Source organism: Hippocampus guttulatus, chromosome 7 (genome assembly GCF_054856545.1).
Source record: "Hippocampus guttulatus isolate MCC_2025c chromosome 7, RoL_Hgut_1.0, whole genome shotgun sequence".
Taxonomy (NCBI): Eukaryota; Metazoa; Chordata; class Actinopteri; order Syngnathiformes; family Syngnathidae; genus Hippocampus; species Hippocampus guttulatus.
In genome coordinates, this window is record NC_141267.1 from 3304053 (window position 1) to 3518164 (window position 214112).

A 214112-nucleotide genomic window follows, 5' to 3' on the forward strand; every position below is an offset into this window, starting at 1 on the left:
CATGAAGCAATACAGTGTAGTTCGGCATTCAGCTGTTTCAACGGACAGAAATATAACATCGCACAGTACGGTGTGTCAACACTATCTGTAAAAAAAAAAAACAGCATTGCAATGTCTTTGTTGTAACCCACCTCACTGAATTTGGAAACGAAGCAGTGGGGAAAAGGGCGAAATAATATAATTGCTTTACAGTTTCAGCCAAGCCATTGTCTTAAATGTGTCCAAATTAAGGCGATATAAATTTTGACCTACACGAAGATCTTAAGCAGGAAAACTCAACAAACCCTTTTGTACAAGTAAAAGACTGACATTGTCGGATAGCCCGGATAAACTCCAAAAAGTCTCAATTTGTGCACTTGGGAGGTGGACTATAAATCCAATGTATCCAGTAGCATACTGTGACATCAAAGTTTTAGCCCTTGTTAGTAGGACCTTTACATTTTGCTTTCTTGGGGGCTGGGGCGGACTTATAACCTCTATACCAATATCCTTTTTCATCACTGTTTAGTTGTTAGAGAGATGACGCGAACAACTAATTCCAAGGAATTTGTTGTTCTATCATAGTGTGCACTTTTGTGCTGATTAAAATTAGGACTCGTCTGGCTGTGGTTTTCTTTGTTGTATTTCTTCGGTGCCACATGCCATTTTATTGCAGCACTTATACAAAAAAACAAACAAACAAAAAAAAAAAGCCAACGCTTCGTGAGGTGTTAACTAATTGATGCACTGTTTGTTACCATGACTGATGAACACGCAGTCCATTTATTTCTCCAACCTCCTTCTTGGTGATCATAAAACTCTAATACGTTTCCAATTAACCTCAACAAAGATTTTACATGACAGTCACAAGCTGTCAAAACTGTTTCATAATTCACAGATAAGACCTTCAGACGTTGTCTATACTGTGAGGTTGAGAAAATCTCGCTGAAATTGTCGACAGGCTGTGTGAGATACAAAGCAAGAAATATTCGTACCACTTCTGCGGAAAACAAAACTGAATTGAAATGATGCTATTTGTGATTATGTATTGCGATTACAGAAAAAATAAAAGATCACATTGGCCCACAACAAAAGGGGGAAGTGAGAGTAAGGTAATATCTTGGTTGCTGTGAAGTTGTATTTTGTAATCTCAGCTGCTTGAACTGTTCACCTTTAAATTCTACCACAACGCAAGACCCTATATCCTCCTGTGTTGTCTTTATTTGAGGAAGAGGTAACAAATTATAGAGCAGGCTACTAACTGCCACACATTTAATGAAAAAAAACACAAAGGGTGAAAGGTCTGAACAAATACCGGTTGAAAAGTGGATCCCAAAAAGGCAGACACAGATAAATGCCGTTCCAAAAAGATTTATTTCAAGAAAAGCGTTAGACTGATAAAGAATAAACAGTAAGATCCAAGAAGGCGCCCGAGTTGGCAGCAGTCGGCAAGTGCGCTTCAAGCGCTTTGCTTGTTTTGGGATTGTTTTTGACTTTTGTTTTGTCACATGGTGTTTGTTGTTACTTCATGTGGACCTGATGTGGACTGTTTTCAGCGTTGGCCACGACATTCATCGAAGGAGAAGAATCTGTGCTTGGTGGTTGCGCCTTCTCGGCAGCACGCGTGGACCAGCACAGATTTTGATTGGGAGGAATGACGGCGCCATTGACTGTCGGTGTTGGACAGCCCCGGGGTGCTTGTGTTTTTTGCGCCTGTAATGGGCAGCATTTTTCACAACCCCGTTTTGTTCAGTGGCTATGTCGGCGCTGTTGGACAGTCTGCGTTGGTGTGGCTGGATGGATGGCTGCTGGATCTGATGATGAGGAGAGAGGAGCGTCAGCGTGGAGTGCGGATGTGTAGTTGGAACTGAGAGTCGCCGCTTCGAATTGAACAGGATTTACATGAGACAGGAGAAGTAAACCAATCTCTTCTTTTGTCAATGGACGCTATGGCCAGGAAAACCAAATGAGAACAAAAAGCAATTGCAAATGGGAAGGTAAAGTATGTCACCAAAAATTCAAAAAAACAAATGACGAGAGTCTTAACACACAAACATAACACTGGTCAACACTTGCTTGACAAAGGACTTACAAAAATCTAAATCTATTGAAGCGAAAGAGACTATGAGCGAGAGCAAGGAGTCTTGAAAACGGCACGCAGCCAAGAACAGCAAACAAGAGCACTAATCCGACACGGAGACAAGACGTCAGAGACCTGAAATACACGGGAGCTTGATTGACTACCGAGCGACAGGTGCATCGCTGAAGGGTCACGCCCAACACTCCTGCTGATGCAAAACAAACTAAATCAGGCAGAGCAGAACATGACAAAGGGAAAGTCAGCCCAAAAATGTTTTTGACAATTATATATTCTATGCGCCCCCCACTAGTCTAAACACAGCATTCTGATTAATATTGCATTTGTGATACATGCATTAAGGAGGAAAATGTACCTCTTTTTATCCATTCGTTTAAGAAACAGCCGCGTGACTATGCGCGATCCACCATTTGAACATGCCCTTTACATTGAAATGTGTGCCTCTTGAAAAACAAAATGAATAAAGTGGATCAAGTCAGCCTGGAATAGACTGTCTGTTTGGAACTCGTTCCAAACTACCCAATTGCCAACCCACCCCTGATCCTGGGTGTGTTCCATGAGTTCACTGTATTATGAATCGGAAATATAAGTTGCAAGGTGAGTCATCTATTTAAAACCGCATAGTGTGACTTTCTCTCCATAATGGGTGAATGGCTGTTTTGAACACATTCAAAACATCCAACTTGAAGACTTTTATATTCGCCAGTCAAGCATAAATCCTGCCGAAGCCAACCTACTTTGATTTGTAGATTAATAATCATTAGTGTGAGCTTTTCCTTTTACTTTATCATCTTTGATAGAAGTCAGAGAGAGAGAGCGACAGCGACAGCGAGAGAGAGAAAATGAGAGAGAGAGAGAGAGCTGTTGCTCAAAGATCACAAATATTTTGAAGTGGAAGAGATTAGTGAGCGTTTGAGGGCTTTCGGGAGGCTGTGCGTTAATATACTTATAGTCAGGTTTGGATTTTGAAATCCAGAAAGTCAGTGACTCAAATGCTGATGCATCCAGTTGCTTAATCTTCTGCATTTGAAAAGAAGCTCCACTCACAGGACACAATATTAGGTACATTACCACAATTTCTTGTAAATTGTGACTTTCACTCACTTTGGCTGACAGGTATAAATATAGTAAAGCGTTTATCATGGGGCTGTAGTTTTCAATGGCTTGGGATTGCGCAGTATTAAATACTGGCAGGTGTTTCTTATCTATGGATCGAATTATATTTCCCATCATGTTAAATGAATACATCTCTTCCATTGTCTATCATTATACTGCATACCTGTCAACTTTTCGGAGCGCCAACCTGTATAAACTACCAAAAAAATCCTTATAAAGAGCAAAAAATCCTTATAACATACCAAAGCATTTTATATGTCAAAATAACGGCAGAAAAAAACCCACGAAATGTTCAATGATATTTATTGTAGATCTCCATAATACAATGTCTGGCTGAAGTATGCAATGAATACTCTGCTGTTTTCAACTAGGAACCATGTGATTTACTGGAAAGTTACTGGAAATGAAAGCATTCGAGTAGACTAGCACCATTCTGGGCAAAAGCAAACGGAACTACCTGTTAGGGGGAAAAAAAAAATAACGGAAATTTTCAGAATCCGTATGATTTGTGCGATACGGCCATATACGTAAGATTCACCACAAAACCCGTATGAACTATGGCTAAACCGTATGAGTTGACAGGTATGATACTGCAAACGTCATTACACTGAAGTGTTCACTAGTTGTACAGCATTTGGTGAGATTTCGCTTTTGGAATCCATTTTCCATGTACAGTATCCAGCAACAATGATATATTTATGCCAATTATAATTTATTTACTCTGGTACATTTAACCAGCATATTTCTAGCATGTTGTTTATAGTATAGATGTTGATAGGGATGGGGTAGTCTTCCCTGCAGTGTCATTTAGGATTATTTGGATTCCATTTTCTTGCAGCCCATACTGATGGGTGGGAGGTACAGTACTTACGATTAGAATTAGAGGTGCTTGGGGGCATCTAGTAAGAGCGCAAGCTGTCTTCAACTGTGCGTGGAAGTTTCCAATTTTAAAGTGGGTGTGCAAGACCATCTATCAAACATGATTTTACTGCTGTGGAAGATGATTTGACAGTGAGAGGGAACGAAGGGCTGCAGTGTGGTCTATTCAGACATTCAACTTGGTTTAATTTGCTTCCATATCTTGTTGCTACTGCTGAGCACACTCTATTTGCACATTTTTTCCCCATCTGTTTTGCAAACCAAATGCAGGTAGCCAAGTGATCAATGTTTTTTTTCCTCTAACTTTATATCACAACATCTGCTGCAGGATTCCCGGAGCTTTGGGCAGGTCATTTGGCTGGAAAATATGTAGTGTCGTCTCCAATGCTGCCAGCTCCTGGAAGACCTCAAAATGCCCACTTACATTAATCTTTTATATTCAAGACTACTTCTTTTTAAGGCCATGTGAGGCTGACTGCCCTGTTATGAGAGATGCAACACACCCACTGGCAGGAAAAGCCAAAGTTATGGGTAGAAAATATCAAAGGTTGAAAATATCATAAGGTTCTGGAGGTCGATTCATTTTCTGTATTTCACAACAGTTACATTGATCCAATAACATTTAATGAATCTATTCATAGATTGGGTTTCACTTTCATTATTTATTCTGTAATTTAAAAAAAAAGGTACACGTTTTTAAAAACGTTTCTATACTTGCTGCTTAATTAACCGCTTCTTGTCTGTTAGCGTTTACCGTACTTTCTAAGGCTTGGCCAAGCCAGGGTGAACAAGTCAACATGTGTAACAGCAGATAAGAACTAGCTGCTTGCTCACCGTGATGCAGGCTGTAATGCATTTTATTCTGTCGCACAGGTCAGTTTGATCACATAAACAAAGAATGTAAACATCTGCCTGTCCATTTATATCCATACCAAATGTAAAAATAGACCTGTCCATTCACATACACAACATACACATTCACTGCATATTCTATGATCCTCTTCAGGGTCGTGGTGAGCTGGAGCTTACCGCAGGTGACTTTGGGCGAAAGGCAGACTACGCCCTGGGCTGGTTGCCAATCAATACATACAGAGGCAGGTCATTTACCACTCAGCTTCACACCATCACTGAATGGGAACCGAACCAATGCTGCTTGCACCGACGGACTCATTATATATGCTGGAAGGATGATACCGCGGACTTACCGTAGCAAGAAGTGAAGCCACCGGTGGCCATCTTGTCTTGCCATTTGATTTGTGTGTCCACCTCGAATACATTTTCTGATTCCATGGCAAAAATTCCACAGTGTGTGGCGTACGGTTATACAAATAAGTCTGGGAGAAGCAGAATGAACACAGCGAACCCTTGTGTCAATGATAGAGAAATCTATGAACAAAATTGTATCATGTTTAAAGTTTCGGTTAATTTGGGCATGTCTGGACATACTCAGCGCAGAGGTGTCGGCCGTTTGGGCGGAGGGCCTTTTCTTGAGTAATCACGCCAAAGCAAGGGGGGCGAACAGATGGAAGAAGGCTAGATTCAATCACAGAGTGGGAATAAACAAATTGGGAACAAAGAGTTGTTGAATACCAAAAGACAGTTTGGGAACAGCTGTCGCGCCCAGGTGGACATTTGTCATCAGCAAAGTCTGTGACTTGTGTATTTGGGTAGATCAGATCACTACCGAGGGGCCGGACCGGGGGGTGCGGTATGCAAATCTCGGGGGCAGTGTCTTTCTTGTATTTTGCAATAAAAGTTCGAACCGGCGGAGAGGGAGCCGAGTGTGTGATCATCGGAACAACTAAACCGTCGTTCGCTCTCAGAGATCCGCTCCCGCCGATATTGAAGACAATTTTCCTGTGTGCGCGAGTCATTTCTTTAACTTTGTCCGAAAAAATCTCTGACAGTCAGTCATCGAGTCTCTTTGTTTCCGTGGGTGAAGGAGGAGCACCAGCATACACACACAATGGCCTTGTGAGGACCAAGGCAAAGGGAATGTAAGAGGGAAAAGGATGATTACACAGCCAAATGTTATTCCTGGTGTTGGAATATTTTCACTGCAAACCGAGTGACTGAGGTGGTCGCATCAGCATGGACGAGCCAGTATGCCAATTTATTCATTTTTTTTCACCCAGGCAATAAACACTCATTTAGGTATTTGTGAACTACATTGTAAAATAAATACTGCCCTTCAGTATAGTTGAAAAGCAGGCAGAACAGTTTTGTTTGTCGAGACTTGACAAGCCACTTTATTTATAATTTTGCCTCTTGTGTGGTTTCATATTTTAGTGTTTTTTTTTCTCATAACACAGACTGCAATTTTTTGTTTTTGCCTGTCCATTTTTATTTACGTGGAATTTTTGCTCGCAGAGACTTAGGGCTCCATATTCACCCACAGCACAGGTGCGATCGAGTGTAAAAACGTGTGCATGTTAATTTTCATGCTGGTGCAAGCCTTTAGAAGACTAACACAATTCAAAAAAAATATGTAATAAAAGCGAACTGACAAAGTTTAAACAGAAATCGCTGGTCCACAAGAATTAGCAAAAACCATACATTAACAAAAAGCGGTTGCAAAGGCATGGAGATAGTTAATCCGAGAATATAAATGAAATGACTGGAGTTCAATGACAGGAAACAAAAACAAGAGCGAGATCAAAAGACAAGATAATAGACATAATTACAAGCGAGAGACGAGAGAGCAAAAACGATCCTGACGAGATCTAGAAAACAACACTTGAGCATGAGCAGCAAACAAGGTTAATAATCTGACAGAGGCATGGGATCTTGGCAGTTCTGAAATACTTGGTTAACTTGATGACCAAATTGGCAGCAGGTGGGTACGCTGGAGCGAAGGCCCTCCACTGCCACCTACTGGAAATATACAAGCACATGACAATTGTACATAAGCTTACGCGACGGTTGGACATTGAATGTTTGCATTAATCAGTGGTGTGTGTCTTTTTATTTATTTGTGTGTGTGTGTGTGTGTGTGTGTGGATTTTTTGTCAGTCATATTCATTACATGTTTTTATGTCACTCATATTCATTACATTTGGAAAAGACATTTAACCTAACTCCCCTCCGTGAGCCATCACCTTACCGTGGTGGAGGGGTTTGTGTGTCCCAATGATCCTAGGAGCTAAGTTGTCTGGGGCTTTATGCCCCTGGCAGGGTCACCCATGGCAAAGAGGTTCTAGGTGTGGGGCCAGACAAAACACGGCTCAAAGACCCCTGATGATGATTACAATTAATGGATCTAAGTTTCCCTTGCCTGGACGCGGGTCACCGGGCCCCCCCTCTGGCGCCAGGCCTGGAGGTGGGGCTCGTTGGCGAGTGCCTGGTGGCCGGGCCTACACCCATGGGGCCCGGCCGGGCTCACCCCGAAGAGGCAACGTGGGTCCCCCTTCTCATGGTCTCACCACCCGTGGGAGGGGCCAAAGGGGTTGGGTGAAATGTGAGCTGGGCGACAGCCAAAGGCGGGGGGACCCTGGCGGTCCGATCCTCGGCTACAGAAGCTAGCTCTTGGGATATGGAATGTCACCTCTCTTGCAGGGAAGGAGCCCGAGCTGGTGTGTGAGGCAGAGAAGGTCCGACTGGATTAGTCGGACTTGCCTCCACACACAGCCTGGGTTCTGGTACCAGTTCTCTCGAGAGGGGTTGGACTCTCTTCCACTCTGGAGTTGCTCACGGTGAGAGACGCAGAGCAGGTGTGGGCATACTCATTGCCCCCCGGCTCAGTCCCTGTACATTGGGGTTCACACCGGTAGACGAGACGGTGGCCTACCTCCGCCTTCTGGTGGGGGGACGGGTCCTGACTGTTGTTTGTGCATAGGCACCAAACAGCAGCTCAGCGTACCCACCCTTTTTGGAGTCCTTGGAGGGTGTGCTGGAGAGTACTCCTGCTGGGGACTCCCTTGTTCTGCTGGGGGAGTTCAATGCTCACGTGGGCAATGACAGTGAGACCTGGAAGGGCGTGATTGGGAGGAACGGCCCCGCCGATCAGTACTCGAGTGGTGTTTTGTTATTGGACTTCTGTGCTTGTCACGGATTGTCCATAACGAACACCTTGTTCAAACATAAGGGTGTCCATATGTGCACTTGGCACCAGCACACCCGAGGCCGCAGTTCGATGATCGACTTTGTGGTTGTATCATCGGATTTGCGGCCGCATGTTTTGGCGGAGCTGTCAACTGATCACCACCTGGTGGTGAGTAGGCTCCGATGGTGGGGGAAGATGCCGGTCCGTCCTGGCAGACCTAAACATATTGTGAGGGTTTGTTGGGAGCGTCTGGCGGAATCCCCTGTCAGAAAGAGTTTCAACTCTCACCTCTGGCAGAGCATTTCCCATGTCCCGGGGGATGCGGGGGACATTGAGTCCAAATGGACCATGTTCCGTGCCTCTATTGTTGAGGGGGCCAATCTGAGTTGTGGACGTAAGGTGGTTGGTGCCTGTGGTGGTGGCAACCCCCGTACTCGCTGGTGGACACCAGCAGTAAGGGATACCGTCAAGCTGAAGAAGGAGTCCTATCGGGCCTTTATGGCCTGTGGGACCCCAGAGGCAGCTGACGGGTATCGACTGGCCAAGCGGAACGTAGCTTCGGTGGTCGCCGAGGCAAAAACCCGGGCATGGGAAGAATTCGGTGAGGCCATGGAAGCCGACTTCCGGACGGCTTCGAGGAAATTCTGGTCCACCATCCGACGTCTCAGGAGGGGGAAGCAGTGCACCACTAACACTGTGTACAGTGGGGATGGGGCGCTGCTGACTTCGACTCGGGACGTTGTGAACCGGTGGGCAGAGTACTTCGAAGGCCTCCTCAACTCCACCAACATGCCTTTCTTGGAGGAAGCAGAGTCTGAGGACCCTGAGGTGGGCTCTCCTATCTTTGTGGTTGAAGTCTTAAAAAGCTCCTCGGTGGCAAGGCCCCAGGGGTGGATGAAATCCACCCAGAGTTCCTCAAGGCTCTGGATGTTGTGGGGCTGTCCTGGTTGACACGCCTCTGCAACATCGCATGCTCAACGGGGAAAGTGCTTCTGGATTGGCAGACCGGGGTGGTGGTCCCTCTTTTTAAAAAGGAGGACCGGAGGGTGTGTTCCAACTACAGAGCGATCACACTCCTCAGCCTCCCTGGTAAGGTCTATTCAGGGGTGCTGGAGAGGAGGGTCCGTCAGGAAGTCGAGCCTCAGATTGAGGAGGAACAGTGTGGTTTTCGTCCCGGCCGTGGAACAGCAGACCAGCTCTACACCCTTAGCAGGGTCCTCGAGGGTATGTGGGAATTCGCCCAACCAGTCTACATGTGTTTTGTGGACTTGGAGAAGGCGTTTGACCGTGTCCCTCGGGGAGTTCTGTGGGGCGTGCTTCGTGGGTATGGGGTACCGAACCACCTGATACGGGCTGTTCGGTCACTATACCACCGATCTCAGAGTTTGGTTCGCATTGCCGGCAATAAATCGGAATCGTTTCCAGTGAGGGTAGGACTCCGCCAAGGCTGCCCTTTGTCGCCGATTCTGTTCATAACCTTTAAGGACAGAATTTCTAGGCGCAGCCGAAGCGTTGAGGGGGTCCGTTTTGGTGGCCTCAGTCTTGCATCTCTGCTTTTTGCAGATGATGTGGTACTGTTGGCTCCTTCAAGCAGGGCTCTCCAACTCTCACTGGAGCGTTTCGCAGCCGAGTGTGAAGTGGTGGGGATGAAAATCAGCACCTCCAAATCTGAAACAATGGTCCTCAGTCGGAAAAGGGTGGAGTGCCCCCTCCGGGTCGTGGAGGAGATCCTGCCCCAAGTGGAGGAGTTTAAGTATCTTGGGGTCTTGTTCACGAATGAGGGCAGGAGGGAGCGAGAGATCGACAGGCGGATCGGTGCAGTGTCTGCTGTGATGCGGACGTTGTATTGGTCTGTCATGGTAAAGAAGGAGCTGAGCCAAAGGGCGAAGCTCTAAATTTACCAGTCGATCTACGTTCCAACCCTCATCTCTGGTCACGAGCTATGGGTCGTGACCGAAAGAATGAGATCCTGGATACAAGCGGCCGAAATGAGTTTTCTCCGCAGGGTGTCCGGGCTCTCCCTTCGAGATATTTCTTTTCTTATATGGTGAGAAGCTCGGTCATCCGGGAGGGGCTCAAAGTCGAGCCGCTTCCTCTCCACATCGAGAGGAGCCAGATGAGGTGCTTGGGCATCTGATTCGGATGCCTCCTGAACGCCTCCCTGGTGAGGTGTTCCGGGCATGTCCCACTGGGAGGAGACCCCGAGGAAGACCCAGGACACGCTGGAGAGACTATGTCACCCAACTGGCCTGGGAACGCCTTAGGATCCCCCGGGGAGAGCTGGAAGAAGGAGCTAGGGAGAGGAAAGCCTGGGCTTCCCTACTAAAGCTGCTGCCCCCGCGACCCGGCCCCGGATAACCGGTAGAAGATGGATGGATCAAACCTAACTCACTGTTACAGTCATTGTAATGCATTTCTCAACTTGTATTTTGTTAGGATAAAAGTGGCATGGAGTCCTTCAGAGTGGAGTCCTATGAGCTGTGTTGATCACAAATACATTCAGCGTAACCCATCCAGAGTTGGGATTGTCTTGGACGGGAGAGTGGTGATGGATGAAGTGTTTCGCCCGACTGTCAAATCAGGGGTGTCCCATTTCATTGCAGATCAGAGTCCTGGAAAAAGCCTTCCATACAAAGAAGAGGAAAAAAAATCAAGTAAAAAGAAAAGTAATTGTATTTTGTTTTTGTATGCAAAATGTGCATTCTAAAGCTGCCAATAGGTGATCTTTGTGAATCTCTAAATTGCAATCGTCATCATATTTAGGGTCTCCCACAGTAAAGGAGAGGAGACCATGGAGTGAGGAAGAGAAGCCTGCTGCGCAAAAACATACGGGGAGGTTTGGAACAGTGCCTGAGGAAAAAAAAACCCAATGCACTGACTGGAAAAAAAAAAGATCCTGGAAGAACATAAAGAACTTTTTGTAGAACAAAATTGTGACCCTTAAAAGATCTGCTTCTCGGGTTCTTCAGTTTTAATAACAGGGCAATTTTATTTTTCTGGTTTGATTTGCACCAGTTTGTTTACCTTTGTTACAAATTTGCACTTAAGTACACATTTACAATTTTCTTAATGGGGTACTATTTTTTTTATTGCATTGTACTTCTCCAGAACACCTCTGAGCAGTGTTGTTATAAATGATCTTGAATTAAGTTTTGATGTTGACATTAAATCCAAATAAAGTTTTACAGCTTTGTTGATTTATTTAAGGATGGGAATTCAGTTGCAATATTATTGCAATAGTCATTGTACAGCAATGGATGGATCCACGTGATTAATGAAGCACTCCGCTCATCTTAAATTTAAACCATCAAATTATTCACGAAACACTGCAGTATTTCACTGTTTGTCTTTATTGAAGTACAAAATGGTTGCTATTCATAATTGCAAGTTAATAAACAGAGGGAAGTCTCTACTGAAACAATAACTGCTCTTTACATTAAATTGCTTTTATATGAACTTGAACATTTGAACAGGAATGTGTTTGTGCTGGATAGTGTGGCTGACACATGCGAAATGAAAATTTTGCTCTTCTCACGGTTTTGCTTTGGTTTGCGGATGTGAATTTCTCATGGCATCAGGGTCATCAACAACCAATCGGTATTGAGAATGTACTTACTATATCGTACAGAGCAGCAGCAGTTACACAGAGACAGCCAAATTAAGTTAAAAGTTATGAAAGCGCGATATAAATCAGGATGTATTGTATTGCATTGTATTGTATTGTAGAAAGAAAAGAACAGACATACAGCATGGTGAAATTAAAAACAATGTGGGACAATATCATTGCGGTCTGTGAGAGGTAGTGTATACAGAGCCAACTCCCAATAGTGACCCGGACCGAGCCAAAAAGTAGCATGCTTGGAGAATGGGGATTGGGGAAGTTTCTTTATCTGTTGAGTGTATTGACAAGTTTCTAGCTGTTGAACAGTCAACCAAGATAGCATTTAACTGTCAAAGTAATAAAAACACAACCACAGGTCACTTGATTAATTTGCAATGTTGGATGGACTTTCTTTGGTTACTCCTGTTTCCTCCCACATTCCAACAACATCCGCCGCCCACTGCCCAAAGAGAGCTGCAGGGACCGTCGTAACAATAAGTGAATCAAATAATAAATGGATGGATATTTTTCTGAAAGAATAAATCAGTTGGTGGCCTTTTCTACAGGATTATTAGTTTTTGGGTCAGTGACACTTCACAACATGCCATTGGAGAATTAGAGACGGCATTTCCTTGCAGGCGTTGCTGCAGCTACACTTAACACATTGTGGAATGTTTAAGGTCTGTTTTTGTACAGACAAGGTGGAATGTAGTTACAGTGGTGTTTGTAGTCATGTATTAAATTATTGCTAATTTTGGTGTAAAATTGTTGCAACTTTTGGGGACACCCTCAGTAACAAATTAGTGCAGCCAGTGTATTATATATTTCAATGTCCCAACCTCCGACACGGTGACTGGTTAACACGCCCAACTCACAGTGCAAAGGCGCGGGGTTCAATTCCGACCCCTGCCTACCCATGTGGAGCTTGCATGTTCTCCCCGTGCCTGTGTGTTTTTTCTCCGGGTACTCTGGTTTCATCCCACATTCCAAAAACATGCGTGGCAGCTTAATGGAATACTCTAAATTGTCTCGAGGTGTGACAATTTAAAAAATAACTCTAGCGATTCTGTTGCTGGTTCTGCCAGGCAGCTCAAACTTTTTGTTCCCACTTGTGAAGTTTGATAATGTGCTGTATCGCTCAAAGGATGGTGCACAAGCCTACATTTTTTCATAACACTGTGTATAAACATTACTGTGTATGTGGCTCAAGTCTTGATACAATTTTGTTGAATCAGAGCATGATAAGGGTGATTAAGTTGATTCAAATATTGGAGTCCAGGTTTTAATTGTCACTACATAACCTTGAGGCAAATGAAAGTACAACTGCCCCGAAAATGATGTTAGACTCAGTTGAAATTGATCTTTAGTGAGTTGGTTGGAGAAATTTACTGAACGTATCATGCCGCAAGTTGAGCGTGGAGGGTGAGGTGAATCCGTCAGACAGCCATGGGGTATTGAAAGCCCTGTGAAGCATGAACTGAATTATGCGGGTCAATGGCTCCCAACAGGAGGTAGGTGAGCGCTTAAAAACCTGCAAGCATCCTGTAGATCGGCCTGCCGCTGTGATTGACAAGGGTCCGTGCAAGCCCACCTGGGCTTTAATGTGATTTTAAATAATCTGATATCTAAAATGAGTCCATGATACCATTATTTAAATGACACAAAACCGCACGTGCATCATCTTAACTCTTAAGTGTTTTGATCTTGACAAGTTGATATTCAGACAAGAATTGAAGGAATGTTTTTTTTGTTTGTTTTTGGCAAAATCAACATTTGTTTTTTCCTCTGGTGAGTCAATCACAACTCCGTTTCAATGTGCTTTGATATCTGCAGCAACATATATTTATTGAGTGAATGGAAACCCAACTCAAGCATACAACATCTCCTGTGGTTTTAAAATGTCTGTCATACTGCAACATTATTTTTAGTCGTAATAGTTGGCAGTCTGCATCACTTGAGGATCCTGAATTATTATAGAAAATTAATTGAAATCGGGCGGCCCAGTGGTTAGAACATCGACTTCACAGTGCAGTGGTACCGGGTTCAATTCCGGCTCCAGCCTCCCTGTGTGGAGTTTGCATGTTCTCCCCGGGCCTGTGTGGGTTTTCACCGAGTACTCCGGTTTCCTCCCAAATTCCAAAAACATGCATGGCAGGCTGATTGGACAGTCTAACTTGTTCCTAGGTGTGATTGTGGGTGTGGATGGTTGTTCATCTCTGTGTGCCCTGCGATTGGCTGGCAACCGATTCAGGGTGTCCCCCGCCTACTGCCCGAAGACAGCTGGAATAGGCTCCAGCACCCCCTGCGACCCTAGTGAGGATAAAGCGGTTTGGAAAATGAATGAATGAATTGATTGAAATTGCCATCAGTCATGAGGCAGCTTCTCATTTGATACTGTCTTAGGCTATTACCCTCGAATTTACTCGATATTTTTTTTTTAACCTTCCCATAAAAACAATGGATTTAGCTTCAAACCAAATGTGGGAAAATGTCACAGTTTTCAAAGCAAAAAGTATGTAAGAAAAATGGAAGAAAAATCTGAAGTTTCCCTCAAGGTAACATTAAATTTGAAGCATTATTCTGTTTCTCTGGTGATGGCAGTATACTGTAATTTGTGCCTCTCTTGAGAATGGAATTAGGTTCATTTCTTAATGCATGAAAACCTTCCTTCTTGGTTTCCACTCCAAAACTTAAAAATGCCACAATGCAAAAACAAACATGAAAAAAACACACACAGGGCAAAAAGTCATCTGTTGTTGACTGAGGGGCTTTTCACCCTCATTAATGCTCATGTTAATTTTTATCTATTCAGTATTCACGAAACCTTTAACTGTAACAAAACAACTTACTCAACTTCCCACACAATGAACTCACCACATCTCTTTGAGAACAAGTTGGATAGTGCTCATAAAGGCTGGTGACAGTTCATAATGTGAATAATAATCTACTGCAAAATCTGCACAGCTGTGGAACCAAATTGTCCAGCTTTGTTCATGGAGAATTATTTTTTTCTTTTTACATACAAGAAAACTGCTGACAAAACTCTGTTGTATTTAATTGGTGTCTTAATATGACCAGAGATTATTTCATGAGGAAAAAAAAAAATTACGATACACAATTTGCACAAGCAGAGCCCTTTTAGATGAGGCTAAATGCGGGCACTGTCACTGACTTCAAAATCTGAAACTATTTAATAGGGCTAAAGTGCCCAAGTCCAGGCTCTGACTGGAGTCCAGACATGACATTTGCTGTCTGGGACTTGACTCGGACACCTTGGCATTTGACTATGGACTTGTCTCGGACTCGACCTTTGGACTTGGAAAACATTTTTATCAACTCAACCAAGTCCACCTGTGTTTTTAGTCCTGAAAATGTACGTCCTACTTCAAAATAATCCTGAAGGTTTCTCAGGTGAATAAAATAGCCATCGGACTGGTCAACCTGACTGTGACAGAATCGAGGACAGCAAACCCTGCCGCTGCTCCGCGTTCATATTCATTTTTTGACTGTGAGTTCATCGCTGTTTTGTATCTTCCTTTCACTAATCAGTGCAACTTGCTGCTCCCCAATGCCCAGTCGCCTCCTTGTCTCTCCCCCGAGGTTAAACATCATTAATTAAGCAACTTGGTTTTTGAAATTGTTTCTGTTGTTTACCTGCACTGGCAGGACGGTGGTCGACTGGACAGTAGGTCCGCCTCACAGTGCAGAGGTGCGCGGTTCGAGAGGTGGCCTTCCTGTGTGGAGTTTGCATGATCTCCCCATGCCTGTGTGGGTTTTCTCCAGGTACTCCAGTTTCCTCCCATATTCCATAAACATACAGAGCAGGTTAATGAAACACTCTCAATTGTCCCTTGGTGTGATTGTTAGCATGGATTGTTGTTCGTCTATGTGTGCCCTCCGATTGGCTGGTAACCGGTTTAGGGTGTCCCCCAGCTACTGCCCGAAGACAGCAGGGATGGGCTCCAGCACAAAAAGATGGCTTTAGATGGCTTCCATGTCATCGAAAGCTTGTATTCCACTGAGCGGGCGAACCTTTGCGAGGGATATTGATTTTTCGTCAGGGTTCATTCAATGTTGCAAATACAGTTTTAATCTGCGAACAGATTTCACTGTCCCAAGCTTTCAAACATTTGTGACTTTGATCGAACCCTGATGAATCCTGACAAGTAATCTACATTTACTACCTTCGCAAAGCTTCGCCCCTCAGTGGGATGCAAACTTAAGAAGAAATCAGAATGACATTTTTCTGTCTAAGGTTTACTCTTGATCTCATCTGGGCTTGGACTTGGACTTGGGCCTTTGTGACATGAACTTGACTTGGACAAGATAAAGGTGGGCTGGACGACAGCCATTAGTGCTCTGGCCATGAGAATTAGTTTTCCACTTTGCTATAGTGATATACTGGATGTGATGGCCTATTCGATTCAAGCATTTCACAGATTGAGCCCAAAAGATGGACTTAACCCATAATGTATGTTGATTTAAAAAAAGTAGTCATGTGACCTTATAATAACAACTTCAAAATCATTTTGATGTTTATCAGAGTCAAGATAATATGCATCACTGAGTGATCTCTCTGTCCATTATCTGAATCGTTTTATCCCCTTGAGGGTGCTGGAGCCTGTACCAGCTATCTTCAGGCGGTTGGCGGGGTACACCCTGAACTGGTTGCCAGCCAATCGCAGGGCACACAGAGAAAAATAACCATTCATACTCACAATGATTTCTTGGGACAATTTAGGGCACAGGGAGAACATGCAAACGCCACACAGGAAGGACGGGCCCAGAATTGCACCCTGCACCTCTGCACTGTGAGGCGGACGTGCTGACCAGCCTCCACATTGCAAATATACCGTTCCCGAGTTAACAGCTCGGGAACGGTATGAAAATCAGAATGTTGGTGTTGCATTGACACCACTGAGTTTAACATATCTTAGGCAGTCAAAGATTTACATTCAAAACACTTTTTTAAATTAAATATATTTCAGACAGCTCATATAAAACAGCAGTAGGGCACATCGCTCTGCATTAACATTGCCTTCATTTTGACACTTTGACATCTGGCTGGTTTGCCAAACATTTCATCGTGAGTTTATCACCTGATGGCTGGACAGATGTTGAGTGGTCTTGCTGAGTCTTTGGGTCACCTTCAAAATCACACGGCAGGAAAACAGACAAAGTTTGCCAAAACCCTGAAACTGAGCTGAGCGGTCACTAATAGCATGCTGGGATTTAACAGGACAGGTTCATTCAGAACAGGCCTAAACATGTTCTGCCAAAGAAGCTGAGTGCAAATATTCACCATCAGATCCAGAGTTTCTCTTTTGGAAAATAGACGTACGAGTGCTGCAAGAATCGAGTTCGGAGTTTGTGAAATGGTATTTTGCACCGCCCACTCCATTTCAAAGGGTGGCAGTAACGTACCAAAAGTTTTTTGCCAACTGCTAAAAGACGGAGGAACAAGATAACAACAACAACAACGGCGAAGGAAAACCTTTGAATTAATAGTCATGACTACTTCGTATTGGTTTCCTCAAGATATACTTTAAATTGCCAGCAACAATGCGACAGGAGTTTTATGGTCAGCGACACTTCAAAATCAAACTTTTTGGCATTTTAGGAGTTAAAATGAAAGGACACAGCCACCAGCGTGCTCCAGAGTTCAACAGTGTAGGCTATGTGAAATGTATGTGGATGTGTGCAAAGCTCTCTGGGCAGGCACCATGTTATGTAGATACACTGATAGTGCACTTAATCAAATGGGATAATTTATTTAATCTTAATCAAATGGGATTATTTTGAACTCTGATGCGAGCGCTTCATGTCTATACAGCATGTGCGACAAGCCCATGCGCTGTGTGACCTGAGCTGTCGTCAAGTCCACCTTTATCGAGCCCAAATCAAGTGTGTGCCGACTAGGTCCAAGTCCTAATTCAGGTGAGATCAAGAGTAAAATTTAAGACAAAAAAAATCTATATACTGTATATATTAGAGCTGTCAAACGATTAAAATATTTAATCTAATTAAGAATGCAACTTCATAATTAACTCAAATTCACTAAAAAATAATCGTGATTACTCACACATTTTTTAAAGTTTCTGAATTTCCTTTTATATTTTTTGTCCTATTTTTCCCCATTTTAATGCTCTCATCAACATGGAATCGTGAATCAGTTTTCTATGTGCAAAATGCAAATATTTACTGAAATAACAATTTCGATTTTCAATTTTACATGAACATTTTTCACTTGGAGCAGTTATTCACACAATCTCTCACACAATATTGCAGTCCATCAAACAACAGTGATAAAACTGCTTTAACAGCTCTTTTTTTGGAATCAAAACAGAGCAATATAACATTATAAAGTGCACATCTAAGGTTAACTCATACTCAGCCTAAAGTGGATTTAAGCCATGGTTGCATACTTTGTTTTTCTCAAGTTTGCTTTGAACACAGCAGTCAGGCTATGTTGATTCTGTTGGTCCTTCTTGCGCGGAAGTGTCTCTACGGTTTTGTGTAGACATCATTACGGATGACTACACTTGGTTCGATGACAACACTGGAGACGTTTTATTTTCGCTACGTCGCTACCACTGCACCGCTGAACTTTCGTTGTCATGTCACCTCCTCAGCGCACTGTCACTGTCAGACGAACACAAAGAAGCTAGTCTCTTATTTCTCTCCCGAAACAGTGTCTTCTCCCGCTTGGTGTACCTTAGCCTTCTCCACTACGTACAATCTCTGTACACAGCTTGTAATCGAGGCTCTCGCTGGCAATCCGTAGTGGAGTCGTTAGAGCAATGCGAATGATTTCAGCTTGAGTCGAGCTGTGGACAATGTTGACAGGCTTGCATGCAGTAGCCATACATTTAGCTATGGCTTCAGCAAATTTGTTCTTCGTCGTGTCATCCATTTTCTTCGTTTTGAAATGATCCATAGCTGTCTGTCTCAGACGAGGGGGCGGAGTACTCATGTCAGCTGTGTGCTTGGCCATTAAGTGGTATTTCAGACTCGACGTGCTATGATGATAGCTCAGTTTACGACTGCAAAACATACAGGTAACTTTGGTCTTGTCAGTGGAACCATCTGGCAACTTTTTAAAAGTAAACTTTCCATTCATAAACTCTTTAAGTATCCGTTTTCGGTGTCTCGCGCTGCCGTGGCTGGCAAAACAATCGTACGTGGACCTTTGCAGGGCGCTTGTTGTTTTGTTTCTGGTTTATTTATAGAGCAACGTAACATCCGCTGTGACGTGTGCCGCGTTAATGTCGCGAGAAAAAATTTAATCCCGTTAAAATGCATTTTAAATTAATGCCAATAAAAATGCGCTAAACAGACAGCTCTCATATATATAAAACTTTCATCTATCCATCCATCCATGTTCTAATCCGTTTATCCTCACAAGGGTCGCGGGGCATGCTGGAGCCTATCCGAGCCGTCATTGGGCACTCGGCGGGGGACACCCTGAACCGGTTGCCGGCCAAGCACAGGGCACACAGAGACAAAAACCCAGCCGCGCTCACACTTACACCTAGGAACAACATAGAGCAGGGGTCGGGAACCTTTTTGACTAAGAGAGCCATGAAAGCAAAATATTTGGAAATGTATTTCGGTGAGAGCCATCTAATATACTGCATTTTAAAAGCGAATTCAACAAAGTGACAGTATAATAAGCCTCTGAATTTTTACTTTTAAATAATGTTAATAATACTCACCCTTAATGTGAATGATTTTCCATTCCTCACTCTTGCTAAAGATCCAGCAAGGCAAGCAGAGAGTCACCTTACCGGGTCCATATGCGGAATTGCATGCTTTCGTTCGGCTGTCCCCCACAGGGTATTTTGATGCGAACGTAGCATGGCGTGTGTCATAGTGCTGCTTTGCATTCGACTGTTTCATCGATGCAATTTTGTCATTGTAAAATAGACACAAAAGGGGGGGTTACCTGTTTACCTTGCAACGGCCAACATAGGCCAGTATCATCCAATTAAAATTGCTCCTGCAGCCAACTGCAGCCCTGAACAGTGCATGAGCAGTGAAAAATTGATGGATGCATTAAACAAGTGAGAATATTTTGTTTTACCTGCGAGCCAGATGCAATCATCAAAAGAGCCACACCTGGCTCGCGAGCCGGAGGTTCCAGACCCGATTTAGAGTGTTCCATTAACCTGCCATGCATGTTTTTAGCATGTGGGAGGAAACCAGAGTACTAGCAGAAAATTCACATGCAAACTCCACACAGGAAGGCTGGAGTTGGAATCGAATCCTGGACCTCTGCACTGTGAAGTTGGCGTGCCAACCAGTTGACCACTGTACTGCCCATATTATTTTCACAACTCCCAAATTAAAGCGACTTTATTATGCTCACCACTCTTCTGAGATGCCATGGAACTCTTTGCTTTATTATGTGCGCAGGTGAAAACAATTTCAAAAACAATGTTGCTTTATTAATGGTGGTTGAATGCAGGGGAGAGACCAGAAGATTAAACACCAGGGAGCAGCAACCTGCAGTGAGAAGCGGCTTCAAAACAGCGACAAACTCAAAGCTAAAAAATGAACACTTGCTGCAGCAGGGTTTGCTGTCCTCGATTCCCTCGCAGTCACGTTAACCAATCAGATGGCAGTTTAATTAATCTGATTCACTTTATTTCGAGTTTATTTTGAAGTAAGATGGAAATTTTCAGGAATACTGTATAAACATATTTGGACTTGGTCGAGTCGATAATATTAGCTGAGTCCAAGACAAGTTCGGCAAAAGTACAATTAATAATCCGTTCAAATGGAGTTGGTGGTTAAATGGTTATTAACCAATGATCGCGGGTGTGAGGTACAAGTCCAGCTCCTAAGCACTATCTATCTATGTAGCTACGTATGTGCAAGAGAAGGCCTAGTCAACATGGCGCCTTGCATTAAAATTAACCTGTGGGATTGCGGGCACACTGTTAGTCGAATACAAGACAATACACAAAGATAGGAACACCAGGTATTTATCAAACTGTCCAATAATGTTTAGTTTCCCCATCAATACATCAAAAGGGGCCATCTTAGGTAAATAATTCACACTTATGCAAATTTAAGCATTAGCCTGACGGCTTCAGAGAAAATTGTGATTGTGATCGCAGGTTTTATTTGTTAGTCGTTTTTTAAAAATCTGTATCATCTGCCGGCTGAGAGAAAATGATAGTTTCCCCAGCAATCGAGATGCCCTCAAAATCGGATGATTTAAATCAAGATAGAATATCTGTGCCGCCACAAGAAAAATACAGGACATCCCTGCCTGATATCTCCCTGCTGGTAGAACCGCTTTGTTATACGTTCACTTAACTTATCATTTGCATTGAATTTTCATAGCACTGGAAAAGTAGTTCCCAAATTCAACCAGTTTGGGATAGTCAAAAACAAATATGCTCTACCCTGCTGAAAGCTTGAAAGAAATCAGGGACTAATATAAGGCTGTCCTCTTCAGTCAGATCAGAATAATCGACGAGGTCCAACACAGGTATTATGTTGTTGGAGATATGCCTTTTAGTCAGGAATCCTAATTTGTTTTCATCAATAATTGCATGGAAGATCTTTTTAAATTGTTTCGCAAAAATCAAAGCAAGCAGTTTGGAATTAGGTTATTTCAGATCTGTGACATGGTAGCTAGAAGCTCTCTCTCTCTTTTGCCTTGCTTTCATTAAAGGCATGGAATAAAAAAATGTGACAAAGTTTCATCAAATTCCTGATAGAATTCAACACCAATATTCCCGGGTCAACTATTAATTTTCAGACATGGCCTGTAGCACCTCCTGCTGGATCACTGGGGAATTGCATACCATTTTTTTTTTCTTGGATAGTCGTTTTGAGAGTATAAATGAGGTCATCATTTCTTAAATGAGTTAAGAATGATAACATAGCAAGCGTTTTGATCAACATTTTCTTTGGAGAGAGAGAAGAAAAGCACAAATATCAAAATTCAGAGATGTTTTTCTTATTGTTATTAACGCTCCATTAATACTGATGTCAAATAAAGAATTGATTTGATTTGACTTTTTATTTGGTCTCCCGTAAATTGTTTTTGACTTGTCCAAATTGTATTCTATAACTATTGTAGATTCTTAGCCAGTCAAGGTCATCTTTATGAGTAAATTATCATGAGCAATTGTATCAAAAGCTTTTTTAAGTCAATGAAAATTGCCACTGCATAGTTAACCCCCTCCACCCCCATTCCTCCCCTCTCACAGTTTTCTTTGAAAATTGCGATAACAAGTTGACTGGCCTGTAATTGACTGAAGAGATGTTAGTCTCCTACTTTAGATAGATATTCCTACTTAAGCAACTTTCCCTTTGTCACATACAGGTATTAGTTAATGGTTCAACAATTGTGGATCCGGTGAACGACTGGTTAGCACGTCTGCCTCACAGTGCAGAGGTGCAGGGTTTGATTCTGGCTCTGGCCTTCCTATGTGGAGTTTGCATGTTCTCACCGTGCTTGTGTGGGTTTTCTCTGGGTACTCCGGTTTCTTCCCACATTCCAAAAACATGCATGGCAGGTTAATGGAACACTCTAACTTGTCCCAAGGTGTGAATGTGAGCGTGTATCATTGTTTGTCGATTTGTGCCCTGCGACTTGGCTGGCAACCACTTCAGGGTGTCCCTTGCCTGCCCGAAGACAGCTGGGATAGGCTCCAGCACTCCCGATGACCCTTGTGAGGATAAGCGGCTCAGAAAATGGATTGATGGATGGTTCAACAATTACTTGAATTATATTCTTTATGGTTAAGATATAATTTCCATTCCCATCAGTTTCTTTTATTCCTGTTTTCTGTTTACAATATCAGAATTTTCCTCTTTAATCTACAGTTTCCAGGTTACAGGGTGTTTATGGCCCCATCTCCACAGTCCTCAACAAATTTCTTCCGTGTAGCTGCGGAGTTATTTCTTTTGCTTGTTTTTGACCCACATCAACCACATACTTCATATATTAATTTCCTGTCCTTGTCAGTAAAGTAATCTGGGTCAGTTTGTCTATTTCTAAAAATACTTTTTGCTACATGCAACGCCTCATATTTATTCATTTATTTTTATGTTTCTTAAATTTTTGGTCTGCCTTTCTGTTTTTTTGTTTGGTTTTATAGGCATTTAATAACTGCTTTCTTTCTGAGCTATCTTTTTTGCGCACACATTTGGCCATCAACCCCTTCTGGACAAAGTGCCAAATACATCCCCTGATTCAACTTTCAACAAACTTAAAAGTTGAGCAAAAGTAGAACAGGTGAACTTCCCTCTGATTGGTGTAGTGAAGCAATCTAATACATGTTGAATTTTGAGTTAAAGATGAAAGGAAAGTGAAATCAGGATGGCCAGAATGCTTCTACATTTTCCTCTGTGCACCCTCATACCATATAATTGCAGCAAATTGGATGAGAACTTATTTTAATTAAATGGTCATTGATTGCAAGTAGATGAGCTTTGAGTGTTGGCGATATTAAACTTTTGCTAACTGTGAAGATCTAGGAGAGAAAACTGAAGTGGAATTTCAAACCCAGAGATCTCCGAAACCAGCATTGCTATCGGTTTTTAAATGACATCAAGTGGCAGGGGAGATGTTATCATCTTATCCTACTTCAGAAACTATTCGGTCTGACTGATTTATGTTTTCCTCTTATGCCCTCTTGTGTACATTTCAGAAAAATATACATTGGAAAGGGTACGCCACTGATTACTCGTCAGTAGTCACATTTGGTGCCCCTGCTTTATAGAAGACAATCACAGAAGGTGCCAGTACAAATACTCATTTTTGATTGACGCCATCAGAGAGAAATCAAATGTTCCTTGTTGTTCAGACATTATAACATCTACAAAAAACTTTACAAATATGTGATTCTGTCACTTGATTTTGGTCATTCCTATTGACTGATCACCAAATACACAATCAGCATTGGCAGAGGTAGAAAGTTTGCACTTTATTAAAAACAAACTAAAGTATACACAATTTGAGACATTTTCCATTCATGTGAAGAGGGTTTTTTTGGGGGGGGGGGGTGCTAAAATGGCATGCTTGCTTTCTGTTCATCCTGCAGATAAATAAAATGAGGCTGATACACTCAACACCACGACTCTTCGTTGCTATGTCAGAAATAAGGACTACCATTGAAGGTGATGATGGCTCAAGAGGCAGTGTTGAGGGGGGGGGGAATATCCATGAAGCATCAAGACGGATTATTTCAAAGTTATTGTGGCCCTCTGTGCTGTTGAGCCAACTTTCCATATCCGCCTCTGGCTGGGTCGTAGTCCTGCCTGTACTCATCCCTTACCTACATAGAAAGAGCCAAAAAGAATCACTGAAACGTGAGAAAAGACTTTCAGTACATTCAAGGTTCTTCTATCCAGGCAACTATATTGCAGAGAATTAGTTGCAATCATGATTCGTGTATGCAGATAAAAAGCAAAGCATTGAGTTTGATGTGGGCTGAAAAAGCTTTTACATGTGATTTCACTTCTGTTCAAAAATAAGGACGGGCTTCAAAAAGGCCACTTAAGAGAACAGCATTAATAAAATATAACGTACAGCTTTTTGTACAATGTCACTTACAATCTAAGCGCTTGTTATGTATTACATTAGTCGAGTTTTCAAACGTGGGATACATTTAATGTTTTAAGGGGCTGGCACAAGGCAAATGTGACACAAATCCCTTTCACATTCCACCTACATGTGACTCAAGTTGAAACAGACTATTGGTTTGACATCTTAACATTAAAAGTGGTTAACTTATTACACTACGACAGGCATTTTTTTCCAAATGTGCCTATTCCTACAGTGGATATGTACAATTTCAACATGGAGCAGATAATTCTCACAAATGCTACGCTGAAAAAAATAGTTTGTGCAGTCATGTCTTTCCTAATTTCCAGTCATGCAACTTTTTTTTGATTGGAGACATGCCCTTGCTGTCAAAAATTAAGCAGCGCAGACACTTTTAACCTTCACACCCAATGGAGAACAGCATACAGTGACAACTGCAAGGGGTACCATGGAATTTACCTGTCCTCCAGACTTTCCACGACCATACTGTCTTCCCTCCTTAAAGCCAGTGTCCCAGTCCGTCCTGATCATGCGGTCATCGAGACGTGTGCCATTTATGAAGCGCATAGCATGTTCTGCATCTGCCCTTGTATAGTATCTACACAAGCTGGGGTTAAGGTCTGTTGCATACTCTTCTGTGTGCGTGACAATACTTCAGTTCGTTCTGAGGTGTGTCCAGGCACATGTTTACACAGTACAGTGTACAGTAAACACAGTAAAAAGGATACTCGACAAAGCAGAAGCCACATGCTGTCTTTTTGACTTTATCCAGACCAATAATGATACGCTTTACATCTCCACTTTTAGAAAAAAGCTCGTGAACCTGTTTGGAAGAGAAAGAAAATGGTTGCAAAATATTTTCGCATGCTCTTCTGGAAAGCTGTACCACAACCATGTAACATCTTCTCAACTAACATTACAGATTAATCAATTTATTTAGTTCAGTGTCTCTTACCTGCTCCTCTGTGGTGTAGAAGGAAAGGTTCCCCACATATAACGTGTGGCTTGCCTTCAGCAGCTTCTCTTGTATATGACACTTACCCTGGAAACACAAGAACATATTCACAAAGATTAGCAAAAGTCACCACCAAGAGGTAGCTGGCGAGTAAGATTAACGGTGTTGTTAAAAGCAATACTACACCGAAGTTCTCAATGACTCATTTGAGCATTTACCGGCATCAATTACTGCAGTCAGGTCAGCCTCCACTCACAAAGTTGAAGTCAAGCCAGCCGCCACAGCGATTGTTAATACTTTGCATTACAGTAATCTGCTGCTAGCTAGCGGCGTTGGCCACCTTTAAAATCAAAGCTCGCATGTCAGTGGTTTGGATTAGACATAAAATAACTTTCCAGCGATCAAGCAACGATGAGTTCACCCAGGGAGAATGAAGATAGTCTCAGAATAGCACCAAGAAGCATTTTGAAGTTGAGATAGAAACAAAAGGCAATGTTAATTCTTCATCAATGACTAGAATTACACCTGGTTTTAAAAAATCTGCTCACACTAGGCTACCCAGGGTATCCAGCCGTAATACTTTCATTAAGATCTGATGTTACATTTCAAAATAAAAGGGCTCTGAAATCTGAAATTATGAACTACAGTACACACCTGAGATTAAAAAAAAAAGAATGAATACACAGTTTTCGTTATCCCACAACCAGACCATGTTTAGGGAACATTAGACCACCCCAGGCATCAAACCAGTGTTTGCTTCAAGAGCTAATGTTACATTTCAAAATAAAAGGCATCTGAAATCTGAAAATTTTCACTACAGACCTGAATTTAAAAAATAAAAAACATTAAAATTTCATTTTTCACTATCCCGCAACCAGATCAGGCCCAGGGAACACTCGGGCACTCCAAGTATCCAACCAAAATACCGATCAAGATTTTATGTTACATTTCAAAATAAGAGGCTCGGAAATCTGAAATTGTTAACGATAAACATGAATTAAAAAATATGCGTGATAACAAAAACAGATTGTTTTCATAATTAAAAAAATTGGATGTATAATTGAAAACGTAATATTGCAAAGGTTTTTGTTTTGAAAAGCAACATCAGATCGTAATGAAAATACAATGGTTGGAAACCTGGGGTGGTCAAGTGTTCCCTACACCTGGTCTGGTTCCGGGATATCGAAAATGTATTTATTAATCTTTTTTTTCTCATATCGGGTGTAATTTTAGTCATTGATGTCGGGTCAACATTAACTTTTGTTTCTATCACAACTTCAGAACGCTTTTTGGTGCTATTCTGAGACCGTTTTCATTCTCCCTGGGTGAACTCTTCGTTGCCTGACCGATGAGAAGTTATTTTATAACATTATTTTAAATCCAAACTAATGGGAGGCATGCACGGGTCGCAGAGCTTTTACTTTGAAGGTGGCCAACACTGCTCACTGGTGGCAGGTTACCGTAAAGTACGGTTATTAACAATCGCTGGTTTGACCGTGGTCACCAATTGCAGTGTCTATTCTTACGGTATTTTGATACGTTTAGCTTCATACGGTATATAGGTAACTAACAGACGGGACGATACGTTTATAGCTGTCTCTAACAATTGGTCGAAATAATGTATAACTAAGCTACGCAAATGTTCCAGAAATTTCCTTCCTGGACAAACCGTTTTCTGCAATTAGCGACCAAGATGTCAGTGTGGCACGTAAACATATCGGCCAGTTAGCATTGTGTCTTACCTTAAAATGTTGATCTCTGTATGAACCGATATCGATGTAAGAGTCGCTGTTTAGAGCATTCAATTTCACAGACATTGCGGATAAACAGATAACAGGCGAAATGCTACTTCTTCGTTAGTTTCGTCCTACGTTTCCGGTGAGTCCGCCGTTTAAACACGTCCGTGCGCAACAACTCCACTTGATCCCAAAGATGTACTGTATTTTCATGTTAGTCTTATTTCGTCATATTTACAGGTAAGTACGTGCTTCATAACACGGGCCTAAAAAAAATGTTTGTTTTTTTACGTCTGTGGCTCCTGCATGCTGTTTCACTTTCCTGAATAGCCTTCAAAACCTTCAGAAAGACGTAAAATTTGAGGACTCGTTTCCTTTTAAAAACCCAACCAGCTCATTTTGAAATGATCCCTTTAGTATCTGTCATTGTATTATTTTATTTACCCTATGTTCCTTTATTGTTGTCTAAAAGTAGTTGCTTTCTTGTACATACTGTATGTTGCAGGAGATCAAGCTCAATTGAGACCACCAGGTTAAATAAAGGACAAACACCCAAAGTACGGCCCAGGGTAAAATCTGGCCTGCCCAGAGGCTCTGACGAGCCCTCACAGTGACCATCAAGTCAAAGTAAAATGTAAAATATGCAGTGCTTTTATTTTGAAAAATTTGGTTTTATTAGTGTACACAAGTGTGGATGTGAGTTCAACAAGGTAACAAGCAAGACCTGCAATTTGAGTCAGCACTGTTGCCAAACTCGCAACGTTTTCGCTATATTTAGTGAGCTTTCCGACCAATCTAGCACTTGCAACTATTTTTCCAAAATGGCAAATTGCAAAAATGAAAACAGATAGAGGATTTGGAGTGATAATACTGTACGGCTGCCACAGGTGTCTAACTCTGGTTCGCGAGAAGTGTCAGCAAGCTCTGCAGGAGCTTGATAACGATCCTAATCACATTTGAATCAGGTATGTTGGAAACATCTCAAACATGAAGGACAGCAGCCCTCATGGACCTGAGTTTGGCATGTGTTCCATGCAAATATAGTTTCATAGGCTGTACATATTGGGTGTATTATTTTCTCACTGTATATCACTGAGTCAACAATTAGTGTAGTGGTACACTCGCCTGACTTAAGTTCCCACTCGTTGAGGATGTGGGTGTGAATGGTTGTCTGTCTCCATGTGTGCCCTAGGACTGACAGGCGACCAGTTTTAGGTGTAGTCTGCCTTCCACCCGAAGTCAGCGGTGATTGGCTCTAGCACCCCCCCCCCCCCCCCCGCCAAGCCTGTTCAGGGTAAACGGTGATGAACATGGATGGATGTATAAAACTGAAATATTACACGTCCCACTTATTTATATATTTGAATCATGACCTTTAGTGCACAAAATGTAATTTGGGAAGTTGAAAGATGTCATTTTAATAAGTGCTTATAGTTCTGTTTAAATATTCATTCATTCATTTTCCGAACCGCTTTATCCTCACAAGGGTCGCAGGGGTTGCTGGAGCCTATCCCAGCTGTCTTTGGGCAGTAGGCGGGGCACACCCTGAATCGGTTGCCAGCCAATCACAGCGCACACAGAGATGAACAAAACATCCACGCCCGCACTCACACCAAGGGACAAGAGAGTGTTCAATCGGCCTGCCATGCATGTTTTTGGAATGTGGGAGGAAACCGGAGTACCCGGAGAAAACCCACGCAGGCCCGGGGAGAACATGCAAACTCCACACAGGGAGGCCAGAGCTGGAATTGAACCCGGTACCTCTGCACTGTGAAGTCAACGTGATAACCACTGGACCACTGTTTAAGTATTGTATTTCCTATTTATAATACCATATCCAAGCATGGAACAATTTAGCATGTTGAGGTTAGCATGTTAACTTGGCCCTCAGCTAGCATTAGTTTCTGGTGTGGCACCTTTGCAAAAAATAAAATAAAAATGCCCATCCCTGTATGTACACGCTTGGGGTTGACGATTATAGCTTGAAGACGATTAATTGGCAATCACATTTTGGCCTTAACAACAACGATGCCATGCTGAAACCACCAGATTGTCAGTCAGTCAGCATAGAAAACAATGAGTGGTCTACAACTGGCTACGAGCACACAGGTCAAGAGTTACTTGAAATATTGTAGATTTTGCAACCAAACAAAAAAAAATGTTTTTCCAAACGTAATTTTTTTATCATCAGTTTACAAATAAAGTCAGCAACATCTGATATGATTTGTTGCCTATTGTCACAGTAAGTGGAATCATCATCTGTTTGTACTTGAAAAAAGACAAATATTCCTGCTAATAACAGAAAAATAAAAATGTGTATTTATTTGGAATGCTGCAGTTTTTGTCTTTATTGTTGCGTTTTAGTTCTTATTTTAGCAACCTGGATCCTGTAAAACAGGACATTATGCATCAGTAGTAGCTCTGCTGCTGGAAGAGTCCCATCCCAAATTTGTCATGTTGTCTTCTTCACTGATGTCCCACGTGGTCTCCAATCACAAGGAGCATCACCTAGAAATGGAAAGAAGCAGCATTAGGTTACTGAACAATCCACCGGTTATAATTTTGTATGTCATAGTTACATCAATTCATCATGAGGCACATACAATGTATCCATAAATTTTCACATAATCCAACTTCAGAATCAGAATCATCTTTATTGGCCAAGTATGCACAAGGAATTTGTCTCCGGTAGTACACGCTGCACTAGTATCATCATAAACAAGGACATGACAAATAAGTAAGGAAGGACATTCCGTAAGGCGTAGAAAAAAAGTAGTGTGCTTCCGGTAACCCGACCGACCGAGAATTTCTACGTCGAATGAAAAATTTTACGGTCGGCATTTTTTTTCAAACAACCCTCTACATTTTTGTGCGGTGCAAACTCTCGCGATATTCAAGTTGAGCGCGTGCGTCGTTTGCCCTGTCGTCCGTCAACAACATTGAAACATGACGGCGGCCACGATCTGCGACGACAGTTTAAACTGCGTTTTCTGTATTACAGTTGCATGCTCGCAATGTAATGTTAAGAAAATAGCATCCATTGATGTATCGAAAAAAATCAGCGAACTATTTGATGAACACCACGGGCAGAGTAAACACCGAGGGCGGGGGAGGACGTCGGTGGAGGCGGCAGCGCGCCCCGGCCCCCCGAGTCCGGAGCTGGGAGAAAACTAAACAGGTGGCGGCGGAGCGGCGGGTTCAATGTCTGCTTGTTTTATGTTTTATGGTTATTTTGTTTAAATTTTTGATGGAAAAAAAAACTTTGTCCGACCTACCAACCCTATGCTGAAATTTCATGTTACCGGAAACACTATCTTTTTTGTTTGGCCTAATGTAATTGTACCGTTGTGCGGTGGTACCACCCAGTGACAACTGTGAGACAATGTGCAACGTATCAAATGGAGCTAAAGTAATCAGTGGTAGATTACAATACAACTTTATTATATTACAGCCTTATTCCAAAATTGTATTCATTTTTGTCCCATGATGACAAAGGCACAGTAAAACCACTTTAGTCCCCCGCTAAATAAAACAGTGTCAACATGGTTGTTTGTGGATTTGTTTTTATTTGGGCATCAAATCATTCTGTACGTTAGATTGTTTTCACTTTACAGAGATCTCGCAAGCATTTCTTTCACCAAATACCTTCTAAACTTAAATTGAACAACAACATTTATATTTGGTTGGCACTATTTTCTGACCTCTGATTTCAAATTCAGTTGATTGTTTAAAAAATATATACAATGATGAAATGCAGAGAAAATTGTGTCTGTTATACAGTAATGGGGTGGTCATTATACCTGAACATGAATTTCAGTGACCACAGTAATTTAAGACAAAAAAGCAGGATCAACTCAACACTTGAGTGTTTAACTACCAAAATGTGATTGTTGAGCCAGTTGATTGAAAAATAGTCAATCAATGTGGTTTAATGTTACCATGACCATCAGAAATAAAATGAACAAAATTTCATCATCAACTCAGTCAAGGTTAATTTTTGTTTCTGTTACAGAATGATTTGTGGGATGAACAGTCAGTCAGTCAGATAGAGTTCTAAAGTAGTGAAAGTAAGCCAGATTGGTTGATTTTGATGCATTGAACCCATAAATACAAAAATATAAAAATAAACTAAAAGATAAACTAAGATGTATGCCTTTATAGGTCATTTGATCGCCATGCCCCTACAGACACAACCTTGGAAAGGTATGTGTTCCGATAACTTACTAGGACCTCTGAGCATCCCTCTTTCATCAAAGTTCGGATCTCCTCTCGATGCTGACCAGCTCCACCTCAAAGATCAATGTGGCGCCCCCGGGGATCTTCGGCGGCGCTCCTCGGTCTCCGTAGCCCAGCTCGGCGGGGATGACCAGCTTCCTCTTTTCTCCCTCGCACATCCCGAGCAGGCCCTGGTCCCAACCTTTGATCACTTGACCGCTTCCCAGTGTGAAGGTGAAGGGTCGGCCGCGGGGAATGCTGCTGTCAAACTCGGTGCCGTCCTCCAGCTTGCCAGTGTAGTGCATGTTTAGCACGTCTCCATTGCGTGATCTCACGGAGCAGTTGTCCACTCGCTTCTTGATGCCGATCTGCAGCTTCTTCTTCTCGGATCCGCGGACTAACATCGGGCTGAGCGACAGCACCGTCATCGCCAACAGTAGAAAAGCCCGCATGACTGGAGTCGTCTTTGTTTTTGAACCTTCGGTTGCTTACACAGTTGAGTCACCACATAAATGAGTGTGTTCAATGAAGAAGGAAACGGAAGTAGCAATTTTCTGAAATGACTACCGCTGTTCATATAGAGCGCCACCTTTTGAATAGGAGTTGACCTGCAATTAAAATTATATACAGTACCTTTCAATGCGGAAAGAAGGGTGCACGCAGTCGCTGATGCAACCTGTTGTTTTTTTAAGAAACAAAAAGAGCAATAACACACACATTCATAGGAGTTGCTGTTAACCACAACTCACGCCAATGCGCTCCACACTCAGATTAACTACCGGAGTCAATATTCCCCCAACCCGGCTCCTCCCCTCTCTATGACGCCACACGAATACAGTACAAGAAATAGATATTACAGTACTGTACAGCAGGGGTCCCCAACCACCGGTCCGCAGACCGGTACCGGTCCGCAGGGCATTTGGTGCCAGGCTGCACAGAAAGAACTTGCCTTAATTCCATTTTATTTATTTCGGAATACGAAAGATGTTTTATTTAGAAAAAATACCGGACTCTCCGTTACATCCGTCTGTGTCACGCTTGACTCATGTCAAGCCACCTTCTCCGTCACGTGACCGATTACGCTAAAAACAAAACGCTGGAGCTCGCAAAATGAGTAAAAAAACCTGCTGGAGATCGCAAATGACGGCGGCCTTAAAAGTACGTTCGAGACAACTGGATGAAAGCTATGGCTGAATACTCTGAGATTGCCACAATAGCACTGTTGCTATTTCCGACATCCTACCTGTGTGTGGTGGGGGTTTTCTGCAGCAACGGTGACTAAAACAAAATTACGAAGTAGACTGGACATAAACCACACACTTGAGGGGTCATTGTCTCCTTTTACCCCGAGATGGGACCATCTGGTTGCAGAAAATCAAGCTCGGGACTGTGGTGAGTCGTCATTTTCATGCACTTTGAATTTGCGTTGTATCGTATTTTGAAGGCCTTAAACATTACTATAGCAATCAGTGTTGCGGCCAGATTAGACGCTCCTTGTTTTTATTATTATATTTCGAAAACACCACAGTTTTCATGCAGATCATACCATATTATTTTGTTGTATTAATCCGCCACACTTTATCCGGTCCCTGAAAATATTGTCTGACATAAACCGGTCCGTGGGACAAAAAAAGTTGGGGACCCGTGCTGTACAGGACTTTTCTTCCAGTCCCAAATTTTTAAATATTTATTGACCCCAAGGCACACATTTTACGATGAAAAATCTCACGGGCCACAGCCAGACAAAACACTGAATAATTATAATCTACTCTCTCAGTGTGAGATCAGATTGGCTCATGTTTAATTAAGTGACACAAAGCCTCACCGGGGGCCAGGATCATTCCTTGCCTTACAAACAGTTTTTGGTTCAGGTTTCTCTCGCTCGCTCGCTCGCTCGCACGCACGCACGCACACACACACACACACACACACACACACACACACACACACACACACACACACACACACACACACACACACACACACAAAAAGCTAAAACCTAATCTCTCTTCGTGGCAACAGGTGAAACAGGTCTCTAAAAGGAGACGCTTTTGCTGTTCCTCTCTCTCTCTCTCCCCCCCCCCTCTCTCTCCCTCCCTCCCTCTTATTACAACAGCATATATATTATAACAAATTTAATAAGTAAGAGCAACAAGTCTGGAGAATAATATTAGGAGAATGATCGCTCCTCTCTCTCAACTCCAACTTTTTGTTTGTCTCCTTAATGACAGCGGGAGGCTTTTGCCTTTTCCAGCCAGTCCGACTCGGCTTTGAGAAGGTAACACCCAACGACCTCAGGGGTGGCCCGCGGTTTTTTTCCCCCCTCAAAATAACTCACCGGTGAAATGACCATTTGAAAATGTTAATATTTCCAGAGATTTACAGAAACAAAGTGTCGCCTATTGATATTAACCGTTTAATACCATGTTCAATCATTGTGATAATTATTGTCAGAGTTCTTTATGATCGATGACTTCACAAAGATAAACCACATAAATCAAGGGAATTCTAGCAGTTTTATCAAGCTGGTATCCCTTCGCATTCATCAGTTCCGGAGAAGTAGCTCTCACTTTCAAAAGAGTTGGTGACCCCTGCTGTATTGTAAGTATAAGCAAACGCAGTAATCATTATTGATCAATAGACGGCAATAATTCAGCATTGTCACTTTGCAAACCACCGATAATACGAAAAAGAAGAAGAACCGGAAGTCCAACCATGGGCTCGTTTGTCACCTGATCTCTGACGTGCTACTGGCGGACGACACTGGCACCTTTAGAACTGAAGTAAGTCACCTCTGTTACCACCGTTTTGAACAAGAGCACGATAGTCGTCCACCAATTGATTCGGATCTCAAACTAACATAGAATATTGTTTTAATTTCAGAGATATACTGTCTCGGGGGATTGTCAAGCTCCACCTCCCCTGCTAAGCTAAACTAAACCGTCGACCAGCTCGCTCGAGCGTCGCGGAGGAGACCGTAAAAAAATGCTGTCTCGAATGTTGCTGTCGCTGCTCAACAACCTCCGCGTCGTCGAGAAGCTAGCGGAGTCTCGTCCGATCCGTAGGGCAGCGCAGATCACAGCCTACGCCATCACCAAGGCTCAGATAGTCGGCCGGGACGCCTCGCAACGGGCCTTGCGGTCCAAGACGCTGCGGCAGGTCCGAGAAGAGACAGGTCGAGTGCCCGACGGCGTGGAGGAAGTCGGCAGGCGACTCAAGAGAGTCGGAGAGACGTTCGTCAATGAAGTCAAGGATGGGTGGAAAGATGGATCAAGACAGGTTAAGAAATAATCCCTCAACCTGAATGATGAACTGAAATCAACTTGGAAAATTCAATGTCATCTCTTTGTGGCAACACTGCAGACATTTTATCCAAGTGTGGCTGCAGGGTGCACCCAGACGTGCCGTAAAAGTTCTGTCAAAACTGATTGAACTCCAACCATGGAGCATTTTGATGCACGTGGAAAAATCTTCACACTCACACTGACATCAGATCCAGACGCGTGTTTGTGCGCCTGTGTAATTTGCATATACTGTACAAGTGTGGTGGCTGCCAGCAACACGAACTGACTTTTTCTTTCAGCCAAATCAATGTGGCACGAATATTAGGCCATTGTTGTACAAATCAATGTGGCACGAATATTAGGCCATTGTTGTAAATGAGTATCATTTTAAGGTACAGTATATGACGATAATATTACGTTTATGGAGATGATTTACTGTTGTGGCGAGATTAAAATCATTGCAATTGATGTGTGGTAATCCATTTTCAGTATAAACACAGTTTGTCAAAGATGTGATGGGTTGTTGAGAAAAGGATCACAACTAAATGTTTTACTAAACAGAGCACCTGCCGTAACATGTAACCAAGTGGTTAGCATGGCTGTCTCACTAGGCTGAGGGTTGGGGGTTTGAATCTCGGCTTTGGCCTTCCTCTGTGGGGTACTGTACTTCAGTTATGTTCTGATAGTTATGATATTCGAACCCAGGGGTGTCAAAGTCTTTTTCGTTGGAAGGGCACTACAGTCCACTCCAAAAGTATTGAAATGGTAAGATCAATTCTTTTGTTTGTGTTGTGTGGACTGAAGAGAGCGAAAATGTCAAAAGAAAAATCTCAAAACACTATCGGTATCCTTCATAAAACCAAGGATCTCCGAAATACGGAATTGCAATACAATGTATAATACATGTTGCTCACTATTGCTGCCTTATCTGACATATTGTGTGGAGATATGGGGTATTACAAAACAAATACTCAGTCTACCTTAAAGCTACAAAAAAGAGTGACAGGAATGATTAGCCTTTCACAATATATAGATTCAACTATCGACTCTGTTATTCATCAAATTAAACATTCAAATTCGATGACTGAGTTGAATTCAAAACAGCACAAATAACGTCCACAGCATACAATAACCAAATTTGTCACGATAAGCTGTTCAAAATCAGAGAAAGTTGTTATAATTTAAGGGGCGCAATCAGTTAAAAAAAATCAATGACAAGAACAAACCTACAAAAAAGACCTCTGTGCTCAAGCTGTTAATTTATGGAATGATTATGAAACAATTGAAAAGGTGTGCAACTGTTGCTGTGTTTAAAAAAAACACAGTATGACAAAAAGATATACATCTGGTTAAAAAACAAGAAAAACGGCACCGAATCAATTTTTCAAGGGTCTTCAGGTTTAATTTACGATTACATTATCAGCACAGGGGGGCCCGGTGGTCCAATGGTTAGCACGTCAACCTCACAGTGGTTGTGGTCTTGATCCTGGCTTTGGCCTTCCTGTGTTGAGTTTGCATGTTTTCCCCGGGCCTGTGTGGGTTTTCCCCAGGTACTACGGTTTCCCCCCATATTCCAAAAACATGCATGGCAGGCTGTTTGAACACTCTAAATTGTCCCTATGTGTGAGTGTGGGTTCAAATGGTTGTTTGTCTGTGTGTGCCCTGCGATTTGCTGGCAACCGGTTCAGGGTGTCCCCCGCCTACTGCCCGAACACGGCTGGGATAGGCTCCAGCAGCTTGTGAGGATGAAGCGGATCGGAAAATGGATGGATGGATGGATTATCAGCACACGTCAGTGATGTACAGCGAGGTTGACAACTGGTTACTTCTTCGCTACTTCTTCCCTCGCGTCATATCGGAAACTATGAATCCAAAATATAAAATTAGCTTCTATTCCAATTTTGACCTTCATTAAAATACAAGAATGTCTCAAATTCATCAAAATCAAAAGGATGCTAACTAAGCTAAAAGCTATGATGGACAGTCCCTCCCACCCCCTCCAGCCCGCCCTGACAGCACTTGGTAGCTCCTTCAGCCAGAGACTGTTACACCCGCGCTGCAAGAAGGAGAGATACCGACGCTCGTTCCTACCGACTGCTGTCAGGCTGCTGAATAAAAATAATAATAATAATAATTAAATGGTGTGAAAAACAATTGTAAACAGCACTGCGCTTTATCCATTTTGTATTTATATTGCACTTAATTGAACAGTGTTTTTTTTTTCTTCTTTCTACCCACATTCTTGCTGCTGTAGGCTGTAAATTTCCCCAGTGTGGGACAAATAAAGGATATCTTATCAAATAAGGTCAAAATTTTATTTTTGAAATATTTCTTTCTGATTTCAAAAAGAAAATTGTTTAAATTGATCCACCACTGTTCAACAATGTGACAGCAACACACCTGATTCAAATAATCGGGATCTTTCTAATGCTGCTTCATGCCAGCCGGAAGTCAGTCCAGTGTGTATCCGCCTCTCGCCAAAAGTCAGACAAGCACCAGCTATCCTGTTGACCCAACCTGGGACAAGCAACAAAGAAGATGGAAAGTCGAATTTGTTTGTGCCTTCTATGATTATATGTTCCAATCTGGTTCAGAGTACATATCCAGTCTTTCTCTTAAATCTTTGTTACGCTCAATCATTGTACAGCTCTGGCTGTATCTATCAAACATGTACCGCTACGTGATAGGAAAAACATGACACACAAATGCCTTTTGATGCATTAAGAATTTATTGTAACAAGAGACACAACACAGCTGGCTAAGATACTTAATACCTGTGCAGACTCACTGGCCTGGCAACTAAATATTAGTTACGTTTCATCATTTCACACTGAAATAAAATCTCTGTTCAGAAGAAAGAATGCACTAATTTTCGACAGTATGAGTCAGTACATATACACTGATATGGCATCTGAACATCATATAAAAATAAATCTCTGGGTTTAAGAAAATACACATCAATGTAGTTCTGACAGAAAAAAGACCATGGATTGAGAATCACAAAAGAGACAATCTACAAAGGGTGTTTCAATTTGGTTCAAACTAATTCTGTTTAGCTGGAATGTTTATTTGCATTGCGGTACCTATTGCCACGTCGTTCAGTTATTTAGGCGAAGACCACTTCTGTAAGCTAAATAGTGATGGATAATTCGAAACTGTCCCTGAAGCTACTGTAGGAAAAAACTAAACATCGAGGCCTACCTGCTCTGATACGGCAGAGCCACCTGGGTGTAAACAAGGTGGTATAGACAAACTCATTTTCTTTTTCGTTTTTGGCCCCATAAAAACATTTGAAAAGGTTTACATCAGTGGGAGGAGGGATCGGGTTTTTTTTTCACAAATGCTATGCGATGGAGGGATTAGGACAAGAGAACAGGGTGAGGGAAGGGAGCGGGAGAAGAAGTTGCGTATGCTGACTTTCAGATGGCTGTCAACACAGAGCAGAGCAGCGCTACGGTGACCAACCACAGCGAGGAAATCACTACAAGACACGGAACAGGTCACACGATAAATTCATCATATTACACTCGTAACCATGCCATTTTAAGACATCAAAATTAAATATTATCGTCGTAAGCAATGTGTTTACCTGCACACGATGCATTACACTCCATGTTGATAAGTGAGTCCAAGTAGTTCTGGCCCAGCCACTCCTGGTAGGTCTTTCTGTCACCTACCCCCACGAGGCGTACGGTGGAGTCTTTGAAGATAAGATCTGTGCCCCTGTATTCCTGCGAGTCGAACATCCGGAACTCTGTACCCGTGTCGCTGCCAAAATATGTCTGTAAAAAAATAAAAATAAAAAAAACGGGATGGACAGTGAGGCTTCGAGGACAATAAAACTGATTAGGCAAGACATGTTATTTGAAAATGACGCAGAAATTAATATGGGCAAGTTAAACATTCATGATCTGTCAGGGTTCTTATCAGGGAAGTTGAGGCCTCGCACCGCTGACTTCGGGAGGTGCATGGCATACGGGGTTGCCAATTATTCACAGATTCAAAACACACAGGCAAACAGCCAGCCACACTCACATTCACACCAGAGAAATTTGGATCCCTAATTATTCATGTCAAGGGAAAAGAAAAAAAAAAAGAGGAGCGCTCAGCAAAAGCCCACACAAGCTTGGGTAGAAAATGGAAGCTCCACGTCAGACAACACAGAATTTAAGAAAGAAAAAAAAAATCTCTCTTCCTATTCCTCACTTGTGACAGTTGAACTCCCTTGAAGTGTCATTCAGAGTTGCAGTGTAAATTGCAGTTAAGAGACTCCCTTGAGAAAATGAAATATTTCAACCTTTATTCTCTCGTACCTGTGCATTGTCCAGGAGGCCATAGATTGCGTGGATGTTGGTGTCAGGCCGCACCATAACGGCATGGGAGGGAACGCGCGCCAGATGACAGTATTTATATTGAGTGACCTCGGCTTTGGTGCTATGCGGACAAAGCAGCTGGAAGTCTTTGGACAGGAGATCTCTGGCCCAAATTTCATCAGAGTTCCCTGGATAACCACACAAAAGCTTCATGTGAGGATTAATTTAAAATGTAACATTTGTTTGAAAAAGATTCTGCTTATACCATCAGTATTTTGGAACACAGTTGAATGCTTGATGAAAGCCACATCTCCACCACCTGTTGCCAGACACCTGTATGGAACAGATTATTCTTATTATTTTCAAAATGAGGCTTTTTAGGCTTAAGAACCTAAAATTCTTTCTATCCTATCCCTTATTCTCATTATGGTTCCTCACACCTACGGGGAATTTAGAATCATCATTGAACCCAACATGAAAGTTTTTGGAAAGCGGGGGGAAGTCGGAGTACCCGGAGAAAACTCACGCAAGCACGGAAACATGGTGCAAAATTCACACAGGAGGACATGAGCGGACATTCGAACCTGAAGCAGACGTGCTCGACCACTATAATCCCCGTGTAGAACCATCATTCGATGATAGGGAAGAAAATCAAATGTATCGATTAAGAAGCGGATTTGGTATGATTTTTTTTTTTTACCTGAAGGCACCGTCGTATCCATCGTACAGGTCCTTTCCTTTCTCACATTTGTTCTGCCCCAAGATGTCTCCAGTGCACAAGCCACACAGGTTGGTAGGGAAACTGGGCTGATTCGCACCAGGTACACAACTCTGCTTGAAAAACCCACCCACCGCTATGTACCATTGGGGGGGCAATAAGAACAATATTCAGAGACTTTTTTTCACATGGTGTGAGATGATTTGTGCAAAATGAGCTGTTTCATGAAGTCCACCGGCTCTTACTTCTTTTACGGACACTGACCTTGGGCTATTTGACAATGTTGAGGGCTGATCAGGCCTTTCTCTATCAGGGTTGATACAGGAACGTTCCAACCAGCTGTGCGCCCCAATCCTGTGTGACAGGACTGAAGGCCTTTCAGATCATCAAGACTCCTGATGCCATAGCTACTCTTTTTCACCACCGCAACCGCATAATAGTTGGAGCCATCCCGATCCGCTGGAAGAACGTAAAACATTGTTAATCTGTGTTGTAGCTTGGCGATGTCTTCTTGCTTCACTCTGTCTTCTTTGAACCTGTGTAGCTCTCTCCAGTCGCCAGTACCAAGCCATAGTCCTTGCCAGCCGTAAATATATAACCTCCATCCAGAGTGATGGCATCAGCCTCCTTGTTCTGAGAAGGAAGTGATACAGGTACAAGTATGTGATTAGAATTCAGACATTTGGAAGTCCGTTTTAAAATGACAAAAATGTTGCTAATCTCAACACCTTACCTTTATTTTCTCCATGCAGTCTGTCACAGAGTCGCCATAGATACAGTTGACAGACGGAGTAAGCCCTTTATTTTGAAAGGCCGAGCCCATCGCAGCACATTTCTCCTGCTCGCCCGTCGACAGCACACACCACCGCAAAGGGCTTTCTATTGATACATCGACAGGTAAACTGGTCGGTAGATAGGCACATACTGTGGAAGCTTTTATTTATTTATTTGTTTTTAAGACATGGACAATATAGTTACGTCACTGGAGGTACTCTCTTCACTTATCACCTAATTTTGAAACATATACTGTATATTTTTTTGTCACCCCCCTCTCCCCAAAGCAGCGACAGAAAACAGTAAAACACGCACGCAGAGTTAAACTTTTGATGCTGAACTGCAATTTCATCCAGACATTTAATTTCCCGACTTGTTACGGCTCCTGTCAGTCATGGCAAGCACGTATGTGTGTAAATGGATAAAAACAAAAGCCATCGGTACCTGGAGGTTTACAGTCCATGGCACTCATGGCATTATGATAGAGCTGACCCATCCATTTCTTCGGGTCGTCATACTTGGTGCTCTGAAACGTGACAGAGGACTCCGAAAAGAGCAGGGTTCCTTCACCGTAAGGCTTGGAGGAAAACATGTTGAATCCAGACTCCTACAGATAGGAAGCACGAATGAATAATATTGTGTCAAATGTCCTGATGAATCACCATTATTCAGGAATACACATGAAAGCAAAGTGGGTTGGCCTTGGCAGTTTGTGCGAATGTACATGTATTTGTATTTTGATTTTTCAGTACAACACAGATGCATCCAACTTCCCGCATGGAACATATTACAAAGTGGGTAAGGGACTGGAAATATTACTCACTTTAGTAAGCAAGCATAGTGCAGTGCGGCTTTTGGCTGGCAGATGTAGGTAGTCAGATGCTTTTGGCACTGTCGTCAAAATCATTTGAAACAGCGTTTCAAAATATACTGTATGTAATATACAACATGTTGTACAGGGCGGCCTGCTGTTCCAGTGGTTCACGCATAGACTTCACAGTCCAGAGGTCGTGGGTTCGATCCCTGCTCCAGCCTCACTGTGGGGAGTTTGCATGTTCTCCCCTGGCCTGCGTAGGTTTTCTCCGGGTACTCCGGTTTCCTCCCACATTCCAAAAACATGCATGGCAGGCTGATTGAACACTCAAAATTGTCCCTAGGTGTGAGTGTGAGCATGGATGGTTGTTTGTCCCTGTGTGCCCTGCAATTGGCTGGCAACCGGTTCAGGGTGTCCCCCGCCTACAGCCCGAACACGGCTTGGAAAGGCTCCAGCACCCCCCCCCCCCCGCGGGGGGCCAAATTTAATGTTATACATTCATGTAGACGTAAATGTCTGGAGTAGTTAACATTACTGTACTTAATGCTATATACTAATAAAAAATAATAATAATCCTCGTCTCACCCCTCGGGTGGTGTCCGTCCCTCATTCAGCTCGGGTCCTCTACCAGAGGCCAGGAAGCTTGAGGGTTCTGCGCAGTATCCTTGCTGTTCCCAGCACTGCACATTTCTGGACTGAGATGTCCGATGTTGTTCCCGGGATCTGTTGCAACCACTCATCGAGTTTGGGGGTCACTGCCCCGAGTGCTCCGACCACCACAGGCACGACTGTCACCTTTACCTTCCAGGCTCTCTCCAGCTCCTCTCTGAGCCCTTGGTATTTCTCGAGTTTCTCGTGTTCCTTCTTTCTGATGTTCCGTCACTTGGGACCGCTACATCCACTACAACGGCTTTCCTCTGCCCTTTATCTATGATCACTATATCTATCTATCTATATATATATATATATATATATACCTGTATATGTGTGTGTGTGTGTGTGAATGTACGTAGAAATGTAATGTGTGCGCGTGGTGCGCGCTTCACCGTGCATGCCAAAAGGGTCAGAGCAGTGCACAATTGCTCCCGCGCACAGTTTAGAGGGAACACTGACATTCAGACTCAAAATCTGCCACGACACCCTCCGTTTGTCTGCGACACGTCTGACGGCTCAAAATCGGGCGGCATTCATGAAACCTGACATTGGCAACAATCCCCTTAAGACTCAGCGCCGTATTAAATATTATAAGACTGTATGCTTCTGTTCGTGAGTATAATAATAACACATTCAAGCACATTTGAAATATTCCTCTATAACCCAAATTGTGACAACCCTGCAATATATAAAATAGTCAACATTTGTGAAAAACCCAGGCAATAAACAAACAATACAAAAGGCAAAACCCCAAATTTTAATAAATGATCTGTGCTTTCAGGCTGTTGCTACTGTAATGGGGTGAGATGCTTGGACTTACCAGTCCCTGAGAAAGCATGTTAAACACCACAGAGGGAGTGACGTGATTGCCAACCACAATGCCGCGGGATGGGATGCGGACCAGATTGCAAGATTCCCACTGATTGATGGGACGTCTGCTTCCATCACGACACAACAGCTCATAGTCTGCTGATTTGTATTTATGTGCCCAGTCAGGGCCGTGACCTGGAGAACAAAAAAAAATCTGTGGTTACAGACCGAACAACTCATGGTGTCTTTAGGTACTGTCTGCGTAAGATAACTACTGAGGAAATTAAGTAAGTCCTTACCATCTGTATTGTCTTCAACAGTTGTGTGTTTGATAAAAGCTACATCTCCTGCGCCTTCAGCCAGACACCTAATGGGGCCAATCAAAATGGGAGTCATTCATTTATAAACAATCATTTACATCACAGGTGTCAAACTCAAGGCCCAGGGGGACAGATCTGGCCCGCCACATCATTTTATGTGTCCGCGAAAGCAAATTAAACATGTCAAATTCCATTATGCTTTCTAAAATCTAGACCAAAATTGAAAAAGTTCATATGTAATAAATAAGAGACATTGTCATTATTTTCTTGTAACCAAATCCCTCATTATAGTAACTTTAACAATAGTTGATCAAACCATTATTATTGAGTTTTTAAAAATTTGGTTTCAGTCATAACGGCCCTCCAAGGGAAACGCTAACTAACATGTGGCACACCCCTGATTTACATTCACACCAATGGACAGAAGTGATGCAACCCTCATGGCAATATTGAGATTGTGGCAATTTTAAAAGTGCCACAATATTGTCATCATGTTTTAATATTAAAAGCAGCACATCATCATCAAAACACATTTTGTGAAATTTTTGTACACTTCAGCCAAACACAGCATTTTGAACTATGTAGACCATGATACTTTGCACCACTGTCAATTCATAAAATAACTAAATAGTCCACTTCCGAGTCCTTGGACAAGGTAGAGCAAGTATAATTAACATTCTGGGACATTCAAATTGAGGCTTTTGACTGCATTGCTATATATATTGACTTGGGCTATTTTGTGACTTATCACAAATCTTAAAATGAATTCTTTGCATTATTTTATGAAACCATTTTAATGTTGCGGAGACGCAGTATGTTACCTGAAAGCTCCTTCATAGCTGTAATATTGTTCATTGTTGCTCGCCTCACATTTGTGTTGTCCATTTACATCGCCAATACACAGCTTGCACAGAGACTCAGGATCGCCGGCCTCATTTGCTCCCGGAACACAGCTGCTATTAAAAAACTGTGCCACACCTGATCGTGCCCGCACACACACACACACACACACACAGAAAATATCAAGGCATGGTTCTGAGGGCTCTTTCAACAATGCAAGGATCTTACCCTTTGAGAAGTCACAGCCCATGACTGACATGTAACCCTGGTCTATGAAATGTCCGATGGGCATCTTCCATCCGGCTGTTCGGCCTTTCCCAGTGTGGCAGCTCCTTTTCCCTGCCAGGTTATTGATGTTGATGCCAGAATTGACCTTTTTTACAACGGCGACTGCAAAGTAAGAGGCCCCGGTACCTGAAGTGACAAAGTATAAACAGTGAGATCCAGGAAAGTACTGTATATAAACGCAAGCAATGACTCAGGGCAGAAACGTTCTCACTAATAGAAGGCTAACAACATGATTGCCACCATCAGTGGAAAAAAAAACAATCTAATAACTCAAGAAGGATGGAGGTTGTTCAGCGCTTGTTGAAACAGTTTCTTAAAAACCTTACTTAGGTATTAAAAAGAATACCTTGACAGAGCTCCTGTCTGAACCTTATCAACGTAGTCAAGTGCTTTCTTTGAACACAACTGATAAAGACGGCACTCGATGGCACTCATTTTACCCTTTGATCTTGTGAAAATGATATGAGGCGATTGAACCGCATGACGGGAGCATGCACTGGAGATGAACAATCTTACGATCAGCCTTTGATTCACTGGCAGCTATCTTGAATGAGGCACTCTTGCCCAGGTTGTAGATGTCAGAGGCAAACATGGACAATGCATCAGCTTCGTTTTTCTACAGACAAAGCCAGAAAATAAACATACGATGAAAAACAGCAACAGCACAGCTAGACCAAGCGAATTCATAGATGAACGATGTAGTATGTTGTTGAAAATCAAGCCTTTCAGGGACAGCAGGTACTAGAGTGGACAGCTATTCAAATGTTGTTTTCTCTTATATCTTAATGTCACAGTTGTGCATCAACTACTACAATGGACTCTTATGTGTGTTGCCATCCACTGCCATTATTTTCTTCCCCGTGCCTAAAGACTAATCTTTATCATTATTTGTGCACGAAAGGGTTAATTCCGTTTATTTTTTCTTTTGACACACTACCTAATGTATTGACAGGTTTTGTGGCATAAACCCCAAAAGGATTTATTTAACAGGCATGGAGCACCTTTTACAAACACCAAATCACAGAGGAAGTCAGTGTATAACGATAAATCAGCTTCCAACCTGCAGCTTTTGTACACAGTTCTCCACCGTGGTTCCACGAACGCAGCTGAGCGATGGCCGGATGGAGACTTGGTCAAAAGCCTGGGACATAGCTTCACATTTTTTCTGCTCAGCGTCCGAGATGGTGCACCACCTGATGCTGCTCTGACCGCACACTGAGCAGACAGAGATACACCAGTTTTGCTCACATGTACTAAACCTCACGAATCATTTCCTTGGCCAGTTCGCAGAGCATGTCAAGAGTTTCACCAAAAACACAAGTCACAAGGTACAGAAGCCTGATTTTTGAGGTGAAAGGGAAGAACATTTTTCATGACTAAATAGAACTACCAGTACTCAATCGATAGCAGCTTTGGCCGTGTACTAATAATTCTGGCTAGTTATTACACAATTATCTTCAATAGGATACAGAGACAATAAGTTTCATTCTGGAAGAACAAAAAAAATCACTACAAATTGTAAATGTGATACTGTTAATGAGTGGTTCCTCAAGAGAAACAACACAAATTACACCTGAATGTATTTGACAAATTCTCTCATTTTTTTCTCACTTTTTTGTGTTGCCAATGTTTTAAAATGATGAACATTCAGTTTTCCTGGCATGTATGACTATTAAATTAGCAAACTTATCAAAGAAAGTATAGCTGAATGACAGTAAGATGTTTTTTTTTAATGGGCATTCGTGCAGTCTTGTAATATGACATTTGTCAATTTCTGTTCACATAACTTGAGAATTAATTGCCATCCAATCTTCAAATTTGAAATATCCTATCCTTAAAATGTTTACTACTAAATGTTGCAACCGTTAGCTGGATTAAAAAAAAACGACAAAAACTAAGCAACAAAAACATTCAAATAAACGAGGCAACTCGAATGCCCCAGCACCAATATGCCATACAGTAACAAGTTACTCAATATGAAGGACATTACAGAAGATATTTCAAACCAATATAAATGCATTTGTACTTCAGATCAAATCATTTTAAACTTTTTTTTCCCAAAACATCAGATTTGGTGCAAAAGATGATGTCGAAAATTCAAGGATTTCATAACACAACATGCAAACATAAAATGTGTGTGTGTTCATGCGTGCGTGTGTGAATTTAATTCAATATAAAAATGGATTTTGATTGTTCATAATGTGTTTCCAAGTTTTTGTTACGCAGACACCCTGAGATAGCCTTGGCCACCCCAAGAATAAAGTCTAGCTCTGTCACAGAAGGCTAAGTCATCCATCCAGCAATAACTATGCCTAGATTGTAATTTCATCATATAATGTCACTTCTTATATATGAGTTTCCTGGATAGATCTGTAGTTCAACTAAGCATTTCTCTTACCAGCATGAAGAATTAACAGCAGGGCTCCCACCGTCGTGCTCCACGTGGCCATGATCACGTTCTTCTTCCCTCTCGGCTCTCTGCTGACTCTTCAGTCCAAGTGAAAGTTTTATCTCGGTTTTATACTGTATCTATAAAACGGGTCAAAGTTCTGAGCGTATGTTCAGGAATGATGTTGCACAACTTTAGTCCGTGTCAACAGGTAGGATACTTAAGTGGCAGCAAATCTCACTCGGTCTGGCTCATTCGTGCTGTCTGAAGCTGATTAACTAGAGATGGGGTCAAACATGTCAACGATTGAGTAACGAAGCTCACCTTTTGCCCTCAGCATCGAAAAGGATCCAGCCTACTTGCGACCCTTTGAGGAGAAACGGTACAGAAAGTCGGTGGATGGAGGGATGTCCGGTGGACGTTCAATAATAAGCTCAGTGAAATAGAGAAAGTTGCCCTAACGAAAACTACGAATGATCGATGCTAGTTTTCCTGTCTGCTGCGCGCCTTAACCAGAAATCAAAAGGCTCAAAACAGTCAGAGAAATGTGCCACCTCTCAGTGCCAGCGTTGCCTAGCTGCAGACCAGAGTGTGAACAGAGAAGTCTTTTACAGTCCTCACCTCTGCTTTCTTCTCTGTGGCAGTGGGACTTTTCCACTTGTGGACACGCAACACATATACAGTACACGTACGTGTAAGACTGTGACTGCTGGAAAGGGATAAGTGACTCACGCTCTGAGCGGGAAAAGGCAGCAAAAATTTATCAATTTGACCTTGCTTACAAGAGTTTTTTTTGTCTTTATGACACAATTGCAGTAAAAGCGAAGCACATGAGCTCTTAAACTCATAGGACGATATGAAGCGCCCTCATGTTCTCATCAGATTCACTCGGTCATGATGAAAATTTAGCAGAAAAACTAAATTCAAAAATCTTATGACTGGTCACACATTTTGTGCACACACCATGTCTGAAATGTCTCACTCTGCTCAGTGTAATAACAGCTTAAATGCAAAAATTTTTTTTTTTACGTTTTCATGTCCACAAGGGCGGCCCGGTGGTCTTTTTTTTCAATCGATGCCGAAACAGTGGCTAGCTGCAGAGCAATTATTTGCGCTTAATATTATCATCATAGGCGGCCCGGTAGTCCAGTGGTTAGTACGTCGACTTCACAGTGCAGAGGTACCGGGTTCAATTCCAGCTCCGGCCTCCCTGTGTGGAGTTTGCATGTTCTCCCCGGGCCTGCGTGGGTTTTCTCCGGGTACTCCGGTTTCCTCCCACGTTCCAAAAACATGCATGGCAGGCTGATTGAACACACTAAATTGTCCCTAGGCGTGAGTGTGAGTGCGCATGGTTGTTCGTCTCTGTGTGCCCTGCGATTGGCTGGCAACCGGTTCAGGGTGTCCCCCGCCTACTGCCCGAAGACGGCTGGGATAGGCTCCAGCATCCCCCGCGACCCTAGTGAGGATTAAGCGGTTCGGAAAATGAATGAATGAATGAATATCATCATAAGACCTCAGTATCACAGTAATACAGTCTTATTACGATACAGACTACAAACTAGAAATCCATAATTTGAATATTGCTATACTTTGTAAAGTCTGAAAGGAAGTCGCTGATATAGAGGTCATAGCATAAGATATTTTCTGCCAACCTCATCCTTGTAAACTTAATGAGGTGCCAGTAACTTGTTGGCAGATCTGCTCTGAGGTTAGCTTGCGCGTCACATTTATGGGGCTGTAACGTGACGAAACCCGACATGCGATGAGGTGACAGAAAATATTTCCGAGTCCCACTAAACATGGTGTCAGCATTTACTATGACGTCAGCTGATTTTGAACGCCATTTCATTTTCACTTACAGGGAGAAATGATATAAGCTACAGTGGGGTCATACTCGTATTCTTGTGGAGGAGAATCAACAGCTGGAGTGGGCAACGTGCTGTCAGCGGGAGCCAGCTAGCCCCCAAGGATCACAAGAATAGCCCGGGGGGCTATTCTAAAAATACCGTAGCTTACCAGTGATGGGACATTGTGATTTTCGAAGAATGTTGTCGATTAGGCCTTGGTCATTTAAAAATGAAAAGACTTGAAGAGATTCATATAAAGTGTTATAGATATGTTCCCTAATTATTGTGAGAAGTCATGAAGATGTCTTCACATGAATAAATATCATTTCTTAATCCTAACAAATAATTGTAACATTAAGGTTGATCCAAGCAAATGTGTTATTTCAGACATGCATCAGACTGGTGGCCTTGGCATTTTTCCTCACCACAGAAAGTGGCTCTCTGGTGACTCCAGTTGTACAGCACATTCAAAGATCCACCTTTGAACGTAACTGCATGTGATAACACCACAGAAATCGACTGAAACCCAAAGAAATATGTTCTTGTAACTTTCTCACGCAACATTCTGCCTACATGCAAAAAAATGTTTCGCATTCCTTTCTGGACCGTGGTCATCTGATCTCGGACTGCAAATGTGTGAGCGTTGGACATGGAAGCTTCATTTTTTGTCGTTGTTTTCTAACTGGATAGTGCCATCTATTATTAAAACATTGCGAAGGACTGTACATTCATAAGTGGCTGTCGGCAATCTCAACCCAAAAAAATGATACGCTCAAAATGAGCACTTGGCAGAGACGAAGCTCAGCCAGGGTGGACGATGGATCATGTGGTTCAGCCAAGAGGTTCCAATTTTGGCTGAGGTTTACCTCTGTGAGGTTTGCATCTTCCACCCAAGCTTGTGATGAGTACTCTGGAATCCTCCCACGTGGTGTTACGATTAGTCCACATTCCAAATAACTCACACAAGATTTTATTTGAGCTTCGTGGCTGCCATTGCCATTGTGTGACATGTTTTTAGCAAAGTACCACGAAAGTACCACTTCTTAGTCCAGTCACGATGAACTGCAGGAACATTTGACTTTGAGCATGCCCCATTGTATGCAATCAAGTCAACGCATCAATACATCTCATAGCTTGATGTACGGTTAATACAGTCACACGATAAACATAAAAAGTTGGGCCATCAAAACGGACAAATCTCAATAAAGACATTTATTTTGTACCAAAATAGGCAGCGCAGGGATAAATAACATCATCTGTATATATATGTGAAATAGATTCTTTGCATCAGTGCTTAGCTCTAACAGACAGTGGCATAAACTCCAGGTTGAAACACAAAGCCAGAATCAAACAACGAGTCCAGTTTTGTTCAAAAAAATCAACAATTATGAATGATATTAATATAAAGTAGCTCCAGATGCAAATCCTTTTTCGCAATCAAAATTCATGCGGTGCAGAACCGGCTTCTCTGGAAGTCTCTGGGTTCCAGTCGGCTTCGGAGTGGAAAAGGGTGGGGTGGGGAGGCCAAACGAGTAGTTGAGAAAGTCCTTCTGGGGCTGCGTTTCTTGAAAGCATCTCAGTATTTCAAATCTTAAATGTGATATAAGACACAAGCGCATAATTTGAGAGGAGCCCCATTCACGACCGTAGCGCTCAAAGTACAAAACACTTGATCAATCAGAAACACAGCAATCCCAAAGCACAAAACAACTCATAAAAAATATTGTCGTGTTCCACGATCTTACTATAACAAAGTTATGCTATCATTTTCACTGGAATATAGAAGATCCCCTGAGAAGTCCTCTTGTAAACAAATAATATCCATGATCCATCAGCCGAGGAAAAAAGGTGAGACGACAGCTGAGATCGTCAACTTTGAAAGGGGTTCACGAACCCCTGAGTGACATCATGATGGGTTCCTCCACTTTTTTTGTGTGGCTTGATATGTAACAACATTTCATGGGAGTATGCAGTCGAGTCAGGATGACATTTACGACAGGGAGAAGGCCAGAAGACCAAATCAAACTAAGTGTAATGTACCAGAGCGACGGTCATTTATGTGGCAAGTCTCAGGCGCTTTTTATGCCTTCTTGGCTGAAAGGCATCCATCCGTGCTTCATTATTTTCATTGTTCCAAATATTTGCATTTTAGCCATGGAATACTACTAAAAAGATGTATGACCCAAGTGACCCTTTGCGGCTCACAAGGCATTGACAGAAAGTAAGTGATTCACACACAGAATTCATAGACCCCCAATCCTGGTCAAATTTGCTTTTCAAGGGGAAGTCAAGCCAAGAACTTTCTTTCAAATAATATGCTCTGCGCGCCTCCACTACTCGAAACACGGCATTCCGATTAAGACTATGTTTGTGGAATATGAATGATATCATATTTTGCGTCTGAAAATGATAGCTGCTCAGGTATCAGCCAATCATGGCTCAATTTGCCAAGGTCACATGACAATCTCAGAAAACAGCTGAGCCGTGACCGGAGCCTGACCGGAGCTGTGATTGTCGGCAACAAATGTCAAAATGGCTGCCCCCGAAGATGGACTGAAACTTGCTGACTTAATTCCTATTCCACAAATGCAAAGAGTAAGCCGAAGACTGTGATTTAAGAAGTGACACTTCAATAAAGCATATTATAGTCAACAACAAACATTTTTGCCTCAACTTCCCCTTTCAGGAACAAGCCCCCATGACAGAAGCTGCGGTGCATATATGCAGACAAGAGACTCAAGGCATGAGACACTGGTTGTTTACATGGACAACAATACTATATTCCCCTTCGTGAGCATTCTCTTCATAGGAGGGTGATTGGTTGAACCTTCCAATTATTGTTCCCTTGACATGTGACACCACATCGTTCTAGAAAGCAATCCTATCCACGTAGCATTACATTCTGTTGGCAGACGAAATAGGAGGACATCTGTCGTCACTTTGTCTGTATGTATGTCGAGTGGAACATAAATTCCATGTAAACCACAATTAATAAGGTAATCAGAGAATGTTGTTTCCAGTGGTTTATTATTGCAGCATAACTTGATCGACTCGGGTTTAATATTGGCATACTGATGTCCATATAAAATTTCACCAATGAAGAGGAAGAAGAGCAGAAAAGGCAGAGAAATCTGGATGATGGAGCCTCAAGGAAGTCGACGTCGCTGCATTTCCAGTCAAAAGTCAGCTGGGATATGCTTCTGCTCACCTGTCACACTCATGAGGACAGCTGGTATAGAAAATAGATTTTTTTTTTTGGACGCTTTCTGCATGTCACGTCATGCCAATTAAACCCTACTTAATCATCATATTGGTATCGAAGTGTGCTACATTTCCAAGCAGTAATCGTTTCCATCTCTGCCCTTGAGTCCAACATGCCAGGGCACATTTCAATCATTAGCTCATATTTAAACTTGAGGCAGTCTGGCAGGGGAGTGGCAGGATCAGAGAGGAAAGGTGGAAAAGTCATTGAAAGACTGTAAACGAGAGCTTATTCAAATATAAAGTGGAGCGATGCCATGAAATATGACAGACACGATGGGGAAAGAAGGAACGAGATTCCCATAAACATGCTCTTAAAGCTACGGCGTGCAAAAGTCTTCTCCTTGGTGACAGTACTATCATTACAAACCCATAGGTGAATGCATTCCCCTTTGTTTACTTTGTATGTGAAAACAACAACAACAACAACACACAAGAATGAAATCAATAAATCAGATGACGGTACATGTTACAAGTGATTTGAACCACGTCCTTAAACATTAAGGAACTCAGCTGTAGGAAGATCCATCAGCAGGCTGCTGGAAAGACATAAGCTCCTCGACCCTCAAGAAGGGGGAGTTTGCAATCCCCAGATCAGTCTCAGCCTCGTTCAGCGTTATGTATTGGTATCTGTGTGAGTGAGAAAACATGGAGGTGTGTGTGTGTGTGGGCGCGGAAGAGCAAAAACAAGCCTTATTGTGCTGCCAAAGTGGGCTAATGTGTAGCGTGGGCGGCATTTACTCAGAGCCGCTCCTTCGTGGACACCCAAATGTAAGGACCCGATTGCTCTTCAATGATCTGCTTCACCTGCGAATACACTTCCTCAAGAGTTGAGCCGTGGACAAAAGCTGCAGAGGGGGAAAAAAAGATCACATCTTAACACAAATCGATCACAACTCAGTTTGTACATTGCTCCACAGGGCCGCCAAAGAGTAAGGCGAGGCATCCTGGAAGTTAAACTAAGTTATTTGAAACTAAAAATCTTTCCATACATTGACACGGCTGCATGGGGAACTCCGATACGTTTCGCTTTTGAGCAACATACGGTGTAGACAAAGCACCATTTTCCATTTCCCGCCATGATCAAATTGGAATTTTCTCTTTTTTTGGACAATGAAATGGGCTGGGCGACATAGTCCAAAAATTCGTATCACTGTATCATATGCATCCGTTCACAGCAACGGGACACATCACAATACAACATTCAGGTCAAAATTATATTTCATTCATACTAATCTAATAAATCACTGGTGTCAAACTCAACGCCCGGGGGCCAGATCTGGCCCGCCACATCATTTTATGTTGGGAAGTGGTAAACACACCGCAACGTTCTGCACATTAATTGCTTTTCTTTGATGGTAATGTATTAAAGATCGAAAGTAGCCAACACCGAAATGATTAAAATTTCGATGAATCATCCAGCCCTAATTTCTGGTCTTTAGTGGTTGTCTCCGTTATTCTGAGTTATTTTCTCCCCAGGTACTTCAGTTGCTTGATATGTTGCTGTTCAAAATTAGCTACACTCCACAGTAACGCGGTTCCAACCAGACCATAACTGACGTTATCACATAAGCCCTTTGTGGTGTTTTGTCAGTGCATTTCTATTGCTTAGCAATTAGCACGGCTTGCTATCTCATGAACATCTTCCCTTCATCTTGGTCGGAACCCTACTTAGAGTAGTGAAGCTTTGCCGCTGTCGTTGACGCGATGATGAGTGACTCCATCGATAACGGATGCAAAGTAACGTTTTGCCTTCACATTATGTTTAGCCACGTTAGTTATCCAGCCACAGCTCATGATTAGCTGCCACACTGGGCAAGTGTGTACGGAGGGGATACATAGATACAATCAACATGCATTACGGCGATTGGAAAGTAGGGTCCAAATCCCAACCTTTGGGCAAATTCATACCAGATATTGGATATACTCTACTATACAAGTCACCCCTACTGTGACGTGTGGAACTAAAAAGACAGCCGCCTCTGAGTTCTGTCTGTCTGTTAGTGTATTTAGTGTTGCCTTCAAATGTTTGTATTTCACATGTATGTGCAATGTGATACTTGTAATTGCAATTTATGTTACTGTATGTTACATGAAGTTGTTGTGAAAGAGTACAGAAAATATCATTTAGATCAATGAATGTTGCCTCACCAGTGAAATATTCTGTGAACTCCTGCTCCAGTTTGACAGCTCTGTCATAGGATTTCCTTGCCTGCTCCTCAGTAAACCGCTTATTCATCTCTCTGGAGAAACACACAGACGTCTCAGTGTCAATGCAAAGCATATTCATTTCAGATCATTTTTTTTTCAACCTTCAACCTTTTTTACACATCTAAATTCTTTGATTTAATATTTCCACGATAATTGTGGGAGGTGGGTGAGAAAAAAGGCAACAAAAATATTTCAAGATACTGAGGGGAAAAAAAAAGAATAATAATCTGCTAATATTCAAATCACAGGTGCCAAACCGTGAGTATGCAGGAGACGACTGCATTATTTTATCTCTATGGAAAGAGATTATACAGTGGTTCCTTCACAATTTGGTCTCTAACTCAAATCGCTCATATCTCAAATCAACTCTCACCATTAAGAATCAATGGAAATGCCATTAATCCATTCCAAGAGACCCCAAAATACAAACAATTGTATGGTTTGATGTTCGTGTTGTGTTTATTTCAAGTTAAACACTTATGTGTTCCCGGTTAGAAATGACTGTTTGATTTAGAGTCACCATAAAAAATAGAATTCTTGTCACGACTTGTTGCATTTGATATTTTAATTAAACAATTCCAATGAAGTTGGGACATTGTGTTAAAAATAAAAACAGAACACAATGATTTGAAAATCATGTTCAACCTACACTTAATTGAATACACAATAAAGACAAGATATTCAATTTTTAAATTGATAAAAACTTGATATTGTTTTTAGTAAATAAACATTAACTTGGAATTTTATGGCTGCAACGTGTTCCAAAAAAGCTGGGACATTTGACCAAAAAGACTGACAAAGTTGAGGAATGCTCATCAAACACCTCTTTGGAAAATTCCACAGGTGAACAGGCTAAGTGGGAACTGGCGAGTGCAATGATTGGCTACAAAAGCGTTCCTGACTTGCTTCGTCATTCACAAGCAAATATGGGCGAGGTTCACCTCTTTGTGAACAACTGCGTAAGAAAACAGTCGAACTGTTTCCCGACAATGTTCCTCAACAAACGACTGCAAGGAATTTAAGCATTAAATCATCTATGGTAAATAATCTCATCAAAAGGGTTTAGAGAACCTGGAGAAATCATTGCATGTACTGTAAGCGGCAAGGCTGAAAACCAACACTGAATTCAGGTGACCTTCGATCCCTAGGCGGTATTGCATAAAAAATGGACATCGACGTGTAAAGGATATCACCACGTAGGCTCAGGAACTCATCCCCTGACTGGAACGAGGACCATGGTCTCAGACTTAGAGGTGCTTATTTTCATCCCAACCACTTCACACTCGACTGTGAACCGCTCCATTAAGAGTTTGAGATTGCGGCTTGAAGAAGCCAACAGTACCACATCATCTACAAAAAGAAGTGATGCAATACTGAGGCTACCAAACCAGACACCCTTAATGCAACGGCTGTGCCAAGAAATTCTGTTTGTAAAGGTTATGAACAGAGTCGATGACAATCGACTGACTGCCAGCAATGCAAACCAAATTCTGACACCGGTGGCACAGGGACAATCCAGCCTGTATTAGGGGACTCGCTACCTCATACTCCCAAAGCAATACCCACAGAACTCCCCGACAGACACGGTAGAACTCCTCCAAGTCCACAAACCACATGTAGAGTGGTTGAGAGAACTCCCATGCATCCGCAAGGACCTTGCCGATGGTGCAGAGCTGGTCCACTAAAATCACACTGCATCGGGAAGGTGAATCTGAGATTCGACTTCCCGATGGACCCTCCTCTCAAGCACCCATGAATAGACCTTACCAGAGAGGCTGGGGAGTGTGATCCCTCTTTAATTGGAACACACTCTCGGTCCTCCTCCTTAAAAAAGGGGGTACAACCCTGGTCTGCTTATCCAAGTGGAGCAGCTCATGTGTCTTGGCCTCTTGTTCATGACGGAGGGCAGTATGGAGCGGGTGATTGACAGGCGGATTGGTGCAGCGCCTCCTTTGAGGTGGACCCTATATACTGTAGGTCTTTCATGGTGGAGAAGAAGGTGAGCAGAAGGGCGAACGTCTAACTTTACCGGTCGATCTATGTCCTAACCTATGGTCACGAGCTGTGAATCGTAACCGAAAGAATGAGATTCCAGATGGTTGAAATGAGTTTCCTCCACAGGGTGTCTGGGCTCTCCCTTCGAGATGTGTGAGAAGCTCATTCATCCGGGAGGGACTCCGAGTCGAGCCGCTACTTCTCTACATTGAGAGAAGCCAGATGAGGTGGCTCGGGCATTTGATCAGGATGCCTCCTGGACGCCTCCCTGGTGAGGTGTTCCGGGCATGTCCCACTGGCAGGAGGCCCCCAGGATGACCCAGAACACGCTGGAGAGACTAAATCTCCCAGCCGCCCTGAGGCCGCTTTGGGATCCCCCAGGAAGAGCTCTAAGTGGCTGGGGAGAGGGAAGTCTGCGCTTCCGTGCTAAATTGTCTGTCCCCACAACCTGACACCGGATTAAGCGGTAGAAAATGAATGGATTGATGAAAACAAGTAGTTTGTTTATGTTCAGTGAAATCCATTGACTCGTTTTTTAAAATAAAAATAATTACTTGTGATTATTAACTTGTACTTCTTTTTTTAAATCAGACAGTTAACTTTTACATTTACTGTTCAGCAGTGTTGTCCACATCTGTTGAGTGTAACTAATAAAGTTATTGTCATCGAATGTAGTTGTTTTTAAAATCAAGTAAACAGTAAACTAACTACCAGAAAGTTGTTTTTTCAGTATAAAATGTGGCAACACGGCTAACAGCGCAATCATTTGTATACTTTTTTGGGAGATGTGCTGAGGGATAATATACAGCAGAAAAGCCAAAATACCAGAAATACACAATGCGGTCATTGAATGACCGTTACACTGTATGCAAGAAGGAACAAATGAGCATTACGGGTGGATGTCAGGAAGCAAAATTTTTGACCCCAATAAATATTCGTCTGAAAATTTATTTGACAACCAATTTGACAGTGAAGCAAGGCTCCTAAGAGGTTCCATCTCAATTGCTCAATTTTCACTGGAATGTGGAGGGTCCAAAGTGGGGAAGAAATAAAATTGAAGACAAACAAATTAGCAGAGCAACGGGAACCTTGTAAGATGGGTGGACAAATAGGTCAGGGTATCACTGTACTACTATTGTATTCTCCACACTATAAGGCACTTCGGATTATAAGGCCCGCCTTCAATGAATGGCCTATTTTAAAACTGTTTTCATATATAGGGCACGCCACATTATAAGGTGCATAGAATAGAAGCTACAATAGTGGCTGCGGTTGTGTTATGCATCCACCATATGGAGCTACACTGAAGTTAATACATAACAATACAGCTTTACTTATAAAGAGCTTTCCCAACCACTGTGGCTGTAACAAAGCGCTTGACAGAACATTTAAACTACTATGTCCAAGAAATCAGAATATTGATCCTCATATAAGGCGTATCAGATTATAAAGTGTACTGGCGGCTTTTGCGAAAATGTTCTGCTTTCAGGTGCGCCGTACAGTGTGGAAAATACGGTATTTATCTGCTTCTTTTTTTGTTGTTGTTTTTTTGACGTTACTCTGACTCCAAAAACAGTCGAACCAAAGGTTTACGATGCATTTTAACTTACAGGACGTTGTCAACACTGCGTGGCCTAATGAAAATGGCGATGGGATACAGGCCTGCCAGCTGCAGACGCTTAATAGCGTTTCCGGATACATCCAGTATACAGTGTTTACCCTGAAGGACACAAAGGTTTGGACACAATGAGACACCTGCTCCCACTGCTCCTACACTATTAGATTTGTTTTCTTCTCCTTCTGTACTGTGCCATATTGTCTCCTCTATGCTTGTATCTTACCTTTTCAGCGACTTGTTTAACGGACTGGATACTGGTTCCATACAGGTGGTTGTTATACTGCCCCGCCTCAATGAACTTGTGCTCCTGGATCTCTCGTTCCATTAGCTCTCTGGAGGCCATAAAGTGATAATCTCTGCCATCCACTTCATAGTCCCGCCGTGGCCGAGTTGTGTCTGAGGAGCACACAGGTTTACTCGAAGTGTTCAAATTTTCCTTCAACAAGACAAGCCAAAAACTAAAGGTAACCAAAACATGACTATTATATCATATTAAATCCATGATTATTTTCGCATTTGTAACAATATTTAAGTCAATCCTATGTGCATACAAAAGTTTCTGCTGGCGTGTATACTGCAGTTTAGACTCACGTGGGACGCAGGAGCCAAATTTGTCAGGAAACTCCGAAATGAGATCATCATTGACTCGATCTTTCATTGGTCCAAGCACAATAACCGGTCTTGTGTAATTCACTGAAGGATTAAAACATGATTAAGTTAGTTTAGTGAATTTCAAATCAAACAGCAATACCTCAAAAATGTATTCTCCTAGTGACAATTAGCAACGTTCCGTTCTGTGGTGCCTGCCCCTCTCCACATACACAACGCATAGGGCTGACATCAGCGCACTGATAAATTCAGAGTGAAAAGGTCTTTAGTGCCTCGGTCAGCTGGTGGGCACAGTCCCTCAGCAGGCACCCCTGGGATATTGTCAGGGCTGGAGCTTTGCGGGTGTTAATCCTATGCGCCGTTATCCTCACATCTGTTTGGGATAAGATGAGCGGATGGTCATTGGGTGGTGGTGTGAGTCTGAAGTAGGGGTGTTTGGTGTTAATGTCCTCAATGAAGTGAAGAAATGGTTGAGGACATCTGGCAGGGAGGTGTCTTTTGGGCGTTGTGAATCCTTGGTGTTGTAGTTTGTGACACACTGAGTTTTGTGCCTTTCCATGTGCTCCAAAAGTCATTGTAGTTTAGGTGGTCCTGGATTTTCTGAGCAAAGGAGTATTTCCCCATCCTTATGACTGCAGCCAGATCTCTTCTCGCTGCCCTGAGTGCTGATGCGTCATGTACACTGAAGGCAGCAGCATCCCGAGCCTTCGGCAGTTCTATCACCTCTGCATTCAGCCAGGGATTCTGGTTCGTGTAGGTAAAGCTTTAGCAGTAGTACAGCCATTAAAAGCATTTGTAATCAAATATTCCAGATGATAAATATAAAAGAGTCTTATGAAAAACAATAAGTACGGCAATGACTGAGCCATTGCATCATATTCTAACACTTCTGAGAAAAAGTTTATTGTGTACCCTTGGTGATGTCAAAACGTGACAGGTTGTCATTTTAACAGTGGGCCCTCTTACAACAAATCTATTTGTGGGGTTAGCTGCAAAAAGCATAAGCTAATCGACACTGTCAAATGACCATATAAGGGGTGTTCACACGGCACACATTTGCTCCGGCCTGCACCGATGTATTTTGTTGCGATATATTTTGCACCGCAGCAAATTTGTGTGGAGCGTTCACACGTACAAAGCCGCTGAGCGTGTCAGCACCGGCACAGCGTCGGTGCAGCCCCACTTGCGTTCACACGGCAGTTTCTGCAGCGGAGCAAAACGACAGAAAACAAATGAGCTGTCGTGTTGGTTCTTTTTAAAACGTATACACAACTCAAGCGACTACTGGACAGGCACGTCCTTCTCGGTCTCCGTGCCTTCTGCTCGAGAGTGACCGCCCCCGGAAACGTAAATCAACGATGACTTCATGACACTCAGAAAAGCAAACACGTAATGCGCCAAACAGAAAATCAAGAGAGGAAATCACAAAATAAATGATATGGGGGGCGGGGGGTTGTGAACACACAACAAAGGAACAAACTACACAAACAACTCCGAGACAGTCCAGTCTCCTACAAAAGGAAAGATGTTACCAGCCAAGTCTTGTGTCGTTATTAAACAAACACATGACGGAAGTGCAAATTTACACCGGTGCTGCTTCGCAAACAAGCATTTGCTCCGGAGCAAATTTTTTAAACCACCTCCCTGAGGTGGATCAAATTTGGTCCGGTGTAAGCTGTTTTCCGGGGCTACGCCGGAGCTAATTTGCACGTGTGAACGCTCTACTGGGGCAGCCCCGGCGTAGCACCGGATCAAATCTTGCCGTGTGAACACCCCTTTAGTCATTCTCAAAAGGTTTCATTTTGTATACAGTAAATATTCCCATCCCCGGAATTCTATAGAAAGGAATATCCTTCACCCGGAATAAAAACCTATGCATTAACATTTTGACTACGATATTACGTGTTACCGGAAGTTGCGTAAGCGGAAATTCCACTACCCGTAACCCGGATGGAGGTGTAATGCCGTGGGAGCTTAAATACACGCAACACCCACCCGATGCGACGGAAAAGACTGACGCTGAAACAAGTATTCACTTCGCGTTTTTCGATCATCAGATTCTAAACGTGTAAGTGAGTTTTTATTGCCGTGCGTTTTACTGTAATTGTGAATGATTTTAACTTTATTCACTTACGTCCTGGAGAACGCGGCACTATCTTAAAAGCAGCACCCACTCGACATGACCGAAGAAACGTGTTCGCTTCGCCGTTTTCATTCATCAGATTCGAAACGAAGACATATAAGCGACTTTTTATTGGCGTGCGTTTTACTGTAATTGCGAAAGATTTTAACCTTATTCACTTACGTCGTGTAGATCATCGCATCGAAACGTAGAAGAACTGTAACGACTGGAGCGGAGTGAGTGAAATGCATCCGTTTGAGCAGGCTGGACACAAAGTTAAAAAGATCCAGCAGACACTTGGAGTCGGAAAGACGCAAATTTACGAAACTTTAAAAAACAAGGCATCGATTCAACTCCTGATGACAAGCCACCATCCAGCAAGGAAGCAATGCAAATGGCAACAAAAATCCTTCAGTATGCACAAGAATTACCAGACATCAGTGATCAACGGGACAGTTACTTGCAACTAGCAAGAAAATGTATGACACGCAGGCAACCATTGTCATAAACCAAAGAATGCATCCAACAAAACAATCCAAAATACAATTTTTTTTCCCCAAGACAGAAAAAAATAAACATGAAAATACTGTATGTATTTTACTGTTGTGATTTTTTTGGGATACACCTGTATTGCAGTTTTTGTTATATAAACAGTTTTTGGACAGTATATTTTTGTATTTTATTGATTGTGTTGTTACACATGCATTTTGTCAACATACTTGCAGGTTCATAAAGGACATGTACCATGCTCATTTCCCAAATGAGGAATTTCTGTTATCAGGACAAATTGGACAGCGCAAACACGAGTCCGTACTAGAGAATATTTACTGTAATTGATAAAACAACTGGGTTGATTCTTAGACTACTATCTACTTTTTCTCCCCCCACTAATAAGTAGCTATAATAAATCACTGACCTTCCTGCTGGATAACTGCTTGGTAGATTAACAAAGTCTCCTCCTGGCCAGCTAATTGGACACAGAAATGTTAGGGACACATTTAAATGCAAAGAGAATAAAATTCACAATGATACACCTTTCACACTTTTGAATTTACCACTTGGCCCTAGAAAAGCAGAGTCTCACAGAGATGCATAACACACACACATTTTGGTCACTGTTTCGTTTCAGTACTGGTATTGAGTTATTTTATGAAGATAAAGTATCAAAGTCCGAATTTTGGTACTTTAACAACACGTATGATGCGTCTACAAAATGGAATGTTCAATTGAATAAAATCAGCAGGTCAGTGCAGGCGTGTGAACACAGTTTGTACTGCCTGTGACCTTGTCAGATCAGCTGGAATTCTCCATGTTCATCCCTGGAGAAAGGGTTGTGCACATTTGAAAGGAGAAGGCTTCTGCAACATTCCGCAAAGCAAGAGGTAAGTTGTCAGAACTCAATTGTTTTTCAATAAGAAAATACTTTGTATGTTAGCTTTGTGAATAAATGTGGGTGAATTCCCCTGTCAAGGTTGAATAGAATTCAATTACATATACCGTATTTTCTGCACTATAAGGCGCTCAGGAGTATAAAGCCCACCTTCAATGAATGGCCTATTTTATAACTGTTTTCATATACAGGGCACACCGCATGATAAGGCACATAGAATAGAACCTACAATAATGGCTGCGGTTACATTATGAATCCACTAGATGGAGCTAAGCTAAAGGGAATAAAATACAATACAATACACTTTATTTATACAGATCTTTCACAACCGCTCCAGTTGTAACAAAGCACTTTAGAGAACATTTAAAAATACTAGCTCCAAGAAATCAGAAAATTGATCCATGTAGAAAGTATTGGAGTTCATTATTATTATTATTATTTTATTTATTTTTACACACACACACACACACACACACACACACACACACACACACACACACACACACACACACACACACACACACACACACACACACACACACACACACACACACACACATTATCCTCCCCACACAGATAACAACACAGAAATCCATATCAAGTGACACATCATATACATTACCAGAACGGAAACCATTTACCACACATTACATCAATCCATAATCTGTAATTTACTGATATTGCTCAGACCATGTGAATCAATCACTAATTCATAATGGCCTGCATTCAACACAGATAGGAGGGTCCGTAAAATGACAGGTAAAAACTCGAGACTGACGTTTTTAGAATTTCTTGAAAAAGAATGACGCGTTATCCCAATGTTTGCAGTTGGAAAAGGTAGTGAATCGTTCATGGTCGCAAACATTCACCAAACGTCTCTCTGATATTCGCCAACACTTTTATTGTTTAAAACGTTCAAAATTTCCATGCAACAAGAAAACCATCATTACCGTCTTATGAGTCGGCTACTCATATTTTATTTACGTCTTATGAGGCATTGCTATTGTCGCTTTTTGTTTCCAGACAATATTAGCGCTGCCACACTGTGCACCCAGCACATAAAGGACGAGTTTCAAGTGAAATCCAAATGCCGGTGTTTGTGGTAATGTATAAGATGCACACTGGCCAGCAGGTGTCACTGATAAGACATTTACTTACCCCTTTCGTCTTGATCCTGCCCAGAGAACCATTGAAAAAAAATGCAGTACGTAGAGGTGATTATCACAACAAATGACTGAATGTCATCAGTATACAGCTCATGCTTTCTCTTGCTTCCAAACACACACATGCACCTGAAGCGAAGTTTTTTTCTCTCTCTGTCATTTAGCAGTCCTTGACAAAGTGTGAGGAAAAAAGGGGAAGATAGTGTGAAAGAGAGCCGACGCCGGAGATATCAATAGCTCGTGCTAGACTGTGCGACCTCACCTTCTCATCACATCAACTTTTAAGAAACAGGGTTAAAGTCACTTTAACAAAATAATCAGGTTGCTTGAAAGACAGGATTTATTTTGTCCCAACGTTTCACGGCCTGTTTAAGTACTTCTAATTAGAAAAGCAGGTTGGATTCCACTGGAGGGCAGTATGCCATGACTGTGTTTTGACATTATTTTTAGGACCGTATGGTACAACGCTACAACATGATTAGCCAAATTAGAGCAAAAGCAATGGACATTTCTTTTGGATTGGTACTCACCGATCTATCCGGAGTCCTCATCACGGCGGCTGTCTTTAACCTTGATCTCTCCTTTTTCTCGGCCCTGTGAAAAAGGAAGTGGAACAACAACCGTGACCAGAAAATATACACCACTGCCTTAACTTTGTACATCCTCCATTAGGATGCTCATTACATTTCTACAGTCTATAATGAATATGATAGATAGCAGATAAACGATGAATAATGACCATCCCAAGTTGTGACTACCTCTTCATCCAAATCCCCCACATTCCAGTTGCTCACCGATCATTCACTCCCACCCCTCCAGTTTCCTCATTTTATATGCTGTCATTTCAAAACAAATTCCCGTCTACCATCTCATCCATCAACTCCCCAATCCTTCATGAATGTCAACAAAATTGAAATAACCACCTACATGAGGCACAACACACACAAAAAAAATCTCTTTGTGATGAAACCACAGATTATTCATACCATATTCATCTTTTAATCACTAATGATCATGTATTAAATGTACTCTGGTCTTTAAACCAAGACATATTCTAATTTCCCTCATTTTCAATTTCAGGTTTTGCGGGTAATGTCGGAACCCCGGCAGTTAGGAAGACACAATTTCCAGGAATCAAGTGACCGACATTCACTCCTTGGGCGACGTTTCACGCTTCAAACCAACCTTCTACGGCTGGGGATGACTCCAACCTCTGGGCAGTTCGGGGGCGGGGGGCTAAGGTGACGCGCAGGCCACCACTCTTCTTCACCAGCACTGCTCACATGAAGGATATCTCCAAAGCGGAAGGGCAGAACCTGATTTGGGGCGCTCAAGTCGGATGCGCTTCCATCATAGTCGAAGAGCGCTCTGCCGGTGGACATAGGAAATATATAATTAGACTGATGCATTTGGTCGCAAACGCTTTTTGTTACTCTTTGCAAGATCAAAATCAAAAGGATGGATAAATCATCAGGCGACAAAATGATGAAGTGTGTGGGCCATAAATAAAAACGCTTCCATTGGTAACACAAACGAGGCATTTCCATCAACGCAACAGCTGGAAGATATACACATCTGTCTCTTTGTGCGCCGGTATGATGCTGCGTGTCGACGGTCCATGTGTTTGTGTACGCATGGCTCAAGGATGGACTGCCTTTGTGACAGACCACAGAATTCCAAACCCGTCCACAGGGAAACAACCTGGAAAAATAGGGCAGCCGTGTGTGTGTGTGTGTGCGAGTGCGAAGTAGAGCTGAAATAACAGGCATGCCCTAAAGTCCCCACTGCCTTCATCAATAAAACAGAGCAGAGATGGGGAAATCAAGATAGACAGATAGACATAGTCTACCAAATCTCCAAATATTTCAAGGATTTTGGATGAAATATTAAACCTAAGGGCTGGCAGTACCTCATCTTTGATGACCCTATGTGGAGCCAGGGAGCCACCATTCAAGTCCCACTGCCGAAAAATATGTGCAACGAGTTGTTGGAGAGATGCTAGTCTTCTTGCTGGCCAAAGTCAAGAGGGTCCTTGAACGAGGCACCGACTCCACCTCTAAGCTGGAGAGGCGCAGCACTGTTTGCGCGACCCTTTTTACGCTGACATCTTCCCGACGTGCCTTCATGTATGGTGTGCAACACTAAATATACAGCAGAGTGCAAATGGACTTTCCCCTTGAGAGATGTCCTTGTAAGTCTAAGAAATTAAACTAAAATTGAAAAAAATATATATTCAATCAATCAGAGTCTGCAGATAAAACTGTGCTCTGATGCCTCTTAAAAAGGTTTGGTGTACAAAGCGTTTAGGACAGAGTCAGCATGCTAAAGCTGAGAGAATTTAGTCAAAGCATTCTTGACGACGTGGCAATTCCATTGGTCAACGGTTGCGAAAACTGATGACTTCAATGTTTTTGTTTTTACATTGATTGCACCTGGTTTTATAACTGAGGTCAATGTCACTTGAACTTGGAATCAATTTCATATTCGAGTAATTTAAAAGAACACACAGGAGTCACTCAGATCTAATTACAGGGGTCGAGGAACAGATTGATCGCGGCAATGTTCAACAGGAATACATGGTCACATTTCAAAGCGCCTTTATTGGTTGATATTGTTTTATACAACCGGCAGTTTAATGCTTTCACGCACCCTATAATCTGATGACACGATAAGGTGTCCACTGTATTAACCGCTGTCCCTGATAGGGTTAACATTACAATACAGCATATGACATGCAGTAAAACAAACCCAGTAGAGGTCTTTGCGATATGGATATTGTACGGGACATTATCGCGATGTTGACATTTTTCCGATCGTGTAGCCCTACAATCTACATTGTAGGAATTATATTAAAGGTTTTTTTTCCATCATCAATTTTTGATTTTTCTTTACAGTCTTGTTTTATGTTTTTGATTTATCCTGCTGAAAGATTTTTCCGCAGCGGAACTGTCATTTTTCAAATTTATTTAACATCCATCAAATATTTTTATTTTGAGTTTTTTTTTTTTTTTTAGCATCACAAAGACTGGCACCTCACTAGATTGTGTCCATTTGTAACATCTACTGTAGATTTAAGTACTAGATTAAGTGACTCCAAAAAACAAATCTCCGTCGGTTGACATAACAGACACAGACAGAAATCCAGTCTGCGGCTGGATGGACATGTGGAGCCGACGATGAGAAGAAAGCAGCGTCAGCGCAGAGCGCAGATGCATATGTGGAACTGGGAGTCGCCACTTGGAATTGAAGCAGATTTACATGGGACTGGAGATGTGAACCAAGTTCTTTTTTCGCCAATGGGTGCGACAGCTTCTTGTTTGCTTTCAAACTTAGCTTGGAGCAGATGTGTGCACTTTTTCAGCATGGCGTCGCTGATCCACTGGTGAAAGGATACTTTGATTATCTCCTCTTTCATCTAGAACTGCTTCAAACAACGAAGTGTATGCAGAAAAACTGGTTATAATTGCATGACCGTCTGTGTCTTATTTGTTGTGTTGTATTATTTTGTTATTTTATGTTAACTGTTCTGTTCTGATGGCGGCGCGGGTACCCGCAGCGGCTCCTCTCCCTGCTGTGATTGAGAGGAAAGAAATTTCATCTGTGCTGTATGTTGGACATACATATTTACAATAAAGTTGACATGACTTGACAATGTAATCAATAACGTGCAGTACAGAAACAACCACCATAATTTCAATTTATTATTTTTTGCTTAATTATTACCATATATTAATTGGTAAAAAAAAAATCTGAATTCTTTACTTCATCAATGTTGAATTTGTCACGGTACATTCACCTGACTTTGGTACAGACATCGTGGCTTCACTTTCCACTCAGTGAAGGTATGAGTGGCTGTGTGTCTCCCTGTGACTGCCTGAAAACCAGTCCAGGGTGGAATTAACATTTCACTTTATGTCAGCTGGCATAGGCACCAGCTCCCATCCATTCAAAAATCTATTAGAAGCATATTTGTAGGACACTGGAATGTCCCAACATTGTTTGTTATATATTCCTTCGTTGTGTGATCACAAACCACCCCCCATAGAATTTATTTTGTAATTTCCTATCTTGATTTTCTGTTCTGGTGGATTTTTTTCGATTTTCTTCGTGTCATTAAAGTTATCATTAATTTACGTTTTTCAGAGGCAGTCCTTGAACGTCTCTCGAGTAAAACGACAGAAGAGAAGGCATGGAGACGGAGAAGGACGTGTCTGTATTGGTTGAGACTGAAAATTATAAATAAAGTATCCGTTTTAAAAACCAACACCACAGCTCTCCTTTTTCGGAGTTGCAACATATTTTTGCTCCTGCTGCTGAACCGGCCTGATATTCGCAGCACTGCAGCAGTCTAAGAGGAAATGAGAGAAGATAGCCAAACTTATTACGAAACGACATTGCAGTTGAAAACTTGTTTCCTCTGGTTAATGATTTTTTTTCAGGACAAGTTACAGAAACATTAAATACAACTAATTGTCCCTTTGATTTTGTCGGGGAACAGCTCAAGCTTCAGGTTGCTTCCTTCAGCTATCGGCTTTTGTTCTGTTTCACATCACAATGGAATCCGTACCTTGGCTGAACTCAGTACAGTAATCCCTCGTTTATCGTGGTTAATGGAGACCAAAACCATCCGCGCTGAACGAAAATCCGCTAAGTAGCGACCAATTAACATATACATAAAAAAAAAAAAATGCCCAGCGTGGGCCTTTGCGCTTGAGCAGAGCCACAACACACACACACACACACACACACACACACACACACACACACACACACACACACACACACACGCAAACACACGCACACAGAAACTCGCACACAGAAACTCGCACACAGTAGCAGCATCGTAAACAACACTTAGACACTGATTAAAGATCAAAGAATAACCCACATGATAAGACTGAAAGAAGATGCACATCCAATCAACATGGCTTTACATCTTCTCAGCCCCCCCCCTTCCATCACCCCACATGTCTTGTATATGTTGCTCTATGTGACTCACTGTTGTTTTGCTGACTTTCACTGCTTCTCGCGAACCGTTTGCGGACTTTTTGCAGACTTCAAAAAAAAAAAAGATATTTTTTTTTCTGAATATGTTTGAAAAAATCCACGATGCAGAAGCCGCGATAAACAAACCGCGAAATAGCGAGGGATCACTGTATTAATCAAACCTATACAGATTTGCACGCCAAAACTAGTGAACAGGATTTCAATTTACGGTGATCAACCCTAACTGCAAGGAGGGGAAAAAACCCTTGGGACATCACACCAGATTACAGGATTATTACTCAGGATAATCTTTCACAGACATCCGAGAACCGGGCCTTTGGTAAATATCATCTCTAGGGAAGGGTCATGTTCCTGTTCTTGGCCTGGCCAGCAGGTGGCAGACTGAGCTGACTTTCTGGCTGCACACCTGCTGCCAATCTTTCAATTAAGGAACTGTGTATTTAAGGACCCGCAATCTGTCTGGTGGTTGTCGGAGTATTGTTTATGCCATGATGCTTCCTTGCCCACAGACTCTTTGCTATTGATCTCGTCGTTTTTCGCTTTTGAACTCTCTGTCCCATTTATTGCGTAAGTATGGCTTTGTGTTGTGATTTGGCTTTTTCTTGCGTGTAGTTGATTCATTGTTTTTTCGTTTGTATTCTCGGTTCTTGTTTTCCTCTCTTGCCTTTTGTGCAGGCGCTTTTTGTTATTCGTTTTTGTGCTCCCTGGTCCTTGTTTTGACCAGCGCTTTATGTTACTACTTTGTCGGTGCGAATTTTGTACATTAAATATTTTTTGCTTCGGAGACCTTGTCTGGCGTCTACACTTTTGGGTTCCAAAACCTGATTCGGTTAGTCCGAATCGTGACAGGAAGGAAAATGCTCAAATTAGGCCTGATTAACGTTACGCGTGAAATCCGAAATTGCTTATCGGAGAAGTGTAAATACTTGGAAATAAAAGTGAAAATGCTGATCTCTTGTTTCTGAGTCATTGTTTCATGCCAAAGCCAAAGGTGTAAATAATAATAGCGTTTTGGGAATACATGAACGTAAACATTGGGTGGATGGGGATAGATGTGCATGCATCCATTTCACAATAATTAGAAATTAAGTTGTCGATGAGATGCACGACAAGGTTGCAGTGAAGGACAAACGGTAAGCGGGTGTGTTGTACAATTACCTGACATAGAGTGTGCGCTTTTGAGTCGATCGGAGTGACGTGGAACTGGAACTGACACTGCTGGTCATCATCTGTTCCCTCAGGTCATGGATCTTTGCCTCAAAACGACTGTATTCTGCATACACACACATACACATCCACAGATACACACAGAGGCAAGATTAATAACGTAATAGGCAGAAGTAATGTGTTGGGATTCTGTTTGAGAACTTTCGTAAAACCAGTCAATCAGAATTGGCATGTGCAAAAACATTTCATTACAAAGTTAGATTGTCCATGATATAAGTGGTTTCTACACAGCACAAAATCAAACAACTTCCATTCCTGGACAGAATTAGGAGCTCTTGAATCCTATTAGACTAAAACCAATATAATATACGCTGTGTTATAACAGATGCATTCTTTATCAGCGAAATGACAACTCCTGTTTCCGAGGCACAGAACAGTCTGTATGCATGTATTTATTTATTTTTCTACTTATTTATTTTAATCAGGACAATTTTAGGAAGCTAAATGAGTGAAGAGATGGAATCTATTCTTGAACCCAATCTCCAATTAAATGTCAGATAATTATCAAGTTGTCTTGAAAAACTACTAGCTACTGCGATGCCATTTTCAGTCAAGAGCAAGCGGCAAAATGGCCGGCCCTTGAGAGGGACAAAAACGGGTAGATTTTACTGCTTAACACATCCCCCACAAACAGAATATGAATCACAATGCCGTGTTGAGACAAATAGGGCAGGATAGAACTTATTTTTTTAAAGAACATTTTTGGGTTGACTTTTCCTTTAACGATTATTTTTATTGTGGTGTACAAGTCTACGGTCTGAAAAAAGAAACAAACCTTCCCCACTGTAATTAATTTTCATACATTTTAATGTGTGTGTACAACAGTACAAATTCTAAATTTGATCATGTGTCCTCTTAATCGATGCAACAGTGTTTGCTGTTCCTAAAATAAATCCCATTTCCAACAGCTCTTCTCCATTCAAGGTGAATGTCAAGCAATAAATTGCAAGTGAGCTACCAGTCAGCCAATCGATGCAAAGAGCAGTGAACTGCTTCCACATCAGCACAACAAGCCACTGCAGAAACTCTCTATGGACCTTATTTTATTTATTTTTTTACAGTTGCCTGAACTTGTCATTTTGTTTCTTTCATTTAAAAGATAGATTTTACTGTAATGCCTCAAACGCCCTAAAACAATGATGAAATAATTAAAAAAAAATTTTTAAAAAACAACAAAATAAAAACAAAATATACAACCATCCATTTTCTCAAACTGATTCCTGCTGCATCTAATCTCGGCTGGCCTTGTTTTGGTCTGTCAATTATAAGGCACTTATTGACAAACCATTACACATTTATACCCATACACCAATTTCGAGCAGAGGTGTGAAAATTAATCGATTAATCGATAACTCTTTCTTTATGAAATGAATCAACATTTATTTTAACAAATGTTTTCTTCAAATACTATTATTTCAGTCTCCCAACAGCAATTATTCTCTGAATTAAGCAGTTCTTCATGAAAACACACTAATTATCTTTTGTGTTTAGTCAAAACAAGACATTTGCTTTTACAGTGAAACCTCGTTTTTCAAACGTCTCTGTTCTCGACCAAATCGGTTTTCGACCAAAAATTTCGATTTTTTTTATGCCTCGGATTTCGCTCGAAATTCGGTTCTCGAACAAACTGAGCGCACTTAAATGCACCATTTGAAGTGACGCTTCCTCGGGTAGACTAGGAAGTGACGCTTCCTCGTGTCGCTTTCCATTGTGAGCAGAAGTGTTCAATAAACTTTTTTTTTTTTTTTTTTAAAGAGCGTGGTTTCGGTTTTCGAACAGCCTTCTGGAACGGATTATGGATGAAAACCGAGGTTTGACTGTACTTTGGAAAATAATGACCAAACCTGTAATTGAATCAGTTTCAAGAAAGTTGACGACGACAACATCAATCCCTCTCATGGCATATTGCGTAACCGTTGTCTAGTTGTTTCTTAATCACTACACCAAGCCAAATAAACAAAGATAATTGCTGAATAATCCTTTATCTGGAAAAACGGTTTGGAATTTTAAAAAATTCTAAGTGAAAATGTATCAGATTATTCGGTGGACTAATTGATAGAATATCCATCCATCAGGTCATCCTTACAAGGGTCACGGGCGTCCTGGAGCCGATCCCATCTGTCTTCAGGCAGTAGGCGGGGACACCCTGAACTGGTTGCCAGCGAATCGCAGGGCACACACTGACAAACAACCATTCCCACTCACACTCACACCTCAGGACAATTTAGAGTGCTCAAACAACATACCATGCATATTTTTTGGAATGTGAGAGGAAACACAGAAAACCTGCGATGGCACGGGGAGAACATGCAAACTCCAGACAGGAAGGCCGGGGCCGGACTCGAACACGACCTCTGCACTGTGAGGTGGACATGCTAACCAGTTCTCCACTAAGCCGCCCATCGATAGAATAATCAATTCCAACAATATTTGACAGAGGCGGCCATAATGGAGAGTATTTCAATATAAATCGAAATCTAAAATGCTTTTTTTGGTAAGGATGAAGGAAAACAGATTACCCGGGGAAAACTAACATGCGCGGGCCAGTAATTTATGATATATTTGATCACAGCTGAAAAACATGTCTTCTGAACATCATACATGATCACAATGTCCCTGGCAAAATGGCCCCAATAAGACTTCTGATAGATGGGGTTGTGTGTATGTCCCTGAACCATGGGCAGAATCTAATCAAAGCTTACTAATTCAATTACGCTTGAGGTACACAACTAACAGAACCACAAAGACATACACAAACCAAAGACATCCAGAGCCTTTCTATACTGCTGCATTTCTTTTCCTTCCTATAAATGAAATCCGCCTCCTGACACATTTTGAAAAAGATAGCGATTAGTTGCAAAAATGCATGTAGAATAATTAATGCAAGGAGCATAATAATAGATGCATGAATTTGATGCACAACGACCACTCAAGATGACAATGAAGGTGACCTTTAGTGGGAATACATTTTTCCCCATCACTGACCTGAGTCCATCACCTTCAATCTTACACCATCATCAAATCATATCTGCATGTGAATACATTAACATATTTGCTTTGTTTCACACCATAGAATCTTCCATCTCGGAGCATAATGCCTCAAAAATCCCATAATAATGGGATTAAAAGCAAGATGGAATTAAAGATACACAGGGGAAAGAACACAAAATATATTAAAGCCAGACAGAATAGTTATTCAAGTCCTTTCATGCACCCTGTAACCTGATAACATGATAAACTGTCCACTGTAGTAACCGCTGTCCCAGAAAGGGTTAATGCACAAAGCTTAATCAAGGAAAACAACAAACTCTCTAAACATAGGAAAGTCCTTGTCGGGAAGCAAAGGGCACCTCCCTGGGTCGTAACCTTACTGTGACGGAGGGCTTTGCGTGCCCAAATGATCTGAGGAGCTAAGTTGTCTGGGGCTTTATGATCCAAGCACGGTCATCCTAGGTGAGGGACCAGACAAAGTACAGCTCCAAAAAAAACCCTAAAATGAGTTTTCCCCTTCCTGGATGCAAGTCAACGGGGCCCCACTCTTTGGCCGGGCCAAAAATGGGACTCGTGGGGCCTGTACCCAAATGATGAAAGGTTGTAATTGTTTCTTAATCTGCGGTTGCATTTGTGCAGAAGAGAGACAACACTGAAGATAATAAATTCAAGAAATTAACTCAAGGAGAAAGTCAGATCTCTCATCATCATTTTCTACGTGGCTGAGTGGTTTCTTATTCTAGTGCTGATGTCCAGTTTGAAAATGTTGGTACGAGTGAGGCGGTCAGGCACTGCTAGAAGCAAACCATCAGATCAGGTGAAATTAGTACTGCAAATGTGACTGTTTGAACTAAACCAGTGGTTCTCAATTCTTTTCTGTCTTGCCCCCCCCAAGGAAGAGGAAAACATCTTGCGCCCACCCCCGCCCCCGCACGGCTATAAATAGTATCATTTGTCTATCAAATTGTCTATACACCTTTGCATAACACTGTATCCTTATTAACGTATAAGAGAATTAAAAAAAGTAAAAAAATATGGACCCACTTACAACAAAGAATAGCTTTAGTAACTGGAACAGAAAAGATTTAAGGTGCATCTGAAATTCAAAAGTAACATTGAATCCTTAATTTAACAATATTTTTTGACTGACCATGTCAAACCATACGATACAGAAAAATAAAATGACATAAACTTAATTACTAATAATGCATTCAAACTAATCACCAACATTATCTCAGAGCACAATATTTTAAAAAAAACTTTAACCAGAAAAACAAAAATATATAAAAGAATTTGTGCTTTTTTTTATTTTTTATCAAAGATGATGTCTGGATTAATGGCTACAATGAGTACATTTTGCAATGCACAGCTTTTCGAAGCGAGGTTTGAAGCAGGACACAGCAACTCTCGGCTCCTGCTCAATGTGTTATTATACTGAAGTAGCAGTCACAAAGTGGCAGGATTGTTGGCAATATTCGGCACATTTTCGCTGAAAAAAACTCAAGCAGCTTATCAGCGTGATTGGGGTGTGATGTCTTTAAGTGACGCCTTAATTTATTTGGCTTCATGCTGTCCACGACCAAAATCTTTAGACAAAGTAAGCACATCGATCTTCCCTCGTCTGCCATATTTCCTCCCTGAGAACGCTCCCTGCGCAAACTCAGCCAATGAGACCGCCACTGCCCCTTAACATAGTGGAGGTGCAACTGCAAGTTATTTTAGGACTAAAAAAATAAAAAAGCATGTTCCCCGAGGTCAAACGCGCCCCCCCTGACGGAGCCTCCCGCCCCCCAGAGGGGCGCGCCCCACTATTTGAGAAACACTGAACTAAACCAACAACAATTGTTCAATGTCACTGACAATTTTGATAGCTACTGGACTATAGTCATGGAAGTGTTTTCAAGGATTCTCACAAGGGAGCTGAGAATGATAAATTGCAATGAACAGTACATTCACATTCACGGTCTGCTAAAACTCTAAAACTCACTGCAGCATCCTTTAAAAATGAAGAAACGAAAACCTTGTGATTTTCTTTCAGATGTTGGCATGTAACTAACTGAAGTAAGGAAGATAACAATTCAGCGCGTTCGACTTTTGTCTCTTTCAACTTCGTCTCTGCTGTACTCACATGCCGATGGCAGGCTTGGCTTCCGTGCGCTAAGATGCTGATGGGGTGGCTTTTCGATCAGTGTCAGTCCATGGGGCAGTGGAGTCCCAGGATGTCAATGTGAGGAAAAGCCAGACCGACAAGACGTGTGCATAAAAAGGACAAATAGTTCATGCCACTTCCGCATGTGAACATGCTCGAGTGGAAAGATATGAAAATCTGTGTAGATATGCAGGAAAAAAAACCCAAAAATCTTGCCAGTGCCGCTCGGCTGCGACAGAAACAACAGATGCTAACGCTCTCTCTGCTGCGCTCTCTTCTTCACTGTGGTTGCTCCTCCCACTCTGACAGCAGCTTGCTTTAAGGCACACACACGCACACATGCACTGTTTCCTCGGGTCACTCATGCAGCAGAAAAGTGAGGTGATGCCAGGCTCTCCTGCCCTACTTTGGCCCAGGGAGTCAGTCACCACCCACACACATTCACAATAACTTTGAGCAAGCATGTTTCATTTTGATTTGGGGGAGGTTTTATAAACTCCTCATTAATTGTTGCCTAAAAATAGACCGGTCTTGATAAATGATGGGTAATATGCAAAAGTGTCTCATCTTCAGAAATAGCACTCTTCACACTAGTCATGTCTGACACGCGCTAATTAGTTTTGGTCAAACTTGCGCGCATCTAGTATCACTGTTTTTGTGAGAAAGTGCCTCTGTAATGTATGTAGCATTTCACATGTAGTTCATGTTGGTGTAGAAAACTTCAGGTTGGCCCCATAATTTCGACCCACACAATCTTCCCAAAGAAATTGTCTAAACTTCACTCGACAAGAAGTTTCTTTCACTCACTAATGTCAACGAGCATCATCTCTCAAACAAAAAAGTAACCAAAAAAAAAGAGGCGAAAGAGGAAGGGAATAAAAAAGCCTCGAGAGAAAGTCAGATAAATCAGAGAGATGACATATGGACACGATGGGTGATGACAAAGACGACAGTAATGGCTCTGAGGCTCATAATACCGACATCTCCCCTTACATTTTCCGCAAAAATCTTTGCCCCTCTGCTCCTCTTCATTCCTCCAGGGGGAGCAATGTTCCCTCCCTTACACCATTCCCTTATTGCATTATGCACCTTAAGTGTGCAAACTGCAGATTGTGTGCATTGCACCAGTGCAGCAATTTCTTTTTTAGCTCTACCTACCCGTCTTATAGAACAATTTGTGTTCCCAGAAACCTGGTGATGAGGATGGGAGAATGTCGACAATCTGCTATATGAATCTAAAGAAAATTTTCTTGACCGAGGCAACATCTACATCAGGGGTCATCAACATGGTGCCCGCAGGCACCTCAAGGACTACACGAGTAGCCCGAATGTCCATTCCAAAAATAGCTCACCGGTGATGAGACACTGAGACTCTCCAGGAATATTGTAGAAGCGATCATTTCAAAATGTGAACACTGGCACATATGCATTTAATAAAGTGTGGCCAATTGATGTTTGTCTGTTTCATAATTATTGCGAGAATTGTGATCAGTATCTTCTCAGAAATGAATGTCAATCATCATTAATTATAACATATGAAGGTAGTTTGAGCAAATTTATTTTATAAAGAGCATACTATCAAACTGGTAGCCCTCCGCATTAATCAGTCGCCAAGAAGGAGCTCTTAGTTTCAAAAAGGTTGGTGACCCCTCATCTACATTATCATCATGAGCACAACTGCAGTGACATTGTTAGTGCAAGAAGCTTGACTTAATTGCTGATGTAAAAATGTGGCGGATCATTTTTCCACTAGTTTGTGAATAAAATCCTAACTGAGCGCTGCAGTTACTCAGCTATTGTTCCATGAAAATGTTCCATGGCATGCACACATACAGACAGACATACATACACACAGTCATGCTGAGTGTAATAAGCAGACTAATAGAGGTGGAGATAATCCTCTGTGCATCACCTCAGCATTGCGGCTGATTGTCGTGGACTGTGTGTGTGTGTGTGTGTCATGCGAAACCGTGTGTACAGTGCATGACAGTGACACCTGTGTGTAATCCCAGTGACTGATCCTTAAATCAAACAGAAGGCAATAAAGTGGTCCCATACCAGGAAACCACACAGGAGACATTTGAAGGTTGATACTTTTCATTTTGAGTTTTCCAAAGCATCCACTCATTACACAGAAACTCAGCTTTATCCAACTCACTTGGATAAAGCTGATCAATAATGCCCGTTTTACTCTTTGGATTAAAAATTCATGACATGCAGGGAATACTATTGAACTGCAGTCGGTTTGGCCGCAGAAATGCAGCCGTAATGTCAAATACAAAGCCACACAGAGGAACATTTATTCATGCATCACCGTTTGCTGGATCTGGTGGCTCACTTCCCCACTTGGCCCCAAAGTTACTTCTGTGACATTTTTATCCCAAATCGCACCATAACACACCTTTCTTTGCTACCACGTAATCTATCGTTTATGCAGGTTTTGTTACGACTAACCAAACATGAACAAATAAAATAATGAAGCAAGTAATAACAGGAATGGGAACAAGGGACGGCGCATGACAGGCACCACCTGGACAGGAACGGGTAGCGGCCACAAGACATGCTCCGCCAAAACAGGGTGGCAATGGTATCAGGCCTTTGGTCCTGCAGGGTCCATTTTTTGGTCAGATCATTCTGTCACTTACGAAGCTGTAATGTATCTCAGATCGTACACAGCTGATGGAGTTGAAGCCCGCTCGGTTGAGACTGAGGCCAACCCAACACCATTGGATCAGGAGGGTTAAGATCTAAAAACTGAAATCCGTGTAGCTGTTTTTGTTGCCTGACTTCGCAGGTACTTTGAGAAATAAGCAAGGATGCAAGTGGAACAGTGGTTTCATCTTGTGGACAGTCACACCATACTAGGAGCCATTCAAAGACACAGCTAATGAATACCAAACTTTTACAAACCGGTTTGTTGAGAATCAAAAGTCTGCGCCTGCAACATACTGGTATAGGAGGCCTGACTGTTTTAACATAGCAAAACGTATAATGAATGTTAATCAGTGTTTTGGATGTTTGAAGAAATAAACAGCCCCCTTCTTTCATATATATATATATATATATGTATATATATATACTGGTATACAAATAATTAATCAAGGGACCACTCAGATGGTGGTCGTCTGTGCGCTGCCAGTTGACTTTTCAGCCATATCACCCAGTTCTAATAAGCACATTATGTTTAAAAAGGTGCTTACTTCATCTTTATATTGACCAGTTTATTGGACTTTTTCATAGTTGGGTTGACCTCATATTAAAGGTTAACCATCCATTTTCTAATCAAGTTATTCTGGAACCTATCCCAGCTGTGTTTGGACAGTCAGCGGGGTACACCCTGAACTGGTTGCCACATAATCAAACAACCAGCCGCGCTCACAATCACACCTAGGGACAATTTAGAGTCGACCAGTCGACCACCAAGCCGCCAGGTTAAGAATGATGTAATCAAATAAAATAACCTAAATTCAGCTTTTTCTCTTGGGGTCATTAATTTAATAGAACCCACCCCCCCCCAACCCCCCATCCCCAAAGAAATCAATATATATTGACCAATATGAAATAACTTATATCATGACATACTTTTCAGCCATATTGCCTAGCCCTCATGCATGGTATCGTTGGCAGTGCATTTGGGGTCGACTTCACATGGATGGACAGAATCAAAATCGGTCAATATTCTGCATTTCAGGAAAAAATCGCTAATCAACTGTAACGACATAATTTACACCATCTATCAATGACACCATTGACCCGCGAAATAAGATATTACACCACATACACACAAAACACAACCTAGTTCACTCTGGACTCGATCTGTGCTGCCATAATATAGATATATTTGTGAGGACGAAAGCTAATCTATTTTTAGCCTTGTTGCTTGTCATTGTGAGCGCAAAGTGCTGGAAGGTGGAAGTTCCCTCAGAAAGCAATAGTGTTTGTGTATTTTTTTTTTGACTGGTAAAAAGTCAGAAAACCATTTTATTTACATCAAAACAACTAGCGACGGTATGAGTGTTATTTATTTCATTTCAACACCTCTTTAATTCAAAATGGGGTTCATCACTTAGCATATTTTACTTGAACTTCCATCCACGCATATTCAGCTAATCACAGCTGCAACCAGCACGCAGGCATGTTATTTGAACTAGCAAAGAAATATCGGTAGCTCCGTTGTTGACAAGACACACGAAACATTTGTAAACGAGGTATGTGATATAATGCAGCCATACCGAAAGTGAGTTGACCTATTCTTGCAACGTGATTACGTTTTAAGTTAATACAGTAAATAGGACGAATCTGTACAGTTACACTGGAGCCGAACGGCTTTGAGAATGTACTTCGCCAAATACGCACCAGGTAAAGAGTGCAGAACCAATGTTGGACAAACTAATAACTGCGGTTTGTGGGGACGACGACAACGTACAACAACCAGATTCCAATATGAGCCAAAAAGCAGCAGGCGTAGGCTGCTTGGCGGAGCTGATAAGTCAGAGTGTGGACTTGTTTACTGCTCTGAAAGCAAGATAGAAATAAGTTTTAGCATAAGCCCTGGCTTTTTCCCCATTAATGTCAGAGAAAGAGATTTTGTAAACATGTAAACATTACATGTTACATTTTTGATTCATTTCGATTATGATTTTTTTCCAATGCATTTTCGGTATTGCAAGTGTCGACTGTTGAGTAAATATACAAGTTGTTTAAATAGATACTGTACATTGCTTGATCTTTTGATCAAATCTGTGATTTTGTAACATTTTTTCAAACTCGCTGATCGACCCCAAAAATCCTGATTGCATAAAGCCTAGTTTAGGGTCACCAACAACACACCACTTTTGTACACACACACATGCACGCACGCACGCACGCACGCACACACACACACACACACACACACACACACACACTCTGATGACATTAGATCCGTTGCATGCTGTTCTGCATTTCATGACAGCAGGTTGTGTTCCTAATACAAATAACAGAAGGATACCCGCATAAGGAGTAAGCACTCACAGTATGACTCACAATTTGCTCCACTCAGGGAGGAGGTCATTAGAAGGAAGTATCTACTGTGTGTTTTTGGGTGTGTATGTTTTCGAAGCAGAGGGCGCACCACAGGTCGTTGCTCAGTACTACCACAGGAAACGGACAACATGGTTTTCAAAAGCACACACACACACACGCACGCACGCACGCAGGCAAGCACATGTATTTTGCAGACCAATACACAACATGGGCAGAAGGCTTGAATTCGGCTCATTCAACAGTCACTAATCAGGTCTACTGGAGAGTCACGACACATAAATACATACAAACATTGAAACTATTTAAAGTCATTTATAAATTAAATGAGTGGATATAACTGAAAAGTGTCATTATCAAAAACTGCAACCCTATATATCCTGTATCAAACGTAAAAAAGTAAATCATAGGAAATGCTGAGAGGACACATTTCACCCAGGTCTCCATAAGGACCACCGCACACTGAGAGATGCGGCAGAACACTCACGCAGTGTGCAGGTTTCTGCCACAAGATGTCACGATGCAATGCGACATATTGTATGGGGAGCCTCTGAACACGTTACAGGCTGGCATATTTCAGATCACAGTGAGTCCACACATTAAATTGAACAATGCGCTAAGAAGAATAGCCAACTGTGGTAATTTTTTGGAGTACAGAAGCATCGAGCAGGAAGCGGTGGCCCTGAGGTGTTTTCTCTTCTCAATGTAACACAATGTACTTGCAACACTCCACTCACTACGAAAAAATGGCGGCAGTGTTTTTGCAGAACTGCAATGACCAAGTGAAACAAAAACTGAAGTTATCTTGGGCTTAACATTTTAAGAGTGCAGCCCTTCTCAAATATTGGGGGAAGGGGGGTTCAATGCCTGAAGGATGGGGGGGGGGCATGTGTCACCCTGGCGAACATGCTTTTTTTGCCCTATTAGAATAAAGTGTAATTGATCAAATAATACTGTCGGTGGCAGTGGCAATGTCTCTCTCTCTCTCTCTGTGTCACTGTCTCTGTCTCTTACTTTTAATTCAGGCAAATTAATGCACATTAAATTGTTGCTGTTAACAGGGCTACACCTACAGGGTGACCAGGTAATCACTTTGTCACTCTGTAGCCACCCCTTTAGCCACGCCCATACCGAGAAGAATGTTAATGTCTGTTATAATACTACCATTTTCACATGGAGGCAGTATTCTTAGACCCCTTTATACTCTGTCACACTTGTTTTTTTATGTTAACTGTTTATTCAAAGAATAAACAATTGATCTGAATGCAAACTCTAAAATAATGTGTTTTAAATAAATAACATTAAAACGTTTTAGTCAACTTCATTCAAAATCATGACTTTCACACTGTATCAAAGAAACATCATGGACAAGAAGTCATTGTTTATCATACTATCCACAATCATGGTTTCATGAAATAAAATACACACATATACCAATCTCGCAGAAAATAAAAAGCTGTATTTCAAATTTCTAAGAATTAGGAGACTTCTGAGGCTTTGTGATTCTTAGGTACTGTATGTTTTGAATCAAAGTCATTGATCGTACAGGGAAAACTCCTCTACAACAAAATCATGTTTACAGCAACAAATTTTTCACAACAGGGGACCTGTCATGATAGCAAATTTTATCTCAGATGTAAACACACACGCACGCACGCACGCTCACACACACACACACACGCACACACGCACACACACACACACACACACACACACACACACACACACACACACACACACACACACACACACACACACACACACACACACACACACACACACACACACACGCACACACAACGGAAATGTGTACTCTTTATTTTATTCCAATAGTGCATTATTAATTAATTATTATGAGCATACACTTATTGGACACTTCATACAGCCAGTGTAGAAATAAAAAAACGGGAACGAAATTGTGAAATTTACGATCAGCATTTACTTTCACTTACATCAATTTCTTGCATACTGTCTCTTACTTTGCTTCCTCCATCCTTCATTTTTATTACTTTTATCCTGTCTTCAAGCGTTAAAGCTTTTCTTTTCTTCACTCCTTTGTCTGCAAAGGTCCGTTTTTGTAGCCATTTTAAGATAAGAAGATAAGAAAACCTTTATTAGTCTCGCAATGGAGAAATTCCCAATTCACAGCAGCAAAGTTATGAAAGGAAGAAGTAGAACAACAAAATATAGGAGCTGCTGGAAAGGCAGCCATTCTCGCGGCGCCATTTTGAAGTCAAAATAACAAAAATAACACAACACAACATATATTTAGCAATGCAACGTTCATGCTGCGTCTGAAACAAACAATAACAATACTTCCTGTACTACTGCGCATGTGCAAACCAGTGTGGTGGTTGCAGTAAACCTCCTTGCGAGGCACGGGTGGAGAAAAGGATTTCGTATTATGCAACAGGGGGGCTTTTTGTTGTAGGGGGAAGCAGAAAAGAGGTAATGGCCTTAATGCATGAAGATTTTTTCACACTCGGGGGGTATTTTGTAGGTATGTAGGTATCGTCGTCGAGGAGTTTCACTCTAGTATGCAAAATGGCGTCAGCCCTATGTGACAATTGATAACTCTGAGTGGCTTCAATCAGCGCATGAGATTGAAGATGACAGAGTGTACAAAAGCAAAGCTACTGCAAAGAGATTGACATCATCTAATGTATAAAGCACAGCAAAATGTTGTTGTTTTTTTTTTACTTCGATTTGTTCCTGCTTGATTATGAGTATGATGGGCATCGTTCTGGATGTGTGAATTTTACTTCATGAAACCCTGACTTATGGATGATATGATAAACAATGACGGACACACGCCTTGCCACCACCCCTTGCAAAGATGTGTCACCTTGCCCACCCCCCACTGAAAAATTCCCGGTTGTATCCCTGCCTGTTACCGACTTAAAAAAAGCTATTCTTCGTTGTAAGATCATCTATATTTTATATTTTATTATTTATATTAATTTATTTTGTGTTAAAAAGCATACAAAGATATGTAGAGGTGTACTTTTTACAATTTAAGAAGAATGAAACTATTTATAGTCAGTCATGGCAGAGAGTTGGGGGGTGTTCCCTTCTTGCTACGGGGGCGGAACAGAAAATAAATGAGAAGCACTTGTTTTCAAACATGCAGTGCTGCAAATGAGTGACCAAATTTAACATCTGAACTACTGTATCCTGGATCACCTCTGCAAATGATTTGTCCAAGACAAATGGCCCAAGAGTCAAACAAATATCCTCATTCAACTGAGACGCTTCCAGTGCGAGGGTCATGGGACCAAGAGCAATTTTACTGAAAGCATGAATACACTCTCGGTTTGTGTGTTTACAGAATATGGAAGCGATATTCTCAGGACCCCCACTGTAGCAGGATCTCATTACTCATCACTTAAAACTTGGTTGCCTTGGTTACAGCCTTGACAGTCACTCCCAGCAGACAAATACCCAGAATGAGTGAATATACTATACATCAGTACACTTAAACAAGTCTTAAACTGGAGTTCGGGAAAGCTGTTTCAAAATTCCTCTTGACGAACACAGCCCATCCGTGACAAATTTCAAACAGTTTTATGCATTAGGCATGCAATTAGTCTGTATTTTTTTTTTTGGTAGCACTCACCTTCTGGCCTATACTGCGCTATGATGGTGACAGTTTGTCCTGCATTCTTCAGAGCTGCAGCGGCCTGCTCATGAGTTGCAATCGACAAGTCGACACCATTCACCTTGATCCACAGACACACACATTCAGTAAATTAAATATCCAAATCAAGCAACGACTTGTTATGAATTAAATGCATTCGAAGCGGTTCATGAAATAAACTCAGTAAAACATACCGAGAGGATGCGGTCACCCTTGTGGAGTTCACCACAAAGATCAGCTGGACCACCAGCTAGAATGAAGGAGATGAATATTCCCTCTCCGTCTTCTCCCCCAACGATGTTGAAACCGAGACCTGTAGACCCTCGTTGGAGCATCACACGCCTCGGCTCCCTGGTGAAAATTAATTCACAAGGTAGAAGGTGATCATGGCATGTCTGATCAAAATTAGATGACATAGTTTTGTATCGAAGTATTTTCATTTCAAATAAGTACAGCCCTCCAATAAACCCATTTTCAGTTTGTGAACAAAGATGATGTAATAAGGATGCACGTGCGGGGTTGGCGTAGAAAGAATGTATGTTTCGTTAAAATGTACATAAGGTAAAGTGAACTGTTCAGAATTGCGAAAATTACTTGTCAGATGGAAAGCAACTTTCCGATCCTTACGGGATTACAGAGTGGGAGGAAGATGTGACAAAGTGGGCCTCTTTATTTAGGGGAGAAGCCTCGCGATTACACGGGAACAGGGGTCCCCAACTTAGCCAACTATCCTGCTAGTTATTGTTGCTTGTTATAAAATGCAACAATCAGAATGATTCAAACGTTTGCTCCATCTTTGTTTCTCACTTACTTCCTGGTTATTAATGAATTAATTATCAATCCATCCATTTTCAACACCACTTATCCTGAACAAGGTCGCGGGGAGTTGCTGGAGGCCGAATATATATATTCTATCGATCTATATCTATATATATATATATATATAGCGGCTGGATAGCTCAGTTGGTAAGGCATCGGTTTGGCATACAGGAGACGGTGGTTCGAATCCCGCTTGGGGCAAAAAATGAGCACATAACACCATCCAGTGTGGGTCCTTGGGCAAGATTCTTCACGCTAATGCCTACCTCATACAATGATGAGAGACAGTAAAATGAATGACATGCCGGCTCAGACGTCGCCCGGCCAAACAAGGTCTGCGTCAGGTGCTGGGGAACCAGAGCACCTTGATGAAAAATGGGCTACTGGAACAAAGCGGAGATGGGCGAGATGCGATAACATGGCTCTGTTGGAATGCTACTACTCAAGCAACCCTAGTCAGAGGGGTTACATGCAGAGAATGTGGGCTAAATGGTTACTTCGAAACCCACAGTCACGGTTGACCACGAAACAACTAGTAGCTCAGTGTTCCAACATCCACAAATGGCAACTGCTGTCACAACTTAAGATTGATGAGGTACAACGCAGGTTCCATGGTGAAGGGCCCCAGGCTGCCAGATCAGAGGAGGAGGTCATACCAGAGATTGGGCATTCATACCCCAATGAATGCAGATGATGAGATTGGGAGGCCAGCCCCAATGAATGAAATGCTGAGCGAGGCAGCAACTGACCTGAAAGCTAAGATCATGGCGAGAGTGAAAGCTGGGCAACCTAGAAACCGATTACAACGGCTATGTGAAGTACCACCTGAAAGTCTCATGGAAAGTGTGAATGCAGCACTGAGGGCGATCCCTACCCTAACAATCACGGAAACCAATGAGCTGATATACGCTTCAGCATCAGTGATCCTTGAGATGCTTGGCTATAAGAGCAACCATGGAAGCCACGAGATACGTTACCCACCATGGAAAAGACGGTTAGGGAAAGATGTGAGTCAATTGACTGAGGCCCAGAGAGGTGTGATGAAAAGGCCGATACCCGAGAGGTACATCCAGATGACCATACCTGAAGCACTCGAAACAAAGGCTCCAAGCCTTGTCCAGCCGCCTAAAGCGGTACACGAAAGAGAATGAGGCCAGACGAATAAACAGGCTGTTCGCAACACAACCTGCGAAAGTGTACGCTCAGTGGCAGGGTCCAAACAACAGAGCTGACCCACCAAGACTGGAAACTGAAAGGTACTGGAAAGGCATATGGGAGAAGGAGGTTGCACATAACAGCAGTGCACAATGGCTGGTGACCCTGAGAGAGGAGCACAGCAACCTCCCTGAACAGAACCCAGTTACCATAACAGTGGCAGACATACAGGAAAGAGTCTCAGATATGAAGAACTGGACAGCACCAGGCCCGGACATGGTCCACACCTACTGGCTAAAGAAACTCACAGCACTCCATGAGCGCCTAGCAGCACAAATGAACCAGCTGCTGAGGGATGGGACTCACCCAGGATGGCTAACCGAAGGGCGAACGATCCTGATCATGAAGGATCCCACAAAGGGTGCAGTCCCATCCAACTACCGGCCAATAACCTGTCTCTCCACAACATGGAAGCTCATGTCAGGCATCATTGCGGCTAAGATAAGTGGACACATGGATCAATACATGAGCGAAGCACAGAAGGGCATTGGTAGAGATACCAGAGGAGCCAAACATCAGCTCCTGGTTGACAGAACAGTCGCACAAGACTGCAGGTCCCGACGTACCAACCTGTGCACAGCCTGGATTGATTACAAGAAAGCCTATGACTCGATGCCACATACATGGATCACTGAATGCTTGGAGTTGTATAAGGTGAACAGGACCCTAAGAGCCTTCGTTGCGAACTCGATGAGGATGTGGAAAACCACACTTGAAGCCAATGGCAAGCCACTTACCCAAGTGTCCATCAAATGTGGCATATACCAAGGTGATGCACTCTCCCCACTGCTGTTCTGCATAGGACTCAACCCCTAAGCCAAGTAATCACCAAGACAGGCTATGGATACCGCCTCAGAAATGGAGCTACAATCAGTCACCTCCTCTACATGGATGACATAAAGCTATATGCTAAGAGCGAAAGGGACATAGACTCCCTGATCCACACAACCAGGATCTACAGCAGCGACATCGGGATATCATTCGGGCTTGAGAAATGTAGTTGGATGGTGACTAAGAGAGGAAAGGTAGTCCGCACTGAAGGGGTCTCACTCCCTGAAGGAACAATAGCAGACATTGAGGACAGCTACAAGTACCTCGGTATACCACAAGCCAATGGCAACCTCGAGCTGGCAACAAGGAAAGCGGCTATGGCCAAATACCTCCAGCGAGTGAGGCAAGTCCTAAGAAGCCAGCTCAATGGCAAGAATCAGACCCGGGCAATAAACAGCTATGCCCTGCCAGTGATCAGATACCCTGCAGGAATAATAAGGTGGCCAAAGGAAGAGATTCAGACCACGGACGTTAAGACCCGAAAGCTCCTAACCATGCACGGGGGGTTCCATCCCAAATCCAGCACCCTGAGACTGTACGCAAGCTGAAAGGAAGGAGGCCGGGGACTAGTAAGTGTGAGAGCCACTGTCCAGGATGAAACATCCAAGCTCCATGAATACATCAAGGAGAAGGCTCCAACGGATGACGCACTCAGAGAATGCCTCAGACAATGGGGAACAGAAGATGAGGCGCTGGAAGAGGGACCATCATCAAGTCCCTACACGGGATGTACCACCGGACCATAACTGAAGTGGCCGATCTCAAGAAGTCCTATCAGTGGCTAGAGAGGGCTGGCCTGAAGGACAGCACAGAGGCACTCATCTTGGCTGCTCAGGAGCAGGCCCTGAGCACCAGAGCCATTGAGGCCCAGATATACCACACCAGACAAGACCCAAGGTGTCGGTTGTGCAAAGAGGTACCTGAGACGATCCAACACATAACTGCAGGGTGTAAGATGCTGGCAGGGAAAGCCTACATGGGACGCCATAACCAGGTGGCTGGCATAGTCTACCGAAACATCTGTGCGGAGTATGGACTGGAAACCCCAAGGTCAAAATGGGAAACACCTCCGAAGGTGGTGGAGAATGACAGAGCGAAGATCCTGTGGGACTTCCAGATCCAGACTGACAAGATGGTAATGGCGAACCAACCAGATATCGTGATCATAGATAAAGGGCAGAGGAAAACCGTTGTAGTGGATGTAGCGGTCCCAAGTGATGGAAACATCAGAAAGAAGGAACACGAGAAACTCGAGAAATACCAAGGGCTCAGAGAGGAGCTGGAGAGAGCCTGGAAGGTAAAGGTGACAGTCGTGCCTGTGGTGGCCGGAGCACTCGGGGCAGTGATCGCCAAACTAGATGAGTGGTTGCAACAGATCCCGGGAACAACATCGGACATCTCAGTCCAGAAATGTGCAGTGCTGGGAACAGCAAGGATACTGCGCAGAACCCTCAAGCTTCCTGGCCTCTGGTAGAGGACCCGAGCTGAATGAGGGACGGACACCACCTTAGGGGGGGGGTGAGCCGAGGAATTATATATATATATATATATATGCACGCCCCCCACCCCCCCCCCCCCGCCGCCACAATTGCATCTTAAAATGCCTCTTCCACTCTAAACATATTCAAATTACTGTCACTGAGAGAAGAACGCAGAAATCACAACTTTAAGCAAAGTTTTAATAGTCAAATAAATCGTGATTGGTCAGCTATAAATCACTTGATGGGAAAAGAATTGCATCTGGGCTTTTATGTTCTTACAATTCAGAGCACTTATTTCTTCGGAACAACACTTTGGCAAATGTTTGTAGGTGTACCGCACGCAATGACAATCTCATCCAAGAAGGTCAGCCTGTGGAACTGGAACTATAAGGATTGGTTGCAAAATTCTGAAGTTCTTTCATCTCCCTCTAATGCATTTGACATGTAGCAGAAAAAGAGCAGCTTCAAGTTCTTCCGCAAAATATCACACCCCCTTTATCCGCCAGAATCTCATCATGAAATTGCAACAGATCATAAAAGCCAGGCTCCTTTGATATTCTCTTGTTAGAAACTTGCCCACCCAACTCTCAGAGATAACTCAAACAGCTCCAAAAGAAGACTGAGTACCTTCTTTACTTGGTCATTTAATAAGTGGCTTGAGGACTATGGCAAAAGCAGGAATCCCGCTCAGACAAACTATAGATCAAGTAGCTGTCGAGAGGTTAAACTTTTAGATTAAATTTCATCAACGCAATCTAAAGATGATCCTGCAGAGAGAGTTTCCTGCTGAATATTTTTACACTCCATGTCATTTTATTGCACAAACAGTCAAAGAACACACATGTTCAGCCATTCTAGTGACAAACAACATTGTGCCCTGTTGAGTTTGCTATTTGAGTAAGAAAATGTCAATTTTTGTTGTTGTTTTAAAGCTGCTCTTTCAGTCTGTCATTTTCATCCGGGTCGCTGTTGACAATCTTCCTGAAGGTTGAGATTATTTTTCTTCAGCCAAGTGTACCTCAGGTTCAGATCAACATACTCTGTTCTCATGACTGTGATGTCCTCTTCAGCTTCAGCAGGAAAGAGTGCACTTAGCACATAATAAAAGGGGTGAGTGGTGATTGTGACAGGCTTCAAGAATGCTGCTAGGGCATCCACCCCTGAGAGTGTATTAAGTGCAAGAAGAGTTTTGAGAGCTGAAGAGGAGAGGGGCAGGTGTGTAGAGAACAGAAGAGGAGAGACGTTGGGATCAATGGAGCAGAGATATGAATAAAGACAGAGGAAAAAGAAGCATCAGGGGGATAGGTCCTTAACTTTTTGAACCATCACACAATGCAGAAAAAAATGAGGTAATAATACAGTTACAGTCCTTTCAATCTTTGCCTCTTGGTTATGTTTTGGTTTCAGGTCAGACAAAATAGAGGGCAAAAAATCAGGACTCTTCTAGTCCAGTGACATCTAATTTGTAAAAAGAAAGACTCACATGAGCCCAGTGTTGTGTCCAAGGACCGGCAACCCGAGGCCAAGGCCAAGGCCAAGGACTTGCCTCCGAGGCCAAGGCCAAGGACTTGGAAAATTTTCCCAGGCAAGGCCAAGGCCAAGGACTTGCCTCCGAGGCCAAGGCCAAGGACCAAGGACTGATTTTGAAACTGAGGCCTAGCCTAGGACATGTATAAAACAATGCTATCATACCACTTGGCAGGTCCTCATGATTTGCAACACCCCTCCATCATAACCCTTTGCACTCCCTAACGCTTGAATGAAGTGTTTTTATTCAAAGAGTAGAACAGCCAGGGTACGTGTTATTTATACTGAGAAAAAAAATAAAATCATATGATATACATTTATGAATTAATGTTTTAGTGCAGTAGTTTCTTAATATGAAGTAAATCAACACTCAACAGGCATGACATGGCACGGAACACAAGTTGAGAAATGCATAGAAGTCAATCACTGACTGCAGAAAAAGCGGTAATCTCTCAGTGATAATTTTACAGTTTACCGGCAGCGAGTCCCAGGGACTCGCTGATCAGAAAAGTATGAGTCCCATTATGCATTGAGAGAGTCCCAAATTTCGAATTCTGAAAGGGTCTACTTATTCAATTGCAGATGATAATAACACAAACAACAACATATACATACAATTATAAACAAATGCTGCAAAAATTTAAATAATTCAGGAGCAGGCCTGAGGATTTCGGAAATTCAAGGTAACTGTTTTTCGGTTCCGTCGGAATACCCAATGGGAAACCACAATAACAAATGTTGGGTTCCGTAAACGTTCATCATGGGAACCCATTTTTCTATTTTGACTGATATTGATAATCAAGAATTCCGAAACTCAAAAGTATAATGTTTCAATGTTTGAAAACGATGCATTAACAATGAACATTACATCAGCAGCTGTGTACTCCAGGTTTATTCCAAAAAATAAATGGATCAAAAACTGGTGTACTCATGTATTTTTTCCAATCTCACACTGCAAAGATTAATTGACTGGTAATCATTAATACAGGTAAGTATTGATGTGGCTTGACATCCTCTTCCCAAGACGATGCATGTGTAATCTACGATCAATTTGACGAAAGAATTTAACACACGTCATCATTAGTTCTACCCACAGTTAACATTAGCATGACTACACCTTGTGACCAATGTTTTATTGATAAAGTTACCATGCTACAACTAGTAAATTACAGAATAACCAATACTGTTTCATAATATTTTTCACAGCGATTAGCCTACAAATCTAATGACCAACTTGCCTCGTAATCGTGCCTCGCGTCGTATCTCGCTCTCGCGTTCTGTGCATACTTCACAGGTGAGTTTAGTGATACGCCCTTTGGAATATTCATACGAAAAATCAGACTGGCATTCCAATTTCTTAAATGTCGTAATTACCTTTTTTATTTTTTACGTAGACCTTGGTGAGTTTTTTTTTGCCGCCATCTCAAACCTTCATCCGCGCGATTCCTCAGTTTACGGACTAAAATAGCAACCCGCATGCGTACATAAATCTGTTGCACCCCCCCCCCCCCCCCCCCCCCAACACTGAAAACAAAACAAAACGAAAGTAAATTAGAAGAAACACACTCACACACCACACCACATCACAAACACACATACAGGTGCAGTGAAATCGCGTTGATCACACAGTCAACTCGTGTGCGGTGACTTTTATGGTTAAACTATTTTTCGGTACCGTTAAAATGACGCCACGGAAACGACACGCGACCGGTAACGATTGTTACCGTGAAATCCTCAGGCTTGCCGTAGTTTTTTTTTTTTGTTTGTTTGTTTTGACTGAGAAATTTCCTTGCGTCCCAAAAACGCACATTATTTGGAACTGTGCGTCCCGTGGGAAAATTATGAGTCTAGGACGCGGGACGCAGAGGTAACGAGATGGCTGATCTCTAAACATTCTCTGAGTACTCCTATTATTACCACTACCACTAATACTACCATAATTAATTTAATACCTTCAACTTCACAATATTAATAAAAAATTAAATCAACCATGATTTTAAACTATGTATTCCCAATATTCATTATTCCAAACATGAGAAAGCATTCAGCAAACATAACTAGAATCGAGCAAAAGGACTCCAAATCCCAACGGCCAAACCCGGAAGTGAAGTGCCGACATTATTGACTCCAGCTGTTAAGCAAATTACTTGGTTCAAACAAACATTCTAGTGCGACCGCACAAACGTGATGACTGTGCAAAAATAACTAAATAAAAGACACCACTGTTACAGAAAGACTTTACACGCTATTTAAACTGCCGATCGCGAACTGAACGAACCGTGATTGAAACTAACTGTGATGCCGCTCTTTACACGTAGCACTGACTGTCACCTGTAAGTGGCAGCCCCGCCCCTCTTAAAGCGCCAGATAAAGTCATCAACGTGGGTTTCCCTGGATGGATTTTGTTTGATTTCTTCATGATTTTTGCGGTCCTCGGGCCCACTTTATATTTGTGGACGAAGGATTAGAGGCTCAAATCCCTCGTTGTGTCCGAGGACCGGCAACCCAAGGCCAAGGCCAAGGACCAAGGACTTGACTCCGAGGCCAAGGCCAAGGACCAAGGACCGACCTTTGGTCCTCGAGCCGGTCCTCGAGGCCAAGGACCAGCTCGAGGAACACATCACTGCATGAGCCAAACATTCACCAGCTCGTCACGATAGTTGCAGAGGTTATTCTTGGATGAAACAGCAGAAACAATTATAATGCTCACGAATTAAGATCTTAAATTACATAAATCTCGTGTGCACCGAAGCTATACCTGAATGAGTTAGCTTCTTGTTACTAGCTAGCACTAGTAGCAAACACCTTGCCGTTATCCCACAATTCCTGAGCACTTGCTCAATATTTCAAGAAATAGAGGTTAAATTAAACCAAATGGCCTTGCCTATTTACCAGATAAGAAATGAGTACTGCAAACGTAGGCATTCCTGATTATGTCCTCAGTCCAATGTGTGCATTTAATAGCTTGCAGCCATGGGCAGCACCGTTTTTTCTGAAATGGCCTGTTTCCTCTTGGAATTTTGTCACTGATTTTCATACCTTCTACTACAGCTTCAAGCTTAGCAATATACAATACAATACAATACAATACATGCTTATTTATATAGCGCTTTCACAACAGCGGCAGCTGTAACAAAGCGCTTAACAAAACAGTTAACATAAAGTAAAAGAAATAAACACAACACATAACATAAAACACGGACAGTCGTGCAGTCCTAACCACTTTTCCGTCACACGCTTTGTTGTTTGAAGCAGTTTGAGATGAAAGAGGAGAGAATCAAAGTGTCCTTTAACCAGTGGAACAGAGACGTCATGCTCAAAATGTGCACACGTCGGCTACAAGCTAAGTTTCAAAGTCAACAAGAAGCTGTAGCATCCATTGACGAAAAAAGAGATTGGTTCACTTCTCCTGTCCCGTGGAAATCCATTTCAATTCCAAGCGGCGACTCTCGGTTCCAAATACGCATGGGCGCTCTGCACCAACGCTCCTCTCTCCTCATCCTCAACTTCAGCAGCCATCCATCCAGCCGCACCAACGCCGACATCTCCACTGAACAAAACGGGGTTGTGAAAAATGCTGCCCATTACAGGCGCAAAAAACACAAGCGCCCCAGGTCTGTCCAGCACCGACAGTCAATGGCGCCGACATCCCTCCAAATCAAAATCTGTGCTGGTACAGGCTTGCTGCCGAGAAGGCGCAACCACCAAGCACAGATACTTCTCCTTTGACGAATGTCGTGGCCCAAAAAAACGCTGAAAACAGTCCACATCAGGTCCACACATGAAACAACAAACAACAGGTGACAAAACAAAAGACAAAAAGAACAAAAAAGCAAGGCTCTTGAAGAGCACGTGCCGAAGGCTGCCTACTCGGGCGCCATCGTTACAATGGCCCATTATCTCATGCCATGTTTTCATGTCTAAAGATGCATTGCAGGAGTCTCCACTGCATGCAAGATTTTCTGTGACAATGTCAAGATAGTACATTCGGTCCTTTACATTCATTTGGCATATTGTCCCATCTGAAAGAATCATTTTGTTGTTATTTTCATTTTATTTTTTTTCCCAAGATGGCGCCCGAGTAGGCAGCCTTCAGCAAGTGCTCTTCAAGAGCCTTGCTTTTTTGTTCTTTTTTGGTATTTTTGTCTTTTGTTTTGTCACATGTTTGTTGTTTCATCGTGTGGACCTGATATGGACTGTTTTCAGCGCTTTTTGGCCACGACATTCATCAAAGGAGAAGTATCTGTGCTTGGTGGTTGCGCCTTCTCGGCAGCACGCCTGTACCAGCACAGATGTTGATTTGGAGGAATGTCACCGCAATTGACTGTCGGTGCTGGACAGACCTGGGGTGCTTGTGTTTTTTGCGCCTGTAATGGGCAGCATTTTTCACAACCCCGTTTTGTTCAGTGGCTATGTCGGCGCTGTTGGACAGTCGGCGTTGGTGCGGCTGGATGGATGGCTGCTGAAGTTGAGGATGAGGAGAGAGGAGCGTCGGCGCGGAGCGCAGATGCGTATTTGGAACTGTGAGTCGCCGCTTGGAATTGAAATGGATTTCCATGGGACAGGAGAAGTGAACCAATCTCTTTTTTCGTCAATGGATGCTACAGCTTCTTGTTGACTTTGAAACTTAGCTTGTAGCCGACGTGTGCACATTTTGAGCATGACGTCTCTGATCCACTGGTTAAAGGACACTTTGATTCTCTCCTCTTTCAACTGAAACTGCTTCAAACACCAAAGCGTGTGACGGAAAAGTGGTTAGGATTGCACGACTGTCCGTGTTTTATGTTATGTGTTGTGTTTATTATTTTACTTTATGTTAACTGTTTTGTGAAGCGCTTTGTTACAGCTGTCGCTGTTGTGAAAGCGCTATATAAATCTGCATGTATTGTATTGTATTGTATTATTTTTCTCAAAGTTGAACTTCGCCCCTTTCGAAGTTGCTGCCTCCACTGAAAGGATATTCTGCGGGTATCCTGGGATGAGGAGAGCATTTGTAATCTTGACACTCACTACTCGTCCACTGCTGTCGGCCAGCTTGATTTGTGCGTCCCCCTTCTTCTCGACACTTCCGGTGATCCGTCTTCCATCAGCCAGCTGCATGATGTGATCTTTAGGCCGGAAACTCTCATCAAATCGGATGAATGCGGTCTTGTCGGTGATTATGTGGGCAGAAGCACCGCTGTCCACGAGTAGTCCATATTGCTGCGCTCCCTTGGGTCGCCATTCACTCACCCGGAGCAATACTGTTTCCTCTTCTTCCCTCGAAGATTTGGCTTGGTCTCTGCCACGGAAAACTTTTTCCGCATCGTCCATAACTGCAGCCACTTTATTGTTCTTATCAGCATTTGTCGTTCGCTTGTGTGGTTTCTTATCTTTACTCATGCAGTCTCTTGCTTTATGCCCCACTTTCTCACAAATGAAGCATTCTCCATTGAAGACGTATTTCTTGTCTTTTTCTTTGGACTTCGGCTTGAATGACTTGGCAGTCATTATTTCATCTGGTCTGGGCCTGCTTCGGTAGCGGAGGGTGCATTCAAAACTTCTCAGCCTAGTCTTGAATTCAGCAAAGGTTAACACTTCCCTCGTTTTGATTCACATGCACAGAAAATGGGTTGTATTCATCCGTGAGTCCTTTCAACACCATAGCCACCAATAGTGCATCGCTTAGGCTCTCCTTAGCTCTTTGTAGCGCAGCCACTAGCTTCTCGACACGTGCTAGATAGTCCGCTAGCTCCTCGCCGTTAACCATTAGCATATTGGTTAGCTCTGTGTACAGCCCGACAATTCGCGGCTTTTCTTCGGACTCAAAATGGCGTCTCAATATTTCCAGACTTTTCTTACCATCTTCTGGTGCTTCATACAGGATGAGGGTCAATGTTTTATCATCCAAGCAGCCGCACAGTTCAGCATATGCCAGTTCGTTTTTCCACTCGGTTTCTGTTGCGGCCTGTTCACTGGATCCCGCAGCTACGTCACACCCGAGGATAGCATCTTTTAGCCCGATGGTTTTCAAGTATGCTAGGAACCTTGCCTCCCAGATGTGATAGCAGGCCTCATCTCCGTCAAATCGCGGCGGTAATCCTCTCCCATGGAGCGCCGCTGTGCCTGGAACCCACCTGGGCCCATAACCTGTTGAACCTTCTGCTGCGGAAGTCTCTCGCTGTTCATGTGTAGGCATCATTGCTGGTGACTACACTCGGTTCGAGGCACAAGACTGGAGACGTATTTTTCTGTGGTCGCTACCACTGAGTTGCTGAACACCCGACGTGCCTCAGTGCATCGTCACTGCCAGAAGCGAACTGCAGGGAAGCTCCTCCCCCTTTATTTATATACACCCCATAATACGGTATCCCTCCACACAAAATAGTAGCAAACATTTAGTCATAATGCCAGTGGCATACATCGTCACTCAACAACAGCCATTCGCGATCACACTCACACCTAGGGACAATTTGGAGTGTTCAGTCAGCCTGCCATGCATGTTTTTGGAATGTGGGAGGAAACTGGAGCACCCGGAGAAAACCCACGCGAGCACGGGGAGAACATGCTAACTCCACACAGGAAGGCCGGAGCTGTAATTGAACCCGGTACCTCTGCACTGTGAAGTCGATGTGCTAACCACTCGACTCCCGGGCCGCCCATACACACAACAGTGAGGCATATTAATGTTATTTGGTTCCACACTAAAAAAACAAATCTTCACATCTGCACAGTTATGTTTCTCGTTTTGAGTCAATCGTATGCGCGCAACCTTTGATGCATGTGTGTAAGTTAAAAGTAAAGCTAAATTCATCTTAATACAAAAATGATAAGAGGATATGAAATGAGAACGAAGGGCTGACAACATAAAAAAAGTAGAACCAACTTGTATAAAAACCTATCGCAGTGGAAATAAAAAGTCTTAACATAACATATAACATTTCAGAACATCTTCACTGCATTTATGGTAAACCAGAAACACTTCAACTGGAGTCTGGTGCATATGCGCTGGCTACCATCTGACATGAATTTGGTTGTAATTGGTTATTTCCAAACACAGGCACATCTTAAATTATAACAGAGTGTGCACACTGGCGCGACCAGATTATTTGTTTTATTTTTAAGCCCCTTTGTTCAAATCTTACATTTTGTTTTAATTTACAAAGCTGGAAAATGTTCAGAAATTATTAAACACGGTCTAATTTGTTTCATCACATATAGTCGGAATTTGAGCAGTAGTGCGTTGAGTTTTTTTTTTTAATCACCATAGACGTGAATCAGCATGCATTATTGTTGGAGACAGTATAGAACTCTCCGTGTTGCCCAGTAGATGTCAGTGTCGCATCATGTTCTTGTAGCAAGAGCAGGCTGTTACAATGCTTCACACTATCGAGCATATTCCTCAGGAGTATATGTACTGTATACGTGTCAAAGAATTTAGCCTCCCAATGGACTGCATTCGTACAATGAAAGACCTGTTCAATAAAACCATTTCGTTCATAAGGGATAATCACACAGCATAATACAGTACCGTACAGTAACAGTTGTACAATAAGGCTCAGGGGGAAAAAAAACAAACAAAAACATAAGCCACAACTACAAAATTAGCATTTTATGCAAACAGTTGTCATGACAACAAATCCTCAATGAGAGGTAAACACATTAAGTGTTGAGGTCATTTTCTGAAAATGTCTACATCAGGGGTGCCCACACTTTTTGGACCGAAGATCTACTTTTCGATCAACTAACCTCCCGGGATCTACCCTTACCGCCACGCGCACGCACACACGCACGCACGCACGCACGCACGCCATGATGTGAAACAGCCTGAAACTGAGGCATGAGAATAATGACGATAAAAGATAGACCGCAACAGCTCTGATCACAAGCTGCAATTGTAGACTGCTGAGCGCTAACAACGTCCGGTGACGTAATCACGCGCCATCGTAAATTCAAGATTTACCTGCTTTATTTTATTTTTAATTTTTTTTTTGTGAAAATGAGACTGATAGGATGATTAGGGTGCAGTGTACATTAACACAAAAAATATTTTACGAACATGTACAAAGACACACAACTGGTTGTTTTGTTTTTTTTCTCCTCGACACTCCTCGGATCTACTTGGGACCTGTCTTAGATCTACCGGTAGATCAGGATCGATGTAATGGGCACCCCAGGTGCACATGATTGTGACACAAGAACACAAGAAGCATTGGCCCTAAGTCCAGTCTTGATTTTTAAGAAATCCTACTTTTCTTTGGGTAAATGGGCTTTCCACTTGTGTAGTGCTTTTCGACCTCATAAAGCGCTTTCACACGTTTGTTTTTGGAGTCTCAATTTTTCTTCTGCAGAGCTGTACATTTTATGGCATTTCATTGGCACAATGGAACTGACCTATTCGGACAAGAAAGCTTCCTGTGATTTTGATGATTCGGCAGCTCTCTCTCTTTCTCTCTCTCTCTCTCTCTCTCTCTATTCATTCATTCATTCATCTTCCGTACCGCTTGATCCTCACTAGGGTCGCGGGGGGTGCTGGAGCCCATCCCAGCTGTCACCTGGGCAGTAGGCAGGGGACACCCTGAACCGGTTGCCAGCCAATCGCAGGGCACACAGAGACGAACAACCATCCGCGCTCACTCTCACACCTAGGGACAATTTAGAGTGTTCAAACAGCCTGCCACGCATGTTTTTGGAATGTGGGAGGAAACCGGAGCACCCGGGGAAAACCCACGCAGGCCCGGGGAGAACATGCAAACTCCACACAAGGAGGCCGGAGCTGGAATCGAACCCGGTACCTCTGCACTGTGAAGCCGACGTGCTAACCACTGGACTACCGGGCCGCCCCTCTCTCTCGCTCTCTCTCTCTCTCTCTCTCTATATATATATACATATATATACAGTGATCCCTCGCTATTTCGCGGTTCGTTTATCGCGGCTTCAGTGCATCACGGATTTTTTCAAACATATTCATAATTTTTTTTTCATATATATGGAGTACAGTATGTTGCTCTATGTGACTCGCTCACACGTGCACCCTTTGTGGTTTCTGTTCTCGCCGAAATTTCAAAATCTCCGAGATATGGCGAGGCCATGAGAATGCGAGGCTAGGGTATTTCTGTTGTGGCGACGCCACTCGAGCTAAGCGCCCCTCAGCAGTAGATCGTCCACTGCTCTCTGCTGTGCGTGCGTCAGCGCGAATATGTACGCAAGTGCGTCTTTTGATTTCAACCAATCAGCGCTAACGCAACTTACGTCACACACAACAACAGCTAAGCTAGCTAGCCGAGACGACACTCGAAGTCGGACGCACACGTTTTTCTGCCATTCTGTTTTTCCCTTTTTGTCCAAATATATTTTTTACGCCAAAATCTTGTCCACGGCATCTTTGATTTGTTCCACTGGGGTTTAGCAAGTGTGTTTATAAAGAGACAAAAATTGTTTGGGGACTATCCAACCCAAGAGGCAAAGTGCCGCTTGCTACTGTTGTTGCGAGTTGCCATTCGTTCTACTTAAGCATTCGTCAAAAGCCATCATTATCATTATTACACAAACAAAAATGTCTTTACCGTTCCTAGTGTTAGTGCCTCAATATGGCTACACTCGTGAAAGCAAAACAACGAACTCAAACGCGTGTTCGTTCAATGTTGTCAACTAATATCCGCATTAATTTTAGGCAATTTTTCCTCACAATTCTCCGGAGACATTTTCATAAAAATTTGAAAATCCGGAATTCCGGGAAAATCCGGAGGACTTTCATCTCTGATATATATATACGCACGCACGCACGCACGCACGCACGCACACACACACACACACACACACACACACACACACACACACACACACACACACACACACACACACACACACATCTCAAATCATCCATTTTCAACACCACTTATCCTGAACAGTGGGGGGTTGCTGAGCCTTCGGGCGGAAGGCGGACTACACCCTGAATTGGTTGCCAGTCAGTCACAGGGCACATAAGAGAAACAACCATTCACAACACACCATCACTGAGTGGGAACCAATCCGACGCAGCCCGCATACAACACAGGCGAGCGTACCACTATATACACATACACGCACACACGCACACACCCACCCACCCACACACACACACACACAGTATAAACATACATACAACCATACTTACACAGGTATATGTGTATGTATATAAATAGAGTTGTTACAATCAAATCAGAAAGACAGTGAATGAGCAATGAGACAATACGATGGCGACAACCGCAAAATTCAAAAGAAGGACAGACATAAAAATGACCATCTTGCAGTCAGTCTGCAGCTTATCTGATTTATTATTCTGAAAACATTCTGATTGGCCAAAAGGATTATGACGGAAGGAGTCATATTCTGGTAACGACGGTGACGCCATCTGAGTCACGTGGATTGTGATAGGCTGTAAATCCTTCCATTTAAATGGATTAAAGATAGTAGAGCAGCCATGAGAGTGAATATGCATGTGTCTGTGTAGGTGACCTTAGTTTACATGCCAGATAAAAATTCTGATTGCCATCTGCCAAATCGACGCAAGCACTCACACAACCAAACACTTACACACATGCATGTACACTTCACAGCTTTGTTACCAGGGCGACCAGAGGTCAGTCAGTGAATTTGGGCTCTCTCGGAGAGATATAGAAGGACCTTTACGTCATAAAAATAAGTGTGTTTTGAAACATCAAATCACGCTTTTGTATTTTATATACTGTAGATTAGATACAGTATGTTACTTACCTTGTGAGATCATCATCTGCAGTCAGGGACCGAGGCATTGGTGAGTATCTGGGCGTGGTCAGTGGGGCAGGGCTAACAGACTGGCTCCCGCTCATGTAGGGGCTAATGTGATTGTCCTGATGTGGGGGGTAGGCTGGGAGAATAAAAACAAAAAAATAAGATAAGATAACCTTTATTTGTCCCACACTGGGGAAATTTGCAGTCTACAGCAGCAAAATTGGGGGGGGGGGGGGTAAAGTGTTTCATTGCACAAAATACATGTTTCAGAAAAGAACTGTACACAGTTCAATATAAGTGCAATATAAAATAAAGCATTCGCAATATATTTGTGGAATAAATATAATAAGTTAGCAATAGCATAGAAAACACAGCGTAAGATGGCTGTGCTATTTACAATGGTTGCAGGTTTTCACATATGTTTATTCAGCAGCCTGACAGCTGTCGGTAGGAATGAGCGGCGGTATCTCTCCCCTCTTGCAGCGCGGGTGTAACAGTCTCTGGCAGAAGGAGCTACCCAGTGCTGTCAGGACGGGCTTGAAGGGGTGGGAGGGACTGTCCATCATAACTTTTATTTTAGCGAGCATCCTCCTGTTGCCAATGCCAACCTTAATTTAATCATACAGTCACATAGGTTATGTTCACAGAGCAGACTATTCTCTAAATATGTATTTGTTTCCAGGCCTGTTTCATCAGCTTGCTCAAAGCAATGCCTGACTTTGGTCATTTAATTGTGGGTATTTTTTCTTTCTTTCTTTCATAAATTCCAAAAGGGATCTTATACATGTATCTACATCACAGAGTGTATGTCATGATGTCAGAAGTATGTGTGTGTGTGTGTGTGTGTGTGTGTGTGTGTGTGTGTGTGTAATGAATGAAAAAAAATGCAATGATGATCTCGGAAATATGAGGCGGTGACCATGTCAGCAGCAACTAACTGCTGACAGAGCCGTCCTGGTGAGTTGGGGTCACTCATGGTGCTTTTCTTTCACTAAATAGATATTTTGCAATCAAAAGCATTCATATGTTGAATTAGCTGATTTTATGGAATAAAACCATTGTTCGGACGTAAGAGGTCACGGAAGCAATAAAATATAATCAAAGTCACTTTTTAGCTTGATTTGTTTGTTTATGCAAAAAGTACCCATTTCCTATTGCTGATGGCTACAGAACAGAAAAAGGTAGAAAAAAACTTTTTTTTTCTGCCAAAAGAAAAGAGTCTTCTATTTCATTTGGTGCAATCAATGTAAAATTAATCATAGAACACAATATTCTGTGGGTCTTGAAGAATCAATCAAAAAGCTCTAAAATCACATGCACTCTAAGGTTGTGGTCAGCGCAAATGGCTGGCAGTGAATGACTTGATGGGAGGCTACCAAGTGGTTTCAACCTGTGTGTTAGAAGTGGATGTTTAGTACGTTGTGATCTTTCATCCTTTGTGTTTTTGACGGAACTATGTCAAAGACCTTTTTTAAGTTCATCAGATGTGAAAAGTCAGCTATAGGCTCCAGTTACCTGTAACTCTAATGAGGTAAAGCGGAGTAGAAAATGACTGGATGCAAGGAACATAATTAGTATTTTAGCTAGGGCTGTAATCCGTTCATTTCAATTCATTATTCCCAAGAAAGGAAATGCTGCAGAAAACCCATTTAATCCCACTTTTCTACTTTTGCATGCCAAGTGACACAGAACTCTTCGCAGTGGCCTAATTCATCACACACCGAGATCACTGGTTGAGCGACGTCAAGTGGAAACATGGAGAACAGCACAAAGTGTGGAAATTGTGCAACAAAGACTGCCTCACACCAAAACACGTCCAGCGGATAACATAAATGTAAAACATGCTTCGAATAAACTAATGATAACTTTCATGGCAGCCATTCAAGCATTGTTAGCTTGTCACAAGAAAATCGGCGAGCCTGACAGTGATCTTGTTGAAAATTTGCTTCAGATTCCACAGTGGACCAATGCAAAGTGGGGGAACAGCCGGCTGAATCTTGCTCTTTTAAGTGTTGTTTCAGCACTGACATTCATAGTCCACAGACTGCAAAAATACAATTTTCCCCTTGATTTATTTTGGCAACTGGCAATGGTTTAACATTATATTTGCAATATCTCCAGGACTTAAGTGGAATAGCGATTGTTATTCATTTAAGCTTGTGTTGACTTGTTGTTCAAAATGTATTTGAAATGAAAAAAAAAAAAAGACTTACAATTTGTGACATCAGGAGGCGGAAAGGTTTCATTGATAAAGACAGAGGTGTGTTTGACCAAGCGTAGATAAACAACATCTGGGGTCGACTTCAGGGCTGCAACTGCTTCCTCATGAGTAACCTCCTCTAAAGAAGAGGCATTTACCTGGAGACACATCACGAAAACATGCATTAGCAGAGCAATTAAACATGGAATTAAAATGTACGAAATACATATGTTTTTGGGGTCAAACTGATCCCACTGGAACACAACAGAGTGAAACACTAACATAGTGTACTAACTTCTTTTCCACTTGTGCCGTTAGGGGTTGCGACAGTGTGTCATCTTTTTCCATCAACTCCAGTCTTCTGAATCCTTCTCGCTAATGCCAACTGCCCTCATGTCTTCCCTCACGACATCCATGAACCTTCTTCTGCTCTCTGTGCCGGCAGGTCCAAACTCATCACCCTTCTGTCTGATATACTCACTAATATAAGTATGCTCTCTCGAACTTTTTCACCAAAACATATAACCGTGCTGTTTCTCTAATGAGATCATTTCTAATCCTATCCATTCTTGAGACCCCTGAAGAAAACCTCAACCTCTTCATTTCCGCCACCTCTAGCTATGCTTCCTGTTGTTTTTTCAGAGCCACTGTCTTCAATCCGTAACTCATGGCCGGCCTCACCACTCTCTTCGAAACTTTCCCCTTCATCCAAATCAGATCCTTCGATCACATAATGCCCCTGACAATTTCCTCCACCCATTCCACCTTGCTTGGTTCATTTTCTTCACCACCTGACCACACCTTCCATTGCTCTGGACTGGCTTCTTCTCACCATCGAGAATCACATTAAAACCTGGTCAAAAGCTATCCAGCACACAACTGGCACCAGTTCATATACTTGTATTTCTCTTTGTCAGGTCAACCGATCAAGAGCTTTCTCACCTTCTTTATTGTACAACCAGCAATAAATGTCATCATATGCCTCTTTTTTTGGCCCTTGCCACCTCTGCCGTTGCTCTAGATTGTATCTCCTTGTATGTTAACCTGATTTGATTTGATTTGACTTTTATTAGGTCTCCCATAGGAGAAACTTGTCTCGGAGGACAGTCCCTCTGTGCTGCTACATACATTGAGCAAAAAACATACACATACACATATTTCGCGGTTCGTTTATCACGGCTTCAGTGCATCACGGATTTTTTGAAACATATTCATTAAAAAAAAATAAAAAATTCCATATACATGGAGTACAGTACTGTATATGTTGCTCTATGTGACTCGCTGTTGTTTTGCAGCTTCTTGCGGACCGTTTGGGGACTTTTTGCGGACTTAAAAAAAAAAAATCTCTCTCTCTCTCTCTCTATATATATATATATATTAGAGCTGTCAGTTTAGCGGGCTTTTATTGGCATTAATTTAAATGAATTTTAACGGGATTAAATTTTTTCTCACGAGATTAACGCGGCACACGTCACAGCGGATGTTACGTTGCTCTATGAATAAACCAGAAACGAAACAACAAGCGCGCTGCATAGGTCCACGCACGTTTGTTTTGCCATCCACGGCAGCGCGAGACACCGAAACTGATACTTAAAGAGTTTATGAATGGAAAGTTTACTTTTAAAAAGTTGCCAGATTGTTCCACTGACAAGACCAAAGTTACCTGTATCATACAGGTACACGATGTATGCCACTGACGCGATTGTTACTTGTTTGGAACTATTTTGTGTGGAAGGTTACAGTGTTCCGTGTCCATACAAATAGAGCGGGTGGAGCTTCTCTGTGTTCGTCTGACAGTGACGGTGAAGTTCAGCGGTGCGTGATGTATGTGTGAATAACTGCTCCAAGTGAAAAATGTTCATGTAAAATTGAAAATCAAAATTGTTATTTCAGTAAATATTTGCATTTTGCACATAGAAAACTGATTCATGATTCCATGTTGATGAGAGCATTAAAATGGGGAAAAATAGGACAAAAAATATAAAAGGAAATTCAGAAACGATAAAAAATGTGTGAGTAATCACGATTAATTTTTAGTGAATTTGAGTTAATTATGAAGTTGTATTTTTAATTAGATTAAATATTTTAATCGTTTGACAGCTCTAATATATATATATATATATATATATATTTTTTTTTTTTTACCTGTATATGTTTATTGGTCGCTACTTCGCGGATTTTCGTTTATCGCGGGTGCTTTTGGTCCCCATTAACCGCGATAAACGAGGGATTACTGTACACAGCACAAGATAATTAGGACAATTACATACAAGACAAGACAGTATACACTCTACACACATTGGACACTACATTACAGTCATATGCACCCCCTCACCCCCACCACACTCATGTCCTTCCGCTTGTCTGTCTGCCTCCCTCTAATTGTTTATTGATTAAAATGATAGCCTGCGGTATGAATTAGCAGAGTCCTATACCTCTTTCCTGAGTTTAGGAGCTCAAATTGGGAGTGTAGCACATGAGAAGGATCGTTTCAAATGTTGTTTGCCTGTTGAATAACGGACTGCAGATATGTGGCATTACCTCTTTCCTGTATGCTTTCCTTTACTTTCTGGTTCCACCAGTCAGTGTTTTTTTTTTTTCCCTTTCCTTCCAGAAGATAGTATTGCCCGGGTCTCAGATCACCTTGGATGTGTAGGTCCAGTATTCTGGAAGCTCCTCGTGCCCACCAAGTGCCTGTCTCACCTCTTCTTGAAAGCCCACAAGACACTCTTCCTTTCTCAGGTTCCACCACAGGGTTCTCTGCTCTGTCATTTTCTATGATTAATCTCTTCTGGAAGAAAGTGTTCATTACAGCCAATTCCATCCTTTTGGCAAAGTCCTCCACCATCTGCCCCTCCATGTTCCATTTCTAGATACCAAATCTGTCCATAACTTCTTCATCACCCCTGGTTCTTTGGCCAACACGTACGTCCATTACAATCTGCACCAATCTCTCCCTGTCTGGGATGCTCAAAATGACTTTGTCTAGTTCCTTCCAGAATTTCTCTTTCTAGTTCACATTCTACCTGTGGGTGATTTTCATGAATTACATGAAACATAAGACCCTCGATTTCAAGTGTCAGTGTGTTTTTTGCATACATGGCCGATAAATCTGATTCTGAAGGAGTTTAATGACTATGGAGCTCAGGAAATAGGGGAATTTTCTCCAATTCATGCCTTTTATTTGGTGAGAAAGAATATTAAAATTAATCTGTAGCAAAAATTAGGCAGCAATCTTTTGCTGTCAGACAATTGTAACAGATTCCAACAGCAAAAAATTACACAACACACCGGCTTTACATGGTTTACACCAGGGGTGCCCATTACGTCGATCCTGATCTACCGGTAGATCTAGGACTCGTCCCAATTAGATCTGAAAGGTGTAGAGGAGAAAAAAAAAAGAAAAAACATTTGTGTGTCTTTGTACATGTTAGTAATATATTTTTGTATTAATGCACACTGCACCCTAATCATCCTATCAGTCTCATTTTCCCAAAAAAAGATTTTAAAAATAAAATAAAATGAAGCAGGTAAATCTTTAACCTACGGTGGCGCGTGACTACGTCAGCGGAAGTTGTTCGCGCTCAGCAGTCTGCAATTGCAGCTTGTGATCACAGCTGTTGCGCTATATCTATGATCGTCATTATTCTCATTCAGAGTTTGCTTCGTGTACAATTCACCCAGGGCACGGGCAAAGAATAGGAATCTAGAGGGCTCAGGGAAGCACTTTAAAATGGTATGTGTGAGCTACGATAGTCAACAGGCTGCAAAAGTGCATCGCTTGCTTCAGTGTTTGGCTTCTCATCATGGCGCGCACGCGTGTGTGTGTGCGTGCGCGGTCAGGGGCGATCCCGGGAGGTTGGTTGAACGAAAAGTAGATCTTAGGTCCAAAAAGTTTGGGCACCCCTGGTTTACACCATGTGGACGGGCAATTCCGGTCCTCAAGGGCCGCTATCCTGGATGTTTTATATGTTTGCCTGCTCCAACACACCTGATTGAAATGATCAGCTAATCAACAAGTTCTCCAGAAGCTGGAAAACAATCATGATCTGGTTTTGTTGGAGCAGTGAGACAAATAAAACATGCCGCCCCTCAAGGAGCACAATTGCTCACACCTGGTTACATGGAGACTTTTTTTTTCCAACTGAAATGATTTGGACAGAGATTCTCTGGTCACCTGTTTGGATACTCCACTTCCTTCATCAAAAGAGGCATTTTTACAGCAGCATAACACGCGCAGATCGATGTAAAAAAATCACACGATTTATCAAAATTGGAGTTCCTTCATCTATTTAGCACAGTAGTTAGGATTATTTTCACACTTTTATTTAAGCAGCGGCTTAATCAAAACATGTTACGGATAGCTTGAAAGAAGTTCTCCTGTCATAGACGAGCTCTGGTCGGAAGCAGCCATTTTTTAAAAAAATCATGTAAACAACAATGTCAATACGCATTTACGCCAAGACAGAGCATGTGCAGACCAGACACAGTCGGCATATCTGGCTAACATAGCCTCGGTGCATTTAGCGACACAAGCCAGGGTAATATGCTACAGTTTGATGCAAAGACAGGCTCACACATGAGACGGGCTCTCTTCCCCGATGTAATATGAGAGACACACAAAAGGATGGCCGTGATCCCCGCTTCCCGAGTCCGGCACAGAGGAAGCCGGAGGTAAAACAAGCCCTTGGTAGCCTGACTATTCTGATCATTAAAACATATATATATACTGTATATTTGGAACAATCTCGATGAGTGACGGGCATCACAAGTTATCATTCACTCAGTGATTCCATAGCATTTGATAGCTCTACGTGTTGCCACAACGACTATAAATACATACTCTAGTTTTACGTTTCAATATGCTTGTTTGAGGGGCCAAATACAGATTTAACTTTGCAAACAGCAATGTGAAGCTACTTCATTGGAGCATTGGCCTTTACTGTACTGTAAAATGAGATGTGGGCAATTTACAAAATTTTGCCCGTCATTGATGCGCGGCAAGGGCACCTATCAGTCATCGTCAATCGGTCATTTTCTAAAACTGACCCAAACTGCAATCGTCAGTCGGTCAATCCATCATGTTACTTTAACCACGCTTCCGTCATCTCTTCTGTCAGAAAAGTTTGCCGGTCTGCCAGTTCATCTATTGTCAGTGACGGACTGACGGGCCTTCCTTTAGGACTGAGGGAATGCCTGCATCAGTGTGTAATCCTATTGTTTTTGTCATCCTCAATCTTAAAAATTCGAACAAAAAAGTTGTTTCAAAGTTTCAATTTATGGAATATAATCAGTTACCATGAGAGAACATGTTAGACAGACTGACAACAGGAATTACAGCACAAAAATAATACTTACAGCTATGAGTTTGTCCCCGATCTGTAGCCGGCCATCTTTTTGAGCCGCACCCCCCTCAATGATCTTTGTCACGTAAATGCTGTTGTCACCTGGAACGTGTTGATTTCCAACTCCACCAGCTATACTAAATCCGAGACCTGAGAAGAAACAAATTGACACTTGAATGTTCTTCATATTCATCACACGTTTTATCAAATCTCATACTTGAAGTAACACAAAGCAGACAAGTGATAAAAGACAAAAACAAATACAATGGACTGCCCAAATCTCTGACCCTGACCCTCTCCCCGGCATACCAGGCACATCTTGTGTGAAAACAGTTGCATTTGAAAAAGATGATAAAATGCATAACATGGCTAATGAGAAACGGATGTGCGTAGAGTGGAGTAAGGGTAATAAACAAGAGCAGAACTCCGGTAGATAAAGTATTATGAAGATTGTAATCATCAGTATGAAGTTATCATCTTTAATAATAGGAAATGTCTTTTTTTAGCAAAATATTACCATTTGCTTGATTTTAACTACAGATCTTTTTATTGTATAATTTTAAAGAAGGTTATCGTTTTGCGGAAAGGGAATATTGCTTCAGAGGCCAGACTCCTGAAAGCCATGCTGCACAAAATAAATAAATAAACCAACACAGTTCCAGAAAAAAATCAAATGTGACACCTACTTGTCCTATATCAGTAGGAACGAAATTACTCCTCATGCGGAAGTAAAGTCAAACAGGATGAAGACCATTCAACCCTTTGTTATGAGCAAAGATCATTCTGAGCGGTCCCCACACAATCTAGACCCTGTTGCTTGTTTTTCTGCTGTTAGACCAGGGGTACCCAACCGCCGGTCCGCGGACCGGTACCCGTCCGCAGGGCATTTGGTACCGAACCGCACAGAAAGAACTTGCCTAAATTCCGTTTTATTTATTTCGGAATACGAACGATGTTTTATTTTGAAAAATTACCGGATTCTCCGTTACATCCGTCTCTGTCACGCTTGACACGCGTCAAACCGCGCTTCTGCGTCACGTGACTGATTACGCTAAAAAAAAGACTTAAAAAAATGAGTAAAAAAACTGCTGGAGATCTCAAATGACGGCGGCCTTAAAAGGACGTTCGAGACAACTGGATTAAAGTTATGTCTGAATATTTTGAGATCACCACAATAGCACTGTTGCTATTTCCGACATGCTACCTGTGTGAGGCGGGGGTTTTCTGCAGCAACGGCGACTAAAACAAAATTACGACATAGACGGGACATAAAACACACACTTGAGGTGTCATTGTCTCCTATAACCACGAGATGGGACCCTCTGGTTGCAGAAAATCAAGCTCGGGGCTGTGGTGAGTCGTCATTTTCATGCACTTTAAATTTGCATTGTATCGTATTTTGAATGCATTAAACATTACCATCACAATCAGAGTGTTGCGGCCAGATTATACGCTCCTTGTGTTTATTGTTATTATATTTCGAAAACGCCACAGTTTTCATGTAGCTCATATCATATTATTTTGTTGTATAATTTCCGCCACACCTTAAATGCCGGTCCCTGAAAATATTGTCTGACATAAACCGGTCCGTGGGGCAAAAAAGGTTGGGGACCCCTGTGTTAGACTATTGACATTGTCAGCATTCATTTCCTTATTGCTTCATTCTCAACTATTGAAATCTACTTCCAACTGATATCTCGAACAATTATGACATGTTTTATAATCCTACATAAAAACATTAGGAATAGAGTTTGTTTGGACAGTATGCCACCACAAATTGAGACAATAATGTCGGCTTCATAGCTTCATCAGCCTGAAGAGAAATTAGCTTCTGGTTTTGTAGTTAAGCCAGTGGTCCCTGGACAGTGGATTTCTCGACAACAGAATAACAACCATATTTTCCGCACTCAAAGGCGCACCTAAAAGCCTTCCGTTTTCTTAAAAGCTCACAGCGCACCTTAAAATCCGATGCGCCTTGTGTTTGGTGATTACGGTAATATTTCGACCCCTAAATGGCTCCTTGCTCGAGACATGCTGACAATGCAGAGTTCAAACGTAAGGCGATCGCAGTTGAACACGGAAATAGAGCAGCGGCAAGAGAGTTCAACGTTAACGAGTCAATGTTATAGCTTGCTGTTGGTTAAGTGAAATGTGTCGCTGCTTTATTAAATAAGTTTCACTGACATCTGATCGTTCTGTTGGCATTTCCTTGAGCATAGCTCCATCTAGAGGATGCATTGTAGATTGCGTCTTATAATGCGGTGCGCCCAATGTATGAAAAAACTTACAAAATAGGCCACTCATTGAAGGTGCGCCTCATAATCCAGCGCACCTTTTAGTGTGGATAATATGGTACCAGGTATGCTACATATTAATATACTTGTTGCTTTGTGGCCAATTGTGAACGAATCTCACTCATGGTGCCAGGAGCCCCTTCACTCTCCAAAACACGCCTACTGCCAACACAGCCAGAACATCCATTCATGAGATCTGTATGTGCGCGCGTGTGTGTGTATGTATGTATATCCAGTAATCCCTCATTTATCGCGGGGGGTTACGTTCCAAAAAGAAGTGAAATCCGTGAAGTATGATTTATAAAAATAAAAAAAAATGCAAAAAAATGTGAGAGGGACGAAATTTCAAATGTGCTGTATGTTTGCATACTTTGATTTGACAAAGTTGGACTTTAATTTGACAATAAAGTTGGACTTGGTACTTGATAGTCAGCTTTATTTTTTACAGTTATTATACAATACTGAACTATGTATACAATGCAGAGGCGTTTGCTCAAAGACTGCAAGGGAAGCTCAGCTTCCCTTAAAATGTCAAAAATAAGTGATCAAATATATGTGTGTACGTACAATTGTGTGGACATGTCATTGACTAAATATGCGCTACAACGCGCTCAACTTTTGTTCCGAATCAGCTTCTTATTACTGGTTACGACGTGACTCTCTTCTCATTCATTCCTGCAGCTTCACTGTGCTTTAAACTGTGTGGACACTGAGCATCGACCGCGCGGACGCTTGGCGTCGAGAGAGTTCACTGTAGGTTGTCCCAATGCATTGAAACAAGACGAGTCATTGGATAAATGCTGGTTTTGTCCCGCCCATTGGACGCTCAGCGTCTCTGGGAGTCTATGGACAGTGGGCGTTTATAGGCTGGCCAGGAAGCTCAGCTTTTCTGCATGATGACTGGATGATCTGTCTGAGACTAAATCTTGTTTTGATTGACAGCGAAATGAGCCAATCACCGATCTTATGGTGAAGGCATCCTTTCCATTTTTTTGAAAAGGAACGGAGAGTAGAATTTACGTATAAATAAACGGCACATTTTATGATGTAGGCCGAAATTGAGCTTCCCCTCCTTGACAGACAAGCATCCGCCACTGATAAAATGAAACCAAAGACCAAAAATTTGCATAGGTAAATTTGGGAAGCTGTACAGAGACGAGGTGCGGAAACTCTTCACGTCGGTCAGTGCCTTAGCCAATCACGATGCAGAACGCAATTCACTGTTTAAAAGCATTAAATAAAATGCACTAAAAAAATCCGTGAAACAGCAAAGCCACAGAAAATGAACCGCGTGAGAGCGAGGGATCACTGTATATATACTGTATATTAAAAAAAATAAAATAAAAATCCTCGTCTTACCCCTCGGGTGGTGTCCATCCCTCGTTCAGCTCGGGTCCTCTACCAGAGGCCAGGAAGCTTGAGGGTTCTGTGCAGTATGCTTGCTGTTCCCAGCACTGCACATTTCTGGACTGAAATGTCCGATGTTGTTCCCGGGATCTGTTGCAACCACTCATCTAGTTTGGGGGTCACTGCCCCGAGTAGTCCGACCACCACAGGCACGACTGTCACCTTTACCTTCCAGGCTCTCTCCAGCTCCTCTCTGAGCCCTTGGTATTTCTCGAGTTTCTCGTGTTCCTTCTTTCTGATGTTTCCATCACTTGGGACCGCTACATCCACTACAACGGCTTTCCTATGCCCTTTATCTATGATCACGATATCTGGTTGGTTCGCCATTACCATCTTGTCAGAGGTCAGGAGGTGTTTCCCATTTTGACCTTGGGGTTTCCAGTCCATACTCCGCACAGATGTTTCGGTAGACTATGCCAGCCACCTGGTTATGGCGTCCCATGTAGGCTTTCCCTGCCAGCATCTTACACCCTGCAGTTATGTGTTGGATCGTCTCAGGTGCCTCTTTGCACAACCGACACCTTGGGTCTTGTCTGGTGTGGTATATCTGGGCCTCAATGGCTCTGGTGCTCAGGGCCTGCTCCTGAGCAGCCAGGATGAGTGCCTCTGTGCTGTCCTTCAGGCCAGCCCTCTCTAGCCACTGATAGGACTTCTTGAGATCAGCAACTTCAGTTATGGTCCGGTGGTACATCCCGTGTAGGGGCTTGTCCTCCCATGATGGTCCCTCTTCCAGCGCCTCATCCTCTGTTCCCCATTGTCTGAGACATGCTTTGAGTACGTCATCCATTGGAGCCTTCTCCTTGATGTATTCATGGAGCTTGGATGTTTCATCCTGGACAGTGGCTCTCACACTCACTAGTCCTCGGCCTCCTTCCTTTCGGCTTGCGTACAGTCTCAAGGTGCTGGATTTGGGATGGAACCCTCCATGCATGGTTAGGAGCTTTCGGGTCTTAACATCCGTGGTCTGAATCTCTTCTTTTGGCCAACTTATTATTCCTGCAGGGTATCTGATCACTGGCAGGGCATAGCTGTTTATTGCCCGGGTCTTATTCTTGCCATTGAGCTGGCTTCTTAGGACTTGCTTCACTCGCTGGAGGTATTTGGCCATCGCCGCTTTCCTTGTTGCCAGTTCGAGTTTGCAATTGGCTTGTGGTATACCAAGGCACTTGTAGCTGTCCTCAATGTCTGCAATTGTTCCTTCAGGGAGTGAGACCCCTTCAGTGTGGACTACCTTTCCTCTCTTAGTCACCATCCGACTACATTTCTCAAGCCCGAATGACATCCCGATGTCGCTGCTGTAGATTCTGGTTGTGTGGATCAGGGAGTCTATGTCCCTTTCGCTCTTAGCATACAGCTTTATGTCATCCATGTAGAGTAGGTGACTGATCGTAGCTCCATTTCTGAGGCGGTATCCATAGCCTGTCTTGGTGATTACTTGGCTTAGGGGCTTCAGTCCTATGCAGAACAGCAGTGGGGAGAGTGCATCACCTTGGTATATGCCACATTTGATGGACACTTGGGTAAGTGGCTTGCCATTAGCTTCAAGTGTGGTTTTCCAAATCCTCATCGAGTTCGCAACGAAGGCTCTTAGGGTCCTGTTCACCTTATACAACTCCAAGCATTCAGTGATCCATGTATGTTGCATCGATTCATAGGCTTTCTTGTAATCAATCCAGGCTGTGCACAGGTTGGTACGTCGGGACCTGCAGTCTTGTGCGACTGTTCTGTCAACCAGGAGCTGATGTTTGGCTCCTCTGGTATGTCTACCAATGCCCTTCTGTGCTTCGCTCATGTATTGATCCATGTGTCCACTTATCTTAGCCGCAATGATGCCTGACATGAGCTTCCATGTTGTGGAGAGACAAGTTATTGGCCGATAGTTGGATGGGACTGCACCCTTTGAGGGATCCTTCATGATCAGGATCATTCGCCCTTCGGTTAGCCATCCTGGGTGAGTCCCATCCCTCAGCAGCTGGTTCATTTGTGCTGCTAGGCGCTCATGGAGTGCTGTGAGTTTCTTTAGCCAGTAGGTGTGGACCATGTCCGGGCCTGGTGCTGTCCAGTTCTTCATATCTGAGACTCTTTCCTGTATGTCTGCCACTGTTATGGTAACTGGGTTCTGTTCAGGGAGGTTGCTGTGCTCCTCTCTCAGGGTCACCTGCCATATATATATATATATATATATATATACACGAACCGCACTTCCATCCATCCATCCATCCATCCATCCATCGCAGTGCGGTTTTCATCCAGGTTGTAAAACAGTGGACAAGCTCGACACACGCTTGTGTTTTGTGGAGTTGGAGAAGGTGTTTGACCATGTCGCCTAGGGAATCTTGTTGAGGGGCTGGGGGTGCTCGGGAAGTATGGGGCATCCGACGAAGTCACAGAGTTTGATCTGCATTGTCGGCCGCTCCTCTGCATTGAGAGGAGCCAGATGTGATGACCCAGGCATCCTATTAATCACATGTTGTTTGTTGTTTCATTATATGGACCTGAGATGTCGGCGCTGTTGGACAGTCGGCGTTGGTGCGGCTGGATGGATGGCTGCTGAAGTTGAGGATGAGGAGAGAGGAGCGTTGGCGCAGAGCGTCGATGCGTATTTGGAACCGAGAGTCGCCGCTCGGAAATGAAATGGATTTCCATGGGACTGGAGAAGTGAAGCAATCTCTTTTTTCGTCAATGGATGCTTCAGCTTCTTGTTGACTTTGAAACTTAGCTTGTAGCCGACGTGTGCACATTTTGAGTATGACCTCTCTGATCCACTGGTTAAAGGACATTTTGATTCTCTCCTCTTTCATCTCAAACTGCTTCAAACAACAAAGCGTGTGACGGAAAAGTGGTTAGGACTGCACGACTGTCCGTGTTTTATGTTATGTGTTGTGTTTATTATTTTACTTTATGTTAACTGTTTTGTTAAGCACTTTGTTACAGCTGCCGCTGTTGTGAAAGCGCTATATAAATCAGCATGTATTGTATTGTATTGTATCATGTCACGTGTTATGATCTTTTGGATAGGGTTGATACTGGTTTGGCCGCCATGTGCACACCTCATGTTGCTCACTGTGGTCCAAGTCATGCACCGCGTTTGTGTGAATGCTCAGATGCCTAGAAAATTAGAGGGAACATCAGTTGGCAAAATAGTTAATTGCCAAAGGGTTTGAAATGTTCCGCTTTTTTTTCTTTCTTTCTTTCTTCTTTCTACCCACAATCTTGCTGCTATAGACTGTAAATTTCCCCAGTGTGGGACAAAAAAAAAATCGCAACAATATTCAACCAGACTGAGTTTTTTAAATTGAGATCTTCTAATGACGGTATTTCCAACGTTTCAGACAATATGTTCATTAAAAAAAAAGGTGGAGCATGTGTTTAAAGTCCTGACCAGAGATGAAAAGCCGATGTCAACTTCCAAAAGCACTTCAAAACCTGCATCACATAACAACAACTATTTTGTGCGTTGTGATCATGTAAGTAATGTTTGTTCACCTTTAGGTCCTTTCACTAACTTGATATCCAAGATTTTATCATTAAGGCTCTTCTTGCGTCGTACACACAGTCTGACGAGACCTCCAGCATCCTTCAGTGCCTCCACCGCTCCACTGTGGGTCACTTCCCTGACATCAGTCTCATTGACTCGGACTATGGAGTCATTTACCCTGCCAAACAAAATCTCATGAAATACATGTAGAGATCAGGTAAAAAGTGTTAAAATCAACTCTGAGGCTGAATTAATAAGGAATCACACATTACAATAGAATTGTACGAATATATTTACTTTTAGTTTGTATTCATTTTTTGCTAATTAAATTAGAATGGGCATCAAATTCATTGCCATTTGCATTTGGGTGAGAGGTGCCAATCACAGGCAGAAAAACACTTTAACAAAATGTAGATTCATTATATATGTCAAAATGATAACTATATTGCAAACATATTTTCCACACACATCAGGTACAGCTAAAAGCATTCCATTCTCACAAGCCAACGGTGCGCCTTATAATCAGATGCGCCTTATACATGGATCAATATTCTGATTTCTTGGACGAAGTATTTTAAATGTTCTGTAAAGCGCTTAGTTGCAGCTGCTGTGGTTGTCAAAGCACTATATAAATAAAGCGGCACTGTCTTGTATTGTATTCCCTTTAGCGTAGCTCCGTGGATGCATACCACAACGTCTGCCACTATTGTTGCTTATAATGCTGTGTGTCCTATATATGAAAACAGTTTTAAAATGGGCCATACATTGAAGGTGCACTTTATACTCCAAAACATCTTATAGTCCGGACAATATGATACCTATTATTTTTATGGATCTTTCCTATTGAGTCATGTGAGATTAATTTAATTTTGTGCACATGTGTGTGCTTACTTGAGTCGTCCATTTTGTGCTGCGGCCCCACCAGGTATAATCTTAGTAATGAAGATGGAAGGATCTTCTCCAATATGGGGATTATCAGTCCCTCCTGCAATACTGAAGCCCAAACCTGAGTTACCCTATGCACAAACAGAGATAATGGTTGTCAGTCATTACAATAACATTACTACTAATACTACGACAGTGAAACACCTCCAGAACGAAACCTACATGGGCGAAAATACCCCCTAATGTGAAAAAATCTTAATGCATTAACACCATTCCCATTCTCCTGCCCCCCATACGACGAAAAAAAAACCCTGTTGCGTTATACGAAATCATTTTCTCTGCTCTAGCCTCGCGAAAAGATTCACTACAACGAAGTCTAATCCAACAGCGACCTCTACTGCTTCGTTCGGAAACGGCAACAGCAACCACCACACTGGTTTACACAGCTCAGAGTTTCCTGAACGCAACATACTCATAGCTGCTCTGCCATTGGTTTACCGAGCATCATCCTGGCCTCCGATTGGCCAAGAGGGACCTCACTGTCTATGTGTGTAGATACTGTAGCTAGGTCCGTGGAAGATAGAGTGGAATGCATCCGATTAGCTGCTCAGAGTAAATTGCTTTTGGCGTGATGGACATTCAAATAAACGAACGTTTCCTCGAATGCTTTACTTGTTATCATGCTAAAAACCTTACGCTAACTGGAGCGCTAATTAGAGAGAAGGCGAGTTCCATCGTGCTAACTATGGCCATCGAGGATTTCGAAGTGCCCCGTGGCTGGCTTAAAAGTTCATTGCATGACATCAGCTGAGCAACGCTGTCTTGGGTGGCGATCGAGGGGAGGTCGAGTTAGAGACAGTGAGATAGTGGAAAGAAAAGCCACCGGGTCCAGGAAGTATCTTATTGTTAGATTCAGACGCAACATGAACGTTGCATTGCTAAAATGGCTACAAAACGGACCTTTGGATGTCAAGCAGCTTAGACAAGAAGTGCTCTGACGCTGGAAGAGAGAGTAAAAGTGATCAAAATGAAAGACGGAGGAAGCAAAATAAAAGACATTATCTAAAAAATTGATGTACAGGTAAGTGAAAGTGAATGCTGATCGTAAATTTCGCAATTTCTTTCCCTTTTTTTCGTTCTGCACTATATGAAGTGTCAAATAAATGTGTGCTCATACTTATGCACTATTGGAATTAAAATAAAGAGTACACTTACGATTGTGTGTGCATGTACACATTTGTTTGTGTGAATGTGTTTGTGTGTGTGTATGTTTACATCTGAGATCAAATTTGTGACAGTGAAAAACCCCCTGTTGTAAAAAATTTCTTGCTGCAAACATGATTTCGTTGTAGAGGAGTTTCACTGTACTATGACTCCTACTACTACTACTACTACAAATAATAATAATAACAACTACACCAATGATGTTTTCGTCATGTTCCACTGAAATTACCAAGACCATAGTGTCATGGGACAAAAAAACATTCTACAGATTTTGGAAATGTCATAACTTCTTCGGCAAATGTATCAGTATATATTCCTTGACACTGGGTTTGAATGTGCGTCTATTCTGTTCTCTGTTTGCGTGTACATCTATAGCCTCTTTAAAGCAGAGCCAGTCAAGCAGACAGATCCAGGTCACAGGAGAATAGGCTAAGCAAAGGGATGGGAAGAGAGCCTCGGGGAGAGACAAAGGAGAGTATAATTGAGAGAGGGGACAGGAGAACACAGAAAGAAAGTAGAGGAAAACGGACAAGGAATCGAAAGGTTCATAAAATAAAGACAGTTGGGGAAATGATCAGAAGGGTTGAGAAGAAAAAAAAAAGATTGATACAAAAGTTTGAAAAGACAGTTATAAGACAAGGTAACAAAGTCTCAAACCACTCAAATTGTGCAACCCCATCACACTGATGTCACTTTCACTAATGAAGAAATGAAATAATGTTGCTGAACATTAATTACAACAGAAATATAAACCTTGTAACGGCACAGCACGTAAATTGAGTTGAGCATATGACGCAGACATACAATTCACTCGTGACTTGCAAACTTCCATTTATTACATAACACTTTCTTTTATCCTGCACTAAATTTACTATTGGCTTAAAATGATTTGTTTTGGATTCATGAGAGATACATTTGCAGAATAGTAGTAATTTTGGTACAGTAGTAAGTAATAAATACAAATGCTGATGGCATCCTTATATCTTTACCCGTTCCAATGTGATTTCTTCATATTCAAATTCTGCTTCTGTTCCATTGACCTGCTTGAGACAGTACAGAGAGAGAGAGAGAGTGTTAACATTTGCATCACATAGAAGCATAGCTAAAATCCTCAAAAGGTCTGTACAGTATTAACTTGGCTGTCCAAGCAAGACTTGGGGACTAGACAGTCCCAGGGTTGAAACCCTCTGCCATCCAGTCACCTGTACGCCATAATATGGAGGTCTGGATGGTGACTAAAAAGATTCCAGTTCTTCTTGTGAGCATGCTGCTGTGGTGCCCTTGAGCACGGCACCAACAGTCCACCCCCAAGTGTACGGGACTTTTTTCTGATTTCAAAATGTTACCTTCCATTTAATCTGATTCAAATCTGATTCAAATATTCAATATTCATGCATAGGATATGAGTGCGCACAAGCTCGCTTAAATATAAACATAGTGGGAGAATGGCATCTCAGAGGGCTGTGTAATCTCCTTGCTATAATCTGTGTCTCTGTGCTCTGACAGAATAGAGAATAGAGGTATGGACACAATGTATTTTCCAAACTGTAAAACATGACTTTTTGAACCATGCGGCTTTAAATGTGACGTGGTTTATGTGTTCATTTTTACTGGTGAGCATCAGGCCGACAATTGATTTACCCAAAGTCTCTTCATATCTGACCAGTGAAATTAATGAAGATGATGAAGAGTCTGCCCTCATTCTGAATATTCATAAGGCATTTGCCGTTGGGGTGCACACACAGGCTGAGAGAGACAAATACGGAAGTGTTGTGCGCGCATAGCAGTATGCGGCTGCGTAAGAGCAAATGTAAAGGATACAGTACAGAGTTGCACGAAAATAAGCATCTTGAGTTGACTTTAATGAGCCTAGGGAATGAGTGCCATAAATACAGCCATCTCCGCAGTGAGACCACCATCTCTCTGTTGTTTGTTTGGCGACCGACTCCCACCATTGCTGCCAACAGGACAGCAAGTTTGGCAAGTTTGGCCATGGAGCGATATCCCCTCACAGCGTTATATATACTAAATCGGTGCACCCAACAGGTAACAAACTAGTTTGCAAAGGCTGGCACTGCTGTGAGGTGAAACTGTGAATTGGCCTCATGTGACAACGAGAGAGACAAAGCGGTTCTGGGACGTGACTGTGTCGCTGTATTCGGCATTGTTTGGGTCGGGGGGGCGTGGCTATTTATATGAAGCGGCTAATGTGTGAACAAAGGTTTTTTTATGGCTAAATTTAGCATTTAGTCAGGTGTGTTTTGTTGTCTGGAAATTACAGTACAGTAATTATTATTATTCGGCACAATAGCATTTGCTGTGTTGTGCCAAATGACAACCAAAATAGCTCAAGTGGAACGATTATTTTTTATATCTATGTTCTTCTTATTTAAAGGACATGTGAAAATACAATTATAATTACTAAATAAAACTGAATGAAAGAAATATGTATCTCCCTGGATTCCCAGGCACTCAATCAGAAAGTAATTACATCTTAAAGTTAGCTTACAACAACAGACACTGATTTGCTGTGGCAGCGACAAAACGACACCTGGGCCCAAATTATTCTGCAGAGGCATTTAACCATTGTTTTCCAGTGGTAGGAATTAGGGCTGAAATATCATTCAAAATCATTATGTAGTTAAATGCAATTTGCAAATTGCAAAGGCTGCAATATTGGGGGAAATAAATCCCCCCAACAACCGCCCCCCCCACCTACCACCAGGCGTAACCATGCCACAAAAATCAAACTCCTAATGTCACCACCTCCACACCTCTCACTACACTGCTAATGAGTGATTTTTTTCCAAAACATAATAGGATGACTTGTTTCACTACATGACATAGTTTTAAATTCAGCATCCCATACGAAATATTACACGTTACTCACGTATGGGGGCGTGTCGACACTGTCTGTGTTGACCACCAATGGAGGAGGGTTGACCTGCAAAATAGAATAGAGTTAATGACAATGATGCAAATTCACCATGGAGAGAGCAAACAACAACAGCAATAGTGAACACACACACACACACACACACAGAGCGCTGTAATAACAACTTACTCGTCTCATGTTTTGGTACAGCATGTTGAGTATATCTGCTACGGATTACGACCATGGAGTGACTGCATTCACCACATGACATACTGCACCCCCCTTCCAATAGACAATCCTAATGTACTACTAAAATGCAAAACATAATTTATGAGGCCCACTCAACAATCAAACAATTGATATTCAAAGAATGCACATTCCCATTCATTATTTACACGCCACTTAGCAATGTGACTCTCCACTACATTTTAGTCCACAGAATAGTCAGAGTGCATGACGTGTGGCTATAACCAATTTGAAAAAGCCAAGCTGTCACCTGTCTACCTGTGCTCAATAATTCCAACCCCCCGCCACCCAACAACATTTGTCTGAATACCAGGCATATCAGAAAACAACGGATGATACAGACATGGGTTTTCCTTCATTCCTGCTTAGTACATGCTCGCTACCCAATCACATTCTCCTTATATACAAGCTCACAATCCTCACAAGCATTGAACTGAAACCTCTCCTATTTTCCTCCCCATCTCACTTTTTCCACACAGTATATTTACGCAATCCAACGTTACAGTCCTCTTCCATCAAACAAACATCTGCTAGCCAGTCAATGAAGGAACAGTTGAAGCTCTGTGTTTGTCCAGTATCCCAACAAAGCTATAAACAAAATGAACGGTCCACCCAGACTTTGCAGCATCAATGTGCAACCAAGCAGAGATAGCATTTATCCCTCAATACTAATCTCAATCGCTCTCATCCATCACATCCCTTCGACTTCTCTCTCTCTCGCTCACACCACGTGTCCAATCTGTCAGTCATGCTGAATGGATGCTTGATCCCCCATGGGAACCAAAAAAGAGAGAGGATCTGAGGGATTAGTCGTATGGTGGGAGGAGTCAACTCAACAACAGTAATGAGGAGCAGAAGGTGCAGATCCATGCAAATGAAAATCACATTGCATTAAAAAAAAACGTACAAAATGATCCATAAAAACATAATATTGATCCCAGAAATATATATACTTTAAAATTTGTAATATATATATATACATATATATATATATTTGTTTATTATTGAGGCCAAGCAGTTTGGAAAATTAATTTGAATTACACCCCCCCCCCCAACCACCCAAAAACATCTCAGTGCCTGAGCAATGGTGGTCTAATATCACCTGACATTTTCAATTCAATCTAACCTTTACTTATTAAATGACTACAAAGGGAATGAATCTTTGGGTGTATTTATTTGTGTATTAGTGGATGAGAAACAGAGAATGCAGTCGCTCAGTCAGCTGTTGATTTGAGTGACATGCCAAGTTAGACTGCACAATTATGTAACAGCCTGTGTGTGAGTGCATGTGTTTGTGTGTGGAGTTGAGAGTTCATGGATTTTCATTTTTTTCTTCACACTCTAACATACATTTAAATAAACTTAAAATCCATAAACCAAAAGTTGCTTAGTGCAGGCAGTTAGAAAGTGTTCCATAGAGTCGGCCCTATTCATGTCATAGTCCTCATGTCAACATTTAAGAATATGACGTCTCGTGACACACATTCAGATTACCATTGGCTCGCACCCACCTACACAAGTTATTCTTAGTTAAAGCAAAGGAGTGCTTTTATTTTTTAATCAGCAGATGTTTTAGTCATAACTGTAATAATACAGTTACCAATTTGCATTATGAATCAAATTGGCAAGATAGACAAAAATGAGAGACATTTATATAGCAATACAAGGTCTATCAGCTGTATATTAGACATTCATTCGTCACTTTTCTGAACATACATACATTAAAAAAAATACAAGACCATTCAATTCTGGACAAAAGGAATCACACTCATAGGTTGTATGCCATTTCATGCATTTTAATTAATAAAAAAATAGAATTCTCAAATTTAAATGATGGCAGCTGTTGAGATGTGTTGCGTAATTGTGATGCGCACATACACTATACAACGTTGTAACTCTTCCACATTTCTTCTGGATATGTAATGAAACTTCATTTGCCTTCTGAGTTAATCAGATAGAGTTTGACGCTAATGAAATTAGAACTGCCAAGCTAATGACATTAATTAAGACTCAGAGTACCTCCCATTTCCTATCGCTGTGTTCACATTCACAGCGACAGACAAGTGGTAGCATTTTTTTGTGCCTCTAACGTTTTTATGCACAGATTAAACCAAGAGCACAATTTTTATACGGGTATTATTGTTTTGATCAATCAAATAAAGCATCATTTTGTGTTGAGTTGAATCACAACATTGTTTTGCAATAGCTTGGTCTGTAATTTGTCACAACTGAAAACTGACCCCTGGACATTCAAATGAAAATGTAATGGGAACTTGAATAAGATGTAAGAAGAAAATGAAAGCATATGTTGACTGTACAAAGATTCTTGAAAATGATTTAGAGATGAGATTAAGTACAATTTCTGGTGAGCAAACACATATAAATTGATTATAATCCCTGCTTTGGTCAAATAATTGTAAAAAAAAAAAAAATAACCCAAACTTTTTTTCTCAATAAAAACAGTGCTTTCGACATATTTCAGCAGCACATTTCATCCTCTTTCTGGCGCCTACCCCAGGTTACTTTGGGCGAGTGGCAAGACATAGCCTGGACTGATGTGTTGGGCCCATCCAGACAACCATTCAGACTTCAATTTAAAACTAAGGACAGTTTAGACTTTTCACTTAACCTAACAAGCATTTATTGGAATGAAGAAGAAGACAAAGATGGAGCGTCTGGACAAAATATCAAACATCATAGGGGATGACATTCAAACTTCAATTAGGAAGGCTGGAGTTGATATTTCAATGTTGAACTATCCTCTATTAGTTTTCTTGAAATCAAGTCATGCTATTGGAGGGCAGTTCCATCTCACGCAGTCACATGCCTCCCTCTCCACTGTGCTGTGTGTCAACGTGCATGTGGCTTTCATGGTCAGGAGGACCGGAGGCAGCGCTACATTGTGCTAACCTGTTTGTGCTCAAACATGTTTCAACTACTGAACTTTCAAACGACAAAAAACAAACAAACGTGAATGTGAATGTGAAAATGCACAATTATGATTCAGTTACTGGTTTGGTCTGTAACATACAGTGTTCAGGAAAGGGGGAGGGGACACTATACCGCACACAGGCTGGCTGCAAAGTACGACCTGCGCGTGATCATTTTTTGTGATCGGCAATGAAAGGCATCGATGTATGCTGATCACGTACTTTTCCACAGAAATCGGCCGCTGCCAATTGTTGGCTGATCGTTCGGAGCGTGATTCAATCGTGATACAAGCAATAGAAGCACTTTTCTAACATTTCCACTTGTTATGCCACAGTTCCATTGATAATATAATAAAGGATTAATTCAAATCACTGCATTGACAGAATAATAAAAAAATATTAGTTATTGAAGATAGTAACGTACACTAACTGAATTGAGATTTAATTTCAATGTGCAAATAGCTGAAAGATCATTTAATTGCTTCACCTGAAGGTGAATTTGGTAACTTAGAGTTACAGCGACAATGCAACCCTTTGCACCTTTTCTCAAACTGTTCTCAAATCATCAGATTTTGAGAAGTAGCTCATGTTTTGTATGATAGTGAGATCTCAGAACAGCTATCACACAAAATGCACCTATATAGCAAAATAACACATGGCCTGTGTTTCACATGCAAAAAAATGTACCCAAGAAAGCAATAGCAACCAATTGATTAGTATATTTAATTAAAAAAAAGAAAATGGAACAAAGTCTAACATTTGAAGACTTCTTGCCAATGCATCCTACCTGTACATGGGCTTGTATTTGTGGAAAGTGGTGCATGTGAGAGGGTGGTTCCAGAGAGCGTAAATTCCACACACAGGAATCATTGGGCCACGGTCTGCTGCCAGCCTTTTCTTTGGTTTTGCTCTTTGTGGGACTCTTAGTCACACTGTCTCTTAAGTTTGGGAAATTTCTTCGAGAGGCCCTGTTGGCCAGGTGCGTGGGCAATGTGCTCCACCCATAACCGCCCAGGGCTGAACACAGCGGTATCTGTGGTGAGTGAAATGGATGGATCGAAAGGGACTGTGAGCAGTGCGGCAGAGGAGGCGGACAATGCTGTTGGTACTCTTGGAACAAGGCATTGTGACTGTTTGAATGGGTCTGTGCCAGCTGCTGCTGATGGTGGGGATAGAGTTGATGTGACGATGGTGAAGAAAGTGAATGACCTGGAGAGCCTGGAGGGTGAAACTGTTGCTGAATTGGAGAAAAATGCTGCAGTTGGTGATGGCTTGGCGACAGGCAGATCTGATGGTGGCTTGCTGAGTGCAGCAGATGATTTGGCGATTGGGGCACCGCCTGGTAGCTCTGTAATGGCGGAGCTAGCTGATGACTTGGAGACGGTGGGGCTATGTGGTAATAGCTAGGGGAGGGCGAAGGCAGAAGATATTTGGGCGAATGACATCCTTCTTTTGGCAAATGAGTATTGTGTTTTGGTGAGTGTACAGGGGAACACTGCAATTGATTTGTCTGTACTTGCAGAAATTTCTGGCTATGCTTTGAGTGATTGTGGCTCTTGTTGGACTTGACCTTCCCTTTGCCAGATTTTCCCTTAGAAGAGCCACTGGGCTTTTTAGGGCTACAACAGAATTCATGGCTGTGGAAGTAAGTCGTCATAACTGCGGACATCTATCTGTAAACACAACTTCCAGTATGAGATAGTCCTGTCGTCTTCGACTTCTTTCCCTCTTACTGCAGCGTCAACTTTACCGGCATGACAAAATAGTAGCTCTTCAGAATCACTTGTGTCCACATAATGTAGGTCATGCCATCAAAGAACAACCAAAATCTCGGTGCAGTGTCACATTGGATTTTCACTTTTCTTCTTCATTTGTCTCAGTCCATTAAGAAGAAAAAAAATCCACATTTGCCGATACCTTTTCCATGCCTGCTGCTTTGACAACCTCATGAATTAACCTCAAGCAAGGTCTTGAAGTGTGATATTCAGTCTTGTGTTTCCCCTTAGGAACACATGAACCATCACAACATCTTTGTGGCTTAAAAGGTCAAAAGTAATAAAATGCTGTACAAAGAAAAGCAGAAAGGACCTTGGAAGGATGAAGCTTTGAGTCTTTGCACTCGGGCAGAATGGACAGAAGCAATTTATTCTAACTCAGCTCCTGCATTGGAAAGGAAGACTCCTCTTTGAATTTCCAAAAATAGGTTGCGCTCCATTTCTCAATTGTATCCAATCCAATCTCTCAGATAATGCATGTTATCCAAGGTCCGCATCCTCCAGCTTTGTTTCTGAAGTCCCAGTCACTCCTCTGGTGATGTGTCAATTTATATTCCAGAAGGGAAGACGGGAACCCATAGCGAAACACATATGCCTGTCCTGTTAAATATCTATCACCAAGAAAGTTATGGTCAGAAAGAATAAGCACTTTCCTTGCCTTGATATTGAAAACTTTACACGAGCTCAAATCTATGGAATTCTTCTCAGATGCTCTCTTGTCTGTGCACCCTCCCTCTTCCTCAAAGCCTCTGTCCCCCTCTCTACAACTGATGCGCTCTCTCACTTCCCGGGCTGGCCAATTAGGGGCTTCCCTGTTCTTCTGCAAATGACAGCAGCCAGGCATGACTAATCGAAATCAGGGATAGCGCTGACAGTCAGCGTGGAAGTGTATAACGAGTCATGAGCTGTGTTTGGTGGAGGACAGTGTTGATCAACCATTTTGTCCTTTTAAAGTAAAAACTAGCAAACCAGGGCAGCTGGAAAACACAAAAGTGTCTGAGTTGCTGAGTGCGTCTCAATGCACTGACCTATTTACTGTGTGTTTGCAATGTACACATGCGAACCACAATTCCAATCAAGTTGGAAAGTTGATTTGCAAATTCTTTTAAATTTAATATATTTAACAGAATGCACTACAAATCCAAGATATTTCATAATGAAACTGATCATCTTTATTGTTATTTTTTAAGCAAATAGTCACCCATTAAGAATTTAATACTTGAAATACATTCCCAAAAAAGCTGGGGCAGGGGCATGTTTACCACTGTATTACATAACATTCACTTTTAGCAACAGTCAAAAAGCGCTTAGGAATTGAGGACATTATTGAAGCTTTGTCGGTGCAAATCTTTCCCATTCTTGCGTGACGTACAGCTTATGTTGCCAAACAGTCCTGGGTCTCAGTTACGATAAGAAGTGGAGAAAGGGCGCTCTACAAACACACCCGAAACCATTTAACAGGGGTAATTTAGATTGCAAAGAAAAGCTATGCGGAGAGGCTGAAAAAACTGTTTTTTGCTAACGACTTTGCATCTGTGTGGAATGGCCTGAAAGAAGTTACAAACTACAGGACACAATCCCCCCCAAGCAGTGAACAATCAGGGACTGGCTGATGATCTAAATATTTTTCTGCAGATTCGAAAAGGACACCTCTACTTCCGACACGTGCCCACCCCCACCCCCACCCAAAACTATTTAACTTGAAAAGTCATTGAAGAAGTCCTTATTGTATTTAGGAGGATGGCAAATAACTTTGAACATGGAGTATTTTGTCTTTTTGCCAGTCGTATTCTTTTTTCTTTTTTTACGTTATACTCCATTGGAATTGGGGTTTGTATCAACTGCACCTAGATGTAGGGACCAAGTACCGTATTTTCACGACTATAAGGCGCCATTAAAAGTCTTAAATTATCTCCAAAATGGACAGAACACCTTATAATGCGGAGCGTCTAGTGTATGCGCCGAGTTCCAAAGCCTGACTGAGAGCACCTCTGGCCGACACGCTGTTTATATAGAGAAAAGGCGGAGTGAGTGACGACAGGCATGCGGAAGTCCGCCAATGAGTGAAGGGTGGGCGTGTAAGAGGATGCTAAAGACACGCCCTTCGCAGGTACCAGTCGCCAATGAGTGAAGGGTGGGCGTGTAAGAGGCCGCTAAAGGCACGCCCCTAGCAGGTACCAGTCGCCAATGAGTGAAGGGTGAGCGTGTAAGAGGGGAAGAGAAAAACGTGAGTACATTGTCCATCCATCCATCCATCCATTTTCCGAACCGCTTGATCCTCACTAGGGTCGCTGGAGCCTATCCCAGCTGTCTTCGGGCAGTAGGCGGGGGACACCCTGAACCGGTTGCCAGCCAATCGCAGGGCACACAGAGACGAACAACCATCCGCGCTCACACTCACACCTAGGGACAATTTAGAGCGTTCAATCAGCCTGCCATGCATGTTTTTGGAATGTGTGAGGAAACCGGAGTACCCGGAGAAAACCCACGCAGGCCCGGGGAGAACATGCAAACTCCACACAGGGAGGCCGGAGCTGGAATCGAACCCGGTACCTCTGCACTGTGAAGTCGACGTGCTAACCACTGGACTACCGGGCCGCTGAGTACATTGTAAAATGGCTAAATAAAGTACAACCGAACTCAGTTTTGCTTCCGTTGCCTTTTTAAAAACGTGTTTTTAGCGTGCGTGCATGCATGCCGTATGTTTAAGATGGCGTATGTTTTACCATGCCTGGCTGCGCCCAATAATACAGTGCGTTTTGTGTATGTGTCAAATACAGAAATAGCACCCCTTACTGAGACTGCGCCCAACAACACGGTGCGCCGAATGGTTGTGAAAATACGGTATATGTTTTTTCAATCAATTACAGAGCCTGTTCATAAATCATTGTTTATTATGAACACAGTTACAACGTGATCTTAAAGCCTGAAAAAGTGCAGTTTTGTAACTATTGAGTGCCAAATATATCAGATTAAGTATTGCAATATTGACTTGTTATATTATTTGATTAATTTTCACCTGGATTAAAGACAAATATTTGCATTGAATTGTGTTTTCACTTATTTTTCCAAAATGGATTTATTGTCATCCAAAAACACTGACGTAGAAAATCTGAACCGCGACTGAAGTCATGAATCTCTGTCTCAAGCTTCCTAAATCAGTGTTTAACCCTTTCATGCACCCTATAATGTGGTAACATGATAAGCTGTCCACTGCAGTAACCGCGGTCCCTCAAAGGGTTCTTTTAAAACCATGGTCAAGATTTGAAATTACATTGTTCCAGGCAAATGGATTTTTTTTCTACTTTTGCGCCATATAGTTCATGTCCAGAATGTATAAGTGACATTACTCCATGAAGTTCCTGCCTACCTTTGGCCATCTACAGCTGGTATTTGAGAATGAACATGGCTTGCTGATTTGTATGCCAACTGATCACATCTAGAAATAGCTTTGAGGTCCAAATTTATAATGTCAGCAAATATATGGCACAAGTTTTTCCTAGGAAAAGGTCAGAGAGAAAGACAGAGTAAGGGACATTATCAAGAAGCACCCACGTAAAGAGAGCAGAGAGATGAGTGTGGTTGAGATGAAAGAAAGGCTGTTAGAGTGTGCGAGTGCATGTAGAGGTCCACTGTGTAAAGTGCTGCCAGCGCTGCAGGCTTGCTGCTTAGTCAGGAGAGGAAGATGAGCAGGAAGAATAGACAGTTAATAATTCAATATTAAATGAAGGCAACACTAAAATATTGCTGGAAGGTAAACATCCAAGTGGGCAGATATGTTATGCTGCCATGAAAGGAGGATAAAGTAAAGATGGTGTAAAATGGTGTAACATGAAGAAACGAGAGATATCTTCAATTATAACGAGTGAAATTGTTTACGTGATACACTCGTTGAATACCTTCAAGGTGACATGCATTTTTCCCCCCTGTAATCTAAACGACTTCTCAATCATGCTTCAGTAAAAACATCATGAAGACTAAGAGTTAGAGACATATCTTTAGAACACATTTCTTGCGATGGTAAAATGGACTCATTTTTGGGGCGGATCTGTCTGACGCAGTGCACCAGCACACATTTTGCGCTACAAACTGCAAAACTAATGGCGAGCCCGGCTTTAATTTGAATGAGAAGGAGTGGGTTGGAAATCGTGGGCGCCTTCCTGACAGTTATTGGTCGTCTCCTCTTCCACTTCATTCAGCAGTGAGTGTTTGCTGCGTCCGACTGCTTAATTCTACATGCAGAGGCAAAGCCCAGTATGTGGGAAATGAGTGAGTGCAAAGCCTTTTTATGGTGCATGGACACAGTGCCAGTGTCAGCATTTGTGGGCAATGCCCCCACAAATGAGTTTCTATACTATGAGGATAAAAACAAATTAAAATAGGAAAAAAACAGTCTGGTCATTTGCATATGGTCACATCACATCTTGTCAAAGTACTACATGCATGCACACACGCACAAACGCAAACATGATGGCCAAGTGAGTGGACTTCTTTTTTAACTTTGCATTTTGCACATCCACGGCAATGTGCGAGAATCCATTGGTCACTCTAGAAACCTGTTTTCAGTTACAAACTTAATACAATAAGTGATTTGTCACCTGATGAAGTAGAATATAAGATTTTCTTCGCGCCAATTCCTGATTCTGTCCATACTGTGCTGTTCTTTAATGTAATTCAATGCCCTGCTAAACAAAAACTTGAACTCTATCCGAGGATCGGGTTTACAATAGTGTCAATACAGCAAGGCAACATGAATTACTGTCATATGAAAAAGATGACCAAAGTTCAATCTGCTCAAATTTTAAGGGAATACAACCCTGCATTGGGTGGCTTTTGTTAGGAAGGCATTCTTACTTTTATGCCTTCCGGCAAAAAAAATAGAGCAAACAAATCATGCGAGTGACTGTGGTGATCCCTGACAGGACTAGTCAAACAGACAAGACAGTAATCCAAGACTGCAATATTGAATACTAGCAGCAGGGGGAATCAACTTCCACATACAGAAAGGTGAAAACAAAGACACAGGCACAAATGATAACAATCCTCAATGAGCGTAATGTACTGTAAGTGTGCTACATGTTAGCAGCACTAATTGGACAGAATACATGATAACAGGCTGTACTTAATCTCAACAACCGTTTTTCAGTTTAAAACAGTTTTGAGTAAACCATACCTGTGTGCAATTTATTGACTTAAACTACCCTAATATACGACCCTAATACGAATTACACGAATTATATGTTGGAACTTTTTGTGTGCTTGTATTGTATTATTACTTATTAGACAGTGGTCATTAGACAGGGGTCATTAAAATGATTGCTCATGGGCATCTCACTGTATGTGCGTTGATTATATCAGCACAGCAGGAAGGCTCGAGACAAGTGGAAAGAGTGGATAGTGGGTCTCCGTGTGTGAGGAAGAAAAGTGAACTGAAATGAAGGCATCATCCCACACACAGAAGGTGATGCAATACCCAATGCACTGTCAAAAGCCCAAAAAATAATAAAAAAATCACATCTCGGGTAACACTGTCGTTGCATATTTGTACACAAGTAAGTGATTTGACTGGATATTTAAAGCCCTTTAGAGATTTCTTTTTTGGGTTTCTCTTAACTCACACAGACATGTTATGCTTTGCTTGGTGAACAGTGCAACCTCATCACCATGACAACAGTTGGTGCCTCCTATAGTGATGGCAAGCTTAATAAGTGGTCCAGGTTGTAAACATGTTCGAGATGTGTCCTCTAATCACGCCCCTAAACAACACCACCACTTTCTTCACAGTTCTGCGCCACAGCATTTGCTCCTGTGCTACCATGTAGAGTACTGTCTCCAAGTGTGCAAGTACGCTTGTGGGAGGTGAAGAATTTTAAGAGGGAAAGTGTGAAGACTTATAAAAATATGAATCTACAACTCTAAACATAGAGTGAGGTCAAGGACAGGGCTGTATGTTTTTTTTTTCTTTTCCCTTTATACACCACCACAATGAATTTGCAATGACTGAATAGACTTCCGGCTTTAATTAAAGAAGGAGGTTCTGGGCTCCAGATGTTTGACAGTCAGTTACTTCAGAGGATTTTCATACTTTTGAGCTGCTGAAAATGTAAGTAACGGTTCTCTGCAAAATGGCAGCAACTCCAAAGTGGAAAAAAACATATCCATCCATCTTCTATACCACGTATAGCTGGTTTTGTGCAAGCGGTGAGAGACACCCTTGACTGGTCACCCTACTGGACTTGCACTTTCTAGTGTCCAACTACTGGCACTCATGGCCAAAACTGTAAAATTGTAAATATGCATTTCATAGAAAGAGCAAACGAATGCGACTGCCAAGATGAGGTTCTGTTATTAGCAAAAAGAAGTTGGTTTACCATAAGAGTACAGCTGAATTACCCATTGTTGAAAACTATACTCTGACAAAAAACGGCAGAGAGGTAGAAAAATATGCTTGATACACGTAAGGGTTAATAATAGGTGTGTACTGTATAGGAGGGAGAGTAGGGTGTGTTGAGAGGGTCACTTTTTACTGTTACTGAGCAATTACTGAAATGTCCTTTGGACCTTGAAAGGCACTCTCTATGAGGTGTGTCAGAAAACTTTCAGGATTGATGGCCCAAAAGGCATTAAGACCATGTTGAAGTCGTCCATGTCTTGAAAACAAGTTTGCTAGATGAACTCCTTGAGCATGGGTAAGAAAAAAAAAATCATATGAAGACAGGTCAGTTGAGTAGGGAGGTTGTTCCTGCGCTGTGGTATTCTTATCAGCCAGAAACTGTCAGACGCTCAGGGGATTGAGCGCAGGCACATAGTTAGGGTGAAGCAGCCATGAGAAGTCCTGCCATAACTCTTGCCTCTTCTCACACACTGAACAAAGCAAACACTGCAGGATGTCTTTGGAGACGCCCACAGTGAAGGGGAAAACTTATAGTTTGCAGTTTGGATTTGAAATACAACCTTTTCAACACGAGAATTGGAGCTTTTCTCACACACCTCATAAATCGAAGACTGGGGGCCAGATCTGGTTTGCCCCATCATTCTATGCGGCCGTAAAAGAAAGTTATGTGCGTCGACTTCATGTTTCTTGCTAAAAGTCCAAAATTGCACATTGGCTTCACTTGTAATACCGTTGAAATGTTGCAACAATTTTTTGCTACCAATTCCCCTTTTAAAATGAATTGAATAATAGTTGAACAATGTTTTGCTGGATTCGAATTTCAATTTTTTTTATTGATATTATTATATTTGTAGTAATAATAATAATAATTGAGGATGATGATATTACAGGATTTGTCCTGCAGTCAAAATTACAGTACATGGCGGCCGCCTCTAGCTAATTTTGTGCTGCCCGAGCCAGACTGATTGACATCGCTCAACACAGTGTAACGCTCCAGCTGTGCTGATTGAGGGATTGATGTCCCTCTGTGGCGGCTTCGTATATATTAACTCATTTACACCCTTTGACGTATAAATACGTCAATTTGCGCATAGCCGTTCCCTCCCCATGACGTATTAATACGTCAATCACGTGTTTTCATGGGGGAGGGTGCAAGAGAGTCCGATGCAACTTCTCACCACAGGATTAGGCTTGACGGCAATGTTAAATAGCAAAAAAATGGCCATCGGGTGGCAGTGGTGCAAAAATCCACCAGGATCACGCAGCAGAAGTAGTAGAAAGGGCGTACAGTGAAGGAGGGGCGTATGTGGATAGTGGATTGGAACATTAGCAACTAGCAACGATGGAGAAAAGGAAATAACTAACTAAAAATGATTTATTTTTCGGTATAAAAGCGTCCTCGAAACAAAACAACAAAGGAGATGGTGTTTGTGTGGAAGAGAAAATGACGCTTTGGTCACTAATCGAAAGCGGCACCCGTCAAACGAACGTCGGCCTGCACAAACATGGCGTGCTACACGCAGCCCGCATAGCTCACGCCGAGTTTCGAGTTCATCTGATGAAGATGAACTTGCTCCACATTAGCGATCATCGCTTGGCAGAGCATTTTGTGCCTCCCGATGCCCCACGTCGCCCACAAATCGTCTCCCCGGCGACTTCCAGCGATGACGGCAAAGAGGCTGCATTGCTTCGCATGGCCGACGCCGGGCACACGTCAGCGATTCGTTGGAATCGTCTCGTAAAGACGACGGCGAAAACGATGAATTGGAGAGCGATTTGGATCCCGATGTCGGACGAATATGTGCCTTCGGACATAACGGAAAGCAGCTGAGAGTCCTCGCCAGAGCCGCTGGAACGAGGAGGTAACTGCTGACTAGCTTGCAAGTTCCCATTCAAAACGTCATCACTTCTTATGCCTCCTCAGTCAGTTTTATGCACCGCTACATTCCCCGCTATACTATGAAGTTGCCAGTAACACTAATCATTTATGTACGGTTGATGCATCTCGTAGATGTGGATGAAAATATGCGCCGTAAATGCGCTGACTTGCATGTCGCCATAGGTTTTCAAAAAACAAACAAACAAAAACAACAGGACACATTTGGTCCGCTCAGCTCTGCTAAAACCACTCGTGTTAAATTCATATTCCATTTCATTTCAAATTGGATGCTGAACAACGTGGAATGAATGGTGTAAATAGCAGTGTGCGAGCATGTATGTGTGTGTGTGTGAGAGATGTTGAAATGTAAGTGGAAAGCAAAAATAAAAGTGTGGTAATTGTACATACTTCTATAAATTACAGATTGTCCAACCAGAAGCCAAAAGATGACGACTCCTCGCTTTGGTGGTGGAAAGAAAGGTAAATAAAATTATTGTACCTCACTCTGCAGCAAGATATATTTGCAACTTTTTATGTTTCTATAATTTATAGGTCGTGCATCTGGACGTGGTGGGATGAATCGATGTGGTGACAAACTGGATGGAAGCCAAAAACCATCTTCTCCACAGCTGCACTTTTGTTCATAGTTCAATAGTTTTGTTGTGTGCAAATAAATTATTTTGCGACAAAAACATTATTTGTAACGTTCTTTTGTAGGAGGAACACATTATTGAGGTATTTGAGCTGCCACAAAAGCAAAAAATAGTGTAAAACTTAAAATGATGCTTGAAATGCATGCTTTTACAAAAAGCTCATTTTCTCTGGATTTCTGCAGAAAATCGTCATTTTCTATCAAACTTAGCAGTTTTCTAATGCTGATTGCCAACGAACGGAGAAAGCTAGAAACAAACTTTCTTTTTCTGCTGAAAGAAGAGAGTCTCACCTTTCTTTTGACAGGTTGCATGTATATATAGCCATAGAACAGAAAATTCTGTGGGCCTTGCAAATCATTCAAAATTCAGTCAAATGTGAGGGATTGAGGGGGTTGCTCCAGTGAAAAGGGGTGGTATTCAATGAACTGCAGTTGCAGCATTGCACCATTATGGAGCCACTATATCAACTGCGGTGCACAGGAAAGACCTGAAGCAACTAATGAGGAAGAAACAGATCTAATCGTGTCCCGCCCCACCCCTGCTAGTCGGTGCTATCGGATTTTCCCTGGAGAATGTTACAAACATTATTGCCTGTTTTTTTTTCCATTACATATTTAATTATTTATTTAATGACCTTTATTTATTTGATTTTGGCACTGTTGGTCTTCTGTAGCATTGAGCGATTCGATTCCCTTCAAACTTCCTCACTCTACTAAGCTCACTTTTTTGCATTTCTCTCACTCTGTCAGTCCACTTGTCCATCTATCCATCTCGAAGCCCATTTCCTGTGACCACTAAGATCCTCTTTAAGGCTTTTAGAGCTCTTTCTTAAGTGGCAGGATTGACTTTCATACCTCTATTTTATCACTCATCAATCATACAAAAGGGGGTGGGGAAGTGGCAGATTGGGAAGATACATGGAGAACCGCTACAATGCAAGAACAGACTTGCACGCGCTAAACTGAGTTTAGCGCGTTTTTATTGGCATTAACTTAAATGAATTTTAACGGGATTACATTTTTTATCGCGAGATTAACGCGACACACGTCACAGCGGATGTTACGTTTCTCTATAAATACACCAGAAACAAAACAACAAGCGCGCTGCACAGGTCCCCGAATGTTTGTTTTGCCAGCCACGGCAGCGCTAGACACCGAAAACAGAAACTTAAAGAGTTTATGAATGGAAAGTTTACTTTTAAAAAGTTGCAAGATTGTTCCACTGACAAGACCAAAGTTACCTGTATGTTTTGCAGTCGTAAACTGAGCTATCATCATAGCACGTCGAGTCTGAAATACCACTTAATGGCCAAGCACACAGCTGACGTGAGTACTGCGCCCCCTGTCTCAGACAGACAGCTATGGATCATTTCAAAACGAAGAAAATGGATGACACGACGAAGAACAAATTTGCTGAAGCCATAGCTAAATGTATGGCTACTGCATGCAAGCCTGTCAACATTGTCCACAGCTCGACTCAAGCTGAAATCATTCGCATTGCATCGAACGACTCCACTACGGATTGCCAGCGAGAGCCTCCATTACAAGCTGTGGACAGAGATTGTACGTAGCGGAGAAGGCTAAGGTACACCAAGCGGGAGAAGCCACTGTTTTGGGAGAGAAATAAGAGACTCGGTTGATGAGCCTCTGGTGAATAAAGAGCAGGTAGCCCGTCGAATACGATGTATGCCACTGACGCGATTGTTACTTGTTTGGAACTATTTTGTGTGGAAGGTTACGGTGTTCTGTGTCCATATAAATAAAGCGGGTGGAGCTTCTCTGTGTTCGTCTGACAGCGACTGTGCGCTGATGCACGTCGAGAGTTTAGCGGTGCAGTGGTATAGCGATCACACTGAAAATAAAACGTCTCCAGTGTTGTCATCGAACCAAGTGTAGTCATCCGAAATGATGTCTACACAAAACCGTAGAGAGACTTCTGCGCAAGAAGGACCAACACAATCAACATAGCCTGACTGCTGTGTTCAAAGCAAACTTGAGAAAAACAAAGTATGCAACCATGGTTTAAATCCACTATAGGCTGAGTACTAGTTTACCTTAGATGTGCACTTTATAATGTTATATTGCTCTGTTTTGATTCCATGAAAAGAGCTGTTAAAGCAGCTGTTGTGTGACAAAATATTTTTTTCACTGTTGTTTGATGGACAGTAATATTGTGTCAGAGATTGTGTGAATAACTGCTCCAAGTGAAAAATGTTCATGTAAAATTGAAAATCGAAATTGTTATTTCAGTAAATATTTGCATTTTGCACATAGAAAACTGATTCATGATTCCATGTTGATGAGAGCATTAAAATGGGGGAAAAATAGGACAAAAAATATAAAAGGAAATTCAGAAACAATAAAAAATGTGTGAGTAATCACGATTAATTTTTTAGTTCATTTGAGTTAATTATGACAGTTGCATTTTTAATTAGATTAAATATTTTAATCGTTTGACAGCTCTAATTTCAACCCATTGTCACAATGCATCCATCCATTGTCTTATGCTTATCTCAGGTTGTGTGCAAGTATCCATACTCCTGCCGAAATACAAGTACTTTTGCCACCTCTGCATTCATATAACAAACAGTGTTAATGGAAGTTGGAGAACTCTATTTACTGCTGATTGTCGCTCTCAAAATGCAAGTGAACTAACAGACAATAGAAAGAGGGAGAAAGTGCAATACGAAGTCCCATGAGATAAAGCAAGATTTAAAAACTATTCTACAAGGGGTGAGCTCGCAAAGCAAATATATTTAGAAAGACATGCAGCACCCTAAGACACTCCGCTTCGCTCACATAAACTGAACAGGATTCAGTGTGGGCATATACGTGTGTGTCCGCGCGGGCGTGTGTATGTGTGTGCATATCGCCCATGCAGTAAGTGCTTTCGTTGGAAAACTGGCAACACTTTGCAAACCCGAGCCAGTGATTACTTTAATGGAGAATAGGTTAACTTTTTCCATGGTCTGAGCTATGGGGTGGCAGGCCTCTTTGTAAGTGAAGCACTTGAAGCATGCCATCCATTAACCTCCATTATTCTCAGGGTTCAAAAGATAGTTTAACTTGTTTCGTATGATGCCGGTAAGTCACATACACATACAGTGACTGTTTTGTTGACGAACAGTCTGCAAGCTTAGTGTGAATGGTCCCATGTTTCAATTTTCAACTGAGCTATCGTAAACTGTCGGCGCCATTTCACTGTCATTGGTGGACAGCCCCGGGACGCTTGTCTTTTGTGCCTGTAATAGGCAGCATTTTCACAACCCAGCTTTGTTCAGCAGAAAGGTCGGTGCTGTTGGACAGTGTGTGGCTGGATGGATGCATGGCTTGATGAGCCGATGATGAGAAGAAAGGATCGTCAGCGCAGAGCGCCGATGAGAAGAAAGGAGCGTCAGCTCAGAGCGCCAATGCGTATGTGGAACTGGGAGTCGCGGCTTGGAATTGAAGCGGATTTACATGGGACAGGAGATGAGAGACAATCTCTTTTTCGTAAATGGATGCTACAGCTTCTTGTTGCATTCAAACTTAGGTTGTAGCAGAAGTGTGCAAATTTTCAGCATGACGTCTTTGATCCACTGGTGAAAAGGACACTTTGATTCGCTCCTCTTTCATCTGCTTCAAGAAAAAAAGTGTATGCAGGAAAAGTGGTTAAGATTGCACGACTGTCTCTGTCTGATGTGTTGTCTTGTATTATTTTGTCATTTTATGTTAACTGTTCTTTTGATAGTGGCGCGGGCACCTGCAGCGGCTCCTCTTGTTGTCTGTTTGAGAAGGAAAAAAAAGACATCTCTGCTGTTTGTTGCACAAACTGCACATTTGACAATAAACGGGGATGAGAGTGGCTAGTGATGAAAAAAGCGGAAGGGCGCGTGGCCGGGTCGGGGGGCTGGGCCACTTACAAAAGTGGCACGAAACATGCTGAAGATGAAGTGTATTCAATTTACACACTATTTGAAACTTAAACAGAAAAAAATCCCAAGATTGTTCACTATTCTTTCAAGTGAAAATTTGTGCAATTTTGCTTGTGCATTCCTGGTGAGCACCAACATGTAACTTAAAATTTGCTGCTCAAAATCAAAACTAAAAAATATTTTAGATTTGATTTAGATCTGCCATATTTAAGATTTGTTCATTACTTGTATTCATAAAGTGTTGTGTAAATGTGATAAAAAGCTGTTGATTCTTACCTCATACAGTGATAGTTAAGTCCCACACTGTTTATATATGGGTTATGAATGTATTTTATGATATAAGGTGGCTGTCTATTTACAGTATATATAACAACATACAGTTTCATGAGGTAGAATACTTTATTTTCTCTTTATTTTAAGCTTTTTAGCAAGCGCTAAAAGCTTATTGGTCCTCTCTGTCTTTTTCCACTCTCTTTTTAGCCAACTCCTCTTGTTTTTACACATGCTCCAGGCTGTCGAAAAGCGCTTGAGATCGAGTAGTTACTTTTAAGTAGAAATGTCTGTTTTCGGTGTTTCACCGAGGTTGCGTGACTCTGTAAAGCTTTCCATCCTCTCGATCCGTATAGAATGACATCGTCACACACTGTACACAGAGCATTACCGGCGACACTGAGCTTTTTCACGAAATCCGACACAAGCATAATGGTTCCTCTTTACTGTTTCCTACTGGGGACACCGTCAGCTTTCTATCCAACCAGTCCCATTGAAACGTGTTTTTCAGATCCGCATCTATCTGACGCACTTTAGCTTCGTCGCGAGTCTCGATAACATTCGGCATTCACAAGAAAGGGGTTTAGGAAGGCGAACACGGATTGGTTGTGTTTTGCATTTGCCGATATAGCGACCAATCACAACAAGTAAGACATTGGTTTTAGCCCATATAGGAAGTCACGACAAACTAACGCTTCGCGATAAAAAACGAGATTCAGACTGGATGCTTGCTTTTCTGTTGCTGGTCCCTCTCTCTGGAATGACCTCCCACTGAACATTCGGCAAGCCTCCTCGCTGCCCATCTTCAAAACCCTCCTCAAAACTCACTTGTATTCTTTGGCATTCGACTCAGCATGACTTAGATTTGTTCTTGGATTTACTGTTTGGTGCTTTCTACCGCCTTTATTACCGATTTGTCTTACTGTTTATTGTGCATGTTAAATTGCTCCATGTACAGCACTTTGTATGCAGCGATGGCTGTTTGAAAGTGCTCTATAAATACTGTTGACTTGACTTGACTTGACAAACGTTACTTGTAAACATTACAAACCCCGAATCTGCCGAAGACAAGTCCGGACCCCCCCCCCCCCTGCCCCCCCCCCCCACACCCCCAGATGTTTTTTCATGGATTTGGAACAATATAAAATAGGTCAATTTTGACTGGAAAAAAAGCGGAATTCTGCCAAAAAGCGGAAAAATCTCATCCCTGAATAAAGTTGTACTTCACTTGACTTGAATGAATGTACATACCCAATTCCAATGAAATTGGGACGTTATCTTAAACAGAAATAGAAACAGAATACAAGATTTGCAAATCACGTTCAACCAATATTTAATTGAATACACTACAAAGATGGGGCGGCACGGTAGTCAACTGGTTAGCAAGCCTGCCTCAGAATGCAGAGTTGAAGGGTTCGATTCCGGCTACATCCTTCCTGTATGAAGCTTGCTGTTCTCCCAGTGCTTGCATGGGTTTTCTCTGGGTACCCCTGTTTCCTCCCAGATTCCAAAAATATGCGTGGCAGGTTAATGGAACACTCTAAATTGTCCCTAGGTGTGATTGTGAGTGCAAATGATTGTTTGTCTATGTGTGCCCTGAGATTGGCTGGCAACCAGTTCAGGATGTACCCCACCTACTGCTTGAAGACAGATGTGTTGGGCGCCAGCACGCCGCGACCCTTGTGAGGATAGGCGGATTTGGAAATAAATGGATGGATGTACACTCCAAAGGCAAGAAATTTAATGTTCAAACCTATAAACTTTCTTGTTCTATGCAAAAAAACATCAACCTAGAATTTTATGGCTGCTTGACAAAAGAGACTGATAAAGTTGAAGAATACTCATCAAACACCTGTTGGGTTAACCCCCAGGTGAACAGGCTAATTGGGAACAGGTAAGTGCCATGACTGGGTATAAAAGTAGCTTTGCTGAATTGCTCAGTCATTCACAAGCAAAAATGGGGCTCGGTTTACCTCTTTTTGAACAATTGCATGAGAAATTAGTCGAACAGTTTCAGGACAATGTTCCTCAATGTACAATTGACAGGAATTTCGGGATTTTATCATCCTATGGCCCATAATATCATCAGAAAATTCAGCTAATCTGGAGAAGTCTCTGTATATAAGTGGCAAGGACGAAAACCGACATAGAATGCAGGTGACCTTCGATTGCTCGGGTCGCTATTACATAATAAAAAAACGACATCAATGTGTCAAGGATATCACCATGTACGCTCAGAAACACTTTAGATAACCAATGTCAGTAAATACAGTTGGGCGCTACATCCTTAAGTGCTACTTAAAATGCTACTATTCCAAGCAAAAGCCATTCATCAACAACAGCCAGAAACACTGCCAGCTTCTCTGGGCTTAAGCACATCTAAGATGGACAGGAAGTGTAAAAGCGTTCTGTGGTCTGACGAGTCCACATTTCAAAATGTTTTGGGAAATTGTGGACTTTGTGTTCTCTGGGCCACATCCGGACTGTTATGGATGCAAATTTCAGAAGCCATTCCAGGCTGTGTTTGTGCCAATGGCATAGGTAACATACACATCTGTGAAGGCCCCATTAATACTGAAAGGTACATACAGATTTTGGAGAAACATATGCTGCCATCCAAGCAACGTCTTTTTCATGGACACCCTTGCTTATTTCAGCAAGCGTAAAATACGACAACAGAGAACACGGACTGTTGAACAGCTGAGTACACGAAGCAAGAATAGGAAAGAATTCCACCTACAAAGTTTCAATAATTTGTGTCCTCAGTTTCCAAATACTTATCGGATGTTGTTAAATGAAAAGGTAACGTCACACAGTGATTAACATGACCCTGTCACAGCTTTTTTGGAATGTGTGTATTTCTTATTAATTTATATTCAACACAATGCCCTAAATTCATTGGGGTTGTAAATGGAAAGTGCTTGCATTTTGCAAAAGGAGAAAATTGCCATTGTAAACACGTTAATGAACACAGAGGTGTGAAGAGCAACACGCCCAGTGTAATAGCTTCATGGCGTAGGTCTTGGTTTTACGGATCCTTCAAGTAAATATTAGCCAATTAGGAGATGTGCCTAGCATTGGACACACTTGCGCATACAAAAATAGACATATGATAAACTTTACAGTCAGGCGCATACTATTCAGGTGTGTGGTGTGTTAAAATGTTGTCACCTTCACAAATTCATATGATGATGATGGCATCGGCTTTCATTGATGTAAAGTTGAATTTCAATTTTGAAATGAAGCAGTTATAAAAAATGACTGAATATTGCTATTCGAAGAGCTAATCTGACATAAAATTTGAACCCGGCAACCTTTAATATTTTCAAACAGAGACGTACAGACCTTTAGATGAATCTAAATAGATCACTTACTTTCCTTTTTCATTATGATATCCTGTTGTTTCATACGGGGTTCTCAGATTATGCATCATTTGCCTGTTAAAATGGATGACTGAATGATTAACTTTGCCATGGCTACTCAGCAGCTCTCGCTGTCTCACTTCCCTGGCAACGTGATCAAATATTTCGCCAACAAATTGAGGTGCTTCAAACCTGACTTTGAACTCTGTCTGCTGCTGTGTTATGAAAAAGACTCAAACCGGAGTCAGCCTGATAACACACACACTCACGGAAACACACACCTCCAAGACAAAAGGCTATCTTAGATTACAGACTTCCCACCCTGATCCTCCGACCATCCCTTAAGCATAATTCACACTCACAAAGAGTATGCGGCGTATGTTACCTGGCCAGAAGTAATACAGTCAGTGAAGGCACTCCTCTTGGAGAAGAACATAAGGAGCTGTTGCCAGCGAGAGGAGGACGTAGAAGGAGAGGAGGAGGCAGGAGAGGATGTGGACGGGGAGGAGTTGTGTGGCGGCGCCAGTTCCTCCGAGGAGCCCCGCTTCGGTCCCAGCTTTTGTTTGACTCCTATCCCTGTACCTTGACCCCCAGAAGTTCCACCAACCCTCCCACTGCGGGGGTACAGAGTATTGTTGCCAAAAATATAGTTCATCTTCTCTGCTCTGTATGCTCGCTTCTTCGGTCAGAATATTAAGAGTACTTTTCCATTGATTCCCCGTTTTATGACCCGGCTTGTTCTGTCCATTATGGATTTTCCATCAAATGTAAAAAAACAACTTTACCACCACACACTCCAAGAGACCGAAGAGACATAGGTAATTCTATTGTCTTGAATCATCTCCTTTTGTTCCAAGTATCCATGAGCGCAGCTGTCAGATAAAGAGATTAACATGAGGTAGAACCGATTAAGAAAACAGAGTCCTTTTTTCCAATTGGAACATCAGCCTCTCGAAGCGTGTGGTCCATTGGATAATTCACTTTTTGTCCACTTGTCCAAGCTACTGTTTAACTTGTCGACTGTGCCCAGCCCACGTCTAGAATAGGATCCCCCGATCGCGAGTCCATAAATCTTGAATTTGACAGACAACAAAGAGTGAACAGCGAGAGGGCGTGTGGGCCGGATGACATGAGAATTGATTATTGAAAGAAACTCACTATTTATCTCCATCTTCCGTCAAAACCACCTCCTCTCCACTTCATCTTCCTCTACATGGTGTTCCAAGGATATGGCCAGTCAATCTGCCTTCTGCCGTTTTGTGTGCTCCCATGAAAAAAGACAGGGTGCTGTTGTATGGGACAGATCAATGACTGGACAGATGCAAGGAAGCAGGTGGAAGGATGCAGGCATTTGAAGTGGGAGGATGCTTGGAATATCATGCTGGAACTCGTCTTCTCTTCCAGGCCATCCCTTCCCTACATCTATCTGACTCCTAAGTCTCACTCTCTTCACATCTCTCAATTCATTATTCTGTCTCTCGTTCTGTCCCTCTCTTTTCCTACCTCGCCTCCACCCACTCTCTCTCTCTCTCTCTCTCTTTCTCTCTCCCCTCTCCATGCTAAATTGTCTGATACAGGCTTTTGAAGCTGCAACATGACACCTCTCTCCTCCTTCTGCACTGTCAGATACTATTACTAGTTCAAGCCACGCCTCTATTCGCCAAACAACCACTGACATGACAAATTCTATTCTCAATGCGCACACATCCCAAAGGATTAACCGCAGGTGGAGCAGGACCCCTGTTATAGCTTCTTCCTGCGTTTCCTTGGGAACAGTATCTATGGCAACAGCTTCCTGGGTCCCAAAATACACCTGGTACTGTCAGATAAAAGCATTGTTTTGTAAGATCTCAATGATCTAGATGTTTGATTAACTTCCTGACATAAAAGCTGTCCTACTAGAAAACAAATGGAGAGAGGTATGTGCTTGTGTGTCCATACATGTGTGTGTTGTCGTGTGTGTATAAAAGGAAAGTAACAGATCAATCTAATACCATTTCTCTGGTGCAAGTTGAACGTTAATAGCAAAACAGATGTAATTTTGCCATCATGTGTTATCAGAGAAGCTCATTTATGTCAGAGGGTCACTATAAATTCCTGAGGTAATAGCAGCGTGACTGTGATATTTTTTTTTTGTAAACATCCATTATAGGATGATACTAAAATATCCAACCATTTGGTTGTGAAGTGCAATTTACATTTAGGGCATTATGGTAAATAGAAATCAATGGTGGTAGGCCTAAACCGATATTTTAAGGAATAATCGATTTAAGTTCCAACGAAAAACAAATCATGCCATTTTTCCAGCACTAAAATCCGGTACAATATGACTTATTTTGCTGAGAAACACAGGACACAACGCATTGACAGACTGGAAAAAGAACCACCTGACTTCATGTGGCTCTTTCACTTTCCCCCTTCTCTTGTCAAATGTCAGCATGTGAATGCCAGCTCGATTAATATTTCATGACCAATTAAATAAAAGCACACATCATGCATGTTTAATATCCAAAGATTGAACTTTTTCCTTACGTCCTGTTAAGGTTGGTAATGGCTAGGGCTAGATTATCAAGCATACAATTCACCTTTTAACAGAGTTCATAAAACGTTCCCAGAGTCAAAGGCAAACACTTTTGAAGTCTTGAAAAGGCGTTGTTAAAATCAGCCAGGTGCAAGGTTTACAATTGCTCCTTCTTTACGTTTTAATTACAGTTCTGCTCCTCATTCTGATTTTCCTTATGGCCTACGACATGGACACACAGTAGTGTAGTGGTCACTGGAGAAATGGGTAGACTCAATTTTCACTTTTTTTCTTTTTCTTTAAGGAATCCAATAGAGACATGTATGGAAAATTTCCATTATTTCTACTTGCTCACAGGAACAAAATCACCATCTCTTGATAATGAGCAGTCTGTAGTTATGACTGGTAACACAAGTAGCCTGAATTAATGTAAATTGTTGACACATCTATCGTCTATCTCTCACATACGCGCGAATGCGCACACACACACAAACAAACACACACACACACACACACACACACTCAAAATAGTCATCAGCAAGACATGGGTCCACCTTTAACAATCGGGATCACCAGGTAAAGCACTTTAAGCAAGCAAAGCTGTCACATAGAGGAGATTAGAGAGTCAAATACTTGTGAGAGGTTATTTAACCAAAAATGTACAAAATGTGCAATAGTGGCACTGTTAAAAAAATTGGACACATACAAAATTAATAGAACAGCAATACAATAACATTACAACAGAAATTCAGCTATTGTTACAAGCTAAATCAGCATTGAAAATGAGGCATCATCTGTCAAAATCCTCTTTGGTTACTGTGTGATACTTCACATTTCAATAAACTGGGGGGTATAATTTACTACCTGTGTACGCTCTGGCCTGGCGATGGTAGACTGGATCCCTGTTCCTGCTCACCTGTCTGATTAGCTCCAGGTTTGGGTACAACATGTACATGGGTATAACACATTCCAAAAAAAGCTGGGACAGGTGGCAAAAATTAACGAGAAAGTTGAAGAATGCTCACACAGTTGTTTGGAACATCCCAAAGGTGGACAGGCTAAGTGGGAAGAGGTGGGTGCCATGATTGGGTAGAAAAAGTGTTTCTCTGAATTGCTCAGTCATTCACAAGCAAATATGGGCGAGGTTCACCTCTTTGTGCACAACTGTGTAGGCAGTCTAACAGTTCCTGGACAATTTTCATCAACAAATGACTGCAAGGAATTTAGAAATGTTATCATCTATGGTCAATAACATCATCTAAAGCAGGCATGTCCAGCTCCGGGCCTGGAGGGCCACTGTCCTGCCTGTTTTCCAGCTCTCCCGGCTGCAACACACCTGATTCAGATGATCAGCTCATCAGCCAGCTCTGAAGCAGCATTAGAACGTTCCTGATTATTTGAATCAGGTGTGTTGCTCTTGGGAGAGCTGGAAAACAGGCAGGACAGCGGCCCTTGAAGACCGACTTTGGACACCCCTGATCTAAAGGTTCAGATAATCTGTATGCGTAAATGCAATTTATAATTTTACTGTGCAAAACAAAAGCTATTTATCAACAACGCCCAGAAATACTTCCAACATCTCTGAGCCAGATGGGCTGATGCAGTGGAAAGTGGAAAAGTGGAAAAGTGTTCTGTGGTCTGACGAGTCCACATTTCAAAATGATTTTGGAAATTGTGGAAGTCGTGTCCTCTGGGCCACAGAGGAAAAGAACCATCTGGACTGTTATGGATGCAAAGTTCAAAAGCCAGCATCTATGGTAATTTGGGGCTGTGTTAGTGCCAGTGGCATGGGTAACTTACACATCTGTGAAGGCACCATTAAAGCGAAAATGTACAAACAGGTTTTGGAGAAATATATGCCACCATCCAAGCAATGTCTTTTCCATGGACGTCCCTGCTTATTTCCCCAAGACAATGCTGAACCAAATTCTGTGCGTGTTACAGTAATGTGGCTTTTTTAAAAAAAAGAGTGCTGGTACTAGACTGGCTCAGCAATGAACTTGAAAGGTAACAATGTGCTAAATAGTACAAAATATACTTAATAAAATCTGCTCATATACACACACACACACACACACACATATACAGTCAAACCTTGGTTTTCGAACGTCTCTGTTTTCGACCAAGTTTTTAATGCCTCGGATTACGACTGAAAATTGGTTTTCGACCAAACTGAGCGCACCTGAATGCACCACTCGACTCCTCTCGCCTTCCTTAAACGAAGAAGTGATGCGGAAGTGACGCTTCCTCCTGTGACGTTCCATTGTGAGCAGACGTGTTCAATAAAGATTTTTTTTTAAAGCATCATGTTTGTTGATATCTACGCAAATCGGACTGTTATTATTGCATTGTGTATCAGCCCCTAATCACGGCACCAAAGAAAGCAGGTGGAAGTAGTAAAGCTGGTGAAAAAAAGAGGAAAATAGTGAGCAAAACTATTGAATTTAAGAAAGATTTGATAGCGAAATAGTAATCAGGTGTACATGTGTTTGTGTTGGCTAAGGAGTTCGGAATCAGCACCATTATAAAAAAGGAAAGACCATCTTAAAGTTACTGATGTGGCTATAACAATGTTAATAATTATGTTAAAATTGGTAAAAATAAAACATACAAAATGTTTGGACAGTATTTTACATATTACCTGCTCTTTTGTTACATCTGCATTCAGTTTATGGTGTAAAAGAGTAAAAAAAAAAAAGCTTGAACAAAGTTGTTTTCCAGACGTGGAACGGATTAAAATTTATTACATTAATTACAATGGGAAACGTGGTTTCGGTTTTCGAACAGCCTTCTGGAACGGATTATGGTCGAAAACCAAGGTATATGTGTGTATATATGTATATATATATATATATATATATTAGAGCTGTCAGTTTATGCACGTTTTTATTGGCATTAATTTAAATGAATTTTTTTCAAATTATATTAGAGCTGTCAAACATATATATATATATATATATATATATATATATATATTAGAGCTGTCAAACGATTTAAATATTTAATCAAATTAAAAATGCAACTGTCATAATTAACTCAAATGAACTAAAAAATTAATCGTGATTACTCACGCATTTTTTATCGTTTCTGAATTTCCTTTTATATTTTTTTGTCCTATTTTTCTCCATTTTAATGCTCTCATCAACATGGAATCATGAATCAGTTTTCTATGTGCAAAATGCAAATATTTACTGAAATAACAATTTCAATTTTCAATTTTACATGAACATTTTTCACTTGGAGCAGTTATTCACACATAATAATAATAATAATAATACATCACATTTGCAAGCGCCTTATCTCTCACACGATATTACTGTCCATCAACAACAGTGAAAAAAATAATTTGTCACACAACAGCTGCTTTAACAGCTCTTTCTATGGAATAAAAACAGAGCAATATAACATTATAAAGTGCACATCTAAGGTAAACTAGTACTCAGCCTATAGTGGATTTAAACCATGGTTGCATACTTCATTTTTCTCAAGTTTGCTTTGAACACAGCAGTCAGGCTAGGTTGATTCTGTTGGTCCTTCTTGCGCGGAAGTCTCTCTACGGTTTTGTGTAGACATCATTTCGGAAGACTACACTTGGTTCGATGACAACACTGGAGACCTTTTATTTTCGCTAGGTCGCTACCACTGCACCGCTGAACTTTCGTTGTCATGTCACCTCCTCAGCGCACTGTCACTGTCAGACGAACACAGAGAAGCTCCACCCGCTCTATTTATATGGACACGGAACACTGTAACCTTCCACACAAAATAGTTCCAAACAAGTAACAATCGCGTCAGTGGCATACATCGTATACCTGTATGATACAGGTAACTTTGGTCTTTGTCAGTGGAACAATCTTTTTAAAAGTAAACTTTCCATTCATAAACTCTTTAAGTATCCGTTTTCGGTGTCTCGCGCTGCTGTGGCTGGCAAAACAAACGTGCGTGGATCTGTGCAGCGTGCTTGTTGTTTTGTTTCTCGTTTATTTATAGAGCAACGTAACATCCGCTGTGACGTGTGCCGCATTAATCTCGCGAGAAAAAATGTAATCCCGTTAAAATTTATTTAAATTAATGCCAATAAAAACGTGCTAAACTGACAGCTCTAATATATATATATAAACACTCTAAATTGTCCCTCAGTATGGGTGTGAGCGTGGATGGCTGTATTGGCTCCAGCACCCCCCGTGACCCTTCTGAGGATAAAAGCATATCGGAAAATGAATGAATGAACAAAAAATATATATATCTATATATATGTATATGATGAAACATCCAAGCTCCATGAATACATCAAGGAGAAGGCTCCAATGGATGACGCACTCAGAGAATGTCTCAGACAATGGGGAACAGGGGATGAGGTGCTGGAAGAGGGACCATCATGGGAGGACAAGCCCCTACAAGGGATGTACCACCGGACCAGAACTGAAGTGGCTGATCTCAAGAAGTTCTATCAGTGGCTAGAGAGGGCTGGCGGGAAGGACAGCACAGAGGCACTCATCCTGGCTGCTCAGGAGCAGGCCCTGAGCACCAGAGCCATTGAGGCCCAGATATACCACACCAGACAAGACCCCAAGGTGTTGGTGGTGCAAAGAGGTACCCGAGACGATCCAACACATAACTGCAGGGTGTAAGATGCTGGCAGGGAAAGCCTACATGGAACGACGTAACCAGGTGGCTGGCATAATCTACCGAAACATCTGTGTGGAGTATGGACTGGAAACCCCAAGGTCAAAATGGGAAACATCTCCGAAGGTGGTGGAGAATGACTGAGCGAAGATCCTGTGGGACTTCCAGATCCAGACTGACAAGATGGTAATGGCGAACCAACCAGATATCGTGATCATAGATAAAGGGCAGAGGAAAGCCGTTGTAGTGGATGTAGCGGTCCCAAGTGATGGAAACATCAGAAAGAAGGAACACGAGAAACTCAAGAAATGCCAAGGGCTAAGAGAGGAGCTAGAGAGAGCCTGTCAGGTAAAGGTGATAGTCGTGCCTGTGGTGGTCGGAGCACTCGGGGCAGTGACCCCCAAACTAGATGAGTGGTTGCAACAGATCCCGGGAACAACATCGGACATCTCAGTCCAGAAAAGCGCAGTGTTGGGAACAGCAAGGATACTGCGCAGAACCCTCAAGCTTCCTGGCCTCTGGTAGAGGACCCGAGCTAAATGGAGGATGGACACCACCCGAGTGGTGAGACGAGGAATTTTTAAAAAATGTATATATATATATATATATATATATATATATACACTGTACAGTCATACCTTGGTTTTCGACCATAATCCTTTCCAGAAGGCTGTTCGAAAACCTATTTGTTAGAAAACCGAAAACACGCTCTTTAAAAAAAAAATCTTTATTGAACACGTCTGCTCACAATGGAATGCTACACGAGGAAGTGTCACTTCATCGTCTACCCGAGGAAGCGTCACTTTCTCATGTAAGGAAGGTGAGAGGAGTCAAGTGGCACATTCAAGTGCGCTCAGTTTGGTCGAGAACCGATTTTCGGTCGTAATCCAAGGCATAAAACGATCGAAACTTTTGGTCGAAAACCGATTTGGTCAAGAACAGAGACGTTCGAAAACCAAGGTTTGACTGTATCTACACATACTGTATATATATATGAATGCAACATAAAATCTATGTTTTGGAATAAGTGTAGTAAATGGAAAATGGTCTGATTACCGTATTTTCCGCACTATAGGGCACACCAAAAAGTCTTCCACTTTCTTAAAAGCTCACAGAGCGCCTTAAATTCCGGTGCGCCTTGTGTATGGTCATTACGGTAATACGTTGACGCCCAATGTGGCTCCTTGCTAGAGACATGCTTACAATGTTATAATCAAAACAGAAAATCAAGCGAGGAAACACAAAATAAAATAAATTCTATAGCCCCATGACAGAATTTATTTTGTGATTTCCTCGTTTGTGAATACAGTACACAACAAAGGAATAAATAAACACTTCTGAGACAGTCCAGTCTCCTCCAATTTAACTCAACTCAACTCAACTGTATTTATCGAGCACTTTCAAACAGCCATTGCTGCATACAAAGTGCTGTACATGGAGCAACTAACATATATACAACAATAAAGCAATAATCAGTAACAAATATGGTAGTAGGCACTACACAGTAAAACTAATATCAAATTTACTGACATCTGATCGTTCTGTTGCAGCTACGGGGCTACTGAATTTATTTTGTGATTTTCTGTTTTGATGCATAACTGTATTTTCAGTTTTCGTAGTTTCATTGAAGTAATCGTGAATTTACGTTTTTTGGAGGTGGTCATGAACGCCTCGAGAGTCAAATGGAAGAAGAGAAGGCACGGAGACGGACAAAGACGGACCTGTAGGTCCATCTAGTGGATGCATTGTATGTTGCGCCTTATAGTGCAGTGCGTGCAATATATGAAAAAAAAAATAATATAGGCCATTATTTGAAGGTGCCACATAATCCAGTGCGCTTTTTCGTGCGGTATGTTTGTATATTCTTCTAGGAATAGGGAATGGTTGTTTCAACAGTATTATTGCCTTTGTTTTGTTATGTTGTTGAAGGTAGGCAAAAATACTGATCAGTTTTTATCAGTCTCAACTACTGTCCATGAATGAACCTTATTTTTGTGAAGGACTAAAGTCTATAGTGCACAATCAACACTTAATGGCTGAAATGGCTCATTGAAGTCATATGGAATATGGGCCACTTAACAGTCAAAATTCATTTAGATAACTTCACAGTCAAAAGCAGCATACTCCAGACATCAGTCACATCAGTCGATTGTGGTGTTTTGTGTTGGTTCCTAACCATTTTGGCTCATACCCAGCCATTCCATTAGTCTACTGTTCGATTCTGGTAAAGGAAGAGCTATCTCACTCTCCCACTGTTAAAAGGATATACATAGGGTGTTATACTCTATAGGAGACAGACATCGGAGAGAGAGATGGACACAGGCACACAGGGACTTTATTTTTTCAGTTCACTAGATGATAAGAAAATTGATGGTAGGTGCACATTAGGTGCATCGACAACAATGGCTTAGCAGACCTGTTGTTGATTATAAATAGCGCTAGTCGAGAAAACTGATGAATCATGTGTCTGATTTAAAATATATCCAATCACATAACAAGTCTTCAAGTGCAAGTGAAGTAAAACATTTTGCAATCAAATGCTCTACGTCTACTTGGACCCACTCAACACGGTATTCTGTTTAACTCATTGAATACCACCCCTTTTCACAAGAGCAACCCCCTCAATCCCTCACATTTTACTGAATTTTGATTGATTTGCAAGGCCCACAGAATTTTCTGTTCTATGGCTATATACATGCAACCTGTCAAAAGAAAGGTGAGACTCTCTTCTTTCAGCAGAAAAAAAGTTAGTTTCTATCTTTCTCCGTTCGTTGGCAATCAGCATTAGAAAACTTCTAAGTTTAATGGAAAAGGCCAATTTTCTGCAGAAATCCAGAGAAAATGAGCTTTTTGTATGAGTATTTCTCAACAAATACGGTCTTCAATTAACATTGAATACAATAAGCAATATTTGATCCATTAAGCATTATAGCATTATACGAAGGAAAAGGCAAATGAAGCATTATTTCAAAAGACAGGTTATGGGCTACAATTACAGGTGCAAACCTCTTAAATACTGACGTGCAGTCTTATAAGCATTCACCATGACAACAAAATTCTACCACACAAGTATGGAATTAAAGTAAGTGCATGCTGTAAATCGGGCAAAAAATAAATAAATAAAATCACACAAACTAAAGCAGTGTTTCCCAACCAGTGTGCCGTGGCACATGAGTGTGCCGCGAGAGCTCTAACGGTGTGCCGCGGGAACGAATCAAAATTCACGTAATTGGTATGAAAAATATTTATTAACAACAAATAATGTATCTTTGTCAGGTCTATCTATGTCAGGAACTTACAGTGACAGCAAGAACAAATAAATGACCTTCTGTTCGATGGTAAAAAGTAAGAAACGGACAAATATATCCTCTTTTTGTGACAATTTTGTTTGTTGGTGTGCCGTGCGATTTTTCAAACTTATAAAAATTTGCCTTGACTCAATAAAGGTTGGGAATCACTGAACTAAAGCACAGATTACAAGAATAATGGAAGCAAATCCATGGCGTTACCATTTCAATGTGTCCAACTTCTCATGTTTCATGAAACATGACGCTGTATGTAAACTTGTGGACTGAACCTCTTAAACATCAAAATTCATAATCTTGAGCGATAAATAAAATCTCTTACTGATGGCAACTCATTAACCCTTTCATGCACCCTGTAACCTGATAACGTGGTAAGATGTCCACTGCAGTAAGTGCCGTCTCTGAAAGGGTTAACATCACAAATGCTTAAGTGTGAGAAAAGCAAGATTTTACCTGCTTCAATGACAGTACATCTGTCAATTTCAAAAACATCAGCAAGCATAACGATCGGCGGAACAGCCTCATCATTTCATGGAGTCGGAACATCATTTCGTCTGTTTCGGTTTCATTCAGGAAATCATACGATGCCACGTCCCAGCCACATAGAGAACGATTTATTTTCTTAACATGTGAGCATTGACAATCGGTTTGATCATTGTTATTTTATGTTCAATGATCCAGAAAGCACTTAGTTACAGCCGCAGCTGTTGTGAAAGCGCGGATTCCACTTTCAAATCATTTGCCTGGAGGGATGTGTTTTGAATGGAAACCGTTAGAGCCATTGTTTTACTCTGTGAGACGAGGTATTCTGAGATGAAAAACTCATCAAAAATTACACACGCCTAGTGAGGGCAGGCTGTAATTATAGCGTTGATGTCTCTTCGTGCTCATTACTCCTCCACTCTGCTCCTAATGACGAGTCAAGTTGCAACCTTCGCAATTAGCAAATCACATTTAATCATATTGCGATCAGATTGCAAATGCCATTTATTGTTCAGCCCAAGTGGTGTATGCCGATTTCACACACACAAGTACCGTATTTTTATTTATTTATTTATTGCTCTAAATTACCCCTCGGCATAGCTCCAAAGAAAGTGAGAATTGCAAGTGCTAATTGTCGGCTAATTGTATTACTATTGAAAAGAAAAAATAGAATGACATATTAGCTGAACATGAGAATGATGTTTATCTTTTTTTTTTTTTTTTTGGGCGAAACCTTCGATCTTTTTTGGGAGCAGCCAAAATGGGGTACATGGGTGGAACTTACCTCCACTGGAAACGGAGTACCTCCTGTGAGTTTAGTTTTATTGTTCTATGGCAGGGGCCGGCAACCCAAAATGTTGAAAGAGCCCTTTTGGACTAAAAAAACAAATGTGTCTGGAGCTGCAAAAAATTAAAAGCCGATCTAAGCCTTACAATGAAGGCAACACATGCTGTATGTATCTATATGAGCCTACGATCAAAATGACGAAATTGGCTTCAAATACACAATGAGCCTTCATGATTAAATGGGGGAGGGGGGTTCCCCCTGCAGTGCATCCTGGAGAGCAGGGATGCCCAACGTTTTTTTTTTTACCGAAGATCTACTTTTCGATCAACCAACCTCCCGCGATCGACCCATTACCGCATTATGCCATCATGAGCAACAGCCATAACGGCCCCTAAGATGAAGAACGAAGCATGGGCCGCACTTTTGCAGCATGTTAACTTTTGTAAATTATTATTGTAAATAACTCATGTGTACTGTTTAAAATGCTTCTCACGGCCCTCCAGATTGCCATTCTTTGCCAGTACCCTCGGTGAATTGTACATGAAACGTCAGCGGTTGGTATTTGCAAAATCCAGTGACTAAGGGTCTTTTTGGTTATTGATTTCAATTACCACATCAACAGGAGGGAAATTGGGATTTGTGACTTTACTTGAGGGTGATTAACATTCAGCAAAAAGAGTCTATCTGCCCTGGGTCTTGTTATCCCATCTCACACCACTCCCAAGTCCTCTCTGACTTTCCTCTATCCAATAATATGCATTATCCTAATGACTAAGGGCCACTAAAGTCTTTGTGTGACCAACGAGACTGATTGTATGGTTGCTGGAGACAGACAGCAAGCTTTTACATTAAGTAGCACCAACCTCCAGTTCAGGTCACGCAGTACTGTTTGCGTGCCCGTTTCATGCTACCCTCTATATTTCTGCATGCCTGAATATGCGTAATTAGGTTCTACAGTATGTACGTATTGTGTGCAGCAGAAAATATACAGCATAGTGTGAGTTGAAGTTCCCATTGTGGCAGGAGAAGAGTGCACCCGAGAGCATTACCACTACTGCTCCACAGTGGGGATCAAGCTTTGACTGGAGTCTTTCCATGTGTATTGCAGGTTCAAAGTGTACCGTACCTTTAGGACTATAAACTGAATTTTTTTCCCTGTGCTTTGAACCCCGTGGCTTTGAATGTGACGTTGTTTGTGCACGTGGCGGTACGCGGCTGTGTAAGGAGTAATTGAGAGTAAAATAAAGAATGAGTTCAGTTTAATGAGCACAGGGAATGAGTGCCATATATACAGCCATCTATGCAGTGTTACGCGAGTCTTTCTGTTGTTTGTTTGGCTATTGACTCCCACCATCATTGGCAAAGGATGACTGATACAACTTTGGCATGGAGCACCATCCCCTGCATCTTCCAAACACGTAACAAACAAGTTTCAAAAGGCTGCACTGGTGTGTAATGAAGAAGACTGTATAAGCTTGTCGGAAAATTTGCCTCATGTGACACAAAGCTCTTTCTTTGCAAATACACAATGTTATAGTATAACATGAAAAGCCACAGCTAATAATACAAAGCAGCCAATATATGTACGCACTTGCTTTAATGGCTAAATTTACCAGCTTTTAATCGGGTGAGCTTTGTAGTTCAGAAATGATGGCAGTTGTATGGGTTCTACCCAGGTACTCACTGTAATTGCATGGGGTTTAGTCCAAAACTGTGTTCAGGAATTTAGGTCATTAAAATGATCACACAACTATACAGTGTGAATAGAATTCTCAGTGGGGGATTATAAGTATAAAAATATAATGAATAGTTGAAGGTAAAATTCAATGGGTCTGTCCAAAATGTCAGTCCTGTGACGGTGTCTATACCCCACCTCTCCCACTTGGTAAACGGGGGCAGGTTCCGGCTTGTGAACCTGGGCAGGGTATGTTGTGAAGACAATGAATGGTTGGTCTTCTGTGGTTAATGTGGTGGTGTGTGCTCTTTTGAGGTTAGCTCAAAGACCTTTGCTGCCTCCAACTGTTTCAAAACTACTACTACAACAAAAAGCTGTCTCATCAAGCAATTGCAGTACATCAGAAAACTAAATATCACCAGACTTGGCATGGGGGGAAATAAATAAATAAATATTACCAGATGCTGTGTTGGCAGGCTACACAGGAAAAAATAGCTAAATACCTGGTGAAAGCAACAATAGCTTATTTATATCTATGATCTAAATTTGAATATAATGCAATGTTTGACTCATGGCAGGCAGGTTTACCTGGTAGCAGGCATGGCTTTAAAAAAGAGGGAAGAGAATGGTGAGGCTATGACTTCATTCACTCTCCCCCTGTTGTGTCAGGCCACACCTCCCCATCAAATGGAGCCTCTGGAGATTCTTCCTATGATATATATATAGAGAGCAGCACTGTTTAATATAGCACACTCAGATGTGTTTTGTTTACGCGCAATATAAATCAGCATGTATTGTATTGTATTGTACAGCCTTTTATCCCCAGTTATGAAAAACCATATGGTGAAACGTGGAAGGTTAAAGTGACAAAATGAAATGAATGGATACTTAATGAAAATAAAATCTTGCAACGTGTCATTTTTTAATTAGTTCACTATTTACACAGTGGTACACGTTATTCAGCCTCTACCTCATACTACACTGCTCATAAATCCCACTAGTTATAAATCCCTCAACGCTTTGTGTTTCAACATGACGTGAACGTATGATCTGCTGGAACAGTGGACCAGCTCTACACCCTTAGCAGGGTCCTCAAGGGTATGTGGGAATTTGCCCAACCAGTCTACATGTGTTTTGTGGACTTGGAGAAGGCGTTTGACCGTGTCCCTCGGGGAGTTCTGTGGGGGGGTGCTTCGTGGGTATGGGGTACCGAACCCCCTGATGCGGGCTGTTTAGTCACAATACCACCAATGTCAGAGTTTAGTTCGCATTGCCGGCAGTAAGTCGGAATCGTTTCCAGTGAGGGTAGGACTCCGCCAAGGCTGCCCTTCATTGCCGATTCTGTTCATAACCTTTATGGACAGAATTTCTAGGTGCAGCCCAAGCGTTGAGGGGGTCCATTTTGGTGGCCTCAGTATTGCATCTCTGCTTTTTGCAGATGATGTGGTACTGTTGGCTCCTTAAAGCAGGGCTCTCCAAGTCTCACTGGAGCGTTTCGCAGCCGAGTGTGCGGTTGGGATGAAAATCAGCACCTCCAAATCTGAAACAATGGTCCTCAGTCGGAAAAGGGTGGAGTGCCTACTCCGGGTCGGGGAGGAGATCTTGCCCCAAGTGGAGGAGTTTAAGTATCTTGGGGTCTTGTTTACGAGTGAGGGAAGAAGGGAGCGAGAGATCGACAGGTGGATCGGTGCAGCATCTGCTGTGATGCGGACTTTGTATCGGTCTGTCGTGGTAAAGAAGGAGCTGAGCCAAAGGGCAAAGCTCTCAATTTACCGGTCGATCTACGTTCCAACCCTCATCTATGGTCACGAGCTATGGGTCGTGACCGAAAGAACGAGATCCCGAATACAAGCGGCCGAAATGAGCTTTCTCCGCAGGGTGTCCGGGCTCTCCCTTAGAGATAAGGTGAGAAGCTTGGTCATCCGGGAGGGGCTCAGAGTCGAGCCGCTTCTTCTCCACATCGAGAGGAGCCAGATGAGGTGGCTTAGGCATCTGATTCGGATGCCTCCTGAACGCCTTCCTGGTGAGGTGTTCCGGGCATGTCCCACCGGGAGGAGACCCCGAGGACGACCCAGGACACACTGGAGAAACTATGTCACCCACTTGGCCTGGGAATGCCTCGGAATCCCCCGGGAAGAGCTAGAAGAAGTGGTTGGGGAGAAGGAAGTCTGGGCTTCCCTGCTAAAGCTGCTGCCCCCGCGACCCGACCTTGGATAAGCGGGAGAAGATGGATGGATGGATGGATGGATGGGGGACGGAACAGATAACGTTATGTGCGCATGCGGGTTGCTACTTTTGTCCGCAAACTGAGGAATCGCGCGGATGAAAGTTTGAAATGGCGGCGAAAAAAAACCCCTCACAAAGGTCTACTAATTACGACATTTTAAGAAATGGGAATGCCTGATTTTTCTGATTTTTCGTATGAATCGTCCGAAGGGCGTATCACTAAACTCTGCGATGTATGCACAGAACACGAGAGCGAAATACGACAGGAGGCACGATTATGAGGCAAGTTGGTCATTTGATCTATCGGCTAATCGCTATGAAAAATATTATGAAACAGTCTTGGTTTTTCTGTAATTTCGTGGTTGTAGCATGGTAACTTTAGGAATAAAACATTCGTCACAAGGTGTAGTAATGCTAATGTTAACTGTTGGTAGAACTAATGATGACGTGTGTTTGATTCTTTCATCGAATTGATAGTAGATTCCACATACATCGTCTCGGGAAGAGGATGTCAAGCCACATCAATACTTACCTGTATTGATTCCCAGTAAATTAATCTTTGCAGTGTCAGGTTGGAAAGAATACTCTGATTTTGTGGTATGCTGTTTGTATGATGCCATATGAGTACAACATACTGTATTTTGATCCATTTATTTTGTTGAATAAACCTGGAGTACACAGCTGCTGATGTAATGTTCATTGTTAATGCACAGTCTTCAAACATTTACCCTTGAAACATTATACTTTTGAGTTTCAGAATTCTTGATTATAAATATCAGTCAAAATAGAAAAATGGGTTCCCATGATGAACGTTTACGAAACCCAAAATTATTTCCCGTGGTTTCCCATTGATTCCGAAAAACGGTTCCCGTGAATTTCCGAAATCCTCAGGCCTGCTACTGAATTATTTAAAATGTTGCAGCATTTGTATATAATTGTATGTACAGTATATATTGTTGTTTGTGTTATTATCATATGCAATTGAATAAGTAGACCATTTCAGAATTTGAAATTTGGGACTCTCTAAATGCACAATGGGACTCATACTTTTCTGATCAGCGAGTCCCTGGGACTCGCTGGGGGTAAACTGTAAAATTAAAAACAACTGTGAATGTTGTTTGTTTATTCATTTAGTTTTACTTCCTGTGACCTATTACCTCTGCTCACAAGTGCTGACAAACTTCGAGGAGAGTCCCAAACGTGAACGTGGACAGAGACGGAATTTTGGACAGTCTTACATTCAAAAGGTTCCGTAGGAGAAATCTATAGTGCCGTATTTTCCTATAAGGCGCACTTAAAAACATTACATTTTCTCAAAAGCCGACAGCGCGCCTTATAATCCGATGCGCCTTATATATGGATCAGTATTCTGATTTCTTGGACCTAGTATTTTAAATGTTCTGAAAAGTGTTTTGTTAGAGCTGCAGCATTTGTGAAAGTGATATATAAATAAAGTTGGATTGTATTCTATTCCCTTTAGCGTCTTTCCATCTACTGGATGCATTACGCAACCTCAGCCACTATTGTAGCTTCTATTCTATGTGCCTTATAATGTGGTGTGACCTATGTTTGAAAACAGTTTAAAATAGGCCATTCATTGATGGTGCAAATTCTACTCCGAAACGCCTTATATTGCGGAAAATACGGTAGTTTGCTCATTTTATCCAGCAGAATCCAAATATCACAAAAGCTGTTCATTTTTGTTGTGTCATCTTGGAGCAAAACACCTTGCTAAAGATAGCACCACAGGGCCTCGCCAATCAAGGCTGCTGGAATTTGGTGCTCGTGGCTGGATAACTTAAGCTGTAAGTGAGACGGTCACCGATTACTTGGTTATGTGCATTGCAGAAAAAAATAAAAATACCGCCCAGTGAGAATAGTTAAAGATTATGAGAAATTATTTGAACGGCTTCGGAAGATACCCAGTATAAAAGGAAACATAGTATCGACAATACACACTTTGTATGAGGAAGAGTGGACTCTGTGAGCAATTATAAGTACTTGGGGGTCACAGCGCATCTGCTCACCATTTTGTGGATGTTGCAAACAAATGGGAAATAAAGGAGGCGTTAACCACTCTTTACACTGATCGTGCTCGTAACACGGTTGCAGCCGCGAGACTGTTACTTCCTTTTGAACACCTGTCCTGCACAGTCCACAGTCTGCAAACAATGGTAACCGTTTCCCTGATTGACAGTGGATTTGAAAGTGACCAAATGTCACAAGACTGTCGGTCACTTCAAGCATACTCCATCCAACGCCCAGGAATTAAAGGCAAGTTGCACACAGACTTTGGCATGAATTGCCGACGCAGACCGTTGCAACAAAATGGAATTTCACCCTAGAGATGGTGAAGCGGATCTGGAGAAACAATTCTCCACTGTCAAATGCAGATGAAGCATAAAGGTTGCCTTGCTGACTTAACAGGAGATGGCCAAATTGCAAAAGCTAAAACTACTTGAACCCTGCAGGTCAGTTGCTTCGTTTTTCCTTTATGGCTTAGTGTGTGTGTGTGTGTGTGTGTATGCGTGCGTGTGAGTGTGTGTAAGGGGATTTTGTCGTGCAATAGTCCCCAACCTTTCTTTCATCATGGACCGACTGATATTTCATTGACCGGCAACATTTCTGCCGTGGTGATAACATACACTTGCGTTATATATGCTCCACTACAGAAATTGTGTGTGTTATTTTTTTTATGTATCTCTGCGGCCCGGTACCAAGTGGTCCAGTGGTTGCAGAACACTGTGGTCGGGGGCCCGTCCCCCAGTCGAGCTTGATGCCAAGCACCACCCCTGGTTAAAGTACAGGAATGATCAGCGGAATCATGAAGATTAGATATGAAAATGTATTAAAATTTCAACAATGCCCATCCCTACTGATCAATACATATAAATTCATTATATGAGGTAAGTGGTTGATTATTTATCATTTATTTATCATTTATCATCATTTATTTATCATATGAAAATACATTAAAATGAATGCATGATTTTTTATTATTAAAATTAACTATTACACATACATATTTTAACTATATCGTCATCAATTTTACATTTAACTTAATCTATTTTATCTCATGAACAGGATGAATTACCAGGCCCATTTGTGTGTTAAAAAAAAAATCAAAGTGGCCCTTGAGAGAAGATTTTACACCTCAGGTGTTTTGCATTTCAAGGTGCAGTTATATGTATTCTTCTTTCTTATGATGAATAAATAACATCAATCATATATGTTCAAAAATTAAAAGGAGAAAGGAGTGTGTTATACTCACACAGACAAAAATAAATAAATAAACAGACAGCGAGAAGGGAACATGTACATGGGGAGAACAAGATGGCAGATCCATCTGTCATACAGAAGCGTGCCAGATGAAATATTTGGAAGGGAAGTTAAAATAACCTGTGCATCTTCACCAACAGCGATGAGCAAGTATGATGTGAGCAGAATGTTTACTATCTTCATGGTGTGTGCTCTTTAAAAGACCAGAAGACAAGATAGAACAATTGATAAACGGTAGTGTTTAATGATGTCTTGGTTTCTCAAAGATGAGGACTACATAAAGAGCAGGGGTGTCCAAACTCGGTCCTAAAGGGCCGCTGTCCGGCCTGTTTTCCAGCTTTCCCAGGAGCAACGCACCTGATTCAAATCATCAGGATGGTTCTAATGTTGCTTCAGAGCTGGCTGATGAGCTGATCATCTGAATCAGGTGTGTTGCAGCCGGGAGAGACAGAAAACAGGCAGGACGGCGGCCCTCCAGGCCCGGAGCTGGACATGCCTGATATAGAGTATCCATCAAACTAAAGTAGACATACGACCACGTGAGCACACCAAACACACACTCGCATAAGCAGACAAAGACTAAACAGAAACACTTTTAAAAAAATCGCCAGGCCACAAGAGAGATCTAAAAAGCAACAATTTTCTAAATACCAGTAATTTGTTTTTCTGTTTGGGTTCTCCTTTCTCTACTTTACTCACAGTGATAACCTCTCATTAAAAATGGTTATGTCAGCTTTTCACATCTAAAATTCTGAACTAAATTTGGACGTTTTTTTTTTAAAATACCTGTTCTAATCTGACGCTGTAGTAACACCTAAAGGGCCTCAAAGTTCAGCTTCCCCAAATGATTTCAGTATAAATGAGAATGTCAACAAGGACACGCTGGCGCGTTTTGGCTGCCGCTGCTCAACCTGTATTGTTTTGTGTTTTTTGTTATTGTAAAGTGTCCTTGAGTGTCTTGAAAGGCGCTTATAAATAAAATGTATTATTATTATTATTATTTATATTGCAATGATACAATCAGAATTAACGTGTGCCGCAGCGTTTCTGGCGGCGCGTTTCCAGATCTAGTCAAAGCAGTTCATGTGATTGGGCGCGGTTGCGTGCTGGACAGCGCGTATGAACCAAAAATGTTGCTCTTTCACTCATTTTGCCGTGATGGTCTGAAGTGAAAAATTGACTGCGGCGCGGCGGCAACAGCCAGTTGGCATCGAGAAAATACTTGGTTAAACGTATGCGCAGAGCAAGCAGATGCACAGCCGAATAAAGTTGAAAAAAAAAGAGACATGTACGCACACAGAGCGTGGGGAAATAAAAATATCGGACAATTTGTGAAAAAGCATTGCCGTCCGTCTATGGAACTGAAAAATATACAATCCCTCGTTTATCGCGGTTAATGGGGGACCAAAACCACCCGCGATAAACAAAAATCCGCGAAGTAGCGACCCCCCCCCATATAGGTACATGTACATAATATTTATAAGGCCAAATTTAATGGTATACATGCATGTAGAAGTAAATTTTGAAGTAATTAACATGACTTAATGCTGTATACTAATAGATTTAAACATGTATAAGTTAGGTTAGTTTATGAATAACAAAATACAGTAAACATACAGTACATGTAGTACTGTATATGTTGCTCGATGTGACTCGCTGTTGTTTTGCTGACTTTCGCTGCTTCTGGCGGACCTTTTGCGAACTTAAAAAATATATACAGTATATATGAATATGTTTGAAAAAATCCGCGATGCACTGGAGCCGCGATAAACGAACCGCGAAATAGCAAGGGATCACTGTATACAACACGGCCAGCTTCCTTTCCCGGCCAGGACTGAGACAAAAGGCTTGGTAAACAGGCAGCAAGGAAGTTGCAATATCTTGTGAGTAGCCTAAATTGCTTACAACTGTTTAACTGTCTACCAAGATAGCACTTAGTAGCCAACACAACTACCGCTCATCAGATTGATTTGTGATGTTCAACCTCTGGTTGTGAAGTTGATCGGCAAGAAAATATAGAAAAAGTTAGCCAAACATTACATTTTAAAAAGGTAATCGGCAACTGATGGGCAGACATGACTTGCAAACATGAAGCTTCTGATGGGAGAAATGTACAGTGCACCCTAAGCATTCTATCATTTTCTCTTTCTCCAAAAAGTAAAGTAAAATAAAATAAGACAGGTCACCTTTAAGATGGCCCATGGCCTGCAAGTCGTTAGCGGTCTGCAGTCTGCAACTGTGGCTTCTGATCAGAGCTGTTGAGATCTGTCTTTTATTATTATTATTAGTGGTACTCTCATTCAAAGTTGGTTTGATGTACAATTCGCCAATGGCACTCGCAACGAATGGCAATTTGGAGGGACGGGAAAATCCTTTTAAAATGGTGCACATACATACACTTGCCTCCGCGTCAGGTCTCGACTAAGGTAGGCAGTTATTTCCTTTTCACAAACTCAAATACTCTGATATCTACTTTATTTTTCTTTTTGGTCCATGTTAGGGGTCGATATAGCTGTTGCTCATCATGACTTGTGTGTGTGTGTGTGTGTGTGTGTTAACATGCAGTAACAGATCAATCGCGGGACGTTGGTTGCTTGAAAAGTAGATGTTTGGTCAAAAAAGATTGGGCGCCCCTGTTTCAGAACAACATGGAGGAAGCCATTGTGCAAGGTATGTCATCAAAGACAATACAACCAACCTATTGAATCATTTGAACAAATAGCACCCAAGTGATGAAGTGGAAAGCATGAAAATGAAAGCAGAGTTTGCACAGCCTGCCCACATCAACATTAGCAATTTTGAAGCTAATAACTAACCCAGCAGACACCGGATGAAAGCAGCAAACAATTTGTGTCATCTTTTGATCATCCACATTAGCAATTCGCATTGATGCTAAGACGTTATGTAGGATTATAACTTCAAAAGTATGTTTACGTTTTAAGGCATATTTTAATTTATGAGGGGACCATTTTTAGTATTTTTCTCTTATTTATTTATTTTTTTTATTTGTTCTACATTTGATGTATTGTTGAATGAAAATGTTTGAAATGAAGAAAAAAGTATACTGTATGTTGAGGGAATGGTACTCTCTAATTATCCTTGATGTCAGTACCAATGCTTTAAACAGGCAATTTAAAAGCAATGAAAGAAATAGATTTTTATCGCGCCCACCCCAACAAATGGTTGCTGGTTCGCAAAACCACGTACTTTTCTCAACCGACCTGTGACGCAAAATAGATGGTAAACAAGAATGTAAAGTTACCTGAGCAGGTGTGATGTGTGCGTGAGTGACGTATCCGTGGACATGCTGAATCTGAGAGAGCTGCCGCTCTGCCACCTGAACCAGCTCTGCCCCGCGGAGATCACCACGGCGACAAAGAGATCCATCCCTCATCAGTGAGCTTTCCATGTCCCTACCCATGTCTCTCTCCAAAGTTCCCCTGAACTCTCTCTCTCTTCTCCAGGTCCCCTGATCCATCCCTTCCTCCCTGAGAGTCCTTGCATCAGTCAGCTCTTTGGTAACTCCCATTGGGTGCTGATGGCAGGTATGTTGGTGGAATTTTGGTGGGCCTAGCGATGCACCTTCGTCTTCTGGATATCGATACTTCTAGGGGAAGATGAGTTGGGCAAGGAAATAAAAGAAAGAAAAGCAGAAAATGGGGAAAACAGGTGATGAGAAAGAGCGGTGATGAGGAGGTACGTGCAGCAGGGAAGCAGGGAAAAAAAAGACAAAAGAAGAATTCAGTTTCTTAGTTGCATTAAAGACAAGCAGCAGAAATGGAAAGGTTACATTCAAGTTATATAAAAGACATTATTTAGGGAGAAATTTTGTTCAAATGCAAACAAAGAAAATATATATTTGCTGTCCCAGCTCGTTTTGGCCAAAAATAATTCATCCTGGATCGATTGTTAGTCAATCTTGGGTCTCCCATTTGTTGTGTCCACACAACACTACGATGAACTGGCTGTCTCCAAGGCTTGCTACAGGTATCGACATAGGTGTCAATATTGGTGTTTTTCCAATTGCCCCGCTCCACACCAAGACCGCCTCACTTGGCACCTGGATGTTTGTTTTTCCGAAAACCATGACAAGGATGAACAGCTTAGGAGCATTCTCAATTTAATCGAATTTTCTTTGAAAAACACTTGGTAGCCAAAAACACAGTGCAACTTTTTTCAAAGCACAACATGTAAAAATCTCAATTCTTGCAACAAATAAATCCTGGTATGAATTTTAAAATGAATCTCTAAAGAACAACTTAATTGCATTTAAGAAAAATGAGAGAATGCAGCATTTTGTGACCTAAACATACTCAGTGGGGTTTCATAACATTGCCCCCTCTGAAAAAAAACACTGTCACTATGCTCTGCAGGTTGCAGTTATTTCAGGGGTGGTGGGGGATGAGCACCCCATGAACTGAAGATATGTGTTGTTTCAGCCAGAGCTTCTCCATATTATCATATTAATGAAGTCAATCTGTCAGATAAATGATGGTCTCAACTGATTTTGACAAAAAATCCCAAGGTTGACTTGTCTGAGTTAATGACAAGACCAAGACTTTTGGGAGTTGAATCCAGGGCATTCAAAATGCGTTCAGACGCGTCTTGAGTGTTACAATATTACGGTACTGTTGCATAAACATATTTTTGTCCAACATTAACATCGAGCAGGGGATGGTAAAAGCACGCCAAATATTACAGTGAGGCCTTGAAATACAAGTGACTTGCCTAGTGAGTATTTCAAGATACAGTCAAACCTCGGTTTTCGAACGTCTCGGTTCTCGACCAATTCGATTTTCGACCAAAAAATTCGATTTTTTTATGCCTCGGATGACGAACAAAGTTCGGTTCTCGAACGAACTGAGCACACTTGAATGCACCATTTGACTCCTCTCGCCTTCCTCGTGTTCAGTCAACATTTTTATTTTAAAAAGAGCGTGGTTTCAGTTTTTGAACAATTTCGGTTTTCAAACAGCCTTCTGGAACGGATTATGGATGAAAACCGAGGTTTGACTGTACAATTTGTGCAAGCCGTTTTTTGGTGTTCATTTATTTTTATTTTTTTTTGCTTTGACTTATGTGTCTATATGTCTTCTACGACCCCAAGGTGGCACGCAGGAAGGAGCATCACAATGGCTAATCCAGTGATACCGTGTGACAAAAACGGTTTTGTTCTTTTTAATTCTGCTATTTAATTACTGTCAATTGAATAGACCCGTAGCCAACAGACCCTGGATTTAACAGACAGAAAATGGTGTCCAGTCCACTCAAAGCACCCATTCTATAGTAGTTGTTCTAAAGTCTATTAGTTGTACGATTGGCTGCATTCTGGCAAACAGAGAGATATTTTGAAGAGTGTGATGCTGTCATTGGTATAGGCTATGCCTGAGCCTAGGGCCAGCAAAGAAAGCAAAAATACGTGTCAATGTGGAGTTGGGAGTGGCGATGTCTCCATCAAAAGTAATGGCAAACATAGATATGATCTTAGCATCAGCGTAAGCGCGCAACTCAAACGGACTGTGTCCATTGTGGGACAAATAAAAGGGGTTTTTATTATATCTATTTATTCCTATCTACAGCTGTTTTTTGCTTAGGCGCTAGTCATGTACATGTCTCTCAACTATGCCATTTTTGGTACAGTACAGTAAATCCCCCTCCATTGCGGGTTTGTGAAGTACAAGACAAAGAAAAAGAAAAAGGAGACAAAGAAAAGGAATAAAACCCCGATTTTGTCAGCACGGATTTTATTTCAGGTCATCATCTGTCAATCCTCCTTTTAAATGATAAATAAAGTGACGACAGTCGGCTCACTTTATAATGTACTATACCTTTAGGCAGAATTATTTATGTGCTGCCTATTGTGGGATGATAACAATCTTGATCATTTCAATCAGGTGTGTTGGAACGGGGTTACATAGAAATAGACTGGAAAGGGCTCACGAGAACCGTAGTTGGAGACCCCTGCACTCGGGTAATTCTATATCGTTGATTTCACTTATTGACAGGGTGGTCTGGAAAGTAATTGCCGTAAAGGAGGGGGTGGGATCACTGTACGGAGTTGTTGGGTTTTTTTCTCCATAAGGGCCTTTTTTTTTTCATGGCATCTAAGCACCCATGAGAGGGGCCAAAGGGGTCGGGTGCAATGTGAGCCTGGCGGTCCGATCCTCGGCTGCAGAAGCTAGCTCTTGGGACATGGAATGTCACCTCTTTGGCAGGGAAGGAGCCCGAGCTGGTGTGTGAGGCAGAGAATTTCCGACTGGATATAGTCGGACTTGCCTCCACACACAGCCTGGATTCTGGTACCAGTTCTCTCGAGAGGGGTTGGACTCTCTTCCACTCTGGAGTTGCTCACGGTGAGAGGCGCAGAGCAGGTGTGGGCATACTCATTGCCCCCCGGCTCAGTGCCTGTACATTGGGGTTCACACCGGTAGACGAGAGGGTTCCCTCCCTCCGCCTTGGGGTGGGTGGACGGGTCCTGACTGTTGTTTGTGCATATGCACCAAACAGCAGCTCAGCATACCCACCCTTTTTGGAGTCCTTGGAGGGTGTGCTGGAGACTACTCCTGCTGGGGACTCCCTTGTTCTGCTGGGGGACTTCAATGCTCACGTGGGCAATGACAGTGAGACCTGGAGGGGCGTGATTGGGAGGAACGGCCCCCCCGATCAGAACTCGAGTGGTGTTTTGTTATTGGACTTCAGTGCTCGCCACGGATTGTCCATAATGAACACCTTGTTCAAACATAAGGGTGTCCATATGTGCACTTGGCACCAGGACACCCTAGGCCGCAGTTCGATGATCGACTTTGTAGTTGTATCATCGGATTTGCGGCCGCATGTTCTGGACACTCGGGTGAAGAGAGGGGCGGAGCTGTCAACTGATCACCACCTGGTGGTGAGTAGGCTCCGATGGTGGGGGAAGATGCCGGTCCGTCCTGGCAGACCCAAACGTATTGTGAGGGTTTGTTGGGAGCGTCTGGCGGAATCCCCTGTCAGAAGGAGTTTCAACTCCCACCTCCGACAGAGCTTTTCCCATGTTCCGGGGGAGGCGGGGGACATTGAGCCCGAGTGGACCATGTTCCGTGCCTCTATTGTTGAGGCGGCCAATCTGAGTTGTGGCCGTAAGGTGGTTGGTGCCTGTCGTGGCGGCAACCCCCGTACTCGCTGGTGGACACCAGCAGTAAGGGATGCCGTCAAGCTGAAGAAGGAGTCCTATCGAGCCTTTATGGCCTGTGGGACCCCAGAGGCAGCTGACGGGTATCGACTGGCCAAGCGGAACGCAGCTTCGGTGGTCGCCGAGGCAAAAACCAGAGCGTGGGAAGAGTTCGGTGAGGCCATGGAAGCCGACTTCCGGACGGCTTCGAGGAAATTCTGGTCCACCATCCAACGTCTCAGGAGGGGGAAGCAGTGCACCACTAACACTGTGTACAGTGGGGATGGGGCGCTGCTGACTTCGACTCGGGATGTTGTGAACCGGTTGGCAGAGTACTTCGAAGACCTCCTCAACTCCACCAACACGCCTTCCTTGGAGGAAGCAGAGCCTGGGGTTCGATGATCGACTTTGTGGTTGGCGGCAACCCCCGTATTCGCTGGTTGACACCAGCAGTAAGGGATGCCGTCAAGCTGAAGAAGGAGTCCTACCGGGCCTTTATGGCCTGTGGGACCCCAGAGGCAGCTGACGGGTATCAACTGGCAAAGCGGAACGCAGCTTCAGTGGTCGCCGAGGCAAAAACCCGAGCGTGGGAAGAGTTCGGTGAGGCCATGGAAGCCGACTTCCGGACGGCTTCGAGGAAATTCTGGTCCACCATCCGACGTCTCAGGAAGGGGAAGCAGTGCACCACTAACACTGTGTACAGTGGGGATGGGGCGCTGCTGACTTCGACTCGGGACGTTGTGAGCCGGTGGGCGGAGTACTTTGAAGACATCCTCAACTCCACCAACAGAGCCTGGGGACTCTGAGGTGGGCTCTCCTATCTCTGTGGTTGAAGTCACCGATGTGGTTAAAAAGCTCCTCGGTGGCAAGGCCCCGGGGGTGGATGAGATCCGCCCGGAGTTCCTCAAGGCTCTGGATGTTGTGGGGCTGTACTGGTTGACACGCCTCTGCAACATCGCGTGGTCAACAGGGAGAGTGCCTCTGGATTGGCAGACCGGGGTGGTAGTCCCTCTTTTTAAAAAGGGGGACCGGAGGGTGTGTTCCAACTACAGAGGGATCACACTCCTCAGCCTCCCTGGTAAGGTATATTCAGGGGTGCTGGAGAGGAGGGTCCGTCAGGAAGTCGAGCCTCAGATTGAGGAGGAGCAGTGTGGTTTTCGTCCCGGCCGTGGAACAGTGGACCAGCTCTACACCCTTAGCAGGGTCCTCGAGGGTATGTGGGAATTCGCCCAACCAGTCTACATGTGTTTTGTGGACTTGGAGAAGGCGTTTGACCGTGTCCCTCGGGGAGTTCTGTGGGGGGTGCTTCGTGGGTATGGGGTACCGAACCCCCTGATACGGGCGGTTCGGTCACTATACCACCGATGTCAGAGTTTGGTTCGCATTGCCGGCAGTAAGTCGGAATCGTTTCCAGTGGGGATAGGACTCCGCCAAGGCTGCCCTTTGTCGCCGATTCTGTTCATAACCTTTATGGACTGTTCATAACCTTTATGGACAGAATTTCTAGGTGCAGCCGAAGCGTTGAGGGGGTCCGTTTTGGGGGCCTCAGTATTGCATCCCTGCTTTTTGCAGATGATGTGGTGCTGTTGGCTCCTTCAAACAGGGCTCTCCAACTCTCACTGGAGCGTTTCGCAGCCGAGTGTGAAGCAGCTGGGATGAAGATCAGCACCTCCAAATCTGAAACCATGGTCCTCAGTCGGAAAAGGGGGGAGTGCCCCCTCCGGGTCGGGGAGGAGATCTTGCCCCAAGTGGAGGAGTTCAAGTATCTTGGGGTCTTGTTCACGAGTGGGGGCAGGAGGGAGCGAGAGATCGACAGGCGGATCGGTGCAGCGTCTGCTGTGATGCGGATGTTGTATCGGTCTGTCGTGGTGAAGAAGGAGCTGAGCCAAAGGGCGAAGCTCTCAATTTACCGGTCGATCTACGTTCCAACCCTCATCTATGGTCACGAGCTATGGGTCGTGACCGAAAGAACGAGATCCCGGTTACAAGCAGCCGAAATGAGTTTTCTCCGCAGGGTGTCCGGGCTCTCCCTTAGAGATAAGGTGAGAAGCTTGGTCATCCGGGAGGGGCTCAGAGTCGAGTCGCTTCTCCTCCACATCGAGAGGAGCCAGATGAGGTGGCTTGGGCATCTGATTCGGATGCCTCCTGAGCGCCTCCCTGGTGAGGTGTTCCGGGCATGTCCCACCGGGAGGAGAACCCGAGGAAGACCCAGGACACGCTGGAGAGACTATGTCACCCAGCTGGCCTGGGAACGTCTCGGGATCCCCCGGGGAGAGCTGGAGGAAGTAGCTAGGGAGAGGGAAGTCTGGGCTTCCCTGCTAAAGCTGTTGCCCCCGCGACCCGGCCCCGGATAAGTGGTAGATGATGGATGGATGGATGGATGGATGAATGTGTCAATACATGATCCTGGTGTCCAATAGATGCAATTTATGATGATATTTGATGCCTTTTTATAATGTATTTCAATGGTTAGACATTCCATTAGGTTTTCTATTGTGTTTGTCAATCTCTCGATTTTACTGCATTTAAGTGCTTTGTCTACATATATTGCAACCCCCCCCTTTTTTGTTTTCCCTATTAGTTGCAAACATTTCATAACCTTCTATTTCCATTTCACTTGTTTTATCTTCATCAAGCCAAGTTTCTGATATGGCAATTATTTTAAATTTATTGAATTTAGTCAGGTATTCTTTGATTTTTGTGAAGTTTTTATAGAGACTTCTACTGTGTAAGTGTATTACTGAAAGTGCATTTTCCAATTTTATATTAGTGTTGAATTGTTCATCCAGGTAATAGTCAGAGTTTGTTACCCTGTGTTTGTTCTTGAAGAAGTTATTGTCCGGGTCCAAATTGTTCTCGGGATCGAATGGCTTATAGTCAGTATCTTCAAAGGGTTGGAAGACCATGTTTTTGGGATGTGAATTTCCCGCTCCCACGCGGTCGTCACTGGCTCCCTCGTGGTCATCGCTGGTTGGTTGTCTCGCGGCTCCCTCGCAGTCGCTGGTTTCCTCTCGGTCGTCTCTGGCTCCCTTGTAGTCGTCGCTGGCTCCCTCTCGGTGGTCACTGGCTGGTTGTCTCCCGGCTTCCTCGCGGTCGCAGTTTCCCCTCTGACACGTGCAGCTTTTAATTTTGGGAGGAGCTCTTTTCTTTTTTGTCATACGGCATCTGTAAAGTCTTCGTTGATGTAGATGTTGGAGCCTTTTAAGTATTTTGCTTTTTGTAGGATCCTTGTTCTGTCCTTGTGTTTTAGAAATTTCACCTCAACTGGCCTCGGTTGAGGTCTTCCAGGTTCTTGTCTTCCTGTGCGGTGAGCTCTCTCCACCTCAATTTTCTGTTTCAGTCCACGTTTCTCCCGGTGTTTCCTCAATTCCATCAATTACCAAGTTGTTTCTTCTTGACTGTCCTTCCAAGTACATCTTGTCTGTTAATATTACCATGCCGTCACATATTTTGTAGAATTCTGTTTGCATGTCTTTGGAATGGCCAGTTTGACAGATTAGATTTTTTTTTAATGCCGTCTACCTCTTTTTGGGTAAAGTTGATGCTGGTTTTTATTTCTTGGACTTCCCTGGTAAAAGTGTCAAGTCGTGAGTTTGTTGAGTCTATTATCATATTGACAAATCCTTTGAAATTTTCCTGTTGTTGTTGCAAGAGCGCCGTAAAAAGCTCTTTTTGTTGCTGGAGTAATTCGTTTACTTGAGTGAGGGTCAGGAAGTCCTCATCCTGCTTTGTGTCTTGCTTCTGTTTGGGTGGCATTTTGTCGGGTCTCGTTGCTAGCCGGTTGTATGCTAGTTTGTGACGTGTCCAGTGGGCTTGCTGCTGGGTGTTTCTAACGTGGCAAGTGGGTTTGCCGGCTCCCTCACGCTCGCTGGCGTTCGGCTGGTTGGTCTCTGGTGGTGGATTCCAGCTGCGTAGCGTCTGTTCGCAGTTAGCTTCCGTGCTAACATCCGCAGTTATCTTCCATGCTAACGAGCTAGCGTTTCGTCCAACCCCCTCTTCACGTCGCCAATTTCTACACACGCGCTGCCACCATGTTTCGCTCTGTTCTTTACTCTCAAACGTGGGAAAGCTTCACATGAGAGAAATGTTGACTTTGCTGTTGCTGCTCCTTCTTTCCGCTCGGCAATGCGTAGCAAGTCACACTTTCTCGTCGCTGAGTGATGATTTGGTTTGCTACTGTAGTCCAGCCTAGTGGTGAAAGGATAACCTTTCACCACTTTACCACTGTAAAGCAGCACTTCCACACGCACCGTGCTATCTTTACATCAAAATACCCTGCAGCGTGCCAAGAGATGCTGGAACAGGGTTCAAACCATCCAGCAGCAATTCCCCAAATGGACCCGGCAAGGTGACTATAATTCCGCTAGCTTTGCTGGATCAGTCATTTTCAAATCGTAAAACATCAAGTACAACCTACGATCACGTTTAACTGATGAAAGCCTAAACGCTTGCATGAAGCTTAACCTCACCAAGTACCAACCAGGCTACAAAGATATCAGCAAATCCATGCCGCACCAGAAGTCGCATTAATGCTGATTATGGAAACATTTTTTAAAAGGGAGATTATTATACAGTGAAACTCCTCTACAACGAAATCATGTTTACAGAGAGAAATTTTTCACAACAGGGGGTTTTTCACTGTAGCAAATTTGATCTCAGATGTAAACACACACACACAAACGTATGTGTACACGCACACCGCACTACCGCTTATCCGGGGCCGGGTCGCGGGGGCAACAGCTTTAGCAGGGAAGCCCAGACTTCACTCTCCCTAGCTACTTCTTCCAGCTCTCCCCGGGGGATCCCGAGGCGTTCCCAGGCCAGCTGGGTGACATAGTCTCTCCAGCGTGTCCTGGGTCTTCCTCGGGGTCTCCTCCCGGTGGGACATGCCCGGAACACCTCACCAGGGAGGCGCTCAGGAGGCATCCGAATCAGATGCCCAAGCCACCTCATCTGGCTCCTCTCGATGTGGAGGAGAAGCGGCTCGACTCTGAACCCCTCCCGGATGACCGAGCTTCTCACCTTATCTCTAAGGGAGAGCCCGGACACCCTGCGGAGAAAACTCATTTCGGCCGCTTGTATCCGGGATCTCGTTCTTTCGGTCACGACCCATAGCTCGTGACCATAGATGAGGGTTGGAACGTAGATCGACCGGTAAATTGAGAGCTTCGCCCTTTGGTTCAGCTCCTTCTTCACCACGACAGACCGATACAACGTCCGCATCACAGCAGACGCTGCACCGATCCGCCTGTCGATCTCCCGCTCCCTCCTGCCCCCACTTGTGAACAAGACCCCAAGATACATAAACTCCTCCATTTGGGGCAAGATCTCCTCCCCGACCCGGAGGGGGCACTCCACCCTTTTCCGACTGAGGACCATGGTTTCAGATTTGGAGGTGCTGATCCTCATCCCAACCGCTTCACACTCGGCTGCGAAACACTCCAGTGAGAGTTGGAGAGTCCTGCTTGAAGGAGCCAACAGTACCACATCATCTGCAAAAAGCAGAGATGCAATACTGAGGCCCCCAAAACGGACCCACTCAACGCTTCGGCTGCGCCTAGAAATTCTGTCCATAAAAGTTATGAACAAAACCGGCGACAAAGGGCAGCCTTGGCGGAGTCCTACCCCCACTGGAAACAATTCCGACTTACTGCCGGCAATGCAAACCAAACTCTGACATCGGTGGTATAGTGACCAAACAGCCCGTATCAGGGGGTTCGGTACCCCATACCCACGAAGCATCCCCCACAGAACTCCCTGAGGGACACAGTCAAACCCCTTTTCCACAAAACACATGTAGACTGGTTGGGCGAATTCCCACATACCCTCGAGGACCCTGCTCAGGGTGTAGAGCTGGTCCACTGTTCCACGGCCGGGACAAAAACCACACTGCTCCTCCTCAACCTGAGGCTTGACTTCCTGACGGACCCTCCTCTCCAGCACCCCTGAATAGACCTTACCAGGGAGGCTGAGGAGTGTGATCCCTCTGTAGTTTGAACACAGCCTCCGGTCCCCCTTTTTAAAAAGAGGGACTACCACCCCGGTCTGCCAATCCAGAGGCACTCTCCCCGTTGACCACGTGATTCTGCAGAGTCGTGTCAACCAGGACAGCCCCACAACATCCAGAGCCTTGAGGAACTCCGGGCGGATCTCATCCACCCCTGGGGCCTTGCCACCGAGGAGCTTTTTAACCACATCTGTGACTTCAACCACAGAGATAGGAGAGCCCACCTCAGAGTCCCCAGGCTCTGTTGGTGGAGTTGAGGATGTCTTCAAAGTACTCCGCCCACCGGCTCACAACGTCCCGAGTCGAAGTCAGCAGCGCCCCATCCCCACTGTACACAGTGTTAGTGGTGCACTGCTTCCCCTTCCTGAGACGTCGGATGGTGGACCAGAATTTCCTCGAAGCCGTCCGGAAGTCGGCTTCCATGGCCTCACCGAACTCTTCCCACGCTCGGGTTTTTGCCTCGGCGACCACCGAAGCTGCGTTCCGCTTTGCCAGTTGATACCCGTCAGCTGCCTCTGGGGTCCCACAGGCCATAAAGGCCCGGTAGGACTCCTTCTTCAGCTTGACGGCATCCCTTACTGCTGGTGTCAACCAGCGAATACGGGGGTTGCCGCCAACCACAAAGTCGATCATCGAACCGCGGCCTAGGGTGTCCTGGTGCCAAGTGCACATATGGACACCCTTATGTTTGAATAGATATATAGATATACTGTATTTAGAATATAAAAATAAATTTCGGGCGGCCCGGTGGTCCAGTGGTGAGCGTGTCGACCTCACAGTGCATAGGTACAGGGTTCAATTCCAGCTCCGGCCTCCCAGTGTGGAGTTTGCATGTTCTCCCCGGGCCTGCGTGGGTTTTCTCCGGATACTCCAGTTTCCTCCCACATTCCAAAAACATGCATGGAAGGCTGACTGAACACTCCAAATTGTCCCTAGGTGTGAGTGTGAGCGCGGATGGTTGTTCGTCTCTGTGTGCCCTGCGATTGGCTGGCAACCGGTTCAAGGTGTCCCCCGCCTACTGCCCGAAGACAGCTGGGATACGCACCAGCACCCCCTGCGACCCTTATGAGGATAAAGCAGTTCAGAAAATGGATGGATGAATGAATGTCCAAATATTTGGTTTTTTTTGCCTTAATGACTCTCTTAGTCAAAAAGGTTCCTGCCCCCTATTTTAGGGGAGGGCAGGAAAGAATAAATGGTCCCATCTTTCATTTAAATACCGTATTTTCACGACCATTCGGCGCACCGTATTGTTGGGCACAGTCTCAGTAATGGGTGCTATTTCTGTATTTGACACATACACGAAACGCACTGTATTATTGGGCGCAGCCAGGCATGGTAAAACAGACGGCATTTTAAACATACGGCATGCTAGGGGTGTGCCTTTAGCGTCCTCTTACATGGTCACCCTTCACTCATTGGCGACTGGTACCTGCTAGGGGTGTGCCTTTGCGTCCTCTTACACGCTCACCCTTCACTCATTGGCTACTGGTACCTGTTAGGGGCGTGCCTTTGATGAACTAAACATGTTTTTCTGCCGATTTTAAAAGGACACCCCCATTTCCCACACACACACACCTCTACCAGAAACTACTCTATCTACCCCCCCACCCTCTTTTTCTCCACTACAGATCCACGAACAGGACGTGAGACGGCTCTTCAAGCAGCAGAAGATCAAGAAAGCTGCGGGGCCCGACAAAGTGTCCCCCTCCTGCCTGAAAGTCTGCGCTGACCAGCTGGCTCCGGTCTTCACACAAATCTTCAACAGATCCCTGGAGCTGTGTGAGGTCCCATCCTGCTTCAAACAGTCTACCATCATCCCAGTTCCCAAGAAATCGGCAACATCACAACTAAACGACTATAGGCCTGTCTCCCTGACGTCTGTGGTCATGAAGTCCTTTGAACGCCTTGTGCTGAACCACCTAAAGGACGTCACCGGACCCCTGCTGGACCCTCTTCAGTTTGCCTACCGGGCAAACAGGTCTGTGGAAGACGCAGTCAACATACAGTAGGTCTGCACTACATCCTCGAGCACCTCGACAGCACAGGGACCTACGCAAGGATCCTGTTTGTCGATTTCAGCTCTGCGTTCAACACCATCATCCCGGAACTCCTCACCCCCAAACTTCTCCACCTCGGTGTGTCCCCTACGATCTGCCAGTGGATCCTCAGCTTCCTGACAGGATGGACACAACAGGTGAGACTGGGAGCAACAACATCATCAACACGCACCACCAGCACTGGAGCCCCACAGGGATGTGTCCTCTCTCCACTGTTCTTCTCCCTCTACACAAACGATTGCACCTCAACAAGCCCAGCTGTCAAACTCATAAAGTTCGCAGACGACACCACGGTCATCTGTCTCATCAAAGACGGCGACGAGTCTGCGTACCGCCAACAAGTGGAGCAGCTGGAGCTCTGGTGTAGCCGACACAACCTCGGGCTGAACACGCTCAAGACTGTAGAGATGATCGTGGACTTCAGGAAACATTCTTCTCCACAGTTGCCCCTCACACTATCCAACTGCCCTGTGTCAACCGTCGAGACCTTCAAGTTCCTGGAGATCACAGTCTCCCAGGACATGAAGTGGGAAGTCAACACCATCTCCATCCTGAAAAGGGCCCAGCAGAGGATGTACTTCCTGAGGCTGCTGAGGAAGCATGGCCTGCCACAGGAGGTGCTATGACAGTTCTACACAGCAGTCATCGAATCAATCCTGTGTTCTTCCATCACGGTTTGGTTTGGGGCCGCCACAAAAAAGGACAAAATCCGACTTCAACGGGCAGTTAGGACGGCGGAAAAAAATCGCCCTACCCACTCTTGATGACTTGCACACTGCAAGAATCAAAACAAGGGCATGGAAAATACTCCTGGATCCCCCGCACCCTGACCACCACCTTTTCCAGCTACTCCCCTCAGGCAGGCGCTACAGATCCATGCGCACCAAATCCAGCAGACACTTAAACAGCTTCTTCCCTCAAGCCATTACCTTTCTAAACAGTCACTGACGTAGTCACTCTTCTTGTACAACAAATACTGCTACTGGTCACTCTAAAATGGTTCAATGATTTTTTGCACCAACTGTACAAACTGTCATAGTATTGTATTCTACCACTGATCACTTTAGCTCTGCTTGATACTTTGCACATTGTCTCACAGTTGTCACTGGGTGGTACCACCGCACTACGGTTCACTTACATTACGAAATGTCCTTCCATACCTATTTGGCATGTCCTTGTTTACGATGATACTAATGCAGCGTGCTGACTGGAGACAAATTCCTTGTGTGTTCTACATACTTGGCCAATAAAGATGATTCTGATTCTGAGATGATTCTGATTCTGATTTAGCGTCCTCTTACACGCCCACCCTTCACTCATTGGTGACTGGTACCTGCTAGGGACGTGCCTTTAGCGTCCTCGTACACGCCCACCCTTCACTCATTGGCAGACTTCCGCATGCCTGTCGCCTTTTCTCTGTAAACAGCGTGTCGGCCAGAAGTGCTCTCAGTCAGGCTTTGGAACTCGGCGCATACACTAGATGCTCCGCATTATTAGGCGTCCTGTCCATTATGGAGAAAATTTTAGACTTTTAATGCCGCCTTGTAGTCGTGAAAATACGGTAATAAAATAATGATTTCAGATCCGAGTGTTTTGAGTAAAAAGCTTGGTCAAGGGCTGAATTAAACTTGTATCTCAAAGCACTACTGAAGATCTAATAAATATAATCGCAGACATCGTTTCAAATATAAATGTCATTCAATTCCACGACTGTCTCCATTTCAGTGACGACTCTCTCGGCCGAAGTGCCGATGCTTCCTCCATATGAGAAGTACTAAAATGATTGGATGATTATCTCTTGCTATGGTTAACAATGTCCCCCCCCCCCCCCCCCCCCCCCATTGCCATCTTAGTTTTACTAAATTGTTTTTTTTGAAAGGTGTCTATAGTTGGACCAACATCCAAGCCACTGCAATGGAGTCTCCAATGTTTGCTCAGACTTTAACTATTGATAAGAGCAACCCCAACCTTTATTAAGATGAAGCTACTGTCAGCAGGAGACATTTGAAGACACACCGCCAGACTTTAAATTGGAACGGCATTGAGAGTTTGCCTGCTGCAGTCTCTGACCTTAGTTTTCGTTGAAATTTGGCATACATTAACGGTGGGCGGGATTTTCAGACGAATCTGGGATGTTTAATGATTTAGTTGGACTGCTTTTTTTCCAGGGTGGAATGGTTATATAACATGTATCTTCAATTAGTTTTAAAAACAAGAACTGGCAGCAGTTTGAATTCAAACCCCGTGTACAGTATTTGTTCCCTTGGCCCTTTACTCTTATTTTTTTATCTTTCATCGTTGACATGCTAATTGGGCAGCAATGGCTCAAAGTACGAAATCTGAAAGAAAACGGGTAAAAATGAGCACTTAAAGGGAGGAAGAGACCTTGGATTATATGGCTGTCATAACACTTCTGGACTCACGTGCGCATGCATGCACACACAAAGCTTTCCTGAAATCCAACATTGTGTGAGTTCTCCATGACATTAGAGCACCTCTGTAAGACAGGTTAAACACAACATGTATGTTTAGTTTTATACCACAATGTGTAATTGTTAGAGTGGCTCCACAGATTTGTCAGGCGACAAGACCCAATAATCAAATGTGGATAATATCAACATAAAAAAACACAAGAGTGTAACAAGGCTGCGTGTCTTGTGTGACCCAGTCTTGTCAATCAATGAGAAATGCGGCTAGATTGTCATCAGATAAAGCAGTGCAGTGTATTTTTATTCACTGGTTTGTATCTGACTGTATGTGTGCCAGACTAAGAACCAGTGTTAGTCATGCTTGGTAAGATATGAAAGCGTAGAGGATCCTCTGCCGTAAGGGACTTCTCACACACGCACAAATGTGCCTTCATCGCTGCATCATTTTCTCTTTCGTTGTCAACCTCTCAGGCCACATAAATTCATTCGCTCAAATAGTACAAAGTAATATGTGCTTATAGCTACATTATTATTATTATTATTATAGGAATATTTGGCTTCCAGGTGAAATGCATGGAAAATGAAAAAAGTTTGCGCTTCAGTGATATTTTATCATGAAAGTACATTTCAGTAGAAGGATGCACAGGTGATTTCCTCATCTCAAAGAGTTCCTTGAAACAAAAGTAAAGAACAATGGTGGGTACACTACACCAAAAAACATCAACCTCTCAATAACTAGTCATGTGCCCTTGAGCATCAATTACAGCTTGACAACGATGTCTCATGCACAAGTCAACTTATTGTCTGCTGTGGCATGGCATTCCACTCTTCTTGAAGCGCAGCTCTCAGATCATTGAGGTTCTGGGGTGCAGAGTTTCGAGCCTCTACATGGTGACTTAGCTGATCCCACATGTTTTCAAGATCATTCAGGTCTGGAGAAAGTGCAGACCATTCCATTTGAGGTACACTCCCTCCAACAGCTGTTCCCTTATGTTGCGACCTCCATGAGCTGGAGCATTGTCATCCATGAAGATGAAATTAGGCCTGTGTTGTTCATGCAGGGGCACAATCACTGGATTAATGTTATCCAGGTAGTATGGGCTTGTCAAAGCACGATTCACAAAGTGTAGGGCAGTTCTGTTCTGATTGGACACACCTGCCTCCGCTGTAACACCGCCACCACCAAAAGCTCGTCTGGTGACAATAGTGCTCTCCTTGACGTCTACAACATCATTGGTGGCCATCATTTCTGTTCAACGTGAATCAACTTGCTTCAGAGAACAGCACTGAGGCCCACTGGCCCCTCGTCCAGTGAAAATGCTCCCTGGGCAATGCAAGACATTGAGGCCTGGCGGTATGGTCAGGTAGCCTTGCAGGTCGTCCAGCACGCTGACCAGGCTGTTGTAAACATTTTTGAATGATCTGATGTGACACAGGGTGTCTCTCACCTCCCTTAAACCTGCCTGGAGTTGAGTGGCATTAATCATCTGGTTTCTCAGACCATTGTTCACAATATAGCGATCATCAGCATGGGCTGTGACCAAACCACTTCTACACCTTTCTGCGACTCTTCCGGTCTCTCAGTATCTCTGTTGCAACCATGCTGGTGGCACTCTGTAACACTCAAAGCTGAGTGGCCACTTTCATCACTGTCACAATGGCAAGGTAGTGTTGATACATTGTTAGGTCTTGTCTTGGTCTCATGATGTCAAAATGTGAACATCATAATGAGGACGGATGTTTAAACACCAGCTCTAATTCGAACCAGACATTTATTGGTTGATTTAAACATGTTCTGTATTTTGCTCTTGAGGTCCTCATTAGAGAACAGTATCCATCCATCCATTTTCAACAACGCTTATCCTGAACAGGGTCGTGGGTAGTTGCTGGAGTCTATCCCAGTGGACTTCGGGCGGAAGGCAGACTATACCCTGAACTGGTCGCCAGCCAGTCATAGGGCACATACAGAGACAAACGACCATTTACACCCACATTCACACCGTCACTGAGTGGGAACCAATCCCGCACACACGTCAGGCCAGTGAACCACGACACCATCAACGACTTTAGAGAACCGCAACTTGTACAAAAAGTACTGTAACATTTAACAGATGTACATGTGCATTCAAAAGCTTAGAGAAGGTCACATTAAGTTCACCTGTAAAGGTTTGAATGCATTTTAGGCTGGTCCTGAAATTTCACCCAAAAGCCAAATATCCCAAACCTTTTTGAGTAATGATTGATTTGATTGAGTAATCAAATCAATCAAATTAATATCAATGCTTCAAAGAGGAAAATTAATCTTTTTTTATGCTCAGGAGCACTTTCCCTGTCTATTAATATAGAGCTCTTAGTCTGGTATGGAAGTGGTTTAATTACAAAAGGTGCAATGTTCAACAAGGCATGCCATAATTTTATGATATGCAAGAAAATTGTGATCACATCATGTACAGTAGTAATTTCTGGTAAATATAGCAGGAGAGCACACAGATTTTTTCCCCTTATACTCTCATAACTAGCAGCATAACAACATTACTGAAACATTTTGTGATACGACCTGAATACTTGTTACAGGCAGAGTCAAGTCATCCTAAACTGTCCAGTCATATGTTCTACCGGTACCATCACTTGTCCAACATCCTGCTCCACCCGTTGACTCTATCAGGATTGTTTTGCGTCCGATGACAGCTATGATCTATATACCATGGCGATATGATTTGTTGAACTACAGTTTTGTTTTATTTGAAAATAGTGACAATTCTTAGACTGTAAACCGCTACCCCGCCAAGTTTTGTCACATGTTTGTAAGCCAGCCATTGAGGCACTCAAGGGAGCGGCCACTGTACTTGTAGAAGGCTCATTTCATTGTCAGGGCATTGAATCGATCACAAGTGACTTGCTCTTGTCTTAGAGCAGTGCTTCTCAATTATTTTCTGTCATGCCCCCCCTAGGAAGAAGAAAACATCTCGCCCCCCCCCCGCGACTATAAATAGTTTTTGTCTATAAAATTGTTATAAGTACACCTCTGTATAACATTGTATCCTTATTCATGTATAAGAGAATAAAAAAGAAAGAAATATGGACAAACTCACAACAAAGAATAGCTTTTTTAAACTGTAACAGAAAAGATTTAAAGTGCATCTGAAATTCAAAAATAAAATTAAATCTTTAATTAAACTGGAAACATTTTTGACTGACCATGTCAAACCATACGATACTTAAAAATAAAGTTACATAAAATCAAAAAATAAAAATGCATTCAAACTGATCACCAACATTAACTCAGGAGCACAATATTAAAAAAAACTTTAACCTGCAAAACAAAAATATATAATATCATTGTGCTGTTTTTTTTTTTTAAATGAAAGCTAATGTCTGGATTAATGGCTACAATGAGCACATTTTGCAATGCACAGCTTTTCGAAGCGAGGTTGGAAGCAGGACACAGCAACGCTCAGCTCCTGCTCAATGTGTAGCCGGGACCTGTATTTTAGTTTACTGAAGTAGCAGTCACAAAGCGGGATGATTGTTGGCAATATTCGGCACGTTTACGCTGAAAAACCTCAAGCGGCTTATCAGCGTGATTGGGGTGCAATGTATTTCAGGGACGCCTTAATTTATTTGGCTTCATGCTGTCCACTACCAACATTTTTAGACACAGTAAGCACATAAGACGCCTATAAGTAAGTAAGTAAGACACAGAGACGCCTTTCCTCGTCTCCCGCCGTAGTCACAGTGAAGCCAAGCGCTACATACGCTTCGTCATATTTCCTTCTTTCGAATGCTCCCTGCGCACTCTGCCGATGAGAGCGCTACTGCCCCCGGAAGTAGTATATATATATTCCCCAAGGTCAACTGCGCCCCCCTTGACGGAGCCCCTGTGGGGGCGCGCCCCACTATTTGAGAAGCACTGTCTTAGAGAAAGTGTGTTGGGAAGTCATTTCACCTCTCATCCAAGCAGGCTTCATCAGATCATGCAACAAGGCTTGGTTAAGACTGCACCAGCCTGAGTTCATGCGGAAAACCTAACTATTTATACTACAAGTAGGAGGCACACCCAAACATGCATGCTATTATTTTATTGGAAGGCAATGCAATGTAATCTTAACCACTATTGCTTTGCAAACCATAACAGTTCAGTTGTTATTGATTCAATGCCCTGAGAGAAATAATACATCTCACTCAAAACAATAGCTAAAGATTCCATAAATCAAATGTAAAAATGTCCAACATTGTGATGATTACTTGGCAAACTGTTACAAGGTTCAGGTTTGCGCTAAAATATTCTTTATGAGTAAAATACTTTGTACAGTCCAGCTCTACAACTCTCCAACTCTCAAATTACAACTGCCGACAAGCCAAAGTACCGTCACAAAGTTGAAGCACTTTGTGTATTTTCTCATTACAGTGACTTAACCTCAATCTTTGCAATGCCACACATGCAAACAAAGTTTCAACCTACCTTGCATCCAAACATCAGAGATATGGTGTTGTTGGTGCATGCTACTTTGCAATGGCACAACATGTGGCTAACGGTAGCTAGCTATTCCTGCGCTGGGGGGGCATCCTCGTCTTCATTCATACATTTAACATGGATGTATGCACCCGGTCACACACATACACACTCATGCACACAGACACACACACACACACGCACACGCACACAAACATGCATGACTTCTTCAACCATGTTCCATTCTGCCCCACAATCAACCACCTTGCCCCCCCTGCCGCCTGGTTGTGGTCCTCAGCTTTGGCAGGCCAGCATCCTCTCCCTCTTGCTCTTCATCGTTCTCATCTTCACCATCATGCTCATCAGCATAATCCTCATAGATGGTTAGGAAGCAGAGAGAGACATGTCCAAGCTACTTCCGTATAACTGTGTGTGTCTGTGTGCAAAAATATGTCAGCACGTGTGTGTTGTTGTTGTCAGCATTTGTGTGTGTGGGTGTGTGTGTGTGTGTGGAGAGAGAGCGAGAGAGATGATGATGAATGTGTATATGTGTGCAAATAAGTCTGCGTATGCAAGTGTCAGTATGGATCTGATCTCTCTTGTCCCTCTTTGCAGCAGCTGTCCCAGTCGTCCATCTCATCTCTCCTCTGAATGTTTGCCTCTGTTGTTCTATCGCTATTCTTTCTTTCTCCCTCGATTTTCCCTTTCTCTCCCACTCGCTCTCTTCCCCCCCTGCTCTTTGCTCCACTGCCTCTCTTGGCCCGCCTTTTAACAGCAAAGATCAATGCGTGACATACAGAATCAGACCTGCACAGAGAGTCCAAAGAATATCTTTTGCTTCTTGCTTTTGTGTCCCCAGAAACTTCTCACACCTCCTCGATCAACTTTTATTTATCCCTGCTAGCTACTTGTATAGCCTCATTTCGTCTTGTATGGTCATAAACAAGTAAACAAACACTCCATGTGCAGAGGATACACCACATTTTACAGGCTGCTACCATTTGCCAGTAGTCTAATTAATTTGATTCACTGGCGGGATCGTAGTTTTAAGAACGTATTACAAATATTTTTAAAGAAATGCATTAGCTTCTGAATGGTTAGACATTAAAACTATATATTTGTTAAATAGTTGGGTTTTTTTTAATCTATGCTTTAGACCCCTTTTCCATTGTTGGTAAAAGCTGATTTTTTTTTGTCACCTTTTTGCTGTGTCATTGCGCTGTAAAAAAATATATAGAAAAAGATCTCACAGACATAGGAATGGATGGGGACAAAGTTCCATCCATCCAATTTCGGGATCCTCACTATCCCAGCTGACTATGGGTGAGAGGCAGCGTACCTCCTGAACTGGTCACCAGTAAAGTTCGAGTCCCCAATTACCATGCATATTTTTGGGATGTGGGAGGAAACCGGCGTATCCGCAAAAAAACACATGCAGGCATGGGGGAGAGCATGGAAATTTCAAACAGGAAGGCCAGATCACAGATTCAAACCCAGGACCTCAGAACTGTGAAGCAGATATGGCCACCGAGGATAAAGTTGACCTGATAATTTTCCAGCTTCTGATGTCATATCAGAGCCACAATGGGGGGGACAGGTGATGCCTGTGTGTTTGGTTATTTTGTTTATGGGTTGCATTAATGCTTTGTGACAAATCACCACTTGTTTGTCTCCTGAGTCTGACATTGTGCAATCATTCCTTACTCGTTCAATCATATTCACAAGTTTTAGTCAAGAACAGAGTGAAACAGCAAACATATGAGCTATGCAATGTCAAACGGGTATCAATTCAGCAGTTTCTACTTAGGGTTCTGATCACTCAAAACAGCTGAAGATCTGATCTTTTGAGTGCCATGAAGCATCTGGAGTTCCTGCTGTGTGCGTGCACATGCATCACAAACACACAAATGATTACATCTGCTTTGGCCACAGGCATTGTGGCTGATAACATTCTGTGAGAATAATATTAATTTTAAAATATTGGTGCAATATTAATGTTTTGGAAAGACCACAGAACGAAGTTGAGGAAAAAAGTAAAAGAGGCATGTTAAAAAAAAAAAAAGGAAGTGAAATAAAAAGTAAGAGAGAATGCAACCTCATATGCCTCCCAGGCATGCACTGCATGATAACATTTGTAGGTCAGCCAGCATGGAAATAACTATGCAGTGTGTGGGCGTGCGTGTGCGCGTGTGTGTGTGCGTGCGCATCTTCTTGTGCAATCCAATATTTAAAAAGGCTCCATTCATCACAATTCCTCATTTAGCACAATCCAGTTTGTAATATCATACCATGATCAGTTCTTATGACAGATTTGTTTAATTTCCAAGAGTTTTATATCTTGATGTTTCACTCATCTCGTTTTTATCTAGCCTTATTAACCATATCCACAACAAACGATTTTTGTGATTTAAATGTTTAACCTTTTTTTTTAAAGATGTTTAGTTATATTTGCTCGACCATTGTGACTATTTTGTGATACATACTGTACATGTATTGCCAATGTGTGGCAAAAGTTGGATACAACAGCCTCTGAAGATTTTGCTTTTCTTTTTTAATCAATCAAAAATATTTGTTTGTGTGGTTTTTGTTGTGTTTGTTTGTTGGCTTCTTTGAAAGCCATACAAACATTTTGTGTATTTATTTGGGATTATTGTCCTGGTTTACACTCGTCAAGGATCATGTCACTATATGGCAAATAATCACGGGTTAGACCAAGGACGGCACACAGCTGCATGCAAATACATCGATTTAGTCTGTAGCACGACTCGTGGGTTGTGCAGAGTAACTTGGTGTTCTTGCTGTGCTTTAGCGAGGATAATGATATTATCACAATGTGGTGATTCATCCAATACTGACTGAACTTTGTAGTGGAATACAACTTCTTGAGATCTATGTACGTTCACTGAAGATGTGTTGAGAATAGAATTAAGCAAATAACCAATATAAAAAAAAATCTTGAATTCTGTAAAACATTTTCTCTTATGACCTCTATAGAATCATGCTCAAAACATTTTTTTTTCAGAAACAAGAAACAAAGGATTCATCTGTTATTTCACAAAAACACTAAATCACTTAATGTGTTGAAAAACCATTACCAGAAATGTAAATCGGTGTTTTCACGGTGACTTATGCGTGTTTCGAAATGTAGAAACACACATACTCTTAAGAAAATCTACATGAAAGAATGGCCAGGTAAGAGAAACATTTTTTGTTTATGTCGATGTCAGTGTCACGTTTTGCGTGATGGTAGTTGTAGGACCCCAAAAAGCAGGGAGGCAGGGAAGAGCAGGGTGGATTGACCAAAATGTATTTAACAAAAAATACACACTGGAGTACAATGGAAAAAGTCGAAGTACTCGAAAAAATGCCTGGAAATCACAAGTATCAAACCAAACTATAACAGGAAACAAAACATGACAGGAGCACACGTATGCTCACATACTCACAGCTCACAATGACCGAACAAAGACTGACAGAAACTCAGGGAACTAAATACAAGCTAAGTGACGAGACAACGAGAAACACCTGGACAAGACACAAAGGGTTGAGGGAGCTAATTGGTTACACACTAGGAACACCGATAATGAGAACAGGTAGCGAAAAAAGGGCACATGAGGAATCAAAACCAAACGTAACCAGACCGAAACATAACAGTTAGCTTTGAATAATGGATACAGTAGCACTGTACAATTTTTTTCCACACCAAGTTAATATTGTTAATGCACTCATTTTGTATTTTACATTAAATTCATCTTAGTGAATAGTTTGATCGTGATTTTAATCACCTGATTTCGATCCATCCTATCCGTCAGGGACGGAGATGGAGAAAGAAAAGTTGTTCAGCACATCGGCATGGCAAAATATTTTACTAAACCAAGCTCCAAGCTAACAGAACCAAGCTAACCGGTGGTTCCTCATAAAGTTTGACAACTCAAAACTCCCCACACAACAATGGTTAACTGTTTTTCTTTGCTGTTTCCATACACTGCTTCAGCTAAGCCTGGTAACTACAGCCTCCACACTGGACTACAGCTTTGCGTGATTGCCTCAAAACTCAATAGGAGGGATCCTCCGCATGAAAAATATCCAGAATTAATGTACAGTATCTTGCATGCACCATCTGTCAGTATAGCGTGTTCCAAGTTTTATCTTTGACAGTTGCCATCCTTTAAAGTTAAACCTGTGAGGTTCCCCTTGCCTTATAGCTTCCAATTATTGAGTTCTTTGAGGCCAGGGAGTCTTCTGACTCCAGGCGACACGAACTGCAATAGAGGATCAGGAATTAGATGTTGCTGACATACATCTTGCTCCATGTTCATTTAGGAGGCACGTCTGATTAAGGAACAACTGCCAATGTCAAAGTACAGTACTGTAAAGTACTGGAGTTAAGCAATACCTGCTAAAATCAATGTGAATAAATTATGAGGATGAACCTACCGATATGTTAGACTGTTTTATGTTCCTATAGTGTATGACTGCATATTTTTAAGTGAAGACATGACTTTGCGCACATGCACATACAGTGCATATATGGATACTGTTAACATAGCTTGTCTTGCCTTAAAATTTTATTTTTCACAGTGAAATGACACATGTGATCCTGATTAACCCTTTCTGTGACAGCGGTCACTAAAGTGGACAGTTTATCTTGTTATCAGGTTACAAGTTGCATAAGAGGGTTAAGAACAAGTGTAAAAGCCCACTAATATCATCTAGCTCACTGTATCTACTTAAAGTACATGAAGGTACATTACTTTAACTGAAGGTTTCGAGTTTGGATGGTCCATCTTGACATGTAGCACTTGTGGTAGCCCAATAGCCGTCAGACTTACAACAGGAAGAGTCATCCCAACACCTAGTGACCCAGTCCAGTTCTCCACAACTGGTGTAAAGCCGACAGAGTCAAAAGGACCTTCGTGATTTGGGCAAAGATAGTCCTGATGCAGATGTGCTCGACAATCTTAAAGCTGATTGGGAAGTTCTTTCATGTCCTCCCCTTGTCAGTGAGCCTCCTCTTGCCAGTTACAATACACCAGACTGCATCGGGACTTTAGCAGGTGTGTCGAAGGAACGTCCTTTGTGAGTCCCATTCTCATTTCTTTTTTCTATCTTTGTCTATCCTAAAATAGCTCCAACACACTAAAGTCTATAAGCAGCCTCCAATAAGCTTCTTATGAGAGATTCTTGCTCTCTTGGAGCACGGGAGGCCAGCAGAACCAACACAATGATAACATACAATTACAATAGGATCAAAGGAAGGATGATCTAATGAAAATACTGTATTGGTCAAAAAAAGATGATATCATCAATATTCTATATTAAGTAACATTCACAAATGAATGTCCATTTCAACAATTTACAGAAAATTTGACAGCAAGCACATTTGCAAAAAAATATGCGTACTGTACTTACAGTTTATGGATTTCGAAATTTGGTGGTCAAAACCACAAGACACAGTAAGACGTGAGACAAGTTGATGAGTCCAGGAAAGGAATCAAGCAGATTAAGAGTAGATGTAGTTAAACATTCCCCAGCAATAACTCAGTTGTCTTCAAATAGGAACACGTAAAGATAAATGTGATCAACAAGATGCATGAAAGGCTTAAACCTCGTAGTCTATTTGTATGATTGCCAACAGTGCGCGTGTGTGTGTGTGTGTGTGTGTGTGTGTATGTGTGTGTGTGTGTGCGTGTGCATAAGGGATTGGGTTCGTTAGTAATGTGTAACTGAACTGCAAGATACAGTAATGCTCTATCTTATAACAGCGAAGCAGTAATTAAATGACACGTGTCACAAGTCTAGAAAAAAATGAAAATGTGACTGAGAATATCGCGGGAGATTGGCCCTTCTAACGAGTACATCAATTACTCATGATAGAGTAATGCAGGTCAATGTAAGTGAGGAGCATTCTCATGGATTATCCAGACCACGTGTACAGGCATGCAAGGAAAGGCATCATGATGGAGTGCACAAAGAGTGACTGCACCCCTGAGCTAAGTTTCATGGGGGTTGGGTGCCTTGCTCCAGGGCACCTCAACAGTAGTCAGGATGGAGACCATCGTCTCTCAAACAACTAGCTACAATTGACGTTGTCCACAGCGTGGGCCCGGAGCAAAGGCCAAGAGCTTTGGATTGAACTAGTGGCTCTCCATTAACAGCAAAAATGCAAAAGAGATGTCTTACCTTGACCCCTGGGCTTGGAACACCTCTGGGGCTGGCTGGACCAGGGCTAGTGGGAGAGGAGATGACTTTCAGTGGCTCAGGGCTGGTTACATTATGAAGAGAATCCAGAGAGAGCGGATGAGTGTAGGAAGGCAGGTTTGGAAAAAATCAGTTATTAATTTATAAAATGTTCCACATATAAATAAAGATTTGATTTAATGACATTTAAATTACACTGTTTCAGTACCTCTTTGGGGGTCCTTTGCTTTGGGGCTCTGAGGGATTGATCGGACTATGGAGACCAGATGTAAATTTCAGTTGGCTAGGAGTCGTAGGACTTGATACTGGAGTATTTTTGCCTGAGCCTCGATCCTCATTGGCTGTGACAGTCGAAGTGAAGATGGTAGCAGCAGTGATTGTGTTGGGATCTGGGCTGGTATGAGGAGTGGTGCTGGGCTGGGTGAGTTTGTCTGGCGTAGAGTGAGACATTAGGCCTTGGATGGTTCCCAAGACGAGGCTTGAAACAGTCACCAGATCAGTTGGACTGGTAAGACTTGTTTGTTGTTCAGGAGCAGTGGAGGAGCATTCTGAAGGCAAAACGATGTTGGTGGCATCAAGAGGTGCGTTTGAACCATTTTGTGGGAACGAATTCTGTGTTATTGATGGAAGCTCTGTGCAGGATATCACACAGTTCTTCATAGCTCCAGATGTGTTTGCAGAGGGGGACGAGGGATTAGAAATGTCCACCACGGTCGACGTAAAGTCCCTATCCTGGATTGGAGGAGGCGGTGCACGGTACTTCACCTTGTTTGGTTGTGACTGAGAAACACAAGGCTGCGATGGAGGCGATGCTGGTTGTTTTGTGGGTGTCACAGATGGGATTGAAGGAGCAGGAGACTTAATGGACTTGGGTTTTGGAGATGTGCATTTTGGCTGACTTAGTCCTCCTGAAGTTGGGGTGGGGAGCTGACTAGAAGTGGGCTGGGACACCGCCGCAAACTCTGCTTGTAGGTTGACGGAGGAGGGAGATGTCGCTGCCTCAGCTATTAGTTTGGGTGAACTTTGGTTGTCAGCAAGGATAGTTAACTCATAGTACTCCTGAATGTCTGCAAGAAAAGAAGAAAAGTTTCAACCTAGTTCAATAACTGTCTCATTTGACAATTACAGCAGTCGAAATGAGCGTATGGTGCAGATAAATATTCTGTGAGGAAAGAAACAGGGACAAGGAAATCATACACCAGCTTTGTCCAAAGTTCATCAAGCCATACGTAAAGTACTAAAAATAAAACTGAACATCCCCAGATCTATTTTGGACTAAAAGCAGAGTCAAGTAACTTAGCAGTGCTAGAAAGGTCCAACTTTTAACGCATGTCATTGTAATAATACAAAGTATGAATGTGCAACACAACAGGATGTGTACGCATCGTGAACTAACAGTGTTCGGTAACTCTGTTTTTTGTTTAGTTTTTTTAGTTGTCTGTTGATTGATATTTATTGTTTTATGCATCCATCCATTTTCCGATCCGCTTATCCTCACAAAGGTCGCGGGTTGGGGCGGGGGGGGGGGGGGGGGGGGGTGCTGGAGCCTATCCCAGCCGGCTTCGGGCAGTACGCGGGGGTACACCCTGAACCGGTTGCCAGCCAATCGCAGGGCACAGAGACGAACAACCATCCACGCTCAGACTCACACTGAGGGACAATTTAGAGCGTTCAATCAGCCTGCCATGCATGTTTTGGGAATATGGGAGGAAACCGGAGTACCCGGAAAAAAACCACGCAGGCCCGGGAAGAACATGCAAACTCCACACAGGGAGGTTGGAGCTAGAATTGAACCCGGTACCTCTGCACTGTGAGGTCGACGCGCTTACCACTGGACCACCGGGCCTATTGTTTTATTTGTTTATATTAATATATGTTTGTCTTTTTTATGCAGTTCAGTTTCGCTGCCCTTATTTTTCGATGTGTGTGTTATCAGTGCACTGAATGTTTGCACTGTGGTTGAGAGGAAAGTAATTTCATCTGTGCTGTATGTTGCACAAAGAGCTTATTTGACAATAAAGCTGACTTGACTCGACTTTTATTCATTAACAGACGAATCTCACAAATTATTTTTCCCGTGATTGAAATGTGATGTGTTCCAATTAATTTATTAATTCAGGACTACTATGTAATCTTTACGCACTCTGGTTCCACATAAAGGGCTCATCCCATTTCTTAACGACAACATTCCTAGCTCCTCGGTCCTGAAACCATTGTTCTCACAACTCCACATTAAGGTGTGTCTCAATTCTACAACAGCCAATCACAGTCCAGCTTTTCCTACTCTACTTTGGTTTGCAAGTTGAAAAACTAAACTTAAAGTACTAAAAGTACCATATTTTCTGCACTATAAGATGCTTCAAATTAGAACGCGTACCTTCAATGAATGGCCTATTTTAAAATGTTGTTCATATATAGGGCACACTACATTATAGGGCGCATAGAATTGAAGCTACAATAGTGGCTGCAATTGCGCAATGCATCCACTAGATTGAGCTACACTAAAGGGAATACAGTAGAATACAATACAGCTTTATTTATGTAGCGCCTTCACGGCTGTGGCAGCTGGAAGAAAGCCATGAGAACTGGTCACAAACACGTCCATGAAACATAAATACAAATGGCATTATGAAACAATAAGTGAAAGACAAAAGTTATGAAGAAAATTGATTAAACAAAAAAAACACACAATTGTGTGTGTTCACATCCAAGGGGCTAAATATCCTGAGAAGTCTTGCATGTCTACTTCCTTTGTTTAGTTAACAGTTAACTATGTTTTTGGTATTATCTTCATTTCATAATGGTTGCGCAGAGCTCACAAAGTTGTCTGTTTGAGTGTTGGCACTTTTATGTTACAATTGGTTCCTGCTAATAATCACCACTAGATGGCATAGGAACACTAACAGGGAAACAACTCAATGGGGAATATACAGTAGAGAGACTGTGTAACACCATACATAAGGCACATCGGATTATAGGGCGCACTGTCGGCTTTTGAGTAAATTGAATTTTTTTAGGTGTATGTTATAGTGCGGAAAATACGGTAATAGTAAGATGTAGCAATGCACAATATTTTATTTTGCCAAGAAGTTCCTCCCTGTAGTTGAGGTCCATTATCTACAAAACAATGAGGTATAAATGAAGCCGATGTGCAAGGCACCAGGGATTAAATTAGATCGGGGTTCAGGGAGGCTTTAACCACATCAGAAATCTGTGTAGCCTGAGATAAGATCCTCCAGGTTTGATATTCGAAAACATATTGGTGAATTATTTTCTCAGCTACCCTATGTATTGGTCAAGCAGCCCTCTAGTACCGGGAGAGAAAAAAAATCCTAGAGCCATCCCTGCATGGTACAGTACGTCGGTCCTCAGAACTGGCAACACAACAAACTGGTTTATTCATTTGAAGAAGTACGAACACCAAGTCCACAGCGGTGTCCACACTGGCACTGCTGCCACACAGGTAGCATCAACAGTTTAACCCGGGGATCGGCAACACGTGGCTCTTGAGCCGCATGTGGCTCTTTAGCGCCCCCGAGTAGCTCCCTAGAGCTTTTTCAAAAATATTTGAAAATGGAAAAAGATGGGAGGGAAATATATTCTTTTGTTTTAATACGGTTTCTGTCAGAGGACAAACATGACACAAACATTATTAACGTTTTCCGATGCTGTAAAAATATGTCGAATAAATTTTAAATGGCGGCCCGGTAGTCCCAGTGGTTAGCTCATCAACTTCACAGTGCAGAGGTACCGGGTTCAATTCCAGCTCCGGCCTCCCTGTGTGGAGTTTGCATGTTCTCCCCGGGCCTGCATGGGTTTTCTCCGGGTGCTCCGCTTTCCTCCCACGTTCCAAAAACATGCATGGCAGGCTGATTGAACACACTAAATTGTCCCTAGGTGTGAGTGTGAGCGCGCATGGTTGTTCGTCTCTGTGTGCCCTGCGATTGGCTGGCAACCGGTTCAAGGTGTCCCCAGTATGAACGTATGCGCTCGTGTGCGGTAACGGGTCGATCGCGGGAGGTTAGCTGTTCGAAAAGTAGATCTTCCGTCAAAAAAGTTTGGGCACCCCTCTTCTACAGAATGAACTGCAGGGGAAAAAAAAAAACCTTTTCATCATGAATGCTCCTTGTGTATTTGTAGCCAACTTTGTCACGTTGATAGCAGGCTAATATAGCTCATATAGATACATACAGCATGTGTCGCCTTAATTATAAGGCTTTTTATTTTTTGCGGCCCCAGACATATTTGTTTTTTGTTTATTTTGGTCCAATATGTCTCTTTCAACATTTTGGGTTGCCGACCCCTGGTTTAACCGCTATGACAAAGCCACTTGACCTAACACAGAATGAAATTGGCTTTTGATCATGCATATTTGCAAGTAGCAATGATGTTGATACTGTATGTAGCATCATAACTTAAAAATGATCATATTTGCATTTTCATGGCTTCTTCATTATTCCTGGGCAGGCATTGTGTTTATTTGGGGCCGTACATACCTGCTAAAACCCTCAAGACTGTAATTTATTTCACTGTTATTTTAGATTGTTCTAATTTGGTTGTAATATTGAGTCTTTTTTCATCTTTTTCATCTAGTTTTGAAGATGTTAATAACAAGTCACATCATATTACCGCTTTGCTTTTCAGTAGAGATCCAATACAGTGTTCCAAAACTGGCAATTTATAAAGAATGTTATGCAAAATTGTGGTAATAATACATATAGGGTATGATCAAGAGGTTATGGGATAATAACAAAAAATACGGAAACAAACAAAAAGAAAAGCTGAATGTTCCTGGAGTGTTCCATCAAATAAATACTCCTATCAACTTTCACACCAAAGGTCCTTACTGAGAGGTTGTATGCTGATCAAAAGTCAAAGACTAGTCTGATAACGTCGGGTTGTATAAATTCTGATGACTCGGTTTGCTTTCGTACTGTATTTGAAATTAAACTCTGCTGTGTAGGAAATAATTTTCAGTGCACTTAAAAATGTTGCACATACGCATATATATTTGACAAGCCGGTATCTGTGTCTACAAACGTGTAAAAATCACATTGGTCTATGACTTGAGCTCCTAAAGCAGATAAATATGTTGGTAAGAGCTACATCAAGCATTCAAACCTGTTTGTGACGTGTCTTGTGTTTTTGCTAATGGGTAACAGTTTATCCCAGGTCGAATAAAATACCGGATTTCTTACAGATTGGTTACATGACAACAACAAAAAACTTCACATTTTGATTAGCCCCTCATTCAATAAAAAGACCTTAAGACGATCAAATCTTACAAGGGGTGAAAAGTATATTTGCCTCACATTCTTTATTGTATGCCCGTTTTACAGAAAGAGATCCAGGATGTGTAACCCACACCGTCCCTCCTGGTTGTTATATTTCAGTGACTGATGTTATATTTCAGTGAACAAACTCAAGTCAACTTCTCTCCTCACTTCAGTTGTTTTTAACTGAAGCACACTGCCTTCCAGCCTACAAGGTATTAACACTTCATCACTAGGTCCAAAAACACCTTGCCAACCCCAAGAGACTATCATTAAGCTCAAAGTACCTTCCACAGCAACTACCTTTAAAAGAATAGCTTAACAATTACAGCCACACCTAAAGCCAATGTTGACTCAAATCTACTTGCTACATATTAACTGACGATTTCAAGTACTCTATATTGCACTGTGGTAGTAGTGAACAGATGAAGAAATACTCACCAAGCAGGGCACTAAAGAGCTGGCTTTGGAACACGTTGATGACTCTGTCCAGCGACTGTTGAAGTTGGTGATCTTCCTCAACAGCGCCCTGTCTCATCTGCCTCTGCTGCCTCTGATCTAACTTGTCCCGGTACTGCTGGAGCAGCTCGAGGGCTCGTTGAGCATCTGAATAAAACATAGACAAATGAAATCACTTGTTTTTCCCTGCTACTATTCAGTGAAAGAAGACAGTAATAATAACTATGGTTCCATGGGGATTTTCCTAGAACTGCAATGTATGCAACCTCAAGCAGAATCACTTTTTTGCATCAACCCAATGCATTAACATTTCAAAAGACATTGAAATAATAATCTAAATGATGATGGTGAGAAAATAATAGCCGTATCCATTTGCAATCAATTGATTCTTTGTGAATATGTGACAGAACCACAATCTGGATGGCTGTGGATAATTGACTCACGCCCTGTCAGAGATATCAAGACAAAAGTTAACACTCAGTATTCAGTATCATAATGCGGATTAGCACATTATGGCACATCAAAGGTTAGCGGGTCTGCTTCACAGTTTTAGTAAAACTGCAATGTGGGGAAAAAAACCTGATGTGGATTGTTTTCAGCATTTTTGGCCATGACATTCGTCAAAGAAGAAGTATCTGTGCTTGGTGGTTGCGCCTTCTTGCCAGCACGCGTGTATCAGCACAGATTTTTATTGGGAGGAATGTCGCCGCCATTTGACTGTCTTTTGCGCCTGTAATGGGAAGCATTTTCACAGCCCCGCTTTGTTCAGCGGAAAGGTCGGTGCTGTTGGACAGTCTGCGGCTGGATGGATGCATGGCTTGAGGAGTCGACGATGAGAAGAAAGGAGCGTCAGCGTGAAGCACCTGGAACTGGGAGTCACAGGTTGGAATTGAAGCAGATTTACATGGGACAGGAGATGAGCCAATCTCTTTTTCGTTAATGGGCGCTACAGCTTCTTGTTGCTTTCAATCTTAGCTTGTAGCAGATGTGTGCCCACTTTCAGCATGACGTCTTAGATCCACTTGCGAAAAGAACACTTTGATTCGCTCCTCTTTCATCTATAACCGCTTCAAACAACGAAGTGTATGCAGGAAAAGTGATTAAGATTGCAGGACTTTATGTGTCTTATGTGTTGTGTTGTATTAACCAGAGTCTCCATCTTTCACCGACACAGCTGCTGCCGCCAAACCTGCTTCTCCCGCAGTTGACAAGGCCACCACTCCCGATCCCGCACCTGAAGACTCCCCGCTACTCGCCGATCCAGATGACACCTGGGCACGACTGGGTGCCAAGCCCAAGCCCAGGTCCATGTCCAGCTCCATCCCCCACGAGCCTGTGTCCAGGTCCCTGGTTCAGCGCAGCAGAAAGGACACATATCCCAACCACCCCCCGCAGTCCAATATCCAGCTGAGAAACACCTTTGACATCCTCAATCTCTGTGACTTCACTCCTCTTGCTGGAGTGCCGACAACTTCTTCACCATCCACCACACAGTCCAAAATGAAACCCTCCCCTCGGATCCCTTCAGAAAATCCTGTCCACCCCTTCTCCTCCATTGCTCACCGCCGTTCTATCCCTCAGTTCACTCCGGCCCCGCAGCGCACTGTCCCTGGTCTCCTCCCGCGCACTTCCCCCTCCACTTCACCGCCACTGACTGAACCTGCGTCACGATCCACTCTCCCTTCACCCACCCCTGCCTGTCCACTTCGCCCCCTTTTTCCTCCGACCACCCTGATTGTTGGCGACTCCATAACCCGAAACCTCCGATTCTTCAACGCAACAACACACTGCTTCCCCGGAGCCACTGTTCCCATCATCCTCGCAAAACTCCCCAGCCTGCTTCATCCACTCCCACCATCTGTCCATAGAATGATTGTACATGTTGGCTGCATAAAATTATTGTACATGTTGGCTGCGTTGATACATCCCACTGGCAGTCAGAAATCACCAATGGTCACTTCAACAAACTTCTTCAGTTCCTTAACTCGACCGGGAAATCAATTTTCATTAGCGGCCCACTCTCTCTGCACCATGGCATGGGCATTTTCAGCCGCATTCTTAGCCTCCACACCTGGCTGCAAACTTCCTGCAGGGCACACAATGTGGGCTTCATTGACAATTTTAATATATTTTGGCACCGTCCATCCCTTTTAAAGGCGGACGGTTTTCACCCCAACAAACTAGGCAGCAGAATACTGGCAGCAAATGTCCAGCATGCTGTCCACCACTCCACAAGCTGACTAATCACAAATCACACACCTGCACCTTCCCCTTCCTCCACTTTACCAACACCTGGCACTTCAGCTTGCCATAGTCCTCCCTACAGGCCCCAGTTGTCACTGTCTCATCCTGCTGCCATTTACCCCATTCAATCCATCATCACAGCCAGACACCCTCACTACTATAATAACAAGAGAAAATATTTTAAAATGTCAACTACAATCTCCGCCCACTCCCCCAATCCTCACTGTCACCCACACACCACAAAATCCTCAAACTGGCTCTATTTAATACCTGCTCACTCAACAACAAAGCACTCGTCTTACACGAATTCATAACTAACAATAACCTGGACTTCCTCTTTATCACCGAAACCTGGCACAAACACCTGGACTACTTCTCACTCACCCAAGCCACCCCACCTGGTTACACCTACATCGACAAGCCCCACCTCACCAGCCAAGGTGGTAGGGTGGCATCAGTCCATAAAATAGAGTTTAAAATCAGCACTATATCCACCTCACCCACTGAGTCCTTTGAACACATCACCTTCAAATTCCCTGGTCATTGCTGTCATTTACCGTCCCCGGAAATTCAACCCATCATTTTTATCAGACTTCTCCGATTTTGTCACACAGCTCTCACCTATCTCACCTTTCACTCTGCTCCTTGGCAACTTTAACTTCCACATCGACAACACCAACTGCAAACATGCCTCTGAATTTCTTGACCTTTTGGACTGCCTTAACTTCCCTCAACATGTCAACCTCCCCACCCACACCCACGGTCACACTCTGGACTTGGTCTATTCCACCAGTCTCACCATTGAAAAACTCTCCAGCACCAACCTCAACATTTCCGATCACCTGGCTATCACTCTGCACCTCCACCTCCCTACCCCCATTCCCAAGGAAAAGCGCACCATATCATTCAGAAACCTCAAATCCGTTTCTCCAACTGACTTTCCTCCGTCCTCAACCACCTGTCCATACTACCTCCTCCACTGTCCCATGACCCCACTGTTCTCACCAACTACTAAAACAGCACTCTCTCCTCCTGTCTCAATCAACTCGCCCCCATCAAAACCAAATCTGGCTCATTCACTCGCTCAGCCCCCTGGTGCACCCCAGAACTCCGCAAACTTAAAACCCGAAAACGCCAGCTAGAAAGACTCTATAAAAAATCCGGTTTCACTGTTCATCTCCTCACCTACACCGATCACCTTCAGTTATACAAGACCGCACTCAACTCCAGCCGTTCCACCTACTACTCCAACCTTATCCACACCGACTCCAACAACCAAAAGGCTCTCTTCTCCACCGTCAACAAACTCCTCAAACCCAGCGACAATATTTCAACCTCTTTCACCGTTGACAAATGCAATTCATTCTTATCCTACCTTCAATCCAAAATCGACATCCTCTACAGTTCACTCACCACCTCACCCGTCCCACATCCCTTCCTACCAGTATCCATCACTCCAACTACTTCACCTCTCTCTGAATTCACACCTGTCTCCATAGAACTCACCAATATCATCTCAACAATGAATTCCTCCACCTGCACACTGGATCCCATCCCATCTTCCTTCGTCAAGCACTGCTTTCCCACCATCTCCCACCTCGTCATGAACATTGTCAACTCCTCCCTCAACTTTGCCTATGTCCCCTCCTCACTCAAACTGGCTGCTGTAACCCCCATCATCAAAAAACCCGGACTCCACCCTGACATCATGAGCAACTTTCAACCCATCTCCAACCTCCCCTTTCTGTCCAAAGTGCCGTCGGATCTCAAATTAAAACCTACCTAGACAACAATCAACTTTTTGAACAATTTCAATCTGGATTCCGCACACAACACAGCACTGAAACAGCCCTCCTTAAAATCACCAATGACCTCCTCCTCGCCTCTGACCTACCCTCGGCCTACTCTCCATCCTCATCCTTCTTGACCTTACAGCTGCCTTCAACATCATCAACCATTCCATCCTACTCTCTCGCCTACAATCCCTAAACATCACCAACAAAGTCCTCACCTGGCTTCACTCATATCTCACAGACAGGAAACAATTCATACACATCAACAACTGCTCTTCCTACACTGCCCCACTGTCCCAAGGTGTCCTCCAGGGTTCTGTGCTTGGTCCTCTTCTCTTCATTCTCTACCTTCTACCCCTCGGCCAAATCATTCGTCATCATGGTCTCCAGTTCCACTGCTACGCTGATGACGTCCAATTGTACATATCCACCAAATGATTTAGCCCAACAACCCACTCCACCCCGTCTAACTGTCTTTCAGATATCAAATCCTGGATGCAAACAAACTTTCTCACTCTTAACTGTACTAAATCTCAACTGCTTATAATCGGTCCTCGGTCCCTCCCCCAAACAACCTCCAACTTTAAACTCACTATTGACAACTTCACCCTGTCCCCATCCTCTCACTGTCGCAACCTCTGTGTCCTTTTTGATAATAACCTCTCTTTCGACCAACACATCACCCAAATCACCAAAACTGCTTTCTTCCACCTCAAAAACATTTCTCGTCTACGCCCTTCACTTTCTTTCAACGTTGCTCAAACCCTCATCCACGCCTTCATCACCTCCCGCCTTGACTACTGCAATAGCATTCTCTACGGTACAACCTCCAAACTCCTCAATAAACTACAGTACATCCAGAATGCCACCGCCCGCCTACTCACCCACACCCGCACTCGTGATCACATCACCCTCGTCCTTAACTCATTTACACCCTTTGACGTATAAATACGTCAATTAGCGGATAGCCGCTCCCTCCCTATGACGTATTAATACGTCAATCACGTGTTTTCATGGGGGAGGGTGCAAGAGAGTCTGATGCAACTTCTCACCACAGGATTAGGCTTGACGGCAATGTTAAATAGCAAAAAAATGGCCATCGGGTGGCAGTGGTGCAAAAATCAACCAGGATCACGCTGCAGAAGGAGTAGAAAGGGCGTACAGTGAAGGAGGGGCGTATGTGGATAGTGGATTGGAACATTAGCAACTAGCAACGATGGAGAAAAGGAAATAACTAACTAAAAATGATTTTTTTCGGTATAAAAGCGTCCTCGAAACAAAACAACAAAGGAGATGGTGTTTGTGTGGAAGAGAAAATGACGCTTCGGTCACTAATCGAAAGCGGCACCCGTCAAACGAACGTCGGCCTGCACAAACATCGTGTGCTACACGCAGCCCGCATAGCTCACGCCAAGTTTCGAGTTCATCTGATGAAGATGAACTTGCTCCACGTCAGCGATCATCGCTTGGCAGAGCATTTTGTGCCTCCCGATGCCCCACATCGCCCACAAATCGTCTCCCCGGCGACTTCCAGCGATGACGGCAAAGAGGCTGCATTGCTTCGCATGGCCGACGCCGGGCACACGTCAGCGATTCGTTGGAATCGTCTCGTAATGACGACGGCGAAAACGATGAATTGGAGAGCGATTTGGATCCCGATATGTCGGACGAATACGTGCCTTCGGACATAACGGAAAGCAGCTGAGAGTCCTCGCCAGAGCCGCTGGAACGAGGAGGTAACTGCTGACTAGCTTGCAAGTTCCCATTCAAAACTTCATCACTTCTTATGCCTCCTCAGTCACTTTTATGTACCGCTACATTCCCCGCTATACTATGAAGTTGCCAGTAACACTAATCATTTATGTACGGTTGATGCATCTCGTAGATGTGGATGAAAATATGCGCCGTAAATGTGCTGACTTGCATGTCGCCATAGGTTTTAAAAAAACAAAACAAAAAAAAAACAGGACACATTTGGTCCGCTCAGCTCTGCTAAAACCACTAGTGTTAAATTCATATTCCATTTCATTTCAAATTGGATGCTGAGCAACGTGGAATGAATGGTGTAAATAGCAGTGTGCCAGCATGTATGTGTGTGTGAGATGTTGAAATGTAAGTGGAAAGCAACAATAAAAAAAAAATAGAAAAATAAAAGTGTGGTAATTGTACATACTTTTATAAATTACAGATTGTCCAACCAGAAGACAAAAGATGACGACTCCTCGCTTTGGTGGTGGAAAGAAAGGTAAATAAAATTATTGTACCACACTCTGCAGCAAGATATATTTGCAACTTTTTATGTTTCTATAACTTATAGGTCGTGCATCTGGACGTGGTGGGATGAATCGATGTGGTGACAAACTGGATGGAAGCCAAAAACCATCTTCTCCACAGCTGCACTTATGTTAATAGTTCAATAGTTTTGTTGTGTGTAAATAAATTATTTTGCTACAAAAACATTATTTGTAATGTTCTTTTGTAGGAGGAACACATTATTGAGGTATTTGAGCTGTCACAAAAGCAAAAAATAGTGTAAAACTTGAAATGATGCTTGAAATGCATGCTTTTACAAAAAGCTCATTTTCTCTGGATTTCTGCAGAAAATCGGCATTTTCCATCAAACTTAGCAGTTTTCTAATGCTGATTGCCAACGAACGGAGAAAGCTAGAAACAAACGTTTTTTTCTGCTGAAAGAAGAGAGTCTCACCTTTCTTTTGACAGGTTGCATGTATATATAGCCATAGAACAGAAAATTCTGTGGGCCTTGCAAATCAGTCGAAATTCAGTAAAATGTGAGGGATTGAGGGGGTTGCTCCAGTGAAAAGGGGTGGTATTCAATGAGTTAAAAACCTCCCGTTCCCCAGCGTATTCAATTTAAACTGCTCCTACTCACCTATAAAGCCCTTCACAATCAGGCCCCCTCCTATCTTTCCGACCATCTTTACCAATACACTCCTTCCCGCAATCTCCGCTCCTCAAACACAAACCTCCTCGTCATCCCCGTGACCAAGCTCAAAACCTGGGGGGACCGAGCCTTCTCTGTCGCCGCCCCCACCCTCTGGAACGCTCTCCCACACATCCGCAACTGTACTGACCTCCAATCCTTCAAATCATCTCTTAAAACTCATCTGTTCCACAATGCTTTTAATACCTTTTAATCTCTTTTACCCATTTTGCTTTTTGTTCATCTAAATGTGCTTTTGTAAATTATGTATGCTTGTTTTAAGTGCACATTTTTATCCTGTTTTAAGCTCTTGTAAAGTGTCTTTGAGTGTGATGAAAAGCGCTTTCAAATAAAATGTATTATTATTATTATTATTGTTATTTTGTCATTTTACGTTAACTGTTCTTTTGATGGCAGCGCGGGTCCCTGAAGCGGCTCCTCTTGTTGTCGTGTTGTCTGTTTGAGAGGGAAGAAATTGCATCTGTGCTGTATGTTGCACATACTGCACATTTGACAATAAAGTTATACTTGACTTGTACTTGACTTGCAACACATGATCAAAACAACGCATGTAGGTTACGCGCGACCAAAAAGGCAAACTGCACGCAGTATTACCGCAGTGACATCCGCGCTGTCACTGCCTGCCCGAGTATAAGGAGGCCTCAAGTGTGTACTCCATGCATGTGCGGCACCACACTACCCATGAGACCAAAACACACAGGGACAACCGGTGTTTGTTTTAGGGGGTTTTTTTTCCAATTACTATTAATGTAGGATAATTTTATTTACCTACTTACTTATTTTGTCATTGTACTTTCAAGTTATATTTCAAGTAGAGTTTTCAAATGTTTAAGGAATTTTCCTTTCATCAAAATTCAAGGATAGAAAGATACAAGGACTCTTATTTGTTGACCCAACACAGATTTCCACATGACATGGCATGAAAATAACATAAGACAACATGAATATGATAAAGAGATAAAGTTAATTGTTATTCAAGGTCTTTAAATGTATGTAAAGATGCAAAGCATCAAAGATGAGGATATTGCACAATGAACATGCAAGCGGTGTGAATTTTAACATTATATTTACAAGGTCATTTTGTGTTCAGGAATAATGTGTTCACCGTGCAGGGATGAATGGACATGAGCCTCTGATGATAGTTTTGAGTCGTTGAGTAAATTATTTTTTTTAAGTCAATGAATAATAGTTTTCCTAATCGTGATTTCAATATCAATCAAAATAATCTAGATTTTTTTTTTCATAATCGTCCAGTCCTACTTTGAATATCAAGCTTCCATGAAGCATGTGTTGATCAGGCAACTCAGAATTTTATTTTAAGCCATCATATGTTTTATCAATCAGAAAGGTTTCCTTAGAAGATGTTAAATAGTTGATAGAGTAAGCATAAACATTTTAATAATTTTAAATCGCCTCGATGTGAAAACATTTAAAATTCAAAAATACAAATTTACCACGATAGATAGATAGATGTTCCTCAAAGACAAGCAGGCTACATAGCAACATCAAAACATTTTCACTGATTTTTACGTGTTATGCATTATGTTATGTATATCTTAAAGGTAAAAATAGTTGAACCTCAAATTAAGATACGAATAATAAAATATACCCTCAATAATAGTGTAAATTGCCTGCAATGACACTCAAGATCCAGCAGATGTCAGTGTTGAGCAAAAAAGTTACAGAACCGATTCAGCACCAATAGTTGGCCCATGGGTCGCAACGCTTGATACCCAAACAATTTCAAGTCATACTCATTTCGATTCGTGGTCACGGGGACATAATTAAAACATGTAAATTCATAACTATTTTGGATACGAATCGTTAATCAGGCATGTGTCTTTTTGACAGTTATCTTACTCCAGAAAAGTGATGTTTAAGTTTGCGCATCACTGCAAATTTCAAACCACAATTACACGTTTTTGTGAAATGAATACCTCTTTGATTGTTCATTCATCTGTTGTCCGTGCCGCTTGTCCGCATAAGGGTCACAGGTGGGCTGGAATCTATCACATCTAACTTGGGATGAGAGGTCTGATTGTGAAATTTCACATTTGAAAACTCCAGTATTATTGCCTTACTTTTTTCCTACCATTTTCATTTAAACTGTGCTGTGTATTTTTTGCTGCACACCACAGACCAACACATGCAGGCATGCAATAAGAGACAGTGTGATGGAGTGCAGAAACAGCGAGGACAGATGTGCTACTACTGATCATTAATTCCTTCCTTGGAGTTTGAAACAGCTCTTGTATTGGATCCAATTTATGTCGTCGCCTGTACTGTTGTCATGATTCGGTTTAGGGACCAACAGGTGGCACTGTAGGGCTCCCCCGGCAGCTGCACACCTGTTGGTCATAGGTAATTAGGGCTTTAAAAGGACTCCCAGCCCGACCACTCAGTGTCGGGTCATTGTTTGCTCTTGGCTTCTGTCATGTTTGTTTCAGTCATATTTACTTCATTGTTATGTTTTAGCTTCAGTCCTGTTTTGGTCATGTTTTTGTTATTGAGAGTTTTTAGTTTCTGCCATGTTCGTTTGTTTGCTGTTCCTTTGCTACTGTCATAATTCGGTTTAGGGACCAGCACACGTGACAACTGTATGCTACATATGTAGCATAAGAGTTGGATGATGGCCAGTATGATGCATTGTGGTGATCACACTGCATTTATTCTCATTTTTGACGGAGCTCCTGAATTCGGTCACACACGAAATAAACACCAAATCATAATGCTGCTCGTCAAGTGTGCTGTATATATGACTATGTAGGGCAAGCAGGTGTAACAACTTGAATTTGAAGCCTGAAAAATGCCATCAAAGTGCCACCACCACTGTCGTGGTTATCCACCTGTGTTAAGTACAACAGCATGCTGTAGTCTGTGGTGACACAGTAAGCTGCATGTGTGAGCAAAGCAAAAACATCCCCCCGACGTATTGTGTGAGTCAATAATCAGGGTAAAGTGTGTGACCAACACTTCGAGAAGCGAAGTGGAACTTCACAAAAGCAGCCAGCAGACTCTCGAGATTAAGTCACAGTTATTTTAAAACGACTCTTGCATGCAGAGTGAAACAAATCAACAATTAAACACAATGATAATAATGTTTCCTTTACCTTTCTGTCTCACAGGCATGTTGCTGTTCCCAAAGGGTGGAGGGAGTCGATGACCGTCTGTGTTATTGTAAATGTCAGCGTCCCTCCCAGCCGGGACTGCCTGCCGCCTCCAAACGGGGACACCAAGCGGACACGCGATTGTTTTGGTGGCGTGGTTTTTCAGCCACGCGACAAAATTGTCAAAAGTGCATAGACAAAACGAATGTCAATCTAAAACACACACACACACAAACACAGGCTCGAAACGAAGTGTTGACGTCAAACGACTAACACGGGGACTTTTGAGCTCGTGCACTTAAACTTCTTCACCTTCGTGTCCGCATCTGTTTTAAATAAATTCCACAACTATACAGTACTTCTCTTTTTTCTCTCAGGTGACTTGACACAGTCAGACCGGTTTCAAGGTGGTGCGGAGAGACATTTTTTAAAACTCTCTCTCTCTCTTTCACACGCACGCACGCACGCACACAAACACGCCTCTCGCCACAGGCTTTCATCATGCAGCTCCAAATGCTGTTTAAGCTGGTTTTAGTTTCATTCGTAATAAGTAGCTTGACAGCATTGTTATGTTAAACAGTATTGCAACAGGGAACAAATGGTTTTGTATCCACACCCAGTCAATCCCAACACACCTCGGTTTACAGAGAGTGCAGATGTTTGTATACTGTAGTTTGCCTAGAAGGAAGAGTTGCTAAGGTCTAGTTATGGGTTGCACTCACGACAACTTCATCAGTCCTCTTCCAAAAGTGCCTAAAAATCCAGACATATACTCCCCTCCAGAAATATTGGAAACATGATGTAATTCCTTCACTATCTGTAGGAGACGGAGAATATTTGGATTTAACAAAGAAAATATGAACATGAGATGAAAATCAACATTTCAACTTTTAGTCACAGATATTTACATTTGGATCTGATACACTAATCAGTATTTAGAGCATTGCATTATATTTTTAAAACAATATCAGTCTGTGTGAAATGAATAAGTGAATAAATACATGTTATGGAGATATCTGAGAGTGTTTGCCTGCACTGTCATGAAATGGAGCATTGTTTTGACAGGATTAATGTTGTACTATCCAATGCGTGTCCCTTACCCACAAGTCGATACCTATGTGATGTAACTCTCGTTGCATCTGGCAACAAGGTTCTTTATTTTTTTATTATTATTTTTATTTTTTTGTGTGGTTCGTCTGCTTGACTCTCTCAACAGGATTACAGCAGAAGGAGAGGGCCTGATTTCCATGAAACTTGGTTTGAGCATGTGCATGGATTTGGTTGTATGTGCGGTAAAAGGCACACCCATTTTTAAATTGCAACCTTAGACAGCTTGTGTCACATATAATTGAATGCATGTTGTGGAAAACTAACTTTTAAATTGTGTACAAATGGTTGGATCACTCGGGTGCCTTCCCACTCAACAACTGTGAAATTACATAGCCAATTGCATCTTTTGTTGCATGCCAATTTCTGAAAATGTCCCTGTGAGCAAGCCATTTTGCATTTCCGCTTTATCCTTACATACCAGTAAGCCTGATTTACATATTAAGTGATCCCACACCGAGTTCCTCTGCCCACACAGAGCACAAGACTGCGACCAACATTGTCACGTACTGTATGCGACCTTTTTTTTTTTTAACTGTGAGGAATGATTTCATCTAGTTGCTTTTGCCTGCCCCACCAAAAATTGAGTGTTTTGCACCCATGTGACAAGTGGATATTAAATGTCATGAGATTTATTCTTTGTGTAGCCTATTCAGAGGAAATAATGTCCTGAGTGTGTCCTTGATAATGTCAGACATTTTTAAAGGTTTTTTTTTAACAAAAGCATATGGGAATGAATGAATTACACGTTTTAGAACATTGACTTATTTAACAATAACAAGATAATCAGTCGCAGGGCACATTAAGACAAAGAACCATTCACAAAGATGATGGGAAATAAAAAAAATTCTATATTTCATCCATCGAGCATGCATGATTTTGGAACATGTGAGGAAGCCGGCTGGCACAAGGAGAAAACCTACACAAGTGCACCGAGAACATTACTGGGCCTAACCCAATATTTGAACCCAGACCCGCTTCACTCTGAGGACATGCTAACCATCAGAATATTCAGTTAAAAATTCTTTGCTTGCAATAACTGTATCAAACCCGTGAGTCACTGACATCAGCAAACAATGGATTGGGTTTAGGTCTGGAGACTTTCCTGGGCATTCTTCCAAATTTAATCCCACAATGAAATTCTTTGTTATTTTGACGGGTTTGTTTTCTGTTGTTTTATTTATTTATTTATTTTAGTGGAGTAATGATATGACCCCTTGTGATGATTAAAATGAATGGATCTAAGTTTCCCTTGCCCGGACTTGGGCCACCGGGCCCCCCTCTGGAGCCAGGCCTGGACGTGGGGCTCGTTGGCGAGCGCCTGGTGGCCGGGCCTACACCCATGGGGCCCGGCCGGGCTCAGCCCGAAGAGGCAACGTGGGTCCCCCTTCTCATGGTCTCACCACCTGTGGGAGGGGTCAAAGGGGTCGGGTGCAATGCGAGCTGGGCGGCAGCCAAAGTCGGGGACCCTGGCGGTCCGATCCTCGGCTGCAGAAGCTAGCTCTTGGGACATGGAATGTCACCTCTCTGGCAGGGAAGGAGCCCGAGCTGGTGTGTGAAGCACAGACGTTCCGACTGGATATAGTCTGACTTGCCTCCACACACAGCCTGGGTTCTGGTACCAGTTCTCTCGAGAGGGGTTGGACTCTCTTCCACTCTGGAGTTGGTCACGGTGAGAGGCGCAGAGCAGGTGTGGGCAGGCTCATTGCCCCCCGGCTCAGTGCCTGTACATTGGGGTTCACACCGGTAGATGAGAGGGTTGCTTACCTCCACCTTCGGCTGGGGGGACCGGTCCTGACCGTTGTTTGTGCAGATGCACCAAACAGCAGCTCTGCGTACCCACCCTTTTTGGAGTCCTTGGAGGGTGTGCTGGAGAGTATTCCGGCTGGGGACTCCCTTGTTCTGCTGTGGGACTTCAATGCTCACGTGGGCAATGACAGTGAGACCTGGAAAGGCGTGATTTGAAGGAACGCCCCCCCCGATCAGTACTCGAATGGTGTTTTGTTATTGGACTTCTGTGCTCGTCACGGACTGTCCAAAATGACCACCTTGTCCAAACATAAGGGTGTCCATATGTGCACTTGGCACCAGGACACCCTAGGCCGCAGTTCAATGATTGACAGACCCAAACGTATTGTGAAGGTTTGTTGGGAGCGTCTGGTGGAATTCCCTGTCAGAAGGAGTTTCAACTCCCACCTCCGGCAGAGCTTTTCCCATGTTCCGGGGGATGCGGGGGACATTGAGTCCGAATGGACTATGTTCCGCGCCTCTATTGTTGAGGCGGCCAATGTGAGTTGTGGCCGTAAGGTGGTTGGTGACTGTCGTGGCGGCAACCCCCGTACTCGCTGGTGGACACCAGCAGTAAGGGATGCCGTCAAGCTGAAGAAGGAGTCCTATCGGGCCTTTATGGCCTGTGGGACCCCAGAGGCAGCTGACAGGTATCGACTGGCTAAGCGGAACGCAGCTTCGGTGGTCGCCAAGGCAAAAACCCGGGCGCGGGAAGAGTTCGGTGAGGCCATGGAAGCCGACTTCCAGACGGCTTCGAGGAAATTATGGTCCACCATCCGACGTCTCAGGAGGGGGAAGCAGTGCACCACTAACACTGTGTACAGTGGGGATGGGGCACTGCTGACTTTGACTCGGGACGTTGTGAACCGATGGGCAGAGTACTTTGAAGACCTCCTTAACTCCACCAAACGCCTTCCTTGGAGGAAGCAGTCTGAGGACCCTGAGGTGGTTGAAGTCACAGATGTGGTTAAAAAGCTCCTCGGTGGCAAGGCCCCAGGGTTGGATGAGATCCGCCCGGAGTTCCTTAAGGCTCTGGATGCTGTGGGGCTGTCCTGGTTGACACGCCTCTGCAGCATCGCGTGGTCATCGGGGAGAGTGCCTCTCGATTGACCGACCGGGGTGGTGGTCCCTCTTTTTAAAAAGGGGGACCGGAGGGTGTGTTCCAACTACAGAGGGATCACACTCCTCAGCTTCCCATGTAAGGTCTACTCGGGTGCTGGAGAGGAGGGTCCGTCAGGAAGTCGAGCCTCAGATTGAGGAGGAGCAGTGTGGTTTTTGTCCCGGCCGTGGAACTGTGGACTAGAGGTAAGATCTGTCCTAAAAAATCGAGCCCGACCCGACCGGACCCGAGGGTATTAAAGCCCGACCCGGCCAGGGCCCGACCAATGAACTTGATTTGCAGGCCTGAGCAGGAAGCAAACCCGAAATTTCATATTTTATATGTGAGTATTTTTGGCAGAAAAAAGACAAGATTTATTAAGGTTAGAATACTCTACATATTTTTATGAACATGATAAATGCATTTGCACAACGAAATATTTGGTGTGACGTGCGCAGTGCATGCTCAGCCTCTGGCCGTCTGCGGCTGCGCTCCTGTTTAGTCGTTAAATAGCAATTACATTACAGCGCCTTGTCTGTTTTATCCAAATTGTTTGTTTTAAAACAAGTATTCCTTAGTTTAGTATCCGTTTTAGTATACATTTTTTAAAACATACATTTATTTAAAAAAAAAAGTCAGTGAGAGAGAAACCCGACCCGAACCCGAAGCAATGAATGACATTTTAGGGCCCGACCCGACCCGAATTTCGGGTCGGGGCTCGGGCTTGGGCAGCCCGATCTTATCTCTCCTGTGGACCAGCTCTACACCCTTAGCAGGGTCCTCGAGGGTACGTGGGAACTCGCCCAACCAGTCTACATGTGTTTTGTGGACTTGGAGAAGGCGTTTGACCATGTCCCTCGGGGAGTTCTGTGGGGGGTGCTTCGGGAGTATGGGGTACCGAGCCCCCTGATACAGGCTGTTCAGTCCCTATACCACCGATGTCAGAGTTTGGTTCGCATTGCCCGCAGTAAGTCGGAATCATTTGATGGGGGTAGGACTCCGCCAAAGCTGCCCTTTGTCGCCGATTCTGTTCATAACCTTTTGGACAGAATTTCTAGGCGCAGCTGAAGCATTGAGGGGGTCCATTTTGGTGGCCTCAGTATTGCATCTCTGCTTTTTGCAGATGATGTGGTACTGTTGGCTCCTTCAAGCAGGGCTCTCCAACTCTCACTGGAGCGTTTCACAACTGAGTGTGAAGCGGTTGGGATGAAGATCAGCACCTTCAAATCTGAAACCATGGTACTCAGTCGGAAAAGGGTGGAGTGCCCTCCCCGGGTCAGGGAAGAGATCTTGCCCCAAGTGGAGGAGTTTAAGTATCTTGGGGTCTTGTTCACGAGTGAGGGCAGGAGGGAGCGAGAGATCGACAGGCGGATCGGTGCAGCGTCTACTGTGATGCGGACGTTGTATCGGTCTGTCGTGGTAAAGAAGGAGCTGAGCCAAAGGGCGAAGCTCTCAATTTACCGGCCGATCTCCGTTCCAACCCTCATCTATGGTCACGAGCTATGGGTCGTGACCGAAAGAACGAGATCACGGATACAAGCGGCCGAAATGAGTTTTCTCCGCAGGGTGTCCGGGCTTTCCCTTAGAGATATGGTGAGAAGCTCGGTCATCCGGGAGGGGCTCAGAGTGGAGCCGCTTCTCCTCCACATCGAGAGGAGCCCGATGAGGTGGCTCGGGCATCTAATTAGGATGCCTCCTGGACGCCTCCCTGGTGAGGTGTTCCGGGCATGTCCCACTGGCAGGAGACCCCGGGGACGACCCAGGACACGCTGGAGAGACTATGTCACCCAGCTGGCCTGGGAACGCCTCGGGATCCGCCAGGAAGAGCTCGAAGAAGTGGCTGGGGAGAGGGAAGTCTGAGCTTCCTTCCTAAATCTGCTTCCCCCCACGACCTCTTCCCGGATAAGCGGTGGAAAATGGATGGATGGATGGATGGATGGATGGGTAGAGTAATTATCTTGCTCCATGATGAAGAATCTCCCAATCAGGGTGGTGGTATTTTTCTGTTAATTGGAGGACACAATGTTGCTGTAGACTCTCTCGAGTTCATTTTGCTGCTGCCGTCATGTTGTTCTTCATTGCAGATGAATAAGCCTTGGATAATGCAAGTCAAAGCCATGGCATTATTTCCATTGTGTTTCATAGATGAACTTGTATGTTAGGAGCAGGAGTCCATCCAAATATTAGCCTTTCCATGGCTAATATTTGACATTAATATGTCTCATCACTCTACAAAAATTTGCTCCAGAATTTTCCAGTCTTTGCACTGCACAGCAAATTCCTTTCTGGTCTTCCTATTCTTCTTGCTTATACTTTTGCTGATTTAGATTGAGATACCTTCATTCCTTCCCTCTTGAGATCTTTGATGTTGCTGACAGCTGTTTTTCATCTTTCTTTCACCTCTCAAAACGTTTCTGTCATGAGCTGCTGTTGTATTCCTTGGTCTACCCATTTCACCTCTTGTCCTTGGTACGTACACTCACTCCACTTCAACATTACCACAGTTACCTTGAAAGAACACTTAATTTACTGGTTACTTGCTTTAAAAATGACTTAGTTCCCTAAGTGGTAAAAGAGATTTTAAACGTAAATATACTAGATTACAAATTACTTTAAATGTACATCCAGCAGATACCAACAGACACCAACCCTGCTAAACAGCTGACAGATGGGATAGGCTCCAGCACACCCTGCCACCCTTGTGAGGATAAGCGGATCAGAAAATGAATAGATGGATGGATGGAGGGATGGATATTTAACTATTACTCGTGTAGTGGCAAAACTCTACATTTATATTGATCCATCCATCCATTTTCTAATTAAATATGGGGTACCTGCACACACACTCTGGTGTTACGTTCTCATTAAGGTTGAATGCATATTCATATCCAAATGCTGCTATCCAAATTTATTTACTTGTAGTGTAATTGATGCTACAAAACCCCTGTAGAGAGCAGTGTGCAATAACCCTTAACACTTTTTTTGTTGTTGCTGAAAATAGTGACTGTACTTCTAGGCTGAAAACACACACACACACACACACACACTGATTTCATTCTTATCTCACAGATCGATCTGCTCAAATCTATCAAATCAGATCCTTACCAAGTTACCACAGGTATTCCACAAGGCTCATCTCTTCGACCTTTTCCATTCACTCCTATATTGCAATATTTTCTCAAAATTGAATCATATTTTCCACTGTTTCGGTTTTTTTTCTACTTTATTCTCTCCAAATGTTGCTGCTGTAGATTGCGAATTTCTCCATTGGGAGACAACAAAGGTTTTCTTATCTTATCTTAATGGTTGACACTCGGTGGAACTTCTCAGGTATAACCGAACTAAACATTTTATCCGGTGTTAAATCAAATCATGGTTCATCTGAAACATAAAAGTGATAAAGTTGAAATTCTCCTCTTGGAACCCAAAACAACCCCATAGAGGCTGTGGTGTCATAAGTGGGCTGTTTCTCATTCACGAACAACAGTTGCCCAGTCTCCATTTCCCCACAGCTTACGAATCTGGGTGTTGTCCTGGACAGCCCTCACACTCAATATTACCCGACCATATTTTCACCTCGGCAACATCAATTTCCGAACTCCACATTGCCTCTTTTCTTGTCCAAAGCCTTGTAACTCACATTGATTATACGGTAATCATAATTGTTCATTTGCGCCTTCCACATAATGACTTACTTTATAAACTCCGGCTGGTTCAACTAACTGGTAAAAACAAAACAAACAAAAAAAAAAAAACTGATGTGTTAAAGGTTCCAAGAAATGGGTTCCCAAGTTTTCATTGTTCTGAAGCTGTAGTTAAAAAAAAAAAAGTTCCACCAACAGCTTCTAAGATGGGTCGAAAATGGCGACCAGCTTCAGCTCTTTTGTCCACCCAAATCCAATCTTCAACCCAATCTCCTGGATCAAAATTATTAACCCAATTTTGGGTAAACGTAACCCAATCCGATTTTTAAAAAAAAGACAGCTACCCAGTGAACGGGTTAGGAAAAGAAACCAGTATAATAATTTGTAATAATTATTGTATTAGTATTATTATATATAGTAATATTGACTCTCTTTCCATATTCAAAACCCAGCTCAAAACCCACCTATTCAGACTTGCTTATCCACCTTAAATCTTTCTCTTCTTTGTTTATAATTTTTTCTGTGGTTTTATTATTTGCTCTTGGTTGTAAAGTGTCCTTGAGTGTTGTGAATGGAGCTTGCAAATGAAATGTATTATTATTATTATATTATTATTATTTATAATTATTGTTATGATAGGAGTATTGTTGTTACTTCCTTTCAGATAAAATGTCATTGTTTGTTTATTCTTGTTTTTATTATTGTTTTCAAAACAAAAGTACTGTCGTTGTACTGGCTATGACCAATGTTTGCTCTTATTGTTTTCTCTTCTCTCAACTTCACAATTGCTTGTTATTCACTCAGAGGCAGCTACAGATTGCACCCCTTTTTGAAATGTATGCTTCACAGCAAGAAGAAAAAAACCCCAACAAACTTATTGTAGACAGTGGGCACAATTTATTGAGTGAATAATGACTGTAAAATACCATGGGCAATAAAACACATGGAAGTTTTTTTTGTTTTTTTGTTTTTAATGTTTGCTCCTCGTTAAAAATAAGTCTGTTCAAACAAAAGGTGCTGTCATCTAAAATGTGAATTAGATCCAGATGCAAGTACCTGACATGAATGAGATGTTCATCCAAATGTATTCCCCCCACCTCCCCACAGTTGAATGTGGTTGAGGTAAACTGATAGAATGAAAAAGTAAGTCTCTCTTTTATGTCATGGAAACCCCACTCGTTGTTGTTGTGACAGACTACAACTATTTACTTTACATGGTTTGAAGCTTGGCAAGAATGAGCCATAAGAATAATTATGGTACTTTGGCAAAGATACCACCCACCTTGTGCATTCAGAAGTGATGAAAGGTTTGGCCTGGTCCTGTTTTTACTGAATTAAACCCATGAAAGAGAGAACAAAAACGAGTTTGTTGTAGAGTAAATGTGTTGAAGGAGAGAAAATCGGACTCACTGCTCTATTCACAAATTTGCTTTTCGAACCTTTTTCCCCCAGTTTCCAGTGATTGTGACAAAAACATCTTTAAATCAACATTGTCGCTGCATTGGATGCATACAGTAGGCACAGTGGCCTTTTTTTTTTTGCGGCGGGGGAGGGGGGGGGGGGGATTACACTGTACTGGCCACTTGGTTGCAATCATACATGCTTTTGCAGACAATGTATACCCAGTCAGTCACTGTAGGTCAGATTAGTATACCAGGCTGTCGGCAAAATAGGCTATCATGTCTATGTCTGGCTGGGTGCTGGAGAAATGATCATAGGAAACTAACAGAGAGAAGGAGACGCTCACGCACACGCACACACATGCACACAGCACAGCTGAATGCAGGTCATGGGCATCGGCTTTGGTATTGTTATTGATTAGGTCACACTAGCATATTGACTGCCTCTGTGGGATTTGGGGGCTTACACGGTCAGTGTGCAGAGAAATTTATGCAGGATTGTTGAAGTGGGTTTCATCAAGGCACAAAAGTAACATTTAGTCCACACTAGCATGTGAAAGATGGGGAACAAAGGACGCTATACTTTCATCAACGTGTGTGCGCACGCGTATGTCTATTGTCGATTGTTGGACTCCACAAAGGGAGGTCAGTAAAATCCCAGAGAATAGTGCAGCATATGACCAACTACCGTTGAGTAAAGGATACATTCAACAACATTTTTGTATTCTGTTTGTAAGTCAAGTTTTGTATTCTTGTGTTTGTGGTCAAATTTGAATGCCAGTAGCTCCAGAATTTGGGGAAACATAGGGCTCAAGACACAACGCAAAACATCTTGTCTCATGAGACCCTGGCAGGCCACATTCAGTTCAGTTCAGTTGTTCTTTGTTGTGCTTTTTGCTTATTCCAAAAGAGGGACAGTCACAACAAGGCATCTCAAGAAGAGAAGAATGTACAGGAAGTTCCTAATATAGGTCGGGGCTCTCACATTAGAAATGGATAAACTCCATGTTCTAATGTTGTGTCCAGACTGGCAAGTCTTACCAAGTATTTCAACAGACGCTGCAGTTACCTGCAAATTTTACAAATGATTCTAGTGCTGGTTGCAGGATAGCTAGCTGCTGCTTTTTTTGTTGTTGTTGTCTTGATTTAAACTTCCTTTTCCACATAGCTGACAGTTAAGGTCAGAAGATGTCAGGCAGCACACCCTCCTCATTCATCAATGAAGAGAGTGTTTTGTTATTTTAACGTTCGACTATGACAGTAGTTGAATTAGTTTGACACATCTGGTTGTTAAAACGGTTACATTTCTTGAACAGTTAATAAAAAAGTGGCATGGATCGTTTTTGCACCCAACAAAGGGAGGTTGATCCGTTTCTCTCAGCAGAGTGTGTTGATGAGATCGTGATATCACAATATGAAACTTCCTTCAGGATATGTTTCCATGTTAATTGTGTGAGATAATATTCGGACATTTTGAGATATTGACGCTCATGTAGAAGCTCTTCCTTCAGGATTTTAGGGCACTGACACAAGGACCCACACGATGTCTTGTGATACAAAGCTCAGCTAAACATCAATACATCCAACCATCATGAATGAATACAGAAAGATGAAGGCTGTTACACTAATGGAAACCTAGACAATGAAGCATCTGT

At 42.7% G+C, this 214112-nt stretch overlaps 5 protein-coding genes and 1 long non-coding RNA gene across 10 annotated transcripts; 2 read left to right on the forward strand and 4 right to left on the reverse strand.

The window, feature by feature from the left end:
• Window positions 1-23638: 23638 nt before the first annotated feature.
• Window positions 23639-27127, reverse strand: ncbp2 (nuclear cap binding protein subunit 2). The gene is made up of 5 exons (XM_086115612.1): window positions 26981-27127; window positions 25239-25325; window positions 25012-25106; window positions 24743-24881; window positions 23639-24014 (listed from the first exon to the last, which is right to left on the reverse strand). Exons 1-5 carry the CDS (start codon window positions 27053-27055, stop codon window positions 23931-23933), a joined length of 480 nt encoding a protein of 159 aa, XP_085971738.1. The 5' UTR covers window positions 27056-27127; the 3' UTR covers window positions 23639-23930.
• Window positions 27128-29270: 2143 nt separating this feature from the next.
• Window positions 29271-31740, reverse strand: fkbp2 (FKBP prolyl isomerase 2). Its single transcript, XM_086115614.1, has 2 exons — window positions 31199-31740; window positions 29271-29482 (listed from the first exon to the last, which is right to left on the reverse strand). Exon 1 carries the CDS (start codon window positions 31639-31641, stop codon window positions 31225-31227), a length of 417 nt encoding a protein of 138 aa, XP_085971740.1. The 5' UTR covers window positions 31642-31740; the 3' UTR covers window positions 29271-29482; window positions 31199-31224.
• A 1974-nt stretch (window positions 31741-33714) lies between these two features.
• Window positions 33715-34941, forward strand: LOC147202000 (uncharacterized). Its single transcript, XM_086115615.1, has 2 exons — window positions 33715-33972; window positions 34073-34941. Exon 2 carries the CDS (start codon window positions 34175-34177, stop codon window positions 34478-34480), a length of 306 nt encoding a protein of 101 aa, XP_085971741.1. The 5' UTR covers window positions 33715-33972; window positions 34073-34174; the 3' UTR covers window positions 34481-34941.
• Window positions 34942-37189: 2248 nt separating this feature from the next.
• On the reverse strand, window positions 37190-46545 carry meltf (melanotransferrin). Its single transcript, XM_086115587.1, has 16 exons — window positions 46403-46545; window positions 45065-45219; window positions 44521-44620; window positions 43945-44130; window positions 43698-43854; window positions 42856-42923; window positions 42567-42751; window positions 40723-40885; window positions 40238-40383; window positions 40041-40137; window positions 39769-39963; window positions 39487-39640; window positions 39052-39119; window positions 38787-38974; window positions 38063-38255; window positions 37190-37954 (listed from the first exon to the last, which is right to left on the reverse strand). Exons 1-16 carry the CDS (start codon window positions 46452-46454, stop codon window positions 37893-37895), a joined length of 2169 nt encoding a protein of 722 aa, XP_085971713.1. The 5' UTR covers window positions 46455-46545; the 3' UTR covers window positions 37190-37892.
• A 2892-nt stretch (window positions 46546-49437) lies between these two features.
• dlg1a (discs large MAGUK scaffold protein 1a) lies at window positions 49438-203738 on the reverse strand. Of its 5 annotated transcripts, XM_086116303.1 has the most exons (25): window positions 203423-203738; window positions 193293-193457; window positions 187787-188645; window positions 187561-187642; window positions 162541-162885; window positions 118970-119023; window positions 117069-117122; window positions 114862-114986; window positions 113979-114148; window positions 106805-106941; window positions 101460-101604; window positions 99250-99382; window positions 82837-82993; window positions 82622-82724; window positions 68775-68889; window positions 63795-63977; window positions 63140-63203; window positions 62605-62620; window positions 60973-61023; window positions 57917-58018; window positions 57549-57721; window positions 57318-57427; window positions 53653-53744; window positions 52243-52349; window positions 49438-52131 (listed from the first exon to the last, which is right to left on the reverse strand). In XM_086116303.1, the coding sequence occupies exons 1-24, from the start codon at window positions 203439-203441 to the stop codon at window positions 52243-52245; spliced, it is 3561 nt and encodes a 1186-aa protein (XP_085972429.1). In that variant the 5' UTR covers window positions 203442-203738; the 3' UTR covers window positions 49438-52131. The 5 variants fall into 5 exon arrangements, with proteins under 5 accessions (XP_085972429.1, XP_085972430.1, XP_085972428.1 ...); XM_086116304.1 differs by having other exon boundaries at window positions 49438-52349; window positions 117069-117119; XM_086116302.1 differs by having other exon boundaries at window positions 49438-52349.
• LOC147202003 (uncharacterized) lies at window positions 131556-132870 on the forward strand. Its single transcript, XR_015101433.1, has 3 exons — window positions 131556-132161; window positions 132602-132658; window positions 132731-132870. It is a non-coding gene; the product is annotated as an uncharacterized LOC147202003 (long non-coding RNA).
• Window positions 203739-214112: the final 10374 nt, after the last annotated feature.

Coding starts and splice junctions, on each gene's coding strand:
- LOC147202000 (XM_086115615.1), top strand. CDS start 34,175: ATGCTGTCTCGAATGTTGCTGTCGCTGCTCAACAACCTCCGCGTCGTC.
- ncbp2 (XM_086115612.1), bottom strand. CDS start 27,055: ATGTCTGTGAAATTGAATGCTCTAAACAGCGACTCTTACATCGATATC. Junction 25,326..26,980: donor ACAGAGATCAACATTTTAAG/GTAAGACACAAT, acceptor TTGTGTTTCCAG/GGTAAGTGTCATATACAAGA. Junction 24,882..25,011: donor TGTGGCTTCTGCTTTGTCGA/GTATCCTTTTTA, acceptor CAGCTTGTGTAG/ATACTATACAAGGGCAGATG.
- meltf (XM_086115587.1), bottom strand. CDS start 46,454: ATGGCCACGTGGAGCACGACGGTGGGAGCCCTGCTGTTAATTCTTCAT. Junction 45,220..46,402: donor GCTGTTAATTCTTCATGCTG/GTAAGAGAAATG, acceptor CTGTCTGCTCAG/TGTGCGGTCAGAGCAGCATC. Junction 44,621..45,064: donor ACTGTGTACAAAAGCTGCAG/GTTGGAAGCTGA, acceptor CTTTGTCTGTAG/AAAAACGAAGCTGATGCATT.
- dlg1a (XM_086116303.1), bottom strand. Junction 188,646..193,292: donor GCTCTTTAGTGCCCTGCTTG/GTGAGTATTTCT, acceptor CTTTTCTTGCAG/ACATTCAGGAGTACTATGAG. Junction 53,745..57,317: donor CGCAGTGTTGACAACGTCCT/GTAAGTTAAAAT, acceptor GTGTTTCTCCAG/AGAGATGAATAAGCGGTTTA.
- fkbp2 (XM_086115614.1), bottom strand. CDS start 31,641: ATGCGGGCTTTTCTACTGTTGGCGATGACGGTGCTGTCGCTCAGCCCG.